The sequence below is a fragment of the Choloepus didactylus genome, chromosome 2 (assembly GCF_015220235.1).
Source record: "Choloepus didactylus isolate mChoDid1 chromosome 2, mChoDid1.pri, whole genome shotgun sequence".
Classification (NCBI taxonomy): Eukaryota; Metazoa; Chordata; class Mammalia; order Pilosa; family Megalonychidae; genus Choloepus; species Choloepus didactylus.
This window is the reverse complement of record NC_051308.1, coordinates 218,747,208-219,035,565: the sequence shown is the minus strand read 5'-3', so window position 1 is coordinate 219,035,565 and position 288,358 is coordinate 218,747,208. Positions and strand designations below refer to the sequence as shown.

General features: G+C 43.6%; 2 protein-coding genes, 1 long non-coding RNA gene, 4 other non-coding genes and 2 pseudogenes across 25 annotated transcripts in view; 1 reads left to right on the top strand and 8 right to left on the bottom strand.

Moving 5' to 3' along the window:
• LOC119520175 overlaps positions 1-11,753 on the bottom strand; it is a 13,562-nt gene extending 1,809 nt beyond the window's left edge. Inside the window, exons 1-2 of the long non-coding RNA XR_005214145.1 lie at positions 11,734-11,753; positions 8,070-8,174 (exon numbers count right to left, since the gene is read on the bottom strand). This is a non-coding gene — a long non-coding RNA (uncharacterized LOC119520175). The remainder of the gene's footprint in view (positions 1-8,069; positions 8,175-11,733) is intronic.
• Positions 11,754-65,417: 53,664 nt separating this feature from the next.
• SDC3 (syndecan 3) lies at positions 65,418-100,913 on the bottom strand. 2 transcript variants are annotated; one of them, XM_037827931.1, is made up of 5 exons: positions 94,753-95,186; positions 74,274-74,391; positions 72,133-72,740; positions 70,073-70,364; positions 65,418-69,207 (listed from the first exon to the last, which is right to left on the bottom strand). In XM_037827931.1, exons 1-5 carry the CDS (start codon positions 94,840-94,842, stop codon positions 69,041-69,043), a joined length of 1,275 nt encoding a protein of 424 aa, XP_037683859.1. In that variant the 5' UTR covers positions 94,843-95,186; the 3' UTR covers positions 65,418-69,040. The 2 variants fall into 2 exon arrangements, with proteins under 2 accessions (XP_037683859.1, XP_037683858.1); XM_037827930.1 differs by lacking the exon at positions 94,753-95,186 and adding an exon at positions 100,594-100,913 and having other exon boundaries at positions 65,419-69,207.
• Positions 100,914-113,124: 12,211 nt separating this feature from the next.
• PUM1 (pumilio RNA binding family member 1) lies at positions 113,125-253,845 on the bottom strand. 18 transcript variants are annotated; one of them, XM_037827911.1, is made up of 22 exons: positions 253,735-253,845; positions 249,228-249,601; positions 205,358-205,426; positions 187,462-187,570; positions 186,351-186,529; positions 175,788-175,954; positions 173,566-173,836; positions 162,782-162,875; positions 161,507-161,623; positions 156,874-157,025; positions 151,076-151,214; positions 148,980-149,123; positions 147,798-148,094; positions 146,471-146,707; positions 133,296-133,563; positions 131,906-132,035; positions 130,104-130,238; positions 126,866-127,003; positions 124,313-124,438; positions 123,197-123,318; positions 118,371-118,563; positions 114,844-114,981 (listed from the first exon to the last, which is right to left on the bottom strand). In XM_037827911.1, exons 2-22 carry the CDS (start codon positions 249,588-249,590, stop codon positions 114,850-114,852), a joined length of 3,582 nt encoding a protein of 1,193 aa, XP_037683839.1. In that variant the 5' UTR covers positions 249,591-249,601; positions 253,735-253,845; the 3' UTR covers positions 114,844-114,849. The 18 variants fall into 18 exon arrangements, with proteins under 18 accessions (XP_037683857.1, XP_037683840.1, XP_037683839.1 ...); XM_037827914.1 differs by having other exon boundaries at positions 130,110-130,238; XM_037827919.1 differs by having other exon boundaries at positions 147,798-148,013.
• Positions 117,377-117,461, bottom strand: LOC119528346. Its single transcript, XR_005215652.1, has one exon. It is a non-coding gene; the product is annotated as a small nucleolar RNA SNORD103/SNORD85 (small nucleolar RNA).
• On the bottom strand, positions 129,097-129,181 carry LOC119528347. The gene has a single exon (XR_005215653.1). It is a non-coding gene; the product is annotated as a small nucleolar RNA SNORD103/SNORD85 (small nucleolar RNA).
• Positions 150,888-150,963, bottom strand: LOC119528348. Its single transcript, XR_005215654.1, has one exon. It is a non-coding gene; the product is annotated as a small nucleolar RNA SNORD103/SNORD85 (small nucleolar RNA).
• On the bottom strand, positions 158,845-158,936 carry LOC119528349. Its single transcript, XR_005215655.1, has one exon. It is a non-coding gene; the product is annotated as a small nucleolar RNA SNORD103/SNORD85 (small nucleolar RNA).
• Positions 221,896-221,988, top strand: LOC119528315 (annotated as a pseudogene).
• Positions 253,846-259,772: 5,927 nt separating the features above from the next.
• LOC119514362 lies at positions 259,773-269,375 on the bottom strand (annotated as a pseudogene).
• Positions 269,376-288,358: the final 18,983 nt, after the last annotated feature.

The following is a 288,358-nucleotide window of genomic DNA, read 5'->3' as shown; positions in this document are numbered from 1 at the left end:
ACATACACACAAAGACTTGTACACAAATATTCCTAACAGCTTTGTTTACAACTGTCAAAAACTGGAAACAAGCCAAGCATCCATCAAAAGGTGAATGGAAAAACAAACTGCAGCACATCCATACAATGGAATACTGCTCAGCAATAAAAAGGAAGACACAATGATATGGATGAATCTCAAAAAGCTTATGCCAAATGAAAGAAGCTAGACACAGAGGTCTACAGACTGTGATTTCATTTATGTAAACTTCTAGAAAAGGCAAACTGATCCATAGTGACAGAGAACAGTTCAGTGTTTGCCTGGGGATGAGAGCAGAGGGAGGCATGGATTGCTAAGTGCAATGAGGAAACTTTTGGAGATGGAAATGTCAGGTATCTTGTAGTGGTGGTCCTTTTGCAGGGGTATACATTGTCAAAACTCACCAAATTGTATACTTCATATACGATCAAACTGTGCGCTTTAAATATGTACAGTGTATTTTAAGTTGCTTTAAAAACCCTATTGTGCAATCCCTCGATTGAATGACTAAAAACCCATCCCAAGCTGAAGGCCTTGGGTCTGTTTTGATGAACCTTTGTAATTAGCACATGGATGGGTCCTTAGCGGTCCTTGACCTTATTAACTTATGACTCTGGAAACTTTCTCCAATACCTACTAAGGGTCAGCCAGCAAGTTCATGGCGGGGTCAGCACTTGAGTCCAAGTGTCCGGATTCACAGGCCCGTTCTCCTTCCCCACAGGGTAAAAAGAAATTGAAACCAATGCTTGTGGAGCGGTTCATGGTTCCCCAAGCTGCTTGACATCTGTAATCTCATTTCCTGGATTAATCCCATTTAACACAGTAGAGTGTGTAATGGAGAAGCGGGGCTGGGAGAACATACAGCTTGTTTATTTATGGCAGGCATCTATTCTGAGGGCTTAGGGCCCATGCCATGCCGAATTGTTCTATATCTTAAATATGCCTCCTGGGGTAAACACTCTGGCCTTTGGAGTCAGACAGCCCTGGGCTGGAATCCAGGCACTGCCACTTACTAGTGGGAGACCTTGAGCAAAACATTTAGCCCCTGTGAACCTCAGTTTCCTCCTCTGTAAAAAAAAGGAGACAATAGCAGTAACCTCCTCCTAATGTTGCTGGGAAGATTAAATGGAATAACATGAAAATAGGGCTTACATGGGTAAGTCTTCACACAAGCATCAGCTTAAATGTCACTTCCCCAAAGAAGCATGCTCTGGCCATTCTAACCGACATTAGAACCCCACTCCTGCTTCAAGGCATTCTAGTTGAAGCTAGACTTTCCCCATTTCCTCCAACCAGGCACCACCATCATATTCTCTGTTGCTATTACTCTGACTGTCTTTCTCCTCCCACTAGAACGTAAGCTCTGTGAGAGTAAGGTCTTTATTTTCTTGTTCACTATTGGGTCCTCAGTTTCTAGAATGATGGCTGGCAGATGGCATGGAATAAATATTTCTTGAATAAATGAATAATTCAGATTCTTCATGTAATATTGAATTTTATGTTATTTAAGTGGAAGAAAGAATACAAACATTATGTCATTCCCCTAAAAAAAAAAGAAAGAAAGAAAGAAAATAGGGCTTAGCACTAAGCCTGGTGTGTAGTAAACCCTCCACAGTCTGGCAGCTAGCATCAGACCACTATCACTGTCATTACTAGTAGGACCATGTTACAACTGATGTAAAAAGATCCCCATTGTACAGATCAAGAAACTGAGGCTCAGAGAGGCAAGGCAGTTTGCCCAAGATTACACGGCAAGTAACTGGCAGAGCTAGGATTTGAACTCAAGTCCCCCGAATGGCTCCAAGGCCGCCTGGTCGTTCCAGGGCAACACCCTGCCTCCTACATCGGCAGTAACAGGTACAGCAGGAAATCTAGGAAGAGAAGACATGATCAAAGTCCCCACAAAGCTCAAAGAAACCAAGACCTGGCCAAAGTGGGACGGCCAAGGTCAGCTCAGCAATCTCTCCTCTGGACCACGGGCTCTGCCACTTTGAAAACCAGGCACAGGGGACAGAGACCATGGGGAAGAGCAGAGCCACCCACCCACCCACAACTCACCCTTGGGAGTGACCAGGCCTCCTCTGTCCACCAACAGCCAACCAACAAAGTCATCGGAGTCTCAGTGTGTGACCCAGGTCAGGTCGCCACCAACTGAGGAACCCCACACCCACCCATAAGCTAAGGGCCTTGGGCAAGATGGTCTGCAAGGCCTGTCAGGCTGTCTTGGTTTCCAGGGTGCAGCAATGTCTGGGATGCAGGTGGTGCCAGACTCCAGGTGGGATAGGGGTTTTGAAGGTACAGAGGGGTGTCCCAAGGAAAGCCCGCCAGAGCAAGTTTCCAGCTTCAGGAAGGGCAATCACAGAGCCCAACAGGCAGCCTGGGAGAAGGAAAGAACAGGAGATGGTAGACCAGGGTTCAGACCCTGCTCTGCTACTATTTCTGCAAGGCCTGGGTAACTCACTGCCCATCTCTGAGACTCAGTCTCCTCATCCATAAAATGGGAACAATCATGCCAACTTCATCAGGTTGTATGGCACTTAAATAAAATTATCTAGCGCACCTGTGAATACTCATAAATGGTGGCCTGCTTTAATTACTCTTTCCCACCTTTCATCAGAGGTGACTTTCATGCAGTCCACAGATTCCAGAGAAGTCTACCTGGGAGTTCTCCTAAATATCAGACCACAGTCTTTTCTGCTGCTGCTACTTGAATTCACAGACCCAATGAGCAGCTGAAACAGAATCAAGATCAAAAGTCAGGGACATTTATCATAATAGCCAAAAGGTGGAAGCAACCCAAGTATCCATCAACAGATGAATGGATAAACAAAATGTGGCGTATCCATACAATGGAATATTATGGATCCATAAAGTGAAATGAAGGGCTGATACATGCTACGACATGGATGAACTGTGAAGACACCATGTTGAATGAAACAAGCCGGACAAAAAAGGACAAATAATTGTATGAGTTCTCTTATATGAAATACTAAGAATAAGTAAATTCATAGAGACAGAAAGCAGAATAGTAGCTACCAGGTGTTGTGGTTTGAAGCTAGGTACCCCACAAAAACACGTTCTTAACCTTAATCCAGTCCTGTGGGTGTGAACCTTCTTATAAGTAAGGCCTTTCAGTCAGGTTACTTCAGTTAAGCTGTGGCCCAGGATGGGTCTTAATCCTATTACTGAAGGCCTTATAGGGAAGGTCACAGAAAGGGGAAAAAGTCAGAGGGAGCAGCCAGAAGCTGAAATGCAAGGGAACCCACAAGAGAAGGGAGAGGTCAGGAGGGGCCTCCGTGTGCATGGCCATGTGACAAAAAAGCCAAGGACCAAGGATCACTGGCAGCCAGCCCCAGGACAGCAGTCTTCAGGAAGAAAGCATCCCCTTGATGACATCTTGATTAGGACTTCTAGTGCAAAATCATGAGTGATAAATTCCCATTGTGTGAGCCAACACATTGCATGGTATTCGCTTCAGCAATAAGGAAACTAAAACCCCAGGGCGGGGGTGGGGTGGGGTGAAAGAACAGGAGTTTTTGCTAAACGAGTATGAGCCTTGGTTTGGGATGATGAAAATAGTCTGGAAATAGAATGGTTGAGGTTAACAGTATTGTCAGCGTACGTAACATCAAAAATTTTTGTACATAAAATGGTTAAAATAATATTTGTGTTGTGTATAACACAGTTAAAAATAAATAAATTATTTTTAAAATTAAAAAAAAAAACCTTAAGGACAAAAGTGATGTATCTGGTAGAGACTAGAATAGTGATTATCTTGGGGCGATATCAGTGTTGAGGGGGCACAAGGGAGCCCCTGGATCCTGCTGATGTTTACAGGGTTTTATTCAGAGGTAAAAATTCATCCAGCCTTACACCTGAGATCTCTGCACCTTACTAGACGTAAATTATACTTCAATTTTTAAAAAAATCCCTCATGCATGCCCAGGCCCCTATGTGGGCACATGTGCCCACCATGCACTCTCAGGCACCCCCTGCCCAGAAGACACTGTGCAGAGATGGGCACCTCCAGAGGACACGTGCCATGCAGACACGTGCAGACCTGCCTTCACCTGCTCAAACCCAGGTGCCTGAACAAACTCACTCTCTCAGGGCCCAGCCGGCTCCTCCCCAAGATTTCTAAAAGGAAGGAAACATCTCCTCACATCTGTGGCTGCTGGAGGAGGCATGGCCTTAGTGCAGGTTTCCCATCAAGCCGGCCAGTCCCCAGCACAGCCAGCACCAGGGGATCCAGGGAGAGGAGCACCCAGGGTTCCAGAAGGAGTAGAGGCCCCTTGCCTCCTTCCAGGCCACGTCTGTGCCAGACTAGCTATGGGGTCAGTCAGGGAGCTTGTGAGCCCCCAGAAGGCCAGGATGGGGGATCCTCAGTGGGGAGAAGACTGGACAAAGAATCCAGGGTTATTGTGCCAGGTTGGCATGGTGGTCACATAAGTAAGCTTTGCAGCAAGAGAGACCTACTTTGTCTCCTGGCTCTGCCATTTATTAGCTGTGTGACCATGCACTAGTTTCTGAACCTCTCTGGGCCTCAGTTTTCCCACCTTTCAAATAAAGATGATAATATCTCCTACATGGTAGAAATACTAGGGTAGGGGTAGAAGAGGGGAGAGGACGGCATTAAATGGCATCATGCATGGCCCTGGACATAGTAAGTTCTCAACAGTGCAAGTCATTTTTATCAAGGGCCCAGACAGGAAGAGGTTTCTAGATAGTGGGTATCCCATGAATTGGAAAGTGACAGCCCACGAGCCCAAATGCAGTCCACAAATGGGCTTTGTTTGGCCCACACAGTGTCTTTCTTTCTTTCTTTCTTTTTAAATTGTTGCCAACATTTAAAAATCAGATTTCACATAAAAATCCAGATTTTCTGCTTTTCTTGTAAAGTTCAAAGATTTGGCAATATTGGGCTGTTATTCCCCCTGGTGACTACCAGCCAGAGCTGAGCAGCCGCTGCCCAGCTCACCCAGCCCCTCCCAGGTCCAACTGTCTCCCCCTATTCCCTGCCCAGCCCCCGTGGGTGCTGTAGTTTGCACCCTCTGACCTTATCCTGTGCCTTCATGATGACACCTACATTCGCAAGATCTCACTGATTCCTCACAACCGGCTGTGATGTCACTCTGCTTAACCCCATCTGACCAATGAGGAAACTGAGGCCCAGAGGGGTAAAGTGAAAAACACATAGCCCACGGGTAGGGGCAACACACAATAAACAAATTGCTCCATTTCTGGTGGTGGTAGGTGATAGGAAGAAAAAAATAGTAAAGAGTATTAGAGAAGTTGGAGGGAGGCCCATGGGTGCCTTAGCTAGAGCAGTCAGGGGAGGCTGCTTGGAAGAGGCGACATTAAACAGGAACCTTAAGGCCAAGAATCAGCTGTGCGACAACGGGGCAGAGCATCGAAGCAGAAGGAACAACCATTGCAAAGGCTCCTGACTGAAATGAGCCTGGTGTTTTCCAGGCACAGAAGGAAGGCCACTGTGGCTGAAATGGAGTGAGGAGGGCATAGCAGGAGATAAAGCTGGAGAGGGAGGTGGGGTCCCAATTACTGAGCAACAGAGCACCTTCATCCAGGGCATGCTGTGCACCAGGCGCTGCACTGGGCACACTAGCGCACTGCATTATTCCATCCTCCCCAGGGAGCCACAAGCCACAACTCAGCACCCCTATTAGGTAGGTGGGGACACTGAGACTCAGGGAGAGGAAGGGACTCACCCGAGGTCACCCTGCCCGGGGAGGCGGGTGAGGATCTGGAACTCCCACCTCAACTCTTAGCCAGACTAAGCCAGACTCTCTCCAGACACCATCGATCAGGGGTCAGACCACAGGAAGGCTCACTTGACATGATCAGAATAAGGACCAGAGGGTCATTTCCCGGCCCAGGGGCAGGCTTCTTCCTGGGGCAATGACACTCCTAAAGCCCCCAACCCTGGTAGAACCAAGAGTCATACTCATAGACACGGACACACACACACACACACAGCAGCCCAGCCAGGAAGAAGGGCTGGGGCAGGGGCAAGAGACGGCCAGGAGCAGAAGGCAAACAGTACTCTCCAGACGGGAGGCTGCCTCCATATGGAAAGAGCTCTCAGGCACCTGGTGGCTGTGGGCAGTTCCCCCCAAGCTCCTCTCTCATTGAGGGGTGCACCCCATCACCCAGGCTGTAAGCCTTCTCAGCATCCTCAATTCACATCTCTCCCACACTCCCCACTTCTGACCTGCTACCAAGCCCACCCATTCTGAGTCCACCCGGCTTCTGCACCCATGTAGACCTTCTGCCCTGGCTCTAAAGGCAGGAATCCTGCTCTCACGGCCTCTGCCTCCCCCCACCACCTATACCGGAGACTTAAGGGCAAGACGGTGGTGGGAACTCCCAGGGATTTGTGGGTGGGGAAACCAGTTTAAAGAATGACCAGGGCATCAGGGGGGTGAAGTCACCATCTCGGGACACCTGCTGACAGACACAGACACACACACACATGCACTTGGAGCTCCCATTTCACGGCTATCAGGTTACGGTGACGCTGTTCCAAGACAAAACAGGAAATCCCACGACTGAGCCAGCCAGATGGGGGCAAGTGGCCAAGAATCTGAAACCCCTCTGCTCTCTGCCTTGATCCCGCACCCCCACTCCCCACCCCTACTTCCCCCCCCACCCTCCCCCCCACCCCACCTCCACCCCCTGGCAAGCTGGAGCTCAGCTGCCTCCCCACTGACAGAGTCCAGCCTTGGATTCAGGGCCCTACAAGGGGGTACATCATCTCTGAGGGTCTGCCCGGTTTAGACATTCCACGTTTTACGGACATTTGGCTCCCAAAGGCCCCGTGGCTGGATCTGAAGCCAAAGGTGCAGCGAACAGTAAGGCCAGCAGGGGGCGCGCGCACCCCGCGTGCAGGAGGGCGGCTGCCCGAGATCAAGGAGATGGGTTTAGAAGGACCCTGGAAAGGAATCCTTCCTCGGTGCCCCCTCCCCGTTCTGGTTTCCGTAGAGCTCCACACGGCTCCACGACTTCCTTGCTGAGCTAGAGAACAAACTGCCCTGCAAACAAGCGAGGGAGGCGCCTCACCTCCTGGCAACCACCTCCCTCGGAGCTGCTTGGTGGGGACCACAGGGTCTGCTGCGGGTCTGGCCCTGAACAGGGACGAGTGCACTGATGGTGGGGGGATGGAGGGAGGGAAGGAAACCAGCTATGCGCAGCCTACGGAGTTCTCTAAAAACAAATAATTTGAAGTAAAAAAAAAAAAAAACCCTGAGGAAAAAAATCATTTTTTAAAGGAAAACACTTTTTGAGGTCTAAGGGCCTGACGTGTTAATCCTTGTCTAACTCCTTTGGAGCAGGTCATGCTGCCCCCATTTTGCAGAAAGGGAAATGGAAGCTTAATGACGGCAAGTCAATTGCCCAAGAATTCAAGCTCAAGTTTGTGTCACACTTTGTTCTGCTATTACGGGATCCCCAGCTCCATTCTTGCTCTCCTCCTGAATCCTGTCCTTCCCTGACTCCCTGACCCCAGTGGGGTCCTCTGGATGATCCCCAAAAGCAGACAAATACAGACAGGCTCTGAGCAGACAGGCAGCCCTAATCCTAGTTTTCCAGGAATTCTATCCTAACCCTCAGTCAGCCTAATTCTGATCCTAGAAATAAAATTCTGATCCTGACAGTTGCAAGCATTTGGATGCAACATCTGTGATCCTCACCCAAACCCTACATGAAGCATATTATTATCACCGTTTTACAGATGAGGAAAGTGAGATGCAAGAGGTCAAAAGATTGTCTCCAGCCAACAGTAGCAGAAGCAGGATGCAACCCAAGGCAGCCAGTTTCCAAAGCCCAAGCTCTTAGCTGTTACTTAAAGCCTCGTCCACCACCTTCCAGCAGTCGCTCCACATGGTGTCCCCTTGCCAAAACTCGGCTGGACTCTCATCCTGGACGCGGGATGACCATTCCCCTGCCCAGGCCCCGACAACCACTGCCCAGGTCCTGGCTTCAGTTTGGTTTGCTCTGATTCCCACCCAAGGAGGGGGAGCTTTAGTGAAACTCACCCTAACCTGGGCTGTGAATCATCCAGACCCTCGTTCTGCCATGGACTCTCTCTGGGCTTGGAGAGGAGGGGGCACATTAAAAGTTCTATGTCTCAGTTTTCTCATCTGTAAAACAAGATAATAATGTTATCAGTGTCCCGGGGCTACCAGGAGGATGGAATATAAAACTTCTGGCACATTTGGGGCTCATTCCGTGTTAACTCTCTTCCCTTGAGCCTCCCAAGGTTGATCTGGAGGCCCAGACACAAGAGATTTCCCATTCATTCTGCAAACCTCTGGGCACAGAGGCTCTGTGCTGGGCCCTATGCTGGAAGGAGACAGTGGCGAGGAGCAGATAAGAAGCTACCTATGAAGAGAGGTCTGACTATGCCACTTATGTGACAGGGCGAGTCATTTCACCTGCCTGCACTTCTACTTGTCATCTGCAAAATGGGGATACACGTGGTCCCTGCCTCCAGGGTTGTTGCGAGAACTAGAAGCCATGCAGGTAAGGTCCTAGCCCAGCACTCAGTACGTCATAAAAGCTCAGGATGGTAGCTATTTGGATATTGTTGAGGAGTTTTCAAAGTCTGATGGGGTGAGGGGGCAGCTAACCAAATCATCGTCATACAGTGGATCACTGCTAAGACCAGGCCAAACATGGCACTGGGAAGACAAAGGGAAAGGAGCAACTAACCCTGCCTAGAGAAATCAGGGAAGGCTGCACAGAGGAGGTGCCATTTGAAGGATAAGCAGGATTTCACCAGGAGGACAAGAAAGGAAGGGCATTCCTGGCAGGGGGAACAGCAGTTACAGAGGCACAGAGGCTCTCAAGGCACAAGGAGATGCCCCGTGTGGCTGGAGAGCTGGTTACATCTGGGAAGTTTTGGGCCACAGAGCTGGGAAGATAGGGAACCACCTTGTTGGCCCATCTGGGGGGTTTGGACCCTCTCCTGGGGCAACAAGGAGCCCGTGCAGGTTTTTGAGCAGGAGAGTGATGAGATCCAATTGAGAAAGATGATCTGTGAGGCAGGGTCTAGGAGAATGGCACGGGGCAGGCTGCATCTAAAGCAGGACGGAGGGAATGGAAGGGAGAGGGGATGGTGGAGGCATTGCCAGGTGGGGGGACAGTGTTCAGCCTCCGAGCCCTTGAGACCCCTCCCAGGAAGGAAGGGCTGAGGCAGGGCGAGGTGGGGGGTGGTGACCATGACCCCAGTCAGCTGGGACCAAAGCTGAGGCTGGGAGTGGGGAGGGGGGCTGCCCGCACACTGAGTCACTCCGTTTATTGGATTTCTGAGAAATCGCTTCCCTCCCCCACACTCCGGCAGCCAAGGCTGCTCCATTAAAGCCGCATCGTCAGTGGTGGGGGAAAGAACCCAGGAACTGAGCAAGAATCAGCCGAGCCCAGAGCGGAGAGAGACAGGACACTGGGAATTCTTGGGGTGGGTCCCAGAAGGGCTGATGCTCAGGGCCGACCACATGGAGAGGCAGGAGGGGGCAGCGGTTAGGGAAGTAGGCCCTGGGGCCAGCCACCCTGCTTCAAATCTCAGCTCAGCCTTGAAGAGCTGTGTGACCTGGGGCCAGTTCCTTAACCTCCCTGCCTCGAACAGGGATCATCTTAAGGCCTGCCAGAGACTCAGGGTTGTTCTGTGGATTGTCAAATAAAACTGTCAAGTGGTGGGTGTGTGACAGGCCCTCGGTAAGGGTTGGGTGCTACTGGCAGGGTTGAGAACGGACTTACCCAATGCCCCCTAACCCTGATGCAATCCTCAGCCTTCAAAGGCTCCCCAGGATCAAATCCAAGCTCCTGGCTTGGCATCAGGGCCCCTCATGACGTATCCCTGTTCCTCCCGCAAGCAGCCCTACAAGCTGCTGTGGTTCACGCCTCCATGTTCTTGCCCACGCTAGCCCTGCTGCCAGGAGGGCCCTCATCCAGGCCCCTTGTTGCCTAATAAATTCCTTTAGTCCTCTGCTTAGGGGTGCCTCTCCTGACCCCTCATATCCCCTCCCTTCAGGAGCGGCTCCCTCCTCCAAGCTCCCACTCAGGGCATTGGACTAACGTTTTGCCACTTATGGTTTACCTGGCGGCTCTTCACCAGGCTGGGGAACCCCTGAGGGTCAGGATTGTGCCTGAAGAGCCGGGCCCAACACACCTGTGTGCATCAGCCAACCTGGGTGCCCCCGACAGAAGCTACCATCTAGAAAGCACCTATGGTGACACAGGCTCTGTGCCAGGTGCTCTGCAGGTGACACCTTGTTCCATCTCACAGCCAGCTTGTGAAGGAAGGAGTCATGCAGGGCCCACCTTAGAGGTAAGGGATGGAGTCTCAGTGATGAGTAACCATCCAAGGCCACCCAAGCAGCAAGGGACAGAGTAGAGCTGGGAACTCAGGAATGAGTTGCCCGGGCCAGCTCCCCACCCTCCCAGCTGCAGAGATGGACTCAGGCTCTCCTACACCTCCCTGAAATCCTGCTCAGCTCTGTAGCTGACAAAGAAACACTGGCACCTGTCTCTCCTTTGCTGGAGAAGCCACAAAGAACCAGAGACTTCACCACCAACCCTGGCTGCCCCGTTTCCTGGCTGTGGGACCCGGAGCAGGTTATAGTAACCCTCTAAATGATCGGTTTCCACAGGAATGAAGTGAGTGAATGGCTGTACCTGCCCAGTGTTATTGTAAGAATTGTCCGGCACACAGAGCAGGTAACACCTGCACTCCACAAATGAGAGCTGTTGTTTTATTACTGGTCTGCCTAATAATCCTCCAAGATGGACATTCCCCCCATTTTATAGATGAGAAAACTGAGGCTCCAAAAGTTGAAATGACTTGCCCAAGGTCACACACATAGTAAGCGACAGAACGAACGCTCAGACCACCTCTTTCAGCACCAGCCCTAGTACCTCCCCCAAATCACTCCCCAACCAACCTTCACCCCTAAAGCAACATAAATATGTCAAGGAGACAGGGGAAGTAATAGCCAACATTTATTGAGCACTTATCCGTACCCATTCTAGAATTTGTGCCATCTCAATTTCACAACTCTAAGTGGGTGCTATGATTATCCCGTTTACAGAGGGGGAAACTGAGGCACGGAGCGCTCAACTGGCACAACATCCCCCAACTCCCCTATAAATCACAGAGCTACTAAGGGGCTGGGCCAGACTGACTCCAGGTCCAGTGTCTTAGCCTCACTCGGGAGTGAGAGCGGGTTACGAGTAAATAATCAAGAGAACGGGCCGAAAGTCTGGCCCAAGGTGCCGGAGGGCGGGAAATCCCAACCAGAGCACCGACGCCCCACACCCAAGCCCGGGGTCCTCCCTCAGACCCCGCCCGCACATCCCGGGATTCGGCGGTGGGCGGGGCAGAGGCGGGAGGCACCGCCCACCCCACTCCCGCCCGCGGGGCCGCCCCGCGCCGAGGCTAAGCTGCGGCTTAGCAGGTGCCACAGGCTCCCCCGGGAGCGCCCCGGAAGCCGCGGTCGCGCATTTCATTAACGGCTTGGCCGCGGGCCGGCCGCCGCCCCTCGGCCCCGCAGCGCCCGGGGCGGGCTTGGGACACCCAGAGCCCCCCTCCGGCGCCCGCTCGGGCGACCCCCTCGCCTGCCCGCCGGCCTCCGGGCCCTCCCCGGAGCCTCTCTGCACATCCACGGCGCGGCGTCCGTCTTCTCCTCCCCGCTCAAATATCACCTCCCCTGGGAGCCGTCTTCATTTATTCCTTCCCTCGCGGAGCGCTGCGGAGCCGGGCTCCGTGCCAGCCCCGGCCCTGGGCCCTGAAGACACAGCCCCTGCCCTCGGGCCGGGAGGCGCGTGGTCTGCCGGGGGAGGCAGCGCGGTGAACAGTTACCACGGCGCGGTGTGGGCGCTTCAGTAATAAGGGTAATGGAGATAATAGCTCTCGTCTATGCCACGCCTCCAGTACTCGCAGTTGAGAATGCTTTACATACGGTAACTCATGAAGTCCTCCCACAACCCCCTGAAGGAGTGCTATTGTTAGCTCCATTTAACAAGCAAGGAAACTGAGGCCCAAGGTCATGAGCTATGACAAGTACCCAGGCAGGGGGCATTTCCAGAGTCCACCAGCTGAGAAGGGGATGCACCTGTCATTTAGCAAGCACCTGTTTCATTTTAAACCTCACCACCCTCACTGATTATGAGAGGAAGTCAATGAAGCTGGCCTACTTTTTGCCTATTAAATCAGCAAGGTAGACAGGAACATCTTCTTAGAAATGGGTGGAGGAAGGGGGAAAGCCAGTCTTTGTGTCTGGATCTAAGCTTGACACCAAAGCCCCATTTTTGCCTCCTGACTACATGCCTCCCTGTGCTAGAGGCCGGCACAGAGGTCATGGGAGCACAGACAGGGAAGAATCAGGAGACCATCCCTAACAGAGGGGATACTTGTACTGGGTCTTGAAGGATGAGTAGGAGTTCATCAGAAGAGGGAGGGGCAACAGCATGTGCAAAGGTCAGAAGCCCTGAGGACAAGTCCCGTTTATCCCTCTTAATTGCTGGGTGACTTTTGCCAAGTATCTTTACCTCTCTTAGCTTCAGTTTCTTCATTTGAAGAATGAGAATAAGTGTGCCAAGATTGTCAGGAGTGAATGAGATCACGGAAGGAAAGTGCTTAGTCAACTGCCAGGGATGGGGCGAGGTGGGAAGAGGAGGATGGAGTGCAGACCTCCTGCTGGTCAGTATATGCTGCCTATAGGGGTGTCAGCTCTTCATACAACTGTCTCTCCTCTGCCCATGAAAAAACAAATAAATATCCCCATTCCACCCATGAGGAAACTGAAGCACAATGAGGTTAAAGAACTAGCCCAGGATCACCCAGTGGTTAGGTGCCAGAGTTGGGAGTTGAACCAAGATTCACCTGAATACAGAAACTGCCACCAGTTCACTGTATCAGCTCCAGTGGCTGCCCCGGATCCTATTGTGTTGACCCATCGTAATTCACTTAACCTTTTCTTGTCGCTGTACACTGAAGCTGTTTAAGTTTTGCATTCTTGAAAACAACATTCAACTGAACATGTTTGCGCAGAGGTCTGTCCCATGGTTTGTGTTATTTCCCTAGGACAGAATCTTCCAGTAAGATTACCAGTTCCAGATGTATGAAGTTTCATGACTTTTGATTAATATTTTCAAGTTGCTTCCAAAAAGGTTACCAATTTGCAGTCCCATCTGCAATATATATGAGAAATGTTTTCACTGTATTCTCACCAGTTTTCTTTAATCGTCCAAATGTCCAAGATGAAAAATGGTAGCACATAGTTGTATAGGCATTCTGTTTTGTTTTGTTTTGCTTTGCATTACCAATGAAGGTGAGTGTTTTTAAGGGCTGGAAACTGAACAGGAGCTGTATCAGAAGTCACAGGGCCTTCAAAGAGAGAATGGAGTCGGGTTTGACAGTCCCTGGAGTAGAGAAGGTTTGTTTCTGGTTGACTGATGGAGAAAAAGAACACGGAGCCAGGAGGACAGCCAAAGGGTTCTGAAGCTTGGGGACGCGGCTTTGCACTTGCTGTCCCCACTGCCTAGAGCATGCTTTCCTCATCCTTCAGCTCAGTTCAAATGTCCCCTCCTCGATGAGGCCCTCCCCACCCTCACCATATAAAGGTCCTCCCGGTCTCTCTCGGATTCACTTTCTTCACAGCCCTTCGGTGCTATTCACTTCCTGATCTGTTACTGCCTCTAGCTCTAGAATGTGAGCTTCTTGCTCTCTCTCCTCTGCTGTATTTCCCATGCCTAGAACGATGCTTTCAATTAATTAGTTGATTAATTAAAGTTTTCCATTCGTGGGTCATCGTACCATCTGATGCTCCTTTCCTTAGCCTTCAAATCTGCCCCTCACACCACTTAAACGAGGCATTCGTGTGCATGGCAGACTTTCTTGAAGTTCCACCACCATGTTGCCACCCCTCCCCCCTCAGGACTGTTTCCCCTGAGTCAGGGTTCCCCTCCCAAGGACTGCCCCATCCCCACCCTGAATCCAAGTCCCCTCACTTTGTTATACAGAACAATCGTACTCTCCTCTCTGACCTGGTCTCTGGACTTCCCATCACACATCTGGAAACCCACTGATGTCTCTCTCCAGGAAAGAGCATCCACTCCAGCTCCCCTGTGGAGCAGCAGCTCAGGAAAAGCTTTTGGAATGTTCCATTGTCCCCCCACACACACACTAGGCTCTATGCCACAAAAAAAAAAGTTGTCTGCAATTATATCTCCCATGATGTGAATTATGCCACCACCACCCCATCCCATGCCTTAGAAGTGGAGTGGGAAGTGATACAGACTGTTTTCGTTTTTAATAATGTTTTTCTCTCTGCTACACATCATTATATAATTCATATTTCTCAAATTATATAAGTCTACAATAACCATCCCATAATAGTATTTCTTTCTCGGAGTCTCCAAGGAGCCTCATCTGTGCTCAAGAGCAGCCTGTTTCCAAATGGCAGGTGCCATGTTTCCTCCTTGCCAGCTCCCATGCGGGCAAGGCCTGGCGACACACTGAAATGCCAGAGCCGCCATGGAGCCTCTGCTGCCAAGCCCGCCAAGACCACCAGCCAGTGCTTGGCAGAGCCCAGGTTAGGATGACACCCTCATGGGCACCAAGAAGAAGGGTTCTGTCGGGTTCAAATGAGCTTTCCACATTCCAGGGGAGAAACAATTGTTACCCACAAGAAACAGGTTGAGCCGAATGAGTGGTTAAAACTGCAAGGCAAAGCAAAGCAGTGATTCAGAGCTGAGTATTGATTACAGAGAGGAAGCAGGTTAATTGAGTGAGTTGGTTAATTGGTTGCCACGGTAACATCTCACTTGGAATAAAATCATCACCACAGTGAGTGCAAATGGTATCCGGATAAGGACCACAGGTGTAGCAGAATCTTTTCTGGGTTTGGACCAACATCAAAAAACTGGGAGGTCCTAGAGAAAGGAAACAAAGGCAAGCTTCCTTTCTACCAGGAAGATACCTGCATGTGAGCCTGAGGACAAAAGCCTCTCTTGGTTGGATCGTGTGGTACACAGGATGGGAGGTGGCAGAGGAATCTGCATGCCACTCCGGGGTGACAGTGGGCAGGCCAGGATCATCAACTTTCCACTGGCTAGTATGAGTGGCATGAGAGAAAGGGACTGTTTTCCTGAGATTTGAAAGACAAGCTAAGGTTTACTTCCATAGAAGTTGAGAACAGTTTTTAGGGTAAAGGTGACAGTTGATACCAAGGTTTATATTTCTCCACATTTTGCTCTGTATTTGGTTGAGTTATATGTTTAAAATAAGCCACTAGAATGATCAGAGCAAAAATGACACCTCAATCTATCAAATAGTCAGCGCCATGAGGTTTTATTTACTGACTATCATTTTTGTCTTGTTTTCACATCCTTAACTTCCTTCGCCCTGATTCCCTCAATTATTTCTACCTTATTATGTTCATGCAATTTGGTAAGCTACCTGTTTTAGTTTCCTAGCTCCTAAAACAAGTACCATACAATGGATTGGCTTAACCAACAGGGATTTATTGGCTCACGGTTTTGAAGCTAAAAGAAGTCCAGGCAGCAACAAGGTGATGCTTTCTTCCAGAAGCCTGTGGCATTCTGGGTTTGGCTGCCGGTGATCCTTGGTCCTTGGCTTTTCCACCATGTGGCAGTGCAAGCAGCAATGCCATCTCCTTTCTCTTCATCTTCTGGGTTCCATTGACTTCCAGCTTCTAGCTGCTCCCAGTGGCTTCCCTCTGTGGCCTTCTCCATAAGGTCTCCAGTAATCGGATTAAGCCCCATCCTCAATCAGTTGGCCACACCTTAACTGAAGTAACCTCATCAAAAGGCCCTATTTACAATGGATTCATACCCACAGGAATGGATTAAGATTAGGTTTTTCTGAAGTACCTAACTCCAAGCCAGCACACTACCTCAAATTCTTTTTGAAATTAGAGCAGACTATAAATAAGTAAAACCTGCAATTTCTGTCAAGTGTTATAATGATAGCATGTAACTTTTTAATAGAAAAAAAAATTGAAAAGACTGTTCCTCAAGCTTTAGATCTTGCCTCTGAGTTACCCCGACCTGGGGGAGACCTCCCTTATGCACCTGTCATTGTGTTTGCCTGATTGCAACGAAAAGAACCCCAGAGTTAGATATCTAAAACAATGTAATAGACCTCTGTTTGCAACTATCAAGGGAATGAAAGTGTCACAGGCCTGTAGAAATGCAAGAGATTGTTTTTCTGAATGGGTGGCATCTGGCCATAGCCTAGATGAGGTTAACCAAAAAACAAAAAAAAAAAAGCTGGGCTCTATCTGTGTGAATTGACATGGCCGAGGTGTGTGATTTAATTATGACCATCAAAATCATGCCGGATTATCACACAGAGGCCTGTGAACAGCTGTTCTCCAATTCCTCTGACGACAGAGCAAAATACAGGAGGGAACCTGATAGCAGCCTTGCAGAAAGATTCTTAATGCATGGGAAACATTTTAAATAATGAGAATAGTTTTTATTATTGCACACCACAGTTATCACCTTGGAATACATATCCTTCCAGATTTTCTCTATGCCCATGCACAGCTATACATTTTCCTAACAAAAGTGAAGTACACACCTTTTTGAAACTTGCTTTTTAGTTTACATAATAATGTATCATGTCTACACCAGTGAGGTACCTTTTGCAACATCATTTTAAAAACAAGTATAGCATCCCATTCTATGATTGGACAGTCTTGTATTTATCTATTCTTCAATCATACATTTAAGTAGGGGGTTTTGGTTTCGGGTGTGTGTGTGTGCACACACGCAAGCATGTGCAGTTTTCTTGGTTGTTTTTGCTATTATAAAAAAATACTTCCAAAACTTCTTGTAGTTAAGTCACTGAAACATCCATGATTATTTTCTTGGAATAAATTCTAAGAAGTGAAACCTCTGGGTCAATGTGTATTCAGATTGTAAAGCTTTTCATAGATATTCCCAAATTGCAGAAAGTTTTTAAAATCCAATTTACATTTAGAAACCAATTTTTTAAGTTGAGTATTTATGCATACAGAGAAAAATCAGAAAATAATATGTGCATAAACTGTAAAAGCCAAAATCACTCATAATCTTACTGCCCAGATATGTCCGTTATGGTTTTGAAGTCCATCACCTCTCTCTCTTCCCTCTCCATTTCTCTCTCTCTCTCCCTCTCTCTTTCCCTCTCTCAACAAACCTGGGCTCACACCTCACACAGGGCTTGTGGCCTGGGCAGCACTAATAATTCCTCCCACTTGAGAGCTGGCAAGGCATTTTCACATGTTATTATCACCCTTCTCCAGGTGAGACCCCAAGGCTCAGAGTGGTGGCTCCTTCCCCAGGGCCCACAGCTCATCAGCGTCTCTGAGAACAGGACTTTCTCCACTTCCTGGCAATGCCACCAATAACGGGCATCCAGCTGCTGTCCCCAGGAGGCCAAGCGGCTCTACTTCTGGCAGGGGGAACCCTTAAGTGTCAGGACCCCCAGGCCAGCAGCCGGGATCAGGCTGGTGAGGGAATTTGGACTGGGGAGTAACTCACTGTTCTGAACCCCCAGACTCAGTCTCCATGAGCTGCCCCCGGTTGTCCCCCCTCCCCAGGCTCTCTCTGAGTGCCCATGGACCCCACACCCTGCCACCTGCCCTCCCACGTGCCCACATGTGCTGTCTTACTCAGGGACCGTGTGGCTGCAAGGTGGGGCTAGCTAAACCAAAATGAGGGCCTCTCATAGACCCCCAAGGGTGGGAGAGGTGCCAGGCCCCAGCCAGGACAGGGACTGGGAATAGGGAAAGAAGCTTCCTGAAACGACAGCAGCTGCTTCTCACCTCCACCTCTGGGCCACAGTCTGCATCTGTCTGTCTCCAAGTGTCCATTTCTTTCTCCCTCTCTCGCTCGCTCTCTCTCTCTCTCTCTCTCTCGCTGCAGTCCTGCTTCCTCTGCTTCGCTTACCAACCAAAGCCTGGCACCTTATCACCTCCCTGACTCAGCCACGTCTTCCCCTCCACCCTCCTCCCCTCCTGGCCTTCCCCCTCTTCACCTGGTGAACTTACCTGTTGTCAGGTCTCAGCCTCGGCGGTTCCTCCCCAGGAAGCCACCCCTTCCTGCACCCCGAGTCTAGTTCAGCTGCCCCAGGCCTCTCACAGCACCCTCTTTACACACCCAGCCTGGCTGGGCCCCCAGGCTGAGCACTCCCAGAACCGGAAATGTGAGGGTTCCACTACCTGCTCCCCAGGGCCGGGCTCACCACCTGAAACACCAGCTGTACCAGTACAGGTTTTCTGACGAATAAACAAGTGTGTTCGGGGCTCTGGCAGCCCACAAGGAGAAAGACACCCAGTCTGAGGGCCTGGTGACCTGGGGCCCTGGTCCCAACCTTCCATCACCGTGATTGTCCCCAGAGTAAACGCTTGACCTCCCTGAGCCTCAGCCGCCTCGTGTCAAATTGACGGGTCGGATCAGGTGATTTCCACCATAAATCCTTGGAGCTTCTCTTCCTGACTCTTGACGTCTCTTGTCTTCTCCTGTTTTACTGGAACTAAGTGGCATATAAAATAAATGAGACAAGTTCCTTCCAGCTCAAGATGTAAAATCGTTCTGTGGTTGTCGGTGGTTTTACGGTGGTTTTAGGCTCCCTCGGTGATCCTGGGGGAGGGAAACCCTCGGGCACCTGGAGTGAACCAAGCACTGCGCTCCAGGGACTTTCCACAAACCCTAGGAACAGCCCCACGCTGGGCTGAGCCCCCGCCCGGCAGCCCGACCCAACGGAGTCTCCCTCCTGAAGTGTTTCTCCAGTCACGATTAAGTCATCACCTTCTAATCGTTTAACACTTGTATCCTTCTGATCCGAGAAGCAGGGGCCATTTATCTTTCTGCTTCTGTGTCCCTACCCACCAGCTCTGTCTAAAAAGGGTGGTGTTAGGAGGCCAGATGCAGGAGCCCGGCTGCCCAGGCTCAATTCCCAGTGCCTGCCGAGCAGCAGGTGACTCAGGTGCCCACAGGTGCCCCCAGGTGAGAAGTGCCATGCCCAGAGGGGCCGTGGGAGAGGGGTCTCCCAGCCCCAGGCATCAGTCTGTAGCTCGAACCCCTCTGGTGAGCGACAGCTCAAGGGATGCCCCTGCCTGGCCCCATGAGAGTCACCCAGGACTTAGACACCATCCCAGACAAACTGACTGAGAGCAAATTCCATTACTCGGAATCAGGACTTGAAGGAGAAAATACATTGTCACAGAACAAACCAACAGACAAAATGTATTTCTGAGTCATTGGCCACCCCTGGGCTCCTTGCCTGAGACATGGTGAGAGGTGAATACATACTGGCTCTTACAGTGATTAGAGCCCCCTAATTTGCCTGCTCCCCTTCATGGGTTGCCCACATTCCCTGCCTGCCCTCGTCGCCTCCCACCCATCTGAACTCAGCCTGGGTCCTGCCCCCACTGCTCCCCGAGCCTGCTCCTCCGTGCAGCCATCCCACGGGCACATTTACACCCTCAGCTTACTCGGCACAGCTGACCTCCCCTCCCGTCTGATACGCGCACTCTTCTGGAACCTGCATGCTCCAGGTCTGCTTCGCCCCCAGGAAAGTGGCTGCTTCCATCTCCTTGTCTGGGCCTCCTCCTCTAACCAGCCCCTAAATGTCCAGGGCCCGGGACCCAGTCCTGGTCCTCCCGTCCTTCCCCCTCCGCTCCCCTCCTTCCCCCTCCCCCGTCTCCTCCTTTCCTTGTCTTCTCCTCTGGTCCCTGTCTACACTCTCTCCTCCTTGTTCTCATCAAGCCCCATGGCCTTAAATACCATGTCTACACTATCAACTCCCAAGTTTACAGCTACAGCCGGGAACTCTTTCCCGCCTCCAGCCATGGATGTCTCCACTCCGACGTCTCCCAGGCATCTCAGCCCTCACACATCCACAAACAAGCCCTGAATCTTCTCTCCCAGCTCTCCGACCCCAGCACCCCAGCCCCGGCCCCACCTGGGTTTTCCCCAACTCAGTAAACCTCATCATCAGCCACCTGAGAACACAGAAATAAGGAGGCGTCCTTTAGTCTTTCCTGTTCTTCATCCCCTAGGTAGAGTCCACCGGAAGGTCTGTCTACTCTATGTCCAAACTGCCTCAGACTCAGCAGCTGCCTTCCCTCTGCACTGCCACCCCGAGCCGTGGCCACCAGCAGCTCCAGCCTGAAGATGGCAACGTCCTCCTGGCTTCCTCTCCTGCCCCTCTCCTACCCATTCTCCGCTCAGCAGCCAGAGGGAGCTTCTTCATAGCTTAGACCCTTCCAGTGGTTTCCAATGCCTTAGAATAGTCCGCGCTGTGTCCCGGCCTGCCAGGCTCTGTGGACGCAGCCCCTGCCCGCCTCCCAGCTCATCCCAGGCCTCCCACACCCTCGCCCACCACCTCCAAGCTCCTCTGAATCTTTCCCAGCCCCAGGACACATCAAACCCTTTCCCACCTCAGGGACTTTGTCCCTGCCGTTCCCTCGGCCTGGGTCTCCGCCCTCCCGTGGCCGGCTCTTCTGGTCACTCACTCTCTCATCCTCATGTGTCACTTCCTCAAGAAATCTTCCCTGACCTCTCCTTCACTAAACAATGTCTGCCATTATCCTCTACTCGACATCCTGACTCAACATACTACTTATAACCATTGGTATTGTATTTATTTGCCCTTTTTCTTTTCCATCTCTTCCAGGGCACTGGATGCTCCATCAGGGCAGAGGCCAGGCCAAGATATGTGGGTGCCCAATAAAAGTTAACTGACCAGATAATAAAGCGGTTAGGAGAGCACCGAGGGTGCAGACGAGCCTGCGCTCTCCTTCACGCTCTGCCGCGTGCTGGCTGTTGACCTTGGGAGAGCCCTTCATCTGTCGTCCCCTGCACGTCTTCAGTTATAAACTGGGAATAAGGATCCTGTTTCAGAGGGTTGTCGTAAGGTGGAAGGATAGCTCTTGGCACATAGCGAGTGCTCGGTCAGTGCAGATATTACTCAACACATAAATATTCGTTAGATGAACACCAGCCTTATAAAGCACGTATTTAGAGACGGGGAATCCAAGGCTCAGAGAAAGGAGTCGACTTGTTCAAATTCACATGGCTAATGAGCGTGGAGTCAGGGTTCCTTTCCAGGTCTGGCTGATGGCAAGCCCCACGGTGTGTCGATTCTCTGAAACAGGGCCCCCCTCGGGGCCACGGTGTACAGACTGTGGGTGTGAATGGACCAGACCTCAGAACAGCCCGGCCAGGAGAGAAACAATGAAGCGAGTGTAGCCCTGGGACGGAGTGGGAGGGACTAGAACACAGAGCGGAAGGGGTGGAATATCAAGCACTTGCCCCCGATTTGCCTAAATATAAGAGAATTTGGGTCTTGGTGTCCTGGTTCGATGGGAGATCCTGGAACCACCCAGCTGCCCCTGCAGGCAGAGGTTACCCCCTCACTGACCTCCGGGACTCCCCCTGCCCTGCCAGGGTGGAGGGGTGGGACTCAGGCAGCAGAGTGACCACCCGGGCATCTCCGGGGTGTATCAGCAGGTGGGCTGGGGTCCAGGCTCATCCTGGAAAAGGCCGGATGCGAGTTTCCATGGAGCCTGTTGCCATGGGAACCAAACCTCGGCGGCAGGACTCCAGCAGAGTCAGGAAAGACAGGCTCTTTTCTTGTCCATATCCCAGGAGCCTACGGGAGGGGGCGGGGGGAAGTGGGGACAATCGGGCTTTCTGAACCGGGATGGGGGTGGGGGCAGGGAGAAGCGGAGGTTGTCTTCTTGTTCAGTGGCCCAGCCGTAAACTACCGGAACGTGGCACCCTGTTTCACGCCTCTGTGCCCTTGGTCACGCTGTTTACTCCCCTGGAATGGCCTCCTCCAACTCTTGTCTCCCAGGAGGGTTCCCAGCTGTCCGTGGAGGCTTGCTTCTTACCTTCTGACCCTTCCAGGCAGAATCAGCCCTTCCCTCTTCCAGCCAACAAAAGTCCTTCATCTCTCACTCACCTTGTATGTTTGGCTCACCCGGGAGCTTGGGGAGGGTTGCAGCGGTTAAGATCGCAGCTCTGCCCTAACATGCTGGGTGACTCTAAGTAAGCCACTCTTCCTCTCTGAGTTGCAACTTCCTCACCTGCTACTTTTTAGCTGTGTGATCTTGGGCAAGTTTCTGAACCTCTCTGGGGCTTGACTGCTTCATTTGGAAAATGAGGTACTACCCATGAAGGGTCTGGCACATGGGTCAGCATGTAAAGTGTCAGTGGTTGTTCTCACTCTGTCCCTTGGGAGTGCACTTGCAGCCCCTGACAGACATGCCCAGATCCCCACACCTGTGCCAAGCCCCTTCTTCTGTCAGGAGTCCTGGCCTGGCATTGTCTATGCCTTTCAGGTCAGGGTCTCTGCGAGGCAAGGAGATTTCCCCGCCCAGAGCACAGAGCTGACGCTTCCAGCTCAACTCTGGAAAGCAGCAGCCTTTGCGACAGGGAACAGATTCCCCTGGAGCCTCCTGACAGCAGGGCCAGCCTTTGGGTGCAGATAGAGGAGTCACAGAATGGTTGGCAGCGGTGTCCTAATACACGCACGCATGCACACACAAACATATCCACAAATTCTCTATCACACACATCACACAAGCCTGGGAGGAAGGTGCAAGGATATCCCTGTTCACTAGATCAGTGCCCAGAGACCACTCACTGACCCCCACTTCTCCCCAAACTGCTCCCTCCAGAGCCCAACCCCGGGACTCTGCTGTTTATAGAGCAGGTGAGGGGTGAAACAGTGACCCTTCTCAGCCTCCACAACCTGAGACTCTGCCTGGGGGAAGTGTAAAGGCCAGGTCACCACCCAGACAATCCGTCTGCCCTGCACACAGGATTCTACCTTTAGAAGCACCTGGATGCCTGGGATCATGCAGACAGCACCCTGTCCCCACTCCTGCTGAGGTGGGCCCAGCTGGGCACCGTCACACTGCCCCCCCCATCCTGCTGCCACCTGCCTCTGAGTTCTCTGGCCCAGTCTTAGGCCTCAGGCCCCCAGGCCCTCTATTCTGTCCTGGGCATCAGTCCATGTCTTAGTTTGCTAATGCTGCAGAATGCAAAACACCAGAGATGGATAGGCTTTTATAAAATGGGGGTTTATTTCGCTACACAGTTACAGTCTTAAGGCCACAAAATGTCCAAGGTAACACATCAGCAATCGGATACCTTCACCGGAGGATGGCCAATGGCGTCCGGAAAACCTCTGCTAGCTAGGAAGGCAGCCGGCATCCGCTCCAAAGCTCTGGCCTCAAAATGACTTTCTCCCAGGATGTTCCTCTCTAGCAAGCTTGCTCCTCTCCAAAACATCATTCACAGCTGCATCAAGTTCCCTCTCTCTGAGTCAGCTCATTTATATGGCTCCACTGATCAAGGCCCACCCCGAATGGGTGGGGCCACGCCTCCATGGGAACAGCTCATCAAAATCATCACCCACAGCTGGGTGGGGCACATTCCAAACAAATCTAACCAGCACCAAAACGTCTGCCCCACAAGACTACAGAGATAATGGCATTTGGGGGACACAATACATTCAAACCGGCACAGTCCTCAAGGCAAGGCCACAGCGCCTGCCTCCCGGGCCACCCTCCATAAGCGTCCCAAGAAGCAGGCAGGGTGGTGGTCACCCCCTCCTGGGCAGTGACCTCCCCTGAGCCACAGAGCCAATAAATGTCAGCTGACATGTATGCAGCACTTACTCCATGCCAGGGAACGCACTAAGCACTTGACCTGTGTGAGCTACCTCAGTCCTCATGATAACCCTGTAAGGGTCATGAGCCCCATATTACAGATGGAGCAGCTGAGGATCTGAGAGGTTAAGGAACACAGCTAAGAAGGCGTCCATGTTGGGATGTAAATTCTTGAGCCCTCACTGCACTGCCTCTACCCTGCCACGCAGAACTGGGCACTGCCAGGGCATGAGGGCTGACAAGTTCTCACAAGTTCCCGTGAGATACATGCAAGTGACAGTCAGGTGGCAAGCAGAATGCCAGCTTTATTTGTTCCTTTAACAAATATTTATTGAGCACTTAATATGTGCCAAGCCCTGCACTAGGTCATTTACATGGGGGAGACACAATAAACAAGCTAAATAAAGAAAATAAATAGTGTGTCGACAGTAAGCGCTAAGGAGAAAATAAAGCAGGAAAGGGGAGTAGGAAGTGCCAAGGGGGGTGGGCATGTTGCAATTTTTAAAAGCCAGGAAGGCGGTCCTTGAGTCAGAAGCTGAGGGAAGGGCAGTCCAGGCTGAGGGAACACCGGCCCTGCGGCAGGAGCTTGCCTGGAGAGTTCCAGAATCAGTGCAGGCAGTGCAAATGGAAGGAAGTGAGGGGGAGGAGAAGAGTTGGACTGAGGTTGCATGAGGCCTGAGGGTGTCCGGGTCTGGACTGTGGGGGCTCTGGGGGTTATGATGAGGAATCTGGCTTATACTCAGGTGAGACGGGAAACCAGCAGAATGAGGTGATGCAACAAGCTGCCTGGAGGATGAGCTTTAGATCTGTAGCCCAGATGGGCTTGTGAATAGCCCATCCTCAGCTCAGAAAGACTTACCCTCCCTACTCAGTGGGGCAAAGCCAGCCCGCTGAGGTGAACTGGTGTCAGAGAACCAACTAGAATGAAGTCCTGCTACAGGCAGGCTGGGCTGACAACAAGGAAGCTCAGAAGGGACCGAGCTGGGCATGCCCAGTCCCTTCCCCCAAACCCTCCCATCAACTAGGCATGTGTCAGGGAGGGGACAGAGAGAGCCTGGGAGCGTTACCCTGGTGGATGTCCCTTGGTGCTCCCTCCTCCCCGTCACAAGTAAATTTAGTGCAAAAAGGCAGAGGATGAACTTCACCCAGCATCCAAGAGTGGGCAGCCTCTCACAGGCTGGGCACGTGCAGGCTTTGATTCAACAGAAATAATAATCTCTCGTGGCTGTAGAGAATTGTGCATTCTGTAATGTGCTTCCCCATTTTAAGGAGGGGAAACTTGAGGCTGGGGAGAGGAAGGGCCTGCCCATGGTCTCAGGATAAGGGAAAGAGCTAAGATTTGAACCCAGGTGTATCTCCCTCTACAGCCAATGGCTCTTCCAAGTACTTGAGCTGGTAGTGCGGGGCAGAGTTAGCATTTCAACAGAGGCTGCAGCACCGTCTACATTTGGAATTTGCATGGGAAAACTTAGAGGGGGAGGTCTGTAGTATTAAACATAAAAAGGAAAAGTAAATAGAAAATGGTGCCCTATTACCTATGTTTATCAATCATTCTGATTCGGAATGACGGGGTTAATGTCTGTTGAGTGCTAACTATGTGCCAGCCACCCTCTCATTATGGTCTTGGGGGGCTGGGGACACCCCGGAGACCAGCTCCCCTCCTATCCCAGATTCAGATATTTCCTAGGATAATTTTGAAGAGTAACCAGCTCAGAGGCTTCTCTCTTCCCTGTGCCTCTTTTCTTCCTTATAACATCTGGACAGAAGAGCAGATATGCTCCGACGGGAGGGGCAGACCCCACAGCCCCTCAGCCGACAAGGGCCAGGACTCAGGGTCTTGAACAGGATCAGAGGCTCTCCCTGCTCAGCCAGAGCTCAGGAAAGCCCAGCCCTGGGACCCTTCCACTGCCCCTTAATGAGCTGTGAGGCCTTGGGCCAGGAGCCTCAGCTTCCTCACCTAGGAAATGGAGATGAAGACACTGGTATTAGGTTGCTCTGAGAACCCATAACAAGGGGATGGGTGCCCATAATGAGGACCCGATTAACAGGCAGGAGCTGGTCCTGTTCCCAGTCACAGGCTAGGAGTAATCAAATGCGGCTCAGAGCAGAGGCTTTCTACTTGCTTAATTGTACTTTTCAGCCTCTGGGTCAGTGGATCCTCAAACTTCAGCTGCATACAAATCCCCTGGAGGGCTGGTTAAAACAGAGATTGCTGGGCCCCACCCCCAGAGGTTCTGATTCTGCAGATCTGGGGTGGGGCCTGAGACTTTGTATGCTAACAAGTTCCCAGGTGATGCCACCGCTGCAGGTCTGGAGTCCAGACCTTGAGAACAACTGCCCTAGGTCAATGGTTCTCGCCCTTTGCTGACATTGGCATTAACCTGGGGAAGGACTGGGCCAGGGCCACACCCCCGAGGCTCTGATGTGATCGCTTGAGGGTGCAGCCTTGCAGGGAGAGTTCTTAAATCTCCCCAGGTGATTCTACTGTGCAGACAAAATTAAGACTCTCTTCCCTAGAGCAGAAGGTAATGGATGATGAGTGAGCCCACCTGCAGGGCCTGCCACCAATTGCTAAGGGCCGTAGGCTCTGGGGAGGGGGCTGAGAAGCTATATCATTGCTAACAATAGAAAAGCTAACATTTCTGAGATGCTCACATGTGCCAGGCACTGTCCTAAGTGCTTTACAGCTACCGGTTCATTTAATTCTCATAACACCCCCATGAGGTGGGGAAATTTCAACTTGACTCTGATACCCAAGGAAGTCGCACCCCTTGTATGCTTGTATGGGGTCAAACAGCCAGAAAATGATGGGGCTGGAATTTGGAAATAGGTGTCCACCTTGGGGTCCTCACTCTTGACCACAATGCTATGGAGAATGTATTCATGATTAACGTATGAAATAAAGACTTTTTAGTGGGGAGGAGGAGGACCGCATTTTGTGTCCACTCTTTGCTCTGGAACCGTTTCAGGGACACTGGGCCAGCTGTGACATGCTGCTGACTTGTAAATATTGCTGATTCCCCTTTTCCAACACACACTTGCAATCAGTACCTGAATCTGATGGCCCCAAAGGCATGATCTCTCCCCACCACCCTTCCCCCAACTCATGCTCTAGTCAAATAAACTACTTTGCAATTCAATTCAATTAAGCCAATAATTACTAAGCACGTCCAATGTGCAGACGCCAGGCTACAGCTTGAGGATGCGGAAAGCTCAAGGCCCTGTGACCCCAGAGGAAGCAACCTGCCCAAGGGCAAGTTAGAGGCAGAGCCAGGGTGGGCCAGGTCTCCAGCTAACACTCTTGTCTTTGAGGAACTGAGAGATGCACAAGAAGAGGAACGTGGGGTGCAGGGACTGTCATGCTGGTCTCCCCTCTTTGGGAAATGGACCAGAAGCAGCCCCATCCCACAGGCCAGGGATCAGCTCAGCCTCCGATGGTTTGTGGAGCAAAGCGCCCAGTCAGGGACTGGCAGGGGCGGGATGGAGATGAATTTCCAGGCTTAGGGCAAGAGGCAGTTCCAGCGCAAACCTAGGCCTTGGCTCAGCCCCTTCCATCTTAATACCCTTAGCCCACCTGCACCCCAGCCAGGCACCTTTCCTACTAAAAGGAGAAATTGCTCCAGGCACCCAGGAAAGCCAGAACCAGTGGTCTCACTTCCCCACGTGACTCTGCTTTGGACTTTTATTTCCAAATGAACTTCTACACACGATCCTTGTATCTTGGTCTGTTCATAATGTTAATTTGTAACTGTAACATAGTAAATAACCACAATTTTTGTTACCTTGTGTGCCCGTTTGAATATATGGTGTCCCCCAAACACCATTATCTTTGATGTAATCTTGTGTGGGCAGACGTTATCAGTGTTGATTAGATTGTAATTCTTTGAGTGTTTCTTTGGAATGTGCCCCACCCAGCTGTGGGTGATGACTCTGACTGGATAATTTCCATGGTGGTGTTGCTCTGCCCATTCGGGGTGGGTCTAAGTTGATCAGTGGAGCCATATAAATGAGCTGACGGACAGACGGAACTCAGTACAGCTGTGAGTGATGTTTTGAAGAGGCGCTACAGCCAAGAGGGACACTTTGAAGAAAGTACAGGAGTTGCCGATGAGAGACAGTTTGAAGACGGCCATTGAAAGCAGACTTTTGCTCCAGAGAAGCTAAGAGAGGAAAAACGCCCCCAAAGCAACTGATAGTGATATTTTGGAGAGAAGCTGAAGCCTAGAGAGGAATGTCCTGGGAGAAAGCCATTTTGAACCCAGAACTTTGGAGCAGATGCCAGCCACGTGCCTTCCCAGCTAATAGAGGTTTTCCAGACACTGTTGGCCATCCTCCAGTGAAGGTACTGGATTGTTGATGCATTACCTTGGACACTTTATGGCCATAAGACTGTAACTGTGTAACCAAATAACCTCCTTTTATAAAAGCCAATCCATTTCTGGTGTTTTGCATTCCAGCAGCATTAGCAAACTAGAACACCTTGTTTTGGGCACTTAAAAAAAAAAAAAAAAAGAAACTTAACCAGGAGCCTTAAAAAAATAGAACTGGCTCAGCCCTCTCTCCACAGATCATAGATCAGGGGACAGAGGCAGCCCAGAGAGGAAGAGTGACTTACCCAATGACCATGTTTCACCCTGGCTCAGACCTCTTGCAGGGCTACCCTCTGCCCCTAGGATCAAGTCCACACTCCTCAGCCAGGAAGTCACATTCCTGGACCCTCTGTCACCTACAGGTCCTTCCAGACTGGTCACTAGCCGCTCTCTCCAGGCAGATCCCAATAAGCTATTAGCCATTCTCCCAGGCACAGCAGCTCAAAGGTCAGCTCCCCCATGAAGCTTTCCCTGCCTGATCCAACAGCTCAGCCGCTGTGGGTATGCAACTTTTGTCACCAGTCATGCTGCACTGAGAAGATATGTTTATTTTGCACACACCTGGCAATGAGTCTCGCCCTCCTCTGGGATCCCACCAAAGCCCAGGATCTGTGTGTCTGTCTCCCTGACTGGGCATGACTCCCGGAGCTCAGGTGACTCAGCTGATGCCATGCACAGGTCCTGGCACTGAGAGGCATCCACAAGTTGTCCTGGTGGATGAAGCAATAGATGGAAGGGTAAAGCAAGAGTCCAACTACCTTTTTCATTCACTAGTTTGGGTGCCTGAGCATTTGCAGTCTCTGGAAGTTCCTCCAGTTGTCTATCTAATCTGACTGTCCACCCCCAGCTGCAACTACTGTCATTTAAGCCTACTCCTTCTCTAAGTCTGTCATCTACGTCCTACCCCTCCCCAAAGCAAAGAATGCCCAGCCTTTCCCTGGCCTGGGTGACAAGTCAACAAGAGGCCAGGGCCTCACCGAGGCCTCAGGGCCTGAGCCCTGGCCAGAGCTTTCCAGCAAACTTGGGCAGAAGGTGCCCCAGAGACTGGCAAGGCTGGGCCTGGCGGTCTGAAGCAGTGAGTCACCGTCTGGCTGCAAGTCAAGGAGCTCTGACTGCGTCCTTGTTTGGAGAAGGCACCTGGTGGCAAGAGTGGAGGGGAAGACAGCCAGCAGAGGTACCAAGAGACTGGGAGGCGCATTCAGGGACAGACTGGGAGACAGACACGGGCAGCAGGGCCGGAGACAGGAACGAGCCAGAGAGAGATGAGAAAGAAAGTCAGGGGGCGCGGGGCGGGGGGCAAGGGGAGGGAGCGCAGCACGCGAGTGGACCGGACCGAATAGAACCCACGGAGGCAAAGCTCGGTCCCAGAGCTCCTTGCGCAAGCTCTTTCCTCCCAGGCCATCTCCCACACGCCCCCCCAAAACCCGCACGTGAGCGAAGTCGGAGCCAATGAGCTCCGAGGTCTGCTATTACCTCACCAGCACCGGCTGCCATTGGTTGAGCCGGCCGCCGGGGCGGGCTGTTGCTATGACAGCCCAGGTGGCCGCTGGGCTGGAGGATGATGCAAGGGGACTCCGAGCGGGAGAGGCTGGCCCCCTCATTCCAGCCTGCGCTGGGGCTCATGGACACCCCCACTCAGCCCCCTAGGTGGAAACCAAGCTCTTGCAGCCCCAGAAACCCAGAACCCTTCCCCAAAGGCGCCCTTTCAAGCCCCTGGAGCACTCCCGTCCCAGCCTCTCCGGGTCCCCCAGCCCCGGAACCCGACACCCATCCGTGCACCCCCACAAAGAGCCATGAGCACCATCCACCGCCTAGGTGCCAGCTGGGCTCTGGGGATACAGCGAGGAGTGCACCTCCATCTCGACGCTCACGTATCCCCCGGTGGGAGCCAGCAAATGGTCCAGCAGAAACTTACAAGGCGGTGTGGAAGTACAGGGGTGTGGGAACACAGAGGAGGGTCCCTACTCAACCTGCCAGGTCAGGAAGGGCTCTCGGGAGAAAGGGATGCCGGAGCTGGGACCTGAAGGAGTTAGCCGGGTAAGAAAGGATGGGGAAGGGAATTCTAAGCAGAGCGGCAGTCTGTGCTTGCAAGAGAAAGCAAGCACACTTGGGCTACTGTGCCCGGAACTTGGAGGTGGAGGGGTGGAAAGGAAGAAGAGTGGGGGTGCAGCTGAAAGGGAAAGCAGGAGCAAACTCCTGAAGGGCTTGATTGTGCCAGGGGATCTTGGACCACATTCTCAGGCAATCGGAGGGATTAAAGGGAAGGGGCGCTCGAGATGAGGTTTGCATTTTGTGAAGATCTCCACTCTGGCTGCTATGGAGGATGGGCTGGAAGGGCCAGGGGACCAGTTATTGCAGGGCGTAGTGAGAGACAGAGGGGAGGGGACCAAGATCCCCAGAGTGGAGATGGAGGTAGGTAGGAGGAAGAGGTGGAGCCACAGGTCCTGGGGCTGAGTGGATGTCACACCGTACCTGGGAAGCTGGGAGGGTTTTCCTGACAACAGGTTCATCACTCCCCCTTCATAAAACATTGTGTGTTTGTACTTTTCTTATGAGAGTCATGCTGCATTGAAAAGTGCACATTTATCTGTCTCCATGTCTGCCTCCATCCCCACTCCCCCACCCCAGCCCCACCCACTGCATTATTCATCTCTGTATTCCCAACACTTGGCAAAGGGTCTTTCCAAGTACAAGTCCACAGATGCTAAACTGACCTGAATCTCCATGCTCCCCACCCCATGATCTGCCCTTTGCCCCAGCCTGCGTCCTTCCCATCCACGATGCACCTCTCTCCTGGCTCTTATAGTCAGGCTGTAGTCACTGCCCCTGGGAACCAGGGAGCTCCCCTTCCCCAGCTGGGAGGAAAAGTTGCCCACCTTTTGGTCAGATTGCCAGAGGTTGATGGGGCCTCGTTTTCTGCTTAGTGGGGTCGTTATAGTACAATAATAGGATTATTATGAGAATTAAATAAAGTTTGTTGCCTAGCACAGTAATTGCATTATTCTTCTTGTGTGTTAGGGGAGGTTGGCGAGCCCATCTAGGACTCCAGTAGGGCACACCCCTGCACCAAGATTAAGGATATTTGCTTAGCTCACACTGTTGGGGAAAACACAGGACAAAGTATGATGGTGAGGCAAGAACCCTGGATTTTTGCATAAGGCCACATTAATACCATCAAAACCTCAGCTACACCCCTGCCACAGTGCCTACAGATGCCCTCCCCCAAGGAACAAAGGTAGGACAATCTGGCAGTTCCTTAAATGTCAAGAGAATCAATTTAGGTATTTAGGATGTCAGAGCTGATAGCACCTATGGAATCCTCTTATTCAACCTTTGATTTTGCAGATGAGGAAGCTGAGACCCAGAGAAGGGAAGTAATTTGCCCAAAGTCACACAGTTAAATTGAGAGGCAGAACCAGGAGTCTTTTTAGGCTTTCCAACTCTCAGATCAGTGCACTTTTCCACCTCTGGTCTGCCTTGCAATCAAACAGCTGTTAGAACCCCCTCCAGCCCAGAGCATACTTGAGGCCTTCACACATTTTATTACTTTAAATGCTCACAACAACCCTACAAGGTGGGTATTATTACTCCCATTTGAAAGATGAAGAAACTAAGGCTAAGAGAGGTAAATTGACTCACCCAGGACTGCACAGCATTACTGGATTGAACACAGGTCTGTCACACTCCAAAGCCCTTGTTCTTGGCATGATAGTATGTTGACTCGGTATGGATTATTTGGGGGTGTGGTCATCAGATAGAGTTGCCAATATAATCACTGAAAGGCGAGTAAGTGAAGAAGACAAAAGGGGTCCTGGAATCTTTTGTGTTTTACACATCTGCAGTGTTAGTGGAAGGGCACCTCTAAAGTAATAACATGACTCGAGTTATGCCCCAACTGGAAGGTCTTGAATGGGACCACCTGGGAGGCTTACTTAGAGGCTGGGGTATGTATCCTGACACCCACCCATTTCTCCAAATAGAGGATCCTCAGAAGGAAGCACAGGAGATTGTGTCAATGAGGTTATCGCATAAATTTGTGGGTCCTGAAGTAGTAATAGGTTAGGGGTATCTTGGAGGAAGGGCCAAGAGGGTGGGCTCCACAGACGTATTTAACTCTGCTAACTTCATGTTCATTGGTGGCTCCCATGGCAGAGTGCCCGACAGTCCTTTCCTTCATGGCAAAGGAAGGTCAGTGTCCCTCAGCTCTGGCAGAGATCCTGTCCTTACACTGGAGAAATGGATGGTTCTCCATCTTCAAGAGTTTCTATTTCTACTCTGACAAACACTGTATGAAAATTATTGTATCTAGCTCTGGAAAGCTATCTGTCCCCGGCTTTGGAAAATATTCCAGAGATATTTATAGCTCCACAAAATTGTTGGCTCTAGGCAAAAACAGAAAACAAAAAACAAAAAAAACCCTCCATGAATCCAGAAGAGGTTCTTCTCCTCGTTCTGGAATCCTTTAGACTGTTTCTCGAGGACACTTCCTCCTTGATTTTGCACTGCACTGCTTTCTGGCTCCAGAAGATTGTCCAATCCCAATTCTGGAAAACACTTCAACTATGAAGCCAAAGAATTCTCCATCCTTGACTCTGTGGCACTGACCCTCCATCAGCCTGGAAGGTGAATGTTAACTTGCCTGGAAGACGGGCTGTCCATATTCTCCATCCAGGATCTGGACTTGACATCCCTGGCTCAAGAGAGTTCACCATCCAGCAATCTGGAAGTCCCAAAGCTCTAAATCAGGAAATATCTATGCTCATGGATCTGGAGGAGTCTTTGTCCTGGTCTGGAATAGTCTTCATTTCTGGCCTCTGGAGTTGGGGGAGGGAGTTTGGAAGGAAGAGGCAGTTTGGGAGGAGGAGAGGCATGAAGTCACGAAGTGTGTACTCTGGTATCTATTCTGATCAGCAGCCTGGGCTGGATTTGAGCTCTCATGGTCAAAAGCTAGAAGTCCAGGATTGTCCAGATTTCACTTACATGAGCAGCTTGATGAGATTCTGGGTACAACAAGCAGAACTGCTTTGGGGCCCTGCAATGCGTGAGGCCCAGAGTGGGGGAGAAGGAAATCATTCTCCGCATAGCTGTTGACCCCAGCAAGGCCCAGGGAATTGGGGTGAGATACCCTGGGAGCATCTACAAACAGCAGCTGTGGGAAACACACTGGAATTTCTGAGATGGGCAGAGGTGGCGTGGGTCATCTCCAGACCCCTTCACAGACAACAGGCATGGACAAGTGGAGCCAGGGCAGGGAAGGAGGAACATGGCAGAGGTCCCATGGTGTTTGCAGTCAGGGCCATTTAAAGGCCTTCTTTACTGTGTCAGGCGTGGTCCGCTGGTCCTCAGCCCCACTTCTCTGCCCTTTTATATTCTTCCCAGAAGGACCAAGGGCTGGAAGCTTGAAAATTGTGTTTCCCAGATGCCCTTAGAGTTGGGTTCCAGTTGTACCCTGCCTATGAGAGACGTCCGTGCTATTTTAGGTGGCAGGAAGGAGGTAAAAGTCATTTTGCTTCTGGCAGTAGAATGGGTGGGAGTGCAAGCTCATGTCTCCTGATCAGTGTCAGGACAGTGCTCCCAGCAGCAGGGGTGGTGGACACAGTCTCATGGGCTCAAAGTAACACCACATCCTCTTTGTAAAAGCGCGAATGCTCCTTCCAACATTTTTGTTAGCAAGTCACTGAATTCAATCGCTGTCTGTTTGAAGTACCTAGATTTTCTGTTTTCCTGACCGGGTACTGAGGAATACACTTACCAGGGATTTACATGTGCCTACTAAGCGTCAGATGTTCTAGCTTCTAGGGATACGAGCATGAGCAAGACCAGGAGTCTTGTCCTTAGAGTCTAGTGGTGAAAACAAAATGACAAACACATAAATAAATAGGACTATTTAAGGTATATACAAGTGTTTGAAAAATAAGTGATACATGATGAGTATTACAAATATAACATTCAAAAGAAGAATGAAGATACAAAAGAATGTATTCAGTGTGACTCCACTTATATCGAGTTCATATAAAGGCGAAACTAATATATAAATATTTTAAATTATATATATATATACACATATATATGACATGGGTGTTTTTCTGTATTTGTTCAATTGTGCATTTATTTTTATGTACTTTCTGTATAACTTCTCTTTCATGATATGAAAAGGGTTAAAAATCTAGGTCGAACTTAAATATTTAGAAATGGATAGAGGTGACAGTAGCACATTATTGTGAGCATAATTAACAGTGCTGAATTGTGGGCGAATGTGGTGGAAAGGGGAAGTTTAGAGTCACGCATGTTACCAGAAGGAAAGCTGGAGGTTAAAATGTGGGAATGTATAACACAATGAATCTTTTGGTAGACAATGATTGATAAACCGTACAAATAGAAAAAAGTTATTTCATGAACTAGAAAAAATGTACATCACTATTACAAGGAGATAATAATAGAAAGATATATGGGGAAATGTATCTATTGCAAACTATGGACTATAGTTAATAGTAATATCTTAATATTCTTTTATCAACAGTAACAATTGTACCACATCAATACCAGGAGTCAATTATAGGAGGGGATAAGGGGTATGGGATGTTTGGGGTTTTCTTTTTTATTACTTTTTCTGGATTAATGCAAATGTTCTACAAGAGATCATGGTGATGATTACACAACTATGTGATGATACTGTGAGCCTTTGAGTGTATGCTTCAGATGGATTGTCTGGTGTATGAATATATCTCAATAAAATTGCTTTTAAAAAAAAAAAGGGTTAAAAAGAATGACTCCTACATTTGGGGAATAAGCAACTGGATGAATAATGTGGCCAATTTCTGATTTAGAGATAGTTTCAGGAGAGGGAGTAAAGTGGGAAGGTAGAGAATCCATAAATGAGGGATCCACTTTTGCCACTTTAAGTTTGGCATGCCCATTGGGCATTCCAGAGGTGATCTCACATATGTGGTCCAGTACAGGATCTCAGAGGAATGATCTAAACGCTAGATCTCAACCAAGTGGAAGAAGATATTCACAACAGATATATCTGACAAAGAACTCACATCCACAACATATAAAGAACCCCCACAAATAAATAAGAAAAAGACAGGCAACCTTGTAGAAAAATGAGCAAGAAACTTGAACTCTTGCAAGAAATTATGCAACAGGGTCATTTTACTAAGTGAAACCCAATGACATGAAACCATCATTAATTTAAGAGACTGATCATTTCCAGGAAAGGACCTGGGATGAAAGAAATTGAAATGTATATTATTGGTTAGGTCCTAGTCAAAAGACAAGAGTTTAGAGAGCCCTGATGACTTGCTGAGAGAATCTCAGCCCAACAGGGAGGCTCACCTGTCAGTGTCCGGAAAACCCACTGCTGACTGGGTCTCTGGCGGTCCTGAGTGCCTTCTGCTGGTGTAACATGGCCCAATCTTCAATGTTCAAATAAAGTCACTCCACCCATATCACGGACCTGCATTTTCTACCAAGTAATCTTAGCTTTAAATGCAAGACAGTAATGTTGTTCATCTCGACTGGGGTGGGGAATTTACAGGTTACTTGCTTTCTTTTTAAGTAACAAGATGATAAAGAAATGCATCCATAAAGTTGATACTTAGTATAAGTCGTATTTACAGTTGGAGTAAGAAATTTTATAATAATTGTTTTTGTCTTATGTATGTTCTGCTTGTTTTTATGATGTTCTGAAACAAGAATTAAGCAGCTCGTTTTATGTCTGATTAGAGTTACAGATGTTTAAATGCTCAGGAATAATTTGTTCAGTGTATTCATAAGTCTCCCTTGTCAGGTATTTGAAGTGTTTGAATCGGATAAATTAAATGTTTAATTGTAGTTTGAAATTTCTAAAGGAATTTGTTTAATTAAATGTGTAAATGGTGTTAAGTTTATGGGAAATTAATCTATCAAATTTATGAGCTAATTCAATGTTAATCAATGAACAAAGTAAATGTGATCTTGCTTTTATATAAAAATTGCTAAGTTCATAAATAAAATATCAAGATCCATAAGTTGAGCGTAAAAGCTAAAGATAGAGTGAGGTTCTAAGATCTATAACGTTAGTAAATTAAATGTTGATTGAAATATAATTGTAAATTATCCCTCACTTGCTGGATTCTTGCATATGAATAGCTTACAAAAAAAATAAAAAATCCACAGTTGTTCCAAACACCCAAACACACTAAAAAATCGAAAATGTGTGACAACTCATACACATGGATTCTCTGCTGAAAGCTTTACACTGCACGCAATCCCGGTGGGAGGAGACAGCACACAGCACACGCTGCAGGTGAATCTCGGCTGCTTGCCCAGAGAGATCAGGTCTTTTGCTTGACTATTTTTCATACATTTTCCTCATTTCTGCCAGGCACCTGCTGGCACTCCCTGCCCAGGTCCAATTCATGGACCTTTAGCATCTTTAACCCATGGACCCAGTTATTTACAATTCAGTGCATATTCCTTGTGGTACAGAAGGAAAACCTCCTCCTTGTCCTCCAGTGCATCAGTGCACACAACCCCACCCACTGATTGTTCATCCCAGGCTAATAAGCGGGTGACTTGAGTTTAAAATGCTTATTTTAGGCAGACCTTGATAGGTTTTCACATATGTGTATGACAGTGTTTTTGTGAAATTTGAGCTAATGGGTTGGGGATTTGGGATGGACCAGGAAAACCATAGAGGCCCCAAACTTTTCTTTGCAACCCTTCTCCAGGAACAAATTCAGTTTAGGTGGTAAGAAATGCATGAACTTCCCTTCTGGGCCTAGAGTCCTTCTCGGAGAGAGAAGGCAGCTTTCACCAATCTCTTGTCGCTGGAACTCTGGGGCTCACAGAAAGAAATATCTGGTCCTGGTTGAGGAAGGTGAGGCTTTGTCCGACCCTGGGTGTAAGGCCGTGCACCCTCTACTGTTATCAGGAAGACTCGCCATGGGGAATCAGCCTTCCCCCAGCTAAAAATAGAGCAGTACTTTAATTTCCCTTTGGTTTTTCCTGTTTGCCTATAGAGCTGCCTGGGAAATCTCGAGGAAGGCAGACTGACTGGCCAGGAGGGGTCCTCCATTCCTGGGTCCTGGACTGAGTCACCGTATTTATACCATCAGGCCCTCCCCCAATGCCCGAACAAGATGCTGATGGATGTCATTGCAGACCCTGAAAAATGACTCAGCTCTCCCTCCTCAAAGGACAGGCTTTGGGGCATCTTTCTGAAGGCCAAAGTTCAGTTCATAGAGTGTTAATAAACGTTAGAGCTGGTGTGGTTATGAGTTGTCATTGTCTCCTTTAACCCTTGATTTTATAGAAGTGGAAATTTGAGAGTCCGAGGAGGAAGTGGGGTCTCCCAGGGCACGCCGTTGATTCGTGCCAGCCCGGCCAGACCAGCGCTTGCTCCTGCTCACGGCCTGTGCTGTGTCATTCATTTATTAGAAGCTGCTGCCTCCGGCTTCCCCCACCATGCCGGGGAGTTCCCTACACGGGATGGGCTTTATTTTTGCCTTTTGTCAAACGAGAAAACTAAAGTCCAGACTAGGTAAGTAGCTTACCCCAGGATCCTAAGCTGTTTTTGTTTTGTTTTGTTTTGTTCCGATTCAGTTTTATTGAGATAAATTCACATAGCCTACAGTTATCCACGGTGTACAATAAATTGTTCACAGTACCATCAGATAGTTGTGCATTCATCACCAAAATCAATTTTTGAAACTTTTCATTTCTCCAAAAAATAAAGAAAGAAGAATAAAAATACAAGTAAAGAAGAACACCCAAAACATCTCATCCCCCCATTCCCCCATCCCCTCTATTATTCCTTTACTTTTTGTCCCCATTTTTCTACTCATCTGTCCATACACTGGATAGACGGAGTGTGAGCTACAAGGCCTAACCTGGTTTGGATGAAGCCAAAGTCCTCATGTGTTCTAGTATCTAGGTCTATTCATTACTATTTATTTAGGTCATGTGGGCAAGTCACTACGCAGTTACTAACATGGTGAAAGGAGGTGACGTTAACACCTAGTGGACGAAAGAGCCCCTTGGATCCTTCACATGCATATAATTAGTGCAGGTAACTTGCTTTTAGTCTTTTTTCTCACAGTAATAAAATGACTCAGTGAGTTTTTGCTCTGACCTTGAGGGCCTAGAACTTGATCATCTGGGAAGTGTGACCCATGTTCAGGTTAAGTTATGTGTCTGGGATGCTGGGGCGTTTTGCCACCTGCTCCCTGGGAGATGGACCCAAAGAGAGTGGAGTTTGATGGGGTCTCCACGTGGATGGGGAGATCCTGAAATATTGATCAGTCTGTACAACAAGCTTTGCCATCCTCTACTCTGGACAAAGAGGAAAATCTTGAAAATTTTCCTTCTACCTTTGGAAAACTATGACCATAAATCTAGGAAAAACACTGTTTCTGGCTCAAGAAAACTCAAACCCCAGATCTGGAAAACTTCTATTCCTAGGTCTGGGAAAATTGTCCTTGATTCTAGGAAATTTTCTGTCCATGGCTCTGGAAAACCCTCCATCCTTGCATCTAGAAAACACTCCTTCAGCACAGGAAAACACCCCAATGCAGGCCCTGGAAAATATTGCTACTGACCCTAGAAACCACTCCATTACTGGCTTTGGAAAATACTCCACCCCAAGCTATGGGGAATATGTTCTTCACAACTATGGAAAAATACTCTTTCCAGGGCTCTAGAAATTACAATGTCAAAAAACCTAAAAATTCTTTCATCACGAGATCTGGAAAACCCACTGCCATTGACTATGGAGAACTCTCCACCCCTAAATCTGGAGGACTTCCCACGCCCTAAGTTTGGAGGCTTCTGAGCCTGGTGGCATGCTACTAGATGTTCAACAACTGATCCCTTGCTGTGGGGGTGGGGGTGTCTGATTGGCATTGGTTGCCAGTTTCCATTTACTCCCACCATGGCCATTTTCAAGTTATCATTGTGACATCACTGAAAGCACATTTGGAAGGAGATGTATGCAATTGCCCATGAGCCAGTGTGAGCCGGCTCCAGCCCAGCACCCTGTTGCTTAAACCCCTGAGAGTGGAGACTCTAAGCCAAGAGCTGGAGGATGCTGAGCCCCTGGGTGTGGAAGACCCTGAGTCTCTGAGTGGGGAAGACCCTGAGGCCTGGGACTCCTGCCATGCATGGGGTTAACACCTGTCACCTGACTTGTGGCATCCCACCCTAAACCAATAGCTTCAATGAAAGGCAAAAATGTTCTGAAAAATTGATATTCCTGATGTCCTAATATGTCCTGACACTATCCTAATGGCTTCAACAACACATGTATATTTAAGCATTTCCTCCTACCTGGCAGGCCCGGAATTTGATCCCCCTAGAGGCCATGCCCATTTTCTAACTGACACAGGAATGGAAATGGCTGTTACTATAGGCGCTCTGCCACCCTCTCTCACCTGAGAAGTTCCCGAGAGATGGAGCACAGGGTGATGAGTTTTGATGGGATACCAGGTGAATTCGAGGCCCTCACCAGCAGCAGGCTCTGTGAGGAGCCAGGGGGGAAATGGGCTTTCCCAAGTTGGAGGGGTCAGTATCAAGGACAAGTTTACTTCTACAAAGCTCACAATCCCTGGGCACTGCCCAGGTTTGGCAAAGAAAAAACCTGTACCCTTGAGGGAGCTGCCCTGCTTTGTGCCGAGGAAACACAACTCCAACTTAACTGGCCCAAAAGACACCTGTCCATGGTTTGTGAAAGCCCCATTCCTAGCCCTAAACCGTGCCCCATCACAAGCCCTGGAGGAACCCACATGAGGATTCTAGAAAGGCCCCGCCTAGGCTCTGGAAAACAAACACTGTCTCCCTCTCCCCAGAGGAAGCTCCTGACAACCCCAGCTCCAGAGGACCCTCCGCCCTTGGCTCTGAGGGAGGCCCAAGAGATGCTTCATTCCAGCCTCTGGAAAACATTTGGTTTCTGGCTTTGGAAGCCTCTTTCTGACAAATGCAGGCAAAAAATATTTTGTAAAACTAAAAAGCCGCGCCTGGCACGTGGCAGATGCTCAATAAACGTGTGTGGAATGAAGGAGTGATCCTGGGAGATCTTTGCAAACTGCAATGCACAGCATGCTCTTCAGAGGTTATTCTTCCTGTGACTAAATAAAACAGTTGTCAGGGGTATTGTGGGAAACCCCATATTTCTCCCTAACGAGATCTTTTTCTTGAGTCCCCACCAGACAGGGAGCGTAGGGCCTGGCTCACAGTGGGCGCCAAACCACATATGACAGATGAATTAATGCATGGGTGGATAAACGGGGGATGTGTGGATGGGTGAACCACCGGGTGGGGGGTGAGTGAATGGAAAGATGGACAGCGAGGCCGACGCAGTTGCCCACTGGACAGCGGCATCCCTGTTCCCCAGCCTGCCTCCCCATCTGGCTCAAGTCTCCGGCAGCCATGGGCTTAGAAGGAGCCTGGTACCCTCCCAGCCCCTGGCAGCACATCTTGTGTCGTGCAAGGCCATCGTGGCCATACCTTTTCCCTCATTAGAGGAGAGCTGCTTAGGAACAGTGGCATGACACAGTTCTAGTCCAGAGATGCCCCAGCAATCTCACTAAAAGGAAAACAAAGAGGGGACATCCTCTCTTCTGACCGCTCAACACTGGCATGTGTGGATGAGCTGCTGAGAAATGCTGCCATTATGTTATGACCATGAGGAGATAAGAGGAAGGACAAAAGCCTGACATTGAGTGCCACAGAGCACAACCATGGAGAGAGACCCGGTTTGCAAAGCTTGTCACTGAACCATCGAATTAACCCATGCTGGAGTCACCTGACTGCCATATTTCTTATTACATGCCATAGTTCATTTTTCTTATTGTTTTAGTCTCTTTGTTTGGGTTTTCTGTTAACTGCAGCTCAAAGCATCTTGATGCAAATGGATAAATGCATGTATGGATGGATGCATGGATGGATGGATGGATGGATGTGGGGGGATGTGGGGGTGGATGGCTAGATGGGTGAACTTATGGATATATAAATACTGAAATATAAAGGACCATAGGTAGTATGATTTTCTCCCTTGAAGAGCCTCACTGCACCCAAGGTCAGAACTGGCTGAGGAGAACTGAGCTTCTCCAACACTTCCCTCTGGCTCTCACACCTGCTCCCCAGTTCATGTGCCCCGGGCCCACCTGTCTTCAGTGGCTGTCACCGGGCTGGCAGGGCTTGCACCCACCTGACCCTTTTGGTGCAAGGTCTCACCCTGCCAGAGAGCTGCTTAGCCTGTAAAGAAGCTCAGATGAGTTTGGAAGGCAGCCTGGCACAGTGGACTCAGACAGCACAGTCTCTCACTTCTCATCTACAAAATGGGGATCACAGTGCCCACCTCACATGGCTGCTATAAGGATCTGAGCAGACGCTGTGGGGAAGTTCCCAGCACCGTGCCTAGCCCCTGGCAAGTCCTCAACAAATGCCGAGTCCCCCTCCCCCACCCCCAAGTTTTTCCTTCAGCCAGTTCAGCCACAGCAGGACATGCGTGTGTCATGCCAGGCAGATCCAACGTGTAGAATGCAAAGGAGCCCTGAGCCAGCAGAGTGGCAGCCTGGACCCCATCCATCCATCCTGCGGTGCAAAGCTGCCTCACAGTGCTGCTCCTTGGAGCCAGCCACAGGGATTAAGGAAGGACTAGAGGAAACCAAGCAAGCCTCGATTGCTTCCTCCTTCACATGCCACCGGATCTGGCAGGGTGTGTCAGTGACCCAGAGCCTCAGGGGCCAGCAGGGTCAAAGCAACAGAGAGGGCTGCCAGCTCAGCATGCTGGAACCAGGCCAGCCCAGGTTGCAACCTCACATCCTGAAATTTCCAGTGCCCTGTTGGACAGAGACACCTGATCCCAGCATGCAAACTCTAATTCTGCCTTCTCCTTGGCATCCCCGAGAGAGTCATAGAGCCCATTGACTCCTCAGCTCTTTACCCCACCTCCCTGACCCCTCATCTCCTGTCTTTCTCTTCACTCACCTGTGGCTCCAGTCCAAGCTTTCCCCCACCCGCAGGGCCCTGGCACAGACTGTTTCCCTGGCTTCTCCATCTCTCTGCCCTGACTTTCCTCCTCATCCTTTAAGACTTACTCCAAGGGTCATGTACTCCAGGAAACCTTTCCTGGTTCACAAGCTGAGTCAGACCAGGCACAGGGCTCTAAAATTCTGTGCTCACTGCACATGTCATGTTGTCTTTCCAGATCTGTCTCCCTTTCCCCCATCTCCTCCTGGTTAGACTGGGTGTTCCTTGAGATTAGAGACCATGTCTTATTGATCTCTGCATCACTGGTGTCTAAAACGGTGCCCAGAACATAATCGGCTCAGCCCCCCTTTCATTTACTGCACATTTATTCTGATGCAGCCAAGTGGTCCTCAGGCTATGGTGGGCACGTGGCTGTGCAATGATAAAAGCAAAGCTTTCGGCTCACCCTGGTCTTGACACTTTTCATAGTACTTGAGCTTCCTTCTCTCACCTGTATTCAAACAAATTAATTTCTGGCTCCGGAAATTATTAACTGTGTGTCCTTGGGCAAGTTCCTGAACCTCCATGAGTCTTTCTTTCCTTATCTGTCATTCATTCATTCAACAAGTGCTTATGGCAAATCTACTTGCAATTCTGTCTCAGGTATCAAGGATATCAAATGGTCCTTGCAGAGCTCAAAGTCTGGGTGAAGAGGTGGATAGTTCAATCCCAGGACAGTGACCTCATCAAGGGCTGGGGAGTGGGGATAGAGATAAAGTCATCTCACCCAATCTGAGGGCTCCAGAAAGGCTTCTTGGGGGAGCTGATGTCTTGGTCAATCCCTGTTTGGAGGATGAGATGATATCTCGTTTGTGATGCGTGAATGTGAGCCTGTGGGAAAAGGCTCAGCACAGCACCACGTGCAGGGTCAGAGTCTCAGCTTGCCTCTCCTTCCCTGAGACAGGCAGGGCAGAGATCCTTGCCCATTTTCCATAGGAAGAAGCTAAGCCTCAGAAATGGGAAGTGGCAGACTCAACAACCCCTGCAAGCCAGCAGCAGAATTGGAGCAGACCTCAGCCTGCTTCCTTCCCCAGCAGCCCACACCGGTCGGCCTCCCTCCACCCATGGCTGGGATGCAGACAGAGCCTGGACCACCCCCAACCCTGGACAGCTCTCCTGAGACACTTCACAATCACACTTTATTCTGAGTTTGATAAATAAAGGTAATTGTAGGACAATTAGACTCTCTTATCCTCCAACAGCTTAATTTGAGCGAGACGCATGATTTTTTCTTGCACATCATTTTGCCAGGCATATTTGGGGTTTTTCATCTGGGCCTCCTCATGCACTGTAGGAAGAGTGATGGCTCAGAAGCCACAGCGGTGACACGCCTGGAAGCCAGCAGGCATTTCCCTCATGGCCCCTGACTAATCACCATGAGTGCGTCTTGTCACATGCCAGGCAGGTCCCCAAGTAGATCATGGCCTCGTAACCACTGTCATCAATCACATGGCCGTGGTGCTCCCAGAAAGCCTGTGCAAGTGAGAAGCACATGATTTTTGGAATCTGAGGATCCCAGTTCAAATCCCAGCTTTGTTATCGACTTGCTGCATGACACTGGGCAAGTTTTTCCCTTCTATGAGCCTCAGCTGCTCCAAATAGAGACGATCGTTCTTAATGCATCCAGGAAGACAACACAAGTGACAATGCTTCCTGAGGGACTGGACAGACATTGCCTGTGTGGCACCTACCTCCCACTGCCAGGCTCCATCCATTTTGCATAAACGGCAAGCAAAATCTGACCAAAGAAGAAGGAAGGACAAACATGAAGAGGGACAGGCCCTTCTCTTTGCATAGGAAGATCAAAATTTAAAACAGAAACAAAAAACAAAAACATGAAACCACTCAAATGCTCAGAGAAAAAGTAAACGTAGCTTTCTTATATTTCTCCCAACTGATCTTGTCTCATGCTGGAATCCCCATCCTGCTGATGACAGAGGAGGAGAAAAGGATCTCTTCATTGGCAAGTTCATTGCCAGTTAAATATGACTCTGTGGCCTGCAGTTTAATACTGTCCCTCTGGGGCTAACTCAGTTGCCTTGCAGTAAAGCTCAAAGTTTCAGGGTTTCTCCCCCCTTTGTCTTTCTCCTTCCAAATAGTCAGCTAGGGTAGAAGGGGGCATGTGCTGGTTTGGATGTACCATGTACCCCAAAATGCCATGTTCTTTGGTGCAATTTTGTGGGGGCAGATGTTTTAGTGTTGGTTAGGTTGACACCTTCTGATTGAGTGTTTCCATGGAGATGTGACCCACCCAACTGTGAGTGACACCTTTGATTAGGGTGTGACCTCCTGATTGAATGTTTCCATGGAAATGCGACCCTGACCACTCAGCATGGGACTTGATTAGTTATCTGGAGTCCTATAAAAAGAGCTCACAAACAGAGGGACCTCAGACCAACTGAGAGTGACATTTTGGAGAGGAGCTGCAGCTAAGAGAGGACAAAACGCCCCAAGAGCAACATTTTGGAGAACGCCATTTTGGAACAAAATTTGGGATCAGCAGACGCCAGCCGCATGCCTTCCCAGCCAACAGAGGTTTTCCAGACACCAATGAAGGGCCTTTCTCCAGTGAAGGTACCCTATTGTTGAGGCCTTACCTTGGACACTTTATGGCCTTAAGACTGTAACTTTGTAACCAAATAAACCCCCTTTAGGAAAGCCAGTCCATTTCTGGTGTTTTGCAAAATGGCAGCATTAGCAAACGGGAACAGCGTGGAAGAAGCTGGCAGAGCTTCCTGGCAGCATCAGGTGGGATCTCCAGCCTACGTGTTGCCTGCCTGGTCCACACTGGCAACCATTTGCTTGTCTTCCTGCTTTTCTCAGCACTGGCCAAGGTCCACACTGGATCCACCAGTGATGTAGCTGTCTTGCCGGACCTCGGCCTGAGCCAGCCTCCACTGCTGTGGCCCGTGGAGCCCCCCATTGCCTCTAGCCACAAGTGTCCCTCTCTGCAGGTCTCTTGGTCCTGGGGACACACTGGAATTCTGGACCATCTGTGCACTCCATGCAGGTCGTGGGGACTCAGCAATGCTAGGCCAGGCTCGTCTAACTTGACATCTCCTTCCACCAATGTCACGTGTCCATCTCCACAATCTCACCCCATCCCCACATTGACTAAGTGTGCAAAGTAGATGCCAGCACTGATGTTCCGGCACCTTGTCTCGAGTCTCTAGTATCTGTGATCTGTCCAGGAGGGCAGGCCTGTGGGTCTCTCCGTGGGACCCAGGCCATGTCCCCAGCCTGGCTGCTCCTTCCTCCTTCCCTCCCCTGGCAGCTGGCCCTCCCCGTCCTTGTCTTGTCTGGTGGGAATTCCCCCTCCCTCCACCTCCTCCTTCCTCACCTTGTGATCGCAAGAGTCAGCCTGGCTGGGCTCTTGATATGCAAAGAGGGCTTGGGGGATTTAGAAAGCCTTTTTCCCTCTCTCAACAAAGCCTGGCTTTCAAGTCTGGCTAAGGACTGCAGGATCCTATTCAGTCAAAAGCTGAACATCAATGCTTTCCTTTTGTACTCATGATCCCCAATCCTATTCCTCTCTAAGACCCTTGATGCCTCTGGCTGAAAAGGAAGATAAAATAAAAGCAGCTCAGAAATGCACAGGTACATTAAATAGATACCATGCCTGTTACATTAGAATCCTGGGATGTCAGAGCGAAAAGAGTCCTGGGAAAGGACCTCACCCACCATCTTCCCCCACCCATGTTAGAGACCCTGAGAGGGCAAAGACTTGCTTCGGGCCACACAGCAAAGCAGTGGTGAGGCAGGAACTGGGACCCATGTCCCCTGATGCTCAGTCAAAGGCTCTTCCCATGATATGTCTGTCTTAGTTTGCCAGAGCTGCTATGATAATGCCACGTGATGGATTGGCTCAAATATCAGGAAATTATTGTCTTACGGTTTGAAGGCTAGAAGTCCAAAATCAAGATGTCATCAAGCCCACCCTCCTCCCAGGGCCAGTAGCCTTCTGGCGAGGGCAGCTCCGTCACAAGGCAGACCCCTCTCCTCTCTGGCTTCTTCTGACTGACTCATCCGAATCTCCCCTCTTATAAGGCCTCCAGTCATGAAGGTGCACCCCGGTTCAGTGTGGGCACACCTTAACTAACAGTATCTTCAGAAGTCCTATTTACAAATAGGTTCACACCCACAGAACACAGATTAAGATTTGAACAGGCCTTTTGTGGGGTACGTGATTTGGGCCCCAACAGTCACCCTTAGAGAAGGGGTTGCTGGAAACTTTCCTCTCTGGAGCTACCTTCACCTGGGCGCTTTTCAGATGCTCTCTGAGGCAGGAGTCTGTGTGTCTTGCTTACCAGGACATTCCCATTCCCAAGCCCAGCTTGAACACTGTGGATGCACAGAAGCAGCTTAAAGGAATGAAAGAGACTTCTCATTCCACACTCACACAGCTTCTGCCGTTATGTCGCCACCCCATTTTATAGCTCCGTCACGGTGAATTCCTGTACCCCAGTACATCTGTGCCTCAGCTGGGCTCTTTCTGTCTGTACCTGCATTCACAGGCCAGCTGCTACCTGGGATGGAATCAGCCCTCCCTGAGAGCTCCTCCCACCATGCAAGGTGCAATGGGGCTTCTTGTCCTGACTCCTGTTGTCCTCAGCTTGAGTTAACCATTTCCTTTCTGAGCCTCTGTTTCCTCACCTTGAAATATAACAGCTTGACAAGACAGTGGCTTTTAGATATTTTTTTAGCAGTGGAAAAACAGCTGCTCTTTTCTAAGTAAGAAGATGGAGTACTCCCATAGTGCCTGGAAAATTTACATATATATATATATATTTGCTTTATATATAATATGTTGAGATATATATAGTTGATTTATATATAATGTGTTGATATATATATACACACACATATATATATAATCAATGGTTTTGCAGATCCCTTAAAGCATAGATGCAACACATAATTCAAAAATCACTGAACTGGAATGATTCCTCTGGGTCTTTCCAACATCCACTTGATTAGAATTTAAGACTTAGAGATTCTAGACACAAATAGAGTCAGAACTACATTTAGCTGTAAGTAATAAAATTAATTTTTAATTAATTTTTAAAAAACTTGGAACTGGGGCTTAACCAAAAAGGAAACTCCAAAAAGGAGTGTTCTTGTTCTCGTCTAACAAGAAGTCCAGAAAAAGGTAGACCAAAGCTGGCAGAGACACACTCCAATGCCACCAGGCTCCTCCCCGCTTCCCACTCAGCCATCATCAGCATGTGCCTCATCCTCAGACTCACAGCCTCAAAGTCACAAAGTGGCTGCTTCAGTTCCAGCATCTTGTCTGTGTTCCAGGCATGAAGAAGAGGACAAAGAGCTAAAAGACCATCCCAGCTGAGTGACCTCCCTTTGAAGACTCTCCTGGAAGCCCCACCCAGTGAATCTGCTTAGGTTTTATGGGTCAGAATTGTGTCACACAGCATTCCAATATACTTGAGAAAATGGGAAAAATAGTTTTGTTTTTTTATGCTTAGCATGCTGTCACTCTGAAGAAAGCCTGGATTCTGTGAGAAGAATAGGATAGTAGGCAACTAACTGTATGAGCCACAGGAGGCCTGGGTCCAGTCCCAGCCTGCCATTAACACATTGTGTGGCTTTGGGCTGTTCCCTTCCCTCCCTAGACCTCAATTTCCCCATTTCAAAAATGGAACAATTGGACCAGGGTACTTGTGCTAGTCAGGGTTCTCCAGAGAAACAGAAACAACAGGATATATCTATAAACAAGTAAATATTAAAAGATTTATTATAGGAATTGGCTCGTGTGACAATGAGGATTGGCAAGTCTAAATTCTGAAGGGCAAGCCGCAAGTTGGAAGCACCCATGAAAGTGACACTGAATTCCTCAGGAGAAGCTGGCTGGCTGTCAGAAATTCTTCTTTCTGACTTCTGAAATCCTGAGCTCTGGCTTTAAGAACTCCTACTGACTGGATGAGGAGACTCCTCTCCTTCCTGGGGGCAATCTCTTTTGTTACTTGTAGATGCGATCGGCTATAGATGCAATTTGCTGTAGATGCAATCAATTGATTATAGATGCAAATCCATGTCTGGAATATCCTAACAGTATCAATCAGGCCAGTGTCTACTTGACCAAACAACTGAGCACCATAACCTAGCCAAGGTGACACATGAAATTAACAATCATAGTACTCTTTCTCCAGCTCTTGTTGCCTGGTGTAAATCCTGACTTCACTGCCTACTAGCTGTGTGACCTGGGCAGGTTATTAACAACCCTGTGCCTCAGTTTCCTCATCTGTAAGATACGGGTAGCCATGGAGCCTACCTCATGGGTTTGTGAGGACTGAATGAGTAGTTATATGTAAGGTACTCAGAAGAGAGTCTGACAGAAAGTCAGAGAACAATATCCATCAGGGATGCTGTGGCCCCCGCTGTGCTTTGAAATCCTTGAGTCCTGAATTCCTCTTCTGGCTGCCCCTGGGTGCTGTGTGACCAGAGGCAGGTCCCTTCCCCTCTCTGGGCCTCATTAGTTTGTCCTGTAAAACACGGGGTCTGGGCTGGATGCTGCCCTGGGCTCCAGGAGCTCTAAGACTTGCTCTTAGGAGCTGGGCTGGGCTGTTCACTGGACAGCAATTGCCTTTGTGGGATGGAAACAAGGGTGGGAGAAGAAGAGGAGGGGTCAGCTGGTTTTCTGTGGCCCCGGCAGTGACCTGGGCAGCGTGGGCTTCCTGTTTCCCTCCCCTCCCTGCTGCTCTCCTCTATAATGGTGGAAACTGTGGCTGGGGTAACCTCCCCCTGCGTCATCTCCCTGGGACATAGGGTGTAGGCGAGAGAAGCACCACAATGGCCCTTTGTCTCTGGCTGTGCTGCTCCCAGAGATTTTCCTTCATCCTGCTTCACTTCACATCAGCCCTGAGACAGGGTCTCATGCCCATTTTCAGGAAGAGGAAACTGCAGCACAGAAGGCAGGTCACTGGGATGGGAAAGTAGCCTTCTGAAAACACAGGTCCTGCCTCATTCAGGGCCCTCAGCTGCATGCTGCCCCTTAAGGGCCCCGAGATGCCAAGAAAGCCGGGAGCTTGTCCCCTTCGGTGGCCGGATGGCTTGAGTTGTGACTCTGGCCGCGCCCACCTCCCCCATCTCTTCCCTGAGGGACGCGGCTTAGGGGTCTTCTGCTACAGGCACACATTGAGCAGCTCTGTGGTGCCTGCCCCGGGGACAGGGTGCCCCAGAGACCTGCCACACCCAAGCAGTGGCACATGGGTTCAAGTAACCGTGGGACAAGGCAGCCAGTCCCACAAGCCACGTGGCTGGGAGCAGGGGCCTTGGAGCAAGGCAGCCCCAGGTTCAATCCCCAACTTTGCTTCTTGCAAGCTGTGTGCCTCGGGCTGACGGCTTAACCTCTCTGAGACTCAGTTCCCTCGTCTGTGAAATAGGGCCATGAGATAACACTTATGTTGCTGGATTGTGATGCAGATCACATAAGTAATTCATGTAAGATGCCCAACCCTGAGACAAACTCATAGAAAGTACTCAAAATACAAGCTTTAAATTTTACTTTGGTGCTCCCATCCCAGCAAACAGTCCCAGCTTTGATTGCCTGCCTGATTCCCAGCTCTTCTGGGCCTGAAATCCTGACTTTTGTCCTTCAAGCCCAAAGTCTGTGATAATAAGCACCAATGTCTACTGAGCACTTAATTATGCCGGGCACCGCTTATGCATTAAATGTTTATCATCTTCTTCCATCCACACAACAGTCCTATGAAGTAGTGACAGCTTTTACCCCAATTAAAGAGGAGCAAGCGGAGGTTCAGAGAGGTTAAGCAACTTGCCTGAGGTCACCAGCTAGAAAGAAGCTGGATTCAAGCCCAGTGGGTCTGACGCTGAGTTCCTCCCCGCAGCTTTCCTGGCTCCTGAACAGCAGGCCCTGGGACCAGCCCCACCAGCCCCAATGCGTGCCTGGTCCTCCTCCCGCCTGTTATTGCAAACTTCCCCAAGTATATTCCCCAAGGGGACTGGGGGGACATGCCTGGACTCTGCCTGTCCCTGTCCCTCCCACTGTGAAGCCAGCCTGGGCCGGGCTGCACGCATCACCTCAGGCCCGCTGCTCAGCTTCTCAACTGAATCCGGAAGGAGAGGTTACGTTTTAAATGGTGCAGCTGGAGGAGAGGACAGTCTAGGTGGAGAGGTGGCACAAGCAAAGTCGTGGGGTCTGGAAGGAGGGGAGCAAGTCGAGCTTCGGGCAATAGCCCTGTGGACAATGAGCACAGAGCAGCAGGGGATATGGTAGGAGGCCAGGTTGGGGCCTGGGGGTGGGGGTGGGGGCCTGGAGGGCCGATCTAAGGAGGCTGGATGTGATCCAGTGGGTAGGCTATGGGAGCAGGGGAGGGACAGGGTAGAAACCCTCCCTCCAGCAGCTCAGGCCGGGTGGGGTGGTGGGAGAGGGTCAGGAGGCCATCTCCAGAGAGAACGTCGTCACAAACTTGGCTGCAGATGAAGGTGTGTGGAGCTGACGTTTCCCGGATGTGGTTCGGCTGAGGCTCTGATGTGGCCCCTCCAAGCTGCATGTGCACAAACCCCCCCACGTGCTGTCTCATTACCAGGAAGCCGCCCAGCCTGAGTGGTCACGTCCATCCTCATTAGTTAGAAGGAGCAGGCAGCACAGATAATCTGAGAGAAGAGGGTCCTGTCCCCACCTCATCCTGAGCCAAGTCCCCTGAAACAGGACTGGAAACATCAATAGCTCCCATTTATTGAGCAGTTATGATCCATCAGGCACTGCTTTAATTCTATGTGGATTTGCTTGCTCACTGGGACAAGCAACCCAATGGGGCAGGTGCCATTATTATCCCCATTTTATAGATAAGAAAACTGAGGTTAAGAGACTTGCTAAGGTCACACTTGCTGAGTACGTGTTGGAACTGGACTTGGAACACACACCCGTGTCCAAAACAATCCCTGTGCACCCAGGAGGGGCTGAGAGACGACCAGAGCTGGGCAGCTTGAGGGTGGGAATGAGGGGCAGTGGGCCCATGACCTCTGACAGCTGACCCAGAGGGCCTGTCCCAAGCCCAGCACCTGCCACACAAAATCTCCTCTTCCCTCTCCACCCAACACAACCCCTAGGGAGGTGGTCCCCAGATGAGAGATTAGATTTCTGCTATACTCTATAAAATGGGGGCTCAAAATAGAAATCCACCTCAGTGATTAAAAAAAGAAAGTCACATTTCTCATACACTAATGCTATGACTCCATACCTGATATCCTCTCAGCAAACCCATTGTACAGATAAGGAAACTGAGGTTTATAATAAGTGGTGAGGTTGCATATGGGCGACCTCCAGGGGCCAATCCCATGAGCTCACAGTTAGTTCAGTTCGAGTATATCTCGATGTACAGTGGGACAAGCTGGGTTTGATATGCTGAACATCCCTGGATTCAAACCCTGTCTCTGCCATTTAACTGCCGTGTGACCTTGAGCAGATTGCCTCTCTGAACCTCAGTTTTGCTGTCCGTAAGATGGAGCTAATAATACCCTCTTCATTGATCTATTCCACAAATATTTGTTGAGCATCCATTCTGGCCCAGGCACGGTACTAGGACCTGGGGATACAGCAATGAACAAACTCTTGGGAGTCCATCGGGGTCCACTTTGCCTATGGGACTGCTCCATAAATTATGGGCTACTCCCCCTTCTTACCTGCCCCCATGTGCAGGACCCTCAGACGTGCAATAAATGCCTGTCGGGGTGGTTCTAAGCTGCCATGATGGAAGACCATGGCCGTGGAGGTGTGCTGCTGAGAGGAGGGGCGGCGGGGTGGCAACTCCTCTCCCTGCCCCCTGGCCCACCCCAGCCCCCAGCACCTCTGCATTTTCTGGAAGTGTTGGCCTGCAGGGCCGCCCTGCTGTCCTGCCATCAGAAGTGTGGTCACGTGGGTGGAGATGGACATCGCGGGCGGGGCTGGGCTCCTGGCCACTGCCTGGGCACAGGAAACCCTTCCCGTCTGGGGAGGGGAAGCCCCAGGAACCCCTCATAGCAGCCTGCCCTGGACAAGGGCTCCCAGCCTTCCTTCCGGAGGGCAGCCCCATCCAGAGCCAGCCCTGGGCAGGGCCACGGAGGCCTCCAGGCAGGCCCGTGTGTGCACGTTAGCTGTGTGTGTCTGTATCTCTGAGTAGATCTGTGTGTTTGTGTGTGTGCAACTCAAGGTTCTCCAGCCCAAGGGAAGGGATGCACCACACCACACACAGAGTCACACAGAGGCAGACATACACAAAGCCAACAGCACACACCAACACACAGACACACGCACGTGTACCCAAACACCCAGACACCAACACAGTCATAGCCACACGACAGTCTTATGCATGCATACACAGCCACACATCCACACCCACAGACACACACAAACAAGGGCATGGACAGAAATATATGTGCAGACACCAAAAGCTTGGGGTGGTGACCAAGAGGATGTGGGGATGGGCCTTCAAAAGGCTCATAGCCTGAGGGACACAGGCGTGTGGGTTCCTCGCTGGAGCAGAGGGGGAGATAGCAGGGACAGGGGGGCCCCGAGGAGGGACCTGGAGATCAGGGAGGGCTTCCCAGAGGAAGCGACAGAGTGTGCTTCATAAAGAGGGGCCTGGCATTTCTCCGTTGGTCTGACCTGCTCTCACAGAGATGGTTTGATGCCTTCTTTCCTAATAATTAAATAAAATGGCAAGAGTGCTGAGAGAGGAAGAAGGAGAGGGTTGGGGTGTGTTTTGGAGTGAGCTCACTGCTGGGGGAGAGGCCCAGAAAGATCACACGTCGAACCCCTTCCAGCCTCTCCCCCACCAGACCTTCCCCCACAGCCCCTCCTGACCTCCAGCCATTGTCTGACTGCCTCTCAGTCCCCTCCATGTCTGCAGCTGTCGTTGATTATTGTTATCCATCCAGAAACCCTGTCCCTATTCTCCAGGTAACAGGAAAATGCTTCCTTCCTTCAGGGAATTTCCTCTCCCTTACTCCATGGGGTGGCACAATCCCAGGAGCCCAGCCCCTCGGCCCCAGGCTGGGCAAGAGACCAGGTCAGGCCACCACAGCCTGCCACCACCCTGGTGGTGGTGATTGGCCACGGACAGGTACTTGAGCCCAAGCCAGCCAGTCGGTCTCCGTCCCTGGGATTTTCCACGTGGCTGCTGGAAGAGAGAGGCTCTCGAGCTGTTGCCTCACAAGCTGGAAGGATGTGACACTGCACCACCTGTGGCCATGTCCACCTCCTGTTCCCAGCACAGAGAAAGGCTGTCTGGTAAGAATGAGGTCAGCAGAGAGTCAGAGTGGAAAGAATGACGTCAACAACATTGCTTGAGTCCCTGACCCAGGTGTGCCTGCTCTGACACATCCCATCCTCCCTAGGTGTGATGGTTAGGTTCATGTGTCAACTTGGCCAAGTGATGGTGCTCAGTCGTCTGGTCAAGCAAGCACTGGCCTATCAGTTGCTGTGAGGACATTTTGTGGACTTAAATCATCAGTACACTGATTGCATCTATGGGTGACTACAGCTGCAGTCGGCAAAAGGGAACATCTCCTGCAATGAAACACGTTTAATCTAATCAGTTGAAGGCTTTTAAGGGGTGTGATAGCTTCAGCAGTCAGAAGAGAGAACCACCTTCTTTACTTCAGCCAGCCATCTTCTCCTGGGGAATTCATCGAAGATCTTCATCGGAGTGCCAGCTTGCAGCCTGCCCTATGGAATTTGGACCCATGCATCCCCACAGTTGCATGGGACACTTTTATAAAATCTCATACTGTTTACAGATATCTCCTATTGGACCTGGGCTAATATGCCAAGGATGAGAGCCAATAAATTCCCCTTCTCACGTGTCCGGGTTTGATTTCTGTCACTGGCAACTAGAGGAGTCCTGACTAGCACTGTCTCCTTTTCATTCTCTCTTCCACCTGTCCTGGGCCCATTGCCACCTCCCTGCACAGGCACTGCCCCATCTGCCTCACAAGTCCATCCTCTCAAGCCCCCTGCTGCCAGCCCTCAGCCTAAAATACCAACCCTCCCAGAAGGAACTGTCTGAGGGCTCCAAATCTGAAGGCCAGATTTGTCAAGGGGCGCCTCTGGGTTGTTCAAGGCAGGAAACTTCCTCTGGTTGTGAAGGGAAGGCCCAGGGATGAAGGCAGCCTGGGAGGCCTGAGCCCCAGGCCTGGGGAAAGAGATGTGGCCATCTCCCGTTTGGCAGGGATGTCCAGAGCAGGCCTCCCCTGGGTCAGGCCTGGGACTCTGCCCACTTCTGTGGCATTGACCTCCTCTCTGGTTTTTCTGCCTCCAGACTTGGACTCTCTCCTCTAACTCATCCTCCACTCTGCAGAGGAGAGTCTCCAAAAACGCAAATCTGACAATGTCGTTCCCCACCCCATGGAACACTGACAAGATCTCTGACTCTAGGGCATAAAGCCTTTGGCCTGGCTATTAGCTAGGATATAGGTTTAGCTTCTATATCAGAGACCCAAAGTAACACTAGCTGAAATAGGGAGAAGTTGTTGCTTCCTCATATAATAATTCACACATAAACTGTCCAGGATGTGGTGGCTGTGCTCCTCCACCTCAGGGACCCAGGTTCCTTCCATCTTGTTGCTCCATTGTTTCTGGGCTGTAGCTCTCTTTCACGTGCACCAAGATGGGACCACTTCCACCTTCCAACCAATAGGAATGGGAAAAGGTGGAGGGAAAAGCATACCACCACCCTCTAAGGGAACAACCCCAAAACTGCTTACTGGACTTCTACTCACATCCCATTGGCCACATTAGTCACATGACCACACCTAGCTGCAAGGGAGGCTGGGAAATGTAGTCTTTCTTCCAGACGGCCGTGTTTTATTATTGTGGAAAGAAGGGAGAGTGGATATTAGGGGTGCAGTCAGCAGTCTCTGCCACAGCCTGATACTGAGGGCCCTTCGTGGCCAGCCTTCTCAGTCTTCTTCAGGGGTGTCATCCTTTTGGCAAGGTGGACACTTTTGCCCACATCTCCTTTTCTACCTCCTGAACATCTTTTCATTTATAAAGACCCAGCTGAGAAGGCCCTGTCTCTGGGAAGCCTTTCTTGACCATCCCCACCCAGCCTGAATTAAGGGTCTTAGTGTCTGCTGATCACATGGTGTGGCTGTAAGGGTCCACCTCCCCCTCTAGATTGGAAGCAACCCCAGGTCAGGGACCATGACTTCCTCAATTCTGTATCCCACTGCCCAACCCCCTAAGCCTGAAATACAATGGACCTTCGGGGAATACAGAGTGAATGAATGACTGAGCAAGTGAACTGCCTGCATTCAAACATTGTAATTGATAATTAATGATTATTGATTGAATGAATGGCTCTGGGCCTGGGAAGGCTCCTGTGTGTTAAAATTGGGCTGACTAGGGCCGTGAGACTTCCTACAGGATCTCACCTCTGCACACACTGTTCCCTCTAACTGAATCACTCTCTGCCCCTCTGTGACTGTCTAACCCCTGCTCAGCCTTTGGGGCTCATCTTAAATGGTCACTTTTTCCTGAGAGAGGCCTTCCCTGACTCCTCCCCCACCCCTGACAGCACTGTCACCACAAGTCCAGGCAGGCCCCCCCGTTACGCAGTCCACAGGACTCTGTCCTGCCTTTTGGAGCACTCAGCCCAACTGGAATTCAATAACATGCCATGCACTGATTTGTCCAAGATCTGTCTTCCCAAGAGACTGGAATCTCCATGAGAGCAGGGACAGGGCTATGTTTTTCATCACTGCGTCTCCAGAGCCTAGCATGCTTGACACGTGGTAGCTGTTCAGTAAAAGCTACTGAGTGAAACTGGCCTCTTGTAGCAGGGCCCTGAGGAGGGTCTGGGTAACATTTGTAGATGCAAGAATAGGTCAGCAGCCTCTGTTCTGGGTGGCAGGTGGCACCAAAAGTCTGTGCCCAAGGTAGGTCTGACTGAGGGGTCTGTGGGGACAAGGGTCAAGGAGAAGAGTGCCCCGAACTCCCAGATCACAGAGTCCTTGGCCCGGGCTGTCATACAGAGCAGCAAAAGGTTTGGGAGCCACTCCTCCATCTTGACTGCTGGGAAGAGAGGGGGGCCCACTGGAAGGCACAGACGGCAAGTCACTTAACTACTCTGTGCCTCAGTTTCCCCTTGTGAAGTTGTGAAGATTAATGGGTTAATCCTCACAAAGTGCTAATTCAGGACTTAGTCACCATAAATGTTTCTAAATAATATTAAAGGGCCATGAAGATATACGCACTCCGGAGTCAGATAGGCCTGAGGAGACCCCAACTGCATCTTATCTGTGCCTCAGTTTTCTTGTCTGTAAAATGTGGGTGCCAATACCCAGCCCCAGGGACTGGGAAAGATGCAGTGAGACAAGGATGTGATGGATTTTGCACCCGGTCTGGCCCCAGGGAATCCTCTCCCCTTCCGCCAAGACAGAGAGGAGAGGGACGGGTGCAGAGAAGGCTCGCCTGCCTTGCCTGCTGTGGGCACAGGGCCCAGTGGAGCGGGAAGGCCGCCTGGAATCATCACCCTGACGCTCATTAATATAATAACGCTGGCCCCCAGCCGCTGCCTGGCTCCGCGCTCTGCTCTCCGCAGCGCCTCTCATCTCTGCCTGGTGGGGGGCTCCGTAAACACTCATTACACTCCCATCCCTGGGGAGGCCGCCAGAGCTGCAGCGATTCTGGGCGCACAGCTCAACTCTGGGCCTCAGGCTCTGCTGTTAATAAGCCTCATCGCACACACTCAGCATACGCACACTTATACACATGCACTCACGCAATTGTAGAGTATTTTCCAAGCTCCCTGCTGACCGTTACTAACAATTGCTCACAATGATTGAGCCTGACATTATAACAGTCGTAGTGAAGACATTAAACACTCCCCACTTGCCAGGCCCTGTTCTAAGTGCTTCTCTTGTACCAACTCATTTAATCTAAATGGGGATGCCTGTTGTGCCCGTTTCACGGCTGAGGAAACTGAGGCACTTGAAGGATACAGGGCTTGCCTCCAACTCACCATCCCCGAGCAGCAGAGCTGGGATCTGAATGTTGGGATCCAGAAGCTTTGTTCATAGGGCCTGTAACCACTGCCTGGAAGAACATTCACTCATTCAGTCCCCAGAATGGTTCTGAGCCCTTATTCTTCCCATTGCACTAATGAAGAAAGAGGCTCAGAGATGTGACGTCACTTGCCTAGGAACACACAGCTTGGACTTGAGACCCAGGAGCTGTCTGACGTCAGAACCTGCCATACAATTCTGCTGGGATGGATGGGAAGAGGGACACTGCTCCCCTTTTAAAGATGGAGAAACCGAAGCCCAGGGAGATTACATGACTCTCCCAAGATCACACAGAGATCGATGGCGAGAACCTGGGCCAGCCCAAGTCCCTGGAGTCTTGGCACCCTCTTCCATGCCTCCCACCCTCCTCTCTGCCAAGGAGCCTCCCACTCAGGGGCCTAATGTCAGACAGAGGCCTGGCCAGCTCAGCCACAGGGGGATTCAGCATCAAAGAGCCTCGGCTCCCCCGGGGCTCCCTCCGGACCCCTGCCCTTCTGCCCACCACTTCTGAACTGCTGTCCCTGGGCCTGAGTTTCCTCAAAATGGGGCAACAGCTGAAACTCAGGGAGAGTTTACAACGTTCCTGGACTCTGCTTTCCAAGAAACATTTCAAAACTCATCACAAAACTAGGAGGATGATATGCAGAGTCTATGATTTTTAAGATTCTGTTATTCTGCAGGATTCCAGGATGCCCACAGGGTCTGTTACAAAAGAGTCTGTGATCCTAAAAGGAGTCCGTCATTCTGGGATATCAAGTGCTGGCAGGTGATTCTGGTCTTCAGATCAAAGGGCTAAAGGATTTAACGAACTGGTGATTTGTTGAGGCTTGAAGGCAAGAGGCAATTTGTCAGCCCTTGGACAGCCTTGAAGGCCACCAGTGTCCATCCCATCCCTGCGTCCTTGCTCAGCTGTGACATCAGGGCCAGCTGAGGCAGAACAACCTGTCTCTATGGCATGGCCTTGAGTCCAAGGCCAGCGAGGACTGTGGAGGCTGCTGGAGCATTTGGTGGGTGACTCAGCAGACAAAGGGCTCCATGCACCCACCCCCGCTGCCCGTCCCAGCCTCACACAATGGAAGGCCCTTAAGAGGCTGTACCCAGCCCACCCTCTCCCTCAGCCAGAGATGCCCACAAATGCAGCTGAGTTTAGTCTCAGCCCAGGCCCCCCCCCCCCGCCCCGCCACCGCTGAAGGGCTCGGGAAAGGAGGTGGGGAGAAGAGGGAACAGAAAGGCATGGACTGTCTTCACTTTCTGAGTCATCAGTCATTCTGTCCTCTCTACTTTGCTCATGTTGTCCCCCTACCTGGTCAACCCCTTCTTCTTCTATGAATCCATGGACAAGCTCAAGTCCCACCTCCTCCAGGAAGACCTGCTTGGTTACTCTAACCCTCCCCAATTCAGTCCTTCTCTAAAGTCCCATTGCCTGACATCAGGAGCTAATGTGTGACTCAGATTCTAGGGTCTCCTCTCCTCTCCAGTCTATCCTCCCTGCTACCACCAGAGTGAGCTTTCTGGAACACAAATGTGATCTTGCCACTCTCATGCTATAGATCAACTCTCAAGCATGGCATCCTTTCTGTCTGCCTTCCCCTCCGGCCTCAAATTCACTCACTAAGGCTTGACCAGGTGAAGCGGGAATCTGTCTTCCAGACAACATGGGCACCTGGGTAGATCTTCTGAGGAGCTGGGACCTGTCTTGATCTCAAAAGATAAGCACTGAGGGTCCCCTCTCCTACTTCACTCTACACACACACACACAACGAGCTGCTGCTTGGGAGCCCCCTTGGGTTGCAGCCTGTAAGCATGTGGTAGTACCATGGACAGCTCCAGGGGGCAGGCTCTGGGTGCTACAAAAATCCGCCTACCCATGCAACCATGTATTTCATACAGCAGGCAGTCATTGAGCACCAGATGCATGCCCAGCCCTGCTGGGCATTATAGGCCATGCCAAGGGAAAAGACAGATTGTCGCTGCCCCCAAGGAACTTACAATCTGGTTGAAAAACTGATCACTCTGCCACCAAGCTCTCACCTTCCTCCATGCAGGCTTCCAGAGCCATCTTTACAAACCACAAATCAGACCACATCACTCCCTAAAAGCTCCAGTGACAACCACAACCTACCTCCTATGGCTTATAAGGTGAACTCCAAGCCCCTTAGCCTGGCATTCGAGGCCTTCTCTGATCTGGGTTCAGCCACCCTCCTGGCCCCACTGCCCCTCATGAACTCAACGCTCCAACCCCCTTGACTTCCATCCTCCCCCATATATGCCAGGGTGCATCTATGGAGTATTCTCCCCTCTTCTTTTCATGCAGAATTGCATACCCTTCACAACTCAAATACTGTCTTCTCCAGGAATCCCCCAAATTAATTGTTTCCTCCTCTGTACTCCAGCAGTGCTTTGTGTATGCCTCACTTAGTGTCTTCAGATTCTGAACCATCATGCTTCCGTCATGACAAGCAGAAATTAATTAAATTTGTCTGGACCTGTTTGAAAAAGGAGTGGGGATTACCAGGAGTTCAGGGACTTTCTAAGAAATGTAGCTGATTAACCATGGCATCAAAAATGCTTGTATTTGACAATGCTGACTTAATTGGGAGTCTAAAAATAATGTCAAAGCTGTACTTCTGATGTCATTTTTCCACTCTAAAAACCCATTTGCTTTTCTTAGGGATGAGAGAGCATTATGTATTACACAGACTATATGCCCCCAAATTGTTACAATGTGACTAAATAAGGCATAGCCTCTAACAGATCTCAAACGAGAGGCACAGCCCTGTTCCTTCAATGTCATCCTGCGCTGATACACCTCGATTCCATGCCCCCACCTCTTCTGCCCAATCCCACCCTAGACTGTGAGTTCCCTGAGGACTAGGACTGTGTGTCTTTTATTTCCATATTCCTGGTGCCTAACACGGGTCCTGGCTCACAGGAGGCAGCCATCAGTGTTGGGTGAATAACTGAAAAACTAGAAGGAATCCCATGGGCTGTGGGTCAGACTACCTGAGTTCAAAGCTTCATTCACTGTGTAATTTTAGGTGCATTTTAAAGAGGTCTCAGGTTTCTAATCTGTAAAACAGATATATTAATAATACCTATCTCATGGGGTTGTTATGGCATCTAAGTGGGACACTGTGTATAAAGGACCAGGCACAGAGCCTGGCTGATAGGAAGTGCTCAAGAAAGGTTCATTACTGATATAATTACAGTTGCATTGAATTATGTGATTTGGACCTAAGTATAACAGGAATTCAGATAAAACAGAGAAAGCCATAAAGTAGAGTAATCTAAAATGACTTTATTAACTAATATTTATTGAGCACTTTCTACATCCCATGTGCTAACTTAATGAAAACGCAACAACAGTTCTATAGGACGGGTACCGTGGTTATCCCCATTTTATCCCTATAAGGAAACTGAAGCACAAAAGTATAAAGAACTTGTCTTTAGTGGTCAACAAGTAGAAGAGCCAGGATTCAAACCAGAGCAGTCTGATCCCAGAGCCCATCTCTGGACTTCCATGCCAGCCAACTTCCAGAAAGCTGGAAGCTGATTTGGACCTTGAAGGGCAAGCCCACAAGTCCGAGGCAGCTTTGGGAAGAAGGACCAAGGACTTTTCCCTTCACACCCTTCCCAACAGCCAATCCAGGGCCTCTCTCTAAAGCCTCCATCCCGCTCTCAGACCTCGCCATCCTGCACATCCTGCTCTTGTACTCTCTCACTCCCCACTGGATTCACCTAACCAGCCTCCATCAGGCCCTCCCTGTCCTTGATTCTCCACTTTCCCAGGTCTAAGGGTTTTCATGGTCTTTCTTCCTTCTTTTCCCAGCGCCAGTGGTTAACAGTGCCTGGGACTCCCCAGGGGAGCTGATGCTGGATCAGGGCTTCGGAAGTCCAGCAGGAGTGTTCCAGGAGTAGACGGATAGAAGGAGAGTCAAGGTTGACTCTAAGGCTGCTTCACCTCTGCCCTCAGCCTTCTGGGAGTCTCTGCCTCAGTTTCCTCATCGGTAACCATGAGAGTAATAACAGCACCTACCTCAGCATCGCTATAAAGATGAAATAAGCTAATATATGTAAAATGATTTTATTTATTAAACATTTATGTAGTACTTATCATGCACCAGGCACCATTTTAAATGCCTCCCATGTATGAAAAGTGCTCAGAACATGCCCACAACAAGTAGGTTTCGTTGTTACTGTGATTGCCATCATCGTCCCTTTAGACACCTATGAAGAGTCATCACTGTGTTGGACTTTTAGGTCTGCTCGCTCTTTGAATCCTCACACATCTCTCCTGCAGTCTCCACTGCACCCATTTTATAGAGAAGGAAGCCGAGGCTCAGGGAGATGAAGTGGCTTCCCCAGGACGACCCATAGAAGGACTTGCTGAGGCTGGAGGACAATCCACATCTGTCCATCCCAAAGCCCACACCCTTTCTGTACGAAGAGTATTTGTGTTTCCAGCAAGACGCAATAAAGGCCTAAACTTAGATGGAGGCTCTGAAAATCCAATGTCCTTCAAAATAGGAGTAATCCCCAACCCAGCCTATTCCCCAGGAGCAATGTGCATGTCCAGCAAAGTCGAGGATGCCCTGGAAAGCTCTTTGTGGCTATAAGACGCTGTTCACTTGGGAAGGGCTATTTTGTTATTATCTCTGGTGAAAGGCAAACATCTCTGGAGGAGGCAAATTGCTGAAGCCATGTCAGTGGTGACAACTTTGTGTGAATTACTGCATCAGCTTTAACAAAAGGGGAGGGAACGGGCCCCACAAAGGTGCTGACCATCTGGAACTGGGCAGCATGATGCTGGGCAGAGAGGACGTTGCGGGAGTCCGTGGCAGGATCTGGGTGAGGTAAGAACCCTGGGCTTGAGTCAGAAGACCCAGCTCTGAACTTACTGGTGGTGCAACCTCAGGCAAGTCCCACCCCGCCCACTCCAGGAATCAGTTTCTTTTTTTCTACATTTTATTATGGAGAACTTAAAACATACACCTAGATGAGATGAGATTGTATAGTGAATCCTTCCCATGTACCCACTACTCAGTTTCTACAATTATCAAGTTCCACCCACTCCCCTATTATCTTGAAGCCAGTCCCAGACATCTTATCACTTCACCTGCAAATATTTCAGTCTGCAAATATCTCTAAAAGATAAGGACTTCTTTTTTTAACATAACCTTGGAGCCACATCTAAGAACACTGATGATTCCTTGACCTCAAGTACACACTCATTGCTCAAATTTCCAGTTGTCTCATAACTGAAATATGTTTTTAGAGATTTGTTTCAATAAGGTTCCTATCTTGTGATTAGTTGGCATGTCTTCCACATTTCTTTTAATCTTCCATAGAGTGCTCTGCAGTGTGGAGAGGGTCAATGTCTTTACAGTGTAAAATGAATTGTTGGCAATTGGGAGGCACCCCACAAATGTCACGTGTGATAGAACTTTGGGCCTTTCAACACCCTGTGGCTTCTGTTTTCCTCGTGACATAACTGATGTTCAGGAACGCTTAGGTACCTGCTCACGCTAACGTAGCTAGATAAAGGTGGCAGTAGAGGATTTAAAGGCCGAGACTGACTCAAATCCCACTTCACCTTTATGAGCTTTATGGTTCTACATTTCTACTCTCTGAGCCTCTTTCTTCCTTTGCACAAATGGGCCAGGAGACCAGACGGGCCATGCCATAAAAGATGGGGCCGGATCTCACTCCGTGCCCGCCCTCATCCCCCTCGCTGCCTGCGATCTGATGCTAACTCCTCCCGCCAACATCAGGCCCCCCTCCTTCCTTGAGAGCAGAAGAGGCTGGCGGACCTAGAAGGGGTCAGTCTGGACCCTAGGTCTGCCCCAGGCCCACCCGGCCGGCAGAGACAGGGCTGGCTCTTGGAAGCTGAGCACACTCTGTTCTCAGGGCTGCTTGGGCAGGCGGCTGTGGCCTCTTGGGCTGTGAGAAACAATCAGCTATTCTTCCTCCTGCCGCCTCGGCTTTGTCACTCATCCCCGGGGCCAAAGGGACCCAGAGGGAAAGGCTCCAGCTCCTGGCAGTGCCCAGCCCATTTGTGCAGCCCAAATGTACAATTTCCAGGCATCCCCCTCAGCTCTGACAAGCCTAAGTCCCAGTTCACACGAGAGCAGACACCACAATCGTGATTTCTACCCAGGCTCGGTGATCTGCACTCGCTTAGCAGGGAGCATGCTGGGCTCAACAGATGACATCAACCATGACAATGGCCACAGCACCCCAACAGGCACAACACACTTGATGGCGCCTCCTTTAGGTCAGGCTTCCACAGACTTTGCATGGGAGGCAAGGACTAGCACTGTCCCCATTTTACAGGTGAGGAAACTGAGCTCTGAGAGTTTGTGTAATCACCCAAAGTCACACAGCTGGGATCGGCAGAGCTGGGATTTGCATAAAGGGTGCCTGGTTAGAAGCTGATACCACAAAGAGAGGGATTTGAGTCCAGCTGCGGTGGCCACATGGGCCAAACTAGTTGCTTTTGACATATTATCTCATTTCATCCTCATCGCAGCCTCCAAATATAGGCCTATCGTCTCCATTTTGCATGTGAGGAAGCTGAGGCTCAGAGAGGTAGAGCAATGTGCCAGAGCACACACAGCTGGGCCTGCTAGACTCCAAGACCACATCCTCTCTATTCTTCCAAGCTGGCTGAAAATATGAATGCTCAGCCCTAGAAGCCAAGAGAGAAGGCGACGGGGGCCCTGCAGGAGGGAGTGACAACAGGCTAGAGGAACTCAGAAGAGGAGCTTTACCTTCAGAAAGCTCCCTGGAGCAGGGGCCACATGGGCTGGGCCTTGAGTTAGGGGGAAGCGACCCCTCTCATCGGGCCAGGCTTCCAGCTGTGGCCCAGGCCTCTGTTAGAAACTCACAGGAGCCGGCCTGGCCCCTTCACCCTATTTTGCAGCTATGCGGGCTGAGACTTCCAGGGGACACACGGTCTGAGGGCCCACAGTGAGGTCCTGGGCCTCTGCCTGTCACTGCCTAGCGATGAAGAGGGCACCTGTGGGGAACGGCCACTGGGAGATGGTGGCTGAGGGGGAAAGCACCTACCCTCCTGACCAGTGTCCTTACACGGCCAGATGAGACTCTGGCTTTTGTCTGTCTCCCCAATGGACTATACATACTCTGAGGGCAGAGGCTGGGCCTGCCTTGGTGACCTCTCTGCTCCCAGTTCCAAGCACAGGGCCTGGCACAGAGTGGGCACTAAGTAATCTTTATTGGAGGGAGGGGTGAGAGCTTGCACCAAACCCAGAGGCCTTAGGCTCCAGCCCACCCCAGGACCATGATGTCCTGTGTGGGTGTCGCATTTTAAGAGGAAAAACTTTCTAGAAGAAATATTTGTGACATGCAGAAAGGCTTCCTTTGAAGGAGAAAAGTTTGTGGCCAGACACCCCAAGGCCTAGAGGGCTGTCCCATAGCCCACAGAGAAGGGAAACATGGGAGAAGCAGATTTGGGCTAGAAATAAAGCAGAGCGACCCACTGACCCTCGGGATGCAGTGAGCTGCCCGTCACAAGAGGCATGCAAGTGGAGACTGGGAAATTCCCCAGTGGGGATCCGAAGAAGGGATTTCTACACCAACTAGGTGCCCGGTTCTGCACCTACGGGCCCTCCAAGCTATGTGAATCTCAGAGCCTATCTATGATTCCAGCCATTGAACTCCCCCCATCCTGTAGTTCTCTTCTGCTCCGCCCTGTCTGCTGAGGCTGGCTGTGCCAGGCACTGTGCTAAGTGGTCCTCCTCACTTAACCCTCACCACACTCCTTTAGGGAGCGTTATCCCATTTTACAGGTGGGAAACGAAGGCTCTGAGAAGCCAAGTCCAGAGTCAGGGCTAGAAGTGCTGCCACCTTGGCTTAAAATCAGGCGTCAGACCCCAAAGCCACCCTCCTCCCTCCGGTCTGATTCTCCGTCTGTGACCTGAAACCCGCGTCCTTCCCCCGGGGTCAACCACAGGGCCCCGCAGCCGCCACAGCCCCAGCCCGGCCCCACCACAGCCAGCCCCGCGGTTTCCCAAACACTCAACCAAACAGCAGCTTTGACCATAATGGTTCCCACGAGGCTGCTGGCTGATTTTCCCAGCTTGGTTCTCAAGCCCTCTTAAAGGGGGTGGCGGCTGAGACCCGAGGGGGGACCACGGGCTGCCCCTCCCCAAACGATGTCCGTATTTACCTCACGCTCGGATCACAGCGCATCATTTCAGCTTAATTTTATTTCCTCTTATAAATGGGCACAGCACGGGAAGTGTTAAAAAAAAAAAAAAAAAAGAAAGAAAGAAAAAGAAAAAAAGAAACAAAAACCAGTTCCTTCACGAGGCTGCAACAGGTGAACACCCACAGCGGGGCAGGTGCCTTCGTCTCTTTTTCCTCTGCTTTTTCTTATTTAAAGTTTTGGCCATGGATTCGGGGCAGGTACAGTTAATAAACAGGTTATAGGGAAAAGGGCAAGGAAGGCCTTGGTGAGGGACAGACAGAGCCTCCCTGCCCCACCCCAAGTGGGTTCTTAGAGGGATCTGTACAGGAAAAGGACACGCCAGACAGAGGGACACAGTCTTCAGGGGGCTCTCTGGAGCCACGCTGCCTACGAAAAATATTTACATGCACTGTCCACCCTGGGGCTGGATGCACTGAGGTGCCAGGCGGGCACCTGGGGGACGCCTGGGCAACATCTCGGCGGCTCTGTCTATCTGTACAGTTCATGGGCTTCTATTTACAGGCAGGCCTGGGGAGGCCAGTCCGGGGTTGTGGCTGTCAGGAGAAACCCAGGAGCCATGGAAGAGGCCACCACTCCTGCCCCACGAGCGAGGCAGAGGCAGGTCTGCTCCCTGTGCTGCGGTGCCCAGCCTGGGGGCCTGAAAGATAGTCTTGGACCCCCAGGGGTCTGACCTGAGCACCCATAGCTCCTGCCCACAGGCCTTCCCGGTCCAGCCCTCGGATGACCAAGGGACAAGCCTTGCAGGAAAGGTGCCCCCTCCCTGACTCCAGAGACCTCATCCCTCCAGACCCCTGGGGACACAGCCTGGGCTCCAGAAGTCACAGCCGAGGGGTGGGGGGTGGGGGATGGGCACCACCCTAGGCCTAGAGTGGCCCAACCCCCAGCTCTCTAGACCCCACCCTACTCATGCTGTCTGGCAGCCAAGGCCCCAGGGAGGTTCTCAAGCCACGCAAGAACTCCCTCATTCAGAATTCACCTCCAGGAGATGCCCAGTCCCAGCAGGACGCCTTCCCCCGGGAGCACTGGGGTATCTGGGAATCTATTTGGGCAGGCCCTGCACACATGGAGTGAGGGCCCTACACCCACACATTGCACCTTGGAGAGCTCCAGCTCTTCCTTTTAACCAACTACTCTCACTTGGTTTGCCTCACCTTAATTGGACAGGCCAGAGTAGGCAAGGGCTGGCCACAGCGGATTTGGGCTGGTCAGATTGTATTAGACTTCATGTGATAAAGCCTGGACATCTGTCTTGGACCCAGGGCTCCCTAAACAAGGCCCACCTTCTCAAATGCTAAGAAAACAGAGAAGAGACCCAATGCCTGGAGGGAAAGCCCCAAACACCACCTTAGAACTTGGCCCTGGGGATGGGAGGAGCCAGGCCCACCCGGGCCAGCCTAAACCTACTCCAGGACCTCTGACTGCGGGGGCTCCACGGGCTCCCAGCACCCCCTGGGGCCAGAATGCTCTGGTCTTCGCTGGGTGGTCCAGGGCCCCTTTCCTCCATGCTCCCTGGTTTCTCAGCCTCCGCCTGCTCAGGACTTCTCACCAGAGCTGCTGTCCCCATGACAGGAGCCCACCCAGGGAGCAGGGCAGAGAGGCTGGGACTTCTGGTCTCCTCCACTCCCTGGCCCTCAACCCTTCTGTTCCAGGGATGACTGAAGTGAGGCCCAGGATGCTTTCATCCCATTCCCACCCCTCCTCAAAGGCCAGGGCCAGCTGGGCTCCTCACAAGCCTCCCGGATCTGCCGAGGGGGGCCCTGGGGTCTACAAGATGGAGCCCTAGCCTGGGAGAAAGACCTCTGGAAAAGGCAGGCTGTGGGAGATGTCCTGGAACCCCATCCTCACTGCCTCAGGCAGCCCCCACCCTTCAACCTGCAGAAATCTGCTTCCGGGAAGTTTTGAAAAGGGAACAGAAATAAAACCTGGGTGTCTGACTTTAATTGGGGTTGTGGGTGAGGGGGTGGGTGTGGGTGTGAGCACCAGCTGGTCACAACTCACACGACAGCCCTTTGACTCCAAGTGCCCCCCACCCCCTTACCAAGCGCACCCTCCCCCAAAAGGAATGTGACCCTACATTGAAAATATCTACGGAAATGGCCCCAGAAGGGGAAGGTGGGCTGGGGCCTGCAACACCCCCACCCACTCCCACCCCCTGCTCTGATCCTGGCCATGGGCAGCTCATCTGGGAGGGACTGCTTCCGGCTGTGGGTCCATCCAGGTATGGCCCCAAGTACCAGCTGTTTGGCCAAATGGGTGGGCAGGTATCCAAGGGGCGGGCCCCTGTGGCGCAGGGGGAGGCCGAGGGCAGGGCACGCCCTCTCAGGCACTTTGGAGACTTGGTGTCCTGGGAGGCAGTCAGCCCCCTCGCTGAGAGCCAGGAGGGGGTGCGGGGAGACCAGGGGCCTGGTCACACACCCCCTCCCCAGCGGGGGCCCAGGGTCCTGGGAGACCCAAGCACCCTCCACGGCCTAGAGCCAACTCAATACCAGGAGCCAGCTTGCTCCTTCGTCAGCCTTGGGGAAGTCCCAAGGCTCCCAGCCGGTGGAGGGCTGGCCCCAAACATCCCCTTCAGTGGCTACAGGGGGGAGGGAAACTGGCAAGGGGGAGGCCAGGCCCTTGGGGGACTTCTGGCACCTTCCCCCACACCAGGCTTCACTCCAGGAAGAGCCAGGGCCCACCTGCCTCCCCCACATGAGAGGGAGGCTGTGTGGCGTGAGATTGTGCATCCACGAGGGATCAGGTCTGACACAGGCCGGGGTCAGTGGCGATGCAGTGACAGGGTGACTCGGGGTGACCCAATATGGGCTGATTGTTCGGCTTGATCCACCCGCCCCGTGAGCCTGAAACCCCGAGACCAGGTGTGTTGTGTCGGGGTGGGTGTGCAGGTGAGGACATGGTGGGCAGAAAGAGGCGGGGGCCCGGTCATGGTTCAGGTGGCCGTGCCTAGTGGCCTGCAGTGATTGTTTGGGGGGTGCGTAGGGAATGCGTGAGAATAAACATCGTCGGGAGAATGTGTGCGTGGCTGCGACAGGGCTCGATTGGCCGGGATGGTCGGGTAGCATGTGGTTCTGTTGGTGCGTGATGTCTTGCTTGATGTCTCGTGTGTGCCTGAGTGCGACAGTGTGGGAGAAGGGGTGAGCGCAGAGCCCCGCAGAGGCCCGTTGGAGTGGCCCCTCCTCACCGCTGCCTGCCAGGGTACCCTCGGGCAGCCATTTCTTCAGGGGAAGACTGGAAAGCGGTGATGCCTGTGGGGGCATGTGTTCTAGGGTGGCAGGGAATGGGAACCAGGACAGAACAGGCTGGGGACAAGGGACACTCTCTCACCCAGGAGAGAGGGGCGAGGGGAAGGAGTGAGGGGCTGCAGTGTCCGGATGATTTAAGGGCTGAGTCTGCCAGATGCGTGGCCTGGATGCCAGCCCAAGGGCCTCTCTCCCCAGCAAGGAGCCCTCCGCCGGGCCAGGGTGGGCGGGGACAGGGGCAGGGGGCAGGCCCACCTCGAGCCCCGCCCCTCCACCACCAGCCAATCAGGAGCTGCCTTCCTCCTGTCGCGGCAGACGGCAGCGCCTCCTGTCCTGGGACGCCGGGGAGGGGGCGCGGGGGCCCAGTCCCAGGCCTGGGCAGGCGGGGCCGGGCGGGGACTGGGCGCAGGGGCGGCGGCGAGGCTGCGGGGGGCCCGGGGGCTCCTACGCGTAGAACTCCTCCTGCTTGTCGGGTTTCTGGTAGGTGACACTCGCCTGCTTGGGCTCCTCCAGCGTGTAGCTGCCCTCGTCCTTCTTCTTCATGCGGTAGATGAGCAGCGTGACCAGGAAGGCGGCGAACAGGGCGCCCACCACCCCGCCCACGATCACCGCTGCGGAGGGAGAGAGCAGAGGTCAAGGCCCAGAGGCAGGGTGGGATGCAGCAGAGCCGGGGAGGAGGCGGAGGGCCTGGGGGGGTAGGGGCTGGGAGCCCCAATCTGAGATCAGAGCTGGGGTGAAGATGGCATCTATGCTGATACTTCCGGCCCTGGCTACGCGTGCCAACTCTACTCCGTGCACCAAGGGGTTAACTCAACCGCAGCCCTACGGGGAAGGCGCCATGGTCTTCATCAAATGTAAGACACTATGGGTCAGAAGATACACCGTCATTTCAGGGACTGCTGGGGGGCGGTGGGAAGCACTACAGGCTGAATATGACATCCCAATTACAGACCATCAGACATGCACCTTAGGATGGATTAAGTGCAGAACGAACCTCCCCATTCTATAGATGAGGAAAAGGAGGGCTGGAGAGTGAAGTACCTGGCCTGAGGTCACACCGTTCATGAGCAGGGAGCCAGGATTTGGACCAAGAGTCCAGAGCTTAAGAGGTGTGGCAGGGGCAGGCCCACAGGGGCCGGGGTCAAGCATGGGGTCTGAGATTAGGATCCAGAGGGGGAGGCCCCCGATGAATAACTGGGAGCAGGGGTTGAGGTCAGAGTCAGAGGAGGGGTCAAAGGGTGCTGGGGCAAGTGCTAGAGGTGGAGATGCAGGGTCTGGGATAGGGGAGTTCAGGGGAGGAAACAGGGCAGGTCTCGGGGGTCAGGTCCCCAGCTTTCCCTTCTTATCTGCCCCCTAGGAAACTCATGCTGTTCGGACCTCCCTCCTAGGTGCCTACAGGGCAAACTGAGGTCCTATCAGCTGCCTGGCCCTGGGCTCCTCCCAGGCCCCTCTTTGCCCGAGACCCCAGAGCCTCACCTACAAGCACCTCCTTCCGCTCCAGGATACTCTTCTGAGGCAGCTGAGCGGCCGAACTGCCCGAGTCGATGGCATTGTCCAGGAGGCCAGGGCCTGGGCGAGCACCCTTGGGCAGCACCCCGGGTGGGGGTGAGGGCTCGGCCGCAGCCCCACCCACAGCCACCACCTCATTGGCTGTGTCTGGCTGCGTGGTCTCTTCCTCCGTCAGCTCAAAGTCCCCGCTTGGCCCCCCACTCACTGGCACCTCCGGCTCATCCCGGATTGTGGTCAGCAAGGACTCCGGAGTTGGGGTCTGTGGAGAGGATGGCATAAGCCCAGGAGCCAGGCCCCAGCATCCCCTGGCAGGTTCCCCCCTCCCCCAGCCTACTACCACCACTCCCCACCCCCCCCCACCCCGGCAGAGCTAATGCTTACCAAGCACTCACTATGGACCAGGCATGATGCATTTTACTTTCATAACACCCTCAAGAAGGAGGTATAATTATCCCCAAAACACAGAGCAGGAAATAGGCTCAGAGAGGTTAAGTGACTTGCTCTAGGTCACACAGCTAGTAAGAGGCAGAAGCAGAATGAAACCCAGATCCACTCAATTCTGCAGTCTGAGTTTGTAATACTGCCTCTTGCCTCACCCTGCCCTGGCCACATCCTGTCCCCATCCCTCTCCCATCACTTCCCCCTCCAGCTGCCTTAGTAACAATCTTTGGGGGATTCCTGTCAAGGGGCAGTTTGGGGACTGGTGGGCGCAGCTGGTATGGACTTAGGTCTGGTCCCTTGTCCACATGCCTGGGGCAGAGGTGAGCCCCTTAGCCTGGACAACCCACAGAGTATGCTGCCCCTCGGGGGCAATGTCCAGGGAACCAGCCTGGTGGCCGTGAACCCCAGTGGCTCCCACAGGTGGAGGCAGGACCAGCACAGGAATCATGAGACTAAAATGGGGTCTGGGGGAGCCACCAGGGCAGGGGCAGAGCCACTTCATGGGTTGGGAGTGGGGGTTGTGGAGAGGGTGGGCCTGGTGCCAGGCTGAGATAAGGTGGTGCCCAGGGGCTGGGCCTACAGCTGGCCTGCTCCTGGGCTCTGTGCCCTGTCACTGTCCCCCCTCCTGCTCAGCCAAGTCTCTGTGAAAACAGCAGGCTGTCCCAGCTGCTCAGAGGAGCCACAGCAAGGGGACCAGGTCCTGCTGGGGCTGGCCAGGGACTCAAAAGGGCTGATGTATGGACTCCTGAGGTCAGCGCCATGGCCTGAGTGCCACCCCTGCGAGGCTGGCTGCAAGGGGCTTCTGTACTTCAATCAGTTCTCACTTCCTGCCTCCCGGCACGGCGCACCCAGTAAGGATGAAGCAACACTTCCCATTTCCTTGATACGCACCCATCCCCAGCATCCTGAGCTACCTCCATCTTCTTTCTTTCAATCCCCATCCACACCCACACTTCCCGGCCCTAGCAGGAGCTCTGGAGCCACCTCATTCTGCCATAACAGGCTGTGAAAACTTGGGAGAGTAGCAATGGCCATAGCTAAGGCTCTTAGTTGCTTGACTTTTGCCAGGCACTGTTCTAAGCACTTTGGATATATCTGTAAATTTAATTCTCACCACACTACGATAGACTTTTCTCCTCATCTCAGATAAGGTGACAGTGGTACAGGAAGGATGGGTGACTTGCCTGAGATCCCAGGGCTAAGTAAGAAAGGGACTGCCTGGCCCCCGAGTCTTGACTCTCAACCAGGACACACAGGCCCCTGCCCCCTCCCCCCAACTAACACACACACTCACCCAACTCCTTCCCCACTGATATCTTGTCCCAGCACCCTAAACCTCACCCACCCACCCTGGCCTTCCATCTCTGTAGACCCAGTCCCACCCCACACATCTCTGTCCTCACCCTGTCACCCACACCCAGCCTTGGCCCTACAGCCACATCCCCCCTCATCCTCCTCACCCCTACCTGGCTCCTCTCCGGAACCTGCTGGGGCTCACCTCCGCTCAGCCCCGTCCGGTCCTTCCTTCCCCCGATGTACACCCACCCCCCTCTGCTCTCACTCCCGGCCCTTGCCCAGTCCCTCACCTGAGCCACCTCCGTAGGTCCAGGGGCAGTGGTCCCCAGGGGCAGGGTGCGCCGTTCAGGGATGTCAGGGTCCTGGGTGGTAACCGGCCTGGGGAGGGCTCTTGGCCTGGAGGTAGCTGTGCTGACCAGCCTGGGTGTTGGGGCCTCTGTGTCCAAGACAGCTACTGTGGTGGGAGGTGAGGGCACCGCCGGGGTGGTGGCCCGGGCCGTGGCTGCCGTGGTCAGTGGAAGCGGCAGAAGCCTCTGGATGCCGGTGGTCCTTACAACAGAAGCGGTGGCCGTGGAAGGAGGTACCGCAGGGGTGCTGGGGGTGGCGGTGGCCACTGTGGCAGGCACCATGGCCGGGGCCCCTGTGGTCACGGCGGCAGTGGTAGCTGTGGTAGTGGATACGGTGGTGGCTCTCTGGCTGGGCTCTCCTGGGACCTCGGTCACCACTGGGGTGCTGGTGGCCATCTCCGGGGTAGGGCGCTCAGAGGGCAGCTCTTCAAACGGAGCACCCACGGGCTGGATGTCCGTAGTGGGCAGCACGGCGGGCGTGGTGGACACCGCCGGGGCCATATCTGGGCTGAAGCGCATGGCTGTCTCAAGGCCCGACTCCTGCTCGAAGTCTGAGAGGGTGGGGGAGAGGGAGAGAGCTAGGGAGCTGGGTGCTCGCAAGGGGCAGGTGAGCAACAGGCCTCACGACTGGGGGCCCCAACCCCCTCTCTTTGCCCAATGTTCCCAGGACAAGATGAGGAAGAGGAAGAAGGCACAGCCTAACTGAGGGCTACCAGATGGCCGATGGCTGGTGGATGTTCCCCAGCTCCTCTCTGCCCAGCCAAAAACTCTTCCAGGGGACCAACTCTCCCAGGAAGACTTCCCTGACTACCCCAGCCTGAAGCTTTGATGAGGTCAATCCACCCAGCAGCAACTAAGGCCCTACTGGGTGCAAAGCTAAGTGGGGTCTGAGGGGGAGTGGGGAGGGGCATTCTGGGAAGAGTCAGGCCCAGGTGGGCCCTACCACAGGCACAAGGCAATGGGCACACTGAGGCTTCCTCCCAGAAGCAGAGGGCATGTGGGAGAAAGAGACCTTCCTTCAGGGGAAGTGCGTGAGCAGTGTGGCTGAGTCAAAACCAGGGCACTGAAGGGATCTGGGAAGAAATGAGGAAATGGAGAGGGGCAGAGGAGCCACAGCCAGCTCCTGGGGACCTGGACCAGACAGAGCAAATTGGGAGCAGAGGCATGACCCACCAGAGAAGGCTTTTACAAAGATTCACCTGGAAGAGGCTTAAAGGAGTGGGCTACAGGGGAAGGCTGAGGCCGGGGCATGTGGATCTCGTGTTTCATCAGACACGAGCCTGTCCCCTCACCAGGCCCAATCACAATACCACCACCACCCCCCACCACCCCCACCCAACCTCCTTTTTGCTACCATGTTTAGAGCTCCTTCCCTGTGCCAGACCCTGACGTCTCATCTGGAGCTCTCACAGCGCTCTGAGTGCAAGGTATATATACTTAACGGCCACTTACAGATAAGAATGCCGAGACTCAGAGAGGGAAAGTGGCTTGCAAGAGGACACACAGCTGTTAAGTGGCAAAGAGAGGATTCCAACTAGGGTGCCTCCCTTCTCTCACACTCCTCTGGGGGACCCGCAGGGCCTGGCTTGCCTTTCCCAGGCACCATTTGAGGGGCCGCCCATTTCTCTCGCTGCCCTAACCCTGCCCTTGGCTGCAGCTGATGGGAACGGGGGGGCCACCTGACCCCAGCCAAGCCCATCAAATTGTCTCTGCAGAGAATGTGCCAGTGTGCCTGAGAAGTGGCTACTAAATCCGTCCTGGTGGCTGGGACGGTAGGGTGATAAACCGGGTTGCAAAAGGGCGGCCACATCCCCCGCTAGCTCTACCCGGAGGGCAGAGGGGGTAGTCTGCAGAGACCCGAGCTGTGCCCTCCGAGGTGCAGGGAGATGGGCATCCTGGGCTCTCAGGGCCTTCCAAGCCCTGGATCCGATCCCCAGTGGGGTTGCCTGCACATCTTGTTCTTGGGGTCCGTGAGGTACCCTTGTCTGCCTGAGCTCCCCACATTGCCCAATTGGGCCTGAGCAGCCTCTGCTCCTTCTCAGGGAAGCCTTGGGGTGAGGCACCAGGAGAGGGGGATCACTTACAGCCCGAGCCCGACCCCGAGTAGAGGTCATCCAGTTCATCATCGGGGAAGGAGTCGTCGTCCCCGGAGCCCTCAAGGTCCACGGGCCTCTCGAAGTTCTCGCTGCGCCAGCGCTGAGCCTGGGGAAGGTAGAGACGGGCTCAGGACTCGGCACCAAGGCCAGGCAGCCTGGACGGGCCCAGAGGGATGGCAGGCCATCCCACGGGAGAGTGGCAATGGAGGGACAGTGCTACCCCGCAGCCCCCCATCCCTCCACTCAAGGGCTAGGACAGCAGTCCCCATCTTCTGGCCTGAAGACCACCACGGGGGGGCTGGTTACCCCCAGCTCCTGAGTGGAGCCATGTGCAGGGCACAGGCTCTGGAGCCGAGATGTCTGAAACTGAATCCTAGTCCCATCACTTACTAAATGTGTGACATGGGGCAATTTATGTAATCTGTGCCTCAGTTTACTCACTTATGAAACAAGCTAATAGTTCCTGCCTATTTAATGTGCTAACGTGTGTGCAGTGCTGAGCTCAGCCCTGGTACCCAGCAGGTACCCAGGACAGGTTACCTGCTATCCTCACTGTAGCCGGCACCGCCACCCCCACGCACAAAGGGCCTTTCACAGACAAGACCCCACAAAGTCTTCAAGTCAAGTTTGTGTGTGTGTGTGTGTGTGTGTGAAGGTCATCAGGCCCATTCCACAGATGAGAGAACTGAGGCCCAGTTGCCCAAGGTCACCAGAGCATATGATATGGGCAAGTTCCACTCTGCTTGGGACCCAATGTCTCCCTCCTCAGTTAGGACCACCAGATGGGCCTGGGTGCTGGGGAGATGTGGGGCTCTGGGAGGGAAGTGCCTTGGATGGGATGGGGGAGAGGGAGTGCAGACTGCAGCCCTGAGCCCGGGTCCTCCCCCAAACAAGAATGAGCCTCCCCTGCCCTCACCCCACCCCCAGAGTATCTTAGCACCCCCGAGTCAGTTCAGGGCCTGACTGCTACTTCCACTTCTGCCATGAGGGTCTCCAGGGGCCATGAGGGGTCAGAGGGGCTTCTCCCAAGGTCCAGCTCACCAGGCCCAAGACTACTCCCAGAGTTGGAACCTGCGAAGACTGGGAGCTGGGGCTCTGGGGTCCCCACTCTGTCCCTCCCCACCCCAACCCTGGGATGAAATCAATGGCAGGAGGGGAAACCCCCAAAGAGGGACAGGCATGGCCCTGCTCCTTGGCCGGATCTCCAGCTACACCTCTGACCCCAGCTCCAGACTGAGCCCAGCCACGGTTCCTGCCCCGAGAGCTTTCCAGAAGGTAAGATTAACACTTAGTGCTCAGATGTGAAGGACATGGCATCTGGGTCTCAAATAATTGAAATAACAGACAGAAAGGTGTCCTAGGCCAAGGGAACAGCGTGAGCACAGCCTCTGAGGTGGGAAAGTGCAGCCTGTGCTCTCGGGAGGGGGGGGGGCTGCCCCTCCCCACCCCGCCCAGTGCCCCTCCCCCAACCCGTGCACATTTGGTTCCAGCCCCTCTGCCCCTTTCCATTCCCAGAACATGCCTAGACTCTCCTACCTCCTTCACTCATGCCGTTCTCTCTGCCAACCAAGAATGCCCTTCCTTTCTTTCCCCATATCCCCCAACTTTGTGCTAACTCCTGCCCCTATGTCACTTCTTGAAAGAAGCTTTCCAAGCATCCAGTAGTTCTGAATTCATGATACTTATCACTGCTTGTGAGCTGTGCTTGTTTATGTGTATATTTGTTCAGTGGCTGTGCCCACTGTCACTAAACTATGTACTAAATGAAGGCAAGGACAATGTCCAGAGTCCAGCAAGGGGCCTGGTACATAGTAGGTATTCAAGGAATATTTGTTAAGAAATGACCGCTGGATTAGGAAGATGTGAGCAAATCATGGGGCAGGCAGGAGGCAGGGCCAGCTGGCCTTGTGGTTAGGGAAGCCAGCTGGGGACCGGTCACGGGAGGCTCTCAGTGTCCCACTGACAACTTTATCTTGGAAACTGGTCATTTTTCACCCGGCTGCACATCAGAACATCGTGAAAGCCAAACTCAGCGGTTCATCAGGATCAAGTCTGAGCATCTGACCGACAGTGGGGAGCCCTGGAAGGCATGTGAGCAGGAGAGGGACGGGACTGGCACTGTGTTTTTGCTCAGCCCCTGATACTCGCCCGCCTTCTGAAATTCGTACAGATGGGCCCCCTTCTGAAATTTGCAAAGAGCCAGAGAGGGGCCGGCCCAGAACCCCAATCTTGGCTTCCCACCCCCAGCCCAGCCTCATCCGCCTGCTCCAAAGCCCTCTCCAGCCCAGCCAGGGCAGGGGGCCAGGGCAGGGAGCCAGGAGATCCCCCCACCCCCAACACACACAAGTCTCGAAGTAATGAATTAATCAGTATTTACTTGCTACCAGTGAGTCATGGAACGGAACAATTAGAGTAATTGCTCCCGTGACTAATTGCTGGGTCTTCCTCCTTTTTAGACATTCCAGGAGCTCACAGCAGCTATCGCCCAACTTTCTCCAGGGCCACCCAGAAGGAGGGGGCAGAGCAGGGGCTGGGGCCCGGGAGCAGCTCAGAAGCCACGAGCTGAGCCGTGAGGAGGAGATCTAAGAAGTCTGTGGTCCCAGGGGCCCCCGAACGTGGGAGCCAAAGGAGAGCCCTCAGGATTCCTCAGTGGCCAAAGGCACACACTGGCCCCTCATACCCTGCTCCCAGAAAGGCCTGACACACTCAGAGACAGAGGACAGATCCACCCCAGACACACACCGCTCACACTCACCTAAAGGCAGCCACAGAGAGACACAGTATGGCCGTGGGCCCCTGGGTGCAAATGGGGCACATGCATGGGGCTGGGGGATGGGGAAGGGGACTGTAGGCACAGAGGAGGGACATACTGTGACCCTCTGAGGCTCCGAGACAAGCATCGAGTCTCCTGTGAATCCATCAGCCTCCACTCAGGTAGCTCTCACCTAGATACTATTCATCCTTAGCTCAGTAGCCATCGACATGACAACTGTTGCCATGACGACCATCTCCTCCATGCTAAGGACCAGGAGCTCCAGCTCCCCACAGAGATGGGGGTGGGGGGGGTGGCTGGAGAGGGAGAGATCACTGAGGAACAGAGAAGATGACAGGGAGAGGGGGGAGGTGGAGACACAGGGACAGAGAGGCAGAGGGCAGAGGGAAGCAGGGGCGGAGGGGCAGAGGGGGAAGTGGAGGGGGGACTATGTGCAAGAGAGGAGAGAGTGGGAGGTGGAGGGAGAGAATTCTCTCACATCTTAATTTAGCCTCGCGCTGATCAGATGAAGCTGGGGAAGGGGCCACCTTGGTGATTTTCCAAACCTGCATCCAAGGGAACATTCTTTCTGAATAATCAGCAGCCCCCAGAATGGGGGGAAGGGTGGGGTGCCAATAACCCAGGCCGCCCTGGGGAAGCTTGGCGGGAGCTTAATGCTGGGGACCGCCCAGGCCCCCAGAATGCTGTGTTGTCCAGCACCCCCCTCCCCAAGTCAGCTGCAAAGCAGCTCTGCCTCTCCTTGGGCCTGCTGCAGGCCTAGGGCTCAGTGAGGTCCCCAGAGGACCCCTCCAGGGGTGCTGGGAGCTGCAACTCCCAATGGAGCAGGAAGGAGAGGAGAGAGGGATGGGGGCGGGGAACTGAGCTTGGGAGGCAGCAGGGAAAGCCAGGGAAGTCACAAAGTGCCTGACTAGGATGGTGACAAACAGCCTCTGACCCCCAAACGACCCCCCAATTTGCATAACTCCATGCATAATTAGTGTAATTATCCATGCAATTCCCTTAAAGGAGAATTGAATCCAAATGCCCAGGACCCTGCGGGCCCCTCCCTGACCCTACCTGCGCCCCCTCCAGGTAAATTCATACCCTCCTCTGCCTGATAAACACCCATAGACCCAACACAGAATAGATAATCTGTGTTCAGTTCGACATTCGCACGCATACACCCACACAGCCACACCCTACAAAAACGCATAGCTACACACAGCCCAGCGCACACACAATGGAAGCAACACTAACCAACCCCGACCTTACACCCACTGCAGCTTACGAACACGCCCAGCACAGCCCCGCTCACTACACCCCTAGCTGCATGACACCTGGGGTACTCACAGCCACATGTCTGTATCCCCCCCAATAAACCCTAGGGATTCCCCCCACAAACTTCTGCAACATCTCTTAATCACATGCTGAGCACACACACACCACACCCAAGACACACAGGCAGCGCCCCCCTCCCCACCTCACAACCTGCATACAATATTTTCTCATGCTCAAACCCCACCCCCACTACACGCACACCTTAAGGCACAGGTGAGGCTGCCCACAGTGGAAGCACCTGAGCCTTCTGCTTCCTGCCAACTCCACTCCCAGTGCAGACACCAAATGAGAGGCTCCCCGGGGCAGCTGGTGAAGGGCTGAGTATTGGGGTCCCAGGGGAGCCACTGAGGGGCCTCCGGGGATTCTAGAGACCTCTGACTACCACTGCTGAGGGTCTGCCCCAGGCCAGACCCTGGGTATGCTGTGCCTGCACTGCCTCCTTGAATTCTCACAATTTCCCAGAGCTTTTATTATCCCCATTTCACAGATGTGGACACTGAGGCTGGGGTTTAGGCAGAACGGGGACATGAGCACAGGTCCATGGTCTCAGAAGCCCTTGCCCGGAACATTCCAGAGCCACCGCCATCCAACTCGTGACCCTGCAGCCACTGCTCACCCCCTGCACAACCTCAATTTAGAAATCCCCACAACCATCCACGCACACCCAGAGTCCACGCACGCCATGTGTGCTGTGTGCTCTCAAACCCCCACTCCCGCTCCTCCACTCGCTCCCACCTACGCGGCCCTGAATAGGCACCCACCATATGAACACCCCACTCTCAGATGCCCACCACCAGGCCCTAACACCAGCTTCACCAACTCCCTGCACTCACACACTCGCGCACACACACACACACGCGCGCGCGCATGCACACGGTCCCAGAGGGTGCGTCTGTACCCTGACACCTCCCCTCCCAGGGAGCTGCAAGTATGCACACCCCACCAGGATGAGACGTGCCCTCCCCCCCAGTGGACCAACAGCCCCTTGCCACCACCCCAACTCGAGCTGACCCACAACCTCACCCGGAGGCCCCCTCACTCACCACCCACCCACACTCCCTCCCCTTTATTGAAAAGTAAAGTGACTGGGGAGGCTGGCTGGGTTCCCCAGGGCCTGGAGCAAGCAGGCATTGCCCGCTTCCTTTCCTGGCCCACCCCCAGGGCTCAGGTGGGTGAGGTGCCCATCCAAGTGTCAGGGAAGTCTCAGTTCAGTGACCCCTTCCCCGCCACCCATCTTCCCACACTCTTCACTCACTCCAGGGAGGTGGGGGATGTGCTCAGAGAGAAAACCAGGAGCCTCTCCCTCCCACCCCCAGCTTCCTTCCAAGCCTGTTTGAGCAGTCTGGGGCCTCCTATGCTCCACCCTGCCCCCCTTCCCCACCCCATCACAAGCCTCCCTTGGGAAACAGGATGGATAGCACAGAGGGTGAGCCAGATTGAATCGGCTCCTTACTACATGAGACACTAGGCAACTTACTTTTCTCAGCACCCCAGTTTTCACCTCTGTAAAATGGGGATGACAGTGTGTGCAGGTAACAGAATGAGAACAGGACCTAAAGTGGAGAGCTGAATACATAAATGTAGCCAGGATTATTGTTGGTTACTTATTAACATCTTGATTAATACATCTTAGGACTTTTATCTCATTTAAGCCTCAGTGTCCTCAACAGGGAAACAGAATCAGGGCAAACTCCCATGCTGCAGATGAGGCCATTGATGCCCAGAGAGGTTAAGTAGCTCTGCCAAAATCACACAGCAGGGGAGAGTGCAGAGAGGGAAAGGACAAATTTCAGCAACACAAACACACACAAATTAGGTCAGCTGGGAAGGATCCAGGAGCCCAGGCGGACCGGCCCCGGAGCCCAGCACCCCAGCGCTGTGCTAATCATGCTGCAAAAGCTAAGAATAAGATCAAGTGTAATTATTTTTCCCGAGCTTCCTTCCTCTAATTAGCCAGGCTCAGGCTTCACTCTCCTGGTGACCAGAGGCTATGTAAGCAGGGTTGGGAGCCCAGTTTTGGAGTCAGACAGTCTTGGGTTCAGGTCTCAGCTCTGCTACTTACTTGCTGGCTGACTTTGGGCAAGCTTCTTGACCTGTCTGAGCCTCTGTTTTGGTGACATGGGGACAATAATAATACATGCTTCTCTTTGAGTGAGAAGATGCACAGGGTAACTCAAGTTCAACATCACAGGTTAGTAGGACCACAGCCCAGGCCCTGCCTTAAGCCTCACCTTTAATGCTAACGTGGACCTGGGAGACCACAGAGCTCAACTCCCCCTTTTCACAGAAGTGGAGACTGAGGCCCAGGGAAGGAAAAGAGCTGCATTTTCCACTGCCCAATAAAAAGGGTGGGTGGCAGGGAATGAGCCCACCCAGGAGCACTCAGAGAGGTACGGTGGCTTGTGCAGACACACAGAGACTGGACGTCTAGCTCCCGGGAGTGGAGTTAGGGAAAGCAGGGGTCTCAGCAGGCTCTGTCCTCATCCCGGCCCCGAGCAGCCCTCAGTCCTGTGAGAACTCGGTGCCCCTCACACTCACCGGCTCCACCCCGGAGACCTGGAGCGTCACCGCAGGAATGTGGGCTGGGGACAGGCTCTGGGCAGCAGGACAGCCAAGGGGCTGTGTGACCGGGAGCCTGCCCGGGAAGGGGCCCTCGGTCCTCACCCCCACCCATCCACAGCTGCCCTGGCTGGGAGGCCAGCACCCCCACATTCACTCACTGCTGGAGGAGGTGAGGGGCACAAAGGCTGCACCTGCTGGGGGCAGAGTGAAGGGCAGCGGAGGGGCAGAGAGAGGCGGGACCGAGAAGGCCTTGGCTGAACTCAGTTCCCACCCCCCTAAAAACAATCAGCAAAATAAATGGCAGCACTCTGACCCTGACACACCCTCCAACTTACCCAGGCTCCTACACCTCTGCTCAAGCCCTCCCACTCCCTGATGTCCCCCCACACACTCCCCACCAGCATCCCTGCCTCCGGGGCAGCTCAGAGGCCAGGAATTGCTCCTTTGGGCCCAGCCCAGCCCACTGCTCTGACACCCTGTATTTCCACCGTCAGCTTCAGGCCTGCCCCCCGCATCACCTTCTCACTTCCCACCCGTGCTCCCCCCACCCACCCCAGAATCACCCCCTCTCCACTGTCGGCACCTGCCCCTCCATGCCCCTCCTGGACCCAGCAGGAGACCCGGTGGGCCACGGCTCCTGAGAGTGTGGACAAGTTCCCTTCCTGCTTCTCTGCGTTCCCTTTTCCCCTCTTTGTAAAATGAAAAGTCAGGCTGGATGACTCGGGGCCATTCCCATTCTGATACCCTGGGGCTCCAAGAATCTGGCCCTCAGAGTCAAAGAGATCCAGAGCAGTGTTCTTCACGAGAGGAAAAGAGTGGAAATAACCTACATACCCAACAACAGGGGATCGGTTAAATAAACTAGGGTACAACCCTAATGGGCACTAGGATGCAGCCATCAACAATTGTGCTTTTCACAAACCTACACTGTCTAATTAAGTCACCCACAGGCATAAGTGCATCATGGCAAGTTTTTTGTTTGTTACTTATTTCAAAGGGTATTTAAGGATATGGAAAAATGCAAGCAATGGTTGTGAGGAAGCACTGCAGCCTGGACGACTGATGTAGGATCACACCGACAGGACCGCAGCCTGACACGGTCTCCCCAAACTTGTGTGACCTTGGCCTCTCTCCACCTGGTTTTCCCGTTAAACAAAGAATCCCAACCCCACCCCCTGGGCCTCACTGGAGGGGCTCATCACGACTGCGCATTAACGAAGTGTTCGATAGATGCTGGCTATTAATACAATGATCATCGGCAAGTTTAAAGAATAGGTTATAAAAAATACGTAGAGCTTGATCCCATTTTAATGAACTCACTACCAAAGTGAATTTCCAAACCCTGAATTGCACTCAAGATTCTCAGAGGCTCTCTCTGGGTGGTGGATTATGGGCAGTTTTAATTTGTTTTCTTAGAATGTTTCTGTATTTTCCAAATTTTCTATGATAAACTCGTAGCACTTTTATTAGATGCAACATGCTCTTTCAGAGTCACCATCCCTGCCGCTGTCTGGGCTGGGAAGCTCCTTGGCTCCCTCGTTCTGCCCCGACCCCGCTGGGACTGTTCATGAGGAACATTGCAAGGAAACAGAAGGGCGAGCAGAAAGGAAACAAACACAAAAGCCTCTGCGAGGCTGGCAGGGCCCCACAGCCCGGGCCGATGTAGCTGCGTCCACCACAGAGGCTGGCTTCACGGGGCCTGGTCCTCTCCGCTGCAATCGGCCCGTCTGACCCACAGTTCTTGGATGCCTCTCCTGCCCACCGCCTCCTGCCAGCCCACTTCCTGGCCAGTTCCAGCCGGGGTGCAGGCTGGTCACCCGACAGCTGCCTGCCCCATCTCCAGCGCCTGGACAGAGGATGAAAGCCCAACCTGGGGTACACCAGAACCCCTCCCCAACCCAGGGCTAGGACACGTCCGTCAGCCACATCATCAATCCCGGGCACCCGCCCGCTCCTGCCACCCTCTCGGCCACCCCGACCCTCACCGGCCATTCAGTACTGGCCCCAAGCTCATGCCCGAGAGCAGGACCACCCATGGAGCCCTGCTTTACCAAAGCCAACAGCCACCACGTTCCTCCCACCCTGTAGGGTTCTGGGAACAGCAGGGCTGTCTCGGGCTTTGCCCATTGCTGTTCCTGCTTCCTGGAACACCCTTCCCCACGATGTCTGACCGGCCAGGGCCTACTTGAGCTTCTTGAATCCATACAAGTATTATTTGTTAAGTGCCTACTGAGTGCCAGGCAATAGACTAGGCACTCGAGTCCCAAAATCTGAAAGGCTCTCATGAAGCTCTCAGCTCAAATGATGCCTCTTCCGTGAAGTCCTTCTGGATATCACACACACACACACACACACCAACCACACTCTCCTGGACCAAATTAGGAAATCTTTCTCTGGGAATCTACACTTCCATCGTGTTGTCATTTACTGGGGGAGCAGGAGGGACCACTAATCATGTTTCCATCTCGCATGGGCACCTTCCAGATCCCATTTAATCCACTTGGACACCCTGGGGAGCAGTGTTATTCTCCCCACTTACACGAGAAGCTTGAGGTTGCTGAGCCACCCAAGGGCCCTCAGCAGGATTTGAACCCTAGCCTTGCAGATTCCAAATCCAGTGCTCAGTCGATCTCATGATCTCCTGAGAATGCATGCAGGGATCCCAGTTTGTGGCTCATTCCACTGGGTTTTTCCAAAAGAGGCCTGAGGCCATTCTGTCCCTCGTCATGAACAACAGTGACTGCTCTGAGTGGAGGGGGCACTCACTATGTGCCTGGCTCTTTATACACACATGGCCTCATTTCTCTTCACAAACACCTGACTTGTAAGGGATTATTATCTCCATTTCACAGACAGGCAAACTGAGGCCCAGAGTCACACAGCAGTGGATCCAGGATTTGAACCCAGGGCTAGCTGACCCTCAAGAGCCATGCTCTTTGTACACTCTTTGCACACCTACTCCTATCCCTTGTCAGTCTCTGCACCAGGAAGCTCCTCAAGGGCAAGGCAAGTGTGAGAATCCACTGTTCCCCCTTCTGCCTGCCCCCAGTCCTTGCAGAGACAGACAGGTTGGCTGAACATCTGGGAGTGGGTAGAAATGGAGGACAGGCTGTGCTCAGGTGACAGGTGGCCCAGCTCAGGTGAGCAGCCTCACTTCAATGACTCACTGGCAAGTGCCCCTGGGAGCGAGTCTCTGGGTTCTGCAACTCTCCCTGCCAAATCACAAACACGGCATGTCTGCCCGCTCCTGGGGCCCACGAGTCTCCACGGAACAGCCCAGCATGGAGACACTGGGTGTTCTAGGCCTGGCTTTCCTCTTCCAGACTCGGTGCCTGACTCAAGTCCCTTCACCTATGTGAGACTCAGTTTGCCCTCCTACAAAATGGACATGAGTCCCAACACCTTGAGATCCCAGCCTTAGATGCCTAGTAGTCAGCTGACGGTTAGTACGTGCTAGGACATGACACTGTCCCCACTCAAATGTGACCTCAGGGAGGCCCCCCTGACCACCAAGCCACCCAAAAAAGCTCTCAGCCCCATCAACTCTGGCAACCCCAGGCTTGTTCTTGTGCTCACCACGGTCTGAAATTGGCATATTTACTCGGCTTCTGGTTTATGACTGTCTCCTCCCCAACAGCTGCTCCTGGAGGCAGTGACAGGGTCTGTCGCAGCCACTCCTGTTTCCCCAGGGCCCAGAACATCTGTGGTTACACAGGAGGGCTCCACCAGTATCTGCCCAGTGAATGCTGGGGATGCAATCACCCCTGTGAACGCAGTCACCCCATGTCACTGACCTCCACTCCCCAAGTCCCTGCCCTCTCTGGGCCTTTACAGCCCCATCTGTAAAGCAGGGGGTTGACCAAGGGTTCTGTCCGGTCCCTTCCTCCAAATTCCAGTGGAGGACTCTAAGGAGGAGGGAAGAGAATCTGTGACTGATCCCAGTTTATTTTGTCATAAAATGTCTATGCAAATTATATGCAAAACCATGCAGATCAGCAGGCTTCCAGCTGTGCTTGTAATTCTGGCCATGTTACCACCAGGCCTGGGCTGGGTATAAAGCAGCATTTACTGAGCACCTACTAAGCACCAGACCCCTGATGCTTCATTTAAACTTCCCAGGAGCCAGGTGAATGAGCCTCCTTACCACAGAGGCTCAGTGACTAGCCGGAGGTCACAGAGAACTCAGTCAAAACATCAAGATGGAGCTAAGGGGGCAAGGCAGGGGGAATGGGAGACTCGAGTGGAGGAAGGGGGTTGGGGAGCAGACAAAGGCCCCAGTGAGTGTCTAGTTCTCATGACCACAATCCACGGCAGCCCAAAGGACAGAGGAACCCTCTGCCTGAGGTGGGGGTCACCTAAAGCCGGTGAGGGGGCTCCAGGAACTTCACCAGCCCTGGGCTTCCGCTGGGCTGACCCCAGGCCCTCCTCCAGGAAACCAAACAGACCCTGCTGGGGTCAGCCCAGGGAAGGCCCAGCCCTGCCAGCTGTCCTAGGAGACAAACCCCTCAATGTCCCCACAGCACCCCCCATGTCGCCAGGACACATGCCAAGCATATAACCTGAGGACACACAACACACACCCAAAACGTCCCGTCTGTAAGCCAGGCTGTGGTTTTCCTCACCCTCCTGTTTGCTGGGTTATTTATAACCAGTACAAACTCGCACGCAGTGGAGATGTGACTCTCCCCACCCCCAGCCCGGAGCTGTCCCACTGGCTTCTGAGCTGCTCGGCTTCAAGGGTCAGAACTGACCAGATTCAGATGGTCCAAGCCTCGGGGATCTCAGGGGCCATGACCACCATGTCCCAGATGGAAACTGAGGCTCAGAGCATGGACTCAGCCAAACTGACTGGGGGGCGAGGTGGCGGCCACAGCCCCCAGAGGCCTGCCTAGGGCTACACTTGCCCCAGGGCTGCCTCTCGCCCAAGACAAAGATCTGTGTGGGACATGGGTGGGGGTGGGAAAGGAAGGGGCAGCCTGATGCCCAGGCCCTCCCTCCTCAGTCCTGGAAGACAGGTGGGAGCCTTGCAATGAGGCAGGGGCTCTGGAGCTAGACTGCTGGGTCCAAATCCCAGCCCCGGCCCTCAAAAGCTGTGTGACCCCAGACAAACAAGTCTACCTCCCTAAGCCTGTTTCTTCTCCAACAAAATGGGCATAACAATAGCACCAACCTCAAAGCATTGGGAAGATTAATGAAGATGACCCAAATAAGGTTCTGAGCCAAGAGCCTGGCTACTTCTCAGCTGGGTGACCCTAGGGATGAGCTGCCTGGCCCAAGCCTCAGTTCTCCCATCTGCAAATGGGACAATGATGCCAAAGGTTTGAGACTCAGAGAGAGTGAGACCCTTGCCCAGCAGCACACAGCAGAGCCTGAACTAAAACTCGAGTCCTCTAGAGAAGCCCAGTGTTCTTATCTCCTGATAACGCACGTGTCCCAACCCTGCTCGCCTCCTCTCCCATCTGAGTGTCCCCCAGACACGCCCTGGGTGAATCCTCCCCAGCCCCCACCTCCAGATGGGCAAACATTTGCTCTGCAGACCACAAGCTGGGAGGGGCCCAGCCCAGCAACTCCCTCTTCTTTGCTTGGCAAAGGCCACTCTGTCAGGTGGGACTATCAGAATGAGGGTACAGCCCAGAGGGACCCAAAGGAAAGGAGGCAACTCCAGACTGAGGCTGGCTGCTGTCTCCCTCCCTAGATCTCAGTTTCCCCAGCTCCAGCTCTCAGTGGTTCTGGGAGGCCCCCACCTGGACCTCTGTCCATGAGGCTGGCCTCTGGCTGCCCTCAGCTGCCCCAGCAGTGAAGCACATCCAAATGCAAATGTAGGTCTGTCTTTCTGCCATCCTCTGTGGCTGGCTAAGACAGCTTTGAGGATGCACACCCCATCTCCCAGGGCTTACCCCTCACCCCCATCCTGCCTCCACTTGGCTCCGAGCATCAGCCTGCACCCAGCCCAGCTGGCAGCCGCCAACCCCCCAGGTGGTTTCCACTCTCTATTCTCCGCTCTGAGGCCATCTACCCTGAGGGCTGGGCCTGGGCTCCAGCTGCCAGGCCCTTGTCTGACAGGTGCTCAATGGCCACAAACACACACACACACACACACAACCTGGCTGGGCTGAACTCGGGTATAACAACCCAGCAGGGTCCTCGGAGGGAGCCTGAGCCCCCTAAGCCCCTACCTCCAGCCCCACCATTGTGGCAAGCTCCCCCTCCCTGACCCCCCCACATCTGGTCACTAGAGTCCCAATAGCTCCAGATCCACTGCCTCCCCTGCAGGGGCTGCACCAAGGCAGGGCCGGCCCAGACGCTTCAGTGCCCACCAGCCCCAGGCCCAGGCCAGAGCAGGGAGGTCCAGACGAATGAGTCCCAAATGTTCCAGCCCAGAAATGGAAGTTCTGGAGTAGACCATACCTGTGGGGAGAGGGAGCTGGGCTGGAAACGGGGAACTCAGAGGTGGGACATCAGGCAAGAGGCAGTTACTAGAACCTGGTCTCGTTCCTCAACCCCCAGGACCAGGATGGAGTGGGGCAGGGGAGGGTTGACTGGCACCGTTGTGGTGAGGGAGGGCCCCTCATTACCACTCCCCACGCAGCCACGGGTCTCCTGAGCGGGGACGGAGGCGCAGGGCTCAGCCGGCACAATCTCGGGGAACACCTGCAGTGCCCTCGGGGTAGCAGGAGGTCACTCCTACACAGTGCGCCCAGGGCAGTCTCACCTCTGAGCCACGTCCACGTCCACAGCCTCTCCCACCCGAGCCCCTGGCCATGCCTCCTGACCTGGGGGCATTTCTCAGCAGGAGCCCTACTGACATCTGGGTGGGGCGAGTCTCACTGCATGGGGCTCTCCTGGCACTGCAGGCATCCAGCAGCCCTGACCCCGACCCAGGAAAGGCCAGCAGCACCCCCATTATTGTGGCAACCCCAAATGCGACTCCCACATTTCCAGATGCCCCAGGAGCTGACCCCTCCTTCATCTCCTCCTGGAAGCTTCTTCAAGGACACACAGCCAAGGCCTTCTCTCTTCCCTGCTCCCCCCTCACCTCCCCCCATGGCTGCACCCGAAGCTTGGTAAATTACATATAAGTGAATCTCTGAAAAAGTCTGTTTGGGCAGAGGGGATGCATGTCCCCGAAGGTCAGGCAGAAGACAAAGTTCTGAGCGCCTCTGCCCCTGCCCTGCCACCCCCACCTTAATCACCTCTAAGGAGGCCAGGTGACCAGCTGCCCTCTGGTCTGGGCTCCCTAGACCCTGGGATTAAGAGCTGGGATTAAAGACAAACATGTTTCTGGCAGCTCCAGGTCCCAGCAACATGTGTTTGTGCCTCTGTGTGTGTCCCTGTTCACAGGCAGGTGTGCAAGTGCACACGTTCAAGCACATTTGGGAGGTGGTTCTGGGCTTCCAGCCAGCGTGAGTCCAGCCACACTTATACGTGTACACCTGAGGGCTGGCTTAGGTGGGCGTACATGCCTGTGTGGACCGGGCTGTGTTCAGGCATGAGTACACGGGGTTGTATCTCTGAGTGGTAGCCATGCACATGGGCGCCATGCCTCTGTGTACCTGTATGTGTCCAGTGCATGTGTGGGTCTGAGCCTCTGCATGTGTGTACTGGGGTGTGTGCTCAGGTCTTTGTGCTCTTCTGGGTACACAAGTGGCTGTGTGTGTGTGCACACTTCTGAGTGTGCCTCCGACCCTCCCTCAGTTGAGTCCCTCCCAGCTTCCTCCACCACTCTCTTGAGAGTTGCTAATATTCGTGGCCACCCGCCCTCCAGATTCCCACCTGGCCTCATATCTGAGCCACCAAAGCAGTCTTTCCCACCCTGACGCCAGGGCCCCCAGATATCAGCACAGATGCACAGCTACACACCATCACACATGTACAAACACACACACACACACACACACAGTCCCCTGCCCAAGCCAAAGTCCTAAACAGAAACACACGGACTCAGCTCCACAGGGAAAGAGAATTACCCTGGTTCAAAGATTGTCCCTCAAACATGGAGCCAGAACTCCATTTCCAGGATCTGAGATGGTCTCCAACAGGCCTCCCAGCTCCCCCACCTCGGAGGACAACAGGCACCCGCCAAGTCCTGCAGAGCTGCCCCAAAAGAGCTGCTCGGCCCCCCACGGCTGTGTGACCTGAACAGCCAGGCAAGGGGCTGCTTTCCTGCGGCTCTGAGCCTGAGAAGCACCACTTCCAGAGGGGCGGATGGAGGGAATGGTGGTTTCTGGTCCATGAGGACAAGAAGCCAAGTCAGAGCCCCTCTAGCTCTGACCCTAAGCACCACCCCCGGTGCCCCTGACCCTCGAGGCCCTGTCCCCCAAGGGAATCCTCAGGTCCTGGCCCCACTGAGTCACAGCCAGGCAGATCAGAGATCCAACCAGCCAGGGAGTGGGTGAGACAGAGGCCTCTGGGGAGTCTGAGGAGGGGGCAGGGGAGGGAAGGAGAGGAGAGCAGGGAGGAAGAGGAGCTGCAAGCACAGAGGGGAGGAGGAAGAGGGGAGCAGGAGGGTGGACGCGGGAGGAGAGTGAAGGGCAGAGGGAGATGGTCTCTCCTTAATCAAGCCTGAGCCTCCAGAGGCTCACAGTGTGCACCCCTTCAGAAAGATGGGGTCCAAAAGGACCTGGCACACACACCCCTCGCTGCGCACCTCCTCAGCTAACTGAGGCTGGAAGGCTGCGTTTGTCCCCTCATGCCCAATGCACCCTGCTGCCAGAACCTTCTCCCCTCCCTCTCCCAAGCTTGAGGGGTCACATGAGCAGGGGGCCGGGAAAATAGGACAAGGTGTGACAACAGGGGAGAACTAAAACTGAAACAGACTGAGGATGTGTGAAGGCAGGAAAAAGAAACAATATAGCAAAGTCAGAATTTGGGGAAATGAGAATAAGTAACGTGTGTTAGGGTTGAGCTGGGAGATGATGTAATGGGTGAGTAGCTGCTGCAACAATGTATCCAAGTGAGGGCTCTAAGGAGGTGACCATGCAACCTGTGGGGAACCAGATACTATGAAGCAATGCACCAGAATTGGGCCTTGGCAGAGAATCCCAACATGTAGAAGAGGAGGAAGGAGCCCTGCCTGGGACTCCGAAGTAGACAGGAGAAAAGGGGCTGAGGAGGGGCTCACTGCTCTTGGGTTCCCAGAAGGAGGGAACAACTGTACTGAGTTTTGGAGTATGATTAGGAGTTCAATGGAGAAGAAAGGAATGGACAATGCAGAGGGAACAGTTCCTGGGCTAGGCATAAAGGGGAGAGACAATGGTGTGCTTGGTGCCCAGGGAATGGCCCGGAGTCTTGGGTGGTGGGAGTGCAGGGTGTACAGGGCAAGGGAGTGAGGCTGGAGAAGTGTACTGAATGCCACGATGGGAACTGGTTTGGCACAGCGTCCTGGGCGTAAGGGCAGCTAGGATGGCCAGGGACAGGGAGGTGAGAGTTTGGTCTGCAAACCATGTAGAACAGAGACAGGTAAAAAGGAGAACAATGCCCAGGTGTCAGAAGACAGGGTTCCTGGTCCCAACTGGCCACCAACTTGCTGGGTTACTTTGGGCAAGTCACTGAGCCTCTCTATGCTTCAATTTCCCCATCTGTAAAATGAGGTCAAACTAAACAATCTCAGAAAATACACACTATGATTAAAAATTCCTCCTTTGGCGTCAATTTCCCCTTGGGATAACGAACAAGTTGGATGAGAGTGATTCCAAGGGCCCTTCCTGCTGGGAACCTCTCCAGTCCTCTGCTCTTTCCCTAGCCCAGGCAGCTGTCAGTCCCTCAGTTGCCCTCTGCTTCTCTAAGCCCTCAGCCTATGGCCCAACGTGACAAAACATAGCAGAGCCCAGAGGACAGGCCCATGTGGAAGTCAAGAGCCTCCCCCTCAGTAGCCAACAGGCTCAGGTACTTAAACTCATCCTCTCCGGGTACCACAGGTTACAGTTTGCAAAACATGAGGCAGCACAGAGCAGTGCTTGTGTGCTGGGTAGGACCTGAGGCAGACTGCCTGGGTTCCAGTCCCAACTGTGCCACTTACTAGCTCTGTGACCTTGGACCAATTACTTAACCTCTCTGTGCCCTGAGCTTCTTTTTTGTAAAATGGAGATAATAGGGTAACTCCCTCACACAATTGCAAAGAGTCTCCGAGTTTTCACCTCTAAGATATTTGGCAGAGTGGCTCACACACAGCAGGAACCCCATGCTCTTGTTGGCATCTGACACCAACCCCCTAGGGCATCAGGGCTGCACCCATTTCACAGACCAACATTCTCTACCTACAGGGCAGAATTCAAGTGCCCTGGTTTGGACTCCAAGCCCCCTTTGTAAGTCACTGGCCCTGGGGGCTTCCATGCTGAGGCCCTGTGGAGTTCAACTGTTCAGTCCCAGAACCCCTCATGGCACGTCACCAGGCACCCAGGAGGTGAATACGTCTATCGAATGCATGAAATGACACACTCTCATCAGGAACAGCAGCTCCCGATGGCAGTGACTCCTCCACCCCCACGGGAGGTGTGCTCCCACCCTCCACATACTGAGCACCTCCCACCCCCACCCCAGTTAGAACTGCTGCTTTTAACCTCTCTCCAGTTCCCTTACACACTGTGACCCTTCCCATCTCTGAGACTTTGACCACTCTGCTCCCTCTGCCCTCTCTGCCTATCACTGTTTTGCCATCCTTCAAAGCCCTGTGCAAAGGACACCTCCTCCACGGAGCCCTCCCTGATTCTCCAGAGTTAAAACCAACCTCTCCTTCCACTGACTCCCTCCTGCCCTTCTCATGTGTGGGCATCTGGACGCTTGGCTGGTTCCCTTACCTAACTGGGAGCTCTCTGAGGTCAGGGCCCAAGCTAAGCCCCATTCAAGTCCCCAGTGCCCAGTAGACACAGAGAGGACATCAGTAAACAATGGCCAAAGTGATCCGCAAGTTGGCAGCCGAGTGAGGACAAGGACCCAAGTACCGGACTCCCTGCCCAGTGCTCCTCCTCTACCAAGAAACCAGCCCAGGCCCCAACAAACATGGGTTTGATTGATCACATTCCAGGCACCGGGGAGAGAGGTGGTGGTCAGTGTGATGGGAGAGGAGAGGGACACTTCCTGCCCCAGCCCAAGGAGGAAGCTCAGACAGGCCACGTGAAGGGAGTGAGCCTCCTGTCCTTGCCCCAGCCCAGCAGGTCTGCCCTCCCTCCCCTACTGGGCCACTCCGGGTCAGCCTCAGGTCTTTGATGGCTCCTCAAATGTGAAGACTGGAAGGTCCTCTGGGTCACCCAGTCTGACCTCCCCATTTTACAGGTGTGGACATGGAGCCCCCAAAAGGGAAAAAGCTGCCCACGGTACTCAAGTCTCAGACATAATAATCTTGGGGAAAGTATAATTAAAATTAAAATAAAAAGTACTCATCCAGCAGCAGCTTCTCTTTACCCAGCTGCCAAGAACTATAAAAGGCACCTCCCCTGACCCTGCTCCTCACCAGAGCCTGGCAAGTTAGGGATTACTGGCCCCATTTCACAGAAGAGGAAACTATGGCTGCAGAGAGAGTCACTCGCCCAAGCTCACTCAGCTTCTATGGGCAGAGCTGGGATTTGACACTGTCTTTGAGAGGGGTGGGGGTCGGGGAAGCAGGGAGCAGGGGTGCTGTCCCTGCTTCTTTTCGATGCCTCCCCCTGAAACCTCACACAGGCATGACACACCCACCATGAACACACCCCACCCAGCAAGGCACAGTCAGACAAGACACCGGAAGCACATACGAGATACACCTGCACACCAACAGCCCCAGCACAGGGCTCAGCACCCAGCAGGTGCTCAATAAATATCTCCTGAGTCCATCAAAAGGCAGGTCCCTTCGTGCACATTTGTAGCAAGGCACTCCCCTCAGCCTGGCCCCGATGTCCCTGGATGACACAGCTTCTGGGTTTCTGGGCGAGGGGACTCCAGGGTCAGAGGCACTGAGTCTGAACCCCAGCTACCTCCTAACAATCTCCCCAGGGCATGTTGCTTTACTCTCTGGGCCTCGGCATCCCATATGTGAAATGGGGCTAATAGCACCTATCTCGGAGGGTCATTGGGAGGCACACCTGAGATAAAGCACATTCAGCACTCAGAGCTTGGTAACTATCAGCCATTATCATCGTTGCTTGGGTCTGTCTCCGCTTGTGTCTGTCTTCCCAACCCAGGGAGCCCCTTGAAGGCAGGCACAGGGAAGACTCTGCTGCAGACTCCCATCCCAGGCAGCGGCCTGGCCCCACGGAGGTGGCAGTGAATATGTGATGAGTGAGTGAGGGCCAGAGCCTGTCACAGTCACTCACACCCCAGCCACAGGCCCCAGAAGGGATATCAGCATTTGGGTTCTGCCAGGGACCCTGAGAAGCAAAAATAACTGTGCCCAGAACAAGAGCCCAACCCAGCTCCCCAGGAGTCTTGCCTGCCTGCCCCCGCAAACCCACATGCCCCCTATAAGCCCCAGCCCAGGGAGGGGGACAGGCCTAAGGAGCCACCTTCCCCTGCCCCCCTATCCCCCACCTGTGCCCACAACTGAATTGGCAATCAGCTTGCTGCAATTAGATCTTCCAGATCCTGCTGGTGATTGATTCTAAATTACCCTCATTAAAGTCTGGGCTGGTGAGCCAGGCTGGGGTGGGGGTTGGGGGTGAGGGGTGGGGGGTGGGGGAACTAGCTAGCAGGACAGGGGGTACAGGAAGCTCTAGGAGATCTTAGACCAAGACTGGCCACAGGATGAGGCTCCAAAAGCTGGACCAATGAGCCTGTGGCTCGTCCCAGAGTGGGGATGAAGGCTTGGATTAGCATCATCCACACTCCATGCTGGGGGTCCAGGCTTCAGACCACCCCCTGCCCCCACCTCTGAAAACCCTGGCCCAGGAGAGGGTGTGATGACAAGGTCAGCAATGGGGCAGACAGAACTCGAGTTTGGAGGGTGGGGGTAGGAGCAATTGAAAACTCAGCTCTACCAGTTCCTGGCTGTGAGTTCTGGCAGGTGGCTTAACATCTCTGACCCTTCTTCTAAATGAGGGGGACACCACCAGCCTCTGAGGATGGTTGGAAGACTGGAGAACCGGCCCCAACTCTTAGGCAAGGCTCCAGGGCCATCTTTGAGTTTCAGCATTCTCATCTGTAAGACAGTGGGCCATGGGGTTGGTTATCTCTTCAGGGTTCTCCCACTTCTGCAGCTCTGGGCTTCAGTCAACAAACATCAACAGTCACCTGCCCTGGGCGAGGCCTTGTGCGATGAACAAAACATAGCCAAGGAGCTCCCCGGCTGCGAGGAAAATGGAAAGAACCCAGTGTCACCATGTCCTGGGCTCTGTGCAACAAATAACAAGGTCTCTCTGGGGTTCCAGGACAACCCTCAGCATCCAGACTCTCCTGCAGGCCCTGGAACTCCAAAGAACCACATTCCCTGTGAACCCAGTACCACAAGGCCCTGGAAAGTACCTCCACCAACCTGGCTCTAATCCTGCCTACTCTAATTGGGAATTCTGGCCCAAGCCCTCCCTTTTAGGGTAGCTCCCACCCTGGGATTTGGCTTTAGGTCATCCATGATCATTCTAACTTGATTCCCATACTCCATCCAGATTCAAGGAAAAACCCTATGCACACCCACAAAAAGCAATTCCTCAGTGACGCTCAGCGTGGGACAGGAAAAGATCAAAAGCAAGGCAGGTAAATGGAAAAAAAACATTTGCCTGAGCACCCACTCCTTATCAGGCCCTTTATTACTTCATGTTGTTAATTCTCCAACAACACTCTGGCAGAGGTATTCTTACCTCCATTTTAAAGAGTCTAAGACTGAGGCCCAGAGAGGTCATGTGAACTTACCAAGGCCACACAGCAAGGTACTAGCAGAACCAAGATTCCAGCGTTGATCAGTGCTGGAGCCCCTGCCCATTCTTCTACCTTAAGCTGCATCCTCAGTTCGGAGACCCCAAAGCAGACAGAGCACCAAGGCCTGGCTGGGGGCCCAGGGATGAGCTGGGGGTTGGAGAACCCTCTTGCTTGGTATAAAAGGTCAATCTCTGCCCTCCACCCTCAGCGGCCAGGTACTGAAAGGCCAGGTCACTTGTTAGGGACAACCCTACCCCATCCCCACGGCCGGACTCGCAGCCACTGCCGCCCAGACTCCCACTGTAATGACGGTTTCCTGTCTGGCACTGAGACTGGGCTCGGCCAGTGGGGGAGGAGAGCGGCCGCCCCTCTGGCCGGGGCCTGCTCCAGAGGCAGGGGGGCAGGAAGCGAAGGCTGCCCTGTCCCCTGGAATCCCGGGAGGCTGGAAGCCAAAGCAGGGGTGGGGGGGTGGGGGGGGTCAGCTGACAAATATTTACCAGGCGCTGGCCTGGTGTTCCCAGGATGTGGGACAGAGGCCAGAGTGTGGGGGTCAGCACGACAAACCAGGGGGTCCAGGACCAGTCCAGGGGGTGGAGGGGAAGCAAAGCTCCTGGCTCTGGCTACCCACCCCCCCACTCCCAGAAACAAAATCACAGGGCTCCAAGCAGCTGGGCTGGAGCCCAGAGCCACAGCCCCTCTGTCCCGCCCAGACGTGGTGGAGGCAGTGCCTTGGCACTCAGACCACAGGCCTGGCCACGCAGCCCCCTGGCGCCTCCCAGCCCACGGGCACAGGCCATAGGCCCAGCAGGACCCTGCCAGCCTTTCTGTCCCCCCAATCTATACAGGAGAGGGCACAAAACTGCCAGCCTGGGTTCCAAAGCTCGCAGTCCTGGCTCCCTTCCGTCCTTCCTTCATTCACTGACTGAATCATTCATTTGAGCCATTCAGTTCTGGGCCAGGCATGAAGTTGGCCCTGAGGGTTCAGCAGAGAACAAGGTAGCCACAGAGCCTGCCCCAGGGAGCTCATGGCCTATCAGGAAAGCATTCTGGCACCACTCCAGATTGCTGTGTGACCTCTACCAAATCTCTCTCCCTCTCTGAGCCTCAAACACTGTTGGGCAAGAGGGAACCTCAGGCGCAGTGGGGACCAGGACTCAGAGAAGGGACAGGAGGGACATAGATTTGGACTCTTTCTAAGGGTTGGGAGGGTTAAAGGCAGCCCTGGTTGCTTCTGCAGAGAGTGCCCCCATCACTGCGGGCATCCAGCATGCGTTCAGGTCACTTTTCAGATCTCTCCCACCCCTGAGGTTATAAACATTCCCCCTCTCCTGTGCTCAGACACATGCTCCCTCACTCACACACACACACACGTTTGTTGACAGCCCTTCACAGTTCACATAGCAAACCCACTAACTATCCCCTGAGGACTCTCAGAGAAGCCCATTTGACAGATGAAAGAAGCCTTGTGAGAGAGGGGGAGTGAGGGCCTGGGGGTCAGGCCCTGGGCAAGTCCTCTCCTCCAGCTGTGATATGTGATAGCACCATCTGCCTCCAAGCTTATGGTGAGAATTAAATGAGAAAAGACATGGTACACATGCAGCCCAGAGCCTGGAGGAGAGCAACCACTTATTCAACGAATATGCTAATGATACTAATATGAGCATCATTTTGGGGGGAGGGAGGCCCCAGAGACATGAAGTAACTTGCCCAAGATCACACAGCAAGAGAGGATGAAATTAGGACTGCAGCCCCTTTCTATTGGCCTACCAGGGCCTGAGAGGATAAGCCCTCCACATCCTAGCTGGCTCCACTCTGCTCCAACCTTCAGGAAGCCTGCTGCAGCCCCTTCTAGAATGGTCCATCCCTCTCCCCACAGCAGCTTTTGGGAGAGGGCCCCGGCTTAATGGAAGAGGACAGAGGCAGAGCCTGGCTCCAGCGGGAGCTGTCTTCACCCCCTCACCCAGCCCACCCACCGCTCTGGCTTTATGCAAAGCCCAAGCCCAGAGTTGCCCCACCCTGGTGCTGCCTGCCCTGGGGCCCCACTGCCACATCCCATGAAGTGGGAGGAGCCACTTGTTTTCAAAGGTCAAACTGCTTTTTCCTCCAGCGGAGTTCACCCCACACCAACCCCCAAAACGATGGAACAGGAGAAGGAAACACTGAATTTGCAGCTGGGGGTATGGTACCACTCCCAGAGAGCAGCAGGCTTTGGGTTTGAATCCCAGCTCTGCCATGAGGATTATGTCACACACACACACACACACACACCCAAATGGCCCAATAAGTCAAGGATTTGTCCCCAGTTGGCAGGTGAGAAAGCTGGGGATCAGGGCAGGCTACAGCTTGCTCAGAGTCACATGGTGACCACCTTTATAGCACAGCTCAAAACCTTCCTCCTCCAGGAAGCCCTCCCAGCTCCCTCCCGAAGAGGCCCCACCTCCTGAAAGCTCACTATGTGGCAGGCTGTGCTCAGTCTATCCAAGGAGCTCATTTCCTCATCCCAGCAGCCCTGTAGGGCTGACGCTGTTATGTCTCCATTTTATACATGAGAAAATTGAGAGTTTTTCATCTGCAATCCCTCAGCAGATGTCTGTCCCCAGAGCCCCGGATCCCTGCGTTGGCCCTGTGTCTTTCCTCCAACCACAGGAAGGAGGAATTGTTCATCCCAGGGCCTCATCCAGAACAGTCCAGAGGTCCACAACTTTTTGTTTTTATAGAGAGGCAAGTCTCATCCTGGCAATCCAAAAAGGTCCTGGAGGAGAGAGGGGTAGGGGGCTCCTAGATGCTTGAAATGGTGCAAGAGATGGGGGCAGGAATCCCAATTTACAGCCTAGGTTCTACCAGGCCTGCTACCAGGCCTGAAGAATTCAAAAAGAATTCCCTGAAAGAAGTCACTTATTAACTGCACCCCCTCCCCACCCCACGACGTCCCCAACCACAGAAAGGCAACCTTGTAACAGAACAAGAAATCAACATCTATTGAGTCCTTCTTAAGTGCCAGGCACTATGCTAAGGCCTTTGCATATCAACTCCTTTCATTCTTGTACTCTCCCCATACTACAGGGTGGAAATTAAGACACAGAGAGGTTAAGTAATTTTCACAAAGTCACACAGCCAGAGTAGTGATCTCCCATCACTGGGAGTTTGCAAGAAAGACTCAATGACATCGAAAATCTCTTCCAACCCTGGGCTTCTATAACCTGTTTCAAGAGCTAAAACTTCCAGGATCCCCACATTCCAAGCCTGCCTGGGTGATGACTTCAGTACAGCAGCTGGGGTGGTCCTGACAGCAGATGCCCCTCAGATTCCTGGTCACCTGTTCTCTTGGGGGGAGGGGGGAAGACTCCCCAAAGGAGGTGCCAGAACCAGACCCCATCCCCAACTCACTATCTGTAACAGGAGTGAGACCTGCTATCCCCACTGCAGCCACCCCGGGGGACCCCCACTTACACACACACACACTGGCAGTGTCATCTTGTCCCTCTTCCCCCCTGAGCCAGCCACTGCTCAGCATGTGCTTAGAGTCCCCCACCACAGAGGCCAGCCCTGGAGCCAGCTTGGTCAGGGCCCTCTGGTCTAATCTGGGTCTCCTGCTGCAGGCCCCCTCTTCCTCCTGTGTGACACCCCCCTGCAACTGGGCACCACTCATTAACCCTTTGCCTCCCAGGCCAGATGAGGCACAACAGGGGTGATGTTCCCCCACCCCACCCCACCAACAGCCTGACCCCTGGGAAGGGGTGAGGCCTGGAGAGGGACCCCACCCCCAATCCCACCTGAAGCCACAGGCTCTCCTCCCCTCCACCATCTCCACACCCACCACCTTGGCCTCCAGACATCCATCCAGCCTTCGGTCTGAACCATGCCCACATCTACCCTGCCCTCAGACTTACTGAGGCCCTCAGTGCCAGGCATGCACTACACAGGAGCTTATTTAATCGACTCCATCACTTCTTGGGCCATGAAATATTACTCTTGTTTCACAGATGAATGACAGCTGCTCAGTAAGGGAAGTGACTTGCACAAGGTCACACAGCTCAGGCTTGCCTCCAGACCTCCAAGCCTAGAGCACTTTGTCCAGAGCCCCCTTTCCATTCATCTATACACCAGACATTTATTGAGCTCCTTCCATAGACAAGCGCACACATCGTCTCATTCCATCTTCCTCACCACCCTCTGAGAAGGGTGCTATTAGCCGCATTTCACAGAGAGGCAAAGACACGCTCAAGAAGCAAAATGAATTGCCCAAAGCTACTTGGTGAGTTCAGTGGCAGTAGGGGAATTTGGCTGCATGATTCCAAAGTCTTAGAGTTCAAGGATGGTCATCCAGAAATTAAGCTGCAAAGTGACCCAGAGCTGGGATGGGCTGGGACTCTGTCTCTCATAGTGACCCCTTCCCCTCACTCTCCCTGGTTCAGAGCTGGGGATGAGAGGCCACCAGACACTCACCAATCCCCTCCACACCAGCTCGCAGTCCTGGGAGCCTGTCAGCCTAAGAAGCAGCCTCAGAGCTCCTGCCTGTCCTCTCATTTTACAGATTAGCAGACTGAGGCCCAAAGAGGGAAGGGATTTGCAGGGACCAGGAGGGGACTGGATGCCTGGATAACCCCCAGCCGGTCCCCAGCCCAAGGGTTCCAGATGTGCACCCAGAGGAATTTGCTTGGGACCTGGGTCCCTCAAAGGGGGAAGGTGGTCCTTCCTCCCTCTACCCTCCTCTTCCGGCTTCCCCTGAAGAAGCTGGGACCCAGCTCAGACCCACGGCTGCTGCCACCACTCAAAAGGACAATCGGGAGCCACCTCACACACACTGACACACACATCTACCTGGCACACACTCAACCTCCCTCGGGAGTATATGATCTGTGCACAGGTCACCCATGCACCTGCAGTCCCCATGCACACATACGCACACACACTCCCATGGGTCCAAGCACACGCCCAACACAGGGGTTTCTCCCACACACACCCTGGCCCCCTCCACGCACACACAGCCATGGCCAACAGTTGCCCAGGCAGTCTCCTCTGGTACATGAGGTGCACAATGGGTCACCCGCCCACGGCCACACACGCACGCCCACCGCCACGCACTCACACAGGGAGGGCCCGATGCACCTGCCCATCCCCGGTGGCCACATCCTCACCCTCCATCCCTCACTCGTACCTGCCCGCAGGTCCCCGCGCTCTTCCCAGAGGTGGACACGCGCGCACATACCAAGGGTCACCCTCCACCACTCAGGTCACCTTCACACGAGTCGCCCTCCGCCCTTCCCCCTCTCCGGCCCCCCACCGCCCTCGCCGCTGTCGGGGGGACCCAAGGCACATCCTCTCTCTGTGGGCGGAATCCACCCAATTCCCTAAAAGTGGCCGCGGTCTGGGCACATCCACGAGACAGGAGCCACGCTCACTCCGCGACCCAAGACACACCCAGCCCGGGCCCCGCGCCCGACGACCCCCGGCCCGCCGTCAGGCCCTCCCGCCGCTCAGACCCGGGCAGGGGACCCCGCTCCGCCCCTGGGGAAGCGGATTCTCGGAGCCACTGGGCGGGGGGGGGAGGGGGAGAGGAGGGTGTTGACCCGCGCTCGGGTTCCCGCCCTCGGGTGGAGAGCGCGGGGGGCAGATGGAAGTGGAAATAACCCCCTAAAAGGCGACCGGGGACGGGGGCGGCCTTCCGCGCGAATGCCGTTAAAAGGGGGCGCCCACGGTGGGGGGTGGCCCCGGAGGGGTCCCGGGGAGGGAACGGGGTCTCGGGGCGGGGGGCGGGCGCCCCGCGTGGAGGGCCGCGGGAGGAGGGCGGCGGGCCCGGGGCCCGGGCGGGGGGTCCCGGCGCGCGTCACTCACCCCCGCGGCGCGCCCCGCCAGCAGCAGCAGCAGCAGAGGCGGCAGCAGCAGCCCGCGGGCCCCGGGCCCGGCCGCGTTCCCGGCCCCGGCGCCTGCCCCGTTCGCGGCCCCGGCGCGGTGCGGCGGCCCCGGCTTCATGGCGGCGGCGCGGGCGGCGGGCGCCTTTGTTCGGGAGCGCGCGGCGCGGGGCGGCGGGGCGGCGGCGGCGGCTGGCCCGACGCGGCTGGCTGGGCTCCGGGGCTCCCGGCTCGGCCGCCCGGCTCCGCCTCGCAGCTCCGCGCCCACAGCAGCCGCGCCCGCAGGAAGCGTGCGCCGCCGCCGGGCCGCCCCCAGCGCGGGCGGAGCGGGAGGAGGGGCGCGGGGGCGGGGCGGGCCGGAGCGCGCCCCCCGCTGCCGCCGCCCCCGGGCCTCGCCGCCCGCCCGCTCCCCTCGGGGCGCCCGGCCGCGCGTCCCGCACTCGCCGTCTCCGCCGCGGCCGGGGCTGCCGGGACGGCGGGCTGCGGGGCGAGCCCCTCGGGCTAGGGGCCCGGGAGCAGGACCCCGCCCTGCTGAGCCTGCGGCTGCAGTGGGTGCGGGTGTGTGTGTGGGGGGGGTCCCGGCAGACCCCGCCTCCTCCGGCTGTCGTGAGGGTGGGAAGAGAAGTGTCCCGCGTGGAAATGCCCTGGGACGGGCCTGGCTTATTTTCCGGTGTGGGTTAATGGGGCGGGGGGCATTCGCGTTCTCATCAAGAGCCTCCCGGTTTCGGGGCTCGGTTCAAATGTGTCTTCCAGGACTCCCGACTCCAGGACACCCCCTCCCCTCTCCAGCCAGTCCACGTAGCGGGCCAGGAGGTCGTCCAAGACCCCAGGACGCGGGGTGGGCTGTGTGACACCAGACCCGGCCTGGCCCTCTCTGGGCTCAGTCTTCCCACCGCACCATGTCACTGAGGATCTTCAGAGGAAAAGCCTAGAGATGGCGGAGGGGAGTTGGGGGGAGCGCCTGCCCCTCACACCGGCCAGCTGTGTGACCTCAGGCAAGCGGCCCCAGCTCCCCAGAGCAGGATGGCAGAAGAAGGGTCTCTCAGTGGTGGTGCCGTGTCCAGGGGTCCTTTTACCCTGGTGGTCACTGTGTATTGTCCTCCATTGCCTTTGCCCCATCTGACATTCTGTGCACTTTACTTATTTATTCCTTCTGCACTGCTAGCTCATGAGCTCCATGAGGGCAGGGGTGTGGGTCTGTCTTGTTCACTAGACACTAGAACACAGCCTGGCACATCACAGCTGCTCAATTACAGGTTTTTTAGTGAATGAGTGTTTCCCGTTCACCTAAGCTCACCTCCACCTGGGTGTCCTGATGGCAAATGGGAGGGAAACATGTATTAGGCCGTGACCGTGTGCCAGGCGTGGTGCCAGGCACTTCACATGGGTGGTCTCCTTTCATCCTCTCAGCGACTCCATGAGGTAGGCGCTGGCAATATCTCCACTTCTTTGACGGGGAAACTGAGGCCCAGGGAGGGGAGGGGATCTGCTAATGATGGCAGGCTGGAAGTCTTCCTCGATGTGTCCCAGCATCCCGGCACCAGCAAGGGGCCTGCCCTCAGGAAATAGGAATTGAATTGAGTTGAGACTGGAACAATTCCCCCAAGGAAAGGGGAACTGAAACTTGATGAGTGGAAGCAGATGGGGGGAGGGTGCCCGCCCGGGAGGGGCGAGCCTGGAGGAGCAGACTCGGAGGGAGCAGCCGTGGTCTTTGGGTGTCAGGAGGGACCCAGACCTCTCCTGTGGGGCCCATGGGAGGCAGGGCTGAATTAGAAGGGAGGGAGGGAGAACCCTGACCCTAAAGGGTATGTCTGGCAGACTGGCTGCGCTCTGCAGAGATCCTGGGACCAAGGGAGGGAGACTTTCCAACCCTGACATTCAAAAAATCCTGAGGCTCCAGTCTCTGGAAATCCCGTCCCCGTATCTTTTGAAATTCTGACCCCTTGGGGAGTTGAATGGGGAGGGGCTTGGTGGAACCCAGTAGAAGGGGGCTGGTTCTCACCAGGCAGCACAGTTGGAAGTTAAAGGGCTCTTGCTCTGGGTTGGGCAAGTGCCTGGGTTCATATCCCAGTTCTGCTAGTTATAACCAGTGTGATCTTGGATGAGTAACTTCACTTCTCTGAGTCTCAGTTTCCCAACTGTAATATGGAGATGATAACCACACAGGGTTCTGTCATTCATTCAGAAAATGTAAATGTCTACTGTGTGCCAAAGCCCAGTGCCAGGGGACAGGTTGTGAGGATTAAATGAGTTCTTCTCTACTGTTGTACTGAGGCTCAACAAAGGTGGCTGTGATGATGCTTAGAAAGGAAGGGACCCAGATGTGGGGATAGAGCCACCTCCCAGAGGGGCTACCACAGGCCCAGGGAGCAGACTTGGCCTGAGGAGCTCCCAAAGGGCAGAGTTAGGACAATGGAGTGGGTGTGGGGTGATATGAGGAGCCAGATGTCAGCTCTGTGTAAAGAAGGACTTTTGAACAATTGGAGCTGACCACAAATGGCAGCAATTATTCTGATAAGTAATGAGAACCCTGTCTTGGGAGGTGTGCAAGGCTGAGAGACTGGGCTAGCAGGAAGACCATCAGGATGGTTTCCAGGCATGAGGTGGGTGGTAGGAGTTGATCCATCTCCAGAGGTTTCTGCCAGTTCTCAGACTCGGCTCCAGGAAACAGAAGCACCCCTTCCCTGACATCCTGGGTGGGGTGGGGGAGAGGAGATCTTCAGGCTGGCCATGCCAGGAGCGCCACCTGCTGCTCCCTGGAGACATTGGTCATGGTCAGAACTAGGGCTGGGGGGGTGGGTCTCATTCTGCTCCCCACCCCCACCTGCTCCGGCTCTCCCTGGAGTCCACAGATGCACAATTTCACCTACCCTCGTGCATACGCATCTACAGTCACCCACCTCCTTGCCTCCCAGTGCCCTGGAGCCCACCCACTTGCTACACATCCAGGCATACATGGGTCTCCCTTCACCCACCATCTTCCCTCCCTCCACAATGACCCCCCCCAGGCTGCACCTGCTGCCCCCCTCCATGCATGGCTCTCATGACCCCCACTCCCTCCAGCCCCTTGGACCCTCAGAATGCATGTCTCCTTTGGGAAGCCTCCCTGATTCTCTCAGGCAGGGCCGGTCCCTCCTCTGCCCAGCACCCTGTACCCTCCCTGCCCCCCTTGCTTTCAATCTGTCCTGCCTGGGAAGCAGGAGCACCTAGGTATCCCCCGTATGATAAACATGGAGCTCAAGAAAAGCTGATTATGTCAGGCACAACATTATCCCCATGTGACAAATGACAAAACCAAGGCGCAGAGAAGGTCACAGCTGGTAAATGCAGAGCCAAGTCCTGACTCCCAAGTCTCTTAACCATCACACCATAAGGCCAGGTCCGGAGGTATGTTGGGAGGCATTTGATGGATGGACCCAAGAGTCACTGGGAATTCGTGTGATCACATGGACACATGCCAACCCACGGACATGGATACAGCCTGGCACCCACACAACCCCACGGGCTCCCGTGGCAGCCATGCCTCAGCACTCCCACCCCCAGCAGTCCTTCCCCTGCCCTTGGCCTTGCTCTCCTGACTCTGAAAAGGTAGCAAAGATGTAGGAGGAGGCCTCAGCCTGCATCTTTGAGCTCTACAAGTGGGGGCCCCTGAGGCACCTTATTTAGAGTTGCCTCCAGGCCTGGCACACAGTAGGTGCTCAGTAATGGTTACCTGACCCCATCAGCCCTCCAGGTGTGTGGCTAAGCAGACTGACTCTTTGGAACTGAACATTGCCATGAATAATGAGAGCCAAGATTGACCGAGGACTTACTCTTTGCCGTACTGAGCCCTCGCCAGAAACGCTCTCATTTCATTTCCTCCCCCACGGCTCCGTGACTTGGGTACAATAAACAAACTGGAGGAAAAACAATCCCAGGTGATTGCTGTGAGGACCAAATAAGCAAAGACTCGAGCAACTCTGTGATTGGAGCCTGGCACACGCCAAGTGCTATCTGGGCATTTGCTCTTTGCTTGTCCCTGTTTGACAGTTGGGGAAACCAGGGCTCAGAGAAGTTCAGTAACTTGCCAGCAAGTGGGCAGTGGTTGATTGATTCCAACCAGACAGTGTGATGACACAGCCTTGGGGGGACTTTTGTGATCCCAACCAGCCTCCCAAAGACAAGTGTCCTCCCGGTTCCAGTTCAGGGCACTCGCAGGGCTTGGAAAACAAGTCCCTATCTCCTCTCTGCCACTCCCACCTCCATCCTTCCAGTGTGAAGAGAACCCCTCCCCCTCCTGCTCCCTCCTACCCACCCCCTTCTCGCACCCCAACTTCTGGTCTTGCCCAAGAGCCAGGATGGAGGTCAAAGCCTAGGTTTGCTTCTGAGAAAGTCTAAGTGACAGCAGTCCTGGAGGCCAGTGATCCTGAAAACTTAGGAACTGAAACAGGATCCTGGCAAGAGGGCAAAGGCAAAGCCAAGCTCTGGGGGAGCGGGGGTGGGGTGGGGGGTGGAGGGGGTTTATGTCCTGATCTGGAGCCCACAGAGGGAACTTAGAGAGACTCGGAGGCTGCCTGCCACCTGCGTTGAAGCAGAAATCAGCAATGCTACTGGGGAGGGATCCACGGGGCCTGCAGAGGGCCTAGGGCAAGCAGTGGGAAAGCCTGGCCTCCCTCAGTGGGGGAGCCCCCTGGGGCCCAAGGGCTATGGCTTGTGTGAAGGTCTCACGGGGCAATGCCTCTGGCCTGGATTTGGGGCACAGCAGGGAGAGCTTTTCCAGGTGAGAAGAGGGAGGCTCAGAGGGGTTGGGTGACACATCATGGGGCCAGGATTTGAACCTGGCCAGGGCTGTCCTAGGTCTGGTAGCTGGGGGTTTGCAAGCATGGAGCCTGAAGTGTCCCCTGGAAGCATCTCGGGGCTGGCACAGGTGAGAGCAGAGGGGGGAAGTCAGATTTTGTTGGAGCCAAGTGACCTCTGGGCCGCAGAGCAAGGTCTAGCCTGGCTTGCAGGAGGGGCGAGTAGAGGCTGGGGTGTACCAGGACAGGGTCTGTGCTGCAGAAAGCCTCTTTCCAGGGCAGGTCCAGGCTCAGGTGCCAGAGGGGCAGAGCCTGCCCCTGCCTGAGGAGAGAGGGACCAAGCTGGGAAGTGGCCCAAACAAGGGCAGTTTCAGGCTCTGTGGGGCCTGGAGCTTATCCAGTTTGAGGTGACCAGAAATACAGAATTAGGAACATGGCTCAGAAGGAGCCTGGGCAAGTGAGAGGCCCTGAAGCTTAAGCTTCATTAACTTCACAGCCCAGCCAGACACCATAGACTGCATCCAGCAAAGTCAGTGGGTAGAGAGGACAGCAAGGGGTTAATGCCAGTATGAGAGTTTGGGTACAGAGAAGAGCAGCTAGGAAGACTTCATGGTGGTGGTGACGTCTCCACTGGGCCGCGGGAGGCAAGCCTTGGAGAAGTGGGTGTTCCAAGGTGGCCACACTGGGGCTGAGCCTGGCCCGGAGGAGGGCCTCTGAGGGCTGGAGCCCTGGCCTGAGGCCGCAGACATCAGACATGAGATGAGGCTGAGGCCAGTCTGGGGACTTGCCACTTTAATCAAGAATGACAGTGCACATAGGGCCTGGTCCTGCTCTCCCCATCCCACTCTATCTCATCCACCCATTTCACATGAGGGCAAGTGACTGGCCCAAGGCCACACAGTCACTGGCAGAGCTGGGACTAAAACCCATGTTATGTCACCCCCTGCCCTGGGAGTTTTCTCTCACCCACCCCCTTCTTATAAACCAGCTGCTGTGTTGTTGGCAAAACCTCAAAAACTCTTTGGGTAGGACCCCTCACCACCCCAACCAAGACTCTCATTCAGCTCGGAGACAGACCCTTCCAAGGAGTGTCCCACTCTGGCCAGGCCCCCAGCCCTTCCTTCCCTATGCTTCTGGACCAAACCCTCCAGCTCTGGTTCTGGGCACCCAGGAGCCCTCCCGGCTGCGGATCCCTCTTCTCTGTCTCCATCGATGCCCCTCCTCCCACCTCCAGCTCTAACCCCAATTGTCCTTATGTGAATTGCTCTGGGGACACCACCCTCTGTCCTGGGTGCGCTGCTCAACCAAACAGACCCCTCCTGGCACAGGCCCCGCTGCCACCTGCTCGGGCCGCCAGGCACCCAGGCAGGAGTCACAGTAGCTCAAGCCCCTGTGAATTCACATCTGCTTCAGGGGTTCCTCTGGGTTGCTGGACACCCTCTGCCATGTCCTGATCAGTACTTAGTTCTGCCCTCTACCCCACCCAGGCCACCCACCGCACAGACCCACACAGGGTCCTCTTTCGATATGGAGGGTAGGTGCCTGGCTCCCTCCAAGCTGAGGCCTCAGGACCTCGTTCCACCCCCAGTCTCGCCTCTCTTCATTCACCCTGAAACCCACTGACCACCCCCTTTTCCTGACACACCCTCTTACTGGCCTTGGTGGCCCCTACCCCTGGTTTTCTCTTTGCCTTTGGCTTTTCCTTCTCCTCTGTCTTCTTTGGGGGCCTCGGGGCCTCTTCCCCAGCCTTAAAGTTCGTGTTTCCTTCTGTACGTCCCTCCTCTAGTGACTGCTAAGCCTCCTGCCCCTTCTCTCTGTCCCCAGGGCCACCAGGGCCTCACCCCAAGAGCCCCCTTGTGGTCCTGCTGGCCTCGCTGCTGCCCCTCACCCGCCCTCCATCCTGCCTGGAGTCACTTGAATGTGTGTGGGATTATGCTTTCCCTGCTGAAGATCTTCTAGTGGCTTCTCTCAGGCTCAGATCCAAACCCTTGCCCTGGCTGAAGAGGTCCCGCCAGCCCTGCTGCTTTTGTCTGGAACACTCTGGCTCTGGCTCTGTCCTCCCTCCGAGCCCAGGCGCACTTCTGAGTCACCCTGTGGGGCCAGGCTCCTCCGCACCTCCCCGGGGCCCAGCTCAGGGCCCAGCGGCCATCAGAGCCTGCGGCGGGAGGAAGCACAGGGGAGCACAGCCTCTGACACCCAGCAGGGGTGCAGGATGTTTGGGTCAGGGCGGCCCTCAGCCTTGGCATGCTGCCTGTCTCTACTGTAGCAGCTGCTCATCCATGCACCCTCTCCCCATTTCACAGATGGGAAAACTGAGCTGTCCAAGGTCACACACAGGCCAGGAAATGGCCGTGTATGTGGGGCCCGGGAGGCAAGCCCATGAGTGTATGTTCATACACCTGCCTTTTTCCCTGTGGGGGTGTGTGGGGGGCGAGCAGGGATGTGGAGGAAGAGGAGAGAGCAGAAGGGGAGGAAGGTGAGAGAGGAGAGGGAGGAGGGTACCACCCCAGAAACCATTCCACCAACACACCCACATTCCTGGGAATAAATTGCACATTTGGAATCATTTTCCTGGAAGGAAAAAAAAAAAACCTGCCTAAAATATATTTTCTTTCTCACCTCATCCTGTGGCTAGAGCAGCCTAGCTGGATGCTGCCCAAGAAGGGGGTAGGGGAGTGCGAACTGGAGCCTGGAGTTTGAGAAAACAGACTGAGGGTTGGGAGAGATTCCCTCTTCCACGAGCCTGGGTCCCTCTTTTCGAGTGTCACTGTCTTTCAGATATTTAACAGGTCTTGTTGTTGCGGACTTTCAAGATTCTTCCAGAGGAGCCTTCAAACCCTCAAGCTGCATTTGCTTGTTGAATCGAGCCCCTGCAGTGCGCCGGGCACAGGTGGAGGCACTGAGGGAGCTGACCTGAAGGGCGGGAGGCAGGCAGGGAGCGAGCGGCTGCGTTGGAGCTGGGCAGGTGCCTGCTCTGGACCTCGCCACCGAATGGCCCGAGAGGCCACTGCCCTCGGCCGGGCCTGAGGCTCCTCCTCCGTAAGTGGTTGGGATCTGGGGAGCCAAACTTAATTCCCAGCACCCTGTGGGTGGCCCTGTGAGCCCTGGCAGGGCACAGGCAGAGAGAGGAGCAGGGAGGGACTCTGGCTCACCAGCTCTGCGGAGAGGCCCGGGGGACTCTGGAGTCCAACCCGGGCTCTGCCACTTCCTAACATTGGGCCCCTTCCCTCCAAGGAAGGAACGGGAATGGCCACTCCCTCCTCACAGGGTTGGGAGAGAAGTAAGCAAGCTAAGGGGCCAGTCCTGCTCCCCCACCCTGCTCCCTGCACAGGGCAGGAGCTACAGAAATCAGGTGGCCTCCATTTCTAAGTCTTGCCCTGCCTGGGTCACCCCCGGCCTGAGACGGGTGGGCTGGGCCCCCCGCCCCACTAGAACTGAGAGACAGGCTTTAGGCACCTCTAGAGAGCTGTGAGACCCCTGGACCAGGGTGGCTGCAGCCCCCTGGGAGTCCTGCTGATGGGTGGCTGGTGGAGTGAGGGTGGGGTGGGCATGGACAGAAACAGGGGCTCGGAGTCCTTCACAGACGGGAGGGCAGGGTGGCCTCATAAGCCAGGGCAGTCCTCGTCGACTAGCCAATTTTTGTACTGTGTATTCGTTATCTATGGCTGCATGGATATGAGTGATTTAAGTCTAAATATGATGGCTTAAAACAACATTTATTATCTCACACAGTTTCTGTAGGTCAGGAATTCGGGAGCAACTTAGATGGGTGGTTCTGATTTGGTCCCTAAGGAGGTGGCAGTCAGGATGTCAGCCAGGGATGCAGTCATCGGAAGGCTTGCTGGGAGCTGAAGGCTCGGCTTCCAAGCTGGCAGGTGTGACTGGCTCACAGCAGAGACCTCAGTTCCTCACCCTGTGGGCCTTTCTGCAGGGCTGCTTGAGTGCCCGCTAGACATGGCAAGGTGATCCCAGAGAGAGCCAGCTGGAAGCAGTGGCCTCTGAAGTCACCCACCACCATTTCCACAGTAACCTACTGTTTCCACAGCAGCCCCATCCGTGTGGAGGGGACTGTGCCCGAGAGAACACCAGAAGGAACAACCATGTTGGAGACTGGCTACCACGGGAGGGGGTAATTCAGAGCACCCACTTTCGCGATTAAAATTGTCCCAGTTTGGAGGATAAATTAAATGGTTACCCCAGTGAAACTTCCACGGGCTCCAACATAGCAGGGAAAACTCAGGTGACAATGATAATATTAACAACTCCTATTTATAGCTTATTGTGTGCCCATCCCTGTGCCAAGCGCTTCTAGTACATTCTCTCCATTAGTCCTCACACCGACCTGGTGGAGCAGGGCTACTGTCACCTCCATTTTGCCTGTGAGGAAACGGAGGCATGAGGGCAAGTGCCCTAGAAAGGTCACAGCATAGGGCCAGGCGGAGCTGGCATTTGGAACCAGGCAGTTGCCAGTCACCAAGAGGTGTCAGTTACTTGAAAGCTTGTTGCCTAAGCCAGGGATGTGGCCCCAGGAAGAGGCAGCAGGGCCTCAGGTTTCATCAACAGAGGCATGGGCCTGCCCTTCTCAGCTCCAATCACCTGAGTGCATTCCAGCCCTGTGAGGGCAGCTGGGACTACTATTCCATGTGACCAGTGGAGAAATTGAGGCCCAGAGAGGTCAGGGATTTGTCAGAGGTCACACAGGGAATCACAAAGGCAAAGCTATGGCCTCTGAGCCAGAACCATGACCACACCATCCCCCCAAAAGCAGAGGGAGGGACTAGCCTGATGCCCACGGGAAGCTGGGGGCAGGGGGTGTTGGATGGTGGGAAACAAGGGGGTAAGCTTAGTCTCGAGGCTGCTGCCAGGCCTCCGGTCCCTGGGGTGGGGGGACTCCTAACTCGGCTCCTGGGCTCCTCATGCCAGGGGAAAGCCAACCCAGTCCTTAGAACTCCGGAATCCTTAGGCTTCCGTAATGTTTTCTTTGGGCAGCAACGCCCTCGTGTGGCTATATCTAGTAACTACATTAAGTCACAGGCTTCCTCCTTCAAAAGAATGCTTCACTCCCGTGTTTTGCCTTTCTCCTGCAACCCAACTCCAGGCCTCAAAAAAAGACATTCTTGGGGCTGAAGGGAGGTGGCAATAACAAGATGGCATGGATGGAGTGCTAAATCTGGAATTGGGAAGCCTCAGATTATGAGCCTTACTTGATTACTGACTCACTGTGTGGTCTGGCTAATTTCCTCTCACTGGGTCTCGAGCTCATCTGTATAATGCGCTGAAGTCATCTACCCTACACCTCACTCCCTAAAGCTTTCATGAGGATCAAAGGAATCATGAATGCAGAAGTGCTCTGTAAACTGCAAAGCACTGTGCCCGTGTAAAGGATTATTATGGAAACTGAGGAATCCATGTTGGAGGGACAAAGAGAGATCAGGAATGCAGGTAAGTAGTTGGTGGCAACCTCGGACATTGCATCCTTGAGGCCAACTTGGTGGCAGCGGGGAATGGCAGCCAGACAAATGAGGGGTGGACACGAGCCCAGAGTTCAGCCTGCTCTGTGCAACTCATTTCGGCAGAGGGCTACAAGGTCGGCATAATACCACGTTCCTCACAGGGCTGTGGTGAGGAATGAGAGAACATGCAAAAAACATCTCTTGGGTGTCTGGCACATAATACGCTCACGATAAGTGACATCAGAAACACTTCTTGTTCTGTTCATGGACAAGTGATTTTTTAAAAGGAAAAAAATGACCTACCATTAATTGGATCAATTAGATATATGAGCCAGGTACTGTGCTAAATGACCTAATTTCATTTAATCTTCACAATGAACCTTTGATACAGGTACTATTATTTTCTCCATTTTGCAGAGGAAACTGGGCCTCAGAAAGATCTCTCAGGTAATAAAATGCAATTGGGATTAAACCTCACAATTGTCTCACTCAAAAGCTTGCATGTTCCTGAGGCCTCAAATCGGGCTTGAAATAAGGGGTGGAGAGTGGTGGTGGAAGTAATCACATTTCCAACCTGGTTCCTTGCTTTGCTGCCACTTAAACACACATACATACACAAAAAATGAGACATTTCACTAAATACTGAGAGAGTAATAGGAGAGAAAAAAACCTGAGTACAAAATACAAATATTCCAGGGAGGAGAAAACCAACATGTGATTCCCAATATGTGCCAGACGTGACTACAGCCCCATCTTATAGAAGGGGAAACTGGGTCTCACACAGGATAAATCACTTTCCCAAGGTCACAAAGACAGGAGGCAAATGGGAGAAACAAATCCAAGCTGCCAAGCCTTTGAACTTTGCACTTGAGCAGAGTGCCTCTGCAAGGATCTAGTACAACTGGAACTTTCACAGCCAGAACTTCCCATGACATGATGGGAGAACCACTTCACAGACATATGTGTATATGCAGACATATGTATATACATGGACATATACATATAACCAATTTCCAGCAAAGAACTTGGTTAAAGATGAAGTGAATTAACTTGCCCAAGGGCACACAGGAAGTGGTGGAGCCCATGCTTGAGCCCAGGTCCATCTGAATCTAGAGTCCTGACAGTCAAGCCTTTCAGTCAGTCAGTTCCCAGTGCCTCCCGCAGGCTTCCTCACAGCTTCCTGCTGTCTCTGGAAAGCCAGTGCTGGCTACTGCAGTGGGACAATGCTGGGGAAGGACCTGATTACCACTGCAGAAGCAAAACCAGGCCCTGGACTTGAAACCTGCGCTATCTCAGCTTCCTTTTCCTCCCTTTATTCCCCAACTACAAGGCCTGCAATTGACCATCCTTTACCCTTGAGATGGGACCATGTTAAGCTCCCTCTCCAGCCATGCTGAGGTGCCACTTCCAGGCCACGGGCTGGTATGGACTCTCATCTGCCCTTCCCAGACCGAGGCCTCCCTGGCTGAGACCATCCTGTGGCTGCCAACACTGACTGTTTTTGCAAAGCTGCTTCTGGAGCAAAGGTGATAGGGAAAGGAAAGTGGACAACCTCAGGCACAGACATCAGGTGCCTTAACTGAACTAGAACCTCTTGTACTAAAAGCTGGAGGAGGTTCCCCACTTGAGGTAAGAAAAGTAAGTTAGGATCCTGGGACAGTGTGAGCCAGCGTCACTATGTGGGCATGGACTGGAGAGGTGAGGACAGGAGCAGCCCAAACAGAAGGGGGAGGAAGGGAAGCTCAGACCACACAGCAATCCAGACACATTACTTACTGCTTCACCTTGAAAAATCAGATGCACCCTAGCACTTCGCTCGGCCGGGAGACATTTATATTTCACTGGATTCTAATCTAATCCCCAGGGATCAGAAACAAATGCTGCAGAGGCCACAGAAGTTAAGAGCAAATGAATAAAGAGCACCAGTAAAGAATGGGTCAAAGAACGCAGGCTTTTTGAGGAGGGCAGATGCTCCTTGTGATCGGTGCATAAGACCCAGGGAGGTGAATATTCTGATTTCTCCAGAGAAGTTAGAAATTTGGATCTCTGCATCGAATTTCCTGATTTTAAAATTACCGTACAGGCTAAATCAAACACTTTTGGGTCAAAATTTTTACACCCATCAGTTTTATACACCTGCCCTACCACCCTCACCGCCCACCCCCCACGTTCCCAAAGCAAAAACAACAAACAGAAAACAAAAACAGAAAGAGAAGCACAAGCAAGGTAAGGGCTATACTGGGGCACTATATTGAGGGGAAAGGGGGTTAAAATAAAGCACAAACCCAGATTCCAAAGTTCTGTATTTTTCAAAATAAAGATCACACATTGTTTAGAGACAATCTACACAAAAGTTACAAAAAATAGTTGCCCAGGCATAAGCATACACAGGTTTGTTAATTATACACATATGGTTACAAGTGTGCTTGCAAAAAAGTTCATTGGAAATATACACAAGGCTCTGGAAATGTACACCGTGTAGTGTTACAATTCTATATTCAAACAAGGAAAATTGACAGTATGTTACATTCACTTACAAGTAGACAAAATGCAAAATACAGTTCATTTTCTGTACAAAAAAAGAAGGGCAATTCACACTTTACAAGGTGAGAGGGGCTCTGATTGTAAGGAAAGCTAAGGGCAGGGCTGAACTTTTGCACGTCCTTTTGACTGTCACAAAATAAGCAAAACATTACTTTTTAAGGATTAAAAAAAAACACTAGTGTGAACTGAATCATCTTGAATAACATTTAGAAAGGATTTCGCTACTGTTTGACTAGGTGACAAATAAAACCAAGCTATTTTTTTTTCTTTTTAAACATTAACTAGGCTGTATAAAGAACATTTATTCCTTCAAAAGAAAAAAAAATTTACTTCTGGTTGAAATTACAATTTACAATATACAACACTCTATCTACGACCATAAAAGGTTTGAATATACACTGAATGCACAGGGCTGGCTAACTCTCTTCTTACCAAAAACGTGTTTATGTTGATTCAAACTTCTCCACATTTACATTACAGGTATACAAATGTACAATTGTACAATCAAAAGTATGTTCGACTACTAGGGTACATTATAGATACAGATTAGACATCAAAACAAGAAAATACTACAAATTTGTATATATGCAAAGTCTACACCAAGTATACACTATATATTTATAGAAGCAAGACCAAAAGCAGAGTTGGATATTTTTTTTCTCATGCTAAATAATCAGATTTTGCCTTTCAATATTAACAGAAAAAAATCCAGTAGGCAGTAAACATTACACCCGCCGGCCTTCAAAGACATTCTGGGTGCATACGTCTCCTCCTCAAAAAACAGACTACATTATCTTCTTTTCTCATAATATAGTCTCCAAAAAAGCAATTTTAGACGCTTCATAAACTTAATGTCATAAACTGAAGTTTTAGCAACTCTGAAACATTTTTCATTATATATATATATATATTTATTTATTTATTTATTTTTATAAACAGTGTTAAATGCCAGTTTGGGGTCATTTAACCAAAATTCAAACTTCTCAGGTTTTTTTGTTTCATTTTTGTTTTTTACTAAAATGAGAGGAGAAGAGCTATTTGCAAAACTTGCCGGCAAGGCAAATGAGTTAAAAACATTTTTTTCTTTGTTTTTTTTTTTTAAAACTTTTTTTTGTTAAATCAACCACCCTGAAAGTTTCCACATGTGGAATATAGGTACAACAATGAACAAAATATGTGGCCTCCCATGTACATTGGTTACCTATGTACAAGTATCCTATACACCAGTAAAACAGCAGGGCAATTAGTCAATTAAAAAAAATAATTAGTACATGTTGTGAGTAATAAAATTAAACAAATTTACAAAGGTTTTTCCACGTGTGGATTTGATTCCTTTTTTGGAGGGGGGTAATCCTGGAACAACCACTTATCCATTTCAGATTCTACACTAAAACATTTCTGGTTGCTGGTTGGATTCGCCAGTGGGCCAGTAAGGTCAGTGGGAAAGGGAGAGAAGGGGGCACTGCCTCAGATAATACCATTAGGGGGGCCACAGATGGGTCCTAAGTCAACGCCATTCTTCATGTAGTACTTCTCCAGCTTGGCCAGGATGTGCTTGCCATAGGTGTACTTGCGAAGAGTTGCGATGTGGGGCCGGATCTGGGGAGAAAGGACAGTTTGTGTCACGCAGGCCTGAAAACAGACCTAGGCAAGCTACCAGGGTGCCCCCAGACCCAGCAGCGTGTGCACAGCACACGCACACATATACCAAGTCACCTGAGTTCTCTTAGCTGTTGTGGTCCAGCAGATGAGCAGAGTAGCGCCCATCCTGACCTGTGATGCAGGATGTGAGGGCTCTGGAGGCTGGACAGCCATGGGCCACTCCCAGGACAGTATTGGGAAGAAGCGTATCCTGAGCAACTGACAAACTGCATCATCCATGACCCACCAACAGCACAGCACTTCCCTGGAGGCACATGCACACATCCCTCAGGCTCTGAGCAAGGAACAGGGGATTTATTTTAGGGCACCATGAGGCCTGAGTTCGCCACCTGGCCCTGTTTCCCTAATTCACAGTGGATCATAAAAAACTAATGACTACAATAAAAAGTAACGTTATAACCTGGGCACTGTTCATTTAATCCTCATAATTATCCTTAAGCATGCAGCAAATGTGATTATTATCCCCATTTTACAGGGGAAAGAAAGGAAGGCAAGAGTGGTTTAGTTACTCATCCAAGGTCAAACAGCTACTAAGGAATAACACAGGTATTTGAGCCCAAGCTGTCTGACTCCTCCAGAAATTCTTCTCCCTACTGTGCTCTCATAGCACTGCCCACAAAGCCAGTGTCATCTTTCACCCTCTCCTACTCAAGTTCTTGCTCACCTTGAGAAGCATTCTCTTCTGTTCTCCTCTCCCTGGGGTGATCCACTTTAAGAGGTCCTGTGCACCCCAGACAACTCAAGGGGTGCTTCCTCTAGAACTACCTTGCCTTCTCAGTAAGCTCGAGGAGATTGGTAGTTATAGTACATAACACTGCATTTGGAATTATATATTTAACCGTCAGATTTTCCACATTGACAGTGAAGGACCATGTCTTATTAGCCTGTTTCCCCACCAATACTTGGACTTGCATGCTCAAACACATCGGACACACGAATCAGGGAGCAGGTAGGTAGATGGATGCTCTATTCTGGGAGCTCCACAAAGGCAGCACTTTTGTCTGTTTAGCTGTGTCCCCAAAGAAAGGAAGGGTCAAGTATATCTAGATACCACTTCTGCATTCCACATAGGACACAGACCCACATCATACACCACATTCCCACCTAAGATCCAATATGGGAAGCTGACTGATAAAAAAAAGTCCTTGGTTCTACTCTAGAGCTGTGTGACCCAGACAACTTGTCTAACCTCCCTAAATTCATTTACAAAAAAGGATGTAATGCTGCACTTTCATTAGGTTGAACTGAGGACTATGTAATTGGCTAATGTTTGTCATTAGAACTAAAGGTTCCAGGTGCCCATCTTTGACTTGTGATAGTTCCCCTTTCAGAAACTAAGTGAAATTCAATTAATTCACCTCTTTAACCCTGTGACTGGCTGACTGATGAGTCAAGTCACTTAACCTTTATACCACTCTTCTTCCAGGAGAAAGAAAACACACACACACACACACCTAGCAAACCAAACACACACACACACACACAGATGTTGCTGAACTCCATCTTTATTTCATTTAATGTAAAGTGAAGTATAATCAACCTGCTTCTCTCCCCGTGTTTCCTCTCTCTGAAAAGGGCACCACCTAGTGGTGAAAAAGCTGAAAACCTAAGAAGGATTCTGGGATTCTGCCCCTTCTCTCAACTCCATTAATCAACCAACTAAAAAGCCCTATCAACTCTAATTCCCAATGCTCTTCACTTCCAAGCCATCACCATTTCTTGGCTTAACTATTTTAACAGACTCCAATCTAGTCTGACTCCCTCATCTCCTGCTACCTCCCCTCCTCCAAATTTCAAGGCCCATTCATCAGCCAGAACAATTTTTTTGAAATGTAAATCTGATTTTGTTACCACAGTCCTGCCCTACCCAACTTCATTTTTTTTGTCTCCTGCTGCTAAACCTTTACATATCTGTTTCTCTCTGCCTGGAAAGGTCCTGGACTCTATTCAAATGTCACTCCCTTGAAGAGCCTTCTCTATACACCCACAAAATAAAAAGCATCCTGCCACATTCTCTCACACCCTCCCCAATATTTCCTCAGCATTACTGTAACTATTGTGCATAATACTGCCATGTTCACAAATACAGCACAGCTGAGAGGAGGGCCTGGTATAGAGAATGTCCTTAGTGAGCATTTGTTAAATGAACGAATGGACATCCCTCAAACTGCTGCATGTCTCCAACATTCCTTCTGTCTTCACCAACATCTTAACTTCCATATCTATGAGTCTCACAGCTTTAAGGACTTTGGATTCTCCCAGCCTTCAACTGCCAGCCCCAATTCCAGTGTGGGTTTTTTAATTTTGTTTCTAATTGCAAGTAGGTGCCTTGTCTGGCTCAGAACTTGAGTTCATAACAAAGATTCTCATTATCGAACTTTGTTCTCAGTGAGGGCAAGTGGGTCATCATTGCCAGACAATGGCCACCTCCTCAGGTGGGAAGGGCTGACTGAGCTCAGTACCCAAAAGCTGAGGGTTCAGATCAGAAGCACCCCAAGGCTTGCAGCGCTGACTGGCACAAACACAGCTGCAAGCATACCCTGCCTGTGGGTTTGTTTTACTTCCTGGGCCCTGGGGTGTGTGTGTGGGCCCAGCTGGACCTGCTCTGTGATGATTCCTGAGGCTGTGGGCCTCTACAGGTATTTTCTGTGTGTCAATTCCCCACTCACAGCACCTAAGAGTTCAGATATCTGTTCCTTTATTCTCCTGCCTAACTTCTCTTTAGCCCTGACTTCTGCGAAATTTTCCCTTGAAGACTCTGAGCAGCGTTACAAATCTCTCATGTGTGCTTCCACAGCATACTACGTGCTCACCACAGTTTCTCGTTGGTGCCCCCACCACATTGTATTGTTTATGGGTAGGGTTCAGGTCTCAGCCAGCTCTGTGAACCCTTGTCTGGCACAGAGTGGGTATCAGGTCACTAAGTGGCTGACTGGTGGAGTGGAGAGCCCACTGGGGGACTTCTTTTGTTTTAAGTAAATGGTGGTGAATAAGAGGGAAGAGGGAAAAAAGGAAATAAGGCAAGCAGGTTAATTTGTTGCACTGATAAGCTGGTCTCCCAGAGCACAAGATCTGAGGACTAGAAACATGGACTAAAGATCAGGGAAATACCTCACAATTACTGGGAGTGAGAGTATTTCACATCAGTAGATTACTGAAAGAGGAGGGGACAATGGACACTCTTTGTATAAAAGGAAAAAGGGATACAGCACGAGACATAGTCCAGTGACAAACGCCCCCAAAACAAGCAAGATGCTACCCTCCTTTGTGTTTCAGAAATGTGAAGAGCCCAAGGCCTGGTGCACTTTCTGCCCAGCCTGGCCTACCTTATGCATGACAATCTTTCGCTGGGCTGGCTCTGCCACATCAATCATCTTCTGGACCACGTAGTTGGCGTACTGGTCCTTCATCATGGTGTATAAGGCACTGTGGGAACCGTCGTTCATGGTGCACACCTCATCAATGAGCACGGCGCGCTCTGTGCGTGAGGCATGAGTAACACACTTCTCCACAACATTGCTGTAAGGAAACAAATCTGGAGGTAACTCTTAAAGAGAGGGCCCTCTTAGGCTGTGGCTTGTCAGGTCTCTGCCCTGCCCTCAGGATCGGCAGTGAGAGGCAACCAACATTTCTGGAAGATTAATTCACCAACTGTTTGGCTCTATGAGATTCTCCATCATTGCCATCTGCGGAGTCCGATTTGAATTAAAGCTAGGACTAGGGCATGGAGGATATCTGACCTAACCCTCTAATTTAGTAAGTAAGGGAAAGGAACTCATATAAATTAAGGGACTTACACAAGCTTCACACAACTGGTTAGCAATTATTATATCAATATTTAATCATTCCAACACTTACAACAAAATCTATTAATCTTGCTGTCACCTCTGTGAGTTTATTAGGGCCAGGGACAAATCTTACTTAAGTCTAGATCCCTAGTGCCAAGCACAGAGCTTGGCTCTTAGTAGAGGCTCTGGAGAGTTACCACATGAAGGGAATTAAAACCAGCCAGGACCATGGCACTCATTCAGGCACCTCAGGCTGCCCCACTATGTGTCTAAGAAAAAGAACCCTACAGGTCTGTCACTATTTCAAAACACTTAACAAATATATATCATCTTGGGAAAGGAGAAAAGGAATGTGGCTATATTAAATCAGAGTTTTCTATAGTTCTTAGGGAGTTGTGGAGGCTGACTAAATTATACACAGCCATGCTAATAGATACTTGCCATCCTAGAGTGGTTACTCACTAACATTTGGTTTTACAAGACTACACTACTTTGTATCTGGGGCTACGAAGAAGTTGCGTGCTTTAAAGAACAATACATGTTATTTGTATTATTTTATGTGTATCACTAGAGCCAAGTTAACCTGGCAGATAGAACATTCAGTGGATGAATGGGCAAGCGGGTAGATGAAGGCATGGTAAAAAGTTCAAGCTTGGAGGAAGAGCTGACTGGAACCCTCAAATAGAAAAGGAAATTTCCAATGATGTAGAAGGAACTACATACATCTCTATGAAAACCTATCATAAAGGTGAATAGCTCTAATTGTTAAAAATTCTTCCTTACATACCCAAGCAAAATACACTTTCCTGAAACTTCTACCCATTAATCTTAATTTTGCCTTCAGGGACTGGAAAAGAACACATATACCTACCCTGGCAGTATGTGAAGGGCAAGGACAGTGCCTGATTTGGGAGTCAACTCCTTCCCAAGGCCAGTCCTTTGGATATTTGAATAATAATCAAAAAAAGGCATAACCAGAATAATTCTCACTTTCATAAGTCTTCAAACCTGATGGGGTATTGTTCCAAGGAGCTCATAAAGGAACCCTTCAGTTTTATCTGTTTTACACATTGGGCTTATGCCTATGCTTTCATGTGGAGAATGTAACTGCAGATATGCTGGAAATAGCAAGAGCACTAGAATTAGAAGTAGACCCTGAAGATGTGACTGAATTGCTGCAATCTCATGCTAAAACTTTGTTGAGGAAATGTTTTTTATGGATGAGCAAAGAAAAATTTCTTGAGATGGAACCTACCCCGGTGAAGATGTTGTGAACATTGTTGAAATGACAGCAAACGACTTGGAATTTTACATAAACTTAGTTGATAAAGCAGTGGCAGGGTTTGAGAGGACTGACTCCAATTCTGAAAGAAGTTCTACCGTGGGTAAAATGCTATCAAACAGCATCTCATGCTACAGAGAAATTGTTCATGAAAGGAAGAGTCTATGCAGCAAACTTCATTTTTCACTTATTTTAAGCAATTGCCACAGCCACCCCATCCTTCAAGGACCACAATCCTGATCAGTCAGCAGCCATCAATATCAAGGCAAGACCCTCCACCAGAAAAAAGATCATACCTTGCTGAAAGCTCAGTTGGTGGTTAGCATTTTCTAGCAGTAACGTATTTTTTCATTAAAGACATAATGCTATTGCACACATAACAGACTGAAGTATAGTGTAAAACATCAATTCATGTGACTTGTTTTATTGTGGTGGTCTGAAACCAAACCCACAATATCTCTGAAGTATGCCTGTATACCAAATCTGGTGAACTACTAACCAAATCTAATTAAAGTCTCTGTTCTCTGATACAGTGATGTGAAAAAATTTAAATTTTTCCCCAACTTTATTCCATAGTATTGTGCGATTCTAGCATAGGCTGAAGGTATGACACTATGGAAATGAACCTCCCTGGAGCCACTGGCTTCTCTTCTCTCTTAGGGAGTTAAGATATTGCTGAGTTGGTTCAGTGATCATGAAACGCCAGCCACTATGTCCAAATGCTCAAGCAAAGAACTCATTCATCACTTTTTAGGACTCACTGGCTGGGTTGTACCTTCATCCACTGTTTCTCAAGCACTCCAGGTCAGCCTCCCCTACAAAGTGGACAGAATTAGAACAGGACAAACTGGGTTGGGAACTGCATGCTTGTTCTTGTGGGTGGAGAACTCAATGCTCAAAACTAACCTGCCTTCCAAGAAAGCAAGCAGGAAGATCACCTAACACCACGGGATGCCACTTGGCCAAAGGCTTCCTACTTAATACATGATCAATATAGTTTTAGTCTTTAAGTTTATTCTAGTGTTTTTGAAACTGCACTTCCCACAACCCACGTGTGGGTAGTAAAATCAATTTAGTAATTTGCGACCAGGTTTATTTTTTAAAATGAAACAGAAAATAGAAAATATCACAATGAATCACAGGCAGTATTGTTTCAGTTATGTATTTGTGCATGTAAGGAAGTCAACAAATGTAAAATTTATTTTGTACTCTGGCTCATCATCAAAAATGTCTGAAAGTCACTTATCTATTGCATGGCTTACTTCTATTGATCTATTTTCAAGTTCACACTCTTTCTTTTGTCATCTCTAATTTGTTAAGACCATACAGTGAATTTTTACTGACAATCTTGTATTTTTCAATTCTAGAACTGCTCTATTTTGTTCTTTTTATAATTTCTAGTTCTCTAATGACATTTCCCATGTTTTCATTCACTATAATCATATTTTTCTTTGCATCCCTGAGAATAATTAAAATAAAATAGCTACTTTTCTGCTAATTCCAACATCTGGGTTGGGCTTTATTTTATTACTTTTTTTTTTTTTTGAGTATAGTTACATTTTCCTATTATCTAGATATCATGACTAATACACTGGAGAAACATGGAATTCTGTTAAGTTCCTCCAAAAAAGTTTTTTTTTTTCTTCTTTCTAAAATGCAGTTGACTTGGATGAACTAAAACTGCAAACTTCTCCCATGCAGTAAGCAGCAGCTAGAATCTCAGTTCAATTCTTTTAGTCCTAGTTGTGCTGCTGTGAATTTACTCCGTGACAATGCAGCTCAGCAATCAGCCAGACATTTGGGAAGTTTAACTTTAGGACTCCCCTTTTCTGGCTATCTTCCTTTCCCATTGCCGTAGCTGCCCCAAATTCCACCCTCTGGTTCCGCAAGCCAGTAATAATGGGTATTGTCTATCCCAGTTTTAGTTGCCCAGAATGGAGCACACTGGTACATATGTTCAGGCTAAAAAATCATTTAAAATGGGAAATTTCTCAAGTGCAGTTCCAGTCTTCCAAGTGTCAACCACCTGTCCCCTCCAGAAACTACCTGCTTTTGGTCACTTACCAGTGCCTTTAGGTAGTTATTTTTATATTTTGTTCAGAGTTTATAGTGGCTCCCTGTAGAAAAGTTGGTTCCAAAGGAGCAACTTGGTCAAAACTACTGTAATACTAATTAAGAATTAATTAATACTTATACCATATTCAACAGTGAGAAATTAAATACAACTTAACAAGGGAATAAACAGGAGAATACAAGGAAGAGAGCCAGAGATTCTGACTGCTGCTTCCCTGGTCCTGGCAACTGTCCAAAAGAAGCAACATGAGGTCTTGTGAGATGACCCTGATATGGTTAGGCTACTGAGACATTAGGTCCATGGGTCCCCTCATTTCTTTTCTCTGTTTTCCATACCGCAATATTATAAGATTTCACAAATCAAAAATGAACATTTTAAAGACATTAAGTCTGCATGAATTACACCTGCTTTGCAATTTATCATAAAATCCAGGGGAGAAAATATTCCAAAATATATGTTATGTGTGTAGTAGGCGACAGAGTCTCCTCAGAAGGACCACACCATCAACCCCATGGTAGGGCCACAAGCAGATGCCATATCCCAGGGCCATCAAGTTCTCCAATCTCTGCTGGTTATAAGTTACCTAAACCACCTCTCACAACCTGAGAATAACTAGTACATTTTACTCTTGTCCTAGTATAATACAAAGACTGGAAAAGAGATTCTAAAGTGTACTAAGGTCTCTGTTTATTCAGGCACCAAAGAGGAAAGTGAGTAAAAAACAATTCATGATTCCAAACAAGTAAATGAAATATCCAGTTTACCAAAGTGCAAAACTTAAAACTTAAATTCATTAGAAACATATTCACCAGATTTCAAAGTGGTCAACTTTGGGAGGAGGAGCCCACTAAGGGAATTCTTCTTCTTCTTTTTTTTTTTTTCAGTAGAACTACTTGACATTTTAAACTATGTAATACTTCAAGAAAAACAGACATTTAAAAAAGATAAGAATGACAATTCATTCCTTTCTAACACTATCTGAAATACCATTTAATTCAAAACACGTACCTTGCAAATTTATGCTGACTCAATACAAGTACATTGCCTCGGATTTCTGCTACAATTTTGCTTTTATCTTCTGGGCGCCCATGCTCCAATACATGCTGGATTACGTAATTCCCATATTGATCCTATTTGAGATACAACAATGAAATAATGAAACAATGAAAGCTAGTTCTAAGGATTACCTAAGTCCTTACACCTAATCAACACCTATCCTCCCTATAGGAAAATGATAGTTTATCTGAATACTAATGAACACAAAAGAACTTAAAAAAAGAACTGAAAAAGGAATGTACAAATGGCACACTGAGCCTATATATAACAAAGAAAAATTGGAAACCTGTATGTCCAACACAAGACACATCTAATTAAATAACCTCAAAAGCATACAACAGATGTACACAGTCATCTAAAGTAAAAATACTTAATGAGAGAATAAGTGTGAGTAAGTAGGGAGAGAGGCAAAATGTCTGTTTCTAAGTTGCAAAAAATAAAAAGCCTAGAAACAATACGTGGAAGAAAAAAAAATGCCAATGCCAAATATGTTTGCCTTGGAATGGCAGAATTATGAGTAATTTATTCTATATTGTTGCTACTTTGTGCACTTTCAAAGTTTTCTATAATGAATATTTAATATGTTGATATTCTCACACATCCAAATAAAACAAAAACAAATAATCAAGAAAAATTGCTTCAATATAACATATCAAATGTAGGTGTTCAAATGGTTAGTAGGACGTGGAGGAAATTTTTGTGGCAGAAACAGAGAAACAGAGAAGGTCTCGAAGCTAGAAAGAAGAAATCAACTAACCCTATTAATTCATCTGACGATAATGAAATTGAGACCCCGAGAAAGAGTAATGCTATTTCATGATGGAGATCTGGAATCCAGACCCAGAACCCATGGACTTCCAAATCCAAGGCTCTATTCATTACCCATATTCACATTCTACAAACCAGGATCTTGCAAGTGAAAACTTGCCCCAAAGAGTCAAAGGACATTTAAAGACATTAACATCAAACTTCTTCTGGAACAGATATCTATGTTAATCACACACATATGATAGCTCGGGGCCTGCACAAGACCATGTTTGCAATTACTCCACTGGCAACTCCTGCTACCTGTACAAGTTGCTCCGTGTGCTGGTGAAGCTCCTCTAAAATAGGGAGTGTCTGGTCAGGGAGACAGTGCTCCAGGATCCTCTGAATCACTCGGCAGCCATAGGGATGTGTAGACAAAGCATATACCTAAGGCACACAAACACAAGTAAGCAAGTTACAAATGACAACTGCCACTTTCCATGCTTCGGTGTTAAATGTTTATATCCATTAACCCACTGATCTTCACAATGACTCCAAGGCATAATTTTGATTATTCTCAGTCACACATGAGAAAACTGAAGGTCCTCGAGTTTAAATAACATGCTGATAGTCGTACAGATAGTGACAAGAGCCAGAATTTTATTTCCTGGTCTGACTCATAAGTCCAAATTTTAAATATGACATTTAGGTTCTTTCTTACAAACAACAAGGGGTGTGTGTGTGTGTGTGTGTGTGTGTGTAAACCAACTTAACTATTTTCGGAATTCACAGATGAGAATAAATTCAGACCCAAAAAGGACTTTTCCAAAAAATCTGGAGAACGGAGAATTAGTCAAGGTCACAATAGACAAGCTTAGTTAAGAGTCCAGAATGTCAATCAACAGCCTCTCCAAAGGGTAGGGTTGAAAACAGAAAAGGAAAGGGCTGTGATCAAATTCTGAATGCTTCCATATAACTACACCAATGACACTGCAATGTTCTCAATTTAATTAAGGTGCTTTCCATCAATAAACAAGAAAAGCTTCCTTTCTTATTTTGTCTGAGGCACAGGCTTTAGATCTAAACCACTCAATCCTGATTCTGTCCCTTCCTAGCTGAGTGGCATGGCGCAACTTGCACCTCAAATTTCTTATCAAGAATAATAATGATTTTTTTAAAAAGGGCAATAACAGTAGTTACATTTACTGATTACATGCCAAGTGTCAGTCACAGTACTAAGTGCTTTATGTATGGTTTTATAAATGTAGCTTTAAACAATATGATTGTGTACTTGGTTCTGCTCAATTTTAGACTAACTTATTTCACTCAACATTACGTGTCTAATATTCACTTACAATATTGTGGGTTTCTGTAGTTTATTCTGTATAGCTGTATGGTATAACATTGGCTGAGTATATGAGATTTATTTTTTATCCATTCCTCTCTAGGTGGACATCAGGATTGTTTACTCTCTTCTGATTACAGGAACAAGGGTGCTCTAAACATGATTATATGTACCATGAGACATACGCAAACATTTCTCTAGGTATATATCTAGGCTAGGAGTTTATACCTACATTGGGTAACAGGAAACATAGCATAAATGTTTAACTTTGAAACATGATACTGAATTATTTTCCAAAATGGTTACACCAATATATATACCCACCAGTAGCCCAGCACTTAGCAATAATGGGGGGTAAGGGGCGAGGGTGGTGGTCTATCATTTGTAGCTTTCTTTTTTCAGATGTCTACTGGCAATTTGTGTTTCTTCTTTGAGATGTCTATTTGTGTTGCTAGGCCATTTTTATATTAGTTGGTATTGTCTCTTTGATTACAGGAGTTCTTTACGTATTCTGGTTGTCAATTTTTTGGCACTTTCTTGTAAATATTCTCTTCCATTTGGTGGCTTAATCTTTTCACTTTATTGTAGTTTTAAAGTAAACACATTTACTCCTTTTTTCAGTAACTCAGGAACTTCCAATGACCCCCTGGGTTATTGTCTGTAATCTATTACCATTGCCTTAAGTGAGCAAACCCCAAAACCTAAAGAACTCTAAAATTCCATTTTGACATGGGCTTAGCACTTCGATTTGGCTTACATATGATTACACCTAAAATTTTACTTAGTTTTTCCCTTTTCTAAAAAAGGACCAATTTCACACACCCAAACATATGTGTTTTATTCTCTTGCATCACCAAGCTTAGGAGAGTGTTTGGACATTGCTTTTGGAAAAAGAAATGAACAACTGTGGCCAATTCAGAAGCAATTCTGGAAAAACCATAGCATCAGAAAATATCAACTCTGCTTGGAAGTTGCTTTTACTATACAGGTGAGTAAGAGAAATAAGGTGTATTTGGTGATGTGGTCACTTAACAATTCAAACCAACTTGATTAAAAAAAAAAAAGTCAAACAAGAAGCACTTTATTTTAAAGACAATATTTATACATGCATGATCCTGAACATTAGTTCCGCAAATTAACAGAATTTTAAAATGTGATTAAAAACTTTTAAATATCAATTATTTAGATAGATAATACCCAAAGGAAAAAAAATTTCTTCAAATATGACATTTATTCTTAAAACGATGAAAGTAGTAATACTTTAAAAAAAAAACTTTGATGACAGTCTCTCAGTCGAATAAGAGCATACATCTGCTCTAACAATGGGAAGAAAACCCACAGGCAGTTAAGGGAAGAGACTTGGGGGAAGACATGCTAGGAACTTGAGAGCACTGTACAGGACTAACATTTACTGCAGTTTAAAATACATTAAGCACCTTGAAAGCACTCCACAAATCCTATCCTGCTCTCTGCTCAAAATGGAAACTACCATTAATTCGTTTCCCGTACTTCTTTCCTAAGTCACTTACCTGCCCCTTAAATGCATCGATGATAAACTGCAGAGATTGGGGCTGCACACATTCAATGCATTTCTGAACCACATGATTGCCATTTTGGTCTTTCACACACTTCAGGACGTGGCCATCTAGCTCTCGAACCATCTCATTCTATTGGAAACACAAAGAAAGAAAGCACCACCAGAATCACAGCAAGCAAACATCTGGATAGTTAATGTTCTCCTTACTAAAAACAAAACTACTGGGCAGAGAATCCAATGATAATGAAACTGGGACAACTTGGCTGTGGCACTGTGACAATCCAACAAAAAATGAGGATTTGAGTTTTTCCAGATGTTAGCAAATGTCCTTTAACAGTGCCTTGTCCAAAAAAGGTCCCATTTAATTTTAAAAAGACCACTTGAAGCTTTAAAAAAAGATAGACATTTTCAAATGGATGGGAACTTACATCAGCTACACTGTATTAGAGAATTTCACATATAATGCATTATGTTTTTATTACAACAACCCTGTAAGGTATGTATTATTAACAATGACAGTAGTAGGTAATTCTTATCTAGAGCTGATTCTGGCTAGGCTAACTTGTAGTGCTTAACGTGCTTTAACTCACTGAATCCTGATAACAAATCTATGCATTGGACACTGTTATAGATGGGAAAACCAAAGCACAAACAAATTAAATGACCTGTTCAAAACCACAGACTGCATTGCCAAGATTCAAACCTAAGAAATATGGCTCCAGTGGCTGAGCTCAAAATCTGTGAATTACGTATTATCCCATTCCTTCTCTCCTCCCATAAATTATGAAGAAATTCAGACTGAGACGGGTTAAGTAACTTGTTTAAGGCCACATACAGAAAGTGACTGAATCTAGCCCTAGTCTATGACTCCAACAACTATGGTCTTTCTACCAGGCCACAGTGGCTGCAAAGCCAGCAGGAACAGTTTGCTCTGTTGTTGTTTTTTTTTTTTAAGTATACAAACTCAGGAGTACAGAGGAAAGCCAGACACTTAGTGAGGGGGAGGGGGGACAGGGAGAGGGAGAAGGAGAGAGAGAGGGAGAGAGGGAGGGAGTGTTTATGTGTGTATAGAGAATGGGAGAGGTGACAAGTGTACAGAGAGACACTGGGGTTTGATTGGGGTCCTTTCCCAAACTTCCTGCCTCTGTACCTAGGCACCATAAAGCTGGATGCCTAAACCATGGCTGTGAACTTGTACCTGCTGTCCAATTTCCTTGCTGCCTCTAATCTCTGCATATTAGCTCCATTGTGCTGACTCCATATTTATGGTAAAAGAATATAAGCCAGTTTAAATTGGTTATGTTTATGAATGCAAAATAAACCCCGGCGATGTTGATTACATCAAAGCAACCAAGATATCATCTTAGTAAAGAAATTCAAGATGATAATGCCAGGAACTAAACAAGCAAAAGGTAAGAGACTCAGGAAAGTTTCCTAAAGCAACCAATCAAATGTCAGAAAAGAATAATTTATTTTGGAAATATTATTATGTGAATGACGAGTAGAACCTTCATATGTAATCAAAATGAAGGGGAAGTGGCTTCTGAATATTTCCTTGAGCCAAAGGATGTAAAAATTCCAGGGATGATTTAATTTCACCTAAAATAATGAGTTTATCCAGAAGATAGACGGAAATATAGTACAGAAAAGAAAAATAGCTTGGAGGAAATGGAAGGGAGGTAAAAAGCTACCATGATGCAGCCATCCAATTAGAAAATAGAAAACAGCAAAATTTGAAAAGGTGGAAACAAAATCAACAAGTTACATTACTCCTGGGAGAAGGCAAAGATTATGAATATACCTGGAAAGCTGTCATACTTCTATCTCCTTTCAACAAGTAGGCATTTATGGTCAAGAAAAAGGAAGACACTTCCACGTTCAAAAAGAATAAGAAAATTAAACAGGGAAGATTCAATCCCCATGAAAAATTCCAGGGATAACTAAAACTAACGTGAACATTAGGAGAAAACTAAAGAGCTTCACACCTGGCTATAATTACTTGCACACAACACTATCTAATCACTGCTGAATCACCAGTACTGAATAAATGAACTTTTAACTGCTCTCTGTCTCCAACATTCCTTTTGCTTATCCAGCATCTTAACTTCCATATCTATGAGTGTCACAGCTTTAAGGACTTTGGACTCTCCCAGGCTTCAACTGCCAGCCCCAATTCCAGTGCAGGTTTTTTCATTTTGTTTCTAATTGCAAGTAGGTGCCTTGTCTGGCTCAGAACTTGAGTCCACAACAAAGATTCTCATTATCGAACTTTGTTCTCAGTGAGGGCAAGTGGGTCATCATTGCCAGACAATGGCCACCTCCTCAGGTGGGAAGGGCTGACTGAGCTCAGTACCCAAAAGCTGAGGGTTCAGATCAGAAGCACCCCAAGGCTTGCAGCGCTGACTGGCACAAACACAGCTGCAAGCATACCCTGCCTGTGGGTTTGTTTTGCTTCCTGAGCCCTGGGGTGTGTGTGTGGGCCCAGCTGGACCTGCTCTGTGACGATTCCTGAGGCTGTGGGCCTCTACAGGTATTTTCTGTGTGTCAATTCCCCACTCACAGCACCTAAGAGTTCAGATATCTGTTCCTTTTCTCCTGCCTAATCCCTCTTTAGCCCTGACTTCTCCCGTGAAGTCTTCCCTCAAAGACTCTGTGCAGCATTACAAGTCTCTCATGTGTGCTTCCACAGCATACTATGTGCTCACCACGGTTTCTCATTGATGCCCCCACCTTGCTGTATTCTTTGTGGGTAGGCATCCAGTCTCAGTCAACTCTGTGAGCCCATGTCTGGCACACAGTGGGTATCAGGCAATGTGCTAAGTGAGATACTGCAAAGCACACATTGGTGGAATGAATGAATTAGGAGAAGAGAGTGAAGAAAAATGGCAGGTGTCTTGGATGAAAGAAAATGACAACTTAATAGCATTTTACCTGCACCAATTCTTGGCAAACAAACAAAAAACCTCCCTATAAAACTGCACCTACTAAAGGCCAAGTTCTGATCAAAGAGAGCATTGTTGAAAGCCACTGCTTTTAACATAAGACACTTCATCCACTGTAAATTCACAAAACTAATTGTACAGCTCATGCTTGCCATGCACAGAGAGTTAGCCACAAGCATCAAAGAAAAACTGTAAAAGAAAACTGAAGACTGACAGAATCACAGAGTTCACTACATGTACCACAGAGAAACATTAAACACCAAGAGAAAAGTTAAAGGGGAAACTTACAATTACCTGCTGGTCTGAGGGAATAAACTCGAGAGCTTTCTGGATAACACGGCATCCATACATCTGCAGTGCCAATGAGAGGACATGGCCTCGAATCCGTTCTGCCAAAGCCAGCTTCTGTTCAAGGCTGCCAAACTAGACATATATAATGAGTGGCTGAACACTATTACTTAGGTAATAGGAAAAAAATCAGAGAAAGCAAAGTATTCATTATTCTGCATCAGCCACTGGCATAACCTCTTTTAGCCTTGTCACCTATGATTACTAAACCTTTTAATACTCTTAAATGATTCCACACTCCATCACAAGAGCATTTGTATTTATTCTTTAAAATTAATAATATTTGTGGGAGATTCTTTAAACAGTGTTTACGGAAAATACAAGGACTTCAAGCCCTAAATCCATAGTACTTTGGGTGAGGCCCACAGCTAAAAATGCTCTTCTTTCAGCTACAGAAATTAAACACATGGACACTCTGTTTTGATAACGCGTTCTATATCATCCCAAGAATTGATATCATCTGTTTATCCAAGGCAACAGAGTAGGGAGGAAAATGGTTAATAGCATCTAAGAAGGGAGGCTACACAATGTTAAAGCTCTATCTAGAATGATTTTCCATCCTAGGTGTTTTATTTTAGTTTGAATAGCATAACCCTGACACTGGAGGAGACTTTTAATGATCAGTTTGTCCAACCCCCTCATTTTCTATACAAGAGAACTAAAATCCAGGGAAGTTCTCTGGTATACCCCAAATCACATGGCTATAATTCATTGTTCATTCTACCACCCCAAGCTGTATCAGCCTCTGGAGTTGGATATCTCTGTATTGGCAGTAAAAAGACATTCTAAAATCAAAAACACAGGATCTTGTTTCAGTTGTTTTCTTAGTCCACAGCTGAAGAATTCACAGTAAGGAACTTAAATGTTCATGAAAAAACTTTGGAATATAAATGCTGTGAGTGAGTGAATGAAAATATAAGTATTTTTAAAATATTCACCCAAATCAAACAAAATCAGATGCAAGACATTAGCAAATTTCTTTCGTTTTGTGGCAGTAAACGTGCAAGGTTCCAGCATTTTCCCACTGTACCAGATTCTTCATCTCAGTGTTTTCGATGCCTTTCTGGATTTTTAACTTATGGTTACTTAATCTTATGGGCTCAAGGACTACAATTGTAAGCAAAAATGTCCCTGCTTCTTTGAAATTTTAGTTAAATAGGGGAAACAGACATTAATCCAGCAATCTCAGTATTCTTTTCCAAAGACAATAATAAAAGAGTGGACACTGCTCAAACAAATGGAAATAAAATAAAGAACAAAGAAAAAGCCAAAGGATTACTCAAGAAGTATTTAACAATATTTCTGATCCTACTTTATGATGGAAAATACTGAAGTTGATATTCAAAGACAATTCTCTAGCAATCATGAAAACAAAATTTCATTTTTCAAAATACTTTATTGGAATCTTGTTAAAATTATCTTACAAGGATTATTTCTTCCACTAACAAATGACATGGTTAATGAAACTATCATATGGTTGGAAATAATGTGCTGGTTCCTAAAAGGGAACAATGCCTTTCAAAGCACTTGCTGGCACTGCATCATCTGCTTTGGCATTTAACTGCACAGAAAAGACCGACTACTGTTAATGAATTACGGAAACATTAAAAAGCCTCAAAAAGACCACACATACTTCATTTTGAGGAACAGAAATGGGATTGCTATTCTAAAAAAATCTAAAGAAAATCAAAATGCTCTGGAGACTCTTTAAAAGACATAAGACAGAAAGAACAAAGGCTTACTTCAAAGAACTTTTGAATGACATAATTTCCAAATACATCCACCATTAGCTGGTAAGCGGCCTGGAGGATTTCATTGAAGACAAGCTGGCGCTCAGCTGGTGTGGCACGTTCTAGTTTCAGCTGAATGAATCTGGAAGTGCAAAGTAAAAGGGCAATTAACATTTAAGAAAAACTTGGAAATAAATAAGGATAACTCAACTTATATAATGCATTTGTTCTGAAAACTCTGTATGTATGTAAGTGCATACAGACACAAAGCCATATGTCATTTGAATCACTAAGTTGCGTTCACTTAAAGGAAATCTTGCTGAAAAGGGTGGGAAAACGTTTTTATAGTGTGATATTGCCCGGTATGAAACTGAGCTTTTAAAAGTATATTTTAATTTTAGCATACTTCATTAGAGTAGGAACAGAAGAAACAGAAGGTAGGAAAAGAGAGGAGGGCGTGAACCCAGGGAGAACTCGACTTGTCTTTATTTTTTTAAAAAGTCCTGGATCAAAGAGCTCTCAAAGTTTATGGTCATTACTATATTCTTTAACTCATATTCATATGAAGCAGTATTCATAATGTCTGCAGGATCTCTTCTGAACTGACAATTCAGTTTGCCTTTTTTAGTTGAGGTGACTACATCAGGAAAATCATGTCCTCTCTAAACCTGGACTATAGGATCCAAATATGAGAAATCCTTGCCACGTAGGAAGATGGCACAACTTAAGAAGTGGTAGGCTCTTTAGCAGCTGTTTCATTGGGCAGAGTCAGAGGGAAAGAAACAGAAGGGCAAACAGAGAAAATAGGAAGGATGTGTGATATCATCCTAATTATGCTTTTTTCCCAGGACTCAGGTACTTTTACTGAAGCCCACTGGAATAGCCAAACATGGAGGCATAATCTACCCAAAATTCTGTTTTCTATAATAGCTTCTTCTCTATCACCTCTACAGACTTTCACTTCTACAGAGTGGAACAATAAAGAGGAGTAGAACAATAAAGAGAAGTGGAGGAACTGTCTTACTCCTAAGGAGGAAATTTACATCTGATTAATGGCTCATTGAAATCAAGAGTGGTTATAATGCTTAGAATAGAAAAAGTGTGTATATATCCTTGTGTTAATGTTTCTATTTGTTTCTTAAATTATCAGCCTTTTGTGTAAAAACCAGGCTTCTCTTTCAGAAAGGTTAGTTTTAAGCATGTGATCCAGACTACTGAAAGACGTTTTTCAACTACATACATATATGTTTGGTGACTCTCATTATCCATGTCCCCCTGAAATAAAAGGCATACTTCATTTAAATAGTTTTATGACAATTTATTTTAGCATATACCTATCTGAGGCATGGAATTTAAGGCATGACGATTTCAGTAACCTTAAGTGCCAAGGCCATGTCCTCACCTGGACCCATGCTGGTCTTGGGAAAATTCCATTATATGCCCAGCAATCTCCCGCAGTTGTAAATTGGGGTACCGGTTATTTCGAAAATCTTCCAAAAGTCTGCTCCTGCCTGAGGGCATGACATCAGACATTCCATATCGCAAACGCGAGGAAGAAAAAAGAGTGCTGCTAGGGCTGAAGAGGCTGGAGGCACTGCTTGCACTGCGGTACTTGGCTTCAGCGCCTGGAGCAGCAGAGATGTATCTTCCGCTGCCGTTTGTAAGTCCTCCTGTTGGTTACAGAACAGAACTCAAGACCCATTCTTTAGAAACTTCATTCAAGAGAGGAAAAAGCACCCCACATGTGAAACCAAGCCTGCATCATCTCTCTGATTTCTTTGCAATTCTGTGTTAAGACTTTATACTGGTGTCATGACTTTCCAATTCACCAGGCTGGAGGAAGCTTTTGCACAAAGATTGAGATGGGAATACTTTCTACCGCTGACAGCAGAATGCTAGCAATAATGGAGCAATAGTGCAGCCCTTAGTAAATAAAATAATGAGAAAACTTGCCTGTCATATGAGCCCAGCATCAGAGAAACAGCAAGGAATTGGAAAACTAACACAAAATGGAATGATGTCAAGGTTTTCCACTCTGTACTGTGGAGAGTCCCTACATTCTTGAATAACTCCCACTACCATCTGAAACCCTCCCCCCCAAATCAGGGTATCCAGATTAATTGGTAATGCCCAACTCCCAAAGAAGCTTTCTTGAAAGGAATGGTTTTGCCATCAAATAGAAGTTTGAAAAATTACTAAAGTATCCCAGGCTGAGGATTAGATAAAAGGACTAGAAAAAAGGAGATACACTTTGACATGGAAGATTTTAAGTTCTTCATCAGGAATGGGCAGCTCTTAACAGTATCTATTGGGACAGAGACTGAAGCAACTGCAGCAGCAACAACTTTCATGCCACTGATATTGTTTTGATGGTGACAAGTGAATATAATAATTGTGAATCCCTAGAAAGCTGGAACAGAGATATGACAAAAGGTTTATCAAAATGGAAACCAGTGTAATAAACTGGAGTAAGTATATATTTTCAATAATCTTATTTTTAACTGTAGTACTTTTTTTTTTAACTTTTGGTTGCACCAAAAAGAATATGAAACCTTTGTGTTTTGTTTTTTACCCAAAAAAGCAAAGTAGATAAGGAATACCATCTAAACCACAAAAAGCTTACGTGAATATCAATTCAATATCCGTAAGAAAAGTCACCAACATCAACTTACAACTATCTCCTGATTTGGAGTTTAATGACAGCTAGGAAACAATATTCCACTTGGCTTTCTCCACAGAATTTTATGGCCCAGCTCCAAAGATCTGAGTCTCAGTGAAAGTAATGGAACCAAAAAGAAATAGCTCAACGTAAAAATCTGGAAAATATTTACTAACCATTTGTCCTATTCCAAGCCTTGTGCTCTAAGTTTTCATATACACGTTCTGTTGAATTCTCACTGGCATTGTAGAACAGGAGTTTTTAATTCCCATTTACAGAATAGGAACTTAAGATTCAGAGAGATGCAATGCTTGTCCAAAGACACAAAATCCAAAATCTTCATAGACAGAATCGAGAATTCATCACAGGGCTCTAGGATCCAGGGTCAGAGCCCTTGCCACTATACCAGATTCATTTTCAGACTCAGATATTTTAAGTTTTCCTGTTCTAAAGGACAGTGCTATTCTTGTCAGATGCCACAATATTTCTTAATAGAGAACTCTTTTTTTTAAAAGGAAAGGAAAAGAGGAGGTTTATACGAAAAGAGAACAGCAGCTGTATGCCTGCTCTTTATTCCATTTCAGAAACAAAGCCTGGGAAGAAAAGGTCAAAGGGGCAGTATGTAATAAGGTAAGTCAGTAGGTACTGGGAGAGTGTGATAATAGCAAGGAACATACTTAAGAAAAAGGAATGGCATGAACACACAGTAGCAAATCCACAGAGAAACAGAATCAAACCTTCAATAATATGATTATGGAAGGTACCAGGTCCTCAGTGACCATGTGGAATAATGGGGTCTACTAACCCTAAATCCTGCCCTACATCTCTATACTTCCAGTTACACAAGGCAATAAATGCACTTATAGTTCAAACCACTATTGGTTGGATTTGCTGTTATTGTGGCAAAAAGGATACTAACGAGTCCATAATATAAAGAGCTGGAGTGAATAGCAGTTAATATGCCTGCAATAATGGTTTATGCATTTGTCTGAAGGTTAATTTGGGACTCCAGTCTTCTTAAGATGCCAGAACAGGTATACACACAGGCAGGCATACACACACACATAAAACCACAGCTTTTATTATCGAGAATGGAAGAAACACACCAATCACTGAAATGAAAAATTTTTTTCCAGATATAAATTATAAAAAGAAACTGACAGCACAGATCTATTTTGTTTGGGCCAAACACTATCTCTTTAAAAATTAAGCCAATCTTTAAAAGATTTTTGCTTTCTGGCACACAGTAAGCCATCAGTACATATATGCTGACTGAATCTCCTTTAGATGGGGAATATGCGGAGATATGTTTTCTAGTTCACTGCAATCCACACACCTATTTCCAAACCACTTTGCTCACGAAGTGGCCTCTGCAGGCAAATGTGCAAACCCTGCTTTAAAAGAAACATTCTATGAGGCTTCAAAGGGGGCTAATTGTGAGTTCACATTTTCTACAGTATTTTGACAGGGCTGGATTTCACAGGGCTGGGTCCTATGTCAACCCTCTGTAGAAATTAAGGGCTTAAATGTTTCATATAAATTAAGAAATGGTTAAATCCTATAAAAAGGCTTTCTGCCATTACCCATCTAGAACTACATCCACTGCTATGTGAAGTGTTTTCATTTAGTTGCTTTTTGTACTCAGAGATCTAATTGGTGCCTAAAGGGCAAAGCTTTGCCTTCACATCTTTAAAGAAAAATCCCCAAGGTGACTAACACCTGATCCTGTATTTAATCGAGGCAGAGGCAATACTGTTTACCAAAATGGGTTTAAAATAAGTTCTACCAATCCACTCCCTAGCAACACACTGAAGAAGACTTAAATTTAAATACGCATAAGAATGACTGCCTTTTGTTCAAAGTAAGTTAATTTCCACATGGTTAGTTTTACAGATAATAAGAATCTGGTGAGTCAAGCACAAAATACAGCAATTCCATTTAGAATGGGAAGTGCCTAAAGACACACGTATGACTAGCAAACAATCTAGAATTAGCACAGGTTGACCACTAAGTTAGAAACATCTACATCAGTTCAGGCAGGGGTGAGAAAAGGCATTTTTTATTTCACATCAGCTTTCCTTAAAGATTAAGGGCACATACTGAATTTACAGAACAGGATGAATCAATATTAAAAACATTATTGCTAAGAAGAATTCTATCACGACAATAAAATTCAATGCTTACATTCTTTTTCCAGGACTGAATGTGAACTTTTGAGCTCATTTTTACTGGATTGCAACTGTATAGGAATGTGAAATACAACACACTTCTCCCAGGGCACCGGAAAAGCCTAGAGGTTACCAGCCATGCACATAATACATTGTACCCGCTACCTCTTAAACACTAAGAGTTTGAAATGGCACAACCTGGGGATTGTGCAGAAAACTGAAATAAGGGATTCAGCAAGAGGCATTCTAGGAAATGGGGAGGTGTATGGGTAGGCAGAATATGAGATCATTAAGGCAAGAATCAGACTTTTGAGACACACACATCCACATTCCATACTTTTTTTCTTTTTGAGACGGTAGGTGGAACTTACTAGAGGTAGAAGCTTTAGGCATAGGTGAGAGACCAAGAGCTTCATCTCTAACTCGAATATAAGCAAAAAATGAGGGTTATAGATCCAGTTAATAATAACAATGTTAATAATAATAATAATAATTTTAAATCAAGACACAATATATACTTAAGTCAAACAAAAACGTGTAATGTTTACCTTTCTTGCAGTCATATATTTTTATTTTTATACAAATAACAATACAAATTTTATTTGTATTAACAAGCATGTGCATGCACACATGTGTATATACTTATGAGGAAGATGGGAGTGGGGGATTGAGAGAGGGTAAGGAGTGAGTTCACTTTTTTAAAAAACCACTAACAACTTTATGGTCAACAAATTCAACAACTTAAATGAAATTCCTAGAAAGTCACAAATTACCAAAACTGACTCAAGAAGAAACAGAAAATTAGAAAGGATATAAACAAGTCAATAAGTTGAATTAGTTGAACATCTTCAAGCAAAGAAAAGCCCAGGTTTAGATGGTTTCACTAGTGAATGTTGTAGCGAACATTTAAAGAAGAAATAATACCAATACTCCACAAACTCTTCCAGAAAGAGAAGGGTACAGTACACTCCTCAACTGGTTTTATGAGGCCAAAATCACCTCGATACCAAAGCCAGACAACATCACAATAAAGGAAAACCACAAACCAATATCCTTCCTGAAAAGAGATACAAAGATTCTCAACAAACATATAATAAATTGAATCCAATAACATATAAAAAAGATTATACACCATTACCAAGTGGGATTTATCTCTGGAATACAAGATTGAGCTAACAATCCAAAATCAATGTATTATACAATACTCACAGAATAAAGGACAAAACCACATGATCACCTCAATAGACACAGAAAAAGCATTTGACAAAATCCAAAACCCACTAATGATAAACACTCTTTAAGAAACCTGGAATAAAAGAGACCTTCCTCAACCTCATAAAGGGCATCCTAAAAACCCTACAGCAATCATATTTAAAGGTGACAGACTAAACAATTTACCCCTAAGATCCAGAACAAGGCAAGGGTGTCTGCAGTTATCTGTTCTATTTCACATAGTACTAGAAGTCTCAGTCAGTGCAATAAGGAAAGAAAAAGAAATAAAAGTCATCCAGATTGGAAAGGAAGAAATAAAACTGTCTTTATTGATAGAAGACATGCTCCTATATATAGAAAATCCTGAGTCCACCCAAAATTACTAGAACCAAGAGTTTTACTAATACTTATGAACAGAACTAACAAATAAGTACAAGGTTGCAGGGTACAAGGTCAACATATTAAAATCAACTGTATTTCCATATACAAGCAATGAACAACTCAAAAGTGAAATTCAATTTAATTTCATTCACAATTGCAACAAAAAGAATCCTTAGGAATAAATTTAACAAAACAAGTACAAAGCTTGTACACTGAAAATCACTAAATGTTTTTGAAGAAAATAGTACTATGACAACTGGATATCAACATGCAAAAAGATGAGCCCTCACTTAACACCACATACAAAAATTAACTCAAAATGGATCACAGACTTAAATGCAAGAGCTAAAACAAAAAAATCTTTTAGAACACAACAGGAGAAAAACTTTAAAGACCTATGGTTAGACAAAGATTTCTTAAGATACTATACCAAAAGCATGGTTCCTAAAAAAAAAAACTGATAAACCGGACCCCCCCAAAGTTTAAAATTTTGCAATTCAAAAGACACCACTTAAATAATGAAAAACAAGCAATAAACTGGGAGAAAATATATGCAAAACACATATCTGGAAGAGGCGGAAGAAGATGGCAGCACAGAGGAGTGGAAGCTAGTTAGTCCCCCTGGAACAACCAATAAACAACCGGGAATAACTACTAAATAATCTGGAATAACTGGGGGGGGGGGGGGGACAAACGTGACTGTCCACTCATCGCCAACACCAGCCTGAATTGGGAGGAATGCCTGAGATCACACCATAAAATCTGTAAGTAAAAACTGCGGATCCAAGCCAAGAGCTCCCTCCCCCCACTGGCAGCCCAAACTGCAAAGCCTCACTATGATGGACAGCAGCACTCTCCAAGCAAGCGAATATAGCTCAGCCCAGCTCCAACTGAGGTTTTAATTAACAAATGTGGACTGCTCAATACAAGCTGCAAATCCCCAACAAGCAGACAAGAGGCTTTTGGTGATGACTGACCTTCGAGCCAGAAGACCTCTCTGGGAGGGAGGGGGAGCACAGAAGACCAGGTGCTATTTCTGGCTGACGGGTGAAACTGAGGGTGGCCGCGGACTGGCCCTGAAGGGGGCTTTCTGTCCCTTTTTCAGCTCATTGGAGAAAGCCTCAGCCATTTTCAGTTCCCAGTGCTCTGACCCAGACAAGGGTGGAGGCAGAAGAGTTAGAGACTATTTGTGCCAGTTTGAATGTATTATGTCCCCCAGAAAAAGCCATATTCTTTGATGCAATCTTGTGGGGAAGATGTCTTAGTGCTGATTAGATTGGAATCCTTTGAGTGTTTCCATGGAGATGTGACCCACCCAACGGTAGGTGATAAATCTGATGAGATAATTTCCATGGAGGCATGGCCCTACCCTTGATCACTGATGCCATATAAATGAGCTGACAAACAGAAGGAACGCAGTGCAGCTGTGAGCGACATTTTGAAGAGGAGCTACAGACAAGAGGGACACTTTGAAGAATCACAGAAGCTGAAAGAGTAGTTGAAGATGAGAGACAGTTTGAAGACGGCCATTGAAAACAGACTTTTGCTCTGGAGAAGCTAAGAGAGGACAAACACTCCAAGTGCAACTAAGAGTGACATTTTTGAGGAACTGCAGCCTAGACAGGAATGTCCTGGGAAAAAGCCATTTTGAACCCAGAACTTTGGAGCAGATGCCAGCCACGTGCCTTCCCAGCTAACAGAGGTTTTCCGGACACCATTGGCCATTCTCCAGTGAAGGTACCCAATGTTAACAGACACTTTATGGCCTTAAGACTGTAACTCTGTAACCAAATAAACCCCCTTTTATAAAAGCCAATCCATCTCTGGTGTTTTGCATTCTGTCAGCATTAGCAAACTAGAACACTATTCAAATGCAAATGATATCTCCCCAGGGGGTGTATCTTCCCTAAGAGGAAAGAGGTGGGGCCCAGCTCTACTATGTGCCTTCCATTCAGAACCAGACCCCAGAGCCTGGGGGAAAACAGCCATGGGCCACACCTCCTTACACCAGTCTGGAGCTACAGACTGACAGGTGCCACCTGCTGGGCAGAAAAGCAGAGTGACTTGAGGCCTCACAGGGTGTATCAATCTTCTAAGACACCCTCAGGGGAACTGGATACTACTGCCTCCTTCCAAGACCTGAGCCCCTTCTGGTCTGGGGAAACCTCTTTGGGGTAACCAAGGAAACCAGATGCCTAGACAACAGAAAACTACAACCTACACTAAGGAAAACAAAGTTATGGCCCAGTTAAAGAAACAAACTTACACTTCAACTGAGATACAGGATTTGAAACAACTAATGCTAAATCAATTCAAAAAGTTTAGGAAAGATATGGCAAAAGAGATGAAGCGTATAATGAAAACACGGGGCATACATAAAGTAGAAATTGAAACCGAAAAAACAACTGGCAAAATCTATGGAAATGAAAGGCACAACCAAGAGATGAAAGACAAAATGGAGACATACAACAGCAGATCTCAAGAGGCAGAAGAAAACACTCAGGAACTGGAGAATAAGACACCTGAAAGCCTACGCACAAAAGAACGGATAGAGAAAAGAATGGGAAAATATGAGCAATGTCTCTGGGAATTAAATGACAACACGAAACGCAGGAATGTACATGTCATGAGTGCCCCAGAAGGAGAAGAGAAGGGAAAAGGGGCAGAAGCAATAATAGAGGAGATAGTCAATGAAAATTTCCCATCTCTTATGAAAGCCATAAAATTACGGATCCAAGAAGTGCAGCGTTCCCCAAACAGAATAGATCTGAATAGGCTCATGCCAAGACACTTAATAAACAGATTATCAAATGCCAAAGATAAAGAGAGAATCCTGACAGCAGCAAGAGAAAAGCAATCCATCACATACAAAGGAAGCTTGATAAGACTATGTGCAGATTTCTTAACAGAAACCATGGAGGCAAGAAGGAAGTGGGGTAATACATTTAAGATACTGAAAGAGAAAAACCACCAACCAAGAATCCTATATCCAGCAAAACTGTCCTTCAAATATGAGTGAGAGCTTAAAATAATCTCTGACAAACAGACAATGACAGAGTTTGTGAACAAAATACCTTCTCTACAGGAAACACTAAAGGGAGCACTGCAGACAGAAAGGAAAAGACAGGAGTGAGAGGTTTGGAACAAAATTTTGGGAGATAGTAGCACAGCAATGTAAGTACACTGAACAAAGATGACCGTGAGTATGGTTGAAAGAGGAAGGTTAGGACCACGTGGGACACCAGAACAAAAGAGGAGAGAAAGATAAAGACTGGGACTGTATAACTCAGTGAAACCTAGAGTGCTCAACAATTGTGATAAAAGATACAAATATATTTTTACATGAGGTAGGACAAATGAATGTCAACATTGCAAGGTGTTAAAAATAGGGTGGGATTGGGGGGAAAAATACAATCTGCAAACTAGAGACTATAATTAACAGAAACATTGTTATTTTGCTTCCTTTAATATTACAAAGGCAATATACCAAAGCTAAATACATATGGGGGTGGGGGGAGGACAACATAGGGGAAGGGTATGGGACTCTTGGCATTGGTGATGTTGTCTGACTCTTTATTCTACTTTAGTTTCATGCTGTCTTTCCTTTTGTTGCTTCTTAGCTGTCATGTTTTGTTTTGTTTTTTTTTCTCTCTTTTTTCTTTTTCTTTTGTCCATCTACCTTCTTTCACTCTTCCTTCTTTGTGGAAGAAATGGCGATGCCCTTATATAGACAGAGACGATGGTGGTGAATATATAAATATGTGACTATACAGGGAACCATCGATTGTTTACTTAGGATATAATGTATGGTGTGTGAACAAAACCATCTTAAAAAAATGGGTTGATGAAGAAACGTTGAGGGCACTATATTGAGTGAAATAAGACACATAAGGACAAATATTGCAGGGTCTCACTGATATGACTAATCATAATACGTAAACTCATAGACATGAAATATAATTTACCAGGATATAGAACAAGGCTAAAGAATGGGGAGCTGTTGCTTATTATGAGCAGAATGTTCAACCAGGGTGAACTTAAATGTTTGGAAATGGACAGGGGTGATGGTAGCACATTGTGAGAATAACTAACAGTGCTGAATAGTGTGTGAAGGTGGTGGGAAGGGTAAGCTCAGAGTCATGTATGTCACCAGAAGGAAAGTTGGAGGTTAAAAAATGGGAATGTATAAAACAGTGACTTTTGTGGTGAACAATGTCCATGATTAACTGTACAAAAATTAGAAATCTCTCTCATGAACTAGAACAAATGTATGACACTATAACTAGAAGTTAATAATAGAGGGGCATATAGGAAAAAAATATATACCTATTGTAAACTATATACTATAGTTAGTAGTATTTCAACATTCTTTCATCAACAGTAACAAATGTACTATACCAAAACTATGAATTAATAATGGAGGGGTGGGGGTGGTAAGGGGTATGGGAGGATTTGAGTTTCCTTTTTGTCTTTATTTCTTTTCTGGAGTAATGAAAATGTTCTAAAAATTGAAAAAAAAATTAATTGTGGTGATGGATGCACAGCTGTATGATGGTACCATGAGCAACTGATTGTATGCTTTGGATCTTTGGATAATTGTATGGTATGTGAACAATCTCAACAAAAAAAATGAAGGCAAAACAAACAAACAAAAAAATACATATCTGATTAACCAAAATATACAAATAACTCTTATAATGCAATAAGACAAACCCAATCAAAAAAATGAACAAAAGATAAGAACAGACAAAGAAGATATACAAACAGCTATAGACATAAAAAATGTTGCTGAGGATGTTGAGAAAATTGGATCCCTCATACATCACTGCTGGGAAATTAAAACGGTATAATCAATTTGGAAAACAGTTTGGCAGTTTCTCAAAAAAGTTAAACATAAAACTAACATTATGTCCCAGCAATTCCACTCCTAGATATCTATCTACCCAAGAGAAATGAAAACACATATCCACAGAAAAAATTACATGCAAATGCTGACAGCAGTATTATTTGCAATAGCCAAAAACTGGAAACAAATGTCCATGGTCTGGTGAAAGTGTAGACAAAACATGGTATATCCATACAATGTAAGACTATTCAAGCAATAAAAAACCTAAGCTACTGACACTGCTACTACATGTGTCATGCAAAGTGAAAGAAGCCAGACATAAATGGTTCCATTTATATGAAATGCCCAGAAAAGGCAAATTTACAGAAACAGAAAGTAAATTAGTGGTTAAATGGGGCTAAGGATGGAGTGGGCATAAGGGATCCCACTGGGGAGTGAAAGTGTTCTAAAACAGATTTATGACAATGGTTGCACAATTCATTAAGTTATTTAAAAATCACTGGTTTGTACACTGAAAGGGTGAATTTTATATGTCAAATATAACAATGAAACTGGTTTATTCAGCAATGGGTAATGGAAAAACCACTGAAGGGTCTTAAGTAGACACTCAAGAAGTGATAGTTGAATAACTAATGAGAAAAAAATTACTAAACTGGTTACTAATATTTTTTGAGTATCCAAATATATGCCTTACCCACCGGAAGTATGAAAAGATTTGCACTGGGATAAGAGAGAGAGAGGTTGATATGCACTCAAATACTAACTAGCTGTGTGTCATTAGAAACGTCATTAAACCATGCTGAATTTAAGTTTCCATGTGTAGAACAGTTATTTTGAGTACTCAACACAATGAATATAAAATCCTGGCATGGTTGCTAGTGATCCAATGACTGGTGGCAGCAATGCATAGTATTAATAGTAGAAGCTATATTGGGTGTGGTCTAATATATGTGTGGTGAAAGTGTTAAGTTTCCAGCACCAAGATGTTTTTAGGGCCATTTTATGGACACTGTCAGATACCAAATACCACACCTCTATTTTCTCTAAGACTAATAAACCTTTTCATAAGGTAACAGATTTGAGCTGAGGCAAAGTTCTATGGGTCAAGACACAAAGTTCCTCAGGAATATCATGTATTATTTATGTACTACATGTAGCAATGGAAGTCCAATGTAAATGCACACAACTAAATTGCTTAAACAAGGTAAAGTTTTTAAAGGGGGAGATGTTAAATATAAAACTAGGCAGGCAGCAAAAGAGTTATCAAAACAAGAAATAACTCATACCTATAGTTATTTCCTACTCCTCAAGGAAAACACAAATTAAGAAGAAAAGTATTTCATTAAAATGCCAATATACTGGAAGGAGGACCAGCTCCATTTTCACACACCAAGAGCCATGGTATTTGGTTCAAGGGCTGACAGACTACAACCTGCAGGGTAAATCTGGCCTGTCATCTATTTATGTAAATAAAGTTTTAGTGGAACATCGCCATGCTCATTCATTTACATTTTTGTCTGTGACTGCTTTCACGCTTCAACAACAGAGTACTCCACTACAGGGACCATCTGGCCCACAAAGCTGAAAATATTTACTATCTGGCTCTTCACGTACACAAAAAAATTTGCAGATTTTATTGAATATGCAGTATAATCTGACTTATTTCAAATGCTTGAATTAAGGAAATGAAAGGTGACATTTCTGAATTTTGGAGTCCAAAAAAAAAAGAAAAGAAAAGAAAACAAGGATTTCAAATTTGTTCAAATCTGAGAAGACTTAGGGAAGATACATAAATTCTGAGACTCCTGTAACATGGAGATGATAATAACTTCTACAACCGTTAGGTACAGTACCCAACACCACTAACATTTGTAGGTAATAACTTCTCAATAAACATTAGTTCCTTCCTTCCATCCACACAATCAGATTGGGACTTTGGCGTCTGGGAATTGTAACACACACAGACCCTGCTCCCACCTCCTGATTTTACATTAACTCCCAGTCTTTAAAGCCAGGCATTCTGTTACCAGCAAACACTGCTGTGCAATGTAACCTATTCCCTTAACCATCCAGTATGGACCCGTCAATCAGGAATGCCTCTACAATGTTTCTAAAGTAATGACAATAAATCAATCTACAACAATGATTTCTACAACTTTAGTTCCTACTGTATGAAATCTTACGATACACATATTCAAATACACAGTTACATATATACATACATAGTTTTGACTTAAAACTCACCTCTTTTAAACTCAGAGATATATCACTTTTAGTTCTAAAATTCTGTGAGTTGTTGGAAGATATTTCCCTAGCCTCTTCATTCTTTTAATTTTTATATATCATTTCCCAGTCTGTCTTTCTAAATGAAAAACACTTCTGAGTCCATGAAGCCACTTTGAATCATGCTGATTAAAAACAGAATCTCTTCTAGGTCATACATACATGTCAACTTGCCTGGGATAGTCCTGATTTAGGCCGAGTCATCACAGGATAATTATTAACATTATCCCCTTTCACCCTCAAAAGTGTCCCGGTTTGCACAATAAATTATATGTTCACCCTACTTCTAGGCCTCAACTTTCCCCATTTATTAAATAATCAGTACTTTCACAAACCAAACTCCATGAAAAAAAAAGAAAATGGGGAAGTGGAGGGAGCGCATACCCCATGTTTCTGAGATAAGAAAACATTTCCTGAAGAATGAGAAATTTGCCACCAAAAATGGTAATATAATCTCTTCATTCTTACACCCTGCTGCTTGGAAACTTCTTTTCCCTTCTGGTTTTCAAATATGTAATACGAAAATTTACATCTACTCATAAGCATACTGTGTAGTTTAAGAAAGCATTAACAATGAATTTGGAATCTGGCAAAAAATGTTTTATGTGAAAAACACAAGATATTAAATGTATACACAGTGGAGGAAAGTCTGAAAAGAAATAAGGCAAAATACTAACTGTGGAGGCATTTCAAATGGTAACAATAGGGGAGTAAATTCTTTTTCTCTACTTCTCTGTGTTTTCCAGCTTTACTTAAATGAATCTCTACAAAGCTTATAACAAAAGACATCTCAAAAGTAGCCAAAGAACATACTAATACTGAAGTGTATATACCGGGATGCACCCAAACTTTTCTAAATTCAAAACTGCTATGCTATGTAGGTACAGCCTGAGTAACATGAGGTACTTAAGGAAGGCAAAGAACAACCAGGACACTTCTAAGATAAAGGGACTGTCCCTTGCTTACACAAGGTAATTCTAATATCATTGGTGGCAAGTTCAAGGTGGTGTTAGAATAATGGTTCTTACCCAAGTTTAAGCTTGAAGAGGATCCATGTGAAGAGAGGGAAGGAGGTGGTGTCTGCGAATGTCCTGGCCCCTGACTAGGGAGAGGCATGCCCACGGGTCCAGGAGAGGAGGAAAAACTAAGGCCGTTATAAAAACTGTGTCCAATGGGGGTCAAGCTGCTCGATGTCCTCTTATAAAGGTCACTGCTGCCAGTCAGGGAGTCACGGCGGGAGCCACTGCCAGTGTTGGAGTTTGCAACTAAAATGGAATTAAAACAATGCAGATAAGAACAGGCCTGTTCTTCGAAGAACAAGCCCAGTGACCTGTTCCTAACACTTTAATCCAGACTCCTTACCAGCACAAATCTGTCAGCAGAGACAGCCTGTTAATATAGCAGTTCTAGGGACAGATAAAGTAATAAAGAGGACATGGCTGAGGTTAACATGAAACTTTTGTTCAAACCATCACATGTATGCCAAATTTACCTTGCTTTTGTGTCATCTTATGGGATAGGGGAGGGTTAAAAAAAAAACTCTGATGACCACATGAGTTATGGAAAAGGTGCAAGAAAATGGGCTAGAAAGAATGCCTATCAGAACCCAAAAGGTTCTAGTAGAAAAATGAAGTAGAGAAAAAAGATTTGTAAATAGGGTACTGCCCTGCTACAAAAGATTTATATTTGAAAGCCTGTTATCTCAATGGGCTCAACAAAGAGCTACTATTAGGCCCTCAATTCCAATTAAGATACTTTCTCTTAAACATGTCCTTCTGTTTTGAGATGACACTGTTTTATTTTACAACCACTGCAATTAACCCATTGTTTCACCTTACTATTTGCCTGCTTTGTTCTCCCATCAAAACATTAAAAATATCTTGGTTTAATATCCTTCTTCCCAAAAGACTGGAGAAAACTCAAGACTCTTTAATACTCATGACTTTAAGGTCTTTAGCTGACGCACTCAGCTCAGTCTTGACTGTGGTGTACTCCACTATGAGTTTCTGTAAACCTCCTCCCTCAGATTTTAATATCCATATTTCTATCCTTTCCTCCACACTCTTCCCAATGCCTGGAAAAACTCTCTCCTGGTTTTCTAATCCCAAAACAAATTGACTATGTGCATCTAAGTAAGTAGTAACATAAGTGTAAACCTGAAAGGATCTCCCAACTGTACAACTTCATTTCAATAGTCCATCACCTGAAAGATACGTGGGGTGACCAGATCCCCACGGGGTGTGGTCCATATTTTGCAGTGGTACCTGTCCAGGGCTCCATGCATTGCCAGAACTCCATAAAGATTGTAAAAATAACTAAAATTCAGTTTGAATAGTACATCAGTTTGATTTTTACCTGCTGTTCCAAACCCTCCAAGGGCTGATCCCAGGGTGGCACCGAGAGAACTGCTACTTCCAAATCCCAAGGATGTGTTGGCAGGCTGAGCAGAGCCCTGGGAGAAGAGGGAGCTGCTCTGAGAATTGCTGCTCAGAGAGTTGTTGCCATAGAAAGAGCTGGACGCCAGGTTGCTATTAGGCTGCTGCTGGGGCTGTGGCTGAGGCTGTTGCGTTCCTAAAGGGCGAAATGGTCCATTTGTTGTTCCAGCAAGACCACCGGCGGCTCCATTTGCTGAAGCTGCGGCCGCTGCAACGGCTATGAAGAAGAAAAGCAAACTATTTGGCTACAAAAGGGATTGGCCACGTTTCCCAACTACATTTTTATCCTTTCTGAAAACCTTTCCATGCTGCCTTATCCTTTCAAGGCAAAAATAAACCTTATAAAGAACTGTACAAATCTGCCACTGACCCCTTCACTTTCAGTTTGAAGCCAAAATACCACTGACACAGGATCACTATGATGGTATCTTTAAAGAGTCTGTAGAGTGATTTCCTATACTCAACATCAAATTTATCCATTTTAAATACAGTAACTTCCCCAAATCTCAAATTCCACAAATATCTATATTAAGGTTTCTTTTCCAGAATCATGTCATCCACATACTAAAGTCCCTCAAATTGCTACTAAAACTTTTTAGCATGCTGTTGTCTTCTAAACATTCCTTCTATTGTTCCTAATTCCATAAAAGTCTATGAAGCTTAAAGTAAAAATGTATCATCCCCCACCCCAAAAGAAAAACCTATTTACTCTGCTTCTTCTCACAACCTTCTCACACAGCCTCCCATCCCTGTCCTCCTGCAACCCATCCCCCTAATAATGACTAATTAAGATTATAATAATCATCATAAAATAACAATTTGGGTTTCTTAGAAATTAGCCCTGGACTTCTGCCAACAGTGCCATTTTCTATGAGTATATTCTCAGTGAAGCCAGTCCTTGCTGCTAACCAGCTGGTACATGCTCTCAACAGAAGTAGAACCTTGGTAGTTTCTGATTCTCTCTTTGAAATATTACAGGGTAGAGTGCTATACTGAGAATTTGTCAAATAAAGTGTGTTTTAAATTACGTTAAGAATGCCAGCATCAGTCTCCCCTTTTACTTTAGATCTTCTGACATGGGTCTACTAAGATGTAAGCTCACCTGCTTGTGCTGCTGAGGAACTGATAATGACTGGGGCAGGAGCTACAAGTCGAACAGGAGCTCCAAGACCGTTTCTCGCTCCTGCATTCACCACAAGGGCACCAGTTTGGTCATAGTAAGCAGCGGGAGCCAAGACAGGATAACCTGGGAATACCAATATGTATTAAACAATGTCTCCTGGGTGCCAGAATATTGTAAATAACCACAAATTCAGCTTTGGGATCAAATAGACCTGGATTTATATCCTGGCTGCACCACTTAAATAGCTATATGACCCTATCTCTGAATGTCCTTGTCCACATCTGCAAAATAAGGATAATAATAGCACCTATCAGAGTTCTTGTGAAGATAAAATTAAAAGATGAATGTGAAACACTGCCATGATGTCTGGCACACAGTAAGTACTCAATAAGAAGTAGATATTGTTAGTTAACAAGATAGCATGAAACCCTGATACAACCCACAGTAATTTGGGCAGAGAATAAAGTATTTGCAAACCCCCTTGAGGGACTGGGAAAAATGTGGAAATACTAAACTTCGCCAGCTGGGGAGTTCTTGATGTTCTCTTAAGCATTGGGGACTGCCAGCTTGGTGGGCTGAGACCTCAATCTTGGGGCTTGCCCTTATGAAGCTTGTTACTGTAAAGGAGAGGCTATGCCTACTCATAAACTCACTGCCCTTCCCCCTACATGGGACATGACTCCCAGAGGTACAAAATTCCCTGGCAACGTGGGACATGACTCCCAGGGATGAGCTTGGACCCTGCATCGTGTGACTGAGAAAGCAAAGCCTTCTTGACCAAAAGAGGGAAGAGAAATGAAACAAAATAAAGTTTTAATGGCTGAGTGATTTCAAATGGAGTCGAGAGGTCATTTTGGAGATAACTTTTAGGCATTATATGGATATCCCTTTTAAGTTTTTAGTTTATTAGAATAGTTAGTAGGAAATATCCAAAACTGTTGAACTGCAACCCAGTATCCCTGATTCTTGAAGGTGAGCGTATAACTATATACCTTACATGGTGTGACCATGTGATTTTGAAAACCTTATGGCTCACACTCCTTTACCCAGTGTATGGACAAATGAGTAGAAAAATGGGGATGAAAAGTAAATGAGTAATATGGGGGAGGAGGGGTACGGGATGTTTTGGGTGTTCTTTTTACTATTATTTTTATTCTTATTTTATTTTTTGGGGTAATGAAAATGTTCAAAAATTGTGGTGATAAACACACAATGATATGATGATACTGTGAACAACTGCTTATACTTTGGATGACTGTATGGTATGTGAATATATTTCAATTAAAAAAACAAATAAACAAAAAATAATAACATATGGGATTGAATTTCCAAACCCTGGTTTGAGCCACACAAGGAACTGTAGGTGGCTTCCTAACAAAATATAACTGCTTTGTAACTAGCAAAACAAATTATGCAAATAAACTTACTGAATTCATAAATGAATCAATTAATTTGGCTATCTTCTGTGCCCCGTAAGGTTACATACATTTAAACTGAGGTCCAATAAAGACCTCTTTCAAAGAAGAGGCTCAAACTAAATTCAATCCAATGCAAAGCACAGAGCCAAGCGTTAGTAAGCCAAGAACTGTGTATTTATTAAATTGAGTAGCTATATATATGTCTCAGAGGTAGGCAGCTAAAAAGCACCTCCATTAGTGGTTCAGGAGAAATCCTAGAAATATAAAGGCTGACCCTATCTAAGGGCACCAGGAATTTCTTCCTAGTCATCATGTTCAAAACCCTGAGCATAAAGATTAAAGTTTCAGAATGATGCTAAAGTAGCCTGGCCTCTCCTTCTATTCCTAAGCCTGAGGGAGAAAACAATCATCACGAAAGGAAAAACAGCATATTCCAAGTGGTATTCACACTTCTAACATACAACTTAAGACTGGCTCAGAATAACTAGATGTTCTCATGAATGAACTATGGTCTAAGTGAGGGCAAGTGTGTCATCCTTGCCAGTCCCCAAATCACAAGAAAACCTAAGGAAGCTAAAAGCACCACCCTTTCTCCTTTGAACTGCCCCCAATAAGCAAACTTTTTTCAAGGCATTAGGAATAACAGTGCAGCCTCACCTGGCATGCCTGCAGCCAGTCCTTGTCCAAATGCAAGGGCAGAATTCACTGCTGCGGCTGCCACTAGTTGGTCTGTTTGCTGTCCCTGCTGGTTCTGATTTGGGGTCAAAGGACGCTGGCTGGCTCCTCCACGAAGAACCTGGGAATGGCAAACAGAAATAAATCAACTACTTTCTTCTCACTGGAAGTATGTAAGACTGATGTGCTCAATATGATTCAACTTTTAAAAATTAACAGTTGTAAAACATTTTCCCTATAATGTTTTTATATGGCATGGCTGTAAGGATACACATTCAATTAAATAACATTTCATAGAGTGAAACTTCCTTCCACCATTCTTAGTTTGAACTTATTACCTTTAAAAGTAGCCAAAAAACTATATGAAAGTGATGACTGATTCATTAACCAAATATTTAATGCCTACAATGTGGCAGGTACTACAGAGAGAGCAATGAACAAGACAGACAAAGTCCCTGCCCTCATGGAGAACTTTTTATTCTAGTGAACAGATAGACCATAAACAAGGAACTATATAGTATAATGTCAGTGTGCTGATAAAAAAAGTAGGGTAAGAAGAAAGACTGTAACCTGGGGGGCAGGGATGTTTCAGATAGGGTGAACAGGGATAATTTACCAACATATTTAAGTTAAAATATCTGTGTCTAGAAAAACACAAAAGAGGCTATATTCTCTTTAGATGGAAAATGAGAACATTTTCTCTACTCTTTAACACTATTCCCATTCATCAAGGCCCAAATGGCCCCAAATGAGCTCACCAGATTTGATTTAGGAGGCTTCTGACCTGACTGTTTCTATTTCTCCTCTCACAAATTCCACAAACACGCAGCAATCTAAATGGAGATGAGTATTAGTCAAGAACACTGACATTTCAGTGCAGAATACCAGTTCTGCCACTGTGATAAAGGATCTACTTTTTATTAATGAAACACAGGTATCATGATGCTGGTAAATCATTCTTATTCTAAATGCTCTGAAAAATCTATTTCACAAGATCTATATACTCCAGCATGTAAAAAAGCAAAATTGACAGACCAAGGCTAAAATTATAAAAGTTTGTAACAATGCGTTTTGTGATGTTTTCAAAGGCAAAGCTCTTATCAGATCAATTTCACTTTGTTATTTATAAAGTTAGGCATGTGTTCAAGAACCTAGGTTAAATTATTCTTGGTGCCATTTAGTGAAAAATGTAGAAGAAAAACAACACTCATAATCAATTATTTACTAATTGGGCATAAGGTGAACTCCACTGTCCATACTGATAAGAAGAGATGTGTGGCTGCTTAACTTACCCAAAGTCTCTTATTTTATTCTCTGTAAGTAATGATACTAACAGCTAATCTTACAGATTTGTTGGGAGGATTAAAAATAGTGTATGCAAGGCACAATGCCTGGCACCTAGTAGATAATCAATAACCAATAGATACTTACTATTATCAAAGTACTATGCAATTTATTCCTGTTTGTAACTGACCTAAAGAGTCTGACCAATTTTACATAAGGAGTGCTTACACAGAAGAGTAAAGGGAAGTTGCAAAGGTGAGTGTTTGAGCCAAGACGGAGAAGATGCCTACCCAATAACCCAGAAGAGATCTTACTCTACAATGATTAAACAACATGTGCAGAGACACAGCAATTACTGAGAATTCAAAACTGCTAAAGAACTAAAAAACAGCAATGGAATCATTGTTTTCTTGAACATAATGACCCAGGCTTATGTTTGGTTTGGGGGTTGTATAAAGGGAAAAGGGTTAGGGGTGGATGGTCCAAGAGGCCAAAGGGCCTGAAAAAAGAGGCAGCCGAAACTACTTACAAGTCCTGTTTCAGTAAGGAAAGCAAAATATGTTTCCCTTTTTTTCCAGCTCCCTAGAAATGTGAGTGGTACTGTATGAACTAAATTTCTTAAGTCAACTGCCCATTATTCATATTTTAATTTCATCAATAGCTGTCAATTCTATGGGTTTTATGGAACCAAATATATAAAATTTCACAAGTAACATATTAGAGTCTAATAATATCATTAAAAATGAATGAATGTCTATTTGCAAAACTCTCTCCTAGGAGTTAACTTATTACGGCTCTTGACAATGTAGGCATGAGATTTGAATATCTTTTCAAAAGTTAGTTTGTTCTGCATCTCAGAATTTAGAAATAACCATAACAACTCAGGAATAGATGTGACTGCTGTAAGAGCTTACAATCTACAAACCTTTACAGTAAGCCTTCCCCTGATAACCTATGCTCAACTTCTGTGGGTCTGGCATTGTGGGATTGAGAAAGTCTTCTTGGACCAAAAAGGGGAAGAGAAATGAAACAAAATAAAGTTTCAGTGGCTAAGAGATTTCAAACAGAGTCAAGAGGTCATTCTGGAGGTTATTCTTATGCATTATATAGATATCCCTTTTCAGTTTTTAGTGTATCAGAATAGCTAGAAGGAAATACCTGAAACTGCTGAACTACAATCCAGTAGCCTTGATTCTTGAAGATGAGTGTATTACTATATAGCTCTTAAGGGGTGACTGTGTAATTGCAAAAACTGTATGACTGTCACTCCCTTTATCCAGTATATGGACAGATGAGTAAGAAAACAAAGAAAAAATAAACAAATAATACAGGGGGATAAGGGGTATGGGATGTTTTGGGTGTTCTTTTTTATTCCTTTCTTTCTTTCTTTTTTTTTTTTTGAGTAATGAAAATGTTCAAAAATTGATTGTGGGTGATGAATGCACAACTATATGCTGATACTGTGAACCATTGATTTTACACTTTGGATGATTATCTGATATGTCAATATATGTCAATAAAATTATATTAGGAAAAAAAAGGTTTGTTCTAACACAGTATTTCAAAGCTACTAGTAAATAATAAGCAAGCAGATACTCAGCAGAGATATCTCGCCACAATCTAGAAAGTTCAGAAGTCATTCTAAACTCCTCTTTCTCAGAATGAAGCATCAAACACCAAATCTCCACCAACTTGACCATGGTTTCAACCGAACACCCAGGAAATTTTAAAAACTTTATAATCATTTGGAAATAAAAAAGAATAAAGCTATCAGATGTCAAAGGAAGCTTGAAAAAGGATGAAACAGGAATGAGAAGTTAAGATAGTTTTGGCTAGAATGTCACTGACTCCCCTGAAAGTTCCAGCAATTAGATTTGGAATAGTGTGCCTGGAATACAATAAGTGCTTTCAGTTAAAATGTAAAAGCCCGAGCAGCCCAATACTAATTTAAATAGAGCCCCTCATTTCAATTACTATGACAAGAGTTCACCAGGAAAATCATTATCTCCCTCAAAAACTGCCCTCCCTAAAAAAACTGGCACTAGCACAATAGCTGCTTATCAAAAATTAATGCTAACTTTTGCACAGTAGGATTTCTAAGTGTGAATGACAGAAAACTCTGAAATGTGAATGGTTATCATTGACCATTTTACAGCTAAAAATGTACATTCTGAGAAGTTATGCAAATTGCCATAGCTGTGACCAGTTAATGGTAAGACAAAGACCCAATCTCAGGTTTTCTGTAACTCCAGACATTGCAATATGGTCAGAAAACAGCATAAGTTCTGAACACAGAGACCTGGGTTCAAATTTTGGCAACTTAATATTTCTGTAACCCTGGGCACACAAATTCCATTTCCTCAACTGTAAAATGGAAAGTTATATAATTTATTTATGAGAATTGAAATAAGGAATAGAGATAATATGTAGAGCACTGAACTTTACACAGAAAGCTTTCAATAAATAGTACTTACTTGCCCACTATAACTACTATACACCACTATGTTGGTGTTAATTTTAAAACATGGCAATTACTATACTCTTAAATCCACAATAATTTGGAAGTCATTTAAACATCATGCAAAGAAATACAGACTATCACAAAGAGCAGCTATTAGGAAATTTATTTACTAGAGATCACCCATTCTGTCAACGAAGTATTTGCTGAATTCACTTACATACCCTGTTTGGGACTGAATCATGTCCCCCACAAAAGACAAGTTCAGGTCCCAACCCCAGGTGCTATGAGTGTGAAGCCACTTATAAATAAGACCTTGGAAGATGTTATTAGTTGAAGTGCGCCCAAACTGAATGAGGGCGGGCCTTAATCCAATATTGCTGAAGTCCTTATAAGAAAAGGAAATGGGACACAGGAGAGAAAGCCACAGGAAGAGCAAGAAGCTGGTAGCAAGAAGCTGGTAGTCAACAGAACCCAGAAGAGAAAGGGAAAGATGCTGCCACATGCATTGCCCGTGACAGAAAAGCCAAGAACCGAAGGACTGCCAGGAGTCTTTGAAAACCAAGCATTGCCTTGCTGACTCCTTGATTCTGGACTTCTCCCAGCCTTAAGACTATAAACCAATAAATTTCTGTTGTTTAAGCTAACCTACTGTATGTTGTTTCAGCAGCTGGGTAACTAAGACATACTTGTTATAAGAATTGTATCTATTGCAAAGAAAAAAATTTATTAGCTTTCAAAGAATTACCTTACTGAAAAATACTGACCCAGGATAAAATAGCCAGACTTTCAAGATCCGTGTTTTTTCCTATTACTGTAGAATCTATAAAAACTAAACATAAACTCTCTTAGTAGGAATGAGTGAAGAATTCTTATTTGCATCATATCATAAGTACATATATAAGCATGGTGTTTTGCCTCAAAAGACAACTTCAATTTGATACTATGTATTAAAAACCTAAATGCTCATTTCACTTGCCCCAGAAAAATTCCATATTTTAGAAATGAAATAATCATGGATATATGTAAAGGATGTTAATCAGTCTTATATTTATAACACCAAAACATTTCTAAGTTAAACATCAAATAATAGTGGGTCAAAAATAAAGGTTGTTGTTTTAAACCATGAAAGATAATAATAATAATAATGGATCAGCTGAAATAAAGAATGACCCCCTTCGATAGCTCAGCTGGTAGAGCGGAGGACTGCAGGGCACTGCTGAAATAAAGTATGGTATACCTTTATGATGGATTTAAATGGAACCAGTAAAGATGTTATTAAAAAGAACATTAAATAATATGGGAAAATGTGAAAACAGGATACATAGCCATGTGGTCAGTATAATCCCTATTTTTAAAGAAGTTAAATAATAAGGCTAAAATGATAGGTGCCAAACATATAAATATGGATTTTCTCTGACAAGAGGATTTGGTATGGTTTTTTTTAAGTTTTACCAATTTATCACAATGTTTATCAATAAAAACGTGTTACTCTAGCAATCAGGAGATAATAGGCTATTAAAAAAAGGCAGAGTTTCGCTGTTTTGCACTCCTTTCCCAACTCAACTAAAAACTACTATTAGTAAGTTAAAGCATCTATGATGGGTTTAGGATTTATATGCAATCAAATAGGTATTATAAGTAAGCAGTCTGAAGAACAGTACATCCCCCTTTGGTAGCAAGCCACTTATAAGGACTTAAGTGATCTGAGAACTCTGCTTAAACAAGCAACTATACCGTGGTAGAAAGAAAATTTTACTATTTCATTTGAATACCCACTTTGCCACCTACCAGCTATTTAAACCTTATTTGGACAACCCTCTAAGCAGTTTCCTCTTCTGTAAAGTAACCGATATACAACAGGCACGCAGTAAGCCAGTAAGTAAGAGTTAAATCTGAGCCTGAACTCAGATACACACCGCACAGGAGGGACTTCACCCATTTACAATGTTTCTTTATTGGTTGCAACATTACCTTTTAATTATAAATAATAACCAAAACTCACATGTAGATAGAGGTCGATTTAATTTATATTTACCTGCTGCTGCCCTTGCTGAGCCTGTGGAGTAGTCTGCTGATTAGCTGAATTAGTCGCTGCAGCAGCAGCAGCAGCTTGCTGCTGGAAAAGACTGGCAGGGTAGACTCCCCAGGGAGTAACTCCATAATACTGGTGAGGGACAACGGCTGGGCCTAAAAATAGTAAGAGAAAGGAAAAGAAAGTTTATACTAGTAAGAACCATCAGGTTTTCATCCAAGAAACCAAGACTACATCCAACTCAGCAGATTCTACTGTAAAATATTAATTTAAGAATATATCGATGCATTCTAACCAACCATTAATTCTATTTTTTAAAAAAAATTTAGAACTACACAAGATCCCAATACCAAACTCTTCTATCATCATTAATATGTTCCACGCTCAGAGGAAGAAGCCAGTGAGGGACAAAAAGTTGAAGATATCTAAAGAGAAAATAGAAGAAGCTGAAAGGGATGGGTTTAACAACAATGGAGGAATTGACCTTGGTCAGTAAGAAGGCATGTTTTATCCCTAAGAAAGAAGAGATACAAGGATAGATACAGACAACATTCTATTGACGAAAGAGGGAAATGCAAAGTTTGCATGCTTAAAGAAAAGGAATAGAACAAAAGATTAAGTTGCACCCCTCTTTCAATGGTAAGCAAGGGCAGCTAGAGGCTCTTGAGGTAAATGACCAGAACAAGAATCCAGGAGCTTCATTAACTCCAGAAGCATGAGAATCAGTCTTCTGACAACAAAACTCAGACATTCAACTGACCCTCCATTGCGCACTATCCAAGAGACTTGGTTTTCCTCTATTTCTATTTTTAAAGTAGGTCAACCATCATAAAAAGTCATTTCACACAAGTACATTCAGACATTAATAAGCAAAACTGTAAATTTATGAAGTCAAATTGAGCTCAAATAGGTGCAAAAGATACCACATCTTGACTCACTGTTACAGACCTACTGAGTATCCTAAACAAAACCAAGCATTTTGCTTTAATCCACATGATCTGCTCACCTTCTTTGGCAGCAAGCTATAGCTGCCATATTGGCCCCATAGAGTAAGGCAGCACAGAGGCTATGTGGGTAGCAACTTCAGCACAATAGAAATCTAAACCCTAGAATTCTCTGATGAAGCTGGTGGCTAAAAAACAGCAAGGCCATATATTCATCACCCAGGTCAAGGGATCAAAGCCAGCTCTCAACTCTGTTGAAACACATCACCAATTTAAGCTTTCTCACTTAAAGACCACAGTTAATTATGTGCAATTTTGATTAATAATAATAATCATGGCTTATATTGAGTTCCAATGAATTGTTTCAAATATTATACATACCATGAAGAAACATACTTTTCATTAAGTCAAAATGAGTTGGTACATGTTTTTTGTTTCTCCATTTTAAGCTTCTAAAACACAAACAAGTCAGGTTGAATCATCATCCAATAATTTCAATTTTGATGTTTTCTGCACTGTGGGCTTAGACAAGTTGAAAAAATTCTGTTTATAAGCAAGTGTGCCCACTGTAAAACACACAAAACTGTACCTGAGTGCAGAGTGAAGGTATTGCTTAGGAAAGTTATGTTAATATATGCACTATTTTAAATGATTTAAAACATTTTGGACTTGTCAAAACATTGAAAGATCTAAAAATCAAACCTCCAAGTTAAAGAGAGTGGCTGCAACCTAAATGATAGTTCCCAAAGGCCAACAAAGGGAGCCTCAACTGGGCACAGACTGCTCTTCCCATGGACATTTACACTATCCTTTAAATTTTCTCAACTGGCATTTCTAATACTTTACCTCCTTGTGATGTGGTCTATGGGCTGAGTTTAAAAATGTACTCCAGGGTGCATGATTAATTTAGCTTTGCTCACCAGGATGTCAACTTCAACATCTATGTGATTACCATCCCATAAGAATACACAATTCTACAGTTTGGGTAGTTAACATCTGTTCTATGTGAAAGCACTTAAGTCATTTTCAGACTGGCTCAGCTGACGAGTATAAAAATAAGCAAGATTCTCATCAACAAACTATCATCTCAGTGAAGGCAGGTATGTCATCCTTAAGACCAGTTCTTTGTTTCAAGTAACATATAAATTAGTAGAACAGACTTCTGTAAAAAATACAGAAAAGCCAACTCAAGATAACATCCTATGATGTAGTGGCAACCTGCATGGGCTTTGGAGTTAGAACAAGTTCAAATTGCAACTCAACAACATTTAAGTTGCATGACCTCAAACAAGGCAGCTCTCTGAGCCCCAATTTCCTAATGTGTAAGATCATCACCCAACAACTCATATGAAAGAAAAGCACTCAGCAAAATGTCTGGCAAATATTAAGTGTTCAATAAATATTAATGGCTGTTAGCAAGATCATTCTACTAAGAACAGCTTTCTATTTCTCCAAGCAGAGAGAACATGTAATACCAAATATGTTCCCATCACAACTGTTGCCAAAATGTGAACAATTCTAAAGAAACTCAAAAGAAAAGGAGTAACATACTGCATTTAAGTTCATAATTACAAACAGTATGCTATATAATCAGAAGTAAAATCTTGGGGTAATATTTAGTCATGGCTTGGAGGGATCTGCCCCCAAAGAATATTTACCATGGAAGACATATAGTTAGTCCTAATATTAATCTCAATCTATCGTATATTTATGACCCTACTACAGTAACAACTGTGCCACACAGAGAAAGAAAATTACACTCATATATACATCCACAAGCAAATAAATACAATTCAGTAATTAGTAATAGAATAGGGAAGAGTCAGCAAGGAAGGCTTTCTAGAGGCAATAATGATAGCTAAGGAGCTTCGCAGGCAGAGAATGGAGAAAAGAGCTTACTATACAAGGCTAAGGAGACCATACAAGCAAAGATACAGATGCCTAATACATGTGTAGCAAACTAAAATCAGTTTAGTTTTGCTAGAATACATGGTGTGAGCCAATGGTGGCCAATTTGAAGAGGAGAGAATGGTGTGTCTGTGTGTGTGTGTGTGTGTGTGCAGAGACATCCATGGACAGACCCCTGTATACAGTAGGACCTAAACCTAGCTAATTCTCAAAATTACCTAGTAGCTCCTTAAAGATACCACTTCCAAGGAACAATTCCCCACCCACCTAAGTAGGTTCTTATGACCAACCATGTTTAAAAACAACCAATATCATCTAATTATAATATGTAAACTCATGGACATAAAATATAGAATATAGGTTACTAGGATGTAGAATGAGGCTAAAGAATGGAGAGTGCTTGCTTAATATGTGCAGAATATTTAACTAGGTTGAGCTTTTAGAAATGTTTAAGTAGGTTGAACATTTAGAAATGGATAGAGGTGACAGTAGCATGTTATTGTGAGAATAAGTAACAGTACAGAATGGTGTGTGAATGTAGTGGAAATGGGAAGTTTAAGGTCACATATGTCACCAAAAAGAAAGCTGGAGGTTAAAACATGGGAATGAATAACACAGTAAATCTTGTGGTGGATAATGACTGTGACTAACTAACTGTACGCATATAAAAAAGTTCTTTCATGAACTAGAACAAATGTACGATACTATTTCAGGAATTAGTAATGCAGGGGTATATGGGAAAAATATATACGTCTTGCAAACTAGGGACTACAGTTAACAGTAATATTTTAATCTTCTTTGATCTACAGTAACAAATATACCACACCATTACTACGGGTCAATAATGGGGGGGATAAGAGGTATGGGAGGATTTGGGGTTTCTTTTTTACTTCTATTTCTTTTCTGGAGTAAAGAAAATGTTCTAACATTGATCATGGGGGTGTATGCACAACTACATGTGATGACATACTGTGAACCACCGATTGTATACTTCGGACAGTTAGTGTCGTATGTGAATATATCTCAATAAAATTGCATTAAAAATAATACAAGAAATAAAAAGAATGGCAGTATGCTATATTGAAGTGGATATGCAAGAAATCAACAAAGTGTTATAAGTACAAGGTTGAAATGGTAAGATTCGTGTTTGAGAGTTTTCTTGATCAATGCAGTGTTGGGAGAGGCAAGAAAATTTGGAATACTTAGGAGAAGACAGCTGCAAAAGTCACGTAGAGAGTATAAGGTCCTGAACTGTGGTAGATAGAGGTAGCAGGAAGACCTGTACAAAACGGGATAATCCAGAAATATATATGAGCAACTGGTGACCCCAGAAATTAAAAATACCTATCTCAGGTTGTAGGTGATTAACTTACCTATAGACATGTTCAAGTCTGAAATGTCCATGTTACAGCTAGGTAGAAATATCTAGCTGGCAGGTACATGGCATGTGAAATTAAGAGAGAAATCTCCATTGGAGACATGGATTTGGGAGAGTATAAAGAATGCTTGTGAGACATTTAGGGGTGAAGTGGTAGAATGTGTTTAACTTACTCTGAAATGGTTTCACTCAATATATATGCGAAGAAGCATATATAACAATGATTATTAAATCTTATTGGTGAGTATATAGGCATTCATTGTACTATTCTTTCTAGTTTTCTGATTGTCTGAAAATTATATAAAATTTAAAAACTAAAGAGAAATCAAAAAAAAAAAAAAAAAAAAAAAGCATGCCCATCTCAAATAACCTCTTAGCAAGTCGCTCATGCAGCAGAATGTCTCACCTAGTGTTGCTGCTGCAGCCAATCCAGCTGTGTATGGGTCCGTCCCTGGGGGAGCAGCACTGATGATGTATGGGTTGGGGACAAACGCAGCGGGAGCTAAACCTGCTGAAAACATACCTGTCAGTAAAAACAAACTTGGCTAAAACTGCAGCCCTACCAAACACCTACACAGTTTGGCTATTCATTCTAGGCTAAAGGTGAGGAAAAAAAAGAGAGAGGGGATAGGATAGATCCAAAGTAAAGACGAGCTTTAAAAGGTAAAATAACCACTATACTGAAGATCATGATGACATTTATCTAGCCTTTGTTGTTCTTGTTGTTTGTTCACCTGCACTAAGGAAATACAATTTAAGGTGTTGATAAAGTTTTAAATTCAACACTTTCTACAAGTTTATTATATATAACAGGCAAAACAGAGACTTCTACAGTGGGTGGAAGAATGTATTTCTATTTAAGACAATTTTCGAAAAGGATCCCTCCAAGAAAATGTGTAAGTATTTATAAAGACTATCATCTATAACTACAAAATACCAGGCAGATCCAGGCAAAGGCCCATATGCCTAGACTTAATTAATCTAGGTTGGAAGCAAGTTTTTTCTTCCACAACATACCACAATCCTTGACTGGTTATCTCCTTTTTACTTAATTGTCATTTTGACATACTAAGAACATTTCTACTTGTTTATAGTTAATAACATTTTATTTTGAAGAGACCTTAAAAAGATCTAGGGAAAACAAAGTCTAAATTTTTGACTTGGGTAAGATTTTTAATAATTGCTACAGGAATAAAAAAGCAAAGCTAATTTAAAAAAAAACAGTAATTATATTAGAATACTTTCTTAAATGGTCAATGCATACTGGCTGGGAAATGGATTTATAGGTACTTACTAAGAGGAAAAGTTGATATATTCACAGGACAACTCCAGCAAGGACAACTATTGTTATTTAATCAAATTCACACAACTGTACCAAAACAATTCATGCTAGTCACTACTGGAGTAAGTAAGAGTAAATAAAGTTAAATCCTGAAACAGCTGAGATAGGGAAAGTAGCTGGATACCGAAGGAAGTCTTATGAGCTGAGGCTAGAAGGTATGCCAGAAACATCTCCAGTGTTTGTACTGGAGCCTGTACAAGAGGAAGAGGCCATTTTACTCTGAGGGCTTTTCTGGACTTTTACAACCAGTCTAAACTACTTGGTTTCACAGCACCCTGCTGACCTAAAATGCTAGTTCCACCTATAACAAGAGAGCTATAACTAGGCTTAAGAACTTACCGATGTGAGGTTGATGAGCAGCTGCTAGCGCATACTGCTGCTGTTGAGCGGCTGTCAACTGCTGGACAGCAAGTGCATTAGGTCTTTGGAACAGCTGAGTTAAGAGAAAAAGAAGAAATAATTTTAAAACCTTTCTGGATAAAAACCTCATGTTAGGCAATGACACTTTAAACAAAAATGGATACTATCTTGCTGTACTCCACAACCCACCCTCCATCCTTCACCTCCATTTCAGTGCACCTAGTTCCCAAAGGCTGCACTGACTCATAGAGTATATGACCCTGAACCAAAAACATACATGTGTGATCCCTAATGGTTGTCAACAGGTCTGCAGGTACTGCCTGAACCAAGGCACACTTAAAAATTAGACAAGTGTACTACAAAATGACTTACCTCATTGCCCTTACTGCTGTGATTTCCCTTCAGTTCTTTCTAGACCCAACAAAAACTTTGGATTAATCCTTGCCAACTCACCTTTTGGAGAACAGTATGAAAAAGTGTTATTTTCATCCTCTGGGCTACCTCTTCCCAGAGAAACAGACAGGATACTTTCCTCAACTAGTGGCTTATCCTCAAGTTATACCTCAGTGAGAGGTTGAAGCTGAAGTTAATGAGACAGCTGCCCTATTTGGGAGGGCTCCTGAATCTCCTAGGATACCTATTGCTTATATGTAGGGAATAAGATAGCAGAAGCACAGCTGCTGCTAACAAAAACTGGACATGAGCTCAAACCTAGCACACTTCTTTGTTTCCAAGAAAAGGAAAGTCCTTAGCAAGGCCTTGTCACAAAGAATATCCCAAGATTCCATCTTAATACAAAGTCATTCATTCAAAATATATATATATATATATATATATATATAATTCCCGCTAGGCACTGTGCAAGGAACTAGGGACACAACAGTGAATAAAACAACACAGAACTCCTGCCCTCATGAAAATTACATTTCAGTATGAATGGTATTGCTACAAAAAAAAAGAAAAAAAGTATGCTGGTAACCTGATTTTGGATCACTTTGATGTGTCTCTTCAAAGAAGTCACACTGAAGACTTCATTATTTGCTGAAATTAGACCGAGAGCATACTGAGGGGACCTCCCTGGATAGGACCTTCAACCTACCTGCTTTTTCTACAAGATTTTTCAATCGCTCAGCTGATATCACTGGATAATGTATATACTAGACACCATGGATCCTGCATTACAGATGTCCTCATGAAGAGACCTGATTGTTTCAGACATTAGGAAATAATGTCATTCTACTAATTCAGTTTAATTATCGGCATGATTGAACTTCCTGTTATCTTAGGCGATTAAGAGACTCAATCTTGTGATTTCGCTACCTACATGCCTCAAATATACAAGTAGGCAGACTTTAATTCCCTTTCTATACGTTCCTCTAAAACCCAGTGTAAAATTTAGTCTTTCCTTTCATAATACCAATGCCAAAACTAACAATGTCCAGATTTCAAAAATACTTTAGATTTTTTTTTTAATTTTCAAAGGTTAATGAAAGAAAAACTTCACAATGATGTTGATAAAAAGGAAAAAGATAATACTGCTTTATAGGCATTTGTTAAATATCAAGTATTAAAAAGACTGGAATATAATGACAAACATCACAATACTTGTTCACTACAGAAAGGGAGCCAGTCATCTCTTATTTGGTAACTGATTTTTACAAGGTGGCTTCACAATATTCTGTTTCACCCAAAGGAGAGTGTGTCTCTCAGTATTCCCACTAACAGGGGCAGTCCACCCAAGATGGACATCCAAGAGGCAGAAAACAAATAAAATACTGAATGGTTGCTTTTAAATTATTTCCAAGGTTGTAAAAACACCTCACAGTTTCACTACATATCTACTGTCTCTTCAGTGGGGCCTCCGGAATTTTCCTACCCTAAAATCTTGAGAAATCTTTAACATCTCAGATATTGCTCATGCTAGCCTTTTCCTTCTACTCTTCTTTGACCTGCTGTAAACAAAATAACTAATTTTATTCAACATTTTTTAAGCACCTACTATTAGCTGGGCACTGTGACATGGAGCTGGGGAAACAAAGATGTTATGCTCAGAATATAACTCTTGAGCATATCTCGACTTATTAACCAAAACTACAGTCTAACATCAAGCCATCTGATTTATCCTCACATTGTATATGTTTAATATTACATATAAATCATTATGTATGTATATGTGTAGTATATCAGTAAACATACATAAAAATACATAGTATGTGTGAGTACTGTACATAACCTTAGTTTATAGTTCTCTCCATGTTATCACACTTTGAGGACAGGGATTATTAGTTTTAACTAAAAACACACAAGCCCAAAAAGGGCCCCATGTATCCTGTGTTTGAGAGTTGATTAATAGCTAAGTGATCATGCCAAATAGAGAAGGAATTATTTTCTTGAGAGCATTTTGCAGTGAACAATTTAAAAAAAGTAAATTATGCATTTACTTATGCAGATCTGATTCTACAATAGATTACAATAATTCTGGCACATCTCTCTATGTAAATGGTCTAATATTAACTGGAAATACAGACTATTCAAAACAAAATTGGGTAATTAGCAAGTGACAGATTCCAAAGGATCCTGAAAGGCTCATAAGAATACCATCTGCTGGGCAAAGTAATGAATTCTGTTAACATTTTCATGATTCTCACAAAGCAAGCCAATAACTCCATAAGTAAGAAACACAATACCACAAGATTTGGGTAAAGCGCTTATTTTAGCATTAGTATAATGGGAAATGTGCCACTACTGATCACAATTCACTTGGGTTGAATTCATAAGTTGTTCAAGTGTCTGAAGGCAGGGGAAAATGTATCAGTTACTTCAAGCATATTGAGTTTTCTAATAAGAAATATTGAAGACATAACTTAAGAACTAGACAAGCAAGCTGCTTTGACACCTTTCTCTGCCACTTATTATATGGCCTCACAAAACATGTCATGCAGAGTTCTTATTCCAGAAAGGAATTTGTGCAGCCAAAAGAAAGCATATGTAGAACACCCAACATAATGACTGATGAGCAGCTGGCATTTTATAAAAGGTAGTTACTACTATTACTACTGCTGTTAATAATAATTGTCATGGACATAAAAGACATTATTGAGTTTTCTGAATCTGGAGGAGTAATGTCTAAATATGGAGTTAGCAAGTGTGAAAAACCATCCCCCCACCACACGCATATTGCCAGCCCTGGCTTTTTGCCAGTTTAAGGCAATACGCATAGTGGATAATGATGAAGAGCACAGACTCTAGGGCCAGACTGCCTGGGTTCCTCTCTCAGCTCTACCACTTGCTTGCTTTGTGACCTTGAGCAAGTGACAATCTCTATGTGTCTCACTCTCCTCCTTTCTCTGATAGAGATAATAAAGGTATGCCTAACTCCTAGGGTAGTTGTGGGGATTACAGTGTTTAGAACAGTCCTTTGTATGTGATGTTCCTTTCTGAAGAATACAGAGAGCCCTCACAGACACAGCTCCTTGTGCAAGAGTCATACTTTATAGCTCCATCCCACAGCAAGGCAGCCCAGTACACTGAAAGCAGAAGGCAGGACTCAAGATTCAAAATCCCACTGAGTTTATAAGCACCAACTGCTGTCAGCAGGCCACAAAGCAAATAAGGAAGAAAAACTTTCATTGTCATTGATGAAAACTATTTACATTATACTTCTTTCAGAAAAATGATACGAATACAGTTGAATTTGAAGGTGAAACAACTCCACACATGTAAGAAAGTATCAAAAGGCTCTATGGTCCAAAGGAAACAGCCTAGTCCCAAAGGTTTCGCACAAGGTCCAAAGGAAACAGCCTAGTGCTAGAAACCAAAACACCTGTATGCATAGCTTGTACTAGGTGATCTTCATCAAGGCCCTTAACTCCACTCTCATAATTTTTGTATGTCTAAAAATAGAATAGCTGCCCTATCTCATGGGGTTGTAGAGGATTCAGAGAAAAAGTCTTCGAATTATTAAAAGTGGTATTCACATCAATGGTGAGATTATAAATTTTTCTAAGTGTAATTTTAAGAATAATATATTTTGAAGCCAGACCTCAGTACATGAAATGTGTGAAACCTTGCCACTATTTGAAGCTTCAAGATGAAAGCCCAGTTTTTATCAGATTATCTAACCACCTACAATTATCAACTTACTGATTTCAGTGAATTCTGGCTTAACAGTACATACAAACCATGATGCCAAATTAAAAAACAGAACAAAACAAAAAAGAAACCCTCCTGACATTTCTTTAGCAGATGAACAATCTAATTCCAAAATAAATGATTTCAAATTAAGAGAGGAAAATTAAGCACAACAAAATACATCCCCCCACCAAGTAAATTAGTATCTTTTGAGGAATGTTAAATCTCAAATAAAATTTCAAAGGCAAACTTCAACTGTCCAAATTGCTAACCAAAGTGAGCTCTTTGTCAGAGACTATACACATATTGATAGAATAATCTTCCTCTCACTTGAAAATAAAAAAGAAAGCTGAGAATATTAAATAACTATATTAAAACTATTTGCACACTTGGCCTTACAAGAGTGACCTTTAATCACTACCACACTTTTAAAAGCAGTTCATGCCAATTTCCTCTCCTATCTGACTAGGGTTGTGAAGGAATATAGTACTTCAACTATGATTTTTAGAATATTATTTCTTTGTTAAAATTCCTGCTTAACAGGTGCAAATTTCAGTACAACAGTACACAATTTTGTAGTTATTTTAGGTTATTTGTTTTTCTTATTCCTTTGTTTTGTTAGAGTTGTTAATTTTCTTAGATTATGGTAGGGAAGTGTTGGAAGCAATACAGCTATTTTAGGTTATTTGTTTTTCTTATTCCTTTGTTTTGTTTTGTCTGAATTGGCTTTTTATTTTTAATTTTTTATAAAGTAAAAAAAGCTATTGCATCAAAAAAACTTAGCTTCAATACAGTTATTTCAGGTTATTGGTTTTATGTCTTTGATTATGGTTTGTTAATTTTCTTGGGGCATGGCAGGAACACGTTGGAAGCAAAGTAGTTATTTTAGGTTATTTGTTTTTTTTAATCCTTTACTTTGTTTTATTTGAAATGTTTTTTGTTTTTTGTTTTTTTTTAATTTTTTGATAAAGTTAAAAATTTTTAAAAAAGGAAAAAAACACAATTATTAAATATCCACCAAATATTTAAACAAAAACAACAACAACAAAAAAAACATGCTACACTGGGCTACTTATTAAATAAATTATAAATAAAGAACATCAATGATTAATCTGATTAATCTATACCAATGTAATCCTGGCTTTGGTTTCTGCTATTTATGAATGTAATATAATGTGAAACCATGTAATAATTTTCTAAAATATAATTAGGGAAATATAAATAGGCAATTGTATAACTCTTTATAAAAATAAAAAATACAGCTCAGGCATCATAACACAAAACAGTATGAATATATTTTGCATAAACTGTATATTCACAGCTGTTTTCTAGGATCAAGGAGAAGACAATTAGAAGAAAATGAGGAGAAAGGGAGAAGAACATTTCATAGAGGCACCAAGGAGCATTTCAAACTATCAAAATACCCTAAATTAGAGGTTCTTAACCTAAGATCTTAGTACTCGGATGGGAAAATTGAATCTTTATTTCCACTAACATCTAGTTGAAATTTAGAAATATTCCTTGTGACCTTTTCACCAACAGAAATCACATATTTTCATGTCACTTTACTATTGTTAGACATCTCAAACACTTGTTTATGCTCACTATGGCAGCTTTTACACCTACTGCTATTTCAGGCATCATGTGATAAATATATCACAAAACTTGTTTTTTAATATTTTATAACTATTTTTATATATTCGGTTTCCTTTGTAATCCTACTTTACACTATGTGTTTACAAACATTATTCAGAGAAGCAGTCCATGGGCTTCACCTAACTGCTGAAGGTATTCATGGCACAAAAAATGGCTAAGAATCCCTGCTCTAAATAAACCTAGAAGGGTGAAGTTCAGAATGATTAATAGACAAGTAATTTAACTATCCAAAACCAAAGCATCATAACTACCACTAAGCTTGCAATGAACTAAGTGAAAATTACCTTTCCCCTATTTTCAGGCTACTCCAGGTTGTGTATCTCACTATAAACTGATTATTAACAGTATTATGAAACCATTTTATTACACCAAATCAAAGTCCTGATTGAAGGGAAATAGGACACTAAGAAGTAGTAACTTATTTTGCCAATTTCCAAATCAGATCTCCCTCAAAAAAACAAACAAAAAAAACAAATAAGGCTACCAAACCAACTGCAGTAAATAGTTCAAAACTAAGAAAAATAGTATCCTTTTTTGCCCATTTAGGAAAGCCAAGATAAAGGGCAGAATATACAGAAAAATATGTGCCATACCAGATCACTCATTGAACCATCACAATCATTAGTATTGGCTCTCAAGGCCTCCATGACCTGGACTCATTACCAAAAGCACCAATCTCCTGGTCCTCATCTACACTCATCTTCTACTGGTCAGTCCATGGCCGCACCATATAGTCATTCCCATGCTCATACCTTTGCTCATTTACCTGCAGCAATCTACATTCCACCTGTCCTTCAAGATGGTTCTATACAAATTTGGCGTCACTAAGCCCTCCCCTTGTCTGACAGCATCCCTGACCACCCAGTTTAGCTCTTAATTCCTCATTTGATCCACAATTACTTCATGTATCAAAGTCTTACTATGAACATTAGCTTTGTTCACTATGGCAAAACTCTTGATTCCTGGAAGACACATTAAATAGTCAAGCATTCACTGATTAGTATGGCAAGGGAATGTCTATGACTGCTACTAAGTTAACACTCAGCACAAAAAACTAAACAATGATAATTAAGCCATTCTTCTTTTAAAGTATATTGTCACTGCCTATAATGCAGCAGAGTATGATCCCTAAGACACATTTCTATTCAATCTTGTCACTTTTCTTTAACCTAAACTAATACTTAGGCTGACACTTCTCTACCATATACTGAACCCATATCTGTTAATTTCCAGTTTTAAGTCCTTAGTTTTACTATTTCCTCCACTGGAATTTTCATTATTTTCCTGGTTTAAACAAGGCTTACAAGGCATAGGTCAAGAACCACCTCTTCCACAAATCCTTCCTTCCTCAGGAAAGAGTATACGCTCTCCCTTTTCTAAGTTTCCTAGATTGTGGATACAAATGGTCCCATCACTTGTCATCAGGTACTTCCTTACTCTATTTAAAAGACTGAATGAGTCACAATGACTAGACTGAGAGCCACTCAAGGAAACAAAAGCCTGTTCTATTCAGGAAAGATATGTTTGGCTACAGATAAGAATAAAAGATGCAAACAGAAGGTTATAATCTGCAGTCCATGGGCATGTGATCCTCCTGAAGTTATTAAAAAAAAAAAAAATTGGAGGTCAAAAGAGATATCTGTGTTTTTCTGGTAAGAGGGATCTTGGATTTTGATTAAATGGTAAAAGAGGGCTGTGACCCTTAAAAAGTTAAGTTCCAGCCCAAGACATAAATTTCCTGGATATTATACAGGTACAGTAATTTGTATATAAGGCATAAGCTAGTGTACAAGATCTAAATGATTCACTTATTAGAATACATGCTAGGCCTCAGAGAACCTCTATGAAGGCTAATTTCATATTTCAATTTTGGGAAATATATATTAAGTATGGGGGGATACTCTGAGATATTATAATAGGGATAAAGAAAAACTCCCCTGAAAACCTGGTCTGCTAAAACAATGCAAAAGACAAAGAAGGGATAAGACCCAGACCTTGCCCTTAAGGATCTTACAATTTGGCAAGGGCCATTAAATGAATAATCTTAACACAAGGCAGAACAGCGGAACACCTTTTCACAAGGGGAGGCACAAACCACTACAGTATTCAAATGAAGCAGACATTATAACTTTTTGGTTTGCAAATCAAAAAAGGATGATGACAACATTGGACAGTGAAGAATAATGAGCATTTAAAATAGAAATTGGAGAGGGGAATAAAATGTGACCAGAAGCCAAAGGGTAAGAAAGACTGTAGGGGACTTTGGGATCCCAGGTTTCTGGGTTTCTAGCTCAGTATTGGCCAGTGCTGGAGCAGTCTATGTTGAGGGGAACTAGGGGTGAGGAGAGCTCAGCTCGCATGTGGAAGGCCTTCACCTATTTCTTCATTTCCTGGGGTGGGAGTGAACATGCTAAACACCTTCCTGAAGTTGCACCACCAACAGCCCCCAAGATCCAAGTTCATCACCTACTCCTATCTCCACATCAGGTCCAAGCCCTTTATCCTGGGGAGATGGTAACCATACTCCATTCCATAAGCCCCATGTGAATCTACTTCCAACTGAATATGAAAATGAATAAAGAGAACCTGGACCACAGCACTGGTTTGGACCACTTCGCACATGGACCAGAAAAGTGTACAGGACCTATACTCACCTTTACTTTTCATCAAATGAACAAATGATCATGATCTTGTATCTCTTTGCTTGTAGCAGGAGATAAATAAATAACTTATCTTAGATTGGTGTTTTTTAAAAAAGTGAAAACTATAAGGATAAAATGTAACAAAGCACCGATTTCCAGTAGAAATGAGCTTCTTCCTTCTTAACAACTACTGGTTTCCTTGCAGAAGCTTGAGGGAGGTTGAAGACCTTGAAGATACTTAGGAATTCTGGACCAATGAGTCCCAGACATGCTATTAGGGGCTTCAGTACAAGAAAGTATAGAACAATCTACTCAGAAAAACAAGAATTATGGGTCCATGGGATAAAACAATGAAGACATGATATGATAGTGGTATACCTGTGTAACTTTGTTGTCCCAACCAAAGCCTATACAGGAAACCAAAAACCAGCAGTAGCTTAATAAACACAAAAACTGCTGAAATGGGATATACTGTGAAGGCACTCCCAGTTTTATGTATATGAATGGGTGATATCTTTGATGTATTCATACTAACTACTTTTGGGTATGCAAAGGTACACTTCTGTTCAAGCTCTAATAATTATGTGGCCTTCCCAAAACTCGGTAAAATCATTTTGAAAACAGAGATCAATAAAGCCAGAGAACCCCAGCTCTGATTTAAAAAGTTAAATGAAGGAGAATCCGATTTTTGTTCTTAACAGGTTTAGAGACCCAAAGACAAACTCTTCTTAAATAATAAGGAAAGAGAGCAGGTTAAATTGGGAATGGAAGCTAAAACCAAAAATAGCCAGACCAAGAGACAAGTAAAAGAAAGTTATATCAAGAAGTTTCGCTTGAATTCTAAGTCAGAGGATCCTGATTAGGAAGAGCCTATACTCAATTTAGATAAGAGAAATTAGTATCCTAAGCTGTTCAGGTTGAAATATACACAGCAGTAGTGTGACACTCTATTTGCTGAAAACAAATATTTTGGAAGAAAATATTTTGAAGTCTACTATGTCTTTAGTACCTGAAGTAATTTCTGGCTCCTCTTGAAAACTGTTTTGAGGATTAATTGTGAAAGGGGGCACAGCAGTGAAAGAAGACTGTGCATCTTATAAGAAGAAAAAGAAAAAACAAAACAACACAAAAGACAGAAAGGCAACTCTTATGTGGAGGGATATGCATCTATTGGGGACTACAGGAAGAATGGTATACACTTTTAGTTTCCTCTCTCTGGAATAAGAGTTAATTAAAACTGTGCACTGAGCAATAAACTGACCTGACAAGAGCACAGAATATACACATTCACACCATCCCCTAAAGAGAACTTTTCATAAACTTTGTATGGTGAACTTTGTTATCCAGTTGTTTATCAATTAAGATTGATCTAATATTAGCTATTTAAGACAAAAACTAAAAAGGTACTACATGGTACAACTGATCTCCAAAGACCACAAGCTAATTTCTCCACAGATGCAGAAATTCTAAACTTCAAAACTAGATTTTAACCTTTGAAACCTAGAAATCTGTATTTATGTTTCAGTTCAAATCAAGGAATATCAGAAATTTATGTCCCTTCAAATTGTTTCCAACAACAAGGCAGAACTTGTGGAACTTAACAAGTTCTGAAACTACCTGACCCTTTTGTAAGTTCAGACAGCTGATTTTCTTTAAAAACAAACAAACAAACAAAAAAACCCTAAACAGAAGAATCAGTATACACCATAGTTCATCGTACTACATCTTCAAAAACAGAAAGTATATATACAAAATTTTCCAAGGACTTATGAATAAAAGAAAGAGCCAAGTAATTTCGTTGTAGATTTCCTATTGAATGATTTGGTGTACTTTCCCCCTCATCGCATCCTAACTCCTAACTTTTAAAAGAGTATGTTTGTTATCTGTAGTACCTTGTTTAATGAAAAGATATAATTAATAGGATGACCCAACACTGCATTCCTGACAGTGGTACATAACAGTTTATCACTTTAAAAACCAATAGCATAACAATCACATTAATTTTCAGAAAAATTAATTTATCACCCAAAGTGGGTTGTGTTATAAGAAGTAACATCATCTCACCTACTCCCCAGACCCTAGGGAGAGAGAAGAGCCAAAGAAAAGTACATGTAGAGCAGAAAGGTCTCTTGCCAGTAACTTCAGCATTGGAACCAGCTTCTTGAGGGAAAAGACACAAAGGCCTTGTAAGCCCACATCACTACTGGGCTAACAAGGACTGGTTTTTGATAGCCTAAAATAATGCCACCCTCCCCACCTCCCATTCTTAGATACATGAATAATCATGTGCTGGCTGGAGGGAGAGCAGAGAGGTGACAGAGACACACACAGTACCTGTTGTTGAGAATTGTAGTCAAAAAGTCCCACAGTTGCTGCTGCTGAGTCCACAGGTACCTGCGTGCCTGAATAATCAAACTGAAGAGGCTCCATGCCCACATGTTCCATGGGGTCCAAAGGGACACTCTGGGACTCCATGTTGGAGAAATCCTCCACAGGCTTGGCACCATTGGTGCTGGTCAGCTGGGCTAAGCCCTCAGAACCATTCTGGTTTGAACCCAGAAGATCCACTTCATTAGCAGAGTTCTGGCAATTACCAGGGGTACGGCTAAACAGAGAAAGTAAAGGGCATTAAACCTTATTTTGAGCAGGGAGGGACACTACAGCAACCCAAATTAAGGACAACGTCCTTGATATAGCTCATTTTCAATAGTACTTAAAAGTATTTCTACAAAATAATTGTAAATCCTTTATGATGTTTATGGTGTTACATACTCTAAAATGACTCTTCTATTGCTTGCCTTCCCACCACACCACACTTAAATTTATATTAACAGCTATTAATTTACAATCCCTATACCAAAGGATTTGAGGAAAAATGATGAACTGGAAAATAAATCACTGCCACGAAAACAGAAATCTCAAAATGCAGGTATCAAAATATGCCCCCAAAATGCAATATCTAGTCTTATTAAATACAGAGCCAATGCAAAAGCTAGATTCCTAGGGAAAATTCAACATTTGATGATGGGATTCTAATAAAAATATTTTACTTATCTTTGGGATAACTGGCCAATGCTAATGTTGTCTCCCCTTCTAAGAAACCAAAAGAAGCAGGTCTTTTCAAAATCCTACAAAATCATTACCCAGAATATTACCCTTCAAGTAGACAACTCTAAAATGTAAAAGTAATGTGGAGACATAATTTATCATCCAAACCAGGACAGTCCTAAATGCAAAAATGGGCACTACTGGTAAGTATTCTAGGACACAGGCATAAACAAGGATTTTCCTGGGTAACCCAGAATATATGATAACTCTATATAAAAACATCGCAGGATTGTATTGACCAAAATCAGAATAAAATAGAATAAAGGTACATTCTAGTCAGGAGAGTGTAGCCTGTGATTATATTATATCCAATGCCCTACATCCCTAAAAGAAGCCCTGAGGCTGGCACAACTTAAAGATACTGTGTTTCTTGACATACATTCACATCCCCAGCCCCACCTGCTCCCAGTCAAAATACCACAAAACACTGCTACAGGCTGGCTGAGATTCTAGTGGAGAGGCCACCTGTAACTCATCTGAAAGCCCTTAAGTGCAAAGATTGCAATTCTTTACATATACAAAATATGAAAATTAGATTAGGAATACTAAACAACTGAAAGTTATTCTGCAAACAATTATCCAAGATACATTTTAATTTGGCTTTGGTAAAATATTAAGGTAAGATATGTGTGTGGGGGGGGTGTATGTGTATGCACACATACATTAGCTTTAGATTAATGTCAAAATTATATTCTCTACTGGTACATCAATGGCAAGGATTTTTATAGATTTTTTTTAAATCACATACCATAACTAAAGGTTATGCACATAAATGAAGAATATTTGCCAAATGTAGACAACAAATATACATTATTTTAATACTGTGTACATTAAATTATGGGGTAAAATTTGTAAACCAATCATGACCAGAGATGGGGAAGAGAGGCACTGTGGAAGGGATGTGATTAAGAATAAGTCATTGAAGCTTCATCTCTAGTTCCTTAAATTGAGGAAAATGGTACCTGACCCACTCACCTCAAAAGGAGTTTATGAGACTCAAATGAGATAATGCACAAGTTCTCAGCCTTTTTTCTCCCTCTAACATGCCAGAGGGATAGGACACACTTCCATTAGTAACCATGGCTCTGTAATACAGCAATTTAGCAAGAACATGGAAAAAATCCAGAGGCACCCACCTCCAGGTGATTTTGATATTTGAGAATAACTGAAATGATCTTTATGGAATCATTCTGCAAATTCTAGAGCTCTATATAAATGCAAAATCTACTGTTTGAGGAAAGCACCAGGCATTGACAGCTCTTAGAAAATTCCACCTTACCACTTAATTTACAGTCTTCGTGGTATGGCCTACACTAGATCCAATTCTTAAAAAGGAAACATGAGTGGGGTGTGGAGGTGGGGGAAAAAAAACTAAAAATAAAACTAAATAAAAACAAACAAAAACCCATAGACCCCATTCAAAAATCATAAGTGTAAAACATACAAACCTAAAATCTTTGACGTCTGCATCAATCCCATTCTGCACTGGTAAACCATTGGTCTTGTCCATCACATCACCCTCCTCCTTCAAATCTCCTAGCTTATCTCCATCAAACGTACCCTTGTTCTTCTTTTCACCTTTGTCGTTTTCATCACTGTCTGCATCCCTTGGGCCCTGTTTAAAAAATAGCTTCAGCTCACTAATCATCATCAACTAATAATAGTGGACAACCACTGTGGATACCAGACTACACTAGATGCTAATTATGTGTTAACTAGAACACAATAGAGTCCCTGCCCTTTCAGACATTATAATCTAGCAGACAACAGAGAGGCAGGTACACTGCAGGAAGTCTTACCAAATGGGGGAGACAGACATACATTTTACGTTACCAACTATAGGACATATCCAATATTCCACCACCCCATTTTCTTCCTTTCTTCCAAAGCCCAGCCATATTTCCCATTTCTCTACTCTTGACTCTAACTGTAAAATAACAAGACCCCTAGTAAGCCCTAGGTATGACAGCAAATAGTATAAAGGGAAAGTGTTATACTTACAGAAAGAATTTTCTACTTTCCCACTGTCCTATGTATACTCCTTTTGCTTTCAAATATTGAACTAAGTATGGTCTTAGATCACGCCAACTAAATTATTCTATACTTGATCTTGAGATACATTCCCTGTCAATTTGCACCACCACTACCCCAGTTCTACCCTATAAGTCTCACTGCTTATTGCATAAACAATTCACAGATCACCACTTAAAATTTTTTTAATCCTTCAAAATAAGTTAACTCCAACTGTGAAATTCTTTCACCAAGAGTACCCTAAAAACTATTTGTTGCTGTCTTCCACTACTTTCCTATCCCATGCCAGATTAACCTCAAGACATATGTGGGAGCATGTTAAGTTGAAATATCGATGCAACAGAATTTATCTCTGAAGTGTTCCAAACTACAAAGCTTGAAACACTGTGCCTAAAAGAATTGATGAGGTGTCAGACATGTTTATGCCCTGTCTTCTAAGGAAATTAAGCCTGTCTCCTCTTACCAACACCATAAATTAAGCCCTGGATATGCCTTGATTTCAAAAAAGAAAAGAAGATCTAGCAGGCTGACAACATGATACAGAGAATTTTACAGAACCTTATCAAAGTAAGCAAGCTTTGCTTTTGTAAAACTAGAAGGAAGCAACTTTGCCTTTACCCACCACTGACTCCTGATGTAAGGAAAAAACATGAACATGGACCAAATCAGAGCTTCTGGTGAAAGGCAGGATCTAATCATTAGAAGATGAGCACTACTGCTTCGGATTTCCAGTCACCAGAACCAAATTTCAGTGGGGGTGGGGGATCAATAATGGAAGCCAGAGCCATATACACTCAGTTGTGAACAGACTGACTGAGCCCCTGTAGATGCAAAACCAAGACACTCGCAGAGTAGTTCTTAGAGCTCACTGGCCCAAAAAGGTGACTCATGTACTGTGACGTTCTTAGAATTTTCAACTACTAGTTCAGAACTCGTTTTACTTTCAAAGTTATTCTGTGTTCAAATGAGGAAAAGAAAAGAAAAGATTTCATGGCTAATATGAAAAAAAAAAGGAATGCGTAAGAGAAAGAATTAGAAAAGATATATAACTTGGCTTCCTATGGCATCAAGATGGTAAATCACAGCTTTGGAAGCCATTGAGATGTTCACTTTCAGAAGAGAATTTTTAAAGTATGAGGCTGTTATTTGTTCAAAAGAAGTGAATGACAGCCAATTAAGCACCATATGAGATCCCAAAGCAGAGGTGGGAATATGGTTCTAGAGACAAAAAGATCTTTTAAAATGTTTACAGGCAATGGCTCTCTCCACCTCAAAGAGGCAAAACTGATGGAAGCTGTATATTCATTTTCATATCCCTACACCAGATACAGCGCCTGGCAGAAAATCAATAAATGTAACACAAATACCCCCTCCATCCATGGCAAAAAAATTCTGCAAAATTGAATGGCTAAAATAAGAAGGATCCTCCCATTATCTTTACCATCAGAATAAGAGTCTAGGAGGTAATGAAATGGTCTAGATGACAAACAACTCTACCTGAATCAGATGCCATTAATGTCAATATCAAGAGAGTATTTCACGGATGATCCCACTGCCTGCCTAAGTAAACTTGCCCAGAAGTCTACAAATAAAATCACTGGCTCAAGAGGAACCATTCACAGCCCCAGTTTTTCACAGGGAGTTCAAAGGTCTGCAAGCACTAATGGAAAACAAATGGGATAGAGAAGCAATATAAAATTTTAAGAAGCAAGAAGACTGGTGTCAGAGAAGACTCACTAGCCAAATCAGTGTTCTGCGTTACCTTTCCTCAGTGATCCTAATTATTTCATATCAATGAGATCATACAAATTTATCCTCCATAGATGTGAAGCAAAGGCTGGTTGAAAACCTGCCCAGACCATCTATAAGTCTACTGCTCTGGCCTGAAAACTTAGCCACTGACAGTTACATCCCTGGTGATATTTACAATGGCTAAATTTTCAAAGATTTCCCTAGGATGGGCTGAGACCCAATACTGTACAGTTATTCATAAAAATTATTGCTACCTGTTTTTCCACTTGAAATAAGCTATTAATGCATCAGCAGGATAGTAGGTACCTTCTATTGGAGGGTGACGGACCCAAGGGAGGCTTCCATTTCTTGATCTAGATAGTGGTTACATGGGTGTATTCATATTGTAGAACTTCATGAAGATGAACGTTTATGAAGTGCACTTTTCTGTACGTACATATTTCAATTAAAAGGTCCCTTAACAGTAAAATTCAATAAATTAAAAAAATGGCTCTGAATATAATTGGTTGACATGAAGTCTGGCTTCTGAATGACAGGAGAGCACCTGTGAGAAGGCATCCTATCAAAAGTCTGGCTGTTAAAAGACAGTACAGTGTTCAGGATCATTAAAAAAAAAAAAATGACCTTTTGAGATGTAAAGACCCTAAAGAGAGAACAGGGATATAAAGTGCTGGTAAGTTTTATGGTTTTTTGTTTTTTTTTTTTAATTTTTAATATTTAAGACAAGGAATTCATAAGTATAGAATTACCATATGACCTGGCAATCCCACTTCTAGGTATATAACCCAAAGAACTGAAAGTAAGGATTCGAGCAGATATTTACACATCAATGTTCATAGTGGCATTATTCACAACTGCCAAAAAATGGAAGCAACCCAAATGTCCATCAACAGAAGAATGGTTAAGCAAAATGTGATGTGCACAAGCAATGGAATATTATGCAGCCATGAAAAGAAATGATGTTCTGACACATGCAACAACGTGGATGAACCCTGAAATGTTGAGTGAAATAACAAGACAACAAAAGGACAAATTTGCATGATCTCACTGACATGAAACAATTAGAATAAGCAAATTCATAAAGTCAGAAACTAGCATACAGGTAACCAATGGCCAGAAAGGGGACAGGGAATGAAGAGCCAACATTTAATTGGTAGAGAATTTGTTTGGGGTGATGGATAAGTTTTGGTAATGGATGATGGTGATGGTAGCACAATTTGGGGAATGTAATTAACACTAATGAATTATATATCTGAATGTCGTTAAAATGGTTTATATGTATATACGTTAATCAAATAAAAATTTTTTTTAAAAAATAAAGAAATTCATACCTATGTGGTATTTAAGAAAGTACTGACCCATGAGACAGAGAACCTACATTCTAAGAGCACAGTTGCTAACACTTACTGGTCACAGGACTTTGGACAGGTCATTTAACCTCTGAATCTTAGTTTTCTCATCTATAAAACAGGGATAATTTTGTATAGAACAGAGTAGTTATGAACAATGAAATAATGCATGTGCAAAAGTTTTATAAGGTAAAAAACTATTTGTACAAATCAAACATTAGGAAAAGTCATGCACTGGGATGGTATTTTTAATGTAACATTATTTACAGTATCAGATTACAAATCTTAAATGCACCAACTAAGTGGTATAACTCTTTAATATACAAGCGTAAAATCAACTTGGCCCTCATAGGGGCACTGTCATTTTCACAATGCAGTAGTTCTTCGGTTGGGGTTGAACAAGTTTTGAAATTTTACAAGTGCCTAGGTTCACTTGCAGAGTTTCTGATTTAATTGGTCTATACGGATTCCAACAAAAAATGTTATAAAAATCTTTTCCTTTAATAAGGAGCCACAATTCCAATACTGAGAACTATTGTAATTAAGTCTAACATAAGCATCATAAAGGCAGGATCCATGTTTTGCTTTGTTTGTCACATACTACCTCAGCACACTAATACTCAAAAGGCATTATTAGCTAAATGAATAAGGAGGGGGGGGGCAAAACTAAGGATTAACAGCATCTTTCTATTGAGGACTTCCTTTAAGATGAATATTAAACCAAACTGTAGCTCTCAAAAATAGGCTTCAGTAAGTGCTCAAAAGGCAGGCGATCAAGCCCAATCAAAATCTCAACAATGGGACCAAGAAACTCCCCAAAGGTTCTGAGAGATTCCAGATCTTTACAGAGAGTGTGCTCTACTGCTAGAAATCAAAGAAGTAGGAGAAGAGCAGACACAGGCAGAAGAACCATAAATTATAGAGATCAGAGACCATGCACTTATGGCTCAGCTTTCTCCAGAGACTAACATAACTGGAAGAAAATTTCAGACTAAATCTACTAATTCTTATTGAAGTCAGAAGAATCAGAATTTAATTCCTCCTCTTATTGCAGTGACCTTACCACAAAGTTCCACACGGCAGAAATCACATTCAATGAGATTAGGAATTATCCTCCCTTCTTTCTAAAAAGAATTATTTTCTATATCTGCTTGACATACTGAGTGCAGAAATCATTGACATTAGCCAATAAAATACTGGTTTCTTCTGCTCACAATTCTATCATAACTGCCAAAGAAACTGAAATGTCAAATTCCTTTAAAGCTCAGCAGTGTTAAAGCTACTACACAGTACTAAAAATTTTCAATTAAAAAATATAGTTAGTTTGACTTATTGGCCATGTGAATTACTCTCTAAATTTAAAACATTAAATATGATCCTTTTATGCCCAATTCATAAACAAACCAGTATAACATAGTAGAAATCAGTGTCAAGAATTGAAATTAGACCAGAGTTTGAATACAGGCTCCACCATTTCCCCCCTAAGCCTCATTTTACTCATCTATAAGTTAGTAGGGACAATACATCTACCTAAAGGACTATTCCAAAGATTAAAAATAAGGCACTTTATGAAAATATAATTCATATTTTTAAAAAAACTTAAAAAGTTCGTCACCTGACTTTCAAATTTGTTCCCATTTCCTTCTTCACAGAAACATCTACCCTCATCCTAATCACCCAAGGCTTCAAAATTGCTAGATATTTTATGTTTTTCACCCAGGAAAGAAATTGTTAAGGTTCCAACCATTAGACCCCTTGTCCCACTGAATTTTCTGCAATATGTGTACAGAATCAAGCCACCAACAACTACTACATTTCCTTGCATCTGTGACCATCAATTATAAGACATACCATTATTTTATGTGCTGCTATAAAGGAAACACTACCAATTCATCTATGATATAACATCATTTGAATGATGTATTCTAACCTGAAAATGAACAAAAAATGTGGAAATGTACATTTAAGAAACAATGGAGCACAGTATATACCAGGCACTATATAAATAATCATCACCCAGTTCCTGATGTGTAGACGAGCAAGAATGTAGTAACACCAGATCCAGGAGGTAAAAGAAAACCTTAAATGTGAAGAATGGTGCTTGTTATTTCAGAGATGAAGACAAAAGAATGATTCTTTATTAAAATATATATATATATATATTTAAGTTTTTATCTAGTCAATGCCTAAAAGCTTGACATTGCAAGCAGAGCATGAGAACTTCTTGTTCAAGGGAAGCCAAAATCTAAAAGGACTCCACACTCAGACAAAAGTTTTTGAATTTGAATCACAGCCTCTTGAAAAGCTAATTTTCCAAGGAAATTACGTTTGATAGCAGTGCTTATCAAATTATAATGTGCATACAAATCACCTGGGAGTCTTGTCAAAATAAGGATTTCAATTCAGTAGATCTGGGGGAGGTCTCAGACCCTATCTGAGATTCTTCACATTTTTAAAAAGCTCTCAAGTGATGCTAATACCACTGGTCCACTGACTTTGAGGAAGAAAACATTATATGGTTCACAAAGCATTTTCTTATGTATTATATACCCACGTGGATTAAACTATTGTTGAGTTTTAATTATCTCCATTTTGCAGATGAGGAAACTGAGGTCAAACCCTTGACTTCTATCTGTATTACACTGTACAAAGTCAAGTAAAGTAAAGTAGCACTGGTTACCTAAAACAAATGCTGTGAAGACTACATGAGCAAGTCTCAAGCTCTGTGATCCAAATGAATTGCTATGAGTATGTACACATCCTCTAGGTCAGACAATAGCCAGACTCTACAGAACAAGTAGAAAGATCTTCCCAAGATATTTTTACTAAAAATATTTCTTCTGCAAAGTTAGGGTGGTCTTCTCATTTTCCTTGACACCATAAACCACGTAGAAATTATGAACCATTTTTCTAAAATGGCTAGGCTTCAGCCTATTTGAAAAAGATCAGCTGGTATTTCAGAAGACCATAGCAGGGTCCTTAGATGGGCAATTTCACCCTATGGCCTCAAAAATACAGTAGTTACATCCAATTTTGTAAATACTCTTTCTGAAAAATAACAATTGTATCCAAGGAATAAATAAAATAAAGGATACAAAAAGAAAATATCAAGACAGAAATCCTGACTATGACTTGACTGGTATTCAGAGTTTTCCTATTATTCTGAAAACTGCTACAAACTGCTGCCTTGAAATTTCTGATTCCCATGTGGGCTACTACCAAAAATGTACAGGGGGTGCCAATACAATACTGTTGTTGGATTCTTCTTGTCAGCCTGAAAGAATTCTTATCACAGAATCCAAACCTACTAAACTAAGATGAAGAAACCTAAACAAGAAAATAAGAACATATATTCAAGCTATAACCAGGAAACAGCTTCACAGAAAAGGGAAAACCACTGTAGTATGAACATATTACTTTAGTTCTGAACCACCTTTAACTGGAAAATTAATCAGAGCCTGGATTATCTGTTGTTTCTGAGAATGACTCCTTAGTAGTTGTTTTAGGTCTATATCCAGTGAGCCTTCAGAGATGATGTTTTCAGCTCTCAAGGGATTAAATGGGGTTACTCCATGGCTTCCTGGAGGCAATGTTGGTGCAGCCAAGCAAAAATTAATAACTAGATGCTCTGACCTATAAACTACCAAGTACTACTCTTTAGAACAATTATCTTCAAGAAGCAGATATTCTATCTTCCTTGGCCTCTGATATCAACCCTTTGGCTGACAGATTTAAAAAAAAAAAAGGCTCACCTTCAAGAAGATGCATTACCATGACAACCATAAGTGATTCAGCCTTCCAGATCAGAGCTTTGGTCAAGGTCATTTAACCAATAGGTAGAGTAAAGCAAGAAGGATAGGGATAAGATCAGCACAATCCAACCATAAAGCTGATAAAGCAGGTCAGTGATTCAAAGGTCTGCATCTATCAGAGCACTGGACATGGTAGTTTGAAGTCACAGAACAGCCTTCCTATATCATCCTATAGATTCAACTCAAGTCAAAATATAGGATATTTCATTACCCACAACCTTCCTTCAGAGAAGAAGCTGGAACACAGACATGGAGAATTTCCATGTATCTTTAGTCAAATCTCAGAAGCTCAGTAAATTATCTGGTTGTTAGAGAGCTCATTTTTCTGACTTTATCTATCCTGCAGTCTAACCACCTCTGGTCACAATACTGTAAAAGAGTGAAAAGGCATTAGTCTCCCAAAACAACTAAAGATGGAAACCATCTTTACAAAAACAAATACAAGACACTGAACACAAAAAAATACAGCTTTTGTCATACAAATAATTTCTAATGAAGTAACTGATCAAAAAAGTCAAGTCTAGAGTTTCACCTTTCTCCTAATCCTAGTTTTTCTCTTCCTACAAACTTCATAGAAACCCAGGCATATGCCTTCTAGTTAATGCCCAAGAATTAGAAACACATCACATTACACATATAACAGAAAATTCACAGTCAGGGTCACGCAAGTTCCAATTTAATCTCCCCCCAACAATTTATTAACGCATGATATTGATTTCTGTCTTACAGTAAATAACTGAAAGTTGTAAGCAGCAATTAGAAGGCAGCACTTCCTCTGAGGACTCTGTACTTAAGAGATGAGCAAATTGAAGGGACAAAAAAAGAGGTGAGCTGGGGATAAGGTGAAAAAAGAGAACTGGTATCTCCATTCTTCCCATGGGACAATAGGCAAATGATAACTTGGCCTGATCCTATTCCTCACATCCAAAGGACAGGTCTTGTTCTTCACAAGAAACCTCTTGGGGAGGTTCAAATAAAAGAAGGCTTTTTCTATCTGATCCACAGGGCACTAAATTTTACCTAAGTCTTTGCAGGGTCAAAAGACCCAGAAGCAATCAGGTCAGCTTTAGAATGGCTAGTACTCAAAACTCAAAAGTCCCAGTTTAATTCCTTGATCTTCTTAAAGTTATTATAAAAATAAAAGATTCCCCAAGTCAACAGTAGTCCTGAAAACCCTAAAGAATACTCAGGTCCCTATCTGAGACTCTATAAAAGTTTCATTCACTAAGTTTATTTTTCAGAAACTTAAATCCTCCAGAGAGCTCCTATGCCAGCTAAGTCCCAAAACCCAGAGGCAACAGCCTCTTCAAAACATCAACCAGATGCGTCCCCTTTTCCCATAATGTCAACACCCCTTTTCAACATGAACAAGTTAGGGTGTTCCTAGACATCCCCGAAGATCAGGAAAGTGATTAAACTAGAGGAAGGGGTAGCAACAGACAAGATAGAATTTAACAAAGGATGATGAATACTGAATCTCTACATAATTTCTTTTTCTTAGTTGCTAGGGTATTAGAACAGCTAGAAGGAAAGAACTGAAATGGTGGAACTATAACCCATAACATTCTTTGAAATTTGCTAACTACTTGTTAAATTGCACAAAATTTAAATTGCATCAAGTTATCAATTCTATGTCTACATTTTATATTCCACAATTTTAAAAAATGATAAAAATAAATTAAATTAAATTAAAAGATTCTCATCAGGTCAAATTCCTCACTCTAAACTTCTAGGTGTGGCGATGGGAAATTCAAACTAGCCTTTTGAATTTAAAAAGTTCAATTCACTTAATTTTTTCTGGGTTTGGAATAGAGAAGTTAAAAACCCCAGCCACATGTCAAGTGCCAATGTCAACCGAAGCATCACCTGTGACATACCTAGGGTAAAGCTAATTCCATGTGGATTCCAGTTATCTTAGACACCACCTGTCCTCTTCATGCCAACCAAGTGGACAATCATTCATTTCATGCCCACTAACATATAAAAAAGTATTCTAATGAACACCCGAGGAAGCTGCACCAGAAATAAACTACTGTTACTCTAGAGAAGCTTAAAGTAGAATGAGGAAAACAAGACAAAGTCTCTGGTACTTAGCAACAGATACATGACAATAAATATATTGAGCAGCAAATGCTATAAGATAAAGAAGATACTTAATGGAAGAAAAAGTATTAATATGATTTGGGAGAAGGAAGATTCCTTAAATGATTGCGAACTAGCGGTATTAGTCCAAAAACATTTTAAGAAGAAAGTGTAGAAAACAAGTTGATCCAGGAGAAAAGTTGGGAAGATAAATTCAGGGTGCTTCTCGTGGACTTCCTAGCTGTGGCTTGGAATATGAAACCAGTCACAGAATACAAAATGAGGAAGGCTCAAAAGGAAATACCTCTTAGGATTTCTAAATCTAGAAACTCGCTATTAGAAGGAACTCATTTTGAGAAAGGCTATCAAAGATGCTTGAGAAAGACTTAAGTTTAAGACTTGAAAGGGGAGAGGCTGTGGACAAAGAAGTTGCTTATAATTTAGCATCAGAGGGGTCAATGACAATGATTCAGAAAAAAATTCAAGATAAAGATTTTTAACAGAACTTCTAATTTCCTGACAGGCTGGTGTGAGAAGCAAAGATGTTCAAAAAGGGCCAAAAATGATTCTATAATAAAGGCCTAGTTGGTAAAACAAGAAGGATCCTACATACCTGATCCATGTTAAGGTTCCTTGGGTTTTGGCAAATCACTGCTCTCAGATCTGGAATTCTTTACTGACACCTGGCCTTCACTTTCCTTTCTGTTTTTTTTTTAAACTAAAAATGATTTTTTCTGGTAGACCAATAAACTGAGATTTAGATTTCAGTTCTTACCTCATATTCTTATCTATGTGTCCTGAAAAAATACTGTGTTTTTAAAAAGTTTAATTTACATCTCTTACTATGTTTGCTGAGCTCTATTTACAATAAAACTTTAGAAATATGCTATAATTAGTGTTGTGACTATCTAAGGAAACTAAACAGGCATATTTCGCTTTAGGGGAAAAAAAGAGATATAGGAACAAGTTCCTCAAGCCAACTTACAAATCCTCCTTTTCTTAGACAGGAATCGCCCGGGGATGAGCTCAACACATATTCCACCATGCTAACGCCTAGTCCCCCACTCTCCGATCGTGGGGACAGTACAGAATTGACCTCACTGTTCACATGGAAACTCTGACCAGGTCTTCTCTGCACCATGATTGGCTGGGAAACTGAATGATCTACAAAAAAGATACACAAACATGATACAGTGCAGCCAGAGGCTCAAACAAAATTACGAGTGATCTCTCATGGATAAACCAATGACTGGGAATCAGGAAACCTGCTGTGATCAGCTGAGTCAAAACCTCCTATTGCATTTTTCCATAAGTATGATATTCAACATAAGCTAAGGAAACGGAACACACCTCTTTTATCCAAGACAGCAGAGGGATACTGCAGTTCACATAACTGGTTTATCTAAGTGGATAAATTAATGTTTACCCCTTTCAAGTAACAGAATTTCTTTTTTAATGTGTTTTAACGGTAATATTACTAAAACAAAAATGTGGTTTTACTGCCCTTTTAAAAAAATACAACAATATAATTTGATCTTTTACTGATGACTCACTGTCATCAAGATCCATTCTTAGATTGTGCTGTAACACAGCAGAGTCATATCAGCTTTTGGGTTTTCTGTCTCCTCCCCCCCTATCATCTGTCACTTCTTGCTGCTGTCAGTTTGTCTGCCTCTACAAGTTCTTCCCATCCCTCTTCAGGGGCCCATGCCCAAAATGTGATTTGGCCCCAACTAAAGATCAAAGACAGATCACTCTATACACAGTAGTACGTGGGCAAGGGCAACATGAACTTCAAATTGCAGGCATGGGTTTTTTAATTCCAAGTATGCTGACAGCATTTCAGAACAAAATTATGGTAATTTCAAATAAGACCATTCCTTTTTGGTAAACACTTCAATAAAATATTGAAGATTTGATGTTGTGTTAATTATGTTTTAATAAATTACATCATACAAGCTCCTTAATTAAATTATAGGACAGGACATTGCTTGACATGTTTATGTCAATGATATAATTTCATGACTTGCCAATTGCTGAGGAAAGGAGCTCTAAGACAGGCATAAATCACAGTACAGATGCTAGATCTAGATTACCTGATGTTCCCCAGGCACTGTCTCGCCATTGATCACCCAGGAATATTCCTTTTGGTCCATCTTTGCTGGATTCATCTGTTTCCCAAAACTTTTTACCTGGCAAGAGCTGCTGCAAATTAAAAATAATAGATGCTTTTAAAGAATTCATTAAGGATGAAAGTACAGCAGTCAACACTTTCTTTCAGACAAGGGTACTGAAGATGCTCTTGTGTCCTCAAAGTCTTTAACCACAGGGTTCTGACTATACAATACAGCTTGTGGTCTGAGCACTACTGTATATCTGGTAAAAGTCATAGACAGGCCTAAGGCAAGGGGGACACAGATTATACCATCACAATAGAGGCTCAGCTAAAATATCTAGAATTATTCACTGTAACCTATGCCAAGATTTTTAAAGGGGAGAAAGGGCACGGATATTGGAACTATCAGCTAATTCCTTGATAAAAGGACTCTTCCTGAAAAAGAAGGTACCTGCCATGCTGCATATGTATTAACTGACCAAACAAAGTTACTCAAGCTGGGGTCTAACTGTTAACCAAAACACTTTCATCACCAGAAAGAAAAATTAAAAAAAGACAATACTGACCAGCCATAACATTAACCTGTTCCAAGATTTTGGAAACAGTAGAAAAGCTAGACCCCATTAGTGGAAGGGAAATAAAATCTCCTAACCTCAGTTAATTTTAATATTTAGCAATGCCGTTAAAGTGACTTCACAAAACATTCCATACTTCATAGAAATGAAGGCATCCCTGTACCTGAGCCAATATGAGAACTCTAAACTGGCTTCAACCAAAGAAATGTAAAGTACCTTTCAAGTATAGTTTTGTACAAGATAAGAGTATTAGCGACCAAAGTACAGTTCCACTAGATCTGATCACCAGCTTTACTTGCTAAAGTGCACCTTCTTATTTCCTCTAATTATGTTTTCATTTCAACTGCTACTACTCACATGGGAAACTTGGAAATTTGGGGTATTACTTAACCACTGCTTGTGAGCATAAAAAGGCACAGTTGGAGAGCAGAATTTCTCAGAGAAACAGACTAAAAGCCCAGAAAGCACAATAAAGTTTAACCTTTCCAATTTATTACCCATAACACAATGACAATGGAGGAATAACTCAACTTTGCCCTCACTAAAATGAAACTCAGTTTTACAAACCTAGTTTCTGAGGTCCTTGACCTAATTTTAATCTATCCTTAAGTTATCTCTATAGATCTATTTCATGGACATGGCTTACTACCTAGACTAAGGTAATTTCCCACCCACTTTCCTCTTCAGTCCTTAATTTGTTACTTCCTAATCAAACAAGATCATGACACATTTTGGTCTGACATTTCATTGCAGAAACATAAGTTTATCTGAAGATAAGAAGTCAATTCCTAGTGTACCTCTCAGGTTCATTCCCTAAAGGAAACATGAACATAGCTGATCTGTTAACATGAGCGGACAGAGGGCAGTAAATGAGAGGGAGAGCCCGAACTAAAGTTAAGAGGTGGAGTCAGGAAGACAACTCTGATGTACCCTAGGACAAACTACTAAAAGGACTTGAATCTCTATTTTACTGATGAAGAAAATATTTTTCAGGTTATTGTGACAATTAGAGACATTGTTGATCAGTGCCTATCAGCACTCTGCCACAAGGTAAGTTCACAATAATTGGTAGTGGATATTACAGGTTTCAGAGGCATCATACCTAGGCAAAAATAGCTGCCCAATCACAGAAGGGACAGTGAAAACTAACGAAAATTACGTAAGAGACAATTTAAGAATTCTTGTTTTTAAATTTCCTTTTTTCCTTTTGATCCCGAAAATGCCCTCACAGAAGGTTACAAATAGAATTTATTTCTCCAATGTTTGTACCCTTTCCAACTATCATTCTGAATTTTCTCCTGTATTTTGTAGGGAATGTGAGCAAACAGAGGCCCACATCAACTACTTCTCTGTGTGCCAGAAGAAACAATGTCAGCACAAAGGACACTTCATTTGTTGGTTAACATTATGCTCCATCTAATAATGGAAAGAAGTAAAAGGTAATCAAAAAAATTCATTCCTGTCCTTTAATTCTCATTCTTCTTCACAGAAACTTGGAAATATTACTCAAAACTAAGGGAAAAGTTTCTGAAAGTACTAGCCTCCACATGAAAATAGTCTGTCCATAATTGCTTACTGAAAGCAGCAGCCCTTGAGCTCAAGGCTGCAAAAATGACTTTTGAGGTCCTGTCATTTTCACTGTAGCTTGCCAGGTTGTCATAACATATAAAGTTAGCAGAAGCAGGTGAACATGTAAGCAAGACTGTTTCCTGGCCAAATTTTCTCAAAGGGAACAACAATAAAGAAAATATGTAGCAAGGTGCTAAAAAATGGAGATGCTACTTAAAAGTAATAACCCCAGATGCAACAACTCTCAAAGGAATATACACCAAGAAACCCCAGTCCCTAGCTCAGACACCAAGATGCAACTGTTCCTCCCAATATTAACAACCAATATAAATACTAATTCTAAATAGATGCTAGGAGCAGCCCAAAAGTACTAGAATTCTACATGCTTTGGTAAAGTAGCAGTGAAAGATCAGTTAACTACTATCAAAGAAAACAGCAGAGACTGAAAAGGCAAGTTTGGAAGAGATGAAGGAAAAAGAAGAGGGTGGCAACATGCTGATTCTGGAAAGAAAAAAAGAAGGTAGAAGGTATGAGTTGCAAGGGCGCTCTTCAAATCGGGATGAAATAAAAATACCGAACCAAAGTACCTAGGCAAAGACAGAATCCAACTTTAAGTCTATATTTATACACAGAACCTACCATTTCTCCTTCCTCCAAATCATATCCGTCTACACCCCTCAAATGTTGTAAGCAGCTTCTGAAATTACTCCCAAAGATCTCCGCCTCTTAGTACTCACACCCTTATGCAATTCCCTTCCCCTGACTGTGGGCTACAGTGTACCCACTGACTTGCTTCTAAGGAATAGAATACAGCACAAGCGATGAGATGTCACTTTCAAGATTAATTTACAAAAGACAGACTCCAGTCTTGTTTCTACTCTCTTACCCTCTTGCTTGATGTCTTTGATGAAACTAGCTGCAGTGTTGTGAGCTACCCCAGAGAGGTCTTCATGGAAAGGAAATAAGGGAGGTCTACAACCAGCAGTTCATTAGGAACTGAGGCCCTGAGTCAACCAACCTGTGAAGAACTGAATCCTGACAAGAACCATGAGTTAGCTTGGAAGCAGACCCATTCCCCAACTGAGCCTTGAGATTTGAGTGCAGACCCAGTTAAAAAGTTGACTGCACCTGGGAGGGACCCAGAAGTCCAGGACCCAGCAAATCCAAAATCCACAGTTACGGAAACTATGACTAAATTTGGGGGTAATTTGTTATGTTGCAATAGGTCACTAACACAGTTGTAAATATGTGGAGGGTGCATTTTTATATTCAAAAGACTTCTTTAGGAGTTTGCTTTCAAGGAACACTTCTTGTCCGATTTCCAAAACAAAATTCCAAATGTTTGAAGAAAATACTTTTGAATTTGGAGAAGAGTGATTACCTCTATTCCATTTTACAATCACCCCTATGTTGCCTTATTCTGTACTAAAAATGACTGGCTTTTTAAATTTTATAAAATTAAATCAACATGTTAAGCTTACTGAGAATCAGTAGCAATTATATGTTCAAGAACCAACTATAAAACAAATACAACTAAATGTTCAAATCTGATCATATTAAAAGGAACCATAATCTACTGAATTATAATACAAAATGATGATGTTTATATTCAATTGTTATTTCAAATTCAACAGCAACCTCTCTGGAGGTAACATCCTCCTCAGCACTGGCTAAAACATTCTAGTTCACCAACCCACTGGCATAAACACCAGCAGTTACTAAACCTTCACCTAAACCACACCTAAATTTAATTGCCAAAACTTTAAATGTAACTAATATATGAAAAGATAGTTCTTGCTTATCTCATCAAGAACTTGAAAATAAAGACTGCCCTTTGACAGCACAAAAAGCAACAGATCACAGCAGAGGTTTACAACATTCACTTTAAGAAAGATGAGGCAATAAAAGGATTAAAAGATTTGACAATTCTGAAGGAAGGTAACAGGAAAAAGGAATTGGTTCAACAAAAGCAAAAGAGACCCAGAGAGTCAGAAGTAGGCAGTATCACTCAGTTGGCATGTTTAGATAGAGGGCATATGATGCACAAACAAGTCTATCTCTATAAAAGCAATTAATACATCAGGCTAGATAGTAACTTGATTACAGTAGCCACTAAAAACATCCAAGTAATTTCTCTGGCTCAGACTCCACTTAAGCAACCTTCAAAGCATTTACCAAGAATTTGGCTTCCTCTTACAGCTGCTGTTCACTGAACACAATTATTTTGCCCACTTGAGAGTTATGTTTGAGAGTTATTATAAATTAATAAATTGCATTTTGATTTTTATACATTAGTCTCTTGTGGTCATGGTTAGTGAAGAGCAATGTCATAATCCAATCATCTCCGAATTAGTAGTGAAAGTCCATTTCAAGACCTACAAACTGAGAACCAGGACTTGGGGAGTCCTACCTTCCCCAATAATATAACCAGACTTTATAGTCTTCCTTGTAATGTCCCATTAAATGGATTCCTAATTACTTCTCCCCCAATAGTCTGTTCTCAAACCTTAAGGAATTGAGCCTGAACCATAGGTTTGTAAAAGAAAAAGACTTAAGAAAAGTAAAGAAATAAGTAAACTTATTCATGGAACTTCTGGGGAACAGAATACAAATCAAGCACTGATTTGGTTTACAAGCAATGTTAGTCACTTGGAAAAAATTCTAAATTTTCTATGCGACATCTTGATTTTTTTATTTCATTTAATTAAGAAGATAATACACAAAGCCACACTTGAGCAATCATCAAATAGACCCCTAGTAAGAACTCTTTAAACACAGATGGACATAATAAGGGAATGGATACAATAAGGGCTGAGAACATCAAGAACCTTGTTGGCTTGCTTATTTTAAGAAGTGATACAGTGGTAAAACATACACCAGCGTTCTGAAATCACCAGAAAGCTTGTTTTAAATCCCAACTGTGTGAAGTTAACTCCTCTAAGCTTCAGTTTTCTTGTCTATAAAATGGACTGTTGTGAAGATGAAATGAGATACAGTCTAAAATGACTAGGCACAATGCAGAATTAAGTCATGATAACCACTCAAGAGTAAACTGCCACTATAAGAACAAATAACCAAGAGACTTCACACTATTAATGGCTTGCCAATAACATGCTCTAATGTACTCAGCTGGCAGATGTGGTGACCACATCACCCAGTACAAATCCCAAGAAATTAAGAGCCTCAAAAACACACTGAAATGGAAAAAAGATTACGGCTTTGCAGAAACAGAAAAGGCAAGATAATTATTAAAGACTGGGGTTTATTTGACCGTACCACCACTAATATTTGCATAGTATCAATCAGGTTTTCTGATTATCCCAACATTAAATGGGCACTCCAACAACTACTCTGTACTCAAGAGGAATAAAATGTTAGGAACTAGTTACAAACTTAATACAGGTTGCAAAGAGCAGAAATTTGGATGCTACAGCTCTGGCAATATGATCAGGTTTGATCATGTTGTAATCTGGGAACTGAAACTTCCAACTCAAGCTTAGTTGCAATGGAAGGTAGCCAATGCAGGAGTCAAATATCTAATATAACTAGTTGGTAAAAAATAGCCAAAAAAAATTTTTTTATCTCTTACATAGTCTCATCACACTGTCATTACATTAGAAGAATTTGTCATCAACTCAAGAAAAGGACCTTTCAGACTGAAACAAAGAAGTATTATTTGGTAACCACTGACAGTCACATGTTCTTGTCAAGGCTGACTCTTGAAAATTGTAATTTTCAGAAGTCCCTTCTCAAAATCTTAATTCCTTAGGGAATCATCTGGCCCTTCCTACCATACCATAAGGGTTGTTGTGAAACCAAGTATGCTAGTATATACTAAAACTGTAAGTAAATCCTTATCCTTGAAATGATTTTAGAAAAAAGGCAGGTATATCCACTCACTTTTGGTACAACTGTTTTAGAAGGGACTCAGGGGAAAAAAGTTCATTCCTAAGAATTTATACCAACCAAAAAAATTCAAAAGAAGGAAAAAAAAAACAAAAAAACAAAAAAACTACATTCAAAGTTGTTTGTAAGAACAAAAAAGTTGAGAGCAAACTAAGTGTTCACCCTGTGGTGAACAATGTAAGCTTACCAAAAATAGCCATAATGACTACATGTAGTATTTACAAAATAATATTAAATTTTTAAAGTAAAATAAAAAATTGTACATGTAAAGACTGTTTCTCCTCATGCACCCTCTGGGAAAAAAATAAAAATTGAAATAGGTACTAGTTGGTAAGGCAAGATTATAGATGACTTTTTATAAAATAAACTTTGATTATTATTTAGAAACAATTTTATAATAAAAATTGAGATTACGGTGGTATGAAATTCACTGCAAGAAAGTAAGGTATTTTCTCTTAAGCAGGCATATTTGACTTCAATATAATTTCCAAATGACAAAAGTTGTTGGCAACTTAGCTCATAATTTATGTTAAAAATATTTTTAACCAAACAGATATAACCAAACTTCCAATTCACTTTGAAAATTGCAGCTTATATATAAAGAACGTTGAACATATTCAGTAGTTTTATCATAAACCAGTTATTTTTTTAATTAAAAATAATGAAGTACATTAAGTAAACAAAGCAGCTTTTTAATTTTCCCTTTCTCTTTCAGTTATGGGATATGATCTTCAAATTCTCACTTCCAACTACAAATCTACTCACTAAGTTCCTGCATTCTTTTTAATCAGTTACTCAACTATCAGATGTAAATTTTATTTTAAAATGTTAAAATATTTTTGTTAAAAAACAAAATTTAACAAACAAAATTTAAAACAAAATTGTTAAAAAAATTTAAACAAAAATTAAAATTTTAATTTTAAAAAAAATTAAATTGAATTTCATTTAATTCAAATCACAAAACTATTAAGAATCCACTATAGTTTCTTAGGACAGTTTTGACATATTACAACTATAGGAAGACTATTATCTGTTATAGTTTCTTCACATTTCTCTACTAGGCATCATCACAATCTAAACTATTTCATCTGGTAATTAACACTTAAAATTTTTGCCCTATATGGTAGGATGGTTACTACTGAAAACAAATTTCTATATTAACAGCTTCAACTGGTCTCTTAACTAAATATCTCTTTTGGCTGAAATCTAATATGATCCTTTTATTTAAAAGTTTATTTTTTTACATAACTATAATTATAGAGTATATTAAAAAAAAGATGTTTAAAAATATATATTTCCCTGGTTAGTAAATATTCTTCACAAGAAGTGTTAATGGCTGTATCTAATGCCCTTCAATAACATTTCCACTACTAGGGATGAAATCACACAAATCACTGAGGCTCAACCAAATATGAGGTAATTTCATCTCTTCTCCCACATCTGAAAACTAACACTGCTTTTCTGACTATGGTAAAAATAAAAAAGTTTCAGCATTTGAAATTCCTACTGACATCAAAAAGTACTACTTGAAAATACTCTGAAATGCACGGCCTGCATTAGCCACATGTGGAGATAACAAAACATGTGGAGATAACAAAAGTAGTACAAGATATCCTTTACCCAAACTGATACAATTACAAATTATATTTACAAATAACTTAACATTTGCAAATTACAAGACAAATAGTATACTGCCTAATAATATATTAAAGATTTTTAAACTTCACAATCTACTACAGATGAGGAGAGGAACAATAACCAACCAAGGAAGAAATGAACCTGGGATAGATTGGTCAAGCAGTGCATTAAAAGAGGGGGAGGATTAAGAATGGGTGACACAATGCAAAGGACTTTCCACAAAGAACAAAAGTAGATGTGAAAACAAGCATGGCAGGTGCTCACCAAAAAGGGAGACTCATCATCAACATCAGGGTGCACTAAGGAGAGGGTGAAAAAGAACAGCTAGTGCCAGTTGTCAACAAGGCTTTATGGAGCAACCAGAAGTTAAACTATAATCCAAAAGGCAGCAAAAGGAAATACCATAACAAAAATTATTTTTGAAATATTAATCTGACATTCCTGCATGGAATGGGGTGAAGGAAAGCAAACAGATGCTGAGAGGATAAGCAAAGAGGCCACTGCAATAATCTAGGGTAACAGCAGGGACCTGTGGAAATAGGGGCAAGGAAGGAACCAACTGCCCCTTAAATGCCTCTCTCAGCTTCAAAGCATTAAAAAAGAAAAAATATACATACATATATAATTTCAAAAGTTAAGAGTCATGCCTCTCTCAGCTTCAAAGCATTAAAAAAGAAAAAATATATATACATATATATAATTTCAAAAGTTAAGATCCATATCCTGTTACGATGAAGAAGGAAGTCAGTAAGTATACTTAAGCCAGTCTACCAATGAAGCTCCTTTAAACGGGATCTATTCTGTAGTCAGCTGAGTGCAAAGGCTGGATGAAACCAAGATACACACATGGAGGAGAGTAGTTTTGGGACCGTCCTGAAGATCTACTGTAGGTTGCTGGGAAGCAGAGCAAAAAAAAGCAAAAAGAGCAATCAAAGAGAAGAACTTGGTGGCTCTTAAATTTTCGGACAACCACAAATAACATAGAAGTACAAACAGGCTCTTCAATTGATGACTCCTGTTAACTTCAAAATGCAATCTCTTCACACAAGTAAAGGGGTTTCCCAGTATTCTTTGTGTTCACACCAAAGAACAAATCACTGTCAACAACATCATCCTTGAAACCAAGTATCTATCGATCATAGTTTCATAAAGCCTGCCCTTCAGAAAAATTCAGAAGTACTGTTAGCACCCTCAAGCTCTTATTCCACATCAATCCTCTCTCCAACACACATTCCTTTCTGAATCCACTTTTTTTTTTTAAAAAAAAAAAAAAGCTTTCTTTATTCCATTCTATTTCAAGTTATTGGAACAGAGCCAAAAGAAATATTCTTTCCCTACTATCTTCATAAAACTTGCTGAACTGACAGAAAAGTGTTTGGAAAATGACCAAATACCCAAGGTGAATCACACATTTCTGCATGATTCAGGAATAGCATGTAAGAAAACAGATGACTGTTTTTTAAGTTACCTTTAAATAAGGTTATAAATAGTATGATCTATTGAACAACCATATTTATAATAGGTCTACATTTTAATAATTACATTATTGTTTTAATAGTCCCTGAGAGATCAGACACCCAGGGGAGTGAATCTCCCTGGCAACGTGGAATATGGCTCCGGCATCGTGGGACGGAGAACATCTTCTTGACCAAAAGGGGGATGTGAAAGGAAATGAAATAAGCTTCAGTGGCAGAGAGATTCCAAAACGAGCTGAGAGATCACTCTGGTGGGCACTCTTACGCACACTTTAGACAACCCTTTTTAGGTTCTAAAGAATTGGGGTAGCTGGTGGTGGATACCTGAAACTATCAAACTACAACCCAGAACCCATGAATCTCGAAGACAGTTGTATAAAAATGTAGCTTATGAGGGGTGACAATGGGATTGGGAAAGTCATAAGGACCAAACTCTACTTTGTCTAGTTTATGGATGGATGTGTAGAAAAGTAGGGGAAGGAAACAAACAGACAAAGGTACCCAGTGTTCTTTTTTACTTCAATTGCTCTTTTTCACTCTAATTATTATTCTTGTTATTTTTGTGTGTGTGCTAATGAAGGTGTCAGGGATTGATTTAGGTGATGAATGTACAACTATGTAATGGTACTGTAAACAATCGAAAGTACAATTTGTTTTGTATGACTGCGTGGTATGTGAATATATCTCAATAAAATGATGATAAAAAAAAAAAAAATAGTCCCTGAGAGTACACTGTGCAAAATACAATTCCTGGATCACATAGGAAACCTGTAAAGTTCACAAATAAAACCATGGAAACATATAGATTGCTCCATGACCAATTCCTTTCTCCCCCAAAGCAGGGTGCAAACCTAATCAGCATCAAAAAGAATAAAATACTATGGAATAAATTTAACCAAGCAAGTGAAAGACTAGTACATAGAAAACTACAAAATACTGCCAAAAGAAATGAAAGGAACCTCATGTTCACAGATAGGAAGACTTAATATTATTGAGAGATAATACTACGCAAAGTGATAAACAGATTCAATTCAATCCCTATCAAAATTCCAATGTAATTGTTTGCAGAAATGGAAAAAGTCATTCTAAAATTCATATGGAATTTCAAGGCAAAATGATCTTGAAAAAGAACAGAAGTTGGAGAACTCATACTTCTCAGTTTCAAAACTTAATGCAAAGCTACAGTAATCAAAACAGCGTGGTACTGGAATAACGACAGACAAATAGACCAATGGGATAGAATTAAGAGCATATAAATAAAACCTCACACTTATGATCACCTATTTTTCGACAAGGATGCCAAGATCATCCAACAGAGAAAGGGACAGTCTTTTCAACAAATAGTGCCTGAAAAATGGAATAACACATGCAAAAGAATGAAGTTGGACCCTTAGCTTATGCCATATATAAAATTAACTCAAAATGGATTCAAAACCTAAATTTAAGAGCTAGAACTGTAAAACTCTTACAAGAGTAGAAAGGGACAAATCTTTATCACCATGTATTTATAAATGGTTTCTTAAGCAAAGGCAACAACAACAACAACAAATAGATGATCTGGGCTTTATTAAAAAGTTTTGTGTATCAAAGAACACTATCAAGAGTAAAGCAACATCCCACAGAATGGGAGAAAATATTTGAAAACCATGTATATGATAAGGGATTAACATCCAGAATTTATAAAGAACTCCTACAACTCAACAACAAAATGATAAAACAACACAATTTTTAAATGGGCAAAGGAGCTGAATAGACATTTCTCCAAAAAAGATATACAAAATGACCAATAAGCACATAAAAAGACACAACATAATTACTCACTAGGAAAATGCAAATTCAAACCACAAGATACCACTTCACACTCAATAGTATGGCTATAATAGAAAGAAAAAAAAAAAAAGGAAAATAACACGTGTTGGAGAGGATGCAGAGAAATAGGAACCTTCGTATATTCCTGATAGAGATGTAAAATGGTGGCATTCCAACAACATGGATGAACCTTGGTAACATCATGTTGAGTGAAATAAGCCAGGCAGAAAAGGACAAATATTGTATGATTTCACTTAGATGAAATACCTAGAATAAGAAAATTCATAGAGGCAGAAAGTAGATTACAAATTAGCAGGGACTGAAAGCAGAGGATGCGAAGTTATTACATAATGGGTATAGAATTTATGTTTTGGTAATGGATGGTGGTGAGGGTAGCAAAAAATTGTGGAAGTAATTCATCACTGAATTGTACACATGAATGTGGTTTAAACTGGAAATTTTGTGCTGTATATGTTACCAGAATAAACATTTTTTAAAATAATTTTTAAAAAGGCTGGATAAACATTTCCATCAGGAAACTTAAGAGCACTTTGTGGGAAAACTATTACACTAAATCTTTAAACATTCTATCAAGAAAAGAATAATACAAATCACCTACTTAATTCCTCTCTGTATCGTCTAATTGGTGTCAACAAGACTTTTATATAGAGGAACAAACACTTGAAGCTATATTTTGAATATTGGGTAGACTCTGAACATGCAGAAATGAACAGTAGAAAAACTCAAGATTTCAAGTACTATAGAGACCTGAGTTCAAATGCTAGATCTTGATCACATTAACCCATCTATAATCCTTGTTTTCCTCATCATTAAAAGGGTATCACAATATTGCAGGACCACTGTGAAGATTGCATAAGATAACATATACAAAGCAATTAGCACAGTACCTGGCAAATCATATATGCTCAATATATTACAACCATTATTATTCCTGAGTCTTATAAAACAGAACTTGAAGTCAATCTACATCTTGATATTTATGACCTTTGCTTAACCTTAGGACTTATTTTCCTCCCTCTCAAAAACCTGTTGGGAAATTCATATAGGTAATGAAATCAATGCCAAAAAGCACTTAAAAAGTGCTATTGTATTAAGGCGTAATTTAGTTGCCTTACTCTCAAATAAAGCATACTACTGTGGAAGAATGACAACATATTAGTCAAAGGAGGATGGAGGGAGTGAAATTTAATGAAAAGACAGATTAAGCAGTATGTGGATAAGCTATACGCTGCTGCAAAAGTTTTACTGCATTCAAACATTCCAAGATAGCTCAACATAAACAGTAGCAAGTCTTTCTGGTCTTCGCAGAGCAGGGTAAAGACAGATAGTGGAATACGTGGGGTTCGATTCAGGTCTCCCAGTGACAGGACAGACTGGAAACCAGGCCAAATGTCAGATGCATCCATGTTCCCAGGGTTAGAAGATTCCTTCTCCTCTCTTGTTCCCAAAAATCTCCACTCCCAATCTAAAACTATTATGAGATGCCAGGAACCTCCCCCAAGTCAGACTCATGAAGGGATCCCTTTAACTCTAACACAGAACTGTTAACCTAATACAAGATTAAGTCTACAGAAAGTCATTAAGTAAGATCTCAATCCTCCAGGTCCCTTGGCCTGGCTAGCTATGTTTTATCTCAAGTAAATATTTCATTTTAAGAACAAGTTTCAAAAATTCCCAACAAACAAATAGCACAAACACAACATTATTTCCATTTCTATTGTACATACAGGCAGCTTGTATCATTCCTAAATGTACTCAAAGCTAAACTTTGGGAAAAGGAGATTGGTTACATTACTTGGTCAGATATTTTTATACTACTACACCTCAAGTCTGTATTAATTCTTCTGTCTGTGAGGATGGTTGCATGATACTGCTGGTAGACAATAGATCTCCTTTTCCAAACTCAATCCATTTTGGAGTCAACTGAACTATTCTTAAAGGACTTAAATCGCAAGAAATGCCAGTGGAAGGTAGCTCTGTGAATTTCAGAAGCATATTTACCTACCAAAAGCCTCCAACTCTATGAGACAATGGAAAGAAGTAGAAAAGAATTTAACAGACTTAGCCTCCACATCAGGCTCTCTCTTGCCCTGATTCCAAAATAAACCATCTCACAAGCCCTAACAGACACTTCAATACCTTAGACAGCTGCAGACAGGTGAATTAGTCATGTGAAGATCCCAATGAAAAGTTACAAAATTTCTATATCACAAGGGGTAAGTCTCTCTAAAAGGGAATCTTTGTGATGTACGCTGGAATATTCTGGAAAAAACAGACCTGTTTCTTTTTTTGAGACAGAAATACGGGCAAATCCCAAGAATCTTAACCCTGAATGAGCTCTGGGAAACTATGTAGTGCAATATCTTTATGTTATAGATGAGAAAAGGGGGAGTCCAAAGAAGATGAGAATCTGAGCCAAGGCTACATGCTATGACTTAGGGTTCTAGTCCTGTGCTGTCTCTATCCCACCCACCAAGTTATATCTTGCTTTGTGTTAACATTCCCCCAAATCACTATCAAATTCCTCCCTCTACAAGCCATTCTGCTATCTCACACTCATGAAAAGAATTCCTATATACTGTCTAAATAGAATCTATAGCCATAATTAGAACATAAAGTACCTTATTCTTAGCCAGTGAACATGGGAGGATTCATTATTACTCCAAATACAGGAGGTCTTTCCAGATTTCCTTCCTTGGGTTTACAAACAAGTCTATTACCAAGGGTAAGTGTTTCTGTCTTTCAGTTTTCTAAGATAAAGATGAAGAGCCACGTATCTAAATACATTCATTTATTCCGGAACTAATCACTACTATTATAACTTCCTCGAAGTTGTTGCATTTACTTCACATAAAACATCAAGGAATTTTGAAATTTCTTTTTGGAGCCATGAGAACATTCTTAAATTGATTGTGGTGATGAATGCACAACTCTGATTATACCAAGAGCCACTGTTGTACACTTTGGATGGATTGTATGCTGTGTGAATAAAACCATTCAAAAAAAGAAAAAAGAATGGGATAAAACTACTTTAAGGTGGCATGAAAGAATGTTGAACACATTTTTTGAGGGAAAAAAATGCAAGCTGCATAATGACCCATCTAACAAGATCCCACATATAAAAAAGACCTATGTATACGTCCAGGTAGTATACCTCTACATATTACATGTGTAGCTCTCTGCGTATGTACAGGTATGTGTATGTAAACACAGGTGAAACAGAAAACTAATGCCCAATTGTTACCAAAGATTACCACCAGAAAGTGGCAGTGCAAGTAGTGATGAAAGAAACTTTCATGTTTAATTCCATATCCATCTGCAGTATGTGAATCTTTTAAAATAAATTCTATCATTAAAAAAAAGAAAAGAAAGGAGAAAAGGTCTCTGGCTTTTAAAACTTAGAAAACCAATTATGCAAAATTATATGCCTTTCTGTCAAGCCTCTAAAAGTTCTTTCCAATTAGAACCCCTCTCCTATTTACAAATCCACCCTTTTTTGAATGTGGACAGTAATAATGCCACCTGCCCTTCCTACAGGTGAAGCAAATAAGTCATGCAAAATCATAAACCAAACCAATGTAAAATCAGAGCCCAGAAACTCTAGGTCTGTAAGCCTTCCTCCCTCTCTTAAACACTCAACTAACAACTCATCTTTTCATATATATAAATAAAAGAAGCTCAAATACGTGCCTTTAATTTTTTCAGAATGGTGACATTAAGCTGAATAAAAGGGTTAAGCTAAGCAATTATTTGAAAATAATTTGTAGGCCTAATCCTAAAATATTTCCCTATCTTCTTTCTTTCTAGAATAGGAACCAAGAAAAATACTTGTACAGTTAAATCCTTCAGCTAAGAAAAGCTGTACTTAAGACAACCAGCAAAGTTTCAGGGTGGTATTTTAAGTTCCCACTTCTTAGCAAGATTTCTACCAAGAAATGCTCTAAATCTTTCAAAGTGATACCAAGAGTCTAGTGGTAGCTTTATAAGAAAGAGCCAAGCAGCACTAATTACTAGATAGCAATTACTTTGAATGGTGTCAATTTTCTTTGAATTCTACAGATTCATACATTCTTGAACATAGTTATTGTTTACCCTAACGAGGACTCACACACATGCACACAGACACAAGCTCACTTAAAATAATTGCAGCCAAAATATACTGTGCCTGCCTAAAAGTCCATGCAATTTACTTGAATTTTTAGTGTTAAGGTAACACTAAACATGGGTAAGTACTATATTAACACACATAATGTTAGTCTCCCCTCCAACGTGTTTTATTGCTAAAAGGAAAGGAAAATTAAGTTAAATTACTCAGAAGCTGTGCTTTTGAACACTTCATTTTATAATAAAAGCTTTTTCTTTTGTGCTTTTCTCCCCTGTATCACTACAAAACACCTTCTCCAAACCTGCACCTATCCAAATTCTAATACTAGAAGAGTCAATTAAATTCCTATACCTCCTCCATCAAAGTCATCTCCAAATAGTTTTGCCAATACTGCCAATACTGAACATTCCTTTCTCTAAACTCTAATCATACATAGAAAAAAACTTTACTTTTTCTGAAATCTTACTCCATACTCAGTCTGTCCCTTTGGTGCCTAGTCCCTGGGTTATGTTTTTAAAAATAAATTTAGTAATTATATTTTGGGAGGGAGTATACAAAGCATTTTGTAAATCCTCCTCAAAAATATCAATTTTTATAAAGCTTATTAAACAAAGATGTTTTACCTCTCAACTATTTTACAAATACTGGCTTCATCTACTCTATTTAAGGGCACAAGCTTTGGATTAAGAGTACTAGATGTGGTAGACTGGGCAAACTAATTCACCTCTCTCAGTCATTTTCTTTATCTGGATAATAGGATGGTCCTCATAGAGCTATAGATGAGATAATGCTTGCTAAATCCTTAGTATCTTCCTAATAAGCACTCAACAAATGGTAGCTGTCATTGATGCTTTGTGAATAAATAATGGGAAAAAGAGGAGTGACACAGGATTACTATTGGAATGTTCATTTAGACATTTATATATGCCTACCATTCATTTCTGAGAAATTATAATAAAATGGCATTTCTGGAATAAAAAAAATGATTAAAATAGATTTTTTTGTTGACTTTTCATTTAAGTAAAATTCACCCTCTATTAAACTGTTTTTCTTCAATTGCTCTTAACAAATCTTCAAGAGATTATGAACTGGTGCTTACAAAATAGCAACGGGATTATTTTTATTTTGTATAATTAATTTTTTAAAAAACTGGAATAAAAATTTTTTAAAAACCATGGAACTATACAACACAGTGACTCCTATTGTAAAAGATAGATTATAATTAATAGCATAATTACTTTTTTAAAGTGTTCTTTCAGGAATTATAACAAATGTACAACACTAATGCAAGTTGTTCATAATAGAGTGGTAACTGGGGACTGTATTTAATGCATGATTTTTCTGTAAACCTACAACTCCTCTAATTAAAAAAAACAAAAACAATTGGGATTGGTTTTTGATGGAGGTGATCAGATTAGAAGCATCTGTTAGAAATTAACAGAAAGAAAAAGTCTTTCACCTAATAAAAAGGTAGGTTTTATTGATGTGCACTGTTTCAATGATATTAGACAGCCACAGGAATCACAAGGATACCTACGGGTCCTTTCTTAGAGCTCTAGGGAAAAACCAGAACAGGCCCAAATCCCATTAACCAAAAATGACAGGACACACTGGACACTGTGACCAGAAGACAATTCAGAAAAACTGGAAACAAAATCTTAAAACTAAGAGAGCAAGAATCTCAGGACTAAAACACCAAAAAGGTTTAACTTATTTAGTGTCTAACCACAAAGACAGTCAATGAGCATTTGTTATAGATAGGAGAGCAATTATCTTACTCAATTTTGAATCTCCAGAACCTAGCACAGTGCCTGGATCAAAGAATATTTGCTAAATCAAAAGACAAATACATTTAATGAATGGTATAAATATGAAATTCAAAATATAAGAGTTCTCCAGTTTTTAAATACTAGGTATACAATATCTAAATAAATAAAAAGTTTAATAAAACTGAAGAGAAAGCCAAAGGTTACTACTCTATAGAACAAGAAAGTCACAAACGCCTGTAACTGAGAACCTGTGATATCTTAAGCAATGAATTCAGATGGTATATTCTACCTTCATTGTCAATATATTTATACTATCAACAAGTAGAATAACCAGAAAATGGATGGATTTCCGCTATCTATATCCCCTTTCTTTTAGAATAATGGCACATCTCTCCTCTAATAGAATGGATATTGATAAACTTTGTTTTGGTAAATTTTAAACACTACAAACAAACCAAAATTACTCTTATTTCTCAATTCTAAGGGAAGACTAGCTCAGACCTCTGCTTCTGGAATTATTTCACCAGAAATTTAACAATCTCTCCTTTACAATGGAGCTCTAAACAACTTCCTCAAAAAACGCACTCCTCTAAAAATAGGTTGTCAATATATTCTGATTAGAAGCATACCAATCTAAAACTCACTTCCAGTACAAAAAGAACCTAGCAACTGGAAAATGAGTCAGAGGTAAGGATTTGTGACATACAGCAATTTAAATTGTATTTTAAAATTTTAGCACTTCAATTTACAACTGACCAAATGACATTCAATAATTCATGCTCAGGTTTTGGTTGCTTTGTTTCTAAGACATTAGGCTAAAGTTAAGATTCTTCCTGTAGTAATATGGTTTTGGCAAAATACTGTAACATCTCATTCCTATCAAGAGGAAGGGTCACAAGGAAAAGCAAGCACATACTTTTGGAGACTAGATTCAGACACGCTAGATGAAAAACAACTTCAACCTTCCCTTAAAGACATGCCCATTTTTCTGACACACCAGTTCACTTACCTCTCCCATTGCTCTTCCCTCCAGAGCAAGCGCTTGAAAATCATGATTCAGTTCATCCATAGAACGTACCTTTGTTCGGAATAGAAAAGGAAAAAGCTTCAAGTCAGCATCTTGAATTTTTACATACATATTTTCCACACAACTGAAAAGCTTTTCTATGTTTACTTTCAGATACTGACAAAGACAATAACAATAATCAAGTGACTGAAACATTCACTTACCTTTAACGATAAGGGTATAGGGAATGCCCCTACTTTCTCCCCTCCCATTCCCCTTATTTTCAAAATATGAAAAAACACACGGAAATACAAGCTATCACTTCCAAAGGATCCAGAAAAGAAAAAGCAAATTCCAGCACATGAGAATTAATTTAGATATTTTTCATACACTTTAAAATAAGACCAACAGGCTGAAGGACAATGAAGTTTGAAAATGATGTGATCTAAACCTCACTATTGCGTCAAAAGTCCACAAATGCCCCCTCCCCAATTGTGAAGAACCACTAACAAGTTCTGATAAACTTCAAAGGAGTACACTGCAAACTATATAACAAAGTTCTGGAACATTTCTCCATTTCTCCATACGGAACATTTGAGGCTCCCAGAACGTCAAAACCAGGGGGAAAAAATAGCATGTATAAGAAGAATCCCACCAAACCTTACCTATCAGTAAAAGTACTCCTACCCTCAGCATAACAATCTCTGTGGCTTCAATTTCCTCATCTCCAAGGTCATTACTCCAAAGTCAACATTGGGGAAGTGTGAAACAGATTGCTCAAAACATTAATAACTGGAAAACCCTTTTTGAAATAGATTGTTCAAAACATTAATAACTGAAAAACCCATCCCTATTCTTTAGTGAGATTTAAGGGTGCAGTCCCTTGTTTGTTAGAGGAAAGCTCTTCTGCCTACCTGAGAAGGACCGCTGACTGCCAGAACCAGGAATCTCTCAAAACCCCTCCCTTGATCATCACTACCTCCCAAGATAGGTGTACAATTTCTAGCAGTGAGTAAATGCAAAGAAGGTCAACCAGGACCAGGCAGGGGAAGGTAGAATATGGAGACCAAGTACCAGAACATGGTTAAAAGAACCAACTTAACTTTATTAGCATGCTCCCTATATTGCCCAAGAATACGAATTTGCCTGAACTGACACCACAAAAAAACACAGTTGCATTTTTTAATTAAATCACTTATTTTAAAAACCCAGAGCTGATACTATGCTACAAATGATAAATGGTATAACTAAAACATAACAGCTTTGGGATGCCCACTAAATGTGTAAATTTATAAAATTGAGAATACAGCTGAAATTCAACAATGAGAACATGGAGACTAAGCTTATTATTATGATACAACAATTTCAAAAAACCCTTGAAATAGAAGCTTTGATCACATTACAAGGTGTTTACATTATTTAGATAAGCTCACTAAATAGGTTTCTAAACAGTACAATTTTGGGGGGGGGCAGGATGTTAGCTGGAAACTGTACAAATGTATGAAATTATTTTGAACCTTTACACCAGTTAACATTTACAAAGCACATAAATCAGATGCACAAAGTTCTTTATCTCTTTCTATTCTAATTCAAAACTCTACAAATACAGTTTTAACCAAATTCTATTTGTACTTCCCAAGGAAGAACTAGGAGTAAAGGAAAGTGGAAAACAAGTGATAGGCAAACTTATATAATCCTCACAACAATCAATCTCACCATGATTATTCCCATTTAAGAGATCAGAAAACTGATCCTCCACAAAACGCTTTGTCAAACCATTGTTAAAGAAGGAAACTAAGGCTCAGAGCACTTAAATAGCATTGCCAAGACCTAATTCAGATCTCTCAATGCCAATATTTTATTAGGAATACAGATAAAACTGCCTTTTCTTTCTGCTGCAGGTTTTGATGATTGTACTGTCTAGGTCTTCTTGTTTTTGCTTTTCACTGTCTTCTCTCCTGCTTTCAAAACTTGCCCATCTTGCCCTTGTAGCATTTTTCATTCCTTTCTACACTATCTTTCCACCATCACACTCTTTCTCTTACCACTTAATTGCTCTCAGCTTGCTCTCTCTGTCTCTCTCCCTCTCTCTCACTCTTTTTCTGTTCTCCATCTCCAGTCCTCCCTGGTTCAGTCCTCCCTCTGCCTCACTTACACAATGAACAACTCTTTCCCCTCCCTCTGTGTATCACCATCCCACCTCCCTAGACAACTACTGAGAAAGGAGCCTTACTTTTGAAGTTTTCTCTACTAATCTAGAAACTCAAATTTAATCCATCCACCCACAGTTGACTAGACCAGATAAGCCATGTCATTCTCACCAAAGTGTTTTTAACTAGTCAGGAATCTGTTAATAATGGGAGCTATATCTGATATAGCCATCAGCACTAAGCAGACTCTCCAGACAAAATTCTTCCTAGGAAACAAAACTAATGATCGAAGAAAATGCTTGGGAATCAAGAGAATTCAAATAATAAAGATATAGATGACTATAAGAAATATTTCAGACAGGTTACAAAGAAGCTTTTCCACCATAAAAAGATAAAACTGTCAATTATAATTAGAGAAAAGACTCAGATCAAGACAGAACAATCCTTTCATCTTATGTTCTACCTCCTCTTTCTCTAGAATTCAATTTGAGGGGCATGTAAATGTTACTTTCTAGCATCACTTACGAATTCCTTCTTCGCTTTTGCTGAATGTCTCTAAGACCCCCTTTCTTCCTTCAATTAACCGACCCTATATATCTCCTTTGGTTTCACGAAACTGTTTCCACTTTTCTCTTTCAGTCTCTATATCCCGACCACTTACTAGTAACAAGTAACCTCCTTATGCCAATCCAGGACTTTTTCTGCTGCCACCCCTCCCCATAAAGGCATCTCTCTTACCGAAGAGGCACAAGAGTTCACTGCTTTAGCACCTGACCTACTTCTATATTCTTCTTCTTCACCTCATACAAGGGTATCATCTATATATACATGACCTATACTTCTGAGGTTCCCTTCCCATTTCCCAAAACTTTGTGCTGTGAGCCTCAACACCTGCCATCTTCCTGTTCTAACTGGAACCATAATTTAGCACATTAAATTGGTGTTTTACCACATGGGAAGTTTCAAAATCAGAACAGATGAACACAGAACTAAATACTGCATGTGCAAAATTAAAATTAAACAAAAGCATCATTTTACAAATTCTTATTCTAAGAATCACACTATAAAGTGCCCATCACCCTTTGAGAAGCCCTACTTACAATTCCCAATCTCCCATACCCTTATCAGAATCATCAACAGACTGTCATACAAAATTCACTGTTTCCTCATCAGTAAAACAGCTAATGTCAGCTACACTACAGGTTGTTACAGTGGTTAAATGAGACAAAATATCCAGTACTTAGTACGCACTTATTCAACCTTATCCACCTCACACATTATTCTTGATAAGTTATTGAACTGTCTCCACACATTAATTCTTTCTTTCCCTGCACTCAGTTAGTAGAGGGCAAATTTCTGTCTCTTTGTTGAGATGGGAAAAGGTCCAGAAGCACTCTTGTTGAGCATTTCATTTCCATAATCAATATATTAGAAGTAGTTATAACACTTGAATGTCTAGCTTACTTTTCAAACCTTAGCTTTTCTAAATACATCCATTCTCTCTCCTCTCAATTCCCAGCCAAATCATCAATTCAGAGAAATGTCTATTCTCCATTCTCATCCACCCAGAAGCTTCCTCACAAAAAAACTGACCCAAGTCCATGATTTTTTAGTTCTCAATTTAAAAAAAAAAAAAAAAAAAAAAAAAAAAAAACCTCTGCACCGTCTCCTAAAATTCTTTTATTTCTCAACTTCCAGACCACCGTGGTCTCCTGATTATCTTCCTATCCCTCTATTGATACTTTTTCTTTTTGCCAGCCTACATTGCATTAAAAAAAAACAAAAAAACAAAAAAACAGACTCATGAATAAAGGAATTCCAAATTGTAAAAAGTTAATGATCTAAATAGAACTATAAATCCTTTTATGAATTATAATTTATCCATTTTTTCAAGCAGATATTATTAAGCATTAAACTTCACAAGGCAGAGTAAAGCAGACACAATGGTAGACTGTGTAGTCTAGAACAAAAAAACTAAGAAAGCAACAAGTTTTGACAGCATTCTGGTTCAGTTCCTGGCCTTGTGATGGCATTCCTGTCCTTGAATTACTGTCCCGTAATGACTCAGTGTCTATAAAATTAATGCCCCTTTGACCAGCTTTCCACTGCTTATACAAAGAAGTCTAACTTAGGTATGAGGGTATGCCTGAGTTGGCATTTATTAAGTTAAACTAGAAATTTTCATTTTAAAACAGATGAACTCAGAGCTACATAATACATTTGGAAAGTTAAAATTCAAGAAAGTAACACTTTTTGAATATTTTCAGTAACAGACTTGTTTCAAGGTATCTGTCTAGAAAGGGCAACTTCACGATTTCCACCTCCTCTGGCCACAAAAAAACTGTAGAGGAGTATTTGTATTTCCCTCGATGGCAATAATGGGCCAGATAACTATGGGAAGATAAACTGAAAGCTCCTCAAGACTTGGCAGCTATGGCTGCCATTTTGGGTCAAGTATAACTGATGAATAACCAGAAGAAGGCAATCAACTAGAGAAAGAAAAAAATGAGCTGAAACAAGCAGAGAAACAAAACACTGTGGAGTCCTTGAGAAAGAATAAGCCTCCCAGAGCCCAAGAGGGCCAAGTCCATATTTCTTTTCTTGGGTTCAGGGAGAGCCCTTAGTGTTCTTTCATTAAATGCCCTCCCTGATTTTTTATTACCTAAAGTAGCTTTCTATTCTCGAAACTAAAATTGCCTTTACTAAAATATTTATTTCTTTACCCACTGAATCTAAGTAGTCAGGTCTTTCTCCTCCAAATCTACCCTTGTTCTCCTGGAGGATTTTTTGAACAGGCAAACCTAGATCATGATGGCTGCATTTCAGTAACATAGATCCAAAACAGTATTAACAGAAAAAGTGGTGCCAAGAACCATTACTGGAAGGAGATCGCAGTGAGAAAAAGCAAGGCAAAAGCAGGAGAAACTTGAGCAACGAGAAGAGGAAATGGAATATGAGAACTAACCTAATTTGCATTTAATCATTAAGGGAAAAAAAAACTAAGGCTGTCCTATAGCATCTTCTGCTCCACTATGTTATTAACAATAACAACAAATATTTACTGAGACTTATTTTGTGTCAGACCCTGTTCTATATGCTTTATCTCCCTAATACTCAAAATAACTCAGAAAGCACAAGTACTATAATATCACCACAGGAAAAAAGTTATTATACTTCTATTACAGTCCTCAAATAAAATACAGATGAATCACCACTCTTTCCTGATTACTGGGGGGAAAAAATACTACCCTTCATTTTGGCTTAAGTGGCTGCAAATTTTACATGTTCTTGAGTGCTCACACTCTTATTTATTCATTCCAAAGCAACAATAAACACCACCCATTTGTTGAGTTTAGGCATTGTACTGCATAGTAGACATTATTCCATTTTATATATGAGTACAGAGAAGTAACTTGTTCAAAGTCATACTTTAGATGATGAAGACCAGAAGTAGAATTCATCTTCAGGTCTCTATACCCTATTCACTACTTCTCTCTGTCTCGTCAAAGGCATACACAAAAGCTCCAGGACACCTGGGTTATAAAGCTCTTGTTCCAGCAACTGATTACTACAATATCTTTAGTCTCTCTTCTATAGTCTTAAAAATGGAATCACCCCAGCAGCTGGGATTAAGTTTAATTTTCATTTTTTATTATTATTTATCAAAGCAAATGCCATTAAACTTACAGATTATTTAGTGCTTTGATTGGCATTCTGTTATGATGGTTAACAGATACAAAGGATGAAAATAAACTGCAATTAATTTACCTCAACTATTTTTGCTACCAGATTACCTCATGTAAACACCAGCACCTCCTAGATATGAAAGCAATTTAGAAAGTAAAAAGACTAAATATATTTTCAAAATCAGTTTTCATATCCTGTAACAAAAACCTTTAACTATAAAGACTTCAAAATTGTTGGTTCTGCCAGTCTCCTCATTCACAATTTCACCAATTATGATCAAGCTGAAACTTTATTGCCAAAAGATACTAATTGAAATGAAAAAATCTAACAGAAAATTTAAAACAGTTTACAGATCCAGAGCCCCTTGAATGAAGGGAAGGCAGGGTACCCTTGGAGAAGGACCCTGTCACACTGCCAAAAATTTATACTGTTAATCTTCCTCCCAGCCTTCCCCCAGGGGGACCTACGGCCTTTTACCAGGGTGACTGTGCATTGGGGAAAAGGAAATGATCAGATATTTCGTGGATTATTAGACACTGGGTCAGAAGTGACATTAATTCCTGGAGACCCAAAACGTCACTCTGGTCCACCAGTCAGAGTTGGGGCTTATGGAGGTCAGATGATTGATGGAGTTTTAGCCCAGGTCCGTCTCACAGTGGGTCCAGTGGGTCCCCGAACCCATTCTGTGGTTATTTCCCCAGTGCCAGAATGCATAATTGAAACAGACATACTCAGCAACTGGCAGAATCCTCACATTGGTTCCTGATTCCTGGAGTGAGGGCTATTATGGTGGGAAAGGCCAAGTGGAAGCCACTAGAACTGCCCCTGCCTAGCAAAGTAGTGAACCAGAAGCAATACCGGATTCCTGGAGGGATTGCAGAGATTAATGCCACTCTTAAGGACTTGAAGGATGCGGGGTGGTGATTCCCACCACATCCCCATTCAACTCTCCTGTTTGGCCTGTGGAGAAAACAGATGGGTCTTGGAGGATGACTGTGGATTATCGTAAGCTTAACCAGGTGGTGACTCCAATTGCAGCTGCTGTCCCAGATGTGGTATCATTGCTTGAGCAAATCAACACATCCCCTGGTACCTGGTACGCAGCTATTGATCTGGCAAATGCTTTTTTCTCAATTGCTGTCAGCAAGGACCACCAGAAATAGTTTGCATTCAGCTGGCAAGGCCAGCAGTTTACATTCACTGTGCTACCTCAGGGTTATAGCAACTCTCCAGCCCTATGTCATAATATTGTCCGCAGGGATCTTGATCATTTCTCCCTCCCACAAGACATCACACTGGTCCATTATATTGATGATATCATGTTGATTGGACCTAGTAAGCAAGAAGTAGCAACTACTCTAGATTTGTTGGTAAGGTATTTGCGTGGCAGAGGATGGGAGATAAATCCAACAAAAATACAGGGGCCTTCCACCTCAGTAAAATTTCTAGGTGTCCAGTGGTGTGGGGCCTGTTGAGATATTCCTTCTAAGGTGAAGGATAAGCTGCTGCATCTGGCCCCTCCTACAACCAAAAAAGAGGTACAACGCTTAGTTGGCCTCTTTGGGTTTTGGAGACAACATATTCCTCATTTAGGTGTGCTACTCCGGCCCATTTACCGAGTGACTAGAAAAGCTTCTAGTTTTGAGTGGGGACTGGAGCAAGATGAGGCTCTGCAACAGGTCCAGGCTGCTGCGCAAGCTGTTCTGCCACTTGGACCATATGATCCAGGGGATCCAATGGTGCTGGAAGTGTCAGTGGCAAATAGACATATTGTTTGAAGCCTTTGGCAGGCTCCTATAGGAGAATCACAACGCAGGCCCTTAGGATTTTGGAGTAAAGCTTTACCATCCTCTGCAGATAACTACTCTCCATTTGAGAAACAACTGTTGGCCTGCTACTGGGCCTTAGTAGAGACAGAACGCTTAACCATGGGCCACCAAGTTACCATGAGACCTGAGTTACCTATCATGAGCTGGGTGTTATCTGACCCACCAAGCCATAAAGTTGGGCGTGCACAGCAGCACTCCATCATAAAATGGAAATGGTATATACGAGATAGAGCTCGAGCAGGTCCTGAAGGTACAAGTAAGTTACATGAGACAGTGGCCCAAATGCCCATGGCCCCCACTCCTTCCACCTTACCTTCTCTTTCCCAGCCCACAGCTATGGCATCTTGGGGAGTTCCTTACAGTCAGTTGACTGAGGAAGAGAAGACTCGGGCCTGGTTTAAAGATGGTTCTGCACGATATGCAGGCACCACCTGAAAGTGGACAGCTGCAGCACTGCAGCCCCTTGCTGGGATGTCCCTGAAGGACAGTGGTGAGGGGAAATCCTCCCAGTGGGCAGAACTTCGAGCAGTGCACCTGGTTGTTCACTTTGCTTGGAAGGAGAACTGGCCAGAGGTGCATCTATATACTGATTCCTGGGCTGTTGCTAATGGTTTGGCTGGATGGTCAGGGACTTGGAAGGAACATGATTGGAAGATTGGTGACAAAGAAGTCTGGGGAAGGGGTATGTGGATAGACCTTTCTGAGCGGGCAAACAACATGAAGATATTTGTGTCCGATGTGAATGCTCACCAGAGGGTGACTTCAGCAGAAGAAGGTTTTAATAACCAAGTGGATAAAATGACCCGTTTGGTGGATACCAATCAGCCTCTTTCCCCAGCAACTCCTATCATTGCCCAATGGGCTCATGAACAAAGTGGTTATGGTGGTAGGGATGGAGGTTATGCATGGGCTCAGCAACATGGACTTCCACTCACCAGGGATGACCTGGCCACAGCCACTGCTGAGTGTCCAATTTGCCAGCAGCAGAGACCCACACTCAGTCCCCGATACGGCACCATTCCTCGGGGTGATCAGCCTGCTACCTGGTGGCAGGTTGATTACATCGGACCACTTCCATCATGGAAAGGGCAGCGATTTGTTCTTACTAGAATAGACACATACTCCGGATATGGGTTTGCCTTCCCTGCACGACATGATTCTGCCACAACTACGATACGTGGACTTACAGAATGCCTCATCCACCGTCATGGTATTCCACACAGCATTGCTTCGGACCAAGGAACCCACTTCACAGCAAATGAAGTGAGGGGATGGGCACATGCTCATGGAATTCTGTGGTCTTACCATGTTCCCCATCATCCAGAAGCAGCTGGGTTGATAGAAAGGTGGAATGGCCTATTGAAGACTCAATTATGGTGCCAACTAGGTGGCAATACCTTGCAGGGTTGGGGCAGTGTTCTCCAGGAGGCAGTGTATGCTCTGAATCAGCGTCCACTCTATGGTGCTGTTTCTCCCATAGCCAGGATTCATGGGTCCAGGAATCAAGGGGTGGAAACAGGAGTAGCACCACTCACTATCACTCCTAGTGATCCACTAGGGAAATTTTTGCTTCCTGTCCCTGCAAGTTTAAGCTCTGCTGGTCTACAAGTCTTGGTTCCAAAAGGAGGAGTGCTTCCACCAGGAAACACAACAATAATCCCATTGAACTGGAAGTTAAGGCTGCCACCTGGCCACTTTGGGCTTCTTATGCCTCTGAATCAACAGGCAAGTAAGGGGATTACTGTATTGGCTGGGGTGATTGGTCCTGACTATCAAGGGGAAATAGCACTGCAACTACACAATGGAAGTAAAGAAGGGTTTTCCTGGAATACAGGAGATCCCCTAGGGTGTCTCTTAGTACTACCATGCCCCGTGATTCAAGTCAATGGAAAACTGCAACAACCCAATCCAGGCAGGACTACCAATGGCCAAGAAACTTCAGGAATAAAGGTTTGGGTCACCCTACCAGGCAAAGAACCACGGCCAGCTGAAGTGCTTGCTGAGGGTAAAGGGAACATGGAATGGGTAGTAGAAGAAGGTCGTGATAAATATGAACTACGGCCATGTGACCAGTTACAGAAATGAGGACTATGATGACATGAATATTTCCTCCTCGTTTTGTTATGATTATGTTTGTATTTGTCTGTAAAGAAAATATTTTTGCTTTCTTCTCTGTCTTATCCCCTTATCATATGGCATAAGCTGTAATGTTCATTTTGAAGGTATGGTTTTAGGTGATGTGTACAACTGCCAAGTTGACAAGGGGTGGACTGCAATGGTTGGGTTCATGTGTCAACTTGGCTAGGTGGCCTAGCTTTCTGGTCAAGCGGGCACTGGCCTGACGATTGCTGTGAGGATATTTGAGGCTGGTTAATAAACCAACGGGCTGGTTTGTCGGATCATCAGTCAATTGACTGCAGCTGACTGATGACTCATCAAGGGGCGTGCTTCCACAGTGAGAGAATGCAATTGGCTGGATTTGGTCTGGGTGATCAGCCGGTTTGTTGGATCATCAGTCAATTGACTGCGGCTGACTGATGACTCATCAAGGAGCGTGCCTTCCACAATGAGAGAATGCAATTGGCTGGATTTGGTCCGGGTGATCAGTTGGAGGCTTATAAGCCAGATGGTTAGAGAACCTTCACTTTCTTCTTCCGGCTGCTCAGTGAAGCATTTCCTGGGGAGCTCGGCTGCTCAGTGAAGCATTTCCTGGGGAGCTCGTGGAAGTTGCCGGTTCGTTTCCTGAGGAGTTCGTCAAAGTTGTTGGTTCTTTTCCCAAGGAGTACGTCAGACGTCTTCCTTGGAGTTGACAGCTTGTTGACGGCTCTGCAGAATTTGGACTCGTGTGGTCCCACAGTTGCATGAGTCACTTTTACAATTTGATAATCAGAGACATCTCTCATTGATTCTGTTTCCAAGGAGAACCCTAACTAATACAGATAATGATAAATCTCATCTTTGCTTGTCTGGAAAGGTATGAGTTAACTACTCTTTATAGACATCTATCTAATTGGTTTCTTCCTGAGTTTCTGAAGAACAAAATGGCAAAAAATGTAACGTCTAATGAAATTATTTTCAAACATAGAACACTGCAGTTGCATCAAAAGATTATTTGTATATGAAGAATACAACAAAGGGTCTTCATTATCAGTAAAGTTTCATCCTGAAATACCAAACCCAAGTGATGACAAATGAAAAAGCAAAAAATACAACTCAAAAATGTTCATCCAAATGTTCTTAAATCAGGCTGTGGCAAATCTAATGGTAGCAGATTCTTTACACATGAAAGAAAAGAAAGGAAGGAAGGAACAAAGGAAGGAAGGGAGGAAGGAAGGAAGGAGAAATTTTTAATACCATCATGGGAGCCAGGAACAATCTTACTAGCAAAGTACAACAACCTTTGAAAGTAATGTAAAATTACAAATACTTGTTCTCAAAAACAGCACAGAATTGGCTTTTCTAAAATTTTGTTAATATTAATTTATTTCAAGATTCATTTTGTCAACCCTTGTGTTCAACTAAAAGATAGTTGGCAAGGACTAGAACAGATATTTGCACACTGATATTCACAGCAGCATTATTCACAACAGCCAAAAGGCGGAAGCAACCCAAATGTCCAACAACAGATGAATGGATAAACAAAATATGGTATACACATACAATGGAATATTATTCAGCCATAAAAAGGAATGAAGTTCTGATGCATGAGACAACATGGATGAACCTTGAAAACATCACATAGAGTAAAATAAGCCAGACACAAAAGGACAATATTATATGATCTCATTTATATGAAATAAGGAGAATATGCAATTCACAAAATCAGAAATTAGAATTTAGATTACAAGGGGTCAGGTAGTGCTAGAAAATGGGGGATTGATGCTTAATCGGTACAGAGCATCTATTGGGGTTGATGGAAAAGTTTTGGCAATGGATGGTGATGATGGAGGCACAACTTTGTGACTGTAAATAACACCACCGAAGAGTATATTTGAAACTGGACAGAATGGGAAATTTGACATTGTATATAGGTCACTAGAATTTAAAAACAAATAAACAAAAAAAAAACAAAAAAAACAAAGAGCAGCACAACACAAAGAGTGAGCCCTAATGTCCTAATGTAAACTATAGGTATAATTAATAGTATAGTTATAATAATATTGATTCAACAATTGTAACAAAGGCACCACACTAATGCAAAATGTATTAATAATAGGGAAAACTATGCATGAGAGAGGAATATATGGAAGCTACTTTTTGCGCGATTTTTCTGTAAACCTACAATTACTTTAAATTAAAAAAAAAAGATAGTAAGAATAAAGAGTTTTCAAGAAGTTCTTCCTAAAGAATAGTGTGTGAAAAAAAACAAACTGTGGGCCTTCCACTGATACATATTTTCTGGAAATTAAAAGACAGCAAATATTTTTAAGAAGCATACAACTTAGATAAAAAGTGATAACCAATTATGAAAAATTAAGTTTGGAGGAGAAAATATTGGGTACTAGGCATGCCTATGGTGTTAGGACTCCACAGATGGGGGGGGCGGGGGGGATTACTTAAACAAGGGGAAAAAAACTTTTAACATGTGACTACTTTTCTAGTTGCACTCTACTTTTTGAGAGATGATGAGTTGGATAAAAGTAGAATAAGGTTTGAAGAGCATAATATACAAATCTTTCTGCTCTTTCCTTAACCCTGAAATAATATCTAGTAGTGGCAAAATTGAACCTTACCAACAGTGCAATAGCAGTTTGTGTCATCTCCCTAAAAGTAACTCCCACAGCATCTAACAGTATTAAAAACATGACAGCATTACACACAAATTATTTGTAATTATTTGTACAATTTTAATTATTTTATTTATTTATTTAATTATTTAATAATTATTAAATTATTTGTAATTATTGTGAGAAATTACTCTTAGGCTTAAGAGTGAAAAAAATAATAGAAATGGGGCTTTTTAAAGTCAGCTTTCTAAAAATGGTTCTTAACCTGCTTAAAAGAATACTTTACCAGGCTTATCTTGACTTTTCTGGAAAGAAATGTGACAAGTTTTATAAACGTTCATGCCCTTTCATCCATTAGTTCCACTTCCAGGAATTTAGATTAAGTAAATGATCAGTAATATGGGCAAAGATTTGTTATCAAAGATCTTCACCTTGGTGCTGTAAAGGGAAAGTGGTAAAGTCTAAATATATCAAGAATTATTAAATACAGTACATACGTATCTATAGGATCTTATGCAGCTACTTACAATGCTTTCAAAAGTTTTAAACAGAGGAAAATGCTTACAGGTGTAAGGACTTTAAAATGCAGACTACAGATCCTCTCTCTCTCTTAGCCAGAGAGAGAGGGATCCAGACACTTGCTGGCTTAGCTCAAGAGATGTTTGGAGTTGCAGACCCCAGATGTTGGCTGATGCTGAGAGAGACATTTTGGAGATAGCCATTGAAAGCAGAGTTTTGCTGATGTTTTGGAGATACGAGAGCCCAGAGTTTGTCCCCAGAAGCTGAAGCCAATGCTTAGACATGCCTGGAAATGCAGACAGAAGGACATTTAGCTAAGAGATGAAGCCCAGAGTTTGCCCTGGGATAAACTAAGAGAACACCCCCAGACCCTTAGAACCCTGGAACAGATACCAGCCACATACCTTCCCAGCTGACAGAGATTTTCCTGACCCCATCAGCCATCCTTCAGTGATGGTACCCTACTGTTGATGCCTTTGTTTGGACATTTGCATGGCCAGACGATTCTAACTTTGTAACCAAATAAACCCTCTTTATAAAAGCCAATCCATTTCTGGTATTTTGCATAATGGCAGCATTACCAAACTGGAACAGACACCAAACTCAAACTTGTAAGAGAAACAAAGAGAAATATTTGATACATTTGGGGGAAAAAAGAAGATTCTGTAGGTCAAAAACTTAAAGCTAGGTCAAAAAAATGGCAGAATTGGTGGGGGGAGTGAACACAGAACATTGTGACTCATCACAGTCAAAAGGTTAAATTTTCTATTATCTAGAATTTAGAGAAGATTTTAAAAAATGAATGAAGGATGTGAATAGTTTCTTAGAAAAGAAATACAAATGGTTCTTAAATATGAAAAGATCTTAACTTAGGAAATGCAAATTAAAAGCTATGGAGATAGTTTTATATTTTGAGCCTATCATATTAGAGATCCAAAAAAAAAAAAAAAAAAAAAATGCAGACTACAAATCTACTACCATATACAAATGTAGTCTACTTAAATGTAAACTACATATCTACTACTATACACAAATCTACTATATATAAAAAGTGATATGTATCTCCATATAGACAGAGACATACACAAACATAAGACTGGAAGATAATAAACACAAACGTTGAAAACTTAAAACTCTTCAACAGTTTCTACATTTTCTATAATGCCTACCAAAAAATCAAAAAGCATCTTCTGAAAATAAATTTGGCACCATTTATAATGAGTTTTTAAGATATTAATAGCTTTAAAACCAATAATCACTTTCTAGACACAGATCTTAAAGAACCAAAATAAAGAATACACTTTATTAGCACAGATATTCAGTGTGCAGTTATTTTTAACAATAAGAAGTAAGAAGTGGGTGGGGTGGAATATCAAATAGTAAATAAAAAGGTTAAGTTAGTTAGTTATGGCATATCCAAGGATGGTTCCCACAAGGAGAAGAGCCCTGTGAAAAGAAACAAAAGAAACAAAACGAAAAGACACAAAATGAACCTTAGGTATATTCCATATATAACTGTTATAAAAGCTAGTATTTATTGACTATTTCTTAATTAGAACTCTGCATTATTTAATTTCAACCTATAAGACAATTCCTATTATCCTCCCACCCCCCTATTTTTAAACTGAATAGGAAACTAAGGCAGAGAAAGGTTAAATAATTTGTCCAAAGTTACACAGGCAGACAGACTCCAAAGTCAGTCTTCCCCCTTCGGGGATCAAACTGTGTGTGGGTACTCCCAACTCTTCATGCAATAAAGGTAAAAAAAAAAAAAAAGAAAAAAGAAAAAAGAAAAAATTCATACAGATACAACAAAGTTGCCTGAAACCAACAACTGAGAAAGGACTCGTGCAAATTACCCTGTCATTTAGCTACATATCTGAAGAGAACAACCCCCTACACAGCCCAACTGTGGGCAAAACACTAGCATTCTTCTATGTTAACTAATGATAATGATGATCAAAAGGAAACGAATCATCTTGAGACTATAAGGAGACAGTTAACTACAGAAAGAGAATTTCATCCTCAAGACTTATAAGTGAAGACATCTGAAAATGATTTATTATTGGAGGAAAATAAACAGATACGTACATATTTAGAAAACTACTTGAAATCCTCAATAGAACAAAAGGAGAGAACATCTATGTGGCAGAAATAGAAAGCTTTTATGAAAAATAGGTCAAGACAAGCAAAACTCATAAAAAAAAAAAGAACTAAGATTAGGAAAGATACAGGAAATGTAAAAATTTGTAGCAAAAGTAAAATCTACAAGACAGTTAAGAGAAGTAAATCAATTCAATGATAATGAAAACAAACCTAAGAACTTAAACCAGAGGAAAAGAACAAGGATAAAATTATAAAAGATAACTGGAAAAGTAGAAACGCAAATATCCATCAACAAAACATGATATATCCATAAATTTAAATACCATTCAGTCATAAAAAGGAATGCAGTACTGGTACATGCCACAACTTGAATGAACCTTGAAAACATGAAAAGTGAAAGAAATCAGTCACAAAAGGCCACCCATTGTACAGAAGTGTATAGACAAGAATGCACACCTAGTATTTCCATCACCCCCACGGTCTCTTGTGTCACTCTATAGTCACTGCCATCCCACCACTCCCAGCAACCATCATCTGATTTCTGGCTCTAGTTTTCCCTTGTAGTGAATGTCATATAAACAGAATCATATATAATATGCAACCTTTCATGTCAGACTTCTCTCACTTAGCAAAATGCTTTCGTGATGCAGTAACACTGTTGTATGTTATTAGTTTATTACTTTTGATTGCCAAGTTGTATTTCATTATATCGATGTGCCACAGTTTGTTCAACCATTCACCTACTGATGGACATACGTACTGTCTCCAGTTTTTAGTGATTATGAATAAAGTTGTTATAAACATGGGGGGAAAAAAGGCCACCCATTGGGTTCCATTTATATGAAAGGCAAACCCACAGAGACCAAGAGAAAATTAGTTGTTGCAGGGGCTGGGGAAAGGGAGAAATGGGCACTGACTGTTAATGGGTATGGGATTCTTTTGGGAGTGATGTTCTGGAGTTAGTGGTGATGGTTGTACAACTTTTTTTTTGAATATACTAAAAACCACTGAACTGTACATTTAAAAGGATGAATTTTATAATATGTGAATAATATCTCTATAAAGCTGCTACTAAAAAAAACACACAATAATGGGTTGCCAAACATTTTCTGTAACAAGCCAGATGGTAAATAATTTAGGCTTTGAGGCCTACATAGGGTCTTTGTCAACATCTTTGGTTTTTATTCTTCAAATATTTTAAAGCCTAAAACCATTCTTTGTGCAAGAGTCATATACAAACAGGCAGCAAGCCAGAGTTGTCCTATTGGTTACAGTCTGCCAACCCCTGGTTAAAAAATAATCTTTTCTTATACCAACGTCAAATTTCTTGAATTTGACAATTTTACTTAAGGTGGTTACATACATGATTATCCTAGTTCTTAGGAAACATACATGAAAGTACAAAGTGTTCAAGGAGCATGATGTATACAACCTACTCTCAAATGTTTAGAAAACAGATACACAGACAGCTAGATAGAATAATATGACAAACTGTGGCAAAACATTAAAAGTTAGTAGAGGGCATACTTCAGCAGCACATATACTAAAATTTGAACGATAAAGCATGGCCCCTGTGCAAAGATGACATACAAATTTGTGAAACATTCCATATTTAAACTAAAAAAAAAAAAAAAAAAAAAAAAAAAAAAAAAGTTGGTAAGATCTGGTTATCTGGGTGGGGTATGTTGGCGTTCTCAGTATAAGGCCTGTATAATATTTTTGCAACTGTCCAGTAAGTTTGAAATTATTTCCAAAAAAAGAGGCTAAAAAAATAAATAAGCCTCTCCTTGAATTTTTCTCAATGAATATATGCTAAGTCACTGTTAATTCATAAATCAGACAAAGACTTCTTATCAAATTTTTAAATAAAACTTCCACAAATGTTATTTGGATAAAGGAAACAGGGAAAAACCTATCAAACAGAATTCAGTGGACTGATTAATAATTGAGGTCATATGAAGCTATGACAAGACACTTTTGAAAGAAAAGATAATTAATTGCTCATATGCAAAGATGTTTAACATTACTAACCATGACAGAAATGCAAAATAAAATCACAATAAGATATCATTACACAACTATTAGAGTGGCTAAAATAAAAAATAGTCCCACAACTTCTCTAATTAAAAAAAAGAAGAGCCTCACCCTTAAAAAAATATATTGCTAACATCAAATGCTGGCAGGGTGCAGAAAAACTAGATCACTCAAGCATTGCTAGTGGGAATGCAAAATGGAACAGCCACTTTGGAAACAATTTGACACCTTCTTTATAAACTAAACATATAACCACTGTATTACCCAACACTTGCACTACTGGGCACTTATCCCAGAGAAATGAAACCATGTCCATACAAAACCCGTGCATGAAATGTTCACAGCAATTATTATTTGTAATAGCCAAAAGTGGACTTCAAAGGTGAATGGTTTAACAAACTGCCATGCGTCCATACCATGGAATACTACTCAGCAGCAAAAAGAAACTATCAATACATACAACTTGCATGACTCTCCCAAGAATGATGCTGAAAGAAAGAAAGAAAAAAAAAAAAAAAAAAAGCCAATCTCCAACAGGTACATACTATATGATTTCCACTTACATAGTTTTTTAACATTTCTGAAACAAAAAATTGTAGAAATGGAGGCTAGATTAACAGTTGTCAGGGATTAAGGACATAAGGGATGGAGAGAAGAAAAGGGAGAGTAAACTGGTACAGTTATAAAAGGGCAACACAGTGGCACTAGTCATTTTGGAACTTCAGTATTTTACTGTGTGGTGGGAGATACACCAACCTACATCGATAATAAAATTGTACTGAACTTAACACACACACAAATGAGTACAAGTGAAACTGGGGAAAGCACGAGTAAGACTGAATAGATTGCATCAATGTCAATATTCTAGTTATGATACTATACTACAGTTTTGCAAAATGTTACCATTTGAAGAAACTGGGCAAAGTGTGTAAGAGGCAGATTTCCTACAATTGCATGTGAATTGACAATTACCTAAATCAAAATTTCATTTTTAAAAAAAGATGATTGTTATTGCTTAATAATAGTTTGTTTTGGGTGATGAAAAAGTTTTAGTAATGGAAAGTGGTGATTGTAACCAGCACTGTAAAAGTAATTAATGCCGCTGAATTGTACATTTAAAAATGGTTAAAATGGGCAATTTATTATATTTATGTTTCCACAATTCAAAACAATGACAAGATGGTTGATGGTAGCACAACACTGTAAACATAATTAACAACAATGAATTATATATCTGCATGTGGTAAAAAGGGGCCATTTTAGGTTGAACATGCTACTAGAATAAAAATTAAATTAAAAAAAAAAAAAAAGACTATACAACCCAAACAGGGAACCCTAATGTAAATACCATGAACTATAGTTAACAGTACAATTATAATAATATCTTCTCAATTGTAACAAATGTATCACACTAATGCAAGGTGTTAATAATAGGGGTGTATATGGGAACACTGTATTTTCTGCATGATTTTTCTGTAAACCTACAACTTTTCTAACTAAAAAAAGGAAAAAATGGCAGGCAAGAAAACCTTAAAAAAGAATGACGGCTATGAAGAAATAAGTTACAACTTAAAAATGATAGTTCCTAAGCAAAAACACTAAAACTAATAATCAAATACATATCCAAAGGAGACTGAAGAATGCAGATCAAAATGTCTCACCCACATAATAAATAAACATCACATCCTGACAAAACTTTCCTAAGATTGGAGAATTCCATAAATATCCCAGCAGGGGAAAAAATAAAACACAGCAAACAGTTAATCCTTGGTTCTCTAAAACACTACATGTCAAACAGTGAAATAAGATCTAGGAGTATATGGCCCAAAGATTTTATGCCCTGCCCCAAAGCTTTTCATGTATAAAGGCCATAGAAAGATAAGATATAAAAGTAGTAATAAAATATGCTGCCCATATGCCCTCTTTCAAATAATTACTGTAGCAAGCACTCCAGCTAACCAAGAGAATTAAAATTAAGCACACAGAATGGATAAATGAACTGTCATACAACCATATAATGGAATACTAATCAGCAATAAGGACCAATCTACTGTTATAATTATATATAGATATATAAATGAAATTACTCTGAGTTAAAGAAACATACTATATGATTCCATTTATATGACATTTAGAAAAAAGCAAAACTACAAGGAGAGGGAACAGATTACTGGTTACCAGTGACTGGGAGTTAGGGTAAGAGTTGACTACAAAAAGGCACCAGGGAATTTGGAGGAATAAAGGAACTGAGTTTAGAAACCTGCAAAACAATATATGTAAGCTGGTGAATTGTACTGTATTTAAATTCTATATTAATGAAAATGGGAGAAAAGTAAAATCACAAGGGGTAGAACAGCATTATACACGGAAAAACATTTTTCCCATTCTAAGAATGTAAGTGAAGAGAACAAATCAAACTGCAAGTACTTATAAGCAAAAATATTCATTATAACACCACCTACAATAGCAAAAATTTAAAAACCTTAATGATCATAGTCAATAGGAAATATTACAAAAAATGAGGCTATATTATAAGGACTGGAATATTATGTAGCCTTAAATTGTTTATAGAAATTTTCTATCATAAGAAAGTATTTCAATGTAATATTAGACCAAAAAGATAGAAAATTATACTCCTAGAAATGTTTCTTTATTTTTATCTCAACTTGTTCCACAAGTGATTTAGAATGACTTATGAAATCAAATAACATCAACTAGCGAGAAAATTTTTTCTAAAAAATGGAAAATAAGGAGAACCTAGTGTATAAAATGCATGCAGTTAAGTCCTATACAATCGCTGGAAATAAGCTATAAATTTAGCTCTAGCCTCTCTGATGGTTAACCAAAAGGAGGATACAATCAGTAAAAATTCAAATTGCCTGTCAGATTAAAAAAAAAAAAAAAAAAAGAAAAACAGCTCACAAGGCAATTATCAAAAGAAAAAGGCAATTATCCCTGTTACAACCAAAGAGAAAATTTTCCCATCTATAAATATATGATCAATTATTTAACATTTTTTAAAGCTTAGAAGAAAGATATTAGATGGACATATTCCAAAATCTAAACTAACAGATTCCAACAGAAGGATGAATTATAGGTAGTTGTTTGCTATTTGTTTTTGGTTTGTTTCTTCTGTGGTTTTATTTTTTGTAATTTTATATACTTTCCAAAATGTTTTCAGTGAGCATTTATTTTAGAATTCAAAAATACCAAAGAGGGCAAAAAGCACATTTTATTTGATTTTTAAATCCAATTTTCAAACACTGTTCCAAGTCACCCGTAGTCTCCCAATTTAAAATCTAATAAAAGTCTAATAAATTTCCAAAACTTAAAGTCCCTTTCCGCCCCTACAGGGACCTGCTGCACAGCCTTACAATACAAACCAAAGAGTAAGAAACTAAAGATCAAAATTGTTCTCAAAAAGGAGAAAATTAAGGTTTACTATTTGCACATAGCAGTTAGGTAGAATCCTGTCAAGAATTAAACTAGCCACACAAATTAATACTTAACAGTGCCTAAAAAGATTATCAAACTCTGCCTCTTCTATTAGATCCTATAGTTTGGTTAAGAATTACTATTTGTGAGAATATACAGAATGAAATTAGGCCATGGAAAGGGTCTTCAGTTCATTTAGAATACTGAGAAACACAAAATTACATTCAGTGCCAGTAAAAATTACCCCAATAGGGGAAGAATCTGATTCTACACCCAGTTACTTGTATGACTTTTCTTGTTTGGTTTGTTTTTATCTATCTGCAAAGATGGTTAATATATTTTAAGATATAAAACAAATAAATTCTGAATAGCGGCAAGATGGCAGACTGGTGAGCTGTATGTTTTAGTTACTCCTCCAGGAAAGTAGGTAGAAAGCCAGGAACTGCGTGGACTGGACACCACAGAGCAATCTGACTTTGGGCATACTTCATACAACACTCATGAAAACGTGGAACTGCTGAGATCAGCGAAATCTGTAAGTTTTTGCGGCCAGGGGACCCGCGCCCCTCCCTGCCAGGCTCAGTCCCGTGGGAGGAGGGGCTGTCAGCTCCAGGAAGGAGAAGGGAGAACTGCAGTGGCAGACCTTATCGGAAACTCATTCTACTGATTCAAACTCCAACCATAGATAGACTGAGACCAGACACCAGAGAATCTGAGAGCAGCCAGCCCAGCAGAGAGGAGACAGGCATAGAAAAAAACAACACGAAAAACTCCAAAATAAAAGCGGAGGATTTTTGGAGTTCTGGTGAACACAGAAAGGGGAAGGGCCCTGAGGCGCATATGCAAATCCCGAAGAAAAGCTGATCTCTCTGCCCTGTGGACCTTTCCTTAATGGCCCTGCTTGCTTTGTCTCTTAGCATTTCAATAACCCATTAGATCTCTGAGGAGGGCCCTTTTTTTTTTTGTTTTTTTTTTTTTAATCCTTTTTTCTTTTTCTAAAACAATTACTCTAAGAAGCCCAATACAGAAACCTTCAAAGACTTGCTATTTGGGCAGGTCAAGTCAAGAGCAGAACTAGGAGAGCTCTGAGACAAAACGCAATAATCCAGTGGCTGAGAAAATTCACTAAACACCACAACTTCCCAAGAAAAGGGGGGTGTCCGCTCACAGCCATCATCCTGGTGGAAAGGAAACACTCCTGCCCATCGCCAGCCCCATAGCCCAGAACTGCCCCAGACAACCCAGTGTGACGGAAGTGCTTCAAATAACAGGCACACACCACAAAACTGGGCGTGGACATTAGCCTTCCCTGCAACCTCAGCTGATTGTCCCAGAGTTGGGAAGGTGGAGCAGTGTGAATTAACAAAGCCCCATTCAGCCATCATTTCAGCAGACTGGGAGTCTCCCTACACAGCCCAGCAGCCCAGAACTGCCCTGGGGGGACGGCACTCACCTGTGACATAGCACAGTCATCCCTCAACAGAGGACCCGGGGTACACGGCCTGGAAGAGGGGCCCACTTGCAAGTCTCAGGAGCCATACGCCAATACCAAAGACTTGTGGGTCAGTGGCAGAGACAAACTGTGGCAGGACTGAACTGAAGGATTAGACTATTGCAGCAGCTTTAAAACTCTAGGATCACCAGGGAGATTTGATTGTTAGAACCACACCCCCCCGACTGCCCAGAAACACGCCCCATATACAGGGCAGGCAACACCAACTACACACGCAAGCTTGGTACACCAATTGGACCCCACAAGACCCACTCCCCCACTCACCAAAAAGGCTAAGCAGGGGAGAACTGGCTTGTGGAGAACAGGTGGCTCGTGGACGCCACCTGCTGGTTAGTTAGAGAAAGTGTACTCCACGAAGCTGTAGATCTGATAAATTAGAGATAAGGACTTCAATTGGTCTACAAATCCTAAAAGAACCCTATCAAGTTCAGCAAATGCCACGAGGCCAAAAACAACAGAAAATTATAAAGCATATGAAAAAACCAGACAATATGGATAACCCAAGCCCAAGCACCCAAATCAAAAGACCAGAAGAGACACAGCACCTAGAGCAGCTACTCAAAGAACTAAAGATGAACAATGAGACCATAGTACGGGAGATAAAGGAAATCAAGAAGACCCTAGAAGAGCATAAAGAAGACATTGCAAGACTAAATAAAAAAATGGATGATCTTATGGAAATTAAAGAAACTGTTGACCAAATTAAAAAGATTCTGGACACTCATAGTACAAGACTAGAGGAAGTTGAACAACGAATCAGTGACCTCGAAGATGACAGAATGGAAAATGAAAGCATAAAAGAAAGAATGGGGAAAAAAATTAAAAAACTCGAAATGGACCTCAGGGATATGATAGATAATATGAAACGTCCAAATATAAGACTCATTGGTGTCCCAGAAGGGGAAGAAAAGGGTAAAGGTCTAGGAAGAGTATTCAAAGAAATTGTTGGGGAAAACTTCCCAAATCTTCTAAACAACATAAATACACAAATCAGAAATGCTCAGCGAACTCCAAATAGAATAAATCCAAATAAACCCACTCCGAGACATATACTGATCACACTGTCAAACACAGAAGAGAAGGAGCAAGTTCTGAAAGCAGCAAGAGAAAAGCAATTCACCACATACAAAGGAAACAGCATAAGACTAAGTAGTGACTACTCAGCAGCCACCATGGAGGCAAGAAGGCAGTGGCACGATATATTTAAAATTCTGAGTGAGAAAAATTTCCAGCCAAGAATACTTTATCCAGCAAAGCTCTCCTTCAAATTTGAGGGAGAGCTTAAATTTTTCACAGACAAACAAATGCTGAGAGAATTTGCTAACAAGAGACCTGCCCTACTGGAGATACTAAAGGGAGCCCTACAGACAGAGAAACAAAGAAAGGACAGAGAGACTTGGAGAAAGGTTCAGTACTAAAGAGATTCGGTATGGGTACAATAAAGGATATTAATAGACAGAGGGGAAAAATATGACAAACATAAACCAAAGGATAAGATGGCTGATTCAAGAAATGCCTTCACGGTTATAACGTTGAATGTAAATGGATTAAACTCCCCAATTAAAAGATATAGATTCGCAGAATGGATCAAAAAAAATGAACCATCAATATGTTGCATACAAGAGACCCATCTTAGACACAGGGACACAAAGAAACTGAAAGTGAAAGGATGGAAAAAAATATTTCATGCAAGCTACAGCCAAAAGAAAGCAGGTGTAGCAATATTAATCTCAGATAAAATAGACTTCAAATGCAGGGATGTTTTGAGAGACAAAGAAGGCCACTATGTACTAATAAAAGGGGCAATTCAGCAAGAAGAAATAACAATCGTAAATGTCTATGCACCCAACCAAGGTGCCACAAAATACATGAGAGAAACACTGGCAAAACTAAAGGAAGCAATTGATGTTTCCACAATAATTGTGGGAGACTTCAACACATCACTCTCTCCTATAGATAGATCAACCAGACAGAAGACCAATAAGGAAATTGAAAACCTAAACAATCTGATAAATGAATTAGATTTAACAGACATATACAGGACATTACATCCCAAATCACCAGGATACACATACTTTTCTAGTGCTCATGGAACTTTCTCCAGAATAGATCATATGCTGGGACATAAAACAAACCTCAATAAATTTAAAAAGATTGAAATTATTCAAAGCACATTCTCTGACCACAATGGAATACAATTAGAAGTCAATAACCATCAGAGACTTAGAAAATTCACAAATACCTGGAGGTTAAACAACACACTCCTAAACAATCAGTGGGTTAACGAAGAAATAGCAAGAGAAATTGCTAAATATATAGAGACGAATGAAAATGAGAACACAACATACCAAAACCTATGGGATGCAGCAAAAGCAGTGCTAAGGGGGAAATTTATAGCACTAAACGCATATATTAAAAAGGAAGAAAGAGCCAAAATCAAAGAACTAATGGATCAACTGAAGAAGCTAGAAAATGAACAACAAACCAATCCTAAACCAAGTACAAGAAAAGAAATAACAAGGATTAAAGCAGAAATAAATGACACAGAGAACAAAAAAACAATAGAGAGGATAAATATCACCAAAAGTTGGTTCTTTGAGAAGATCAACAAGATTGACAAACCCCTAGCTAGACTGACAAAATCAAAAAGAGAGAAGACCCATATAAACAAAATAATGAATGAAAAAGGTGACATAACTGCAGATCCTGAAGAAATTAAAAAAATTATAAGAGGATACTATGAACAACTGTATGGCAACAAACTGGATAATGTAGAGGAAATGGACAATTTCCTGGAAACATATGAACAACCTAGACTGACCAGAGAAGAAATAGAAGACCTCAACCAACCCATCACAAGCAAAGAGATCCAATCAGTCATCAAAAATCTTCCCACAAATAAATGCCCAGGGCCAGATGGCTTCACAGGGGAATTCTACCAAACTTTCCAGAAAGAACTGACACCAATCTTACTCAAACTCTTTCAAAACATTGAAGAAAATGGAACACTACCTAACTCATTTTATGAAGCTAACATCAATCTAATACCAAAACCAGGCAAAGATGTTACAAAAAAGGAAAACTACCGGCCAATCTCCCTAATGAATATCGATGCAAAAATCCTCAACAAAATACTTGCAAATCGAATCCAAAGACACATTAAAAAAATCATACACCATGACCAAGTGGGGTTTATTCCAGGTATGCAAGGATGGTTCAACATAAGAAAATCAATCAATGTATTACAACACATTAACAAGTCAAAAAGGAAAAATCAATTGATCATCTCAATAGATGCTGAAAAAGCATTTGACAAAATCCAACATCCCTTTTTGATAAAAACACTTCAAAAGGTAGGAATTGAAGGAAACTTCCTCAACATGATAAAGAGCATATATGAAAAACCCACAGCCAGCATAGTACTCAATGGTGAGAGACTGAAAGCCTTCCCTCTAAGATCAGGAACAAGACAAGGATGCCCGCTATCACCACTGTTATTCAACATTGTGCTGGAAGTGCTAGCCAGGGCGATCCGGCAAGACAAAGAAATAAAAGGCATCCAAATTGGAAAAGAAGAAGTAAAACTGTCATTGTTTGCAGATGATATGATCTTATATCTAGAAAACCCTGAGAAATCGACGATACAGCTACTAGAGCTAATAAACAAATTTAGCAAAGTAGCGGGATACAAGGTTAATGCACATAAGTCAGTAATGTTTCTATATGCTAGAAATGAACAAACTGAAGACACACTCAAGAAAAAGATACCATTTTCAATAGCAACTAAAAAAATCAAGTACCTAGGAATAAACTTAACCAAAGATGTAAAAGACCTATACAAAGAAAACTACATAACTCTACTAAAAGAAATAGAAGGGGACCTTAAAAGATGGAAAAATATTCCATGTTCATGGATAGGAAGACTAAATGTCATTAAGATGTCAATTCTACCCAAACTCATCTACAGATTCAATGCAATCCCAATCAAAATTCCAACAACCTACTTTGCAGACTTGGAAAAGCTAGTTATCAAATTTATTTGGAAAGGGAAGATGCCTCGAATTGCAAAAGACACTCTAAAAAAGAAAAACGAAGTGGGAGGACTTACACTCCCTGACTTTGAAGCTTATTATAAAGCCACAGTTGCCAAAACAGCATGGTACTGGCACAAAGATAGACATATAGATCAATGGAATCGAATTGAGAATTCGGAGATAGACCCTCAGATCTATGGCCGACTGATCTTTGATAAGGCCCCCAAAGTCACTGAACTGAGTCATAATGGTCTTTTCAACAAATGGGGCTGGGAGAGTTGGATATCCATATCCAAAAGAATGAAAGAGGACCCCTACCTCACCCCCTACACAAAAATTAACTCAAAATGGACCAAAGATCTCAATATAAAAGAAAGTACCATAAAACTCCTAGAAGATAATGTAGGAAAACATCTTCAAGACCTTGTATTAGGCGGCCACTTCCTAGACTTTACACCCAAAGCACAAGCAACAAAAGAGAAAACAGATAAATGGGAACTCCTCAAGCTTAGAAGTTTCTGCACCTCAAAGGAATTTCTCAAAAAGGTAAAGAGGCAGCCAACTCAATGGGAAAAAATTTTTGGAAACCATGTATCTGACAAAAGACTGATATCTTGCATATATAAAGAAATCCTACAACTCAATGACAATAGTACAGTCGGCCCAATTATAAAATGGGCAAAAGATATGAAAAGACAGTTCTCTGAAGAGGAAATACAAATGGCCAAGAAACACATGAAAAAATGTTCAGCTTCACTAGCTATTAGAGAGATGCAAATTAAGACCACAACGAGATACCATCTAACACCGGTTAGAATGGCTGCCACTAAACAAACAGGAAACTACAAATGCTGGAGGGGATGTGGAGAAATTGGAACTCTTATTCACTGTTGGTGGGACTGTATAATGGTTCAGCCACTCTGGAAGTCAGTCTGGCAGTTCCTTAGAAAACTAGATATAGAGTTACCATTCGACCCAGCGATTGCACTTCTCGGTATATACCCGGAAGATCGGAAAGCAGTGACACGAACAGATATCTGCACGCCAATGTTCATAGCAGCATTATTCACAATTGCCAAAAGATGGAAACAACCCAAATGTCCTTCAACAGATGAGTGGATAAATAAAATGTGGTATATACACACGATGGAATACTACGCGGCAGTAAGAAGGAACGATCTCGTGAAACATATGACAACATGGATGAACCTTGAAGACATAATGCTAAGCGAAATAAGCCAGGCACAAAAAGAGAAATATTATATGCTACCACTAATGTGAACTTTGAAAAATATAAAACAAATGGCTTATAATGTAGAATGTAGGGGAACTAGCAATAGAGAGCAATTAAGGAAGGGGGAACAATAATCCAAGAAGAACAGATAAGCTATTTAACGTTCTGGGGATGCCCAGGAATGACTATGGTCTGTTAATTTCTGATGGATATAGTAGGAGCAAGTTCACAGAAATGTTGCTATATTAGGTAACTTTCTTGGGGTAAAGTAGGAACATGTTGGAAGTTAAGCAGTTATCTTAGGTTAGTTGTCTTTTTCTTACTCCCTTGTTATGGTCTCTTTAAAATGTTCTTTTATTGTATGTTTGTTTTCTTTTTAACTTTTTTTTCATACAGTTGATTTAAAAAAGAAGGGAAAGTTAAAAAAAAAAAAAAAAAACAAGGAAAAAAAAAAGATGCAGTGCCCCCTTGAGGAGCCTGTGGAGAATGCAGGGGTATTCGCCTACCCCACCTCCATGGTTGCTAACATGACCACAGACATAGGGGACTGGTGGTTTGATGGGTTGAGCCCTCTACCACAGGTTTTACCCTTGGGAAGACAGTTGCTGCAAAGGAGAGGCTAGGCCTCCCTATGGTTGTGCTTAAGAGCCTCCTCCCGAATGCCTCTTTGTTGCTCAGATGTGGCCCTGTCTCTCTAGCTAAGCCAACTTGAAAGGTGAAATCACTGCCCTCCCCCCTACGTGGGATCAGACACCCAGGGGAGTGAATCTCCCTGGCAACGTGGAATATGACTCCCGGGGAGGAATGTAGACCTGGCATCGTGGGACGGAGAACATCTTCTTGACCAAAAGGGGGATGTGAAAGGAAATGAAATAAGCTTCAGTGGCAGAGAGAATCCAAAAGGAGCCGAGAGGTCACTCTGGTGGGCACTCTTACGCACACTTTAGACAACCCTTTTTAGGTTCTAAAGAATTGGGGTAGCTGGTGGTGGATACCTGAAACTATCAAACTACAACCCAGAACCCATGAATCTCGAAGACAGTTGTATAAAAATGTAGTTTATGAGGGGTGACAAGGGGATTGGGAAAGCCATAAGGACCACACTCCACTTTGTCTAGTTTATGGATGGATGAGTAGAAAAATAGGGGAAGGAAACAAACAGACAAAGGTACCCAGTGTTCTTTTTTACTTCAATTGCTCTTTTTCACTCTAATTATTATTCTTGTTATTCTTGTGTGTGTGCTAATGAAGGTGTCAGGGATTGATTTGGGTGATGAATGTACAACTATGTAATGGTACTGTGAACAATCGAAAGTACGATTTGTTTTGTATGACTGCGTGGTATATGAATATATCTCAATAAAATGAAGATTAAAAAAAAAACAAATAAATTCTGATGTGGCAGGCAACAAAGGCAATCTATATTAAAAATCTAACATTTCTCAGAAAAAATTTCCCAAGGTGAACAGTCTATTATTACTGTTAGGATACAACCAGTTGGCACAGGATATAGGAGTTTCCTCTACTCAACAGTTCTTCGGCCAGGAGACCTAGAAAATGTCTTCCTACATACAACAGCCTTGATGCCAACCTTCACTCCTTTGTTTCAACATTCTATTGTTTGTAATATGTAAAGGAATAAGGAATTCTCAATAGTAAGTCTGTACAGATAAATCATGGCAACATAATTAAGAGACCAAATCATTCTGGACATTATGACCCTGAAAGAACATAATTCATAAAACCAAAACTGCATCTGTAAGAGGAAGAATCAAGGAAAGTTCAGAAATCAACCCTCATATCTACAGCCAAATGATTTTTGACAAGGGTGCCAAGTCTACTCAATAGGAAAATAACAGTCTCTTCAACAGATGGTAATGGGAAAACTGCATGTCTATATGCAAAAGAATCAAGGTGGACCCTACCTCATACCACGTACAAAACAAAGATCAAAGACCTAAATATAACAATCAAAATTAAAAAACTCCTAGGAGAAAATAAACAAAAGCATCTTCAGGACCTTTCGTTAGACAATGGTTTCTTTGACTTCACACCAAAAGTACGAGCAACAAAAGAAAAAACAGATAAAAGGGATTTCATCAATATTTAAAACCTTAGTGCACCAAAGGACTTCATTATGAAAATAAGAAGACAACCTAGAGAATGGGAAAAAATATTTGGAAACCACTATCCAATATGGGTTAAATATCCAAAATATATAAAGAAATCCTACAACTCAACAACAAAAAGACAAACAGCCCAATTAAAGAGTGGGAAAAGACTTGAATAGACGTTTCTCCAAAGATGATAAATGGCCAAAAAAGCACATGAAAAGATGCTCAACACCACTGACCATTAAGGAAAAGCAAATCAAAACCACAATGAGATTCCATTTCATATCCACTAGAAAGGCTACTATTAAAAAAATATATAGAAAATAACAAGAGTTATTTTGTTGTTATAATGGAGAAATGGGAACACTCATTCACTGTTGGTGGGAATGTAAAATGGTGCAGTCAATGTAGAAAAGAGTCTGGTGGCTCCTCAAAAAGTTAATTATAGAATTACATGTGACCCTGCAATTCCAATTCTAGATATATACTCAAAGAAAGTAGCCAAAGATCACAAAGTGAAAGAACCCAAAAGCAAAAGAATAACACTTTTGACTACATATATTTTAAAACACTGTGCATTATAAAATATATAACAAAGTTAAAAGTCACATAAAAGCAGTCTTATAAAAATAATATACGCACCAACAGAAAAAAAAAATTGGACCAAAGACCTTAAAGTAAATTCAAATAAATAGGGACAGACATTAAACATAGTAAAAGATTAAATATTACCAATATCACAGGAATATAAATTAATTTTTAATAAGGGTGGGTTTTTTTGTTTAACTACCAGTTTAAATAACATTTTCTTAAGTGACCCTAATACTGGAAGAGAAAATGCCCAAAAGGACATAATTGGAACATATGAAAAAACTGGAATACAGACTATATGCTTTGTATCAATGTTAAATTTCTTGAACTAGATAAATGTAGCTAATGTGGTTAACTACTTGTTCTTATGAAATATCCACGGAAATATTCTGCTTAAAGAGCATGGTGTAAGCAACCTATCCTCAAATGTTTAGAAAACAGATATACACATATATAAATAGAATGATAAAACAAATATGGTAAATCATTAAAAGCTGGTAAATTTGGGTACCTGAGTAGGGGGTATATTAGAATTCTCTGTATTGCTCTTGTACTACTTTGCAACTTTCCTATAAGTGTGAAATTATTCAAAACAAAAGTTTTGTGTTGTTGTTGTTGAAGTGAAAACACCCCGAGTTTGGTAAGCGAGTGCAAGGACAAAGTGCAATCATACAATGTTGGCAGAACGTTAAATTGGTACAACCTATCTAGAGAGCAACCTGAAAATACATATCAAAATTTTAAATGTTCACTCTATGTAATTCAGTAATATCACATCTATAAATTTATCCTAAGAAAAGATGACTCCAAAATATAAAGATACAGCTACAAAATTGTTTACTACCACATTGTTTAGAATGTCAAAAACTGAAAACTAAAAGTCCATCAATCCAAGATTAATCAGTTAAATAAATGATTGTACTTCCATGTACCATGGCTCTTAAAAAGGATCCATGAGTATTTATTCACTTGGAAGGATGCCACATGTATTAAGGAAGAAAAGACTGCAACACAGTACACACACCACATACACACACATGTGAGATTAGAGGGATGGATGGATGGTTGGATGGATGGATGGACAGAGATAAAACTACCGACACTCACATTCAAGAATGTGTGTGTTTTTATATGCAGACAAATTTAAATGAAATGAACCAAACTTCCAAAAGTTGTTAACTCTGAAGAATAGCTTTTTGAAATTTTGTATAACAATCACGTACTATTAATTTTAGAGAGAAAGTAGATTAATGGCTGCCTAGGGCTGTGGGATAGAGAGAAAAGGGAAAATGACTGCTAACGGGTAAAGAGTTTCTTTTTTGGGGTGATAAAAATATTCTAAAACTGATTGTGGTGACGATTACACAACTCTGTGAAAATACTGAAATCCATTAAATTGTACACTTTAAAAGGGTGAATGTGTATGCTCTGTGAATTATATTTCAAAAAAAAAGCTGTTTTAGAAACTCCACTTTAGAACAAAACCCATAAAACCAAAATTATCTATTTCAATGTTCACACTGTTCGTTATCTATACGAGGTTCTGATAGAAACCTTAAACCCAAACAGCATCTCTTAAAAAAACAAAACTTCAAAATGGGAGAAATTAGTGACTAGTCTGCAAAAAAAGTTAATCATTAACAATATAGGGGAAAATTACAATTTTCATTCTACCTTCCTAGGGATACTATTCTTTTGAGCTATCTTAGTAGAGAATAATCACTTCTGAGAACAGAAATGAATCTTGAAAAGGTATTAGGTTCAAACGACACAGCAGTTTTCCGGTAAGTGATTTGACTACAAATAGAAAACAAGTTTCAATGTTTTGCTAAGGAAAGTGAACTTTGTCCACAGCCCCTTCTATTTGCCTATTTCTGATATGGTTTCAGGAAATCTCAAAGTTTGGGGGGAAAAAAAGGCAAAACAAAATAAACATAAAACCAGAGCTGATAGGAACAACCTTAAAAAACTCCTTTTTTTTTTACATAGCCCTTTGATAAATGCTTACTGGCTCCTTATCTTAAACCCCAAATGCCTGACAGTATTCAAGACTCTATATTCTATTACACCTTACAATATGACATGAGACACCAAATGAAACATTCCACTCAGTATGTCTCTTCAATATGCCCTGATGACAAAAATTATTTGTTCATCATTTCTGAGGTGCATACTATTTGCCAGGTTCTAAAAATACAGCTCAAAGCTGAAATATTATTCAAGAAGAACCATGACAGTGGTTCTTAACCAAAGTGCATATGAGTATCACCAGAGAGTGCTTTTTTATAAAAAACCCATGAACTGTCTCATCACTGGAGATTTTGATTCTATCAGGCAAGAAAAAGAATTAAAAGGCATCCAAACTGGGAAAGAAAAAGCCAAATTATCCCTGTTTGTAAATGACATGACCCCTACTAATAAATGAATTCAACAAAGTTGCAAAATACAAGATATGTACGCCAAAAAAAAAAAAAAAAAAAAAAAAGAACAAGGACTTGAATAGACATTTCTCCAAAGATACATAAATGGCCAATAAGCACATGAAAACATGCTCACCATCATTAGCTATTAGAAAAATGCAAATCAAAACTATGAGAATCACACCCATGGCTATTATTTTTAAAATGGAAAATAACATGTGTTAGCAAGGAAGCAGAAAAATTGGATCCCTCATACATTGTTGGTGGGATGTAAAATGGCACAGCCACTTTGAAAGGTTAAGTATTGAATTACTGTATGACCAAGAAACCCCACTGTTAGATATGTACCCAAAAGAAATGAAAGCAGAACAATGTTCATAGCAGCATTTTTCACAACAGTCAAAAGGTGAAAGGAACCCCAGTGCCCACCCATCAATAGATGAATGGATAAACAAAATATGGTATATACATACAATGAAATATTATCCAATGATAAAAAGGAATGAAGTTCTGATACATTCTACAACACGGATAAATCTTGAAGACATCACATTGAGTGAAATAAGCCACACACAAAAGGACAGATATTGTATGCTCTCACTTATAAGAAATAACTAGAATATGTAAATTCATAAAGACAAAAAAGCAGAACAGTGGTTACAAGGGGCTGGGGCAAGGGGGAATGGATACTTTTGCATAATTGGTGTGTGTTTCTGTTTGGGATGATGAAAATGTTCTGGAAATAGATAATGAAAGTTACACAACATTGTCATTGTACTTAATGTCACAGAACCGTACACTTAAAAATATTTCAATGATTTTTGTTATGTGTATTTTACCACAACAGAAAATTCGTTTTTCTTTTGTTTGTTTGTTTTAATAACAACTATGTTGAGGCACTACATGAACAAAAATAGCTTGTGTGTTCAGAAAGCTACTAATACTTCAGTATAGCTGAAATGGAATGTCAGTAAAGAGGACTAGAAAGGTAAACTGGGAGAACATGAAAGAACTATTATGCCTTGCTAATAAGCAGCTTGGAAGTTATCCTAAAAGCAATAGGAAAAAAAATTTAGGCCAGGATGAATCATAATCAGATTTGTGTCTTTAGAAACATCAATTTGGCAACAAAATAGGAAATAACTAGAAGGAAGAAAAGGGTGGATACAGGAAAACCAGTTAGAAGACTACTGTAAATGCACAGACAATAAATATGACCCTCTCAAATAAAACTGTATTTGGAACTGTTTGAGGCATGCAGCAGGAATCTAGGATAACTCCTAGGTTGTCTTTAATGAAGATGCCATCCACAGAAATAGAGTATAGGGAAGGAAGGATACAGAGTTCCATTTTAAACTGCAATATGCCGCTCACTAAGCACCCATTATACAACAAATACTGGGTTCCTAAATTAGATGTGCAAACTAAACTCTTACTGGTGTCCCTAAAATACAAATGGATGTGCAGCAAGTAGGGCTTAGAAAGTACAGTGTGTAATAGGGCTGTGTCTATGTTTTAGGGAAAAACTGACTATTCCATGTTGAAGAACAGCAGGTCTCCAAACAGATCAGTAGGATGGAAAGAGCATGAGCTAGTCACTTTCAATATGTATCAGCTGTAAGACATTAAAATATGGCACCTGACTTTTCTGACCCTACATGTCCTTACCTATAAAATGAGACTGAAAAACACCTACATAGATTTCTTGGTGGTTCACATCATATGTAAAAAAATTAGAGCAGTTCAAGTACAGCATTTATGAGTACATACCATTATTACTTCTACAGAAAGGAAGCACTCAACAGTAAAATAAAATTATCTCGGGATCTCACTGGATACACTCAATCAATTCCAGCACCCTGTTTAAAAAAGCTATTAACATTTTTTAATTAAAACAGAGATAATCAACACAGAAGAGATTGCTGTATTGGAAAAAAAGCAAAATGATTTCCAAGGTCTTGTTTAAGCCCAAAATTCCACTGGAAATGTATCAACCACCCTGTTTCATTCAATATGGCAGACAAAGAACTCAATAGAAGGTATAAAGTTTGTCTTTTTTTCTTTAGCCTATAAAAATTTCAGAATTTGAAATTTAGAAAATACAAAAAGTATAAGAAGAAACCAAATTTCCTGTAATCTCCCCAACCCACACAAATATAAACAATATTTTATAGTATTTCTTCCCAGTACTTTTTCCATGTACACTCTCAATGGATACATAGAATTTAAAGTCCATTTTTTAGATAATAAATGACAATTGAAGGACCTGTATCTGATATAAAATAACTCTCCTTTGATATATTTGGGTTACCCAAATACACCATAGACCCACCTCAGAACTCATCTCAATATAGATACTGAAATTCTCATTTTGAACAATTTTCTTTATAATTCCCCCTTCCCTTCATGGAACTGTAAGTCTCTTCAGAAAAAAACCCACATATTAATTTATTTTGCATTTTACTAGGTTTGGGGCATATGAAAGTACTATCTCCCTAACTTGGGCCAATTGGAGAAAAAAATAGCTTGAATTAATATTTAACAAATTACAGAACATTTTTTAATTAACATCAGGTTTGGTGCTTTTAAATACATACAATAACTAGAACTAGGCTAATGAACTTGCTAAAGTCCTTAGGGAACTTTCTTTAATAGACAAATATTTTGTATCACTGGCAGATAAACTGACTGTATATTCATGATATCTAAAGAGTTTGCAGCTTCCTGAAAACACCCGTTCTCTGTAGTTTCAGCATTCTCCTTCCCAGGGTTGCAAGCAAGTTTATTTTTGCTGCTAACCTGCAAACAGTTTTTTCATAGACAGAAAAGAAAGTTGCCATCAGTCCCAGCAAAACTTGTCACTTGGAAAATTCAAAATTCAGAGTCAAAGTTGTAAATAAACTAAGGCCCCTAATCCCCATTTCTAAAGAGGCCTGACACCAGTGAAGAAATCTCCATTATTTTGTATGTGTACATTAGAGATTTATAACTTTTATAATCTTTAGGCGCCCAAAAGAATTGCACATGAATATTCACAGTAGCGTTATTCATAATAGCCAAAGGTGGAAACAATCCAAAGGTCCATCAACTAATAAATAAAGTGTGGTATATCACACAATGGAGTCTTATTTGAGGCACAGAAACTATTCTGTATGATACTATATCAGTGGATACATGACAATACACATTTGCCAAAACTCATGGAACCAGACATAAAAAGAGTGAACCCTAATGTAAACTATGGAATTTAGTTACAAAACTATATCGATATTGGTTCATCAACTGTAAAAAATATACTACACTAAAGCAAGATGGGGGGGGTGTGTATGGAATCTCGGTACATTCTGTGCAGTTTTTATGTAAACTGTTCTAAAAATATAGTTTATTATTTAAATAAAGAAGAAAAAAAAAGGAGTGACTGCTAATGGCTAAAGGATTTTGGGAGGTGATGATTTTTGTGGGGAAGGCTGCACACAACTCTGTGAATATAGTAAAAACCATCAACTGTACATTATGAAGAGGTGAATTATATCTCAAAAAGCTGTTATAAAAAATTTTTAGGGTCCCCAATTTCCACAAACTGAAAGATTTCCTGATGGCATTCAAAAAAAACATTAAGAAAGGTATCTCAACCATAAGCGCAGTTACTAAAGGCAATAGATAAATCCATGTCTGTTAAATCTTGTAAAACCAATGATAAGGCATTTTAAGATCAACAGTTATCAAAAAATATTATGTTAAAAAAATATTTAGAACATTCCTCTGGAGAAAGCCCAGAAGCTCCTCAACTGCAGGTTTTATCACCAATGCCATGTGCACCCTATAGGCCCAAGTTCTTTAATCGAATTCCCAAGTATAAAATTCACCCAACCTATTGCCAATTACTGACCTGCACTTCTCCCCGTATTCACAGCAGGGAGCAAAATGCCAGGGCAACCCACAGCTATATACTAATCTGCAGCCGTAGTCCCATTATGTGGCTCCTCATTACATTTACATGATAAAGAAACTGAAGGTAAAAATTAGGAAAGAGGGGATCAGAAATCCTCAAAAAAAAACAATACCTTCTCAAGAATTCTGGCTTTACAGTCAAAAGTCCCCAGCTCTGCCACTTACTATCTGTGTGGCTATATTCAAGTCACAGCACCACACTGGGCCAACATTTACTAATTGGTAAAGAAGGAGCAATAATCTCTACTTCACCAGGTCATTGAAAATAAAAGAGCAAATATGTCTAAAGTAAAAAGATTAAGGCATAGAAAATACCATCCAATCCACCATATGCACCTAGGTTGACACCTTTGTGAAAATTAAAATACCTATTCCCTAGCCTATAATCTGACAATTTTGATGCAGACAAACTAAATGCAATCAAGCCTTACCACATTCTCAGCACTTACTATTCTCTTGGCATTGTGCTAATTATGAGTTCTATGTTCTACTATGAGTTTTTAAGTCACTTCACAAGAGTGTTTAAGTATCTAGATAGATTTTAAGCACAAGCTGGAACTTTTTTTCTTTTTAGGATGTCTAAGAAAATGGACACAAATCAAAGATGTATGTCTCTTCTGAAAGTAGAAAGGTGGATAAAAACAAGGAGTAATAAAATCATATTGCTTTATAGTTTATAAAGCACTTTGACCACACACATAACTAAAATTTGAAACACAGCTCTTCCTGTTAGTTTTTTTTCTAAGAATCTCATGATTCACCCAATTTCCCTCTTTTCTTTAGCCATAGGGATGCTCAGAACAAGGTCTATAATTCCCCATTCTGATATATATATATTTCTAAATTCTACATTTATCCCACTTCATTTTCTGATCATACCCCTATTTTCGCACTGTTACATCTCATTACCACTTATCATATGATTCTTTTTCCCCTAAACAAAATAAGGTAAAGATACATCATAAATCTCTGCAAGTGTCATCTAGGAGGAACATACTTATGTCCCACACAGTATTAAAGAAGAGCATCTCGCTGAATATACTTTTTTTTACATTGGAACAAAACAATTCTTAAAGTTAAAGTCAAAGAAGGCCTGCTCATGATCCTTTTGACCAAGTACATAAATTCCAAATATTATTATGAGAAAGACTCTAAGAACACAGGTGTAAGACAAAGCAAAGAAAATATGAAAGCATGGATTATTCACCTTTAACTCATAATGTTAACTAAACGCCAATGGCCCAAATGCAGAGACACCTAAGCAATCTCCCAAGGAAGCTAAGAGATCCATGGTCTAACAGAGTATAACAGTATCAGCAGAGACATCAGAAAAGGATCTCCAGGAAATAACAGACTCTCCAGATTGCAAGGTACTTAGGTTCCCTCCCAGCTTAATACTAGTAGTTAACGTCTCCATTACAGGGTGTAAGGATTAACTCACAGCTACGACATATTACGAGTGGCTGTCAGGATACCAATGGAAGATGGCAACACCAAATGAAATATTAAAAAGTGTTTAATGATGTCACTGTGTGATTGTAAAAACCTTGTGGCTCACAGTCCCTTTATCCAGTGTATGGACAATGAGTAGAAAAATGGGAACAAAAATTAAATGAATAATGGGGGATGGGATGTTTTGGGTGTTCTTTATTACTCGTATTTTCATTCTTTTTTTTTTTTTTTGGAGTAATGAAAATGTTTAAAATTGATTGTGGTGATGAACACACAACTATATGATGGTACTGTGAACAAATGATCGTACACAGTGGATGATTGTAGGGTATATGAATATATCTCAATAAAACTGAATTTTTAAAAAAGTGTTTAAGTAGTCAAAGTAAAGTTCAGTTCTGAATTCCGCCTGGCTATCTAGAATTATCTCCCATGGCCTATCAATCTATGGTGCACAGTTACATATCCTAGTGCCAGAAGACCACTAGCAAAAGTGAAAAAGCTCTATAGAATTCTCTAAATTTCCTTTCTCCCAGAACAGAGCTTTCTACCTATCTCTGTTCCTTATAATTCAGTTCAGAGGCCACAGTTCAACCAAGGAACCTTAAAATTTTACCCCTATTTCATCACCCATTTTATGTCAGAGCAGACAGATTTCAAAGAAAACAGATTTCTCATTAAGAGAATAGAATAATTACAACAAGTCAAAGACTTGACCTTGGGCTTTTCATGATGAAACCTTTAAAACTACTGAAAATGAATGAATGAATGAATGAATAAATAAATAAATAAATAAATAAATAAATAAATTTTGAAAAACTTGTTATAAAAATTAGTTAAAGTAGGTATACAATCTTAAAATAAATACTCAGATAAAGATGTGTTTTCTAGTGGCTTAATAGTTCTGGATCCCCATCCATTATCTTAATTGTTATCTTAATTGTAAACACCCTTTCTCAATCCAAAGTATTATTTTATTGTTTCTAAATTTCACCTAATTTTAGATACTCAGCTTGCAGGATTTTTAAAGTATTGAATATCACTCCACACATTCTCAAGCTCTTCATGTGTTAAGCTATTATTTATTATTCAGTCACCAAATTTATGCCAATAACCTGTCAAGCTTCGTGCTTAGAAAATAAAACTTAAAATATTAAAAAAAAGCTAGTCACATATTTTAAGCACAGTGTAATGAGAACATTATTTAAAAAGTGGAAAACTCAGTCAGTAAAATCCTAATTCAAGCAGGAAAATCCTAATTCAAAAAGTAAAAATTAAAAACAAAATCAAAACAAAATGTTAAAAATGTGATTGCTCACGAAGGGCTACATAGAGATGGCCAAAGACCATTGAAGAATTGCCACAACAGCCAACTATCCCACTATGTGACCAGACGCATGATGATAGCAAAGGAGTTGAGGAATGCATATCAGAATTTTATTTTAAAACTGACCAACTCTTATTGTGTGGGAGAAAACACTTGAATCATTGAAGATCCAAGTTTATGATTTCAATTCTGTGACACTTTTACAATGGTAAAGTGTTAACACTACTTTACTGCTGTAAGCTTTTTAATATTGCCCATTGCTTAATGCTAAGATTTGAATTTTCATTTTTCTGAACGAATAGATAAAGCTTTACCTTTTTAAATAAAACTTAATTTCATGAGTAGAAAAAAAATGTGACTGCCCATAAAACTTAATAGAACTTTAAAATTCAGGCATAAAATAAATAAATCTCAAGTTTGTTTTCTAACGAGTAGTGTGACATAGACTTGGAAAAGCAAACAGACCTGCGATGAATTTCTAAATCTCTTTCCTTGAGCATCAGTTTCTTCAATTGTAAATGGGAGTAATAATGAGAGAAATGGATGTAAAGTGCCTGGCACAATAGTTTCCTTCCTCCAACACTGCTGGCTGTGACATTCTTACTTCAGTTCATTGGTGAAAGCATACTGCCAATTTGATCTTAAGCTTTGCTCCACTGTGCCAAGTGGTCTTCAAAAAAAAAAAAAAAAAAGGCTAAGGAAATAGGCACACTAAACAGGAATAACAGACCAGTGTGTATAAGTAGAATGTACTGGCAACAGAATCACTTTATATTGAGTCATTCTGTCTCTACAGTGACATTTCCCACAATTACTTCTAAGAACACACATGTAATAAAAACAAAACTCAAAATTTAACTTTAGCATTACTGCTTTTGGGTGATTAAATTATGTCCCCCACAAAAGGCATGTTCAGGTCCCAATCCCTGGTCCTGTGGGTGTGAGCTCATTTGTAAACAGGACTTTTGAAGATGTTATTAGTTAAGATGTGCCCAAATTTGTGAGGGTGGGCCTATTTCAATATGGCTGAAGTCTTTATAAACAAATGAAATTGGATTCAGAAAGAGAAGCCATAGGGAGCAGCCAGAAAATGGAAGTCAACAGAACCCAGAAGAGAAAGAAGACACTCCCGTGTGCATTACCATGTGACAGAAAAGCCAAGGAATCCCAAAGATTGCAGGCCAGACAATACTGATCCCAGGAGAAAGCTAGCCTTCTATCCTCTTAAATTCATGAGCCATAAATTCCTGGTGTTAAGCCACCCATCGCATGGTATTTGTTTTAACAGCCACTGCTCGGGGGGTGGGCTGGGGGCTGCATTTATAGAATTCACCATTATTTGTATTCATCTTCTACTTACCAAGCTTATATCCAAGTTTCAAGCAAAATTATGGCAAAATTCTTTGACCTCAGAATGTGCTATTTCGTTGCAATGGTTTTGTTTTAATTTTAATTTTAAACTTTTTATTTTGAAATACTTTCAAGCTTACAGGATGAAAATAATATAAACCCCATACAGAGAAATCCAATAAACCCCTCTCCCCCCAGTCATCCAATTTTAACATTTTGCCACATTTGCCAAATCATTCTACCTATTTTTCCATCACTCTATCTATCCATCTATCAATCAATCTATTTTCTGAATATTTGAGTGTAGGCTGTATACATTATGCTCCTTAAACACCTAATACTGCTATGTACATTTTCTATGAATAAAGATATTTAGTATCCATCTTAAGAGCAGTATCAGGTTTCAAAAAAATTTAACAATGATCTAAGCTTACAGTCCATATCCCATTTCTGCATATGTCCCAATAATGTCTCCTCCCTTATAGGTCCTGGTCAGGATCATTATATACCTTTATTGGTCATTATCTGTTTTGTTTTGTTTATAAGGCTGCGGAAGCAGAAATAAGTACATGTAGTGTCTGGAATGAAAAAGGCCTGATTTCAAAACCAAGTTCTACCTGATAACTAAGCTTCAGTTTTCTCATATCAGAAAAGATTTTACCTCCCTTATAGTACTGTTGTGAGGATCACATACAGGAAATATACAGTCCAAAGCCTATGACATGGTGCTCAATAAATATTTCTATTATCATCAGTGGTTCTCAAACTCTTTTCAATTCCCAGATCTACCTTACAGAACAAACACCCTCTTACTCCTCCTATCAGTAACAGTGACTAGTGAGGGCAGTGAGAAATGCCCCACCCCTCTTCACTTACCACTATACTCACCACTGCTGCTTGCCCGAGGGGCCTGTACCAATTGCCATCTGTCTCCTGGCAGGACAGGTCAGCTATAATAATATCCACTGCTTTACCTAAGTGTAAATTTGAAGCACTTTTGCTCTTCCCTGATTCACTCACATAAAAATTTCAGAAACACCTCCTGGGAAAGGTGCATGAAAAAACACAATCAGTCTCTGCTCTAGAAGAGTTCAGTCCTGGAAGTAAGAGAAACACCTAAACTGGTGACTTATAACACACTATGATAACTGCAGGAGTAATCTGTGGGTGACCCACATCTGCACCACAGCAACCACCTCCTTCCCCAATGCAATTCATTATCTTATGTGTCTGGCCCAATGGAACCGTGTTGTGATGAGTGCCAACTCCAAGTTGGGTCACTGTTTTGGCCCCCTGGTGGAGAACTGATTTTGTCATTTAACATTAACTCTGGTTTGCTAAATGACCTGGATAAATGTCAGAGTAATCCTTATGATAGGGCTCAGCATAAGGGAAGCCTTCAATAAACACCTGCCGATTTACAGAGCAAAAGGACATTTCAGAGCTCTGCCAAAGGCCAACTTAGAGTCTGATTTGCCCACTCAACAAAAGACAGGCTGAGTACCTTGATTCTCCTTTCACCTTTCACCCAACAGCATATCATTGGGAAAGCCAACATAAGATCTTATAGATGTATAATATCTATATTATAAGATTTAGAAAATCAAGGCTTATGAATTGTAAACAATGTTTAGGCAAATAAGGCAAAGATTACCTGCCTTCCAATTATGCACTCCCCACAGACATCACCCAAATCAAACATGATCTCTCTTGGACCTCTCTCCACATTACAACTGCCTGTACTACTCCACCTGTATATTCTGCCTTCACCTCCAATTCAATAGGTATACTACCAAATTTAATCACCTTATCCCCAAACAAGATGCCCCTCTGTACTCCCTTTCCACTACTACCTTCATTTTCCCAGGAACATAAGATTTCAGTCACCAAATTCTGTGTGTACTTCAGTCCCATAGTTTATTTTCCATTACTCACACCACGGTTGTTGGAGTAGTTATCCAATTAGTCTCAGCCCTTAGCCACTCCGATCTCTTATTGGCGACTCTATTCCTAAAACACCACAAGACAGACGCCATTCCATACACACACACTAAAAAACCCTGCTGCCTGCTAAATTAAATCTTAGCCTGGAATTCAACACTCTTACCTTTGTGACCATGTCCTTTTTTCCCAACTTTATTTAAAGACCAAAGAGTTAGGGACTTGCATTCAACAAATTTCTGCTAAAGCTCTATTACATGCCAAACTCTAGGGAGTGGAACATCAAGACAAATACCATTTGATCCCTACTGTCAAGACTCCGAGCAAGTAGGAAACAATTAAATACAGTGTTTTAAGTAACAGATACATAATAAAAAGTGCTCTAAGGGCACAGGAAGAATCTTCCTATAACTTACACTTTTTAGTATCCCTCAGGTATACATGGTAAGTGCTTATGAAGCACTGATGTTGATGATTGGCCAGTAAACCAAAGACCTAAGCTCAATGTGCTAATACATTTCTGTTGAGTAAGATGAATTCTGCCTCTTCATTTCTTCTACGTTAAAGAACTGTGGTATACAGGCTGCCTTTCTTGGAGGAGTCAGGGGAAACACAACTGAGAATTCAGATTTCCAAGGGTGTTTGTGCTTGACTGTTTCTAAAAGAACAGAAGCACTAGAGGGCCAGTGAAAGACGTCAGTTCTTTTTGCCAGTCAGATCTCAGAGACTGGCAATATAAAATGTATCTTTGCAAATTCAACCTACACCCAATTTCAATGACTAGTCTGATTAAAACATTCTAATCCTTTCATCACTATCAGAAAGTTAGGAAATACAGATCAGGCTAAGCTCTCTTCTCAGTAAAATATGCTGATTCCAGTTACAGTTCCAGATTAAGAGTAAACATGTTAAAATTAATCAAAACAAAACAAGGACTTAGAACAAGACAAAGCCCATTAAAACCTAAAGTCACAACTACTCCTATCTGACACAAAACATTAGCTATAGCAGTTCTACTTCAAATAAATTTCCCTTAAGTGGCTGTTATTATCAACTTCCTACTACTTTTTAACTATAATACCTTAAAAACAAAAATCACCCACGCCCAACAGACAAGTCACTTAATTATGTATTCACCTGATAAATAACCGAAATGGTTCTTAAATGCATATATGTCAAGAAAAATATTCCTTGTTAAAAAGTATTCCCAGGAATGCACTGCACACATAAAAACAATCTTGTCTTTTTGTTTTCTAAATGACTTGGTCATTTACAATTTAGCACCAGAGATAAACGACTCAGGGACAATCCTATAATGATTGTCCTTCAAAACAAGTGACTATTTCAACCAAACTAAATTGGCAATTTAGGCTGTAAATACATTCATTGAAAGCAAATATCCAAGGTGGACAGTGATTATAAAAGAGTTTCAAAGCTGAAATAGTGAACTTTTTTTTACCTGATGTTCTGCATGAATGTTATCCCCAGTTGGCCATCGATGTTTGCTATTATTATAGCCGCCTCCACCACTTCCTCCTCCCCCAAGCTGCTCACCATGCTGCCTCTGAAAGAAGTAGTCCACCATAGCGTCGTCCTGGGAACGGCCTGCAACTCCTATGGATCCTGGGACAGGGCTGGAGTGTGTCCCAGCTGCAAGAGCCTGATTTGCAGCTGGTTGTGGCTGCGCTTGCGACCCTGTTCCAGATGTCAAAACAACAGGCATGTTGGGATTAGCTGGTTCTTGAGGGTGATGTTTCAGGTGGGGGCTGAAGGAGTCCTGCCAAAGCACTGCTTTTCTCTTCAAGACACATGCAACGCTCATTCCACCAATGCCTAAGGACAAACAAGTTACAAATGTTTAATATTTTTATTTAAAAGACATGAGTAACTTGACATACATCAAGATAAAATAATCTCCATGTCTTTTACAATACAATCATCTACAACTAGTTTCTACCAAGCAGCTAAATATTTTATGATATGTACACAATTTCCTAAGCTGAAACCTCCATTTCTAAATTGCTGAACATATATATATATAGAAATAAATAGAGTTGGTGGCAAGCACTCTGACAAAGTGTTGAGACCAGAGCACTCAACACTGCAACCTCAGGGAAACTTATTTTATACCTTCAGAAGGCAACAATATAGAACTTCAATCAATGGTTTCTCCACCAACTTCTTGGCACCTTAAGTCAACCATGGCATTTTTAAACGAACAAGAGCTTTTTAAAATCTTTACATCTGAAGCAGACCTATACCAACAAACCAAACAAAATTCTAAACCCCATATATAATTAGCAATAACATAAATTGTCGAAAACTTTGAAGGGACCCTTTAAAATGTCCAGCATATTCATAGGGCATTCCTTAAAGATATAAGACTCTCTGACCAAAGAAAAAAGGAACAGAATGTCCTTAACCTGAAATCACTCTTCAGACTCTGCTGATAGAAAAAAAATTCAAGATTTTTATTAATAATTTACAATTATAATTTTAATTGTCATTATCCCATTAATACTTCAAATCCTATAAACAGGATGACAAATCAAATTCAAACACTTTACAATGATAGAAAGTCTCACTGTAAAAACCAGATGCCTCAAAATACAGTAATAATTATGTTGCAAATATACTGTAGACATTATCTAATCATCACAAAAAAAACACTGAAAGGGAAGGATTATTACCCCTCTTTTACTGATTTACACATCTCCATGAAAACACTAAGGTACAAAAAGTTCTGTGATGTGCCCAAGGCTAATGAGTAGCAGAGAAGGAATTCAAGCCTAAATTAGTTTTTCACCAAACCTAGTTCTTGCTACCAAACTTCTTGCTGCTTCCCAGTAATTTAACATGGGTACTATTTTTCTCAGAAGGATCTGCTACTCTAATCTGGAATGATCAACAAAGAACCCTCAAAATGTTACTATGAAACACTACTATTTGAATTTCTAAAAATCTAAAACTACATTTGATGTAAGTTAGAGCAACTGACAGCCTGCAGATGCTTAAAAAATGCTACAAAGTAATAAATCAGTTACCATTTAGAACACTCCTATCTATGGCCACTAGAGTCTAATTTCAAGGCTACCAATGTAACAGTCCACTGCTACAAATGCCTTCTCTCCCTAGCCCCACTGTGACATTTCAAAAACAGTCTCACAAGATTTATGAGAAATCTATTATATGATCTCTCTTTATGGAATAAGTAAACCTAAAAGAAAACATTCACTTCTCAAAACTAAATCATGTTTTGAAGCCAGAAGTAAGACGACACATTGGAATTTGTACAAAGCTTAATTTCAAAATGCCCAATCTCTGTTAATAATACCAATCCATCAGAACCTCACTAAGATACTGGGGCAGCCTAGCCTTCTAGACTTCAATTTCTGCTTTCATGAATGATAAAATCTTTTTCAGTGCTCAAGTACCAAAACCGGAAAGTCATAGTATGTTTCACCATCAGTCTTAAAATGCAAACCAACTTAGTGCTTTCCCATTTGACTTGCAAACGAATTCACTACTCTCGTCCCACTAATTCTGGCCTGTACCACTGTCTTCTATAAGGGAACCTCAATCTAACACTAATTGTTCCAGAGCAAGCCAGGAGCACCATGATACAAGTTTTGCCACTAAACTAACTCTGTACCTCTTTCCTCATCTAGAAAATGCAAGAAATCTTTTCTGTAAGGCTCACAAACTTTTTGGTTTGGTTTTTTTTTTTTTTTTTTTTTAAACCAAAATAAAATAGTAGATATAAAGCTTCTTGGTAATTTTAAAGTCATCATGCAAAAGACCCCAGGAATAGGTTTACCCAGTGAGGTAATGGATCTCCAATCTCCAAGAGAATTCCTAAAATAGCAAATGCAATCTTTTCTGAAATAAAAGATTTGCCATAATAGCTATCTAATAAGGGATTTCCATATGAAAAGGATTTTGTCAGCGAAAAACACTGAACGCAACTTCATTCTAACAAAGGATGGGGAGGCAGGATTCCTATAAAAATGTTCAAACAAAACAATTGGCTTTTGTAAAACTATCTGTATGCCCTGAGACTTCCTGCTTTACCTAATGAGGAAAGACAGTTTCTCAAACAAGAGAAAACCTGGCAGAAGGGACAATCTGAAAGTGAGCAAATACCTAAGCAATTAATATGTGTCTCGGATGATTTTGTAATATCTTGGCAACTACAGCTCAAAAATTAAGAAATCAGTCACCTAAATATTAGAAAACATTTAAATTGCTGATGCGTTTCAAGGAATTCTCAAAGCTCACTAAAATGTTATGGGTAGCATTTGAAAATGTGATTTTTTTTAACAAATGATACATTATAAAAATAAGTATTTTAAGCAATGAGAAGTAAATACTGGTTCTAGCTACTCGTCCACAGTTTTCAAACTTTACCTCAAGGGCTGGGTTTTGTTTTGTTTGTTAAATATCACTAGAAGATTTTACTTCAAACAAAGGAATATGGCTTAATCTATCTACATGCTTACCTTTTACTAAAATGCTTAGTGGTTTAAAAGGTTGTTTATTTTTACCACACTAAACAAACAGCCTGTGGTCATAACGTTATTTTAAAACAATTCAACTTGGACCCAAACTAAACAAATTCCAACTTCAAAAAGCCATTTTGTACATGACTTGTACAAAATGAAGTCAATTGTGGCTAAGACAAACTACTAACTCAAAGTTCAGAATCCAGTGAGTATAAATAATCAAAGCTCACAAGAGTGTTTTATACTTAAAATTAGCAATGAGGCAAAATATTTATTTCGCTTAATAAAACAGCATGGGGAACCAACATATCCTAGGGGAGACTTATTTTGGCGAGTTTTAAGTGGTTTCATTAAAAAAAAAAAAAAGCTACAGCTACAAACCTACAGTTTCAGAAGTAAATGACTTTAAAACAGAATAAAAAAGCCCTCATAAAAACTCTCATTCTTAATCTCGTTAAGAGCCTACTAGGAAGTGAGCGAATTGATAACGAGAGCTTAAAAACAAGTGTTTTCTTAATTGGACAGTGAAAGCAGCAATCCTTCAAGTCATCAGGATAAACCCTTCCCTTGTATCGCTATGGGCATTTGAAGGAGGGACAGAGGGGAGGGAACTATAATGGGGGGGAAAAGTTACGGGAGCCCACTCCTCATTTTGACGTGGGAGTGGTACTGACAAGTATAAAAAATGACCTATGTTTACCAAGAACGTTTGTGAAGATTAAAACTACTTAGAACTGTGATTCTGTTTTTCCTACTAACAAAGGGTAGACCCCTCGTTGAGTTAGGCGAAACACACAAACACAGGGAGGCTCAAAGAGGAAGAACCCAACAAAAACACTCCATCTCACGGAAACAAAAGGCCACAAGCACCCAGGCGCCTAAAAAGCGATCTGAAACTTCCTGATCGCCACTTCTCCACATTTAAGGCTCACAAAGTTCCCCTACGGTGGGTCTCGCCTGTGGACAAGGGCCACGGCTGCTTCTGAAACGATTTATTGTTCCTCTTCCTTCGGTACTGCCACCGAAGCTCAAAGAAGTCGAAGAAATCCGGGGTGGCCCAGAATTAGATACACTTCATGGCCACAGAGAAGACTCAAAGCTTAGCAAATCCAACAACAAAAAAAAACAACCCGAATGGCAACCTCAATCTTCGGGGACTCCAATAGGGCCGGGCAGAAATGTATAAGAACGTCTGTGCCCTGGGCCGGGGCCTAAACCCCCGGCATTTTCCTCTCTTCCACCCGGCTCCCCACCCCCTCCCTCCTTTGATAACAATAGGGGCCTTGCTGCTGACTCCAAAACATGTACAAGGAACAGCGAGTGAGAAGCCTCAACCAGGGCCCTGCCGGCTTTTCCAAAGCCCTGCTCACCCCCCCAACCGCTCTCAAACCCCAATACGATGGGACAATCTGCTCGCTAGGGGTCCGGAGCAGCGTTTGGGGCCGGCGGGGTGCCGATACTCACCGGCGGAGCGGTAGGATGAAGATGGATTTCAGCCCCCCGATCTTCTCTCTCCGGCGCTCTCGCTCCCCCTTACCTTTCACTCCAACAACATGGCGGCCCACTGGGGACTGGGCTGGCGCGGTGCATCATGGGATGGGCTCTGGCCCCGGCTCCCGCGGTGGCAGCGGCATGTGCGGAGAAGGCAGGCGGCTCTGGAACAGGTTGCCTGGTTGCCATGCCAACCCGGGGCCTGTGTGAACTTGGGAAACTAGCAGGCCACACAGCTGCTTCGCGCACGACTGCCCGCCCGCTAGACTAAAGAGCGCTGCCGGGAGCAGAAGGCGGAGTCCCGCCGCCGGCACCGAGCTCCTACCGTGCGCGCCTCGCCGGGCCTACACCGCACGAAGCTAGGCACCTCAGGTCGGGGCAGTGACACTCCACAGAGCCAATAAGGAGGTTGACACACACACACACACACACACACACACACACACACACACACACACACACCACTTTCGCGCCCTCTCAAGCTCACCTCCAGATTGCAACAGCCTGCAACAGCCTGCAAGTGTTATTGGACGGTGGCCGAACACTACTCCAGCGTTAGAGGCGCTGGGTTCAAACCCCTTTACTGCAGCTTTCTAGCTATGGAGACTTCCTCACTCCATTTCCCCATTTATAAAATGAAGAGGAAAATTATAATAATTCCTACTTAACAGAATTGCCGTGAGAATTCCGTGGAATATGTAAAGGACTCAATACAGTGCCTGGGACTTGCAAGCAGAACCACTGAGTAATTTGCGGGGGCCCTTTGTTCAAAAATTTAAAATTTCAATACGGCAGCTGCAGAGCACTAAATCAAGAAGAACCCTGCTTGTCATGCTGTCCAGTTTCAAAAATGAATAGAACTTTGGCCATTTGATGAAAGTGACATTTCAAATCAGTAGTATTTAATAAAATATTCTATCTCAGTTTGTTTAGTTTGAGATAATCTATCTCAACATCTCAAACTAAACTCAAGATGAATTGAAAACTTAGGCAAACAACAAAACTCTAGAAGACCAGAAAAAATATTTTTTTAAGTTCTGTAATTTGAGAGAAAATATTTATAATCATGAATTGAAATCCATAAATCATAAAAAGATTGAGACTAAAATTTAAACATCTGTCCAATAAGAGACGCCATCAACAAAGTAGAACAAATGAGAAAATAACAAAAATTATTTGCAATACACATGTTAGAGAAATGATTAATATTTGTGAAAATGGAACTGCAAACACATAAACAGAAAATCTCTAAAGGCCAATAAACATAAAAAAGGATAACTAGCATGGGGCTGGGGTTGTGAGAAGTGACTGCTGATGGACACCTGGTTTCTTTTTAGGGAGTTGAAAAACTTCTAAAAATAAATTGCAGTGGTGGTTGCAAAACTCCGAATATACTAAAAACCTCTAAACTGTACACCTTAAATGTTCCATATGTGAAATATATCTTAATAAAGCTGGAAAAAAATTTTAATTCTATAAAATACACCAGCAAAATGTAAACATTGTTAACATCCTGTTTTGGCAAGTATGTGAGAAAATTGGCACTCATACTGATTAAATTATTTGAGCATGCATCACTTCTATTTTTAAACATTTTTTTAAATAAAAGAATAACTTACTTTTATTTAAAAAAAGAAAGAAAAGAAAAAATAAAAGAACAAGATTTTCATTTCCGAAAAAAAAAAAAGAGGCAAGACTTCTAAGTTAGCGATCCTGAGCTCTGCTATTTCTGGCTATGTGACCTTGGGAAAGACTCTTGAGACTCAGCTGTAGAATAAGGGTATCAATAATTTTCTCACAGGGCAGTTAGAGAGTTAAATGAGCTGACCTATCTAAAGTAACTGACACAGAATTAGGCTTATTGTAAATTGTGGTCTTGTATTCATTTCAGAATCCCCAGCAACCAACATGATGGAAGCCATACAGTATTCACTTATTAAATGTTTGTTAAATTTGTGAATTCAACAGCTATTTAGAGTGCCAACTCTCAAATTCAACAACCCTGAAAGTAATATGTTGTAATCAGAAATCCAGCTCTGGAACCAAACAAATCTCTATTGAAATCTGACTCCTTTGCTTACTTAGGTAAGCTCTTTGGGTCTTCATTCTCTCCCCCTGGAACATGGGCATTAATAAAAGCAATGAATGAAATAAAGCAGATAAAGCATTTCGCATCATGGGGCCCAGACACTTGAAAGTGCTGGGTATCTACAAAGGAAAAACAAGAAACGGAGGAAACACTGTAGACATGAGAAAGTTACAAAGTTTCCAGAATCTTACCAGGTTTTGGGCTCCAGGATTTCATTCTAAGATCCATGAGTAAACTCCTTAGTTTTAAGTTTTAGCTTTTATTACTCAGAAGTAGAGATTCTAATGTCAGTTTTGCCACCATCATGCGGCACCACACCCCATGCAGACCCCACCCCAGTCAGATGATGTAATTCCAGCAAAATACTTGTCACCCAAACCTGGTCTCCCTTAAGGATTTGCTCTCAAAGGACTAAGGCCCCTGCCCAGCTCAAATATGACTGTATCTGGGCATTGCCTCAAACAAACTCATGAAACTATCCTGTTACCAAATGCTTGCTGTGTGCCAGGCACTGTGCTAAGACTTTTAAAGTTATTCTTTCATGTAAAACTATTCACCATTTCATTTAAAATTCCCAAATACCTATAACATGAGCAACATTGTTATCCCCATTTAAAGATGAGAAAACTGAGGCTTGGACAATAAACAGTTGAAAAGATGCTCAACATCATTAGCCATTTGGAAAATGCAAATCAAAACTACACTTCACAGCCACTATAATGGCTACTATTAAAATAATGGAGGTGGACTATTTCCACATTGTGCTCTGAACTGGCCACCATTCAGAGCAGCTCCTGAATCCATTCAGAGAAGCTCCTGATTTCAGGGCAACGTGGCTTGACTTCTCCACCCTGTAGGACCTGTGATGAGAAAAAAAGTGCAAAAATACAGAAAATGACCACAGAAGCTAAGATAAAACCACAAGGGGATGTACACAGGGCAAGAGCTACTGCGTGACTAACGCATGACCCTTTGTTTCGGCTGGAAAGGGTAGTGAGTTATGAGGCAACTGACACTAGCTCATCGAGTAGCAAAAAAATGATGAGTACTGGGACAAAACTTTCACATCAAAATGCATCAAGTTCCAAATTCAACGAGTTTCAAAACAGTTGAGTACCACTGTACATGGCTGCTGTCTGCTGAAGGAGTCAGGGACACATCTAGTGGCCCTCACCTACTCCCTCCTTTTTTGTGTGTGTAGCTGTTTCAGTATGTTTCCATTCCACAGCCTCAGAAGGATGTTAGATCTAATGGAATTGCCTGGCTATACCTTGAACCTGAAACCAAGAGCAAACTGCCCCAACTGCTTGCCAAAGTGGGAGCTCTGCACAGAGGTTGCTTGATACATGCTTTTTGCTCAGTGACAGGAGGCTCTACCCCGGGGGTGTGTTAATACTCAAAGAACAGCACAAGGTCTCTCTCCTCTGATGCAAAGTGGGGCCTGCAGAATTGCCATCCACTGACCTTGACTTGAGCAGTTGTCCTCCCAGAGAGACTTGCTGTGATGGCATCTCTTCCTCTGCTCTTTTGGACACTTTGTGCCATATGAACCTTGGAATCTAGAGGTCAAGATGCACAAATCACCCTATAAGTGTTTATTTTCATTACTTCTGATTTTTCTGAGAAAACTATCAATTTTTAAAAATTGAATCTTCCTATCTGGAGTATAGCATTTCTCTCTATTTTTATTGTGTATTTCTATTTATTAAATGTCCCCATTTACTTTAAATTAGTTTCTATGCATCTGAAAGCTTAAATTGATATTGTAATCATTCATTATTTTAAAATCAATTGTTGTTGGGATATAGAAAGCTCATAGTTTTTGTATATGTCTTTTATTTATGCTCCCTGAAAATTTTCAACTGATTCAATTAGTTTTTCAGTTTATTATCTTGGTTTTCTATTTAGATCCTTGATTTAGTCATTTGACAATGATTTTTTGACTGCCAACTATTTATTAGGTGCTATTCTAGTATTTGTGTATAAGCAAACAAAATGCAAATTCTGTATATTCGAGTTTATATTTTCTTTGATAACAATGTCATAGACAAATCACAATTAGTTTTATATTTATGCCTCTATTTCTTTTTTTTTCTTTCCTTATCTTACTGCATTAGCTAGGAAATTTAGCATAGTGCTATTATAATATTACAATATTTGTGGTCATCTTTGACATGTTCTTGACCTTCTACTGTTTTCACCATAAAGGAAAATTCTTCTGGATTTCTAGTACCTATGCATTATTAAATTAAGGAAGTTTCAAAAAATAAAAATAAAATAAAATAAAATAAAATAATGGAATATATCGAGTGTTTGGCAAGGATGTGGAGAAATAGGAACCCTCATACATTGTTTGGTGGAAATGTAAAACGGTGCAACCATCATGAAAAATAGTTTGGTGGGTCATCAAAAGGTTAAATGTCACACTGCCATTTGACCCAGCAATCCCACTTCTGGATATATACCCAAAAGAATTGAAAGCAGGGACTCAAACAGATACTTGTACACCAACGTTCCTAACAACATTATTCACAAAAGCCAAAAGGTGGAAGCAAACCAAATGTTTATCGGTGGATGAATAAATAAACAAAATAAGGTATATCCATACAATGGAATATTATTCAGCCATAAGAAGAAATGAAGATCGGATAGATGCTACAACACAGATGAAATTTAAGATGCCAGGTTGAGTGAAATAAGGACAAATATTGTATGATCTCACTTAAAGGAAATAACTAGAATATGCAAATGTATAGAGACAAAGTAGATTACAGGTTACTAGAGGTGAAAGTGGGGGAGGGAGAATGGGGAGTTATTGCTTCAGGGGTAGAGTTTTTGTTTGAAGTGATAGAAAAATTGTGGTAATGAATGGTGGTAATGGTAGCATGATATTGGGAATATAATTAAATATCACTGAATTGTATATTTGAAAGTGATTCAATGGGAAATTTTATGTTGTATATATGAAGCATGTTTTTAAGCAATAAAAACTAAAAACAAAACAAAATAAAAAAGCAGGCTTGGAGAGGCTAAGGAACCAGATTTGCATTTACCTGAACATGTCCTCTAAGCTTATTTGCCTGAGTTGTCTGGGCAGGAGAATATCAGGGTCTTCCCTAAAATTTGACAATCTTCACAAGTCATCTGGTTAACCCCAAACATAATAGATAATATCAGCAATCTTTGGCTATTGTGAAAACCTAAAAATCTAATTAAGCTGACTTGGGGGTGGGGGTGGGCTGGATTTCATAGAAGAGAAATTTTAATCTAATCAGCAGAAACAATCTTTTCCTTTGTAACATAATCAGAGGAAAATGTACAAAGACCTCAGACAAAAATATGTAGTGAAGGGCATTCAAGAAAGCCTTGATTCAGAGATTTCAAATGTTATCTTTTCCTTCATAGGGCAATAGTTCTCAAAGTAAAGTCTGAGGCTCACAAGTGAGTGGGACACCTAAGCCACCCTCACACCTGAGGACAAATACCAGAACAAATGCCATTCAATTCTAAAGACTTTTTTTAAGAGTGTCCTGCTTATTGTTTTACAACAGAATGCCCAACATAAAACATAACTTCAAATACCCAGCTGTGCAAAAGGAGATAGTGCTTAAGTACAAATAGGAGACAGGATTTCTTTTTAAACACACACAAAAACACAACTGAGGGTCCTACAAGCATTTGGACTCAAGGGTTTCCAGGTCTGCGTAGCTGAGCTGCCTCACCCATGGACCCATGATGATGGTCCTGATTCCCCTTCCCCTCAATAATCAATACATGGAATCAGCAATGCCAATGGTTGAATGTGATCACAATGATCCCCTTTTCTAGAGCTTTCCCTAGCCCTCCACAGACTTGATCTGCCTGGGTAAAAATAATAGGAATTTCTTCAAGGTCAGTGGTCCCTAATGGTTAAGTAAGGATTCTACATGATTCTCTTGGTTCCCATTTCTAGAAAGACAGACACACTTAGATGACTTTTCTTCAGTTCTTCATACAGGACCAGCACAAAGGCTCCACCCTTGCCTCTGAGAACATTGGACCATGCACCCTTGAAGAAGGCTTTGCCACCTTCGTCTTTGAAAATATTCCTCCAGCAATCGACTTTCCCACTATACATGATGTCAGCTTCTTTGTGCCTCAGAGTGTCAAAAAGGGTAGGAGACCATACCAGCCACAGCTGTCACAGTCTGGGCGATCATCCAGCTCACTACCACGTGTGTGTTCTTGGAGTGGGGGAGCATACCTTTGGCCAAATCATACACGCCAAACTAGGCTGCCTTGTAGATGATGCTGGCTTACACGGAGCCATAGAAGCCCTGGTACAGGCCTCAGATGCCATCAGACTTCGTGATCTTCACCAGACAATCTCCCAGGCCTTTGAATTCTCTTTCTGCACCAGACTTCCCAACATCAGCCGCCAAACGGGTCCTAGCGAAATCCGGTGGGTTAGATGAAGCAGAGAGAAGTGGCTCCAGCCGCCCCACTGGAGACGGGGTTGCCAGCAAGATACCTCCAGAACTGCGTGTGCTTGTCTATACCGCCCAGAAACATCTGCTTATACTTCTCCTTAAAGGCAAAGTTGAGAGCTTGGGTGGGGAAGTAGTGGGTGATGTTGGCCGAGTTACCCCTCCAGAAGGAGAGGATGCCCTGCTCTTTGGAAATGCCTACTACACAGTCCACAATGCCTTTGTACTGTTTGTCAGCGGCGATCTGTTTACTGGAGTGTTGCACCTGTAGCAGCAGCTTGACGGGCTCGATAGGGGCCATGGCAGTCTTGGAGATGGCGCCGCGATGCGCCGCCAAGAAGTCCTTGGCGAAGGAAATGGCCTGTTCCGTCAGGGCGGCGGCGCGAGCGGCGGAGCGGGTGCCGGGCCGGGTGGAAGCACGGAGAGAGCCAGCAGGGAGGGTAGGGCCGCTGGCTCCAATTCCGAAGACTTTAGTTCTCTCTTACAGCCAACTGCTATTGGCTAGTCAAGGTTACCTTGACATGGTGTTCTTAAACTCAAAGTAAAGCGTTCTCAAGCAGAGTGTTGGGATTCCCCCAATATTCTGGAAGGACATTTTGTTATTGGTGTTGTTTAGACTTGTGTTTTTGTAGAATCTCCCTTATATTGCTCTTCTGTTCATTGTTTGGGTGTTTGGGTAATTGTTAAACTGTTAGTATTTTCACCTTCATTTTGTTTCTTAGCACTCTTGGTTATTGCACTGCTTTTCCCATAGGAAAGTAGGAGTGTGGGGAGATGTGGGCTTCCGTTAAGGGTCTATTAGGTTAGGCTGACCAACCCTCTCCCAGAGGAAAAGTAGAAAAGCTGGAAAAAATACAAAAATCTCTGCTTGAAATAATTGGAAAGCTAACAAGTTAAATGAAGAGTTACTGAGCCAGGATCTGGGAAAGGAGAGAAACCAAAAAACACAAGCCCTACATTTGGGACTGCTTTTCCAGGTGGAGCATCTCCTGAGTGGTAGCTAAGAGGCTGAGTAGTGCTTCTAATAGCCCTGAGTAGTTAAGGGTGCAGAAACTGGAGTCCAGAACCTGTCAAGGGAGAGGACACCTAATGAACAGCTCTCACTTTGGATTGGGATCCCAAAAGACTACACCCTAAAAGTCAAGGTGAATACAGTAGAGAAGACTTTACAGGGACCAAAACTCACCTTCAAATCATCTCAACCAGTTGGTTCTGCCAGGCACCAATGACTGCAAGTACCTAGCAGAAAACAAAATGAATCCCAAGAGTTATGGAATCAAATCATGACAGCGCAAAAGCCCTGATGAAAACAAAGGAAGCAAATCCAGTGCATGCCAGAGATGTGGGAAGTAAAATTTATTGTTGGCAAAAGAAAAGAAAAGAAAAAAGACTAATACCAACAGAAAATAGTTATTTATAAAATCACAAAACTAAAATTCTAGAAAATATGACCATAAAGAGCCTCAAGGAGGAATCCAATGGTACATGAGTAAGTACAAAAGTAATTGCTTATTAGGGGGAGATTTGGGTATGGATGAATTTTAGAAATTGATGAGTTAAATAAACATGAGTATGAATTTCAAGGTAAGGGCAATTACCATACAGTAAAAATTGCATTTATAAAATGGCATTCATAACTTTTAAGCCAGTGGAAGAAAACTTCATCAGAACACATGAAAAGAAGAACAAAAAGAAAGTACACTAAATAGGAAATTTAAAATAATATAGGAGAGAAAAAGTCTTAAGAGCAATTACAGTAAATACAAAAGTATTAAGCTTACCAATAAAAGTCAAGGACTCAATGATCAGATGAAATTATAAGAAACACACTTAAACAACAACAACAAAAAAATACCAGCTTAATGTGATCTTAAAGCTACTGTAAAAATCTTATTATCTGATATGATAATAATATTAAGGTTAAAATATCAGGGCAAAGAAATATGTTAGATATTGGCAAAAGATTCAATAGAACCTGAATATATAACTACCATAAACTTTTATGTACCAGCAGCTCAGCCCCCAAATACAATAGTGTAACTGGTAGAAATACTGGGAAAGTAGTTAGAGATTTTGACACACTTTTTCTCATAATAGATAGATCAAGTAGGCAAAAAATAAGTAGAAACATAAAAAATCTGAACAACACAATTAATAAGCTCAACCTATTGAACAAATATAGAACTTTATTCCCAACCAACAGTCATAGTCATTTGACATATACACAACACACATTAAACATGTATACAAAATACATTAAAGAAACCCTCAATAAATTCCAAAAAATAAGTATCATATAGACCATCTTCTTCATCCATTAAATGAGAAATTAAAAAAACAAATCATAGCTTTCCCTCTCTATCCCTCCTTCCCTCTTTCTTCTACCCCAATATTCTTTCTCCCCCATCTTTTTCCACCCCTTACCTTTCCTCATTCCCCACCACCTCTTTCCTTCTTCCCCCATTTTTATCCTTTTCTCTTACATTACTCCTCTCCCTTTATTATAAAAGGGAGAGAATGTATTATAAAATGAAATGAAAACAAAAAGGTGAGAGATATGATGGAAAAAGCTGGATGGGGAGAGCTTTGCTGCAAAATATGTAATTATATTTCTTCCAAGTTTTCTATATAAGAAAGTAAAGAATTTGCCACTGTCTGGGTCTTTGGATGGGATGTCCAGTTTGCTGGGGAAAGTCTTGGCTTATATCAGTTATTGCAGCAAAATATCACCTCCTTTCACTCATGGATGGGATGATAAATGTTATGATCACCATCTTTGGGAAACATCAGTGAATAAAGCAAAGATCCTTGCCATCATGGAGCTTACATTCTAGGCTGCAGAGAAAGAAAATAAATAGTAAACTTAATCAGTAACTAAATTACTGTATGTAGTATGTTAGAAAGCAGTAAGTGCTAAGGAAAAAGGAAAAAAAATAGATTCGTGTAAGAGGACCGAAGCATGCTGGGGTGCAGCAGGGCAGCACAGGTGGCAGTATTTAAAGAGGGTGTTTAGGGCAGGTAGGCCTCATTGAGAAGGTGAGATTTGGACAAACACTCGAGGGAGCAGAGGGAGTTGGTCAACCTGATATCTGAGGGAAGAGCAGTTCAGGCAATGGGGACCTTTTTTGCAAAGGCCCTGGGGTGGAAGCAGATGGAGCAAAGGGCTAGAGAGGAAAAGTAGAGGAGAAGATCAGGTCCAAGGGGCTGAGCTGATATGTAGATCCTCAAGGGCCATTCTCCAGACTGAGATGAGGAGCCATTGCAAGATATTGAGCAGGACTCTGGCTATTGCGTCAGGAATATACTGAGAAGGCAAAGGGTGGAAGCAGAGACCTGTAAGGAGGCTATTTTCAGTAAATCAGAAAAAGAAATGAAGGTGGCTCAAAGAAAATTGGTATCAGTGGAGATGGTGAGGAGAGGCTGTGTTCTGGTTAATCTGGTACAGGTAATATGACTAAGATTAAACAAAGGAAAAGGGAGGCAGTGAATGAGAGAAAGCAGAGGAATCAGAGATAGCAGGAGAGGAATCAGGGAGGGAGAAAGGAGTGATAAGATGATCCTCCCTAGGTGCAGACAATAAGGAATAAAGGTGTGCATTTTCTGTAGATAATTTTAAAATGATAATAAAAGGGACAAAATGTTGGACTGCTGTTTATCATCACGTGCCAGACATTCCAAACAACGTCTAAAGAGTTGTAAAATACTCCTCCCCACTGTGGTAGACTGCTTCCCAGCCTCCCTACTGAGACGACTTTGACCCTGAGTACTGGAAAGTTGCTCTCAATTTTGTTGGGAAAAGCTCTGGAAGGAGGAGGTTTGGGGGGAAGGAAGAGATAAGAGTTCAATTTTGAACATTTTAAATTTGATCTATCCATTCAATATTCAAATAGTACTGATAAGTACATGCATCTAGAATTCAGGAAAGAAAACTGGAGGGAAATATAAATTTGGAAGTTGCTGGCACACAGATTGGTATTTAAACCACGAGATTAGATAAGATTAACAAAGGAATGGATGTAGTTAGAGAAGAGAATGGGATGCAGGTTGAACCCTGGGACCTCCTACATTAAGGGGTCTGGGGAAAGGGAAGGGACAGCCAAGTGGCCCTTGAAGTAGACAGTAGAGTGTCCTGGAAACCAAGAGAAGAAAGTATCCAGGAGGAGTAAGCAAATGTGTCAAATAAAAGGAAGACCAAAAATTGATCACCAAATTTAACAAAGTGGAGGTCATTGGTGACCTTGACTAGAGCTGTTTCAGTGGAAAATCTGGGACAAAAACCAGATGGGACTAGATTAAAAGACAATAGGAGGGAAGCTATCAAACTCCAACCCAGTAGTCTGGACTCCTGAAGACGATTGTATAACAATGTAGATTACCAGGGGTGACTGTGTGATTGTGAAAACATTGTGGATCACACTCCCTTTATGTAGTGTATGGATGGATAAGTAGGAAAATGGGGACAAAAAACAAATGAAAAATAGGGTGGGATGGGGGGGTGCTTTGGGTGTTCTTTTTTACTTTTATTTTTTATTCTCATTCTGATTCTTTATGATGTAAGGAAAATGTTCAGAAATAGATTGTGGTGATGAATGCATAACTGTAGGACGGTACTGTGAACAGTTGATTGTACACCATGGATGATTGTATAGTATGTGAATATATCTCAATAAAACTGAATTTAATTAAAAACAAAAACAAAAACAAAAAAGACAATAGGAGGGGAAGAATTAGGGATAGTGAATAGAGATGACTCTTGGAAGAGATTGGCTTCAAAGGGGGCAGTAACTGGTGGGAGAGTAGAGTGAAGAGAAGTTTCTTTTAAGAATGGAAAGATAATGGAATATTGAGCAAAAAATGAGGATATTAATGGATGGTGGTGTTGGTAGCATAGAATTGTGAATGTAATTAACACCACTGAATGCTATACTTGAAAGTGGTTAAAATGGGAAATTTTATGATGTATATATGTTACCACAATAAAAAAAATTTTTTTAAGTGTAAGAGAGAGCGTGTCCTTGAGTAGGTGGGAGAAATAGGATCTAGTGACTGGAGAGAGATTGGTTTAAGTAGAAGCAAAGAAAGTTCATCTCTGGTAGCTAGTGGGAAGGCATGTATGTGGGTATACATTTTGAAGTTCTCATTGCTGGCTCGACCATTTCTTTAGCCAAATATTCATTCTGAAGTCAAAACACATTGGTCCAAGTTTTATAATATTAGTGCTCAGCAATGTGTTTGGTACCTAGTAAGTGCTAAAATAAATGATAGCTATACTAATAATATCATACCTAGCTCTTTATTTTCAACAGGCTCAAGTCCCTGCCTGTCAGCTACCACCCTATCCTTCTCTTCCCCTTCACTGCCAAAGTACTTGAAAGAGTTGTCCAAGTATACTCTTTCCACTTCCTTGCCTCTTCAGCCATTGAAATCTTGTTCCACTCCAAAACTCTCAGTACTAAATCCAGTAAATGTGGCTCTCTCCTCATTCTTCTAGATTTCTCATTTAACCCTGCTAACTGAAACTGCCCTAACTGAAACTGTCTCTTTCTTGCTTCCAGTAATATCATGCTCTTCTGAAGAGAAACTTCTACACCTGAACCCACTCTTTTTTCACCTCCTTCCTGAGTTTTTCTGTGTAATGGGCCTTGTTGGCTTTTTGTCTGTGTAATGGGCAATGGTGGCTTATGTGTGTGTGCGCACATGTGGTAACATGTATAAAACAAAATTTGCCATTTTAACCATTTTTAAGTGTGCAATTCAGTGGCATTAATTACATTTACAATGTTGTGCTACCATTACCACCATCTAACTTTTACCACCTAAACTTTTTCATCACTCCAAACAAATTCTGTACCCAGTAAGTGATAACTCCCCGTTCCCTCTCCCCTAAGCCCTGGACCTCTAATTTACCTTCTGTCTCTAATAATTTGCTTATTCTAGGTATTTATGTAAGTGGACTTATACAATATTTGTCCTTTTGTGTCTGCCTTATTTCACGTAACATCATGTTTTCAAGATTCGTCTGTTTTGTGGTATAGATCAGCACTTTTCATTTCTTTTTATGGCCAAATAATATTCCATTGTATGGCTATACTGCAATTTATTTAACCATTCATCTGTTGAGGGACCCTTGGGTTGTTTCTAGGTTTTGGCTGTTATGAATAATGCTGCTATGAACATCACTGTACAAGTATCTGTTTGAGTTCCTGCTGCCAATTCTTTGGGGTATATACATTGGTGGCTTTTGCACACCCAGCCTCCACTCCCTCTTCTATGCTAAGAGCTTCTCCATTTTCCTGTGGGGAACCATTCTTCCACTACTCTCAGTCCTCTTGGTTCATGGGCCACTGATCCCACCCCAACACAAGGGGAAGCTTATGACCCAGACCTGGCTGATCAGAATCACAGTTCAGGAAATGTCTAGTGACTCAGTATAGACCTTTGAGAATCATTCCCAGGACTTTTTGCTGGAACTATTAGGAAAAGACTGTATTTTTACTATGGGCATCATTAAACTGGCAAGATATAAGCCTGGAGCTTTGGGTGGCAACTTTTGTTACCTCATAAAAGATCCTGACAAGTGAATAAAACTAACCCAGAGGAAAGCAAAACCAAGAGATGATGACTGAGGGTGACCTGATGACATTGAGGCCAGGATTCAGCCATAAAATGTGTTGTTGTTGCTGTTGTGAATATCAGTTTGATTTTGTTTGCTACCACTTGCAACTAAAAAATTCTTGGAAGAAATAGCCTGCATGTTATAAATTGCTGTCATTCAGGTATTTTTCTTGGATTCCCTTTTCCTTATCAGTCTTTTCTTAGGTGATTTCATCTATGCAGCCACTACTTCTATACTAATAATGCTCAAATTTAAGTTTCTGGTACAAACTTCTCCACCCAGCTCTAGGCTCTCAGAGCCACCAACTGATTCTTCTACATGGATATGTCTACATGGAAATCATACAGGTACTGAAAACTCAATGTGTTGAGACCTCCATTCATCATCTTCCTCCTCCTGAACCTGCTGTTTATCCTCATAGTGAGTGGCACCACCATCCACCCAGAACTGAGAAAATTAAACTCCTTTCTCTGTTTCATCCTATCAGCCCAGAAACTTAAGATCATTGACACTTCTCTTACCCACATTCCTTCCTCTAATCTGCCACTGAATATGTGGCAAGAATTAAATATGATAACCAATGCAACATATTTAGAACAAGATATGAAGCATAGTAAGCCTACCTACTTGTGTCTCCCATTAGGCCCAGAGGCCAGGGACTATGGCTGGTCCATCTTCAAATCTCTGGAGTCTAGCATAGGCCTGGTATGCAAACTGGATGAATGAATGAATGAATGAATGAATCATTGATTAGATGGCAGAGATAGGCAGACTAGAGAAACAATCCAAGGATACATCCTTGTGGTCTTGAGAATGGTCAGAAGATAAACAAATGAAAAGGCTTCCAGAGAGAAAATATACAAACCAAGATGGTGCTGAATTTCAGGAAGCCAAGGTAAGTGTGAGCCTGGATAAGGACACGGTGGCTAGCAGGGCCCAGATCTTAAGGAGGTCAGAGAAAATGAAGCGTGGAGAGAGGCTGCCTTGTAGGCTGATTGGGAGCATTCTTTGCAGGCTCTACCAGCACCCGTCTTCTCATTTCCCTCCTCCACTCCCACCCAGAATTAATTACCATCCTCTCTCTGATGATTCTGCTAGAAAAGCCACTGGATATGGTTTTTATGGTTATATACCACATAACATCACCACATCTAAAGGGGTGCCATCCACATGGTAGACATCTTTGCTATTTTGAATTAAGAGTATTTTTATTGTATTTTCTGGCTCCAAGATAAGTGATTTGCATAAATATTGCAGTGATTTCCATGTATATTAATACTGTCTTTTTCTAACAGTCAGTATATATCATTCCATTTTGATAATAATCAGTAAACCTTGTTGTTTTAATATCATCTAAAATAACAAAGTAAACAAGAGCTGCTTTTTTGACTAAAGTATTGATTGGTGATTATCTTAAAAAAAATAATAAAAGGTACTCATTGGTATCACTGTCCAGGCCAAATATGAAATATTTTACTTCTGGTTTTCTGCTTGTTTCTAAACCATGAGGTCACTGCTGACTTTCCAATTAAATCTACAAATACTTTCATTATGACATAAATTACTATGTAGTAACTAGCACGAATCTACAAAGTACAAATTACACAGACACAAGATTATTATATAATGACTCACTAATTGTATTATATCAATTATTTATTTGTTGCTATGGAAATTTCATTGCTACAGACATTAACTACCGCTAAAGTTTATTGACATGTAGCATACATATTATGTGTGTGTGTAAGTGTTTTTTTAATGCAATTTTTTTGAGATATATTCACGTGCCATACAATCATCTGGCGTGTACAATCAATTGATCACTGTATCCTCATACAGTCATGCATTCATCTCTACAATCAATTTTTGAACATTTTCATTGCTCCAAAAAATAAAAATAAGAATAAAAATTAAAATAGAAGTAAAATGAACACTCAAAATATTTCATATCCCTCCTCCCCCCCATTATTCTTTTACTTTTTGTCCTTATTTTTCTACTCATCTGTCCTACACTGGATAAAGGGAGTATGAGCCACAAGTTTTTCACAATCATACGGTCACACAGTGTAAGCTATATAGTTATACAATCATCTCCAAGAATCAAGGATACTGGGTTGCAGTTCAACAGTTTCAGGTATTTCCTTCTAGCTATTCTAATACACTAAAAACTAAAAAGGGATGTCTATATAATGCATAAGAATAACCTCCAGAAAGATGTCTCAACTCCATTTGAAATCTCTCAGCCACTGAAACTTTATTTTGTTTAATTTCTCTTCCCCCTTTTGGTCCAAGGCTTTCTCAATCCTATGATGCCAGGCCTGGACTCATCTCTGGGAGTCAAATCCCATGTTGCCAGGGAGATTTACACCCCTGGTGGTCATGTTCCATGTGGGGGGGAGGGCAATGAGTTTATCTGCAGAGTGGGCTCAGAGAGAGAGGCCACATCTGAGCAAGAAAAGAGGGGATGACTCTTAGGCAATATTATAAATAGGCTTAGCCTGATCCTTTGCGGTAACAAGCTTCATAAGGGCAAACCTCAAGATCAAGGTCTCATCCTACTAAATTGGTAGTCCCCAGTACTTGCAAGAATATCAGGAATTTCCCAGGTGTGGAAGTGTAATATTATCACATTTCCCCTCATTCCCTCAATGGGGCTTTGCCAATACTTTGTCTTCTCTGCCCAAATTACTCTGGGATGTATCAGGGCTTCATGCTAAGCTATACAAAAACTAACCAGATCTCACCCCCTATTCAAGGTTCCATGTAATTATAGTGCTTGAATAAACTGACCATATGAGTTAAATAATATAATGTGCTACAGAAAATATGGATTTTGCACCAAATAAACATCTCTTCCTTTGGTCTCACATAGAAGTTGAAGTTTTAAAACACAATGATATCATCCTTTACCCTTTAGTCTAATTTACCTTAGTTCTAACCAAGTCCATCTGATCTCTTTTTCAGCTTTTTAACAATTGCTGTATGGGGATGTATATTGTCTTGAAGTGTTACAAATAATAAAATAAAATACTAAATCATGAAATTCTTTTTCTCCAAACACCAAAAACTTTTTAAAAAATCATGAGATCCAAAAAAAAATTAGAAAGCTGTTAGATAAGAAATTTTATTTATTAAACAAATCCATATATACTTGCTAACTATGACCTAGGCAGTATTTTAAGCATTTTATAAGCTTCAGCAAATTGATTCTCATAATTTCATAAGGTGGTTATGATTAACTTTTACAGAAAAAAATTTACCCAGTCTTACACACAGCTAGTAAGGTACAGAGCCAGGATTTCAGTTTAGGCAATCTGGTTCCACTGGGCATAGCCTTTACAACTCTTTTGGAAAAATCAGATGCAATGCCAGAAGTAAAGGAAACACTTCAGAGATACTAGGTTCAGAAAAATGTAGCACCAGTACATCCCTGATGAAACAGGATATGAGTTTACCTTCAACTTCTGTGCTCCATAACTAATGGATTTCAAGAAAAATAGAAAAGAGAGAGAGAGAAAAGAAGCCCTTAAACCAAATGCACTTTCTGCCTATTCAGCTACCTAATCACATAACTGCATATTAAAGCAGTGAATCTTGTTGAAATTAATCTGTTTCAATTAAGTTTACGATAACAGCACAGGTAGAAAGTTTTTGGAAATTCAATATATCCAATTTTTCTTCCAAAAAAAAAAAAATCACTATATCCTGGTTACTTTATACTGATAGGATTCTATATTTTGCCTACATCATAGGCTTTTTGGAAATGGGAAATAAAAAAAACCTCAAGTCAACACTAGAATGAGAATGAACACAAAATTTGCAGTGATTTATTGCCTATTCCTAATAAACATGAAGTGAAATGTACACCAATCAAATTGAAATCTGATTTCAAAAAATATGTAACCATGTGAAAATTTGAAAAAAATATTGGGTACTGTTATTGAACATGTGATACTTATGATTCAGAGTTTAGTGAGGGGATATATAGAATTCAGAGGTTCATCCAAGAAGGTTAGTGAGTGGTGATATTAGGAATTTTCTTTATTTGGCAGAAACCATAGCAAAATTTCATGCAATTATGGCAGAACTGTGCAGACTAGAAATAATGACTCAAAGTAATATTAGACAATATTTAGAGATAAAAGACAAAACTAAATAATTAAAATTATAAATACAACAAATAATATTATGCCAAATAACATAAGAAATGTTAGATATCACACAATTATTTCAGATACAACTCCAGGAGCAAGCTATGTAGAACATATGACAATTATTTTAAATTTCTGGATTTCCAAAATGCAAATATGTGAAGATTTTGGGTAATATTGTTTAGTAGAGGACCCAATCAGGGAAGGATTTTACATTCTCAGTAGACCACTTACAAAAACTGAATTTAGACGAAAATAGTCCAAGGGTCCAGGGACATGACAGCACAACAAAAATACATGGAAAACCATAATGGATTGTAACAGAAGATCCTTGAAAAATAATTCTCTGGAAATATTCTTTCCTTGTTTTATATATATATATATATATATATACACACACACACACACACACACACACACATATATACATATATATACATTTTTAAATAAAATCCACATTTTATTTAGATTGAAATAAAATGTACAAAATTGGTTTTCTTCACCAAAAATAATAGCAATATTTTCTGTATTATTCCTAGATTAACCACAAAACATTTATTTTTGTAGGCTTTTCAGGTTCAGCTGATAAATCAAGATAAGGCAGTAAATATAGTCATGGAAATAGACAGAAGAAATCAGACAAATCAGCAGTCAGTGTCCATGGCCTCTGATTCTGTCTTGACCATGAAACAGAAATGTTCAATATCAGTTAAACAGCTTGTGAAGGCATGGGCTCAATAAAGGAATGTAAACAGCAACAATCAGATGTGGAAAAAGGCATTCAAACTTTAACTGTAACTTGTTCCTTTAGGTCCATTTGATAAAGACAAAATCTACACTGAAATCCTTGCTTGGTGAGCTCAGTTTCTCTCTCTCTGGTGATTCCCTTAACTGTCCAATACAAATTTTAACAATATATTTTAAAGTCCTTCTAGTTAAAGGTCAATAGTGAACCTCATTGTAACATTTTACAAAATGCATTCTTTCCTTCGACACCTCGTCAAAATTTATTTCTTCAAAGTACTGATAACTGGACTGATAACCTGACAATTGGATCCACAGTGATGATTAATGTTGTGTCTAAAATGACTTAACTAAAATAATTCTAGTATGCCACTAACAGAGATCATGCAGAAATGAAACACGGCAACTTCAATGCTATATTCTGGAAGAACAGATGGGTCTTCAAAGCATAAGAGTTCAAATGGGGGCCCTTTAAATAGGTAGATTATTAATGACAAATGTATTCAATGGGAGAGCTATAGGTAAAGAAAGTCAGTGATTAAGCAGCCTACATACACCTTACAGCTTTTCCTCCAAATGTAAGAGAAAATCTATTTTAAACATCTCTTAAGTATTTTCAATGGTGTCTGAATTGCCTGTAGGAAGCTCTGACTTAGTTGTATAGAGTTTGATATATGTGTCCACCATGAAATCCAGATCATGTTTTATATCAAAATTTATGTTAAGCAAAGTCAGGTTACTTGATCTTTGGTCTGTCAAAGTGTCCCTCAGGTATGCTTTGAGACGCTTTCGTCTATTTTCATAGCATTCATTCTCAGGCTTCATCACAGGAAGAATGCATAAGACCTTCAACCGAATATAAACATTAGGAAAAAACTTGATGTCAGGCAGATGGAGGGCTTCATAAATGGTAGATGGAAGCTCTATTTCTTTCCCTCTGTGTTTCCACTTGATTCGCCAACAATGAAGCTCGGCTGAGAGTGTGTCAGGATGGAGTGTCACTTCTGTACATGTCAGCCTGGCGTTCCTCTGATGTATTGAATTTGAGCTGTCCCCTGACAGAGGGTACCACAGACAAGCATTTAAGAGCTTTGAGGTGCTGTTCTGAGAATATATCTTTACATTCCTGAATAATATGCTTGACGTTGGAACGCTTAGGGTTTCTTTATAGTAACTCTCAGAGGTTAACTGAGATTCCAGTTACCTTGCTGAGTTCTGTAGAATTTGCTAGGGAGTTTCATGTGAATATCAAGTTTGGTTGCCAAATTTGTGGCTTCCTCAAACCAAAATTCATTATAAATGTCAATATTTTCCATCACTTCAGTAAGTGAATGTAGCACTGCTGTCAAGCTGCTGGCTGCAAAGAAGACATCAGAGGCTTGCCCCTGGAGATTTTTCCCAAAGGCTCTTGTAAAAGATAGGACATTCTTAAGAACAACAATGATAACAATGAAATCAAAATCTGTTACTACGCTACAGAGTACAAATGCTCAGTCAGCTATGCAGTTATTCCATCTAATATTTATGTCACTATTTATACCATCTAAACATAAATGCTTGCAGGAGTTGCACTAAAATTTCAAAAGCATCACACTTTCCTGTCCATTGAGAATGGCAAATTTCCTTCAGTTCATTACCCCTGTCTTCATTGCTCTGAAAAAGGACTGAAATTACACTGTCAACTTCTAAAAGTAGTTATGGTGACCAATGGAAAAAAAGAAGAAACTTCCTCAATCATTCCCAATGCAACAGATACCCCCATGACAGGCACTGATTCTGCTAACCACATATTTAAGGCACAGGAAGAGCAGAGTGTGTAGATAGCTTGGGGATATTTCTCTAGAAGTCTAGAAGCAACAACTTTCATCTTGGAAGAAAATTCACTGTACACAATGTAGCCTGTCCATGACAGTACTCCATATTTAGACCCCACTTCTCAGTTATTGTAGTGTGAAATTTCACAGCCAAAATGTCTGAATCAGCTTTATAAGGCAGGAAGCCCACAAATTCCTCTCTCAGTTTATGAGATTTATCTACAAACCTCACCAACACTGGCAGGTGCTCTTCCCCTGCTATGTCCACCACATCATCAGTGATAATGGAAGGGAAGTGTGAGTCTCTCACTTCCCTGAGAGTCTCCGCCCGAATGCAGCTCTCACATGTCTCTAGCATCTATTTCTGCTGTGTTTTCGAGCAGAACAACGGGTTAACTGCTGTCGTCGCAAAGCGCTTTCTCAGAACCTCTTCACCAGAATTGATTCGGCACTCCAGCAACGCTTGAAAGTTATCAGGAGTAAAGAGACCTTCCGGGACTTCATCAATCTCATGCCCATCCAGAGGTATGTTTTGTTTTCCCGTAAGAATCAAAATTTCAAATAAAGATTTTAGGGATTCTTTGCTTTCCTTCTCTTCAAGAGTTAAAATCTCTTCATCCTGTTCTTCACCCACTTCTTCTGTATTTGGGTTCTGAGCACTGCTGTTGTTTGTTTCTCTATGTTTTAGTTCCTGTTCAGAAGTGTCATCAATTTTTTTTCTGTTTCAGTGTCCTGATTTCATCGTCACTCAATTCTTTTATTTGTTTTCTGTGTCTACTATGTGGATTGTTCAAATGACTGGTAAGATCAAATATTGTTGGTATAGCATTATCTCAAAGAACTTTCCTATAAGGACTAGTTCAACAGATCATAGAGGTCTCAAAGTGTTTGGCACATAAACAATAATGTTTATTTAGCTGATCAGGTGTTTTGTCTTCTAAGTCTGCGCTCCTGCAATTCTCCACCCACTTCTGGCATCTGGCCAGTCCCCGGGAAACTGAGGAAGGCCAGGTGGGACCGCGTGCTCTTCCGCGGGCAGTTGGGGGCAGGGCAGAAGTTCGGCAGCGTCGCCCACCCGCGGGACGGCCCGGTCCTCCCTTCCCCGACTCTTCCGGGCAGTTCACCAGCCCGTCGGGGCGGGGGAGGGGAGCCAGACAGCCGGCCCGGCTGGGCAAGACCGAAGCGCCAAGACGAGGGCTTTGTATATATTTTTAACACACTAGTGGAAGATGTGGTAAAAAAACAAAAAACAAAAAAACTCTTCTGACACAACTAAATTTTTTTTATATTGTCTAGGAATTATCCAACAAAATTTCAGTTTTGATGAAATGTTGAAGTGTTTTGAATACACATTTTCAAACATAAATATGAAGTCAGTGTTGAATCCACAATTTGAAAGTCAAGTACACACCATTTTGTCACTAAAAACTAAAGAGGCAGTATGCAAACCTCCTGTTAGGAATTGTAAATTATATTAATAAAAAAATAGATTCTAGGATGCAAAATACACTCTTGCAAATTTCGGCTTTTAAGTGTATTTGAACAGGGCTAATTGGCATGATGTTTAAGTAAAATATTATAGATAAATCATACAGGAACCAAAATTCACTGTACATAATGCCCTTGAAAGCACTGAAAAAAAACTAATACATTCTTTATTTTTTAAATGAAGCAAGATTTATGAAAAATAGATTATTGGTACCAAATTCAACACTGACCCCATAATCCATGTAGAAAATGCCAGAAAAAGGAGAAAGACATTTCATTGTGATTTCCAAGCTCCAAAACTGAATTTCAAAATCACTTTTTTATTCTAAACTAGATCCAATAATAACATCCTTAAAAGAAATAGTTACCATATTTGAAAGAATATCATGGCCTTTTCAGTGTTCTAATCCAGACAACATATATAATTTGAAGAATTATGATGAACATGGATGACAACAACACTAAAAATTTCCAGTGAAATCAACTATATATATAGAAGGGTGTGCGCTTGATGGGACCTCAATGTATCAGGACTCAAAAACCTTAAGTTATTTCCCAAAATCTAGTAGGAATACCAGTGAAGAATTGCAATATATTTTCAGAAATAATAATTTTATATTTTTATGTTCAATATTTGATTTGTATTATTTGCAAAAAAAGACAGTATTTGTTACAATTATTATTGAGAAATAATAATTAACTTATAAAAGCTACAACTTGCTGGCCAAACTCCATCCTCACCTATTTTTCTACAATTCTGCAAGCTAAGAATGGTTTTAACATTTTTAAATGGCTGAGAAACAGTCAAAAGAAGAATATTATTTCTTGATTTGTGAAACTATATGAAATTCAAATTTCAGTATCCATAAATAAAGTTATTTTTTAATTAAATACAGTTTTATTGAGATATATTCACATACCCTACAAACATCTATGGTGTACAATCAACTGTTCACAGTACCAACATACAGAGATGCATTCATCACCACAATCTATTTTTGACCACTGTCCTTACACCAGAAAGAAACAGAATAAGAAATAAAAATTAAAAAGAACACCCAAATCATCCCCCCCACCCCACTCCATTTTTCATTCAGTCTTTGTCCCCATTCTTCTACTCATCCATCCATAAACCGCAATCCACAAGGTTTTCACAATCACACTGTTACCCCTTGTAAGCCACACTGTTACACACTTGTCTTCAAGTGTATAACTGGGTTGGTGTTTGATACTTTCAGGTATTTACTTCTTGCTATTCCCATACATTAAAACCTAAAAATTGTTATCTATATAGTGCATAAGAGTGTCCACCAGAGTGACTGCTTGACTTCGTTTGGAATCTCTCAGCCACTGAAGCTTTATTTCGTTTCACTTCACATCTCCCTTTTGGTCAAGAAGATGTTCTCAATCCCATGATGCCGGGTCCAGATTCATCCCTGGGACTCATATCCTGTGTTGCCAGGGAGATTTACATCCCTGGAAGTCAGGTCCCAGGTAGGGGGGAGGGCAGTGAGTTCACCTGCCCAGGTGGCTTAGCTAGAGTACAAAGAGGTACTCAGAGGGAGACTCTTAGGCACAATTATAAGCAGGTTTAGCCTCTCCTTTGCAGTAACGAGCTTCAAAAGGGCAAGCCCCGAGACAGAGGGCTTGGCATACCAAGTCGTCAGTCCTCAGTGATGTGAGAACATCAGCAACAATCCAGTTGAGGAAGTCCAACACTTCCGCATTTTCCCCCAGCATAAATAAAGTTTCGTTGGAACATAGCCATGCCCATTCTCTTAGGTATTGTTTTATGGCTGCTTTCATGTTCCAACAGCAGAGTTGAGTAGTTGTGACAGAAACGTATGACTCTCAAAGCCTAAAATATGTATTCTCTGGCCTTTAAAGAAACAATTGCATACTCCTGCTCTAAAAGGCACCCTGTGTCAGGGGCAGTCCTGTAGAGACTTGAATCCAGGCAACATTCCCTCCTGAACTCCAGAACAGCAGCCAGCTGCCACCTAAGCATCGCACCTTGACGGCGCACAGACGTCTTGAATTCAGCATGGCCCAGCACCTCAGCCATAGTTGCACTTCTGGAACCATCATCAACACTGTTGCTCAAGCCAAAGCTTTGATAAGTTATTCTTGATCCCTCCTCCCCCCACCCCTTCCTTGAACTTCCTACCCTGCTCCTCCATCCAAAATCATCTGTTTTGTATCTTCCAAATCAATCCCATTCTCCATCAGCCCTTCCTCAACCAGGATCCTGGCCCAACTCTTGGAACTTCTAATCTGTCCTCCACCATGTAGTCAGTGACCTTCCTGGAATACAAATCTGACCTCATCAAGACCCTCCTTAAGTCCTTTCTGTGGTTGAAAATTAAACTATTTATTTTCCATGATCTCTTCTGGACACAGCACCCTCTTTCCTCTTCTTTCTATGTGGGTTTGATTGGGGTTCACACCCCCACATGTCCCAAAGTGGGCCAATCCCATTGTTTCTCCCAGGAATGTGAATCTTAGCTGAAGATGTGCAGAGTGGAAAGGCTGATTCAATTGATCTGAGAAGCCATGCCATGGGATACAGTTTTGGAACACAGGCTCTAGAGCCATACTGCTTAGGATCAAATTTTCATTCCACCTCTCACTAAACGGTATGACTTTGGGCAAGCCACTTAACTCTCCTGTGCCCTGGTATCCTCCCCTGTGCAACGGGAATAAAAACACATCACATTTACTGAGGCCTCACTATTTGAGGATTAAACATACTCTTACATATAAAGTGCTGCTAGCTCTTCTTGGTGCATGGAAGGGGCCCAGGAAAGGAAAGGGTCCTTATTAACTGGAGAGTCAGCCCATAGATTCCTGCTGCTGGGCTCATTGGAGATGCTTCCGATCTTCCTCTTCCCAGGGTCTGGTTGTTCTGTTCTTCTTAGACTTCTTCTGCTCTCTTTAAGACATTTCCTTTTCTTTCTTACATAGTTTGACTGGATTTTGTTTCTTTTAACCAAGGAACCCTAACCCATGCGCCCTCTGAGGCTCCCCATTGTCCTTGGGACACAGGTCAGAAACCTTAGCAAGGGTTAAGGGTCCTCAGAGCCTGGCCCTGCCAACTTCCCAGCTTCATTTCCTGCCACTCCGCACTCTCACCTCAAATTCCTTGCAGGTCCCTGAACTTTCCAAGCTCTCCCTCTGACCTCCAGGCCTTCTGCTTTCTATCGTCAGGAATGCCTTCCTTCCCCTTCCTGCACACCCGCCCTCCCTCATTCTTCAGGTATCGACATTTATAACTTCTCCCCATTCTAGTAAGCACAAATGGTCATGTCCACCCATTCCTGATAGGCTTCTGGAGAAGGACCCTGTCTCTATCCCTGTTCCCACCCCAACCAGGATTAGGCTACTGAGAAGCAGAAGAGACTTGTTAGAACCCCACGGGTCAAGTTTTCTTCATGTTTCACTTTCTATAAGTTTGTGTTAAGCAAGATAGTTTCCTTTTGCATTTTCCAAATAAAAATGCTGTTATAATACAAAATATTCTTTTTCAAATGGCCCATGCATCCCAGGAATTCTGCTACATGCCCTTCCTTCTCCTCCCTCAACCCACATTTTTTGGGCCACCCCTTGGACACACTCTTTCTTTCTCCTTCTCCAAAGTAGGCTGAGAGTTCTGGGAAGGCAAGGACAGTAGCTTCCCCACTTTTCTACCTCAGAGGCTCCAGGACCTGCCCAGAGTGGGGATGGGGAATGTCAGTTAATGTTTAATAGGAGAATGAATGCATACATTTTAAAAGGAAATGAAGGTGGAACTGGCACAAGGACAGACACATAGACCAACAGAACTGAATTGAGAGTTCAGAAATAATCTCTTCACATCTATGGCCAAATGATTTTTTTTACAATGGTGCCAAGTCCACTCAATGGGGAAAGAACAGTCTCCCCAATAAATTGTGCTATGAAAACTGGATATCCACATAGAAAAGAATGAAAGTGGACCCCCACCTCAAATCATATACAAAAATTAACTCAAAATGTATCAATAAAATAAATATAAAAGTTGAAACTAAAAACACTTAAAAGAAAACATACACAAATATTTGCAGGACCTTGTATTAGGCAATGGATTCTTATACTTTACAAAGAATGAACAACAACAACAAAAATAGATAAATTGGGCTCCATCAAAATTAGAAACTTTTGTGCATCGAAGAACATTATCAAGAAAGTGAAAAGAGAACCTACAGAATGGGAGAAAACATTTGGAAACATATACCTGATAAGGGTTTAATATCCAGGATATATAAAGAAATTCTACAATTCAACAACAAAAAGACAAATAACCCAGTTTAAAAATGGGCCAAGGACTTGAGCAGACATTTCCTTAAAGAAGACATACAACTGGCCAATACACATATGAAAAGATGCTCAATATTATTAGCCATCAGAGAACTGTAAATCAAAACCACAATGAGATGCCACTTAATACCCACTGGGATGGCTTTTATTAAAAAAAAAAAGGAAGAAAGAAAGGAAAAAAACAGAAAATAAAAAGTGTTGATCAGGATGCAGAGAAATAGGAAAACTATTAACTCTCATGCATTGTTGATGGGAATGTAAAATGGTGCAGCCAGTGGAGAAAACAGTTTGGCAGGTCCTCAAAAAGTTAAACACGGAATTACTAAATGACCCATAATTCTGCTTCTAAGTATATACCCAAAAGAATTGAAAGCAGCAACTCAGATGGATATTTGTACACCAATGTTCATTGCAGCATTATTCACAATAGCTAAAAGGTGGAAGCAACCCAGTGTCCATTAACAGATGAATGGATAAACAAAATGTGGTATATAGAGACCATGGAATATTATTCAGCCATAAAAAAGAGATGAAGTTCTGATACATGCTACAACATGAATGAATCTTGAAGACATCATGTTAAGCTGAAATAATCCAGACACAAAAATACTACTATTGCACAATTTCACCTAAATTTTCATTTAACTAGAATATGCAGATTCATAGAAACAGAAAGTAGAGTACAGGTTACCAGGGGTGCTGTTTGGGCAGTTAGTGCATAATAAGTGCAGGATTTCTGTTTGGGGTGATGGCAAAGTTTCGGTAATGGGTGGAGGTGATAGTAGCACAAAATTGTGAATGTAATTAACACCACCAAATTGTATACTTAAAGTGATTAAAATGGGACATTTATGTTATGTGTATATATATATATATATATATGTTGTCATAATAAAAGATTGTACAGTTCCGACTTCAATGCTTTATTTTGCAGAAGTACAGATGTTGAGGAATTTCAGAATCTGTTTTCCCTTCCAACAAAGCCTGACTAAACTAATGTCTCATGATAGACTCACACAAGAACCCTCGGTGATGTTCACCACCCCTGCTGCTCCAGAACCTTCCATTGAATCTGTGGATGGCAAGTTTCAAGCCTACACAATTTATAGGATGTGAAAGTACACCTGCAAGTATGTCATTAATATCCCCATATATGGATGAGAGAAAAAATGATGGCAGGAAATACTCTAAAATATTGGCAATTTTCTTTGTATTAATGGGGTTATTGGTAGTTTTAGTTTCTTCTTTATGATTTCTGTATTTTCCAAATTTCCTACGATGTTTGTAAAGTATTTTAATAACTCAATAAAGCCATTTTAAAATGGAAAAGGAAATGAAGGATGGGGGGATCTCTGCTTTGTCTTGGGGGATCCTTTCTGCCCCCATTGGGAAGTGCAATGAAGTCCAGGTGAATCTCTAGTCAACTTATGGTTTACAAAACCTTTTCCCACAACAGCAGAGGAACAAATTGATGCCAGTCCCTGCCCAATCCTCTTCTTCAGCCTGGCTTCGGGTTAATCTCTCCCAGAGCAGGGCCTTTCACTTTGACCTCTGACCCTCTCCACTTGGTGGGGGGGGTGGGGAGTGAGGGGACCAGGTAAGCCTCAGTGACAACAAGGGTGCACACCAACAGGCAGGGTCCCTTCCGAAGATGTAGGAGTAAATACAGCCCAAACATCATAGGTATTTTGTAACCCAAATTGAAGAAATACAACCTGTTAAAAAAAAAAAGGTTATCTAGCTCTGGTGTCAGGACTAACTGTATTTTCATTTTGTGCTTTCCAAATTTGCTGCTAGAGCACATGTTACCTTTTAAGCAAAAGTATAACCACAATGAATACTGCTTTTAAAAATGTCTTTGTGTGTTTTGATTTGGTGGTTTATTATTCTTTATTTTCAGATGGGTAGAAGCCAGGCTCTATCCAACTTCTTTCCCCCAAACACACCCATACTCCATATGCATACAAATTCCAGGAATTAAATTATTATACAAAACTATAAGAAGGAAGAAGAGGGTGGAGTTTGGGGTCATGGCAGGGGTAGGAGTTTGGGGTCATGGCAAAGGTCATGGGAAGAAGGCCTTTGGATAAGAATAGGAGCAGATCACTAAAGAGACAATGACAAATGCAATATATGATCCTAGACTGGATCTAGTAATGGAGAAGAAAATGCCCAAAAAGACATTATTGGGACAATGGTAAAAAATGGAATATAGACTGTATGCTTTATATTGATGTTAAATTTCTTGAACTTGATAAATGCACTTAATGAAGTTACATAAGTGAATACCCTTGTTCATAGGAAATATGCATGAATGTATTAAGTGACCAAGGAGCATGATGAATGCAACCTACTCTCAAATGTCTATAAAATAGGTATAGGTAAATAGTTGATAGATAGATGGATAGATAGATAGATAGATAGATAGACACATAGATGATAGAATAGAGAGAAAATGATATACAAATATGGTAAAGCGATAAAAGTTGATAAATCTGAATATCTGGATAGGGGCATATTGGAGTTCTCTGCATTGGTTTTCCATTTTTCTTTTTCTTTTGCAACTTTCTGTAAGTTTGAAATTATTAAAAAAAAAAAAAGAATGGAAGTGGATCCATTCACAATGGGCCTTTTGGACTTTGGTCATTCCCACTGCACACCCTGACCCCAGACCAGGGAGCCTGTCCACAGCTAGTGAATTTGTGTCTTGAGGGAAGGGGACCAGCAATACAGGTAGGGAACATGTGGGGGACAGCTTTGGTTTTTCCCTCATTCCCTCTGAGGCCTCAGTTTTCCCTTAAGACAAAAGAAGACTTAAAAAGAAATTATTAGAGGAGACGGAAGAAGATGGCAACATAGAAAGGAGTGGAAGACAGTTAGTTCCCCTGGAGCAACTAATAAAGAACCAGGAACAACTAGTAATGATCTGGGATAACTGCTGGGGGACAACCACGACTGTCCACAAATCAAGCTCCAACTTGGATTGGAAGGAATGCCTGAGATCGCTGCATGGAATCTGTGAGTAGAAACTGTGGACATGAACCAGAAGCTCCCTCCCACTACAGCAATACAAACTGCAAAGCCTCGCTGAGACAGACAGCAGTACTCTGAACAAGCAAATATACCTCAGGCCAGCTCCAACTGGAGTTTTAACTGGCAAATGTGGACAGATCAATGCAAGTTGCAAATACCCAAAAAGCAGACAGAGGCTTTTAGTGACAACTGACCTTGAAGAGTCAGGGGACTTCTCTGTCTTGGGAGGGGATCCCAGAGGGCTGGGTGCTATCTCTGGCCAATGGGTGAAACTGGGAGCTGTGGACTGAAGCTGAAAGGGGGCTTTCTGTCCTTTCTTCTCTCTCTCAACCTGAGCAGCTCAGTGGAGAAAGCCTCAACCATTTTCAGTTCACAGCACTCTGACCCAGACAAGTGTGGAGACAGCAGAGTCAGAGAGACAAAGAACCTATTTCAATGCAAATGAAAATTCCCTAGGGGGTGTATCTTCCCTAAGAGGAAAGAGGTTGTGCCCAGCTCTACTACCAGCCTTCCATTCAGAACCAGACTCCAGGGCCTGGGGAAAACAATCAAACCAGAAAAAACTTAAGTGGAGAATTAAAGGGGCCACACCTCTCTATACCAGTCGGGAGTGACAGGCTGACAGGCGCCACCTGCTGGGCAGGTTAGGAAAATAACAGTGACTAGAGGCCTCACAGGATGTGTCAATCTTCTAAGACACACCCTCAGGGAAACCTGGTGCTGAATATTTCCTGCTTCTGAGACCTGAGCCAGTTCTGGTCTGGGAAAACCTGTAACCAAGAAAAACAGATGCCTAGACAACAGAAAGCTACAACCTACACTAAGAAAAATGAAGGTATGGCCCAGTCAAAGGAACAAACTTACACTTCAACAAGATACAGAGATACAGGAATTGAAACAACTAATGCTAAATCAATTCAAAAAGTTAGGGAAGATAAGGCAAAAGATATGAAGCATATAATGAAAGCACTGGGCAGAAGGTAGAAATCAAAAGTTCAAAAAAACAACTGGCAGAATCTATGGAAATGAAAGGCACAACACAAGATGTGAAAGACACAATGTAGACATACAAAAGCAGCTCTCAAGAGGCAGAAGAAAACACTCAGAAACTGGAGAACAAGATACCTGAAAGTCTACACACAAAAGAACAGATGGGGAAAAGAATGGAAAAATATGAGCAACATCTCAGGGAATTGAATGACAACATGAAATGCTTGAATGTACGTGTCATGGGTGTTCCAGAGGGAGAAGAGAAGGGAAAAGGGGCAGAAGCAATAACAGAGGAAATAATCAATGAAAATTTCCCATCTCTTATGAAAGACATAAAACTATGGATCCAAGAAGCTCAGCGTACCCCAAACAGAATAGATCTGAATAGGCCAAAGCCAAGACACTTAATAATCAGCTTATCAAACATCAAAGACAAAGAGAGAATCCTGAAAGCAGCAAGAGAAAAGGAATCCATCACATACAAAGGGAGTTTGATAACACTATGTGTGGATTTCTCAGCAGAAACCATGGAGGCAAGAAGGAAGTGGGGTGATATATTTAAGATACTGAAAGAGAAAATCAACAACCAAGAATCCTATATCCGGCAAAACTGTCCTTCAAATATGAGGGAGAGTTTAAAATATTCTCTGACAGACAATGACAGAGTTTGTGAACAAGATACCTGCCCTACAGGAAATACTAAAGGGAGCACTACAGACAGATAGGAAAAGACAGGAGTGAGAGGTTTGGGGCACAATTTTCGATGATGGTAGCACAGCAATGTAAGTACACTGAACAAAGATGACTGTGAGTATGGTTGAAAGAGGAAGGTTAGGAGCATGAGGGACACCAGAAGGAAAGAGGAAAGATAAAGACTGGGACTGTATAACTCAGTGAAACCTAGAGTGCTCAACAATTGTAATAAAATGTACAAATATGTTTTTTCATATTGCAAGGTATTAAAAATAGGGAGGTATTGGGGGAAAAATATAATCAATGCAAGCTAGACACTATAGTTAACAGAAACATTGTATTATGCTTCCTTTAATGTAACAAAGGCAATATACCAAAGCTAAATGCATATAAGAGGGGGACATAAGGGAGGGGTATGGGAGTCTTGGCATTGGCAATGTTGTCTGACTCTTTATTCTACTTTAGTTTAATGCTGTCTTTCCTTTGTTGCTTCCCAGCTGTCATGGGTTTTTTTCCTCTTTCTTTTTTCTTTTTCTTTTGTCTCTCTACCTTCTTTGACTGTTCCTCTTGCTTTGTGGAAGAAATGGAGATGTGCTTATAAAGATAGTGGTGATGGTGGAGAATACATAAATACCTGACCATACAGGGAACCATCAATTGTTTACTCAGGACACAATGTATGGTGCGTGAACAAAACTGTCTTTAAAAAAAAATGAGTTGATGAAGAAAGCTTGAGGGCACTATATTGAGTAAATAAGTCAGACACATGAGGACAAATATTGCAGAGTCTCACTGATATGAACTAATTATAATATGTAAACCCATAGACATGAAATATAAGTTACCAGGATATACAATGTGGCTAAAGAATGGGGAGTGGTTGCTTATTATGAGCAGAATGTTCAACTTGAATGTTTAGAAATGGACAGAGATGCTGGTAGCATGTTGTGAGAATAACTAACAGTGATGACTAGTGTGTGAAGGTGGTGGAAAGGGGAAGCTCAGAGTCACGTATGTCACCAGAAGGAAAGTTGGAGGTTAAAAGATGGGAATGTATAAAACAGTGAACCTTGTGGTGGGCAATGTCTGTGATTAACTGTACAAATATTAGAAATCTCTTTCATGAACCAGAACAAATGTATGACATTATAACTAGAAGTTAATAATACAGGACCACATAGGGAAAAGATATATACCTATTGCAAACTATATACTACAGTTAGCAGTATTTCAACGTTCTTTCATCAACTATGACAAATGTACTATACCAATACTATGAGTCAACAACAGAGCAGGGGGGTTAGGGGTATGGGAGGATTTGAGTTTTCTTTTTTTGGCTTTATTTCTTCTCTGGAGTAGTGAAAATGTTCTAAAAATTGAAAAAGTTAATTGTGGTGATGGATGCACAGCTGTATAATGGTACCATGGGCAATTGATTGTACTCTTTGGATCTTTGGATAATTGTGTGGCATGTGAACAATCTCAAAAAAAAAAAGTGATTTCAAAATGCACAGACTGTGTCTCTGGAAAATGAAATAATCAATGTATTTTGACTTTAGATTGTGATGCAGGCAGGAAAACAGGGAATCAAGTTGGAAAGTTAGATTGGAGCAAAATTACAGAGTATTTAAAAAAAAACCAACGACTAAGCTGTCATATTTGGATATGACTTTGTAGGCTGTGAGAGCCACGAAATGCTTTTGAATGATGTCATTCAAATAGTGGAAATTTCTTAGAATACTCTGCAAACCATTGTGTTTGCTCCTGAATGATGCTTCTGATATTTTACGGTGGTTTTGATTATGAAAGAACAATGCTTTATAGGCTGTAAAAACATATTGAATGAATAAAATGTAATATATTTGGGAAAAAAAAAGAAAGAAATTTTTAGAGGCCTTGCCCCAATCAAGATGGCAGAGAGAGAAGCTTCAGGGCTTTGTCTCCCCACAGAAGTTTTGAACAGCCTCAAAAACTGGCAGAGACATCTTTCTCAAAGCTTGAGAAAACAGTTAAAGGACTGTAGTTACAAGATGAGTGCCAAATCAAGAAAAAGACTACCTAAAAGTGGTAGGATCTAGTGGCACCTTGAGAGACCCTTCAGGAACCCATCACTGTCTTGGCACAGAACTAGCCTGGGCTCCCTTGAGACTTGCTGGCCCAGGTTCCTGAGGGTGCAGAGTGACCCGCATGTACATATTGAGTGCATGAATGTCAGTGAGGCAGTTAGATAAGGAGGGTGGGGAAGTGACCCTAAGACCCATAACAGGAAGTTCCTTTTGGCACAGACACACCTGGTTCTCACTCCAGTCCCCCGAAAAGAACCAATGAAAGGCGCAGCTCCTCTATCCCTCCTTAGCATAACCAAAAGGGGATGGGCCACTCCAAGTCCTTATAATGCAAGAATCCCAACCCCAGTGAGTGCTTCTCCTCTATTGGGGAATGCCCATGCTCACCCCCTTCGAGTATGTTCTTTCACTATGTAATAAACTTTTAAGCTTTTCTTTGCTGTACACATGGACTAGTCCTTGAATTCTTTCCTGCAACTAAGTCAAGAACCCTCATGGCATCAGCCCCAGGTTGAGGTCTTGACCTCTCCAAGAACTAACTCTCCAGGGCTCTCTGGCATCATGAGGCCCAATCTGTCTGGTGGTGGCCTGAGGGATTTGCCATCTGGGAACTTGCCCTGCCTGTAGAAGGTGATACCGTGCTGTCCTACAGAGTGCTGTGGGAGGGAAATCAAGTGGCTGCCTGGGGCTAGGGATTGCTGGCTACAGGACATATGGTGCAGTGTCCCGGACCTGTTTCCTAGGAAAGAGGACATTTGTATCGGTGCGCCCCTATGATCTGGCCTCAAGCAATTCTCTAAATACATTGTCTGGAAAAGATCTAAAGGAAAGTACTCACACAATACTTTCTGGAAATCTGCAAAGCTTAGGAAAGGTATTTTCTTTTTTCTTTCTTCTTTTTTTAAGTTAGTTTCTGGCATTCAAGGAGAGCTCGGTCATAAAACAAGCTGGATAGGAAGCTTAAGGAACACATACTTCAGAGTCTAAATTCCAGTAATAACACATTAAAATATCAAAATGTCCAGTTTTCAACAAAAGATTATAAAACACACAAAGAGATAGGAAGAAATGGCCTAGACAAAGGAGATTGATGCATCAAGGTGGAGGAGAGGACCATTAAAGACTTTGAAAAATGCTTCTAAACATGCTCAAAGAGCTAAAGGAAATCAGGAGAATGATAGATGAGCACAAAGAGAATATCAATAGAGAGACAGAAATTATGAAAAGGAACCAAATAGAGCTGAAACCACAGTAACAAAAAGTAAAATTCCCTAGAAGGGTCAATAGCAGACTGGTGCTGGCAAAAGAAAGAATCAGTGAACTTGAAAATAGGACAATTGAAATCATCCAGTCTGAGGAGCAGAAAGAAGAAAGAAAGAAAAGTGAAGAGAGCCTGAGGAACCTGTGGGACACCATCAGTAGAGAAAAGAAAAGTTGCACAGCAACAGATGTGGGGTGTGTGGGTACTTCCACCTTTTACTTTTTCAGTTTTGTTTGAAATGTTTTTAATGTACACATATTAAAATTGTAACTTTAAAAAGAATAAAGGAGCTTAGGCCCTGTTCCTGTTTGCTAATGTTGCCGGAATGCGAAACACTAGAAATGGATTGGCTTGTATAAAAGGGGGTTTATTTGGTTGCACAGTTAGTCTTAAGGCCATAAAGTGTCCAAGGTAATGCATCGACAACCAGTACCTTCAATGGAGGATGGTCAATGGCATCTGGAAAACCTGTTAGCTGGGAAGGCACATGGCTGGCATCTGCTTGCTTCCAGGTTGCATTTCAAAATGGCATTCTCCAAAATGGCTTCATCAGCTTCCAATGGCCATCTTCAAAATGTCTGTCTCAGCTACAGCTAGCTATGAGCTCCTTCTGTCTGAGCTTTTATAGAGCTCCATTGAACTAATCAAGGCCCACACTGAATGGGTGGGGCCACGCCTCCATGGAAATTATCTAATCAGAGTTATCACCTACAGTTGGGCGAGTCACATCTCCATGGACACAACCTAATCCAAAGGTTAGGTTAATCAACACTAATAAGTCTGCCCCTACAAGAATGCATTAAAGAACATGGCTTTCTCTGGGGGACATAATATATACAAACTGGCACAGG

Bases quoted from the DNA above. Each gene is read 5' to 3' on its own strand.
- SDC3 (XM_037827930.1), bottom strand. From the start codon at position 100,731: ATGAAGCCGGGGCCGCCGCACCGCGCCGGGGCCGCGAACGGGGCAGGC. The intron at 74,392-100,593 runs GTGAGTGACGCG...TACCTTCCCCAG, and splicing joins TGGCGGGGCGCGCCGCGGGG to GCTCAGCGCTGGCGCAGCGA. The intron at 72,741-74,273 runs GTAAGTGATCCC...CCACCCTCTCAG, and splicing joins CTCGGGGTCGGGCTCGGGCT to ACTTCGAGCAGGAGTCGGGC.
- PUM1 (XM_037827911.1), bottom strand. From the start codon at position 249,590: ATGAGCGTTGCATGTGTCTTGAAGAGAAAAGCAGTGCTTTGGCAGGAC. The intron at 157,026-161,506 runs GTGAGACATTCT...TACTATTTTTAG, and splicing joins GGCTGCAGCAGCAACACTAG to GCCCAGCCGTTGTCCCTCAC. The intron at 133,564-146,470 runs GTAAGAACCATT...TGTAACCAACAG, and splicing joins CTCTTCAAGCTTAAACTTGG to GAGGACTTACAAACGGCAGC.